The 282,050-nt window shown below is 42.2% G+C and overlaps 11 protein-coding genes and 1 pseudogene across 18 annotated transcripts; 5 read left to right on the plus strand and 7 right to left on the minus strand.

The window, feature by feature from the left end:
- Positions 1 to 7,637: 7,637 nt before the first annotated feature.
- Positions 7,638 to 65,585, minus strand: LOC115137366 (PMS1 protein homolog 1). 3 transcript variants are annotated; one of them, XM_065002429.1, is made up of 13 exons: positions 65,468 to 65,585; positions 64,052 to 64,206; positions 60,470 to 60,652; positions 60,277 to 60,379; positions 59,998 to 60,161; positions 54,412 to 54,522; positions 48,060 to 48,182; positions 47,061 to 47,207; positions 45,725 to 46,539; positions 32,425 to 32,901; positions 31,345 to 31,475; positions 11,498 to 11,658; positions 7,638 to 9,474 (listed from the first exon to the last, which is right to left on the minus strand). In XM_065002429.1, the coding sequence occupies exons 2-13, from the start codon at positions 64,181 to 64,183 to the stop codon at positions 9,277 to 9,279; spliced, it is 2,745 nt and encodes a 914-aa protein (XP_064858501.1). In that variant the 5' UTR covers positions 64,184 to 64,206; positions 65,468 to 65,585; the 3' UTR covers positions 7,638 to 9,276. The 3 variants fall into 3 exon arrangements, with proteins under 3 accessions (XP_064858501.1, XP_029529628.1, XP_029529557.1); XM_029673768.2 differs by lacking the exon at positions 65,468 to 65,585 and adding an exon at positions 64,893 to 65,089; XM_029673697.2 differs by lacking the exon at positions 65,468 to 65,585 and adding an exon at positions 64,938 to 65,084.
- Positions 65,586 to 69,964: 4,379 nt separating this feature from the next.
- LOC115138183 (ORM1-like protein 1) lies at positions 69,965 to 76,742 on the plus strand. Of its 2 annotated transcripts, none has more exons than XM_029674785.2 (4): positions 69,965 to 70,072; positions 74,349 to 74,529; positions 75,303 to 75,454; positions 75,758 to 76,742. In XM_029674785.2, exons 2-4 carry the CDS (start codon positions 74,356 to 74,358, stop codon positions 75,891 to 75,893), a joined length of 462 nt encoding a protein of 153 aa, XP_029530645.1. In that variant the 5' UTR covers positions 69,965 to 70,072; positions 74,349 to 74,355; the 3' UTR covers positions 75,894 to 76,742. The 2 variants fall into 2 exon arrangements, with proteins under 2 accessions (XP_029530645.1, XP_064858800.1); XM_065002728.1 differs by having other exon boundaries at positions 69,967 to 70,064.
- LOC115137904 (probable inactive tRNA-specific adenosine deaminase-like protein 3) lies at positions 75,758 to 78,061 on the minus strand (annotated as a pseudogene).
- A 3,494-nt stretch (positions 78,062 to 81,555) lies between these two features.
- osgepl1 (O-sialoglycoprotein endopeptidase-like 1) lies at positions 81,556 to 89,654 on the plus strand. Its single transcript, XM_029674361.2, has 7 exons — positions 81,556 to 82,091; positions 82,233 to 82,620; positions 82,705 to 82,909; positions 83,283 to 83,431; positions 86,314 to 86,444; positions 89,363 to 89,434; positions 89,509 to 89,654. Exons 1-7 carry the CDS (start codon positions 81,886 to 81,888, stop codon positions 89,591 to 89,593), a joined length of 1,236 nt encoding a protein of 411 aa, XP_029530221.1. The 5' UTR covers positions 81,556 to 81,885; the 3' UTR covers positions 89,594 to 89,654.
- A 193-nt stretch (positions 89,655 to 89,847) lies between these two features.
- Positions 89,848 to 100,235, minus strand: ankar (ankyrin and armadillo repeat containing). Of its 3 annotated transcripts, none has more exons than XM_029673993.2 (23): positions 99,484 to 100,208; positions 98,862 to 99,299; positions 97,894 to 98,057; positions 97,663 to 97,778; positions 97,301 to 97,481; positions 96,960 to 97,182; positions 96,837 to 96,878; positions 96,540 to 96,741; positions 95,919 to 96,127; positions 95,668 to 95,772; positions 95,171 to 95,418; positions 94,830 to 94,998; positions 94,503 to 94,744; positions 94,107 to 94,260; positions 92,706 to 92,867; positions 92,330 to 92,436; positions 92,028 to 92,150; positions 91,588 to 91,746; positions 91,315 to 91,432; positions 90,694 to 90,803; positions 90,317 to 90,513; positions 90,183 to 90,229; positions 89,848 to 90,093 (listed from the first exon to the last, which is right to left on the minus strand). In XM_029673993.2, exons 1-23 carry the CDS (start codon positions 100,100 to 100,102, stop codon positions 89,873 to 89,875), a joined length of 4,356 nt encoding a protein of 1,451 aa, XP_029529853.1. In that variant the 5' UTR covers positions 100,103 to 100,208; the 3' UTR covers positions 89,848 to 89,872. The 3 variants fall into 3 exon arrangements, with proteins under 3 accessions (XP_029529853.1, XP_029529784.1, XP_029529914.1); XM_029673924.2 differs by having other exon boundaries at positions 91,588 to 91,749; XM_029674054.2 differs by having other exon boundaries at positions 89,866 to 90,127; positions 91,588 to 91,749; positions 99,484 to 100,235.
- Positions 100,236 to 100,253: 18 nt separating this feature from the next.
- zgc:136439 (uncharacterized protein LOC678627 homolog) lies at positions 100,254 to 102,799 on the plus strand. 2 transcript variants are annotated; one of them, XM_029674654.2, is made up of 8 exons: positions 100,254 to 100,977; positions 101,192 to 101,281; positions 101,381 to 101,460; positions 101,542 to 101,657; positions 101,900 to 101,997; positions 102,284 to 102,352; positions 102,414 to 102,486; positions 102,571 to 102,799. In XM_029674654.2, exons 1-8 carry the CDS (start codon positions 100,786 to 100,788, stop codon positions 102,672 to 102,674), a joined length of 822 nt encoding a protein of 273 aa, XP_029530514.1. In that variant the 5' UTR covers positions 100,254 to 100,785; the 3' UTR covers positions 102,675 to 102,799. The 2 variants fall into 2 exon arrangements, with proteins under 2 accessions (XP_029530514.1, XP_029530332.1); XM_029674472.2 differs by having other exon boundaries at positions 102,428 to 102,486.
- Positions 102,800 to 106,191, minus strand: asnsd1 (asparagine synthetase domain containing 1). Its single transcript, XM_029674132.2, has 3 exons — positions 104,776 to 106,191; positions 104,422 to 104,603; positions 102,800 to 103,170 (listed from the first exon to the last, which is right to left on the minus strand). The coding sequence occupies exons 1-3, from the start codon at positions 106,189 to 106,191 to the stop codon at positions 102,921 to 102,923; spliced, it is 1,848 nt and encodes a 615-aa protein (XP_029529992.2). The 3' UTR covers positions 102,800 to 102,920.
- LOC115138230 (ASNSD1 upstream open reading frame protein) lies at positions 106,186 to 114,670 on the minus strand. The gene is made up of 4 exons (XM_029674920.2): positions 114,458 to 114,670; positions 106,540 to 106,593; positions 106,366 to 106,441; positions 106,186 to 106,275 (listed from the first exon to the last, which is right to left on the minus strand). Exons 1-4 carry the CDS (start codon positions 114,533 to 114,535, stop codon positions 106,244 to 106,246), a joined length of 240 nt encoding a protein of 79 aa, XP_029530780.1. The 5' UTR covers positions 114,536 to 114,670; the 3' UTR covers positions 106,186 to 106,243.
- Positions 114,671 to 150,639: 35,969 nt separating this feature from the next.
- slc40a1 (solute carrier family 40 member 1) lies at positions 150,640 to 167,665 on the plus strand. The gene is made up of 8 exons (XM_029675137.2): positions 150,640 to 150,958; positions 151,099 to 151,166; positions 152,294 to 152,453; positions 152,731 to 152,846; positions 156,425 to 156,551; positions 156,938 to 157,183; positions 161,298 to 161,948; positions 162,862 to 167,665. The coding sequence occupies exons 1-8, from the start codon at positions 150,925 to 150,927 to the stop codon at positions 163,182 to 163,184; spliced, it is 1,725 nt and encodes a 574-aa protein (XP_029530997.2). The 5' UTR covers positions 150,640 to 150,924; the 3' UTR covers positions 163,185 to 167,665.
- Positions 167,666 to 172,021: 4,356 nt separating this feature from the next.
- Positions 172,022 to 192,589, minus strand: wdr75 (WD repeat domain 75). Of its 2 annotated transcripts, none has more exons than XM_029675255.2 (20): positions 192,475 to 192,589; positions 188,260 to 188,389; positions 187,473 to 187,538; positions 185,873 to 185,972; positions 185,567 to 185,688; positions 185,302 to 185,372; positions 184,849 to 184,965; positions 183,208 to 183,296; positions 181,518 to 181,676; positions 179,905 to 180,080; positions 179,455 to 179,630; positions 179,086 to 179,237; positions 178,735 to 178,912; positions 177,626 to 177,720; positions 177,382 to 177,477; positions 176,966 to 177,135; positions 176,689 to 176,748; positions 176,430 to 176,564; positions 176,031 to 176,122; positions 172,022 to 172,347 (listed from the first exon to the last, which is right to left on the minus strand). In XM_029675255.2, exons 1-20 carry the CDS (start codon positions 192,558 to 192,560, stop codon positions 172,128 to 172,130), a joined length of 2,490 nt encoding a protein of 829 aa, XP_029531115.1. In that variant the 5' UTR covers positions 192,561 to 192,589; the 3' UTR covers positions 172,022 to 172,127. The 2 variants fall into 2 exon arrangements, with proteins under 2 accessions (XP_029531115.1, XP_029531198.1); XM_029675338.2 differs by having other exon boundaries at positions 178,735 to 178,909; positions 192,475 to 192,588.
- Positions 192,590 to 200,890: 8,301 nt separating this feature from the next.
- Positions 200,891 to 206,327, plus strand: LOC135572171 (uncharacterized). Its single transcript, XM_065019395.1, has 2 exons — positions 200,891 to 204,674; positions 206,128 to 206,327. Exon 1 carries the CDS (start codon positions 200,978 to 200,980, stop codon positions 204,578 to 204,580), a length of 3,603 nt encoding a protein of 1,200 aa, XP_064875467.1. The 5' UTR covers positions 200,891 to 200,977; the 3' UTR covers positions 204,581 to 204,674; positions 206,128 to 206,327.
- A 20,442-nt stretch (positions 206,328 to 226,769) lies between these two features.
- stat1b (signal transducer and activator of transcription 1b) lies at positions 226,770 to 267,586 on the minus strand. The gene is made up of 25 exons (XM_029675461.2): positions 267,391 to 267,586; positions 247,253 to 247,380; positions 246,386 to 246,530; positions 245,899 to 245,994; positions 244,499 to 244,588; positions 244,220 to 244,298; positions 243,864 to 243,973; positions 243,619 to 243,770; positions 243,308 to 243,466; positions 237,097 to 237,189; positions 236,796 to 236,855; positions 236,600 to 236,629; positions 236,416 to 236,506; positions 235,477 to 235,518; positions 235,278 to 235,361; positions 234,873 to 234,971; positions 234,453 to 234,588; positions 234,049 to 234,104; positions 233,869 to 233,960; positions 233,610 to 233,749; positions 230,092 to 230,277; positions 229,653 to 229,728; positions 229,217 to 229,313; positions 228,564 to 228,622; positions 226,770 to 228,012 (listed from the first exon to the last, which is right to left on the minus strand). The coding sequence occupies exons 2-24, from the start codon at positions 247,378 to 247,380 to the stop codon at positions 228,599 to 228,601; spliced, it is 2,265 nt and encodes a 754-aa protein (XP_029531321.2). The 5' UTR covers positions 267,391 to 267,586; the 3' UTR covers positions 226,770 to 228,012; positions 228,564 to 228,598.
- Between the last annotated feature and the right edge of the window lie 14,464 nt (positions 267,587 to 282,050).

Here is a 282,050-nt window from a genome sequence, read left to right on the forward strand (position 1 = left end):
GAGATCTTGCGTGGAGCCCCGGATCGAGGGAGATTGTCAGTGGTCTTGTATGTCTTCCATTTCCTAATAATTGCTCCCACAGTTGATTTCTTCAAACCAAGCTGCTTACCTATTGCAGATTCAGTCTTCCCAGCCTGGTGCATGTCTACAATTTTGTTTCTGGTGTCCTTTGACAGCTCTTTGGTCTTGGCCATAGTGAAGTTTGGAGTGTGACTGCTTGAGGTTGTGGACAGGTGTCTTTTATACTGATAACAAGTTCAAATAGGTGCCATTAATACAGGTAACGAGTGGAGGACAGAGGAGCCTCTTAAAGAAGAAGTTACAGGTCTGTGAGAGCCAGAAATCTTGCTTGTTTGTAGGTGACCAAATACTTATTTTCCACCATAATTTGCAAATAAATTCCAAAAAAATCCTACAATGTGATTTTCTGGATTTTATTTTCTAATTTTGTCTGTCATAGTTGAAGTGTACCTATGATGACAATTACAGGCCTCTCTCATCTTTTTAAGTGGGAGAACTTGCACAATTGGTGGCCGACTAAATACTTTTTTGCCCCACTGTATATCCCAGGATGCACCAGAGAAAAAGTTGTGTAAGCATGTGCCACTAAATCTGACACGTGAATCACTGCACCCCTACCTTCATGCTCGCTTATGAGTCTGAATAAATAATCAAAAGAAAAATAAGGAACCAAATCACACTAAACTAAGAAACATGCTTATGGATACATGAATGTCTTGAAAAAAATACCCCCTCCCCCACACACATTTATATCTATGCTGAATCCAAACACGAGGAGAGTGCAACCCAATAGCTCATCCTATGATAATATTATAGTTGCCACAGGGAAAGGTCAAACCACAGCACACGTCTTGGTTTTCATGGCCTCCGCTGTGACTCCACAGATGGCTTCAGCATTGCTGCAAGGCAAAAATGATCTTAAGAGCCTATTGGGGGAGGGGGGGGGGTACAAGAGGAGGGCTGGCAGCCTTCCCAGAGGTGCCATCATCTTGGCCCTGGATCCTGCCTTGTTTGAAACTTCGATTAGAGCCGTGGGTACTCCCTGATGCACTCGTGTCATGAGTGTGCTGCCTCCAGAGTGTGTGTACTCTGCCCCATGTGTGCTGCCTTCGGCACATTGGGGTCATATCAGGGTGATTAGCGGGGATTAACTGATTATCATCTTTTAAACATGTGACAGTTAAAAAGGTCAGTCATTACTTATTTTACCAGCTGTCATTCAAACCACCTGACATGTTTTTATTTATTGTTTTCTTCTGAGCCTAGAGGTGTTTTTTTTTTAACCAATAGTTAGCGCATCAATTAGCATAGTGCACCCAATAATGTATTACATACTGCTAGCTCCTCCTCATCATACGCAATTGACTGTCCAGATGGAACATTATCAAGTTATATAATATCTCATATCACTGCTCCAACGTGCGAGGCCTCTACTCCTCAGGTTGTACTCAACAACTGGGGCAACTGCATACTTCGTTTGCAGCACGGTAACGTAACCCCATTAACAAAGTCATCAAGGCCTAAATAAAATGACGGGCTATATATTGACCCACCTTTCCCACAACTTTTGGATCGGCAATGAGAAATCCATACTATACCTAGCAGTACAGAAAGAGGTTAGGGGCGCCGTCTGTTTCTGTTAAGGAATAGGAAACTGGATGTAGGGAATGACGAGGAGTTTTGATTTCCATTTAGAAATGTATAAAGTACACTATTGGCACCAGTATTAGTTAGATATGAGAGAACACTTTGCTTATGTCAAAAATCTAATATAGTCCTTCAAATAATAGGACAATTGGTGCAAGCAGTTGTACGTTAACAAGGTTACGTCAAAGAATACTAGTAAGTGGCTAAGGATAGGGTAAGGTTAAGTTTAAGCATGCTAGGGCGTGATTGACATTAGGGCAACGTTAAGGTTAAGCATTCAACTGGTTAGGGTTAACAGTTAGGGTAGGTTACGTTTAGGCAAGCTAGCTAGTAGGTTAGGGGTATAGGGTTAGGGCATGGGTAGGATTACAAAAGTAAAAACCGGCCAAGAACCACACCCGGATTCAACCACTGCCACTCGAAGGAAGGCTTTGTTACCCCCAGCTACCAACCTGCTAGCACATTTCTGAGATGACTCAACATCACACAAAAAAGTGTTCATTATTTACTTATGGCTGCATTTCATATGCACAAACCTTACATTTAATTTTACCTTTATTTAACTAGGCAAGTCAGTTAAGAACAAAGTCTTATTTTCAATGACGGCCTAGGAACAGTGGGTTAAACTGCCTGTTCAGAGGTAGAACGAAAGATTTGTACCTTGTCAGCTCAGGGGTTTGAACTTGCAACCTTCCGTTTACTAGTCCAACACTCTAACCACTAGGCTACCCTAGTAGCAGTTCCTGCATAGCAGTTCCACAATTATTCTTCTGACATTTCAATTATGGATCAGTGATGACGGATTAAAAAAAACGAAATGGCACAATGACTGACAGTGTAGCCAAGTCTCCATCAAAAGGCTTTGAGGACACAATTAGAATCATTTCATTTCTATTTGTTTTTGGTACTCCAAAAGCTAAACTAATATTGTCATTAACCAATCCAACCCCATGAAACATGAGCTGTATCCACCTGAATTACCACCTGCCGCTCTCAGTCTCTCCTGCCATTACCGCCCTGGTCCTGACAAAAATCAAAAATGTCACCACCCCTATGAAATGCCCATACAAGGCTGGAGCAAGTGGTCCCTAGAGATCCTACCAGGAACCACTACCTGATCCAGGCCTCAGCACTGCCAGAGTCTGCCTCTGGCATTGGGTGACCTCTCCATCACCTCCAGTCCCTATGGGCCCAGTTATGACACCGTCTTATATATTTATATGCCTTACTAGGACACTATTCAAAAAGCTCAGCATGTTCCTTAGCATCAGTTTCATTTGAGAGGACTGATGCCATTAGTTTAAAATGCTCTTAATGCTCATGAGACAGCTGCAGAGAAGTTCCAAGTCCTTTGCCACCCTCAAGCGGCATTGTATTTAGCTTGCCAAAATAACAAGTTTGTCCTCAATTTGCTGTGGCTTTTAGAGAGCAGCATTTGAGATGCTTTCCGCAACACCTCATAGAAAAATGTGATTCTCTCAAGACAAGGTTTTCAGCTGGTCAACACCCAATGCAATTTCCTTTACGAAAGGAAAAACGGGCAAGAGTTTATTAACCCTTCACACTCGCAGGAATTGGCCTATATGGATAGGGCTAAATTGAAAAGTTCTTAAAGAAGTATGAAATATGAAATGCATAAGCATGGTAGCAATTGAAAGGGAACTGTTTGGAGATTATGGCTAAATTATTAGACCAAAAGGTAAGGACAACATTTCACCTGAAAAGACAATCCAAACATTATACTGTTGATTTTATGTGCATTTTACATTTACTGTACATTTACTGTACATTTGTTGATAATGAAATCTAAAAATACACTGGATACATTCAGTAACATGATTTTGGATTTTGATGTATGCTTGGGGTTATTGTCTTGCTGGAAGCTTCACCCGGGGCCAAGTTTCAGCATTCTTGCTTTTGGCTAAAATATCCTGGGTAAAGTTCATGATGCCATTGACCTTAACAAGGGCCCTAGGACAAGTGGAAGCAAAATAAGCCCCATAACAAATATCCAACACCATATTTTACAGTAGGTATGGGGTTATTTTTTGCTTTCATTCATTCTCATTTCAACCCCAAACCCACCACTGGTGTGCGTGGCCAAAAGAGCTCTAATTTCATGTCATCTGACCAAAGCACTAGTTCCAATCCAAGCCCCAAATTCGTTTAGCCAACTCCAGGCATTTACATTTGTTGGATGACATGAAAATAGAGCTCTTTGGTCACACAAACCCCCAAAACACCATGTTGATGTTTCCCTTATTTTAGCAGTTACCTGTAGCTCACTATTTCAATTTGTTATTTTTGCTCATCTTTAATCGAGGGTGTGTCAATAATTTCGGACCCCACTGTATGCCTCTGTTTATATGTGAGCTGATTTCCTGGTGATTGTAGTTTCATGTCTAACAATGAAAAACCTCCAAAATATGTATATTATTTTTTGCTAAGAAAACATGGGGGGCCAAATAAAATCATCCGCGGGACGAATTTGGCTCGCAGGCCGCCTATTGGGGAAGCCTGCCCTTAAGGTCCCTGCTGTCAAACTCCATGATAACCACCACCACCTTGCTCATATAGAGTTGCTCAAAACATTTTAAAGCCATGAACCATATGTCCACAGGGCACCAACTGTTAAATCCTTACAGCATCTGAGCTTTATTTGAAGCAAGGTAATTGGAGGTGCCTCACAGTGACTGCACTTTTGGGCCAACCACAGAAAAGCAACTACTTTGATTTCATGGGCATCAAGCACACACTAATCTCATGGGTGTTAAAGGCACTGGTTTGCAGCAGTGGAAGAATTCTTACAGCCACACCACATTTCATGGGTCAATGGCACTTTGTGGGGTCATTGATTCTTCTGTTTATGATTTCAAATCAGAGGTCTATTGTTAAAATTAGATTTTTAAAACTCTGGTCTCTCAGTGACTACTGTATCTCTGTATAGTGATAATCTCACTAATAGTAAGCCCTTTTTCAGCTCATTGTTTAACGATTAAAAAAAATACCCTCACAACTAAAATACTGGATCACATCCCACATTTACCAGTAATTGTCATCACTCACTGTAAAAACTCACTGTTTTCTATAGAGCTATATGACTCATATGTTTCTCAGTATTGTCGCGAGACGCACAATACATTGGTGACCATATCGGTAATATAAAAAATATATTGGCACAAATGGGTCTTCCAAATGGATAATGACCCCAAGCATATGGGGCGGCAGGCAGCCTAGTGGTTAGAGCGTTGGACTAGTAAACAAAAGGTTGCAAGCTCAAATCCCCGAGCTGATAAGGTAAAAATCTATTCTGCCCATGAACAAGACAGTTAACCCACTGTTCCTAGGCTGCCATTGAAAATAAGAATTTGTTCCTAACTGACTTGCCTAGTTAAATAAAAAGTAAAATACTTCCAAAGTTGTGGCAAAGTGGCTTAAGGACAACGAAATCAAGGTATTGGAGTGGCCATCACAAAGCCCTGACCTAAATCCTATAGAACATTTGTGGGCAGAACTGAAAAAGCGTGTGTGAGCAAGGAGGCCTTACAAACCTGACTCAGTTACACCAGCTCTATCAGGAAGAATGGTCCAAAATTTACCCAACTTATTGTGGGAAGCTTGTGGAAGGCTACCCAAAATATTTGATCAAAGTTAAACAATTTTAAGGCAAATACTAATTGAGTTTATGTAAACTTCTGACCCACTGGGAATATGATGAAATAAATAAAAGCTGAAATAAATCACTACTATTATTCTGACATTTCACGTTCTTAAAATAAAGTGGTGATCCTAACTGACCTAAGACAGGACATTTTTACTAGGATTAAATGTCAGGACTTGTGAAAAACTGAGTTTAAATGTATTTGGTGTATTTAAACTTCCGACTTCAACTGTCGGTGCCTACATGTAACACAGGACAAGGCTGTGTTTTTCTGCTAATGAAGGAAATGTTTCACACTCAAACACAAAAAAGTCCAGCACAGGGCCAAGTCAGGTGCCTACCATGGAGAATCCGGGACATGAAGATATAGTTGGCTCCCATTCAAGTAATCACAGCTATCAGCAGGAGCATGATCATGCTGAATGGTTGCAGCCCAGCAACTCAAGCTGACCCAGTTTTTAGAAGTAGGCTAGCACACTGCATAAGAATGTGAGTTCCTGATGGGTAGAGTTGAGTTGTGTGTGTGGGGGGGGGAGAATAATATTGTTCTCTACTTTGTGGCCAACATACTCAAACGCCTAAGGGTGTCGTCTCCCCAAAAAATGATGAAGAGCTCTGCAGATAAGCATAACCCACGATGACACAGATTATTCAACACATGATTTTCAACATGTCCCTAAGCTGATATTGTTAGCAATGTACAGTTTCATATTTTACAACGTACAGTGGCAAGAAAAAGTATGTGAACCCTTTGGAATTACCTGGATTTCATCTAGGTCACAACAATAGACAAACACAGTTCACTTAAACTAATAACACAAAAACAATTATACATTTTCATGTCTTTATTGAACACCGTGTAAACATTCACAGTGCAGGGTGGAAAAAGTATACCTCCTTTGGCAACAATAACCTAAACCAAACGTTTTCTGTAGTTGAGGATCAGACCTGCACAATGGTCAGGAGGAATTTTTGACCATTCCTCTTTACAAAACTGTTTCAGTTCAGCAATATTCTTGGGATGCCACAGTCACACCACAGCATCTCAAATCGCGTTGAGGTCAGGACTCTGACTGAGCCACTCCATTAGGCGTATTTTCTTCTGTTGAAGCCATTCTGTTGTTGATTTACTTCTGTGTTTTGAGTCGTTGTCCTGTGGCATCACCCAATTTCTGTTGAGCTTCAATTGGCGGACAGATAGCCTAACATTCTCCTGCAAAAGGTCTTGATAAATTTGGGAATTCATTTTTCTATCAATGATAGCAAGCTGTTCAGGCCCTGAGGTACCAAAGCAGCCCCAAACCATGATGCTCCTCCACCATGCTTTACTGTTGGTGTGCTGTGCCTTTTTGTCCTCCACACATAGTGTTGTATTCCTTCCAAACGACTCAACTTTAGTTTAATCTGTCCACAGAATATTTTGGCACTTCCAGGTGCACTGCTGCAAACTTCAGACGTGGTTTTTTGGAAATCAGTGGCTTTCCTCCCATGAACACCATTTTTTTGTGTGTTTTACGTATCGTAGAATTGTCAGAGATGTTTGCATGTTCCAGAGATTTCTGTAAGTCTAACTGACAGTCTAGGATTCTTCTTAACCTTACTGAGCATTTTGCGCTGTGCTGTTGCAGTCATCTTTGCAGGACGGCCACTCCTAGGGAGAGTAGCAACAGTGCTGAACTTTCTCCATTTATAGACAATTTGTCTTACCGTGGACTGATGAACATCTAGGGTTTTAGAGATACTTTTGTAACCCTTCCCAGCTTTATGCAAGTCTTCAATTCTTAATATTAGGTCTTCTTAGATATTTTGATCGAGGCATGGTTCACATCAGGCAATGGTTCTTGTGAATAGCAAACTCAAATTTTGTGACAGTTTTTTTATCGCAGGGAAGCTCTAACCAACATCTCCAATCTCGTCTCATTGATTGGACTCCAGGTTAGCTGACTCCCGAGTCCAATTAGCTTTTGGAGAAGTCATTAGCCTAGGGGTTCACATACTTTTTCCAACCTACACTGTGAATGTTTAAATTATGTATTCAATTTAGACAAGAAAAATACAATAATTTGTGTTATTAGTTGAAGCACAGTTTGTCTATTGTTGTGACTTAAATGAAGATCAGATCAAATTTGATGACCAATTCATCCATTAACAAAAACTTAGAGAATATTTATTATTTCTTTGAAGACTGAATCAAAAGTGTTGTGCAAAATCTAAATATAATGCATGTATTAGATATTAATCTTATCGACTATGGACGTTTCTTGTAACCTTAAGACCTGCTTAACTAAATAAACGATGTAAAAAATAATAATTGTATAACATGCATTTATTCACTTTCATTAACATTAGTAAATACATACATAAAACCATTTATTATGAAGACCTGCATTTAAAAAAAATCCGGAACACAACATCTTGATTATAAGCAGATCTTCAAATATGGGTTAAATAAAAATACATGTCAGCAATCTACACACAATACCCAATAATGACAAAGACAAAATAGATTTTTCAAAAGTTTTGCAAATGTATTAAAAATAAAAAACAGAAAGACCTTATTTACATAAGTATTCAGACCCTTTGCTATACAACTCGAAATTGAGCTCAGGTGCATCCTGTTTCCATTGATCATCCTTGAGATGTTTCTACAACTTGATTGGAGTTCACCTGTGGTAACATCACCAGTCTATATAAGGTCCCACAGTTGACAGTGCATGTCAGTGCAAAAACCAAGTCATGAGGAAGGAATTGTCCGTAGAGCTCCGACACAGGGTTGTGTCAAGGCACAGATCTGGGGAATGGTACCAAAAAAAAATGTATGCAGCAATGAAAGTCCAAGAACACAGTGACCTCCATCATTCTTAAATGTAAGAAGTTTGGAACCACCAAGACTCTTCCTAGAGCTGGACGCCCGGCCAAACTGAGCAAATCGGGAGAGATGAGACTGTCAGGGAGGTGACCTTGAACCGGATGGTCACTCTGACAGAGGTCCACAGTTCCTCTGTGGAGATGGGTGAACCTTCCAGAAGGACAACCATCTCTACAACACTCCACCAATCAGGCCTTTGTGGTAGAGTGGCCAGACAGAAGACACTCCTCAGTAAAAGGCACGACAGCCCACTTGGAGCTTGCCAAAATGCACCTAAAGGACTGTCAGACCATGAGGAACAATATTCTCTGGTCTGATAAAACAAAGATTGAACTTTTTGGCCTGAATGCCAAGCGTCACGTCTGGAGGAAACCTGGCACTATGTTTTTCAGAGGCAGGGACTGGGAGACTAGTCAGGATCGAGGGAAAGATGAACGGAGCAAAGTACAGAGAGATGCTTGATGAAAACCTGCTCCAGAGCACTCAGGACCTCAGACTGGGGCGAAGGTTCACCTTCCAACAGGACAACGACCTTAAGCACACAGCCAAGACAATGCACTTCGGGACAAGTCTCTCAATGCCAGCCAGCCAGAACCCGGCCAGAACCCGAACTTGAACATCTCTGGAGAGACCTGAAAATAGCTGTGCAGCGACGCTCCCCATCCAACCTGACAGAGCTTGAGAGAATCTCCAGAGAAAAAAGGGAGAAACCCCCCCAAAATTCAGGTGTGCCAAGCTTGTAGCGTCATACCCAAGAATACTCGAGGCTGTAATCGCTGTCAAAGGTGCATCAACAAAGTACTGAGTAAGGGTCTGAATACTTACGTAAATGTACTATTTCAGTGTTTCATTTTTAATACATTTGCAAAAATGTCTAAAAACCTGTTTTTGCTTCGTCATTATGGTAGTGTGTAGATTGATGAACAAAAAACAAGTTAATCCCTTTTAGAGTAAGACTGTAACATAACAAAATGTGGAAAAAGTCAAGGGGTCTGATTACTTTCCGAATGCACTTTATCCAGGGTTTGTTTTAACTAGCTCTATACCTCCATGGAAAAGGTAACAAAAGATAACAAAGCTACAAAATATTGGACATGATCTTCAGCGCCTCTTGTTCGGTGTCAGGAATGTCAGAAAGGTGGTGGAAAAAGGCTTGTCCATGGATGCAGGCTTGGCTGGTCTCCTCTAGCTGCTGTTGCATCCGCAAAAGTATGTTCTCTACATCCTCTTTGGCAAGGGTCACAGGCAGCTGACGGGCCAGTCGAACAGCTTCTCCCTTCAAGCGGAACACACCATCATGCATTAAAGGCAACATAGTGAGTATATTTGGCTTTCACCTAGAGATAGAGTCTTGATCTAGTGGTCTTGATGTTGACATTGGGTGTCTGCTTCTTGGCACCACTATCCTGGTTCTTGATCTCGGCTCATAGTATCAGAAAATAACATTGTTTTTTGTAGTCTCTAAACTCATGTGGTCAAGATGCACCACCTTGCTTTCTGGCCAACTCAGTGGCCTTGGGGGTAAGAGTATCTGCCCTGAGATTGGAAGGTTGGGTGTTGGGGAGATGGATTTGTGGTTAGGCCCTGTGATAGACTAGCATCCTGTCCAGGTGGTGTACTTGTACATCAAGCTGTTTTATAATACAAACAAGAGGTAGGCTTTTGCCCCATGGGCCCATTCAGGTTTGGACATGGCTACTCTTACTTACCTTGCTTTTTAAACGTGGAAGCCAGATGCTAAATGTTTAGAGAGAATGTATTATTTCTCTGGGTCTCGTTTTATCACAATGAATTGGTCTTGGTCTCATCATGGTGTCAATATACAGGGTCTGGGTCTCAATGGGACTCGGACTGGAGTGTTCCGGTCTTGACTCCATCTCCACTTTCATTACATGATAAAGGGCTTTCAAAACCTTCACGTCAATTTACCGCCAGGAAAGTACAGTATAGGAACCTTATGTATACACACAGTGCCTTCAGAAAGTATTCATACCCCTCGACTTGTTCTACATTTTGTTGTGTTATAGCCTGAATTCAAAATGCATTAAATCAATGTTTTTTCTCACCCATCTACACACAATACTCTATAACAGGGGTGGGCAATTAGAGTCCTAGAGGGTCGGATTGGTGTCACAGTTTTCCCCCAGTGAACAATAATCACCTAATCATGATCTTCAGCTTAGAACGCAATTTGATTAATCAGCTGCATTTGCTAGGGATGGATAAAAAGTGTTACACCAATCAGGCCCTCGAGGACTGGAGTTGCCCACCCCTGCGCTATAATGACAATGTGAAAACATGTTCACGATTACAAGCATACCCATAACACAATGCAGCCACTACTATGCTTGAAAGTACTTTAATGTGTTTTGAACACTTTGTGTGTTCAGGACAATAAGTGAATTGCTTTGCCACATTTTTTTTGCAGTGTAACTTTAGTGCCTTGTTGCAAAAATGATGCATGTTTGGGAATATTTGTATTATGTACAGGCTTCCTTCTTTTCCCTCTGTCAATTAGGTTAGTATTGTGGAGTAACTACAATGTTGATACAGCCTCAGTTTTCTTCTATCACAGCCATTAAACTCTGTAGCGGTTTTAAAGTCACCGTTGGACTCGTGGTGAAATCCCTGAGTGGTTTCCTTCCTCTTCGGCAACTGAGTTAGGAAGGACATATGTACCTTTGTAGTGACTGGGTGTATTGATACACCATCCAAAGTGTAATTAATAACTTCACCATGCTCAAAGGGATATTCGATGTCTGCTTTTTATAATGGTTACCCATCTACCAATAGGTGCCCTTTTTTGCGAGGCATTGGAAAACCTCCCTGGTCTTTGTGGTTGAACCTGTGTTTGAAATTCATTCTCGAATGAGGGACCTTACAAATAATTGTATGTGTGGGGTACAGAGATGAGGTAATCATTCAAAAATCATGTTAAACACTACTATTGCAACTTATTATGTGACTTGTAAAGCAAATGTTTACTCCTGAATTTATTTAGGCTTGCCATTACAAATGGGTTGAATGACTCAATACAGTCCAGATTTTCATATTTAATTCATTTGTAAACATTTCTAACAACATAATTCCACGTTGATATTATGGGATATTTGTGTAGGCCAGTGACCAAAAAAAAAAACTAAAATTGAATCCATTTTAAATTCGGGCTTTAACACCAAAATGTGCAAAGAGTCAACGGGTGTGAAAACTTTCTGAAGGCACTGTATATTCACACATACATTTATTATTGTGTAAGTGAGCTTTATTTTCAAGTACATGAATCAATGTTAGTTTCACACCTGAAGGTAGTTGGTGACTTTTAGCGGCCGGCACTCCTGTACGGTCTTAGCATTCCTGTGCAGAACAGCTGTAAGGATCTCCCTGAGGTCCTCCATACCGAGGAAAGGCACGCAGTCGGCCATCGCTGTCACTTCCAGATGTCTCTCAGTGGACGAGGACCCTGGCCAAAGAAAGCAGAAAACAAGGATTAATATACTCTAGACACTAACAACTATCTCCAGGAAAGAATAATAAATAAATATTGTGATTTACACCCATACTGGGGTCCAAGTAAAACAACCAAGGGACCAAATAGAGTGCTAAATGACTATTACGATGTCTTTGCAGACTGGAAACAAAATATTGAGGCGGAAAATGATCCTAATGGCATACAATGTTGTTGAATAAATATTATACAGTGTTGGTCCCATGTTTAATGAGCTGAAATAAAAGATAACAGAAATGTTCCATACGCACAAAAAGCTTGTAAAATTGTGTGCACAAATTTGTTAACATCCCCATCAGTGAGCATTTCTCATTTGCCAAGATAATCTATCCACGTGACAGGTGTGGCATAACAAGAAGCTGATTAAACAGCATGATCATTACACAAGTAGTCCTTGGTGCTGGGGAAAATAAAAGGCCATTCTAAAATGCGCAGTTTTGTCACACAACAATGTCACAGATGTCAAGTTGAGGGGGTGTGCAATTTGCATGCTGACACCAGGAATGTCCAACAGAGCTGTTGCCAGAAAATTGAACGTTAATTTCTCTACCATAAGCAGCCTCCAACATTGTTTTAGAGAATTTGGCAGTACCTCCAACCGGCCTCACAACCGCATACATGTGTATGGCTTCATGTGGGCGAGCGGTTTGCTGATGTCAACGTTGTGAACAGAGTGCCCCATGGTGGCGATGGGGTTATGGTAGGGGCAGGCATAAGCTACGGAAAACAAACAATTGCATTTTATCTATGGCAATTTGAATGCACAGAGATAGCGTCACGAGATCCTTAGGCCCATTCATCCGCCGCCATCACCTCATGTTTCAGCATGATAACACAAAGCCCCATGTAGCAAAGATCTGTACACATTTCCTGAGTGAAACAAACATTTGGGATGCTCTGGATCGGCGAGTATGACAGCGTGTTCCAGTTCCCGCGAATATCTAGCAACTTCGCACAGCTATTGAAGAGGCGTGAGACAACATTCCACGGGCCACAATCAACAGCCTGACCAACTCTATGTGAAGGAGACGTGTCACGCCACTTGAGGCAAACGGTGATCACACGAGATACTGACTGATTTTCATATCCACGCACCTAACTTTAAACGTTCATACATGACAAGCAGGGTCAAGTAAGTGCCGCTTTCGACACCATCAATCACCACATTATTTTGGAGCGATTGGAAAATAATTGATCTATACGGACAAGTTCTTATCTGGTTTAGATCTCATCAGTTCGTCTCTGTGGATGGTTTGTCCTTTGACAAATCAATGGCAAACTTCGGTGTTCCGCAAGGTTCCGTTATAAGACCACTATTGTTTTCACTATGTAGGGAAAGGGAAGGGAAAGAGGGATACCTATTCAGTTGTACAACTGAAGTCATTATGTTACCTCTTGGTGATGTCATTCAGAAACACTGTCAACTTTTACTGCTATGCAGACAACGCACTAATTCCCAAAAGTTTTGGGACACTAAAGTCGATGGATAAGAGTACCTCCTTCCTGCTGCCCACTGCACTGAGACTAAGAAAAACTGTCACCACTGATAAATCCATGATTATCGAGAATTTCAATAAACATTTCTTTACAGCTGGCCATGCTTTCCACCTGGCTACCCCAACCCCAGGCAACATCTTTGCACCCCCCGCAGCAACTGGCCCAAGCCCCCTGGATCCCTACAAATCAGCTGGGCAAGACAATCTGGACCATCTCTTCCTAAAATGATCCGCCACCATTGTTGCAACCCCTATTTACTAGTCTGTTCAACCTCTCTGTTGTATCGTCTGAGATTCCTAAAGATTGGAAACTGGCCGCAGTCATCCCCCTCTTCAAAGGGGGAGACACTCTAGACCCAAACTGTTACAGACCTATATCAATCCTGCCCAGCCTTTCTAAAGTCTTCGAACGCCAAGTGAATCAACAGATGATTGACCATTTCAAATCCCACTGTACCTTCTCCGCTATGCAATCTGGTTTCAAGCTGGTCACGGCTTCACCACAGCCACGCTCAATGTCCTAAATGATATCATAACCGCCACCGATAAAAGACTTTACTGGGCAGCTTCATCGACCATAGGCTAAGGATAAGGCTTTCGACTCTGTCAATCACCACATTCTTAAATTGGCAGACTCAACAGCCTTGGTTTCTCTAATGACTGCCTCGCCTGGGTCGCCAATTACAGTTGAAGTTGTAAGTTTACATACACCTTAGCCAAATACATTTAAACTCAGTATTTCACAATTCCTGACATTTAATCCTAATCTTAGGTCAGTTAGGATCACCACTTTATTTGAAGAATATAAAATATCAGAATAATAGTAGAGAATGATATATTTCAGCTTTTATTTCTTTCATCACATTCCCAGTGGGTCAGAAGTTTACATATACTGAATTTGTATTTGGAAGCATTACTTTAAATTGTTTAACGTTTTGGGTAGTCTTCCACAAGCTTCCAGCCTTCCACAAGCTTCCCACAATAAATTGGATGAATTTTGGCCCATTCCTCCTGACAGAGCTTGCTCGCACACGCTGTTTAAGTTCTGCCCACAAATTTTCTATGGGATTGAGGTCAGGGCTTTGTGATGGCCACTCCAATACCTTGACTTTGTTGTCCTTAAGCCATTTTGCCATAACTTTGGAAGTATGCTTGGGGTCGTTGTCCATTTGGAAGACTCATTTGCAACCAAGCTTTAACTTCCTGAGTGATGTCTTGAGATGTTGCTTCAATATATCCACATCATTTTCCTACCTCATGATGCCATCTATTTTGTGAAGTGCACCAGTCCCTCCTGCAGCAAAGCACCCCCACAACATGATGCTTCACGGTTGGGATGGTGTTCTTCAGCTTGCAAGCCTCCCCCTTTTTCCTCTATACATAGCGAAAGTCATTATGGCCAAACAGTTCTATTTTTGTTTCATCAGACCAGAGGACAGTTCTCCAAAAAGTACAATCCCCCATGTGCAGTTGCAAACTGTAGTCTGGCTTTTTTATGGCGGTTTTGGAGCAGTGGCTTCTTCCTTGCTGAGCGGCCTTTCAGTTCATGTCGATATAGGACTCGTTTTACTGTGCCGGTTTCCTCCAGCATCTTCAGAAAGGTCCTTTGCTGTTGTTCTGGGATTGATTTGCACTTTTCGCGCCAAAGCACGTTAATCTCTAGGAGACAGAATGCATCTCCTTCCTGAGAGGTATGACGGCTGCGTGGTCCCATGGTGTTTATACTTGCATACTATTGTTTGTACAGATGAACGTGGTGCCTCCAGGCGTTTGGAAATTGCTCCCAAGGATGAACCAGACTTGTGGAGGTCTACAATTGTTTCTGAGGTCTTGGCTGATTTCTTTTGATTTTCCCATGATGTCAAGCAAAGAGGCACTGAGTTTGAAGGTAGGCCTTGAAATACATCCACAGGTACACCTCCGAATGACTCAAATTATGTCAATTAGCCTATATCAGAAGCTTCTAAAGCCATGTCATCGTTTTCTGGAATTTTCCAAGCTGTTTAAAGGCACAGTCAACTTGGTGTATGTAAACTTCTGACCCACTGGAATTGTGCTGCAGTCTGCCACTAGCACAGTCAGTGTAGTCAGCTCAGCTATCCCCATTGAGACCATGTCTGTGCCTCGACCTGGGTTGGGTGTTTGCCTTAGCAATCTCACTAGGATAAAAACCTCCTCCATTCCTGTCATTATTGAAAGAGATCGTGATACCTCACATCTCAATATAGGGCTACTTAATGTTAGATCCCTTACTTCAAAGGCAATTATAGTCAATTAACTAATCACTGATCATAATCTTGATGTGATTGGCCTGACTGAATCATGGTTTAAGCCTGAAGAATTTACTGTGTTAAATGAGGCCTCACCTCCTGGTTACACTAGTGACCATATCTCCCAAGGTGTTGCTAACATTTACGATAGCAAATTTCAATTTACAAAAAATAAAAACGACGTTTTCAACTTTTGAGCTTCTAGTCATGAAATCTATGCAGCCCACTCAATCACATTTTATAGCTACTGTTTACAGGCCTCCTGGGCTATATCCACCGTTCCTCATTGAGTTCCCTGACTTCCTATCGGACGTTGTAGTTATAGCAGATAATATTCAAATTTTTGGTGACTTTAATATTCACATGTAAAAGTCCACAGACCCACTCCAAAAGGCTTTCGGAGCCATCATCGACTCAGTGGGTTTTGTCCAACATGTCTCTGGACCTACTCACTGTCACAGTCATACTCTGGACCTAGTTTTGTCCCATGGAATAAATGTTGTGGATCTTAATGTTTTTCCCTCATAATCCTGGACTATCGGACCACCATTTTATTACGTTTGCAATTGCAACAAATAATCTGCTCAGACCCCAACCAAGGAGCATCAAAAGTCGTGCTATAAATTCACACACAAAACAAAGATTCCATGATGCCCTTCCAGACTCCCTCTGCCTACCCAAGGACAAAAATCATTTAACCACTTAACTGAGGAACTCAATTTAACCTTGCGCAATACCCTAGATGCAGTTGCACCCCTAAAAACATTTCTCATAAGAAACTAGCTCCCTGGTATACAGAAAATACCAGAGCTCTGAAGCAAGCGTCCAGAAAATTTGAACGGAAATGGCGCCACACCAAACTGGAAGTCTTCCGACTAGCTTGGAAAGACAGTACCGTGTATTATCGAAGAGCCCTTACTGCTGCTCGATCGTCCTATTTTTCCAACTTAATTGAGGAAAATAAGGGCAATCCGAAATTTCTTTTTGATACTGTCGCAAAGCTAACTAAAAAGCAGCACTCCCCAAGTGAGGATGGCTTTCACTTCAGCAGTAATAAATTCAGGAACTTCTTTGAGGAAAAGATCATGATTATTAGACAGCAAATTACGGACTCCTCTTTAAATCTAGGTATTCCTTCAAAGCTCAGTTGTCCTGAGGCTGCACAACTCTGCCAGGATCTAGGATCAAGAGAGACACTCAAGTGTTTTAGTACTATATCTCTTGACACAATGATGAAAATAATCATGGCCTCTAAACCTTCAAGCTGCATACTGGACCCTATTCCAACTAAACTACTGAAAGAGCTGCTTCCTGTGCTTGGCCCTCCTATGTTGAACATAATAAACGGCTCTCTATCCACCGGATGTGTACCAAACTCACTAGAAGTGGCAGTAATAAAGCCTCTCTTGAAAAAGCCAAACCTTGACCCAGAAAATATAAAAACTATCGGCCTATATCGAATCTTCCATTCCTCTCAAAGATTTTAGAAAAGGCTGTTGCGCAGCAACTCACTGCCTTCCTGAAGACAAACAATGTATACAAAATGCTTCAGTCTGGTATTAGCACTGAGAGTGCACTTGTGAAGGTGGTAAATGACCTTTTAATGGCATCAGACCGAGGCTCTGCATCGGTCCTCGTGCTCCTAGACCTTAGTGCTGCTTTTGAAACCATCGATCACCACATTCTTTTGGAGAGATTGGAAACCCAAATTGGTCTACACGGACAAGTTCTGGCCAGGTTTAGATCTTATCTGTCGGAAACATATCAGTTTGTCTCTGTGAATGACTTGTCCTCTGACAAAATCAACTGTAAATTTCCACTATTGTTTTCACTATATATTTTTTCTCTTGGGGATGTCATTCGAAAACACGTTAACTTAACGGATGACACATAGCTGTACATTTCAATGAAACATGGTGAAGCCCCAAAATTGCCCTCGCTAGAAGCCTGTGTTTCAGACACAGGGAAGTGGATGGCTGCAAACTTTCTCTTTTTAAACTTGGACAAAACAGAGATGCTTGTTCTAGGTCCCAAGAAACAAAGAGATCTTCTGTTGAATCTGACAATTAATCTTAATGGTTGTACAGTCGTCTCAAATAAAACTGAAGGACCTCGGCGTTACTCTGGACCCTGATCTCTCTTTTGACGAACATATCAAGACCGTTTCAAGAACAGCTTTTTTCCATCTACGTAACATTGCAAAAATCAGAAACTTTGTCCAAAAATGATGCAGAAAAATGTATCCATGCTTTTGTTACTTCTAGGTTAGACTACTGCAATGCTCTACTTTCCGGCTACCTCGGATAAAGCACTAAATAAACTTCAGTTAGTGCTAAATAAGGCTGCTAGAATCCTGACTAGAACCCCCAAAAATTATCATATTACTCCAGTGCTAGCCTCCCTACACTGGCTTCCTGTCAAGGCAAGGGCTAATTTCAAGGTTTTACTGCTAACCTACAAAGCATTACATGGGCTTGCTCCTACCTATCTCTGATTTGGTCCTGCCGTACATACCTACACGTATACTACGGTCACAAGACGCAGGCCTCCTAATTGTCCCTAGTATTTCTAAGCAAACAGCTGGAGGCAGGGCTTTCTCCTATAGAGCTCCATTTTTATGGAATGGTCTGCCTACCCATGTGAGAGACGCAAACTCGGTCTCAGCCTTTAACTTTTTATGGCTGCAGGGGCAGTATTGAGTAGCTTGGATGAAAAGGTGCCCATTGTAAACAGCCAGCTCCTCAGTCTCAGTTGCTAATATATGCATATCATTATTAGTATTGGATAGAAAACTCTAAAGTTTCCAAAACTGTCAAAATATTGTCTGTGAGTATAACAGAACTGATAGTGCAGGCGAAACCCTGAGGAAAATCAAAACAGGAAGTGGCTTCTATTTTGAAAACTCCATGTTCCATAGCCTGCCTTTGCTCCATTTAAAGGGATATCAACCAGATTCCTTTTCCTATCGCTTCCTCAAGGGGTCAGTCTTTAGACATAGTTTCAGGCTTTTATCTTGAAAAATGAGCCAGAACGAAAACATTGCGTCAAAGTGGTCACATGAGTTTTGCTCACGCAACAGAGTTTGGATAGGTATTGCTTTTCCCTCTCCTACTGTGAAAGACATTTGCGGTTGATATATTATCGATTATATATTTTAAAAACAACCTGAGGATTGGTTATAAAAAACGTTTGACATGTTTCTGTGGACATTATGGAAACCATTTGGAATTTTCGGCTGAGTTGTCATGACCGCTCTTTCCTGTGGATTTCTGAACATAACGCAGCAAACAAACAGAGGTATTTTGGATATAAAAATAATCTTTATGGAACAAAAGGAACATTTGTTGTGTAACTGGGAGTCTCGTGAGTGAAAACATCTGAAGATCAAAGGTAAAACGATTAATTTGATTGCTTTTATGATTTTCGTGACCAAGCTACCTGATGCTAAGTGTACTTAATGTTTTGTCGTGCGATCGATACATTTACACAAACGCTTGGATTACTTTCGCTGTAAAGCATATTTTCAAAATCTGACACGACACGTGGATTAACAAAAGGCTAAGCTGTGTTTTCCTATATTGCACTTGTGATTTCATGAATATAAATATTTATTGAATGTAGCGCTATGCTATTCAGCGGTTGTTGATGACACTTATCCCGTTAGTGGGATTGCAGCCATAACAAGTTAAGTCTTTACTGAAGACTCATCTCTTCAGTGGGTCATATGATTGAGTGTAGTCTGGCCCAAGAGTGTGAAGGTGAACGGAAAGGCTCTGGAGCAACGAACCGCCCTTGCTGTCTCTGCCTGGCCAGTACCGCTCTTCCCACTGGGATTCTCTGCCTCTAACCCTGGTGCTCTTTCATGCTGTCCCTAGGAGGGGTGCGTCACTTGAGTGGGTTGAGTCACTGATGTGATCTTCCTGTCTGGGTTGGCGCCCCCCCTTGGGTTGTGCCATGGCGGAGACCTTTGTGGGCTATACTCAGCCTTGTCTCAGGATGGTAAGTTGGTGGTTGAAGATATCCCTCTAGTGGTGTGGGGGCTGTGCTTTGGCAAAGTGGGTGGGGTTATAGCCTTCCTGTTTGGCCTTGTCCGAGGGTATCATCGGATGGGGCCACAGTGTCTCCTGACCCCTCCTGTCTCAGCCTCCAGTATTTATGCTGCAGTAGTTTATGTGTCGGGGGGCTAGGGTCAGTGTGTTATATCTGGAGTACTTCTCCTGTCTTATCCGGTGTCCTGTGTGAATTTAAGTATGCTCTCTCTAATTCTCTCTCTCGGAGGACCTGAGCCCAAGGACCATGCCTCAGGACTACCTGGCTGTGCTGCTGCTCCAGTTTCAACTGTTCTGCCTGCGGCTATGGAATCCTGACCTGTTCACCGGACGTGCTACCTGTCCCAGACCTATTATTTGACCATGCTGGTCATTGATGAACATTTGAACATCTTGGCCATGTTCTGTTATAATCTTGTTATAAGCCAGAAGAGGACTGGCCACCCCTCATAGCCTGGTTCCTCTCTAGGTTTCTTCCTAGGGAGTTTTTCCTAGCCAACGTGTTTCAACACCTGCATTGCTTGCTGTTTGGGGTTTTAGGCTGGGTTTCTGTACAGCACTTTGAGATATCAGCTGATGTACGAAGGGCTATATAAATAAATTTGATTTAATAGTGAATTATAAGTGAAATAATCTGTCTGTAAACAATTGTTGGAAAAATTACTTGTGTCATGCACAAAGTAGATGTCCTAACCACCTTGACAAAACTATAGTTTGTGAACAAGAAATTTGTGGTGGTTGTTTTAATTACTCCAACCTAAGTGTATGTAAACTTCCGACTTAAACTGTACTTCTTAGATGGAGTTCAGTGTGTCAAATCGGAGGGCCTGTTGTCCGGACCTCTGCCAGTCTATGGGGGTGCCACAGGGTTCAATTCTTGGGCCGACTCGTTTCTCTGTATATATCAATAATGTTGCTCTTGCTGCTGGTGATTCTTTGATCCACCTCTATGCGGATGACACCATTCCGTATACATCTGGCCCTTCTTTGGACAATGTTTTAACAAACCTCCAAACGAGCTCAAATGCCATATATCACTCCTTCCGTGGCCTCCAACTGCTCTTAAATTCTAGCAAAACTAAATGCATGCTCTTCAACCGATCGCTGCCCGCACCCGCCCACCCGACTAGCATCACTACCCTGGACGGTTATAACTTAGAATATGTGGACAATTATAAATACCTAGGTGTCTGGTTAGACTGTAAACTCTCCTTCCAGACTCACATTAAGCATCTCCAATCCAAAGTTAAATCTAGAATCGGCTTCCTATTTTCCAACAAAGCCTTCTTCACTCATGCTGCCAAACATAACCTCGTATAACGGACTATCCTACCAATCCTTGACTTCGGTGATGTAATTTACAAAATAGCCTCTAACCCTCTACTCAGCAAATTGGGTGCAGTCTATCACAGTGCAATCCGTTTAGTCACCAAAGCCCAATATACCACCCACCGCTGCGACCTGTATACTCTTGTTGGCTGGTCCTCGCTACATATTCGTCACCAAACCCACTGGCTCCAGGTCAACTATAAAAGTCTTTGCTAGGTAAAGCCCCATGTGTATGTGACAAATAACATTTTATTTGATTTAACTCAGCTCACTGGTCACCATAGCAACACCCACCCGTAGCATACGCTCCAGCAGGTATATTTTACTGGTCATCCCCAAAGCCAACACCTACTTTGGCCACCTTCCCTTCCAGTTCTCTGCTGCCAATGACTGGAACGAATTGCAAAAATCACTGAAGTTGGAGACTTATATCTCCCTCACTAACTTTAAGCGTCAGCTGTCAGAGCAGTTTACCAATCGCTGCAGCTGTACACTGCCCATCTGTAAATAGCCCATCTAAACAACTACCTACCTCATCCCCATATTTTTTTTCTGCTCTTTTGCACACCAGTATTTCTACTTGCACATCCTCATCTGCACATATATCACTCCAGTGTAAATTGTTGAAGTGTAATTACTTTGCCAGTATTGGCCTATTTATTGCCTTACCTCCTTACTTCATTTGCACACACTGTATACAGATTTTTCTATTGTGTCATTGACTGTACGTTTGTTTATCCCATGTGTAACTGTTGTTTTGGTCGCAGTTGTAAATGAGAACTTGTTCTCAACTGGCCTACCTGGTTAAATAAAAAAAATAAACTGCTGTACATTTCGATGAAACATGTTGAAGCCCAAAAATGAACAACCCTAGAAGCCTGTGTTTCAGACATAAGGAAGTGGATGGAGGCACATTTTTTACTTTTAAACTCAGACAAAACAGAGATGCTACTTCTAGGTCTGCTGTCGGATATAACAATTAATCTCAAAGGTTGTACAGTTCTCAAATAAAACTGAAGGACCTCAGTGTTACTCTGGACCCTGATCTCTTGACGAACATATCAAAATGATTTAAAAAAGACACTTTTTTCTGGCTTCGTAAAATTGCAACAATCTGAAACTTTTTGCCCAAATGATGCAGAAAAGCTTATCCATGCTTTTGTCACGTCAAAATTATAAATACTGCAATGCTCTACTCTCCGCTACCCGGACAAGGCACTAAATTAACTTCGGCTAGTGTTAAATATGGCTGCTAGAATCTTGACTAGAACCCCCCAAAAAATCATATTACTCAAGTGCTAGACTCTGGCTTCCTGTTAAGGTTAGGGCTGATTTCAAGGTTTTACTGCTAACCTACAAAGCATTACATGAACTTGCTCTCCGATTTGGTCCTGCTGTACAAACGTCAAGGCGTTGTTGTCTCTGCCTGGCCGGCTCCCCTCTCTCCCCTGCGATTTTCTGCCTCTGAACCTAAGGGAGCTGATTCACTGGCTTGCTCGCACTCTCCCATGCCCTCCCAAGGAGAGGGGCATCAAGTTGTACCAGGCTTGACTTGAGTGCGTTGAGTCACTGACATGATCTTCCTGTCCGGCATTGCACCCCCTCGGGCTCTGTGGTAGGGCGAGATCTTCGTGGGCTATACTCTGCCTTGTGTCAGGGTTGTAAGTTAGTGGTCTGTTGATATCCCTTTGGTGATGTGGGGACTGTGCTTTGGCAAAGTGGGTGGGGTCATCTCCTGTCTGGGGGTAACTTTGGATGAGGCCACAGTTTTCCCCCAACCCCCCACCTCAGTCTCCAATAGTCTATGTGCCAGGGAAGCTAGGGTGAGCATGATCTTAGGTATGCTCCCTCTATCCCATTTCGCTTATCTCTCCCATAGGACCTGAGCCCAACGAACATGCCTCAGGACTACCTGGCCTGACAACTCCGCTGTCCTCATCCCCAGTCCATCTGGTTTGCTGCTGATCCAGTTTCTGCTGTTCTGCCTGCACCTGTTCACCTGCACCTGCTACCTTGTCCGGGACCTGCTGTTTCGACAACCTCCCTCTCTCTACTGCACCTGCTGCCTCGGCCTCTGAATGCTTGGTTATGAAAAGCCAACTGACATTCACTGTTGAGGTACTGACCTGTTGCACCCTTAAAACACTGTGCTTATTATTTGACCCTGCTTTTACTTCATCTTGAAGAACAATTTTGCCTTAATGGCCATGTACAGTGCATTCGGAAAGTATTCAGACCCCCTTCCCTTTTTCCACATTTTGTTAAGTTATTACATTTGACAAATGTATTGTTCTAATACGCCCACAAGCCTCACAAGACTCGTCTGAAGTTCGCCGGTACCAGTTAAAAAATGAAGTAGACATGGAGATATTTTAGTTTAGTGCCTAAGGGGATAAATACATGGTAAAATGTTTTTAAATAACAGTTTCCTTATCTTATGTTTAGGGTAGGGGTTAACATTAGGTTTAGGGTAGTGACGTCCCAAGGATCCCGGATAGCACTGACCCTAGCAAAACAGTCTTGTAGCCTCGCTTCTGCTTCATCAGACCAATTCCGTATTGATCGTGTCACTGGTACTTCCTGTTTGAGCTTTAGTTTGTAATCAGGAAGCAGGAGAATAGAGTCGTGGTCAGATATGGCCAAAGGGAGGACGAAGGAGGGCCTTGTGTGCGTTTCTGTGGCTAGAATAAAAGTGATCTAAAGTTTGTGCCCCTAGTGGCACAGGAGACGTGTTGGTAAAAGTTAGGTAGAATGGTTTTAAGGTCTGCCCGCGTTAATGTCTCCACCCACCAGAAACACTGCCTCTGGTCTAGTGGTTTCTTGTTTGTTTTTGCCCCCATACAGTTTGTTGAGTGTCAGAGGTGTGGGATTGTGGAGGGATGTAGACAGCCATGATAATTATGGATGAAAACTCTCTTGGTAGATAAAAGGGTCTGCAGCTTACCATGAGGTATTCTATATCAGGTGAGCAAAAGCTAGAGATTTCCTTCACACTGGAAGCAGTGCACCAGTTGTTTATGAAGAGGCACACCTCTTCCCCTTTGGACTTGTCCGAGGCTGCCTTCATCCGATCGTGCCGCTGCATGGAGAAACCACTGAGTTCTACGTACATAGTCATCCAGTCACGTCTCTCTGATATGAGCTTCTTCACGAGTCTCCATCTTATTCTCAAGTGACTGGACATTTGCCAATAGTGTGCCAGTCGGTTTTCTCTTCGTCTCAATCTCACCAGGATGCCGGCTCGTCTACCGTGTCCACACCCTCTGTGTTTTGGTAGCCCATGAAACAAAGGAATGGGGTCCGGTATGAACAAGGGAACAGCGGAGTCAGAATTGAAGTCGGATTCGAAGTCAAAATCGAGATTAGTAACTGTCAATCTGATGTAAAGAAGTGTGTGTGTGTGTGGCAGTCATATGTGTTACATGGCCGTCATTGAAAATAAGAATTTGTTCTTAACTGACTTGCCTAGTAAAATAAAGGTCAAAATAAAAAAAAATTAAAATTAAAAATTAAAAGTATGAACGTTGACCAAAAAAAGTTATAACCAACACAAAAAAGTCGATAAATAGCAAAGTTGGGTTGGAACTCTTAAGATGTCGCCCTTCTCTGTTGGCGCCATCTTTCCATCAGATTCCATGTTACTTTAAAACAAATGTAATCAGTTACTCCAACCCTGTGTGCTACTATGAGGCAAAACCCTTGCCTGTGAACAAATATTTGTGTTGAACCCATCGGAATCAGATGACACACAAAACATAGGTTTCTCTATTGCATCAAGATGACATGGGTTAAGTACTTGCAGTGGCAGGTGACTCAAGACAACACAGTCGCCATGCATTAATCACTCAGTAATGAGGAAAAACATTGGCGAAAGGAAAGCAAATGTAATAGGGGCCGCACTGGCAAAGGATCAAATTTGGGTCAATAAGCAACAAGCCGCCACTCAGCTATTCTGTAGGATAGAACATAGCACAACTTAAGTTCTAAGAGACCTCGGAGACAACAACCACTGTGACCATTATAATACCAATACCACTCATTTTCCTATGACCAGAAATGTGAGCAATATTACATTACTGTTAAAAATCTGATATTGCTACTACCGTTGGCAATCGCTCCATCCTGGCTACCTAGTCTCACATTCACACCCACCTGCTGGGATTGGCAACAAAAATACTTGGAAATTCTTCCCTCTCTAAAGGGCAGCCATTATCTTCACCTGCACACTGTGGTACAAACCCACTGTGAGGGCACAATGCCTGGAAAAATGCCAAAGTCAACTAAGGTGACCCATACCGGCACTAAAAACAACCAGGATTTGGCCTTTTGCACTTTTCAACAGCAAGAAAAAAATAAGGTCACACCAACTGAAGACAAGGGGGATGGGGAGTAGTTTGCTTTAGCTTTCACAGCCATTCAAGGTATTTGAGACTGTTCAGTACCATCTAACACCAAACACTATTAATAGTGAACATATACACATTACAATGCAGAGAAACTGTGTGGATGTCATATGAAAAACAGAAATATACCCATTACACAAACACTGACTGAAAATCAAAACATTGAAAAGCTAATAAAAATGGTAAATCAGTTGTCTGAATCTTGATGAGAATTTCCCCCCTCCACATTTAAAGCATTGATGGCAAGGGATTAAGACTAATGATAATGGGATGGATTTATCATCGTTAACCCCCCAGAGGGAATTCGGTCCCAAGTCAGCACCTAGACAAGTTACTTGAAAATGTTGAACACTGAAAACCCACTTCCATACAAAGTAATGCGGAACCTTGAATAACTTTAAATATGTTGCATATGATGGAAGCATTTTGGGGGGAAATGTTATCTTTTTTCCCTCTCATCCACTGCTAAAATAATACTGACACAGCAACTCTGTCAGAAATAAATTTACCATAATCCTGTAACTCCAGCTCTTATGTTTGACATTTCTAAATTATTTGTGAACTATGACATTAATGACATCCAATGAGCCCAACCTTTGTTAAATTGAATTGCACAATCCTTCAGACCTTTAAACAGCTTGAATCAAGGAATAATAAAAGGCCCATTTTCTAACAGAAGGAAAGGGTGGGCTGTAAAATGCAGTTTTATGTACCAGCGAGAGAAGGTAAGTAAGATGAAAGGATAGGACCAGGAAAACAAGAAAACAGTGAAGTCATCGAATAGGTTAAAAAATGTTTTTTAAAACAACAACCTTGAATCCTTTTTAACAAGTCAACAAACTTTCACTGGGTCCAACTGCATCACCAGGACCAGGGAAATGCTGACCAATATATTTTGACAAAAAATGTTAATTGTATATTTCGTCTCTCCGTGTTTCAAAATGTTCTTTCAATTTGCATGAGGCTCAATGCATCTCCCCGGAGAAAGCACCCCTCTGTCTGTATATGTAGGCCATCGATCTGATGCTCTCTGGTCGCAGGCCTCCTAATTGTCCCTAGAATTTCTAAGCAAACAGCTGGAGGCAGGGCTTTCTCCTATAGAGCTCCATTTTTATGGAATGGTCTGCCTAGCCATGTCAGAGACGCAAACTCGGTCTCAACCTTTAAGTCTTTACTGAAGACTCATCTCTTCAGTGGGTCATATGATTGAGTGTAGTCTGGCCCAGGAGTGGGAAGGTGAACGGAAAGGCTCTGGAGCAACGAACCGCCCTTGCTGTCTCTGCCTGGCCGGGTCCCCTCTTTCCACTGGGATTCTCTGCCTCTAACCCTATTACAGGGGCTGAGTCACTGGCTTACTGGGGCTCTCTCATGCCGTCCCTGGAAGGGGTGCGTCACCTGAGTGGGTTGATTCACTGATGTGGTCATCTTGTCTGGGTTGGCGCCCCCCCTTGGGTTGTGCCATGGCGGAGATCTTTGTGGGCTATACTCAGCCTTGTCTCAGGATGGTAAGTTGGTGGTTGAAGATATCCCTCTAGTGGTGTGGGGGCTGTGCTTTGGCAAAGTGGGTGGGGTTATATCCTTCCTGTTTGGCCCTGTCCAGGGGGTGTCCTCGGATGGGGTCACAGTGTCTCCTGACCCCTCCTGTCTCAGCCTCCAGTATTTATGCTGCAGTAGTTTGTGTCGGGGGGCTAGGGTCAGTTTGTTATATCTGGAGTACTTCTCCTGTCCTATTCGGTGTCCTGTGTGAATTTAATTCTCTTTCTCTCTTCCTTTCTCTCTCTCGGAGGACCTGAGCCCTAGGACCATGCCCCAGGACTACCCGACATGATGACTCCTTGCTGTCCCCATTTCACCTGGCCGTGCTGCTGCTCCAGTTGCAACTGTTCTGCCTTATTATTATTCGACAATGCTGGTCATTTATGAACATTTGAACATCTTGGCCATGTTCTGTTATAATCTCCACCCGGCACAGCCAGAAGGGGACTGGCCACCCCACATAGCCTGGTTCCTCTCTAGGTTTTGGCCTTTCTAGGGAGTTTTCCTAGCCACCGTGCTTCTACACCTGCATTGCTTGCTGAATTTGGACTCCCTTAATATTTAAAAAATAATAATAATAATAGGCAATCAGCATTCAGCTAAACTGAGTGAGCTCAACTGTGAATGGTCCTGGTATACCAACAAAAAAAAAGTGTCAATAGATGCCAGTTTGGATTTTGCTTCCCTCCACTCCAGAAATTGCCAAGAAACTGAAGATCTCGTAGAACGCTGTGTCCGACGCCCTTCACAGAACAGCGCAAACTGTCTCTAACCAGAATACAAAGAGGAGTGGGAGGCCCCGATGTCCTCTTGCTCAGTTGTACAAGTACATTTGTGTCTAGTTTGAGAAACAGGGCAGCTTCAATAAATAATACCCGCAAAACACCAGTCTCAGCGTCAACAGTGAAGAGTCAAATCCGGGATGCTGGCCTTCTAGGCAGAGTTCCTCTGTCCAGTGTCTGTTCTTTTGCCCATCTTAATCTTTTATTTTTATTGGCCAGTCTGAAATATGGCTTTTTCTTTGCAACTCTGCCTAGAAGGCCAGCATTCCGGAGACACCTCTTCACTGTTTACGTTGAGACTGGTGTTTTGCGGGTACTATTTAATGAAGCTGCCAGTTGAGGACTTGTGAGGCGTCTGTTTCTCAAACGAGACACTAATGTACTTGTCCTCTTGCTCAGTTGTGCACCGGGGCCTCCCGCTCTTTCTATTCTGGTTAGAGCCAGTTTACGCTGTTCTGTGAAGAGGACTCAAAAACAAGGAGATTTCTAAGTGACCCTTTTGAACGGTAGTGTATGTAGTCTTAATTCATTCCTACTTAGATGTGTGTGTATTGTGTATATATGTTGAGTAATTTGTTCGATACTACTTAGATATTACTGCACTGTGGGAGCTAGAAGCACAAGCATTTCACTACAACAGCAACATCTGCTAATCACACGTATCCCCCCCAAAATGTATTTAATTTATCTGGCGAGTTTCTCCCATTCTTCTCTGCAGAACCTCTCAAGCTATGTCAGGTTGGATGGGAAGCGTCGCTGCACAGCTATGTTCGATTGGGGTCAAGTCTGAGCTCTGGCTGGGCCACTCAAGGACATTCAGCCACTCCTGCGTCATCTTGGCTGTGTGCTTAGGGCAATTGTCCTGTTGGAAGGTGAACCTTTACCCTAGTCGGAGGACCTGAGCGCGCTCTGAAGCAGGTTTTCGTCAAAGATCTCTCTGTACTTTGGTCAGGATCGAGGGAAAGATTAAGAGAGCAGTCTCCCAGTCCCTGAAAAACATCCCCACAGAATGACGCCGTCACCACCATGCTTCAACGTAGGGATCGAGCCAGGTTTCCTCCAGACGTGACGCTTGGCATTCAGGCTTTGGCAGAAAATCTCATTTTTCAGAGTCCTTCAGGTGCCTTTCGTCAAACTCCAAGTGAGCTGTCATGTGCCTTTTACTGAGGAGTAGCTTACGTCTGGCCACTCTACCATAAAGACCTGATTGGTGGAGTGCTGCAGAGATGGTTGTCCTTCAGGAAGGTTCTCCCATCTCCACAGAGGAACTGTGGAGCTCTGTCAGACTGACCTTTCTCCCCCGATTGCTCAGTTTGGCAAGGTGGCCATCTCTAGGAAGCGTCTTAGTGGTTCCAAAAAATCTTCCATTTAAGAATGATGGAGGCCACTGTGTTCTTGGGGACCTTCAATACTGCAGACATTTTTTGGTACCCTTCCCCAGATCTGTGCCGACAATACTGTCTCGGAGCTCTATAGACAATTCCTTCCTTGTGGCTTGGTTTTTGCCCTGACATTCTCCGTCAACTGTGGGACCTGACAAAAAATCCCTGTCTTAGGTCAGTTAGGATCACCACCTCATTTTAAGAATGTGAAATGTCAGAATAATAGTGGAGAGAAGGATTTATTTCAGCTTTTATTTATTTCATCACATTTCCAGTGGGTCAGAAGTTTACAGACAGAGCTGGTGTAACTGAGTCAGGTTTGTAGGCCTCTTTGCTCGCAAAAGTTTTCAGTTATGCCCACAGATTTTCTATAGGATTGAGGTCAGGACTTTGTGATGGCCACTCCAATACCTTGACTTTGTTGTCCTTAAGCCATTTTGCCACAACTTTGGAAGTATGCTTGGGGTCATGGTCCATTGTCCAAGACCCATTTGCAACGAGATGTTGCTTCAATATATCCACAATTTTCCCTCCTCATGATGCCATCTATTCTGTGAAGTGCACCAGTCCCGCCTGCAGCAAAGCACCCTCACAACATGCTGCTGCCACCCCTGTGCTTCACGATTGGGACAGTGTTCTTCGGCATGCAAGCAACTCCGTTTTTCCTCCAAACATAACGATGGTCATTATGGCCAAACAGCTCTATTTTTGTTTCATCAGACCAGAGGACAATTCTCCAAAAAGTATGATCTTTGTCCCCATGTGCAGTTGCGAACCGTAGTCTGGCTTTTATATGGCAGTTTTGGTGCAGTGGCTTCTTCCTTGCTGAGCGGCCTTTCAAGTCATGTCGATATAGGACTCGTTTTACTGTGGATATAGATACTTTTGAACCTGCTTCCTCCAGCATCTTCACAAGATCCTTTGCTGTTGTTCTGGGATTGATTTGCACTTTTGCACCAAAGTACGTTAATCTCTTGGAGACAGAATGCGTCTCCTTCCTGACGGCTGCGTGGTCCCATGGTGTTTATACTTGCGTATTATTGTTTGAACAGATGAACGTGGTACATTCATGCGTTTGGAATTAGCTCCCAAGGATGAACCAGACAACCAGGTCTACAGTCTTTTTTTCTAAGGTCTTGGCTGATTTATTTTGATTTCCCCATGATGTCAAGCAAAGAGGCACTGAGTTTGAAGGTAGGCCTTGAAATACATCTACAGGTACACCTCCAATTGACTGAAATTATGTCAATTAGCCTATCAGAAGCTTCTAAAGCCATGACATAGTTTGTCATTTACAAGCTGTTTAAAGGCACTGTCAACTTAGTGTATGTAAACGTCTGACCCACTGGAATTGTGAAACAGTGAAATAATCTGTCTTAAGAATTGTTGGAAAAATTACTTGTCATGCACAAAGTAAATGTTCCCAATCAACTTGCCAAAACTATAGTTTGTTAACAAGAAATTTGTGGAGTGGTTGAAAAACTAGTTAATGACTCCAACCTACGTGTATGTAAACTTCCGACAAGTGTGTGCCTTTCCTAATCATGTCCAATCAATTGAATTTACCACAGGTGGACTCCAATCAAGTTGTAGAAACATCAAGGATGACCAATGGAAACAGTATACACCGGAGTTCAATTTCAAGTCTCAAGACAAAAAAAAATCTAAAAACACGTTTTCGCTTTGTCATTATTGGGTATTGTTGGAAGATTGATGTGGAAAATGTTTATTTAATACGTTTTAGAATAAGGCTGTAACGTAACATGTGGAAAAAGTAAAGGGGTCTGAATATTTTCAGAATGCACTGAAAATTCATACATTGTGCCCCTGGCCTGAGAGGAAGGAAGTTCAATATGGAGCTAGATGTAGCGTTGTCGTGACCGGCTGAATTCTCAGCCAAATGTGAAGAACTAACAGAGTTATTTCGGCTACAAAAATAATATTTTTGGAAAAAAGGAACATTTGCTATCTAACTGGGAGTCTCGTGAGTGAAAACAGCCGAAGCTCATCAAAGGTAAACAATTTAATTTGATTGCTTTTCTGATTTTCGTGACCAGGTTGCCTGCTGCTAGCTAGGCATAATGCTATGCTAGGCTATCGATAAACTTACACAAATGCTTGTCTTGCTTTGGCTGTAAAAGGCATCATTTCAAAATCTGAGATGACAGGGTGATTAACAAAAGGCTAAGCTGTGTTTCACTATAATTTCATAAATATGAATATTTTCCTGAAAATATTTTTTGTCCGTTTTTTTGTCCGTTGCGTTATGCTAATTACTGTAGTTTATGACAAAGCTCCCGGATCCGGGATGGGTAGTTACAAGAAGTTAAATATGGCTATTTGTCAACTAAACAACCAATGATGAAAATCTATTTAATTCACATTCTACCCTACCTGGAGTGAGTGTGATTTGAAACCCGTTGGCCACAAGCCTGGGATCAGAGAAGATGGCCATTCCTCTCAGCTCAGGACTTCCCTTCTCCATTGTACAGAGAGACTGAGTATACTCAGCACCCCCTAGGATACTAAAAAAAGACAAGCACATATTGCATTAACAAAGGACAACAAATCGATACCTGGTACCACATGGGACAATGATCCCAAAAGTAATCATGTACACTGTACAAAAATATAAATGCAACATGTAAAGTGTTAGTCCCATGTTTCAGGAGCTGGAACAAAAGATCCCAAAAATGTTTCATACGCACAGAATGTTTATTTTGCTAAAATTTTGTGCACAAATTTGTTTACATCCCTGTTAGTGAGCATTTATCCTTTACCAAGATAACCTTGTGCTGGGGACAATAAAAATCTACAAACTAACGTGCAGTTCTGTCACAACACAATTCCACAGATGTCTCAAGTTGAGGGAGCATGCAATTGGCATGCTGACTGCAGGAATGTCCACCAGAGCTGTTACCAGATAATTGCATGTTAATTTCTCTACCATAAGCCAATGTCTCTTCAGAGAATTTGGAAGTACATCCAACCAACCTCACAACACATGTAACCATGCCAGCCCACACCCGGGCTTTCTGTCTGTAATGAAGCCCTTTTGTGGGGGGAAAACTCATTCTGATTGGCTGAGCCTAGCTCCCCAGTGGTGTGACTGGCTCCCAAGTGGGTGGGTCAGTGCCCTTCCAGGCCATGCCCCTGCCCAGTCATGTTTAATTCATAGATTAGGACATTATTTATTTATTTCAATTGACTGATTTCCTTACATGAACTGTAACTCAGTAAAATCTTTGAAATTGTTACATGTTGCGTTTATATTTTTTGTTCAGTATAATTATAAAAATACAATCCTACCCAGTAATTTATAAGTACTGTATAGCAGGTACCAGATGGTACCAGATAGTGTTACATAATGACTAGATTATATAATGCTTTATGAAATAAACTTATGAGCGAAGAACAAGATTGGGTCAATGTTCACATTTCACTGTTGGGTAACGTATCACTCGGATTTCTCACCTATCTGTTAACTGTATCGGGTTCTGCAGGCTCGCTGCTGGAAGTATATTATTCTCCAGAAGTCTCTTAAACAGCAAGGCCTCCTCCACCCGAAATGGATTTAACAACATGAGCTTTCTACCACATAAAACGACCCAGGCGCTTTGAGAGGCCAAGCGGTTTACAAGCCGGAGGCCCTGAGGTCTTGGGTTGCTCTGGAACGAGAGGCGATGAAGCCGCTGCCTGAGGGTAACCACACTGAACGGTAGTGGTTGTGAGGGCTTTGGCCCAGGGCTCCTCTTTTTCTGGGGCTGGGAAAAGAAGAGCTGGTCTAGGACCGGCTGGTTAGAAGGCAGGACCTTGCGTTTCTGGCCCTGGGGCCGACTCAGCGGGGAGACCAGACAGAGCCGCCTCTTGGGCTCTCTCACATCTCGATCAGAGGCCAGCTTGGTCTGGAGGTCATAGCGTTCCAGGTGTTTCTTTGCCTTATCCTCATACCTGCAAGGACCAGAAACCAATTAAGCCAATTAAGAAATGGTATATTATCATCTCCAACATAACACAAAAGGTATCTCACTAAAGGTCTCTGTAAGAATGTAGAAACAGACCTGGACAGGACATAATTGCATTTAGTAGTTTATTTGATAACGCCAACTTTAGTCGAATATAGTTAGAGTTTCAACTAAAACTATTTTGACATTCAAATACAGATCTAAGAAAAACAATTTAGTAATTTGAATAACTCTCAGAAAACCAAATAATATTTGGAGGTATTTGAATATATGAAAGTTATTTGAAAACAAAAATATATATATTTTATGGCTGCCAAATATTTGATGAAGAACCAAAAACTACAACAGTTTAATTAGTCTAAATACTGCATATTATCATAAGCACATGGTTTGGAGGGCTCTTAGAGATTAAGCTTAGTATACCCATATCGACGGGTTGGCAGACAGAATCACGAAAATGAAGCAAGCGCATCAATGTGGCCGGAAGGCGTGGGTTATGATTCTTAACTGCCAGATGGCTAGCAACAATGACAAGAAGCTGCCATTGAGACGGTCTGGCTTTGAGGTCATGTCTATGCTAATATTGCTAAAATTAGCTAGCTACCTAAGCAACAACTCTACCCTTACTAAAAAAAGATTGCAGTTAGGGTGCAGTATAATTGCAGTATGCTGCATCCAAAATAACAATATTTTTTACTGCAGTAATTTTGCAGTACACTGCAGTTATTCTGCAATTACTGCAACCAAAATACCACAGTCGATTGCAGTTACAAAACGTTTTTTTTAATTGTAAGGGTAACCATGTATTTGAGAGACAAAGAGTGCTCATTGTGCAAATGTATTTATGCTTTCAATAAACATTTGGAGACTAAATATAGTTGACATGTTATCAAAAGTCTTTGACAACCCAGTCTGTTTTGGCCCACAGTTGCACACGTGTCAGCTTTGTTGCTAAACAATCAACTGTCTATAGTCTAGACTTAAATACGAGGGACATGGAATACATTATCATAATGAATGAGACATAAGGTAATAAACTAACACTTGACATCAAGTTCTTATGCATGTGTAGTAACTGTGATTACAATAGCAACATTTCCTGACATAGTACTTTGCTTTATAATGCATAATAAGCGGAACAAGGAACAGAACCTATTCCTCGTGTACAGTAGGTAACGCTCAGCTCATTGCTATGCAATTAAAATGCAATTATGAAAGTATTATGCAACAACTTGCTATGAAATATTGCTCCAGAAGTCATTTTATTACAAGAACTGTTTAATGTTAAGTGTTACCGAGAATGCTAACAGTAACAAAATATGGCTGAAGTGTCAAAAGGAAATCTCAAAACTGCCTTCTTGAATCAACTACATCCAGGGTATGTGGAAAATGTTAGTTTGTATTCTGGAGGAGTGTATCCCTTTAAAAGAGATGACAGATGACAAGAACACTTACCCTCAGATGGACAGAGGATCGAAGTTGTTTTCGCTAAGCATCCAATGTGCTGTTTGCAAATGGCTTTGAATTACTCTGCAGTATTTTTAGGTATCAAAGAAATTGTTTGCGGCATGTTGAAAGAGTCATACAGTAGCTGAGCATAACAACTTAATTATACTTAATCTTACAGAATATCATCGGTTTGCACGGATTATGTATACCTTGGGCTATGGACAGTCAGGAGAATGGACATTTACAAAATGTTCAGATAGAAATGTATTGTGTTCATCAAATATGACTGTCAGGAGATTGTGTGTGCTCTAATCATTCCATCTTCAACATGCAGTTCCAGATTTGCATACATTTTTATTTAACTAGGCAAGTCAATCTTATTTACAATGACTGCCTACCCCGGACGGCGCTGGACCAATTGTGCGCCGCCCTATGGGACTCCCAATCACGTCCGAATGTGATACAGCCTGGATTCGACCCAGGGACTGTAGTGACGCCGTTTGCACTGAGATGTTGCGCCACTCGGGGGTCCTGATAAAGATACAGTCCTGCCTTTAGTTGAAGGTAGCAAATCTAATAGTTTCAGAAAAGTAGTTGCTTTCTCAGCTCTGTATTCAAGTAATCTTTGGGGATCTGTATTCAAGTAGTTGTAGTCACCACCAAAGTAACCATTTGGTCACCCCTGAAAAAAAATAGTTAGTTACTTTCCACAAAGCAGAGTTAAAACTATAGTTATCCCAGATCTGGTCAGCAATCACATTCAGGATTCCTCCTACGTCACCTCACTAGACGCAGCACAAAGTTGCACTGGGTTATAAACCATCTTTAAGATGTTAAAAGGAGTACTGCACTCAAAAATGCTTATTCCTAGGATTTTTTTGTTGTTCAAATCAGTGAGAAAGTGCTTTTTAAAAACACTAATATACCCTTTAAAATTGTCAATCTGAGAATTCATAACTATCTACAAATTTGAGCAAGCTCAGAAGGTTATTGTAAGCTACTGTGCATTATACAATGGGTGGGTCTAATCCTTAATGCTGATTGGTTAAAACCACATTCCAGCCAGTGTCTATTCCAGTTACCACTGTGGAATATTTACATTAAAATGCCAATTTACTCTGTTCCATCTGACTGCGCAATCCACTGTCTCATCAGCCCAGCCAGACAATATATAAACCTGATCTCCACTGTAAAAAGCATCTAGATATCTCACATTTCTTTTAGACTAACAGCAGAGATTTGCATAAACCTTGCGGTCTGTCTCGCCGACATTTGCAACATCGTTGAAATATTCAAATTCGATCTCCAGCTGTCCCATAGTAATGAACGTGTCGGGAGTCGGGACAATACATTATTGGCAGGCAGGCAGCGTTTCTCAGCCAGTCGAAATCATGAAATCAGCTGGCATCATTTATATGGATAAATATAAAGAAATGTCAATAAAAAAAAGATCAAACGAAATGAAGTGCAGCTAGTTTGCAGTCTTTCCAGCTTCAGTTTGAAGAGATTGCGTTAGCTGTGTTGTAACCCTCTGAACAACAGCGTCCTGACAATTGAGCACATTTTGCCACTATGCCATGATTTCAAATAAATGTCACTAGAAAACAGCTTAAACAAATGCAAATTTGTGTCGGGACTATATCTTGTGGAAGGATGAAATAGTATGAATAAATTAATCAAAATAAAGTTTAATGAAAATATGTCTATTATTTGAATATGTTGGTAACCCATTGTATTAAAGATATAATGCACTCGAAGTGTGTATGTATGTATGTATATATATCACACACACACACACACACACATATAGATATGTGACTCGTTTCAGGAAACTAGGAGTCTGTCGCGCGTCAACAATGTTGCTCTCCACTTTCTGGAGGACCGAGTTGAGATCAGTGGAATGCCCCCAGTTGAATTAAAGTATGATAGATAAGGAGGGAGAAAATTCTGCCGTTTGATTGCAATTATGCAGAGGGAGTCGAAAAGAGAACAACCAAAAGGCTATTGTATAAAATACCTGTCTCCAGATTACATATTCAAACTAAGGGCAACCATGGCATCCGTGACAAAGGGAGAAGATGGTATTGCAAGCTACATTTTCAGATATTAAGCCATTCTAATTGTCAGAAAATCATTTTCATTTCAAGTTAATGCGAACTTCATTTCAAGTTAGCTGGATCGCTAGTTAACGTTACAAATAATATTACTACACAGATCATAAATGTATCTCAGTGCCATTTGCATTGCTAGTTATAGCCTAATGTTAGCTAGCTAACATTGAACCTGGTTGGTTAGCTACCTGCAGCTTCATGCAGGGTAGTAAACATTGAGTTGGGATTATGGTTCATTGTTTAACTAGTTACATGTCTAAACTAAAAGACTCCACTATGCAAGTAACCATTTCAATGGAATGTTCATGATGTCACTGCGACAACTGGCTATCTACCCCGAATTCAGGGCACTCATCTGAGAGTGCCAGAGTGCAGAATAACTGACGAATTTATGAACGCTCAGCACCCGTTGAATATGGCCACTGTCAGTAAATGTTGGCAAAAAAGCGCAATTAAATTGTTGCCAGCAGCACAGTTAGTCACCAACGCTCTGGATAACATAAAACAGCCTAACCAGCTCTGAGAGGCGAGTAAAATGGTCAGAGCTGTTCTCGCATTTGTGTCTGGAAGTAGCTAGCAAGTTAGCCAACGTTAACAGCAGCCAAGCACCCAAGCTAACTGGCTAGGTCAGAATGCTCGGATCAACCCTAATCCTCAACCAGAGTGTACAGTCTGCGCTCTGAACGCTCCAAATGTGAATTTATGAATGGACAATCTGACAGTGCTCTGCGTTTACAAATGCCGAGAGCGCGCTCTGACACTACAGATTGAATGTACTTTTCTCAGAAGTGAGGTTAAATCAACTTTCAAAGCAGAATTACTTTCCCATTGTTCCTCAACTGTAGTGAATGATATAGAATTGTCTAGCTCCGAGTGTACTTTTATCCAATCTAAAAAACACAATTTAAAATGTTGCTAAATAAGGCCGAATCGAGCCAGTTGGTCACATATTGGCAGTTTGCCGGCCCTTGACTTCTCAGCCCTAACACCTGTGCCAATATATCATCAAAATACCGGTTTCTCGGGCATTATCACTTAATTACACACTGCATATCAGTTTGCAAGCTCAGCTTATTAGTCGTAAAGCCCTAATCTATTACAATTAGTTCTTCTGGTTTATTCATTCAGAACCAATTCATCTACGGGAATGATGTTAATACACTAACGGTCAAAGGTTTTAGAACACCTACTCATTCAAGGGTTTCTCTTTATTTTTACTATTTCTACATTGTAGAATAATAGTGAAGACAAACGTATGAAATAACACATATGGAATCATCTAGTAACCAAGAAAAAAAAAGGGTAAAACAAATCAAAATATATTTTATATTTGAGATTCTTCAAATAGCCACTTTGCCTTGACAGCTTTGCACACTCTTGGCATTCTCTCAACCAGCTTCATGAGGTAGTCACCTGGAATCCATTTCAATTAACCGGTGTGCCTTAAAAGTTCATTTGTGGAATTTCTTTCCTTCTTAATGCGTTTGAGCCAATCAGTTGTGCTGTGACAAGGTAGGGGGGCATAGAGAATACAGCTATTTGGTTAAAAAAAAGAAGTTAATATTACGTCAAGAACAGCTCAAATAAGCAAAGAGAAACGACAGTCCATCAATACTTTAAGACATGAAGGTCAGTCAATGTAGAACATTTCAAGAACTTTGAACGCTTCTTCAAGTGCAGTCGTAAAAACCATCAAGCGTGATGATGAAACTGGCTCTCATGAGCACCGCCTCAGGAATGGAAGACCCAGAGTTACCTCTGCTGCAGAGGATAAGCTCATTAAAGTTAGCAGCCTCAGAAATCGCAGCCCAAATAAATGCTTCAGAGTTCAAGTAACAGACACAACATCAACTGTTCAGAAGAGACTGCGTGAATCAGGCCTTCATGGTTGAATTGCTGCAAAGAAAACACTACTAAAAGGACACCAATAAGAAGAGACTTGCTTGGACCGGTGGAAATCTTTGAGATTTTCTTTTTCGATTTTTGGTTCCAACCGCTGTGTCTTTGTGAGACGCGGTGTGGGTGAACGGATGATCTCTGCATGTGTATTTCCCACCGTGAAGCATGGAGGTGGTGGTGTTATGGAGTGGGGGTGCTTTGCTGGTGACACTGTCTGATTTATTTAGAATTCAAGGCACACTTAACCAGCATGGCTACCACAGCATTTTGCAGCAAAACACCATCCCATCTGGTTTGGGCTTAGTGGGACTATCATTTGTTTTTCAACGGGACAATGACCCAACACACATCCAGGCTGTGTAAGAACTATTTGACCAAGGAGGACAGTGATGGAGTGCTGCATCAGATGATCTGGCCTCCACAATCTCCCGAACTCAACTAAATTGAAATGGTTTGGGATGAGTCAGACTGCAAAGTGAAGGAAAAGCAGCCAACAAGTGCTCAGCAACTCCTTCAAGACTGTTGGAAAAGCATTCCTCGTGAAGCTGGTTGAGAGAATGCCAAGAGTGTGTAAAGATGTCATCAAGGCAAAGGTGGCTATTTGAAGAATCTCAAATAAACAAATCTAAATATATTTTATAACACTTTTGGTTACTACATGTTTCTATATGTTTTATATAATAGTTTTGATGTCTTCACTATTATTCTACAAATGTAGAAAATAGTCCAATTAAAGGAAAACCCTTGAATGAGTAGGTGTTCTAAAAGTTGACCGGTAGTGCAGGTTTATTGAAGGTGTCACAAGTTGCGACCACCTAAATATCCTAAATTCACATATGGAATATTGATTCAATTTACTCTGTGAATCTAAGTGGGTCCCAGTGACATGCAGTAAATCATAGCTTAGAAAATGTGCAGAAAATGTCAAGATGAAAAACATCTGCTACTAGTAGTCAGATGGGGGTGGGAGGTGAATCACTCAAAATGGAAGTGGGGGACTGTTAAAATATCCAGTCTTGACCTTCCACTTGGAATTGTCCACATTCCTGCCAATTAACATCAGTGCCAGTGTGTTGAGGTTTGCTAGCTGCTGTCAATACATAAACTTTGAGTCACCTCAAGGCTAGAGGTTAGGGCTAAAGTAGCGATAACATGCTTGAAAGCAATAACTACTGCTTGTATCCAAGTATGATCAGATATTGATTCAATACACAAAAATAAGAATTTAGCTCCACAAACCTCTTTCATTCAAAAAACACAAATCTTTCTCCGCATTATGCATGGCATCTGTTTGGCACTTCCTTTCACAAGTTGTGTGTTAATTAATTGAGTCGGCAAATGAAGAAACCCATCCCATTTTACTGTCAATCTGCCTGAGCCGTTTATGCCCTGAAACACCCAGTTTAAATTTAAGGAAACAGTCGCAAGTGAAACAGGAAACAGCAGTCCAGGGTGACAGAATAAAAAAAGTAATTGAACCCAATTCAGAATGCGCAAATCATTGTTGTCAGAGGGACACGTCTCCGTTTCTGGGAAAGTATATTAAAAATAAGCTGAAAGCGGTCCCAAAAAAAGTTTTCCTTTTAAAGTTTGTAAACTTTTGTGAAGTGCAGAAGCGATACCAGTATTCTAATGTGAAAGGCTCCAAAAGGAGCATTTGTGGGGAGCTCAGGGGACAGAGAAAAATTTGGGGTGCTCCCAAAATTCTGGAGTAATATTGTCAGCGTTGCTATACAATTTTTTTTTTTTTTTTAAGTGTCCATCTATACTGTAAATCACCTTCTACCAACGCCGTACCTTCTGGAGGTCCAAACAGTACAGCCTTAAGACAAAGGTCAACCTACACAACAGCAATGTAAAGCAGTAAGGCAATTTAAGTCTCCCTGGATAAAGTGTGCGGTTTCAGATTCCAGGCAGGTGTTGGTTATGCAGTGCACACATGGGAAATAAGGGAGAGATCCTCAAAAATCCTCCCAGCAGCTACAGTGTCCACTAAGACCGACTACAGTGGACCGTGCTATACTCAATGTTTCAAGCTACTGCATTATTAGGTAACACAATGTTTGCATTTAGAGCCTGGCTTTCATAAGAGAGGATCAAAAGTATATAGTGCGTGCAAGAAGAAGTCAGTGCTTCTCTAGCACAGGGATTCTGGAGGAGGATCTGGTCTATACATTTAGCTGGAAGACAGACAGGGTTTTTGTTATCTTTCCTCATTCTATTGCTTCATATAATCACAACAAATAAAACATTGCAATAGCTACATCAAGCGTGGGGGGGGGTCTGCTAACTTCCATTCCCACACGCTTTCAAGTAAATAACCCTATGGGTTTATGGCACTGCATCCACACATGCAACTGACCTGTGTTACTAAAGTTCATGCGAGAGCGATAACGATTCCTAGAAGTGGCGTGCCACTTAACAGCAGCGTCGAAAAGAGCCAAATATTTGCCTCCTCTTATTTCATGTTTAAGACAGCACTAACACATGGCGCGATTCTAAAACAGATGTCTTTTTCCATACACTCGTCCATACCTTTACATAGGTTCCACACGTAGGCTAATGCTGATACACATTTTCCATCCTTTCAATTGATATGCAGTAATCTACGATAAATTCAGTAGGCTAATGAGGTTATTCCATGTTGTTCGGTCTGGATTTACTGGCCTGTGAAAGCGTATCTGGATGTTGTTAGAAGTCCAGAGAATGGTAGTACGACATGCATTGCTCATATTTGATACGTTCGATTAAAATAATTCTACACTGTTAGGAAACCACAAAGGCGAGTTGCCTTGTGTGGAATCATGAGTCATGCAGACCCTATTACAGTGTGCTGTGGTATGGATACTGCGGAAAAATCATATCATCTCAGTTGTGGAAAGGCAATTAAAAAAAGGTCACAAAATGTAAGATGTGCAACATTTGTGTAATTCCCCAAAGTTGCAAAATATTGATAGCACTTTATAATAGCTCCACATAATAAAGCATTTATTTATGAATTAATTAGTAAATCATTTATTCATAAATGATTAATCATTACTCATTTGTAAATGTTAGTAACCTGGTTATTCCCACATTTATAAACAACTTTTAAAGTATTTAATAATGATTCATAAGATGATTAATATTGTTCCTTATAAAACATTTACTAATCATTAGTTAAATATTTGTGTGGTCTCATCTAAGTGTGGGCTATTTATACTTTATAAATACTAACAAGTGTTTGTTGGCAGTGACTTTTCTACAAAAACAAACGTGTGTAATCAACCAAGAACTAGAATCTCACGTAATTTGGTCAGCTGTGCGATTAAGTTCTGGGTCCATATGTGTTAGAAAACGGGAGTTCCGGTTTGCCCTCGCAAAAGGAAAGCCAAAGTCCGCAGTTAAAAGACTGAAGCAATGGAAACAAGAAAGGTTAAACGTGAACATTTCTACCTGCAAATCACACACACACACACACACACAGTTGAAGTCTGAAGTTTACGTACACCTTAACCAAATACATTTAAACTCAGTTTTTCACAATTCCTGAAAATTCCACAATTCCTCCACATTTAATCCTAGTAAAAATTCCCTGTCTTCGGTCAGTTACGATCACCACTTTATTTTAAGAATGTGAAATGTCAGAATAATAGTAGAGAAACCATTCTATTTCAGCTTTCATCACATTCCCAGTGGGTCAGAAGTTTACATACACCCAATTAGTATTTGGAAGCATTGCCTTTACATTGTTTAACTTGGGTCAAACATTTCAGGTAATAAGTTGGGTGAATTTTTGCCCATTCCTCCTGACAGAGCTGGTGTAACTGAGTCAGGTTTGTAGGCCTCCTTGCTCGCACACGCTTTTTCAGTTCTGCCCACAAATTTTCTATAGGATTGAGGTCAGGGCTTTGTGATGGCCACTCCAATACCTTGACTTTGTTGTCCTTAAGCCATTTTGCCACAACTTTGGAAGTATGCTTGGGGTCATTGTCCATTTAGAAGACTAATTTGTGACCAAGCTTTGACTTCCTGACTGATGTCTTGAGATGTTGCTTCAATATACCCACAATTTTACTACCTCATGATGCCATCTATTTTGTGAAGTGTACCAGTCCCTCCTGCAGCAAAGCACCCCCACAACATGCTGCTGCCACCCCCGTGCTTCACGGTTGGGACGGTGTTCTTCGGCTTGCAAGCCTCCCCCTTTTCCCTCCAAACATAACAATGGTCATTATGACCAAACAGTTCTATTTTTGTTTCATCAGACCAGAGGACAATTCTCCAAAAAGTACCATCTTTGTCCCCATGTGCAGTTGCAAACCGTAGTCTGGCTTTTTTATGGCGGTTTTGGAGCAGTGGCTTCTTCCTTGCTGAGCGGCCTTTCAGGTTATGTCGATTTAGGACTCGTTTTTACTGTGGATATAGATACTTTCGTACCCGTTTAGGTAGAGGATGAATAATGGTCTGGGGCTGTTTTTCATGGTCCGGGCTAAGCCCCTTAGTTCCAGTGAAGGGAATTCTTAATGCTACAGCATACAATTACATTCTAGACAATTCTGTGCTTCCAACATTGTGGCAACAGTTTGGGGAAGGCCCTTTCCTGTTTCAGCATGGCAATGCCCCCGTGCACAAAGCGAGTTCCATACAGATATGGTTTGTCGAGATTGGTGTGAAAGAACTTGAGCCCTGACCAACCCCATTGAACACTTTTGAGATGAATTGGAACGGCGACTGCAAGACAGGCCTAATCACCCAACATCAGTGTCCGACATCACTAATGCTCGTGGCTGAATGGAAGCAAGTCCCCGCAGCAATGTTCCAACATCTAGTGGAAAGCTTTAAAAGAAGAGTGGAGGCTGTTATTGGAGCAAAGGGGCGACCAACTTCATATTAAATATTTGTAGGACAATTCATATTTCACACGGTCATGTTAGTGTTTCCATCTAGTCTACAACATGTCATGGAACTTCTGGAAGCACGACCCCATCCTGCAAAGTGGCACAGAATACGTAGAGCACCTAAAGAGAGGTTTCTACACATCTCACACTTTCTGCCCTGTGTCCACTCAGGACGCACACCACACACCCTCTTGCACCCTCAAAACTTCACCTGCTTTCAAATGAGTTACAACCTGGTCCATGTGAACCAATATAAGGTCCTACCACTTAAAGATCACTCCAAAACCCCTGCCACTGTCACTTCAGGCCCAGGCTGTGTGGTACAAGGGTGAATGGTTGGACTTGGGGCAGACACACTCGATGGAAACATAGGCTCCCCTCTCATGTGTGCTCTCCTTCCCCTCCCTCCTCTCCCCCCTCCTTTTCACTCTCCTCTTCCTTTCTCCCTCCACATCTCTATCCCTCCCATCATCTCTAACTCCTCTTCCTACCTGCCTTTTGCTGCTGAGCCCTGAATCTCCACATCACTTCCTTCTCTAACACTGACCTAGAGTAACAGAGGGAGAGGAGCAACAAATAGGATACAATTGTGGTTAGGAACATAATCTCGCTCTTCCTTCTTCCTTAACCATACACATACTCTCTTCCTAATAAGGGGTTCCATAAAGAAATTGTGTGACAGTTACACACCTCCCATTCCACACACACAAACTCAGTCTCCTCCAATCAACTCTTGCCTGACAGACTAACTACAGAGTTTGACAATGTTAGCTGATTAGTTACGAAGCTGGGCCAGTTTCCAAATGAATTGCATCGGTAGAAACAGGAAGAAGAAAAACAAGCATCTTGTTAGCTGGGAATGTAAGCAAATATACTATAGTAGCAAAAGGGGGGGGACCAACTTCATATTAATGCCCATGATTTTGGAATGAGATGTTCGACAAGCAGGTGTCCACATACTTTTCGCCATGCATTGTACACTTAACATTTCTACCTCAATCACACATCAGTAGCGAAGGAATAAAAAGTCCACTAGTTGTAGGCTACATCTCCCCGTTTCATGATTAACTACCACTCACTAGGTTGACATTAGCAAAAGTTACATTACAACTCTCACTCAATTCCTTGCAACAGTTTCACTGTTTGTGAATAAAATGGTTGACATATTTCCTTTAACATCCTGTGTTGTGTGCTTATTGTTAAACCATTGGTTATGCTCTTGGCTATTTTGAGAACTTAAGGAGCATCAGCTTATATACTTATAAAGCATAAATAGGCCACACTTTTGAGGCCAAGCAAAAATACTTAACTAATGATTAGTAAATGGTTTATAAAGGACCCATATCAAACATTGTATGAATGGTGTAATGATTGGTAAATGAATAAAGTATTTAACTAATCCATTATAAATGTGTTATTACATGGTGTTATTTTAAAGTGCTAACAAAATGATCCAATAATTTTTCTAAAACTATATTCGTTCATACACCTAACATTAGGAACACCTAATTTTGCCCTCAGAAGAGCCTCAATTCGTCGGGGCATGGACTCTACACGGTGCTGAAATGTCCCACAGGGATGCTGGATGTCCTTTGGGTGGTGGACCATTCTTGATACACAAGGGAAACTGTTGAGAGTGAGAAACCCAGCAGTTGCAGTTCTTGACAAACCGGTGTGCTGTCACCTACTACCATACCCTGTTCAAAATGCGCTTAAATATGTTGTCTTGCCCATTCACCCTCTGAATGGAACACATACAGAACAATCCACGTCTCAATTCTCTAAAGGCTTAAATGTAATTCTTTAACCTGTCTCTCCTCCCATTCATCTACACGAGTTGAAATGGATTTAACAAGTGACATCAATAAGGAATCAAAGCTTTCACCTGGTCAGTCTGTCATGGAAAGAGCAGGTGTTCTTAATGTTTTGTATACAGTGTATATCATCCGTTTCGTTCGCCTACATCTTATTATTTGTCAAAAACGCAACAAATCGAAATACTAGAACATATTCATAAATCAATACCCATCTTTTGCACTTGCTGATTAAGATCTTTCTGGCATCTTCAACTAGAAACAAGCCGCACCAGACGGGCGAGACAGAGGAGAGGGTTAGTGCGTGTCCACATACAGAATATTAAGTTAAATCTGTTAAGCGTCTGATACTTTTGAGTGCCTAAGATGCATGGCATACTTTGGAAAAAGGGGAGATATTTCATCATGCAGAATACCTGTTTTACAGTGGAAAATATTGACCATGTAACCTAGTAATCAGATTCAGTTGTCTGGAAAATATAAACATAGCTCATCTCAACAATTCTCTGTCTGGGTAGCAACATGAATATGCCAAGCAAAATTTCCTGGGCCATATTTTACACATGCAAGTGACAGGTCAACCTTTCTTTTTTTTTTGCCTTGCTAATAATAACAAATGGAAACAACTGCTTCGAAAGTGAAGTCTGGAAACCCACTTTTTTCGGTCCTCCTCCCCCAGGTTTTTCCATCGCTCCTGCACGGTAGTGGTGATGTCCTGGAGGCTGGCTGTGGGCTTCTCCTGGAGAACTGATGCCCGGGTCTCCCTCTCAAACAGGGCGGCAGGGGACAGGGGTGTCCTCATGGCACGGTTATTGATCAAGTCGTAGGCCGTCAGCGCCGCCCGTTTCTCCGTTATAGCGTTGGACACCTTTTTGCCAGGGCTGCTCTGACCCTTGGCCTTGACCTGGCCAAGGTCACTGCTCCATCCGGTGGCCAGGTGGATCTTGACGGGCTGCAACGGCTCGCCTGTGGAGGGGTCTGTCAGAGCCGTTCCTCGGCTCCAACTCACTGCTGATAACTGCTCAACGTCTTTGCCTTTGTCATGACCTTGGTTGTGGTTGTCGAGCCTCTCCAGGCCTTTGGCCGTGCCTGGATTTGTTGTCCCGGTGCCGGTCGAAGCCATGTAATCTTCCAATTGTGGAAATGCCAGGTCAAAGTCCCCTGGATTTAGGTTAACTATCCAGTCTTCAGAGGAAGAGGAGGAGCTAGTGTCTGCTGTCTGGTCACCAGCCACTACCCTGGATAGAGGGCCATCACTGCAGTCAGATGGAGCTTTGGCCACTCTGACACTGTGCTCCGCAAGACTGTCCTCTAACTCAGCGTTTCCCCTACAGTCGCCCAGTGATGGGCCAGCATGCAGGCCGCTGCCTCCATCATATTCTGTAGTGACTGGTGTCGCCTCAGTGGCAGACCCCAACCCAGGGCCATAGAAGGAAACCAACAGCGTCTCCACTGCAGCCAGCACAGCCACCTGAGAGTCAAAGTCTCAGTGAGAAATACCACACACACACACTGTTCACTTTTCCCTTTCTGCTTACAGGAAATGGCTGTGCAACCAGGTAACTGTTCATTTAATTTCTGTGGTTAATTACAGCACTGGTCAGCTCCTCTTATTTCAAATGGTGGTGGGTGCAGAACTGATTGTCAACTTACTGTTTACGGTCAGCACTTTCTATTTTTATAAAATCAAATCAAGTTGTTTTGAGGAGTTACATTTAAGAGAAGTTAAAGTTAAGAGACCATAACATTTACTAGCCAAAGCAAGTACGTGGATTCCTTGCTGTACCGCAGAGGCTACACGTAAGGAAATCGTGAATTTGCTAAATGGATCTTGCATTGCACATTCGCAGTTGAATCAGTCTGAAAGCCGAAATGTCTAAATTGACTGGTAACTGGTTCTGCAGCTACCCCCCATCATATTCTGTTTCCCCTTAGTTCTCTAATCTTTCAACCGGTCTGCAAGGAAATTGATAAAATAATAGAAAACGGCACCTTGTTCTGGAGCAGAATCTGGGTCTTGTCGGGTGTCAGGTTAACGTCTACAGTGGATGAGGGAACAGTGATATTGAGCATCACAGTGGGATAACGATTGAGGACAGAGTCTGCCGGGTACTGAGCCAGGAAGTGCTGCCGGACCACCTGATGGTCAAGCAGAAAGAAGGTATATGAACTGCAACGATACTATTAGCAATGCGTCACTTTGTTATGTAAATGCTACAACACTGTCAAAGTGACAGTATCAAATGACAGAGAGCTACATTGGGGATACTAGACAGGCCTATACGATGACAAAGTACTACTTCAGAGGACTGCAATGGAAATAAGCTTTTGGGTTTTATGCTGTATGCAGTGTCGTCTTCAGCTGGAGTGACTTTATGTAAAATAAAAAAATACTACTGGGTGTGTTAAATAAAAATACTACTGGGTGTGTTAAATAAAAATACTACTGGGTGTGTTAAATAAAAATACTACTGGGTGTGTTAAATAAAAATACTACTGGGTGTGTTAAATAAAAATACTACTGGGTGTGCTTCTAGTGCCTGAATTGATGTGATAAAAATAAATAGAATGATAGGTTTATATAACACTAATATGAACCACTGTTTAAAAAAATATATGTTTTTATTATCCTTGAAACTACTAGTAATAGTTTGATGGTTGTAGCCATCAATTGTCCCATTAACAAATCACCCATATTAGAACAATTATTTATTTTCAAACTTCACATCTGTAGTATAGGCTACTTATCATAATGAACTAAATCAACAAAAGGCCACCGATAAGTGATCGGTATGATCAATAATGTTTGGTTTATCGTCCCAGCTCTAGTGAAAACGCACTGTACAATTTCAGGACAACAAATATTCTGTCCAAGCAACTTCAAAAGCTCTTGTTTATAGAACACCTCTATCCCATTGGCTGCCGATTTCCTTTACCTAAACCAAACAAACAAACATATGTACATTTCATTAACACAAAAAATGTTTTTACCTTCAGGATATCCTTCTGGTGGACAGGTCGATCATTCACAAAGATAAATGTTTTGTCGGGGTTACTGGAGCTTGCTAAAGAGCAATCCATACCAGGTCTGGGAAAGAATCCATCAATTACGATCTGTTAAAATAAATTAAATCAACATAATAACTGGGGAACAATTTATCAGTGCAAAACATTTTTTTACAGTTACATTTTGATCTCACTTCATACCAAGTGCCAATTAACATGCATATTACACAGGCAGGTAGAATGTAATACAGGGGTTCCCTTTTGTGATAGCAAATTCATCAGGGACCCCCCTCATAATCAGAACAACTCTCGTGCAATAAAAATGTATTACAGGGAGTTAGGGCTTTGCGAAAAAATAATATCTAGAATTTTTCCTACTTATGGGCGATTCTCTCTAAATATAAGCTTTGACGCACAATTACAGTGCCTTCAGAAAGAATTCATACCCCTTGACTTAATCCACATTGTGGCATTATACTCCTCAATGCCATTGGATGAATCCTGGAACATATTCCAGTCTGTGCTAGCAAAACAGTCCTGTAGTGTAGCATCCGCATCATCTGCCCACCTCCGTACCAAGCGAATCACGGATACTTCCTGCTTTAGTTTTTGCTTGTAAGCAGGAATCAGGATAGAATTATGGTTGGATTTGCCAAATGGAGGGTGAGGGTCCATATGACCGATTATGTTGAACTAAACCTCAAATGCAAATAGCAAGTTGAAACTGCTTGTATTCAGAGAGAAAGAAGTTATATTTATTTGCATTGTTATTGTGGGGGAGGGGCTTGGCGTCTGTGTGCGAGTGGGAACATGCACAGTACAGAAGGAATGAAGGAGACGAGACCAAAAAGACAAACACTCAAAAACAGAAGTAGAAAAAAAAATTACTCAATTCTTGCGATACAGGCATTTGGAACATTAATTCAAATTTGTTTTAACACAATCTAATTAATTTAATATATCGCCTAGCCCTACAAGGAGTTCTACTATAACGTCTGCAGTGCACAGCTGGACGAACCAAGTCTCGCCCCCTGGGTTAATAACACTTAAAGGCTAACCTCTTAGCATGACAAAGAAAATGTTGCATTTTTCAAGCTACTACCCTGCAATTCTACACATTTTGCCACGAGGCAGAAAGAAAACATTGCTGTTTTAAAGCTTATATATTACAGTGCATTTAAAGTACTGAGTCAAAAAATGTATAATTGGTGGAGTACTGTGGATACCAATGTCTCAGAGCCTCCCAGGCCCATGTTGGCCAGTGATATGAACATATTGTAGATGAGTAATAGTACACAGTTTAAACATATTCCATGGATCCCTTGGGCAAAAGTAATTTAAATCTGTTAGTAGTACTCATTTGATGATCATTTGTTTTTCTATCATCATGATGTAATGTACGCATTAACTACAGCAGCTATGTAATAAACATGCTTTTTGCATAATTTGTAACAATATGTACCGATACTGTACTTGCAATGCATCTGTAATTTAAATACCATGTAAAAATAAAAAGGTACATTTTACCCAAATTAAAAAAACATACTTATTTGTTTCCTTCTATAGACAAGGAGAGACAGTCTATGCATTTTTTGTTTACCTAGGCGAGCGCGTTTTGGTTTTTGCCCTAGCACTACACAGCTGATTCAAATAATCAAAGCTTGTTGATGAGTTGATTACGTGAATCAGCAGTGTTGTGCTAGGGCAAAAAATAAATACCGCTTACATTAGTGTTTTCTAACCAAAAATCAGTTACCCAACATTAGAATGTTTAACATTTCACGCCAAAATCTTAAATAACTTCAAACAGTGCTAAGGGAAACTAAACAAAAGCATGGCTTGCTAGCATACCTGGTCCATAGACTGCTTACAGGGTAAGGAAACCAAAGTCATTTTGTAATTTGGGTGAAATATCCCTTTAAAGGACTCACATGTTTTTTTATTCAAAAGAAACATTACGTGTTCACACCTGAAAACTGTTTGGACAACCAATGACATCAAACTGCTGTTTCCAAGCTTCTTAATTCTAGGAAACGGTTTCTGTTGGCGGCATGTGATGGTGGTGAAAAGAGGACCAGCTCCAAATTACTCAAATTATCCACGGTGTACTGCATAACTCAGGCAAACAATTCTAAATTAACAAGCATTTGGGCCATATAATTGGAGTTTTAACGAACTCTAATTACTGGCATTGAAACCTTAACAGCCGCCATGTATATTACGTATTTAAAATATTTGTCAATTACTTTGATGCAGGTGATCCTGCCCACAGACTACCTGGCCATGAATGAGCTCGGTTAATCGAGGCGGAGTCGTGTAGAGGTCGTGTAGAGGTAATCTGGGCCTCATTGGCAGCAGTGTTCACTGCCACAGGATCCCGATCTCGTAATTACAAAAGTAGTACAGAAAAAAAACTGACCCAGGATCCCCCCAGATACTCGTTGACACACTTACAGCTAAGCCTCTTGATGCGTCCACTCAATCAAGGAGTGACAATGAGTATATTTTTATACAAAATATGTCAAACAGCCTGTGCCACCAGAAGACTCTGGGTACGAGCCCAGGCTCTGTCGCAGCCGGCCGGGCCCGGGAGGTCCATGGGGACGACGCACAATTGGCCTAGCGTCGTCCGGGTTAGGGAGGGTTTGGCCGGTAGGGATATCCTTGTCTCATCGCGCACCAGCAACTCCTGTGGCGGGCCGGGCGCAGAGCACGCTAACCAGGTCCACAGTGTTTCCTCTGACACATTGGTGCGGCTGGTTTCCAGGTTGGATGCCCGCTGTGTTAAGAAGCAGTGAAGCTTGGTTGGGTTGTGTTTCGGAGGACGCATGGCTTTCGACATTCGTTGCAGCGATGAGACAAGATAGTAACTACTAACAATTGGATACCACAGAATTGGGGAGAAAAAGGGGGTAAAAAAACAACAAATCTAAACAATGTCTTGCCAAAGATTAAATAGTTAAATATAGTAGGCACCAAGGTTAAGGGAAAATAACTATACAAACCAAGTGAGAACTGTCTGTGATATGAAATCTGCAAGACAACCTACCTAAATCTGAAAAACAGAGGTCCTAGGATTGACACAGGCCAGGGTCCTTAAGATTGACTCAAACTTTTCTCAGGTGACCTGAGCAGAAGGCCTGGCTGTGTTTCCCAGTCTGTCTGCACGTGTCACACCCATGAGCGCAGAACTGGAACACATCTTGGCTTGGTGTCCTACCCGATGAGTGATCATCTCTCCCTGGCTAATGACTGATTACTCAAGCAGACGTCTCACCGCATAAATTAAAAAGGTGGGTCTATAGGACATTCTAAGAATGTTGAGAAAAAAATCAAAATTGGTAGACAAAAACATATCCTTATCTGGATAATGAGTTTCATGAGCCAGACCTAAGGCTAATGTTATTGCAAAGCTATCGATGTAGCTGAGCTATATGTAATGTGGTACCACAAAACACACTATCCTCACACAGGGACACATTGTTTTGGTTTTAGAGCGGCACACTGCTCATTTTAATGAGCAATGCAAAACTTCTCATAACGTAACACATAGTAAATGAAAAGCCAGTTCATTGATGCAATGCAATTTGTGGATTTGCACGTACACTACCGTTCTAAAGTTTGTGGTCACTTAGAAATGTCTAAGTTCTTGAAAAAAAGCACACTGTCCATTAAAAAAACATCGAATTGATCATAAATACAGTGTAGACATTATTAATGTTGTAAATGACTATTGTAGCTGGAAACTACATAGGCGTGCAAGGGCCCATTATCAGCAACCATCACTCCCATGTTCCAATGGCACGTTGTGTTAGCTAATCCAAATTTAGCATTGTAAAAAAGGCAATTTGATCATTAGAAAACCCTTTTGTAATTATGTTAGCACAGCTGAAAAATGTCCTGATTAAAAAAAGTCCTCAACTGGCAGCTTCATTAAATAGTACCCGCAAAACACCAGTCTCAACGTAAACAGTGAAGAGGCGACTCCGGGATGCTGTCCTTCTAGGCAGAGTTCCTCTGTCCAGTGTCTGTGTTCTTTTGCCCATCCTCATCTTTTCATTTTATTGGCCAGTCTGAGATATGGCTTTTTCTTTGCAACTCTGCCTAGAAGGCCAGCATCCCGGAGTCGCCGCTTCACTGTTTACGTTGAGACTGGTGTTTTGCGGGTACTATTTAATGAAGCTGCCAGTTGAGGACTTGTGAGGCATCGGTTTCTCAAACTAGACACCAATGTACTTGTTCTCTTGCTCAGTTGTGCACCGGAGCCTCCCACTCCTCTTTCTATTCTGGTTAGAGACAGTTTGCACTGTTCTGTGAAGGGAGTAGTACACAGCGTTGTACGAGATATTCAGTTTCTTGGCAATTTCTCACATGGAATAGCCTTTATTTCTCAGAACAAGAATAGACTGATGAGTTTCAGAAGAAAGGTCTTTGTTTCTGGCCATTTTGAGCCTGTAATCGAACCCACAAATGCTGATGCTTCAGATACTCAACTAGTCTGAAGAAGGCCAGTGTTATTGCTTCTTTAAAATCAGCACAAAGGTTAGCTGTGCTAACATAATTGCAAAAGGGTTTCTAATGATCAATTAACCTTTTAAAATGCTAAACTTGGATTAGCTAACACAACGTGCCATTGGAACACAGGAGTGATGGTTGCTGATAATGGGCCTCTGTACGCCTACGTAGATATTCCATAAAAATTCAAATAAATCTGCCATTTCCAGCTACAATAGTCATTTACAACATTAACAATGTCTACATTGTATTTCTGATCAATTTTATGTTCTTTTAATGGACAAAAAAAAATATTGTTCTTCTTTCAAAAACAAGGACATTTCTAAGTGAACCCAAACTTTTGAACTTTAGTGTACATGTGGTTTCCTCTTGTTCTGCTCATTATCTAATTAGGTCAAGTTATGGGAGCACCAATGGTACCTTTGCACCAAAGGGCATGGTTGTGTGTTGTCACGTTGCCAAAATGAGCGTCACATTTTGTTCCACAAGAGGCATGGCCCCTACATCAACTTTCCAGAATCTATGAACTGGATTCCATGATCGCTAAGCTTCGGCGAATGAAGGGGGAGCCAATAAGCGTTCTTTCATTGCTACCGGGAGGACAAAGGCCAATGGTCCTTCTCATAACTAGGACCCAGAGTCCTGCTGAAAAATAACAACAAAAGCAAACAAGGGAAAGGGACTTGTGCTCAGTATCTGTCAGGCCACATTAGCCGAGAGATGCACGGCAGGTAGCAGCCACACAACACCTACCATGACAAGCAGAAACTTAACGCTCCACAGCCAACTCAATTACCAGCAACAAAGCAAATCTCACACAAGGAGAAAAAGGGCATAGACGTAGCTGCCGAACAGCCAACCAACATCATATACTGGCTTGAAAGCAGGAGTTCTTGGTGCAGTCATTTACCAAGCTTGGTGTCTAGTATTTCTCACTTGCAGTCAGTCACAAACATGGTGGACCTGTCCGTTCTGCAGCTGAACCACCACCATCCAGAGCAAGGTCCATGCACTGTGGAACACACCCAGGATATGAAGAGAGGGTCTCTGGGGAAACTTGGTGTTGGCCAAGACTGGAGGGCAGTGGGAGGACGAGTGGCTGGGTGCCAGAGCAGCCGTGCCATGTCTCTCTATGACACTGGGCCATCCACATGCACCACGTGGGTCACACAATCTCTTCCAATTTAATTCAGTGCCACATTTGTCACAAGGGTTCAAATGGCCTTTTCTTGTAAAGACAGTTATGGTGTATCGTTTCATGATTGCCCCTTCCATTTGCATCACACGTCATTTGAGTCAAATGGTGCTCCGACTCTTTACATGTCCTCTTTTTCTATTTTGGAGGCAGGGCACTTATTGTAAAAAAATATATACAAATGTTTTTTAAAGTGACTGATGTGTACTTTTGGGAGATACAGAAGTCCATAAAACAGTAATTGGTGTCATTGAGCACTGCAAAACCAGCAATGTTTAAGTCAAGCTCTGTGTGGACACCTCCAAGAACAGCCACCTGCTCACATATTTCAGGACTGAGGTATAACATTAAAGCCCTTGACTGTGGCTAATGTGTAGCTTTGCTTGATCCAATTCCATGTTGAGACTACATTATGATAGCCACTCGAAAGAGGGTTCAATCAAAACAGATGGGAAGTTTCTGGGGTAAGGCCAACAACGTTGGTCCAATATCCAATTTCTGTTTTTCACTTATTTAGCATAGTTAAATTGCATTATTGTAGTACGACAGAAGCGTTTTATCTATGATTACCGGTTTGGTTGAACCAGTCCCATGACAGAGTGATGCTGGTGTGAGTGTTTGACTGACCTCTGGTTGTTGATGGTGGACGGGGAGCAGGTGGGCCACAGCGTTGGGCCCCAGTGTAGCCATGAGAGCCATCCTGTGATCGGACACCTTGGCCTTCTGCCACAACACCACCTGCAACAACACGTAGCAGCTTATTTTCAGTCTGGCTAAAAAAAGACCACCTGCCGGATCTCGAAATCAAGACAGTAGACGCTGACCACCAGTCAAAGCCTCTCCTGTAGCACTTCCCTTACCTGTGTGGCGGCACAAGAGGGGCTAAGAGAGGTTTACGGTGTCAACTGTTCCAGAAAGACCTGAACCAGACCAGGGGGTTTGGGGAAGGCTAGAGAGCAAGTTAGTGAACACTGGTGCATATGTTAGGTCACATACTGTGAGAGCAGTTCTACTGAATCAGCGAGTCTGTGCTAGCACCTTGGAGCTTGTAAAACAGACACTAGTTCACATTCTCAAAATCAGCATGTTGTCTGAGCATATTATTCAACCCAATGGATCAATGTGCACTGCATAATGAAAGTTGACCACAGTGGCCACAAGGTTACACAATCTTCCTCATCACTGTGCAACCTCCACCGAGGCACGGATTTCTCAGATTTTCCTTCGTGTCAGATGTATGAGAGGAAAGTAGTCCAGGAGAAAAAGCAAACACATTCACACCCACGGGTGGCCCTGTCATTGGTGTCCACCAACGAGTACATCTCCAGGGTGTTGATTTCTGTAAGCATGCTGCCCGCAGCAGCACACGTCTATGCAATGAAATATGCTATTTAGTGACTGTAAACGGATCACTCCCGTAAAAAGCACTTGGAGAAGCCATGAAACCCAACACAGGCTGAAGTGCAAAGTTCGGGATACGGGATATGTCTCCCAAGTGCTAATGCCATGAAATGGGGACACACTCCTCCCTTGATGATCTCCGAGTGATTTCAATGAAAAGTATACGGCGGTCGAGTAACTCCTCTGACTCCCTCCCCTATTATTTTATTCCAAGTGGCCACTGACTGAAATTGAATCTCAAATCAAATTGTATTGGCGGCGTACACTATTTGCAGATGTTCAGTGAAATGCTTTTGTATCTAGCTGCAACAGTGCAGTAATACCTAACAAAACAAAAACACACAAACCCAAAAGAATGAGCAATGACAGAGTCTGGAATATAAATATATACAGTGGTCAGGGCTAGAAACAAACATTTCCCTACACCCGCAATAACATCTGCATGTGATCAATACATTTGACCTGACAGGTGTGGCATATCAAGAAGATTATTAAATTAGCATGATCATTACAGATGTTTCAAGTTGAGGGAGTGTGTAATTGGCATGCTGACTGCAGGAATGCCCATCAGAGGTGGTCGTCAAGAGAATTGAATGTTAATTTCTTCACAATCGCAGACCACGTGTAACCACAGCAGCCCAGGACCTCCACATCCACAGACCACGTGTAACCACAGCAGCCCAGGACCTCCACATCCACAGACCACGTGTAACCACAGCAGCCCAGGACCTCCACATCCACAGACCACGTGTAACCACAGCAGCCCAGGATCTCCACATCCACAGACCACGTGTAACCACAGCAGCCCAGGACCTCCACATCTGGCTTCTTCACCTGCGGGATCATCTGAGACCAGCCACTCAGACAGCTGATGAATCTATGGGTTTGCACAACCAAAGAATTTCTGCACAAATTGTCACAGGGAAGCTCATTTGCGAACTCGTCGTCCTCAGTGTCATGAATTGACTGCAGATATGCATTGTAACAGACTTAATTTGGCAAATGAAGGAGTCAAACAGATAGGCCTGGATGAGATCTTTAAGGTCAGGGCCCTCCGGAAGGCTCACAAAATCATTTTAGACCCAAGCCACGCCCTGTACCCGGACTTGAATTGGTATGTAACTGTTATGAAAGTTGTATTGTCAATTTTGTTTTGTATTTAAACGCCACCTTAAATGTGTACATAACACTGCAACAATTTCCCCATGGGGACAATAAAGTCAGTAAGTAAGTAAATGCTAAACTTCAATGGCCACTGGCACGCTGGAGAAGTGTGCTCTTCACAGATGAATCCCGGTTTCAACTGTACCGGTCAGATGGCAGACAGCGTGTATGGAATCCCGGTTTCAACTGTACCGGTCAGATGGCAGACAGCGTGTATGGTATTGTGTAAGCGAGTGGTTTGCCACATGGTTGCGGTGGGGTTATGGTATGGGCAGGCATAAGCTATGGACAACAAACACAATTGCATTTTATTGATGGCAATTTGAATGCACAGAGATACTGTGACGAGATCCTGAGGCCCATTGTCGTTCCATTCATCCGCCGCCATCACCACGTTCCAGCATGATAATGCACGGCCCCATGTCGCAAGGATCTGTACACAAATCCTGGAAGCTAAAAATGTCCCAGTTCTTCCATGGCCTGCATACTTACCAGACATGTCACCACCCATGGAGCATGTTTGCGATGCTCTGGATTCAGGTGTATAACAGTGTGTTCCATTTGCCACTAATATCCAGCAACTTCGCACAGCCATTGAAGAGGAGTGGGACAACATTCCACAGTCCACAATCAACAGCTTGATCAACTCTATGCAAAGGAGATGTGACCAATGCAGCGCGACACCCCAGATGCGAACTGTTTTTCTGATCTACATATCTACCTTTTATTTTTTAAGGCATCTGTGACCCTTACATGCATACCCATCTTCCCAGTCATGTGAAATCCATAGATGAGGGTCTAATGACCGAATTTCATTTGACTGATTCCTTATATGAACTTATATGAACTGTAGCGTTTATATTTTCGTTCAGTGTAAGTTACATTTATGCATTTCATTTTCAATAAATTTGCACAAATGTCAAGAAACTTGTTTTTACTTTGTCATTATGGGGTATTGTATGCAGATGGGTGAGAAAAAACAACAAATGTAATCCATTGTGAATTCTAACAACAAAATATGGAATAAGTCGAGGGGTATGAATGGTTTCTGAAGACACTGTACCTGCGTATGACACTGATCTACAAGTCAGATGTGCGCACAGTGCGGGAGACTCATTGGCGTGAGCAGCTGTGAGGTAGCTAGGCCTACCCTATCCCTGTTCTAATATTCGTAGGCTACACCTGTGCTGCACCTTCAGCATTCAGATGTTCAGATGTAAAATTGCTTTCACAATATTAAAATCATAGGCTTTAATGCGGGACAACCAATGTAATTTGCTGGGTCATTGTTACCAAATGCGCTGTAGAAAATTGTGTTTTTACCGGTAGAGCTGTGTGGGCTACTGGGGTGGACACAACTCACATCTCGCTGATTGAACATGTTCCTGCTAATTGTTTTTTTTTCGGTCATTACATGAACAGGGCAAAAGTGTCATTTCGTAACAAGGACAGCAATCATTTTTTGTGAGCTGCACTGGTCTGAACGGGAGAAGAGAGCAGCTCTCCTCCGTAAAGTTCCAAACGGTCAAAAACATTTGCTTTTGTGACAGGGGTGAAATCCAAAGCTGTGTTATACATTGCTCAAAAAAATAAAGGGAACACTTGAACACAATGTACTTCCAAGTCAATCACACTTCTGTGAAATCAAACTGTCCACTTAGGAAGCAACACTGATTGGCAATAAATTTCACATGCGGTTGCGCAAATGGAATAGACAACAGGTGGAAATTATAGGCAATTAGCAAGACACCCCCAATAAAGGAGTGTTTCTGCAGGTGGTGACCAGAGACCACTTCTCAGTTCCTATGCTTCCTGGCTGATGTTTTGGTCACTTTTGAATGCTGGTGGTGCTTTCACTCTAGTGGTTGCATGAGACGGAGTCTACAACCCACACAAGTGGCTCAGGTAGTGCAGCTCATCCAGGATGGTACATCAATGCGAGCTGTGGCAAGAAAGTTTGCTGTGTCTGTCAGTGTAGCGTCCAGAGCATGAAGGCGCTACCAGGAGACAGGCCAGTACATCAGGAGACGTGGAGGAGGCCGTAGGAGGGCAACAACCCAGCAGCAGGACCGCTACCTCCGCTTTTGTGCAAGGAGGAGCAGGAGGAGCACTGCCCGAGCCCTGCAAAATTACCTCCAGCAGGCCACAAATGTGCATGCTTCTGCTCAAACGGTCAGAAACAGACTCCATGAGGGTGGTATGAGGGCCCGACGTCCACAGGTGGGGGTTGTGCTTACAGCCCAACACCGTGCAGGACGTTTGGCATTTGCCAGAGAACACCGAGATTGGTCAATTTGCCACTGGCGCCCTGTGCTCTTCACAGATGAAAGCAGGTTCACACTGAGCACATGTGACAGACGTGACAGAGTCTGGAGACGCCGTGGAGAACGTTCTGCTGCCTGCAACATCCTCCAGCATGACCAGTTTGGCGGTGGGCCAGTCATGGTGTGGGGGGGCCGCACAGCCCTCCATGTGCTCGCCAGAGGTAGCCTGACTGCCATTAGGTACCGAGATGAGATCCTCAGACCCCTTGTGAGACCATATACTGGTGCGGTTGGCCCTGGGTTCCTCCTAATGCAAGACCTCATGTGGCTGGAGTGTGTCAGCAGTTCCTGCAAGAGGAAGGCATTGATGTTATGGACTGGCCCGCCCATTCCCCAGACCTGAATCCAATTGAGCACATCTGGGACATCATGTCTCGCTCCATCCACCAACGCCACGCTGCACCACAGACTGTCCAGGAGTTGGCGGATGCTTTAGTCCAGGTCTGGGAGGAGATCCCTCAGGAGACCATCCGCCACCTCATCAGGAGCATGACCAGGCGTTGTAGGGAGGTCATACGGGCCCGTGGAGGCCACACACACTACTGAGCCTCATTTTGACTTGTTTTAAGGACATTACATCAAAGTTGGATCAGCCTGTAGTGTGGTTTTCCACATTTTGAGTGTGACTCCAAATCCAGACCTCCATGGGTTGATAAATTTGATTTCCATTGATAATTTGTGTGATTTTGTTGTCAGCACATTCAACTATGTAAAGAAAAAAGTATTTAATAAGAATATTTCATTCATTCAGATCTAAGATGTGTTATTTTAGTGTTCCCTTTATTTTTTTGAGCAGTGTATTAATTGGCTATGTAGGTCATTGCTCATTTCCAAAGATAAATATTGACATATTACTAGCTCAAAACAATTTGATCTTATAATAGACAAGTTAAATCACTGGGTGATGAGAATTTCAGATCAATTGCCCCCCCTCATCTGATTGTGGTAGATGCTCAGTCTGCCCTATGGCTCAGCTCACACACTACATCATACAAAACACACAGCTCAGAAGTCAGCTGAGACAGAGCCAATCGTTTCAAACTAAAAGTATCGTTCCTGTATAGTATCGAAGCCCATGTAACAAGATGTGTATCGAATTGTGTTTGTAAGGAGAGAAACACATCCCTGGAATAAGATGATCTACCATTTTAAGTCCCATCAAGACACCACTAACGTATCAAATCACACACAGCATTAAGGACACTCTAAACAGTGATTATTGGGAGGTGGTATGCAGGGATTGGTTTCATGGAATATACAGACAGATGAGGACACCTTGTGGTAAGAAGTATAAGATTCATAAATAATAAGAAAGAAGTTGTACCTTATTGTGAGTGAGGGTGAGTCTCAGCTCTGGTTTTATAATGGCATAGGCCATGAGTAGGTCCTGCACCTTCTTCAACTCCTCCTTGCACTTCTTCGTGTTGGCATAGTACTGCCTCCTCACTGGGAGATTCTTAAAAAGCTTCAGCGCACAGACTGTGGTACCTGAAAAGACATCAAAGCTCATGTCTACCCATAACATTTCTCTCTGTCAAGTATACATAATAAATATTGCTGGAATCGGACGGAATGGATCGTCCGTTTCAGTAAAAAGCCAAACCTTGCCCTAGGTGAGAGGGCTTCTGGGAAACAACACTTCCCGTGAGGTCAAGCGTGTATTGGGTCCCGATGTCGTCCTCTGACGTCTTTGTCGTGACAGCTACCTGGTGGGAGTCAATGGGACAAATCTATCACAGCTACTTAGTTCCGCTTTTGACTTTTTGGAGCAGAATTGTCTAAAAGACATATCTGACCTCTGCCACAGCGCAGATGGAGCCCAGGGCCTCTCCTCTGAAGCCATATGTCTCCAGGTGCTCCAGGTCGTCGTGGCTGCAGATCTTAGAGGTGTAGTGTTGCACAGCCATCACAGCAGTATCAGCAGCTTTGATGCCAGAGCCATTGTCTCTGATTTCTATTCGATCCAAACCATAATTCTCCTAAGACATGACATAAACAAAAAACAGAATACAGTTCATTAGAAATTGTAGTTAGTTCAGTGTAGTCCCTTCAAAAGTCTCTCAAAAGCAGATTTAGTTTTGGGTCCTATTAACACCTAAGATCTTAAAAGTACCTTTTGTGGGTTGATCTGATCATATTTTAGTGTCCACTGCAGCTTAGTTTCCAATTCAAGAGGAGGAAGTACAAGAAAATAATCAATTGTGCTTCAATAAAACATTAGCTTCCTTCCATACAGGCTAGATGTGCTAGATGCTTGGAGGCATTTGATATTGACGATGTGGTGTTCACAGTTCCGGAAAAATGTCTTCCTCTTCATAAGAGGATTTGCTTCCCTCTTGGCAATATAGGAGAAGAGTTAGAAATATTAGTCCAATAAAAAAGCTTCACTATGTCCTCAGAGGCTGGCTGTGCTGCCTGAAAGTATTACTGCTGACAGCTCATTAAGAAATGGCTTTGAAGTGGGCAAAGACTGCATTGATGAGAGTGAACTCAAGTATTCCGCCATGCCAAGAAAAACAAGCTCACACTGAGAGCAGGTGAGCTGAGCCCACTCGAAATGGGAAAATATCTTAGGAATTCAGATGACATGACCATGAGTACACTTACAACCATTTCAGACAGTAATTGAGAGTTGGAAACAGTGTGTGTTGCTAGCTATTCATTTTATCATGACAGGTTAAACAGCATACCTTAAAAAGGGCAATTCTGCCACTTTTCAAACTCATTCATTATCTCCAACACAAAACCATTGTCTACATACAGTGCCTTCGGAAAGTACTCATACTCCTAGACTTTCTCCACATTGTTACATTATAGCCTTATTCTAAAATGGATCAAATAATGTATTTTCCTCAGCAATCTACACTCAATACCCCATAATGACAAAGTGAAAACAGGTTTAGACATTTTTGCAAATGTATTCAAAATAAAAACAGAAATACATTATTTACATAAGTATTCAGACCCTTTGCAATGAGACTCTAAATTGAGCTCCTGTTTCCAATGATCATCCTTGAGCTGTTTCTACAAAGTAATTGTCCACCTGTTGTAAATTCAATTGATTGGACATGGATTTGGAAGGTACACACGTCTAAATAAAGTCTCACAGTTGACAGTAAATGTCAGTGCAAAAACCTAGCCATGAGGTCAAAGGAATTGTCCACAGAGCTCCAAGACAGGATTGTTTCAAGGCACAGATCTTGGGAAGGGAACCAAAAAAATGTCTGCAGCATCGAAGGTCCCCAAATCCCAATAGCCTCCATCACTCCTAAATTGAAGAAGTTTGGAGCCACCAAGACTCTTCCTAGAGCTGGCAGCCAGGCCAAACTGAGCAATAAGGGGAAAAGGGCCTTGGCAGGGAGGTGACCAAGAACTAGATGGTTACTCTGACAGAGCTATAGAGTTCCTCTGTGGAGATGGGAAAACTTTACAGAAGGATAACCATCTCTGCAGCACTCCACCAATCAGGCCTTTATGGTAGAGGGCCAGACAGAAGCCCACTCCTCAGTAAAAGCCACATGACAGCCCGCTTGAAGTTTGCCAAAAAGGCACCTAAAGACTCTCAGACATGAGAAACAAGATTCACTGGTCTGTTGAAACCAAGATTGAACTCTTTGGCCTGAATGCCAAGCGTCACATCTTGAGGAAACCTGGCCCCATCCCCACATTGAAGCATGGTGGTGGCAGCATCATGCAATGGGGATGTTTTTCAGAGACAGGGAGACTAGTCAGGATGAGGCAAAGATGAACGATGAAGATGAAAACCTGCTCCAGAGCACCATCGTTTTTCTTTGCTTATTTGAGCTGTTCTTGCCACAATATGGACTTGGTCTTTTACCAAATAGGGCTATCTTCTGTATATCACCCCTACCTTCCACAACACAACTGATTGGGTCAAATGCATTAAGGAAAGAAAGTCCACAAATTAACTCTTAACAAGGCACACCTGTTAATTGAAATGCATTCCAGGTGACTACCTCATGAAGCTGGTTGAGAGAATGCCAAGACTGTCCAAAGCTGTCATCAAGGCAAAGGGTGACTACTTTGAAGAATCTGAAAATATATTTTGATTTGTTTAACACTTTTTATTGCTTACTACATGATTCCATATGTGTTATTTCATGTCTTCACTAAATTATACTTTGTAGAAAATAGTACAAATAAAGAAAAACCCTGGAATGAGTAGTTGTGTCCAAACTTTGACTGGTACTGTAGCTGTGCAACAACGATCCCCATCCAGCTTTACAGAGCTTGAGAGGATCTGCAGAGAGGAATGAGAGAATCTCCCCAAATACAGGTGTGCCAAGCTTGTAGCGTCATACCCAAGAAGACTGGAGGCTGCAGCGAGCCTAAGCTGCTTCAAGAAAGTACTTAGTAAAAGGTCTGAATACTTATGTAAATGTTATATTTCCATTTTTTATTTGGTAAAAATGTACACAAATTTCAAAAAAACTATTTTTGCTTTGTCATTACGAGGTATTGTGTGTAGCTTGATGGGGAAAAAACATGTAATACATTTTAGAATAAGGATGTAACTTAACAAAGTGTGGAAAACGTCAAGGGATCTAAATACTCCGATTGCACTGTATGTGGAAACGTTTCTATGGTCTGTGGTTAAAAAGACAAGGTCCTAAAAAAAAATGCAGGGTAGGAGTAACCCTTAATTAACGTTCGTTCTCGTATATAGGTTGAAAATGGCACAGTAACATGCTATACATGACGTCAGAGCTCTGGCTCTGCGCTTCACTGTGCTGTATGGTTTTGACTGACAGCCGTTCTGAATTTGAACACTGCAAGCAACAAGAAGTTACCCCCATCCCTCCTAGCAATTTTTGCACATTATTTGTTGTCTGCAAGAATGAAATGCTGTAAATTAAAATGACTATGTATTTTGACAGATGAGACATTGAGTATTAAAATAAATACTGCTTTGATGTCATAAAAGCAAGCCATGAGTCCAAATGTGCACTTCACATTTCCAAATCATCAAACATGTCATATACAGTGTCAACTGTTATGAAAACTATGTTTGATGTACAGTTACAAGATGACATGCCGTCATACCCTGGGTTGTCATACCCAGTTTGTTTTTTAAATTTACCACGGCAAACCTACCTGAATGCACTCATGAATCCTTTCTATGCGCACCAAAATTACCACCCCATGTAGAAAAACATCTTTTCACATATGAAGACACTTATTGTGCTGGAGATAATGAATATTAGGTTGAAAAGTGGTGCAATTGCCCTTTAAGTAGGCCTAATTCTCACCAGGGAAAACAAGTCAAATATGTGCTTTACAACGTGACAATTTCAACATGCCATTAGTGATTTTCATGTGCTTCCCTGGTCACAGTAACGGTTAAAATAATATTTTACCAGTTTAATGTCGATGCTCAAGGCACCAGCATCCAAGGAATTCTCCAGCAGCTCCTTCACCACGTTTACCACAGAGTTGATGACCTGACAGCTGGACAGAAGCCTCACGGTGTCTGCAGGCAGCCGGTTCATGATTTGTTACTGTTTATGGACACCTGCAATATGGAGGAAAAAACTGATATGACATTGTAGCACAGATGGAACAATGAGATATTTCACTGGAATATAACATGTGAAGCATCCACTTGGCGTTTCCACTCACTACCAAATATGGCAGGCAGTGGGAGAAGATGAAACGAGATTGATTTTGGCCTACAATCTGCAAATATTCTCATCGATTAAAGTTTTTTTAAATCACATTGTTTAGAAGGAGGGTAAAGTCGAATTGAGTTGTTGCACACGCGCATTTCACGAGTAGGCGTTCCCGAACGGAAATATTTAGACGTATGCAAGAACGGGCCAATGGGATCTCGCTTGGCTGCAACGCCACTATGAATCATTCCAATTGGAAACGACAGGCCATGGTCTATCTTGGTTGAGTTATACCAATCTTTGATTGTAGTGCAATGAGATGTCACTCACAACACAATTGCTAGCTAACTGGTTGGCTGATTAGGGTTAAATTAGCTAGCAAGGGTGTATTCATTCCGCAGATTCGGTTGCTAAAAGTTTGTTAAAACGGAACTTCAATTAATTTGTCCAATATAAACTCTCGTTTTAGTTGCAGCTAATTGTTGGCTGAGTGAATAACATTAGCTAGTTAACTAACCTTACCTGACAGCCATGAACTCTCGAAACGATGAATACATTTACAATACATTTTAACACAATAGGGACTCACTGGTGGACTGTGTAGTTATTTATTTGAAAGACAGTTGTCTCCTACCTCTGCGTCAGGTCTGGTTCAATAACAATAACGCAAATACACGTGCTAAAAAATTAGACGCTGTGAAGTAGTTCAGTGTGTAAAGCAGGGAAGAATAATTAAGTATTTCCAGGTCACGGATTTTTGGAATCATTCAGAATAAGAGTCCCGTCCAGTATACTTGGTAAATAAAAGTTAGGACGAACATTGTGGAAAATGTGCACAATTATCGATATATTTTATCCTACACTGAACAAAAATATGATTTTTTTTACATTTTATTAAAAAAATGTTCCATACGCACAAAAAGTGTGTTTCTCTCAAATTCGGTGGACAAATTTGGTTACATCCCTGTTAATGAGCATTTCTCCTTTGCAAAGATAATCCATGCACAGGTGTGACATATGAAGAAGCTAATTGAACAGCATGATCATTATACAGGTGCACCTTGAGCTGGAGACAATAAAAGACCACTTTAAAATGTGCAGTTTTATCACAGCACAATGCCACTGATGTCTCAAGTTGACGGAGCGTGCAATTGGCAAACTCACTGCCAGAATATCCACCAGAGCTGTTGCCAGATAATTGAATGCTACCTCCAACTTCGTTTTAGAGAATTTGGCAGTATGTCCAATCAGCCTCACAACCGCCGACCACCTGTAATCACACCAGCCCAGGACCTCCACATCTGGCTTCTTCACCTGTAATCACACCAGCCCAGGACCTCCACATCTGGCTTCTTCACCTGCGGGACCATTTGAGAGGGGGTGGGATGGTGCTGAGGAGAATTTATGTCTGTAATAAAGCCCTTTTGGGGGAGGGAACTAATTCTGATTGGCTGGGCCTGGCTCCACCGTGGGTGGGCCTGGCTGCCAAGTGGGTGGGCCTATGCCTTCCAAGGCCCACTCATGGCTGCACCACTGCCCAGTTGTGAAATCCATAAATTAGGGCCTAATTTATTTATTTCAATTGACTGATTTCCTTACATGACCTGTAACTCAGTAAATCATTGAAATAGTTGCATGTTGCTATTATATTTTTTCAGATTAGTTATCATACAAAGAATAATAAAAATGATTTCTATAAGATATTATGTGATTGATTAGTTGTTGTTTTTTCAAGACTAAATCGTCAACAATGTTTTTTGTGTGTGTACCCCTATAATTTTTTGCACCATGTACACAATTTTCTGTACATTTTGTCACAGGTAAAGGGTGTCCATTCTAGTCAGGACCACTTCTAGTTTCCAAATCCACAGAGTTTCACCCAGAGGAGCGTGCTGCTCATTTTGTGGTCCTTAAATGAACTCAGCAACAAACAAAATAGGTCCTCTCAATGTCAACTGCGTTTATTTTCAGCAAACTTAACATGTGCAAATATTTGTAAGAACATAAGATTCAACAACTGAGACATAAACTGAATAAATTCCACAGAAATGTGACTAACAGAAATGGAATAATAATTGTGTCCCTGAACAAAGGGGGGGTCAAAATCAAAAGTAACAGTCAGTATCTGGTGTGGCCACCAGCTGCATTACGTACTGCAGTGCATCTCCTCCTCATGGACTGCACCAGATTTTTCAGTTCTTGCTGTGCGATGTTACCCCACTCTTCCACCGATGTACCTGCAAGTTCCCAGACATTTCTTGGGGAATGGCCCTAGTCCTCACCCTCCGATCCAACACGTCCCAGACGTGCTCAATGGGATTGAGATCCGGGCTCTTCGCTGGCCATGGCAGAACACTGACATTCCTGTCTTGCAGGAAATCATGCACAGAACGAGTAGTATGGCTAGTGGCATTGTCATGCTGGAGGGTCATGTCAGGATGGGCCTGCAGGAAGGGTACCACATGAAGGAGGAGGATGTCATCCTTGTAACGCACAGCTTTGAGACAGTGTTTAAACATTGGAATAAAACAATCTTTTATTTTGGGTTCTGATTGGGTACGATAGTTGAACTAAGCACATGTGGTATGTATAAGTTAATCGTCAAGAATCAAAATGGGTGTGTGCATACACAATTAAGTCAAATGGATGTTGCAATGGATGATTAGCTGTTAACAATAAAATCAATGATATAGTATTATTTGTACTATAAGGGCAATTAACTTTTCCCTTTTTTTCATATTGTTAAACTAAATTCTAAGTTTGCTAACATTTCCACATAAAATGTAATGAAATTCGACCATTTTTATCGATTTTTTACGATCTTCATTGCGGGACTTTTATTTTGAAGGGAAATCGCGGAGGTCACGGCCTTATTCTTGCTGGTGGAAGAGGTCAAATTAGCGCCTTCACACCTTTTGCATGTGATTGGCTGTTTGGAAAGTTAGTTCCTAACTAAGTACATCCGGGTCATGGATTTTTTGAACTCCTTCAGAGTAAGAGTTATGACCTGTACACTTTGTAAATTAATAAAATGATGACAAATGTGCACAATTACTGATATATTTTATACTAGCTATACTAGCTATAATTTAAAGTATTTCCATAAGATATGATGTGATTCATTTGTATATTTCTTCAAGCCTAAATGGTCACAATGTTATTTTGTGTGTGTGTGTATTTCCTATAATTTATTGCACCTACATTGTGTCACAGTAAAAGGGGGTTCCATTCACTTGTAGTTTCCAAATCCACCGAGTTTACACCCCTAGGAGCGTTGCTGCTGATTTTGCCAATCAGTTTAAATGCAGTACTTGTTTTCATATTGGGGGGGGGGGGGGGGGGGGGGGTTCAGGAGCATTTCTATATATGTCATTTATACCATACATAGATTCTGTAGAACCTACTAAGTACTCCCAACCCCCTTTTACTTCGGCACATATCTTAGTATTTTATTTTTTCAGTCAATGTGTAATTTATAGGCCTGTAGGGGCCGATTCCGACTAAGGAAATGTAAGCCTTTTCTACGCACGCCTTTCCTCAGCACTTCTCAGTCGTTAGTATTCAGACACCTTATGCGGGTGCTTTAACGGGCTTTGCAGGCGTGGTTCCCTTCCGCGCTGAAGACATTTCATTCGACAGATTTTCTTGTGGCATTTTCATTCAATAGGGTTTTCAGTACATTTATCTTAAGCCATCCCTATAAATGTGGTGTACCTTTAATTTGAAGTTTGTCAACAGACACTAGAATACATTGAGAGAACAGTGTCAGAATATAGGGATCAATGAAATAAATCCATCTAAATATATGCATATTAGTCTCCGCCTCAGTACCAACTGGTAGATTTAAAAATACTCTGATCTTGTAGATTATTTAGGCAAATTTAAGGGTTAGGAAAGTATGTACGAAGCCTCTATACACTATAATATATTGAGGAATAAAAAATATTCATCCAGACTTTTGTCATATTCAAGTTCAATCCATGGAACATTGGAAGGTGGATAAAAGTGTACCATAGGGGTTGAACAATAGTCTGTCACTAATCATGGAACTGTATGACAACGGTGTAGTTGTGAACCATGCACCAGGTTTCATAATGATTCCATAATGTTTCAAATTGGCTGCATGTCCCAAATTATTGCACAATGTTAGCATAATATGATCCACTAACGCTAGCGACCCTCAGGAAAAACAAAGAAAGTTAAATGGAATGGAATAGAATGATGCAAAAAGATAAACTACAAATTGAAGAAAACAAACACTAAAACACTGACAGTTATGTGACGGTGGCTTCCGAAAGTGGCTAACATTTAACATGATACAATTTGTCAAATAAAATAGAGAAAAGCCTGGGCATAGTCTATAATTAAAACATTCTAAAGTGCATACATCCTCTCAGCAGGTTCAGCCCAACAGAAGCCTATAGCTTGAGTGTCCAAATTTCATCCACGCAAATTATGAGGGCACACAAATAAAATTCTGAATAACGACACAGCTATTTACAGCCTATTTCACTGTGGAAAAGGGGCTGCAATACCTCATGTTGATATTATTTTCAATTTGCTTCCATATGGCTGGTTTCACATTCATCTCCAGAAATAATAAGGAATAATTCTCTAAAACAATTGCTATGTGTATTTACAATCCCCTTTACCTTACTAACTTACCTAGCTCTTATCAATAGCTCTTAAGGTGCATGAAGAATGCTGTTATTTATATCAGGGGGAAAAAGTAGATACCTTTTCCCACTTGGAACCGGCAGGTTCACTCTACCTTATTCATGGTTTCCTTGCACGTAAAGGTGGTGGAATTATGAGGGCATTAAGTCAAGGTCAGAATACGACTTATCTGTAGACACATCCACCACACCTTAAATTCTTAGATCTCCACCACGAATGAATAGCGGGTGAATAACTCATACTTAAATTCAAGGTCAGAATACACAGAGAGAAAAGTACATAAAAGGGAATAACGTTCCATTTACATGCGCTTAACTTGGGTCGGAATCAGGGCCATAGAGAAAAGTGCATAAAAAGTGAATTATGTTCCATTTATGCACTGCTTAACAAGGGTCGGAATTGGCCCCATAGTGTTTTGCTTGGGACCAATGGAGTGAGTGCAATAGAAAGTGCTGCTAGGTATTTAGACCTCAGCCCCCCAAGTAATAACACCAAAAAATATTCTACAGACCCTACTGTGTAATCCCAACCCCACCTTTACTTCGGCACATAAAATTGTTTTTTTTCTCTATAAGCCAATATGTAATTTATAGACCCAAAGTGTATTGCATTGGGACCAATGGAGTGAGTGGAGTAGAAAGTGCTGATGGGTATTTAGACCTCAATCTCCATGAAATAACTGCATATATAGATACTACAGACCCAACTAAGTATTCCCAACCCCACTTTTACCTCAGCACATAGAATCGTTTTTTCTCTACACCCCAATGTTTTGAACATACCAAACTGAACATTGTATTTTTCGAGAGTGGTCTTATTTATTTAGGAGCATATTTGTATAAATGTTTCCATAAAGTCCTCTTTGCATTTGCTTATACGCACAATAAAAAAAAATGACATTGATTCAAATGTAATATCTTTGAATGAGTTATCCACATTGCAATGTTTTGAAAGGCTGGCTTTTATTTTTTTTAGGATTCCTAATTGCAACTCAAAAGTGACGTCATCGTTTGTGCTGCTAGTGAAGGGGAGCTTGGCCTTCTGTCGTTCTTACTGCCACGTTTAAAAACCGATTCATAACAAGGTACTCCAGTAAGTACATGACAATATCTGTGTTGACTGTTTGGTAAAATATTTGATAACACTATTGATATGCAAATATTGTGACTTATGTATTGCTATTTTCACGAAAAAATAGCTAGCTAGCAAGTTAGCAATTCAACTGGTGTTGTTTCAAGCATACAATACTTCACTTGACTTGTTGAAAGTAGCTGGAGCTTGGCTGTTGGCTAAAGTAAGCTAGCTACTTAGTTTCCAGCGGAATCGTTAGCTGGCACTTAAAGACAGGTGAAAGTAATGGTAGATACCTAGCTAATGTTAGCTAGTGCGGCTAAGATCACTAGAAATTAGCCATTGATCGTGACTCTCAGTTCCATTGCATTAAACATAAGTCATTGGATGAAGGCATCTTCTGTACGGGGGCGTTTTGTTAAAAGCCCCGACGCTCGGTCTGAACATTTTCACGCATGGCTTGAAGCATAAGGATCTTATCTTTCATATCAGTGAGAACCTTTTTGTTTTTTGAAAAGTATTTAAGTGGATATACACATTTTTATAGGGTTTGTGTTCCCACATGGCCACATCTCCATGTTATGGAAAACAGATGGAAGACAGGCACCACCTGTGCTAATTCGCTAGCTGTATGGATCTGTGCTAAACGGCTACAATATCTTATTTTATTTGAAGGATTTTGTTTATCGCCGATGAAAGATGAGGGACATATATACATACACCTATAATACATAAGACTTCATATGTTTATGGATTTTTTCTTTATATATATATATTTTTAAGAATGCATAAAAAGCCATTAAAAACCACCCCTTAGTAACGCAGATCACAATACATCTAATCCCAGCCTATTGCACCAAACTACAACGGGAAGATGTGGTCAGAAAATGGGAGAATGATGCCAGCGAGACCTTAGAGGGCTGCTTTGACTGTGCAGACTGGAGTGTGTTCAGAGGGAGCAAGTCTTGAGGCCACACATTCTGTGAGGATATTATTGTTCCTTCCAAAACTTAAAAGTTATTTTCTAACAAAAAACCCATGATCACAAAGGATCTGAAAAGAAAATAGCATTTACCACTGGCAACAAGATTGAAGGTAAACTAATTCAATCCAAATTAAATAAACAGATGAAACGGGCCAAGAGAGTGTACAAGGATAAGGTGGAAAGGCTCTTTCAGGAAGGTAAAGCCAGAGGTGCTTGGAGAGTGTGAAAATACTGGCAGGCCTTAACAACACCCAACTGTCCCCTGCTCCAAAATAAAAAGATTTAGTTGACTTTGCAGAAAAACTCAAGTTTTTTTTGTTTTGTAGATTTGACCAATATGACTTTGCAATGGAAAAGAAGGAGCTGAACTCTGACCTAACATGTCACACACTGTAACAAATGTTGAGCTTCAACCAAAAGATGAAGATGCTGTATTTAAAAGGATAAAGTACCATGGCCAGACAACATTAGTGGTTGCCTACACTCAAGTTTGCTTACAAGCGGCACAGGGGTGTTGATGATGCAGTTCAGTCCCTACTGCACTGTGCCTACACCCACTTGGAGAAACCCAAGACATGCGTCAGAATGGTATTTGTGGATTTCTCGAGTGCCTTTTAATATAGTCCTCACTTAATGGGTTAAAAGCTCCAGAACATGAATGTCAATCCACATCTGATTCTCTGGGTCCTCTCCTTTCTGACAAATAGAGAACAGCTGGTCAGATTCAATTGTCTCATTGCAGCTTGTCCAGAACCATCTTTACAGAATCACCACAAGGCTCCGTCATCTCACCTGTTTTAGGAGCTCAGACCCAGAGATGATGTTCATCAAGTATTCAGATGACACAGTAATTATGGACACAGCAGGCAACTCAGAAGGGCACCTCGAGGCTGAAATGGACATGTTTTTACTGTGGTGTATACAGAACTACCTGGACCTCAATGCAACCAAAACCAAAGACCTGGTCATTGACTACAGAAGAGACCAACCTACCATCCCCACTACTGGAGATGAACAGACAGATCATTGAGCGAGTGGAGAACTACAAATTCCTAGGAACCATCATTGGCAACAAGTTAGCTCTCCGACAAAAGAAACATTGAACACATTCCCTCAATGTCAACAATGTCTGTTATTTATACGGAAATGGAGGAAGTTTAATGTACAATCAATCCTCCAAGCATTCTAAAAAGGATTACATAACCCCCCCCTTCAAATCTACACACAATATCCCATAATGACAAAGCAAAAACAGGTTTTTAGACATTTTTTCAAACCTATTAAAAACAAAGATACCTTATTTACTTAAGTATTCAGACCCTTTGCTATGAGACTTGAATTTGAGCTCAGGTGCATCCTGTTTCCATTGATCATCCTTGAGCTGTTTCTACAACTTGATTGGAGTCTACCTGTGGTAAATTCAATTGATTGGACATGATTTGGAAAGGCACCCACCTGTCTATATAAAGTCCCACAGTTGACGGTGCATGTCAGAGCAACAACCAAGCCATGAGGTCAAAGGAATTATCCGCAGAGCTCCGAGACAGGATTGTGTCGAGGCACAGATTTGGGGAAAGGTACTAAATCTTGGTCCCGGGAGGTGACCAAGAACCCCATGGTCACTCTGACAGAGCTCCAGAGTTCCTCTGTGAGGATGGGATAACTTTCCAGAAGGACAACCATCTCTGCAGCACTCCACCAATCAGGCCTTTATGGTAGAGTGCCAGACGGAAGCCACTCCTCAGTAAAATACACATGACAGCCCGCTTGGAGTTTGCCAAAAGGCACCTAAAGACTCTCAGACCATGAGAAACAAGATTCTCTGGTCTGATGAAACGAAGATTGAACTCTTTGACCTGAGTGCCAAGCGTCACGTATGGAGGAAACCTGACACCATCCTTACGGTGAAGCATGGTGGTGGCAGCAATCATGCTGTGGGGATGTTATTCAGCGACAGGGACTGGGAGACTAGTCAGGATCGAGGGAAAGATGAACGGAGCACAGTACAGAGATCCTTGACGAAAACCTGCTCCAAAGCGCTCAGGACCTCTGACTGGGGGCGAAAGTTCATCTCCCAACAGGACAATGAGTGGCTTCGGAACAAGTCTCTGAATGTTCTTGAGTGGCCCAGCCAGACTTGAACCCGATTAAACATCTCTGGAGATACCTGAAAATAGCTGTGCATCAATGCTCCAACCTAACAGAGCTTGAGAGGATCTGCAGAGAATGGGAGAAGCTCTCCAAATACAGGTGTGCTAAGCTTATAGCGTCATACCCAAGAAGAATCAAGGCTTTAATCACTGCCAAAGGTGCTTCTACAAAGTACTGAGTAAATGGTCTGAATACTTATGTTAATGTGATTTCAGTTTATTTTTATACATTTGCAGAAAGAAAAAAATATACTGTTTTTGATTTGTCATTATGAAGTATTGTGCGTAGATTGAGGGAAAAAATACAATTTAATCAATTTTGGAACAGGGCTGTAAATGTAACAAAACTTGAAAAAAGTAAAGTGGTCTGAATCATTTCTGAATGCACTGTATATGCTTTATAGAGTCCATCTTTGCCTTTTAATATTACGGGTTTTAGGGAACGTTGTTTTGTTGCTCTAGGGAACAGATCAGATTCCATTTAACAGGGTAATAAGAATCAGTGGGAAGGTCATCAGAGCAAGCAAGTGTCTGCCATAGCATTGTTGCTGCACTTTTCAAATGAAAAGCCTCAGTGTAGCTGCTTTTGAATGCATGACCCTCATGGGACATTTGCAAGTGAATAGGTTGGTTTCCCCTTTAATGCTTGAACGCGAAAATGCTACACACTTTCTCCAAATGGCTGAGATACCAGCAAACCCTATTCCAAGCATACTGGTATATAAACAAGGATAGCTACTTGCCCACAGTTACGTTTTTCAACATCACCATTATCAAGAACTTGAGAAATCTGAGAATTTATGACGCAACTTTAAATCTCAAGCCAACCAATGGTCTGAAAAGCAACTCTCAGACAATTTAAAGTCCAAATAGGTTACAATATGTCATGTTGTGGAAAGCGTAATTTTAATGATTTGTCTGAAAACAACAGCAAGAGGTATTGTTGTGCAAGAAAGGTGAAAGTGTACTACATAGCCTAAGCAGATCATGTTCATTTTATTTGCGTAATCTATCCTGTACCTGCAGGCTATGAACTTTGTGTATTGCAGTAGTAATTGGCTCCCTGTTGGGATAATTTATGAGTGACACATTTTTGTGATGTTTTCAAAGGAATAAGGTGTATTCATCAGTAACACAATCCTCATACTCCTCTTGTTCACAGAAACAAAATGAATGTTGGCGTAGCGCACAGTGAGGTGAACCCCAACACTCGGGTCATGAACAGTCGAGGGATCTGGCTCACCTATGCCCTCGGTGTTGGAATGCTTCACATTGTGCTCTTGAGCATACCCTTCTTCAGTGTACCTGTGGTGTGGACTCTCACAAATGTTATACACAATTTTGTAAGTCATTTATCTTCTCACGCTTTAATAGCCTATCACCAGTTTGTTCTTCTTACTTTCAGCCATATCATGGTAACCCCCCCCCCTTCCTTCAAAGTTGTTGCCTAGACAATTGTTGCATCCTCATTGCCTCTCATTGTTCCTTGCACAATCTGTTGAATAAAGAAACAAGGTTACTGACATGACAACTCACTAAGTTTAACTGTTGTCCCCATATTGGAAAAGTCTTCTGTATCATGGCCCTAAGGCAGGCCATTAAAAGGGAACCACAATATCCTGCTATTTCAGTTCAGCAGCTTATTGTTTACTGTATCTTTCACTTGCCATTAACTGCTAATTCAGCTGGTATATGAAGACTTTTCACAGACCCTGTTATTTAATAGAATGTAGCATTCTCATTCAAATGACCTGATGTTCTCAGTGCCAAGTGTTGTAAAGGAACGTAGGAAGTGAATATTGACCTAGTAGTTCATAAAGTATCAGTTGAGGTAATTGTGAGAGACTTTGGTCAGCTTTGCACCAGTAAGCAGATTTCACACGCACTCCGCTTCTTAGCATAAATACAGTTCCGATTCTATCCCAGCTCATTCCAAGGAAGGATGAATTCAAATAAACATTTTATTTTAATGAACCAAAAGGACACGTAGTTGTGCTGCAACATCTACCCTCAGTCTCAGGCACCATTTGCTACTTTATGATTAGTTTGTCTTGTCTTAGTGGACTGTCTCTCGTCATCAAGATTTGGACTCATTCACTGTGTGTCTGTCTTGCAGGGGATGTATGTCTTCATGCATGCAGTGAAAGGCACTCCGTTTGAGACCCCAGACCAAGGCAAAGCCCGGCTCCTGACACATTGGGAACAGTTGGACTACGGCGTGCAGTTCACATCATCCAGAAAATTCTTCACCATCTCCCCAATCATTTTGTACGTCGCCACCCGTCATTTAGAACAAGAGGTTACATTTTTGTCCATTGGCTTTAGATACCCATTTTAGCATCCAATGCAGAAATAATTGCAAACTGTATGGGACGGTTTCCCGGACACAGATCAATCCTAGTCCTGGACTAAAAACCACTTAAATCCTCCATTGAGAATGTGTTTTAGTCCAGGATAGGCTTAATCTGTGTCTGGGAAACCGGCCCTATAAATTCCAACTGTTGACCATGTTGCAGAGCTTTTTTTAACTGACACATTTGCTAACTTGTCTTATTTTTTTTCTCCCCCTAGATATTTTCTTGCAAGTTTCTACACGAAGTACGACACTACACACTTTGTCATAAACACTGCCTCCCTTTTGAGTGTGCTGATCCCCAAATTGCCACAACTACACGGAGTCCGCATCTTTGGCATCAACAAGTATTAAGCTGAGTGTTGAGAGTCAGTGGTGTGACAAACTCTCAAAGGAGCTATTGGCTCATAGCAAGATGAATAGTTAACCCTATTTACTCTGTACCACTGGAGTTTGTACTGAGCAGTTTTGTACGGTATGTGTAATTGTCACTCATTGTTTAGATACGCCAGGTTAAACTAGTGGGAGACTTGGAGAGCGACGATAATTCCATGTGCATTACTAACTTAAGTAAATATTTAATTATTATTATTTTTAATCTACATAGACCTGGGCTGGCCCATGTTTAAAAAGTGGAGCTTTTTTTGTTCTGATTTTGTTTGCCCTCACTTCACACAGTGACAAAGATTGCGTTCCTCCTTGTTACAATAAATGTTTCTCATCGTAACCGAAAGCCTTGGAAATATCAGATGCATTTTTAAAGATCATTTCTCCATAAAAGTAGGAGCCTATGGTTCAATGTTTGACACTTGTTTTTTAGATGGGTTATCATTGCTGAAAAGAACTGAACAATATGAAATACACATTGTGTATGATTTCCTTGGTATATGAATCATTTCTCATTGTTACTCGGTTATATAGGGCAGGCATTTTTTTTTCAGTGTATATAGTTGTATGTATAGGTTAATGTCTTTCTTGATGATTTTTCATAAGATGTGTTGTCAGATGAAAGTGTTTACTGAGACGGGTCTACGGTTTGCCTATGTACCTATATTCATGTAGCTGTACTTGTTTAGGAGATCTCCTGAATGGTATTACCAAGGCAGCTAGTCCTGTTCTGTTTGGTCATGGCTTATCCACGGTATTCTTGGAGCTTTGTCAGCCCCTGTATCTAACATCATTAAAACATTTGTGCCCTTAAAAGCAGTGTGTATGTCTTAACTGGCTAAATTTATTGAGGGAAATGGATGGAAACCCATATTTTGACATGCACTGACTACAGTGGGAGATGAGCATAAAAACAAGCTGTGAATGCTTTTAAGTGATGTCACAGTGGCAAAAGCTTTGTTTAAAATGAAATGCAATAAAGTAAAACAATTTATGTATTCCAAAATGTCGTTACACCTTGATCTTATTCCTAAACCGTGTGTGCATAGTAATCTGACATGTGAGACTATCCAATTATAAAGGTAGAGCATTCCTGTAACAATTATGTGAACCATAGGAATTAATTTTGGTACTGTTGGCTCAACTCCTTTGAAAACCTCAAAGCGGTGAGTCTGATATTTTTGAGCATCAATTTTATATTTAGTCCCAAATGCTACATCGGTAGAGGCTTTTCCATAGAAGACTTCCTGGACTGGACTAGCAGTGTACAAGGCTCTCAAATACAAGGCTCTCAAGTTACATACAGGTTGTTCCCGGTGCAGATGTACGGCTGACCTCTCTTCTGCACTGTCCTTGTCCCGCAGGACCCCACAGGTTGGCATGGTGGTGGCGCCATGTATTTCAGAGGGTGAGGAGTCGGGCAAAACAAACTGGCAGGAGGGGTACTTATCATGGGTGTAGGCCCCACCACGCTGCCCACGTGCCACAAGGTCAATGCTGACCATGACAGCGTGATTGTAAGTGGGTGAACGCCTTTCCAGCAGCAACAATCCTCACTGCCTCTGGCTCAACGACTGCAGCCCCCACGCCTCTCTCCTGCCCTGCTCTTGCTGCAGCCATGTAGTCCTGCATCTTGGCTTTCATAGAGGTGAACAGCTGGCCTTTTAGTGCCACCGTCACTTGCTTGTCCTCATAATAGGAGGTGGGGCAGTGTTTCCTGGCCTGCTCAAACTTTGATCTGATCAAAGGCGGGCATGCTGGTGTCTTGACCAGGAAAAGGTCCCCTAGACCTCCATAGTTTATTATACCTGAGGCCGACAGATCAGATATGTGCATGTCCTTACTGCCGTCAATGTCTGGTGCATCACTGGCAAGGCATATAATGATCTCCAGAGGGCGAGGGTTGCCCTTATCCTTGCATGCCCCGTACTCTCTTGATGTGCGTCAGTTCAGGTAACGGGTACACTGTGGCTAACTCCTTTATCAAACGAGAGGTTTCTTTCTTGTTGACGATGGGAGCTGCAAAGGCCTCGATTAGCTCAGCGTCATGTGAGTGAAAGTTGGACAGCACAGGATAAGCGACCCAGGAGTCTGTCACACTCCGATTATTTGATGCGTTTGGACTGTGGCTCCATTTCACATAGTACCTGTGATAAAGATTTTCAACCACAAATCTGGCCAAAGAACTCTGATCCAGACGATGTTTACATAAAATGGGTGATTCTGCAACTTTGGGCACTTTGGCCAAGGTAAACATATTCAAACACCATTTTACCAGCATTTTAATTGTCTTTGATTTGTCTAGAAACAATATCTGAAAACGGCTGCATTTGTACTATTTTTGTCATTTTTGTCTTTGATTTGCCTATTACAAATGTAATTTGCATCATTAATCATCCATTTTAGTTAAAAATAAGTTAATTTCATTTTCAACACATTTCTTGTGTACATGAACTTGTATTGAATATGATTTTTAGTGATTAAGGTTTTCCTAAAATGAAAAAAAAAAATTAACGTAGGAAAACAATATTTTATTGCTAACATTTTGAACGACAACCATTGTTTAAACATTTAAATAATAAAAGACAAAGTAAGATTCTAAAACACTGGAACTAGCACCTTTTTAACATGAGAACAATGTTTGGTCTTTGACTACACTTAGATGCAACAACTAGAACTTCCAGCACCTATATATTGAGGGAAAAGTTCATTGAGAGCTGCACATGTTTTATTTAATGCATGATTTTATGTCCTGCTTTGTACTGTATATGAGTATCTAAGGCTTAGAAATAGGGCCACGTTCCTCTCAGATAAACCATCCAGCTCCATGTCCCTCTTGGTCACGAGGTCGGGTTCAGGGGCAAGTCCAAGCACATGCTGTGGTCTGTACCATATGATGTTGTCACTCATCGGCCCCCCAAAAAACGGTTGGGGCCAACGCGACTCATGGTTTTAACAAGAGCACCACTCTCTGTGTGAACGTCTTGCACGATGCCAGGGTAAACGTCCTGATCACACTCCACCTCACACCACTTTCCAATCAATGCTTCACTTAGATCTTCAACGGGCTGGAAGGCGCTGTGAGATGTGTTGGATTTTCCATCTTGGTCTGCCTCTATTTTTTCAAACAGAGTCACAGTCTGTGGAGTGCAGTGATGTGGAAAGGAACAGAAGCAACTGAGTATCCTCTGGACTGTTGCTGACGATCTGGAAAAAATCATTTCTAAAAGTTATGCACATTCAAAATATGTAATGATAGCATAGTCTAGTGATACATAGTGTAGTGATAATGTTTGTATAACAAATGGAAGATTTGACATAAAATAACCCACAACTATTACCTGGTGTATCTTCATTGTCCTACAGATTGTCTCCAGGTGATCTGGTGGGAGGGCCTCCATGCTCTTTATCGCCTTTGAGATATATAACAGCCGACTGCTGTGATACTGTAGTTTGTCCGCCATGAACTGGAGGTTGGCGTAGATTTTGCAGAGGCATGTGTCCCTATCCTGGACTATTAGCTTGACAACCCAAAAAGGACGTATTTTGCAGAATGCATAGTAGGAAAAGGTTCTGAATTATGCCATTAAAGAAGCGCTTCTGCTTTTTCTTATTTTTCCTTCCTAGTGTGTCCTTTTCCCCTTTTGTTGCTCTACTGTTGTCATCACGTTCATAAAATCAAGTGATTTTCTCTTCTGTGGCTGTGCTAATTATGTTACACTGCTTTTTCCTGGAGTATTGAAGACTTGTTGACCTGTTTTCATTTGCCCTCATTGCTTTTGCTGAAAATTCAAATGATCCGTTTGCGGCTTTGACCAGGCCATATTTTCTCAGGATGTTGCCTCTAAGCATTTTTTAAGCCAGTTGTTTGTCCTTGGCAATGCACATTTTTTATTTATTTTTGCTTTAACTCTGCAATGATGGCATTTTGAAACAATAAAATAAAATCCTTCTCAAGTTCTTTGGAGTTCCCTTCAGTTCCCTTTCTTCTTGTCTTTGGGGAATCTTTCTCCCCATTTTCTTCATCAGTTTTTCTCAGCTTTCTGTAATGCATTATCAAGTTTGACATTGTCATGCAAAGATCTGTGTATGTTTTTGAACGACCCCTTCCAACCTTTTTACTTCCAGCAAGTATTTGACTTCTCATTCCTGTTCCAGACGATGAGGAAGGGGTATCAGGGTGTGCATCAGGGGCAGGTATGTTGGCCTCATGTTCTGGCTGCAAGTCATGTGGTGACTGAGGTGTTGTGTTGCCTGCCTGATAGGTAGGTCTCCATTGCAACGGCTCTCTTTCAAGCCTGTTTTCTATTCCGTTAGTTGCATTTCCATTGCCTTCTCTTGCTTCTTTTTTCTGGCTTTGTCAGCTCAGAGATAAATTTTACTTCTCCTTTCTCCTTTTTCTTCCAGCATCTCTCCCTGTCTTATTGCGAATGTTCCTGGTATCATATAGGATATTTTTTTTGTCATGTCTTCGACTTCTGTGCTGTTTTATGTGGCATCTTCTAAAAACAAAGAAAAATACACACCTTGGAGAATTTTCGAGATTAAACTCATTTAAAACAGGATTACATAAGCCTAAATTTTAAAACGAATAAGATAATGTTTTTTGTCATTTCCACCACTGTTTAGTTTGTAATAGAAATGACTGATGGAAATGATTCTACAGTTTTTGGAGAAAAATGACAGGCTGCTTAGCATGCTTTCGCTATCATATATCTGGACATTACATCTGGAACAACTGCAAGCTGCAGCCATGTGCTTCAGTGTCACAATACGTTTCCATGGTAACTAAATTAAGTATTTTGAAAAAACTTTATTAATGAGGAATTTGTCCTCAGTGTAGGAAATTACACAACTACCAAAGGACAGGTATATTTTGTGTAAAAAAACAAAAAACAATATAAAAGGGCATACTCATAATAAATATTGATATAAATTTCATTTCATTAACTCTTTCACTAGTAGATAACATTAATAATTACACATTATACAATGTTTTCCCATAGAAAAACATAGTAGAAGCTCAACATTCTGGGTCAGGGACAAGGGCAAAAGTGAAATGTAGGTATAAAATACATTTGAAAATATACAAAAATTCTTGATAGAGAGGTGTTAAAAAAGAATGGGGTGATTGTCGTGTGAACTTAGCATATAAAGAATTTAAAAATAAAACATTCCCCGAGGACATAGAAGTGCCCGTAGTTGCAAAATCATCCAAATAAGATAAACATTGGATGCAGTGCCGAAAAGATGTGAGAATACTTTAACATCAGACGAACAAAATACAACAAGTACACGTTTTGAATTCCTATCGCATATTGATTGCCGAATTAAATGTGCCTTGTTGACCAGCTTTGATTAGAGCTGTAAAAAAGTGACATTTCATCCAACATTTCCGTAAATGCTTGTTGACGTCCAACTGCATATAATTTCCCCCTGAAACTAAGGTTATCACTATTCAGAGACACCCGCAGTTTTGTTTTCTAGGTTAATAAAAAAATGTAGTTATTTAATTCAAACATATTCCCGTCGATATCCGCAAAACATTTTAAAATGTTCTTTCACATTTTCAACTCGGAATAATGTAACTGCACCTAACTAGAAAACGATTTGATGTTTCATGGAGGAATTGTTTACATGTGACACAAGCTCCTCAGAAGTACAAGCGTGAGGTCGTGGAGCTCCGCACAAAAAAATTCAGCACCGCAATTTTAGCTTTTGCGACAAATGCAAACGTATTTAATTGTCACTGACAGTGGCATTGTCGTGAAACTTAAAATCAAGTTATTAATGAATGACATACCTTTAGAAAATACTAATATACCATCGTAATGGTCCCTGGTAGCATAGCTATTTTCCTCGCCTCTTGCGAATCTCTACGGATAGCGGTGCTTACCAAATTTCAGTAATTTAAGCATGTATTTTGGCTAGTGCAGGAAAATCGGTTTAGTGAAATAAAATGTTTGCATATAAAACTTCGGCTCAACAAGGCACACGTATGTTTAGAGCCAAGATTTTAAGCAAATGTGCTTTTAGAAGAAAAATGAGTTCCAGGCTTGTTCTCGGCATTGAGACGAGCTGTGACGAGACAGGTGCGGCAGTAATGGATGAAACAGGCTTAATCCTTGGAGAATCTCTTCATTCACAAAAAGAGGTGCACATGAAGTGGGTACAATCTTGTATTTTTTTCATGTTCATTCAACAAAAGTGATTGTCTTTATTTATCAGTGCAATGCCCCTCTTGGTCAAGAATCAAGATAAAACCTTGCAATGGACATCATGTTCTCCATTTGTATTTGATTGTAGGACTGGTGGGATTATTCCCACTGTTGCCCAGCGGCTCCACAGAGAGAACATAGGCCGCGTCGTCCAGGAGGCCATGGAGAGGAGTGGCGTCACCCAGAGTCAACTGTCTGCTGTCGCCACCACAGTGAAGCCGGGCCTGGCCCTGAGTCTGGGGATAGGCCTGCACTTTAGCCTGAACTTTGTAAAGCTACACCAGAAGCCCTTCATCCCCATCCACCACATGGAGGCCCATGCCCTGACAGTCAGGATGCTCCAGCCTGTAGTATTCCCCTTCCTCGTCCTCCTAGTCTCCGGAGGTCACTCTCTCTTGGCTCTGGCCAGAGGAATCGATGACTTTCTTCTCCTGGGTCAAACACTGGATGAAGCTCCAGGGGACACTATGGACAAGGTCAAGAGTATAACTTTTTAGAAAACACTTAAGAGGCCGGTGGGTTTTCTTGGCCTTGAATTTGTGACATTTGTGTGTTCACAGGTGGCAAGACGTTTGTCACTCATCAAACACCCAAAGTGCTCCATGATAAGTGGGGGTCAAGCAATAGAGATTCTGGCTCGAGATGGAGACAGGTTGAAGTTTCTCTTCAAGCCACCAATGGGAGCGCACTATGACTGTAACTTCTCATTTGCTGGTCTGCGAAATCAGGTGACGATGTCAATACAGAAAAAAGAGGAAGAGGAAGGTAATAAATAATTCATAAAGATATAATATGCATTTATGTCATAACCTTTCCTTAATCAACTAATAGAATCAGTTCACTTAAATTGAAGGACAATTCCACCCAAAAAACAATCTTTTGGTATTTGTTTCATTAGTCCATTGTTGATATCGGCCCAACATGTTTTGCATGTCAGCCAGCCATCAAGGTTTAGAGATGTATAACTTTCAAAATACAGAAATCCCAGCTATATTTCTTTATTTTGAAAGTTATATCTTGATCCTTGATTGCTGATATGGAAAACATTTTGGGACTATATCAACAATGGACTAATGAAACAAATACCAAAAGACAAGTTTCGTGTGAAAATGCACCTACATGTTTTTTTTAATCCAAGGTGTGGAGCAGGGAACTTTGTTGTCATGTGTTAATGACATAGCTGCTGCTACGCAGCACACAGTGGCCTCTCACATTGCCAAGCGCACACATCGTGCCATTTTGTTCTGTAAGGCCAAAGACCTTCTGCCTTCCTGCAATCCAACACTGGTGAGTGAAATCCAATCATTGGATAGGGGTTTTCACAGCTATCAAGATGATCTAATCCACAATATTGCATTGAATTATCTCCTTCAGAAAGTATTCACACCCCATGACTTTTTCCACTTTGTTGTGGATTTAATTGTCATTTTTTTTATCAACGATCTACATAAAATACTCTGTCAAAGTGGAAGAAGAAATACTAACAATTGTAAAAAATGAACAAGAATAAAGCACTAATATACACTGAGTAAACAAAACATTAAGAACACCTGCTCTTTCCATGACATAGAATCCAGGCGAAAGCTATCCCTTATTGATGTCTCTTGTTAAATCCACTTCAAATCAGTGTAAATGAAGGGGAGGAGATAGGTTAAAGAAGGATGTTTAAGCCTTGAGACAATTGAGACATGGATTGTGTGTGTGCGCGCCATTCAGAGGGTGAATGGGCAATTTCAGTGCCTTTGAACAGGGTATGGTAGTAGGTGCCAGGTGCACTGGTTTGTGTCAAGAACTACAACGCTGCTGGGTTTTTCACGCTCAACAGTTTCCTGTGTGTGTCAAGAATGTTTCACCACTCAAAGGACTTCCAGTCAACTTGACACAACTGTGAGAAGCATTGAAGTCAATATGGGCAAGCATCCTTGTGGAACGCTTTTGACACCTTGTAAAGTCCTTGCCCCGATGAATTGACGCTGTCTTGAGGCCAAGAGGAACTCAATATTAGGAAGGTGCTCCTACTGTTCGGTATACTCAGTGTACAATGAACTCCCAAAAGTTTTGGGGCAGTGACACTTTTTTTTGTTTTGTTTTGGCTCTGTACTCCAACCCTTTGCGAGGCATTGCAAAACCTCCCTGGTCTTTGTGATTGAATCTGTATTCGAAATTCACTGCTCAACTGAGGGACCTTACAGATACAGTGCCTTGCGAAAGTATTCGGCCCCCTTGAACTTTGCGACCTTTTGCCACATTTCAGGCTTCAAACATAAAGATATAAAACTGTATTTTTTTGTGAAGAATCAAAAACAAGTGGGACACAATCATGAAGTGGAACGACATTTATTGGATATTTCAAACTTCTTTAACAAATCAAAAACTGAAAAATTGGGCGTGCAAAATTATTCAGCCCCCTTAAGTTAATACTTTGTAGCGCCACCTTTTGCTGCGATTACAGCTGTAAGTCGCTTGGGGTATGTCTCTATCAGTTTTGCACATCGAGAGACTGAAATTTTTTCCCATTCCTCCTTGCAAAACAGCTCGAGCTCAGTGAGGTTGGATGGAGAGCATTTGTGAACAGCAGTTTTCAGTTCTTTCCACAGATTCTCGATTGGATTCAGGTCTGGACTTTGACTTGGCCATTCTAACACCTGGATATGTTTATTTTTGAACCATTCCATTGTAGATTTTGCTTTATGTTTTGGATCATTGTCTTGTTGGAAGACAAATCTCCGTCCCAGTCTCAGGTCTTTTGCAAACTACATCAGGTTTTCTTCCAGAATGGTCCTGTATTTGGCTCCATCCATCTTCCCATCAATTTTAACCATCTTCCCTGTCCCTGCTGAAGAAAAGCAGGCCCAAACCATGATGCTGCCACCACCATGTTTGACAGTGGGGATGGTGTGTTCAAGGTGATGAGCTGTGTTGCTTTTACGCCAAACATAACGTTTTGCATTGTTGCCAAAAAGTTTAATTTTGGTTTCATCTGACCAGAGCACCTTCTTCCACATGTTTGGTGTGTCTCCCAGGTGGCTTGTGGCAAACTTTAAACGACACTTTTAATGGATATCTTTAAGAAATGGCTTTCTTCTTGCCACTCTTCCATAAAGGCCAGATGTGTGCAATATACGACTGATTGTTGTCCTATGGACAGAGTCTCCCACCTCAGCTGTAGATCTCTGCAGTTCATCCAGAGTGATCATCGGCCTCTTGGCTGCATCTCTGATCAATCTTCTCCTTGTATGAGCTGAAAGTTTAGAGGGACGGCCAGGTCTTGGTAGATTTGCAGTGGTCTGATACTCCTTCCATTTCAATATTATTACTTGCACAGTGCTCCTTGGGATGTTTAGAGCTTGGGAAATCTTTTTGTATCCAAATCCGGCTTTAAACTTCTTCACAACAGTATCTCGGACCTGCCTGGTGTGTTCCTTGTTCTTCATGATGCTCTCTACGCTTTTAACGGACCTCTGAGACTATCACAGTGCAGGTGCATTTATACGGAGACTTGATTACACACAGGTGGATTGTATTTATCATCATTAGTAATTTAGGTCAACATTGGATCATTCAGAGATCCTCACTGAACTTCTGGAGAAAGTTTGCTGCACTGAAAGTAAAGGGGCTGAATAATTTTGCACGCCCAATTTTTCAGTTTTTGATTTGTTAAAAAAGTTTGAAATATCCAATAAATGTCGTTCCACTTCATGATTGTGTCCCACTTGTTGTTGATTCTTCACAAAAAAATACAGTTTTATATCTTTATGTTTGAAGCCTGAAATGTGGCAAAAGGTCGCTAAGTTCAAGGGGGCCGAATACTTTCGCAAGGCACTGTAATTGTATGTGTTGGGTAGAGATGAGGTAATCAAATCCTGTTAAACACTATTATTGCGCACAGAGTGAGTCCATGCAACTTGTTAAGCACATGTTTACTCCTGAATTTATATAGGCTTGCATAATTTGTAACAATTTTTAAAAACATAATTCCACTTTGACATTATGGAGTATTATGCGTAGGCCAGTGACACAAAATCTCAATTTAATCCATTTTACATTCCGGCTGTAACACAACAAAATTTGGAAAAACTCAAGGGGTGTGAATATTTTCTGAAGGCACAGTATTTCTACAAACAATTGTATGGTGTCCATATGGTGTCCTAAATGTTTTGCTCTGTTAGGTGGTGTCAGGAGGAGTTGCCAGTAACCAGTACATCCGAAAGATTTTGAAGATTGTCACAGACACCACTGGATTACATTTGCTTTGTCCTCCATCCAAGTTTTGTACTGACAATGGAGTCATGATCGCATGGTATGTAGAAGACTATTAGTTATTTTGGTTTTGAAAATATATAGTTAAAAGTTTTATTGTCACATGCACAGTGAAATGCTTAACTTGCATGCTCTACCCAACCGTGCAGTAATCAATATCAAAATAGCATAACTAATTAAAAAATATATACACACCTACTCATTCAAGGGTTTTTCTTTATTTTTACTATTTTCTACATTGTAGAATAATAGTAAAGACATCAACACTATGAAATAACACATATGGAATAATGTAGGTACCAAAAAAGTGTTCAAACAAATTAAAATATATTTTATATTTGAGATTCTTCAAAGTAGCCACCTTTTGCCTTGATGATAGCTTGGCACACTCTTGGCATTCTCTCAACCAGCTACACCTGGAATGCTTTTCCAACAGTCTTGAAGGAGTTCCCACAAATGCTGAGAACTTGTTGGCTGCTTTTCCTTCACTCTGCGGTCCAACTCATCCCAAACCATCTCAATTGGGTTGAGGTCGGGTGATTGTGGAGGCCAGTTCATCTGATGCAGCACTCCCATCACTCTCCTTCTTGGTCAAATAGCCCTTACACAGCCTGGAGGTGTGTTGGGTCATTGTTCTGTTGGGAAAAAAATGATAGGCCATCCCATCTAGTTTGCGCTTAGTAAGACTATCGTCTCACATAGTGCCTTGAATTCTAAATCAGTGTCACCAGCAAAGCACCATCACACCACCTCCTCCATACTTGCTTGTGTTTCTTGGCCCAAGCAAGTCCATTCTTATTGGTGTCCTTTAGTAGTGGTTTCTTTGCAGCAATTCGACCATGAAGGCCTGATTCATGCAGGCTCCTCTGAACAGTTGATGTTGAGATGTGTCTGTTACTTGAACTCTGAAGCATTTATTTGGGCTGCAATCTGAGGTGCAGTTAACTCTAATGAACTTATCCTCTGCAGCAGAGGTAACTCTGGGTCTTCCTTTCCTGTGGCGGTCCTCTTGTAAGCCAGTTTCATCATAGTGCTTTGTTTTTGCGACTGCACTTGAAGAAACTTTTAAAGCTCTTGACATTTTTCACATTGACTTACCTTCATGTAATGGACTGTCGTTTCTCATATTTGAGCTGTTCTTGCCATAATATGAACTTGGTATTTTACCAAATAGGGCTATCTTCTGTATACCATCCCTACCTTGTCACAACACAACTGATTGGCTCAAACGCATTAAGAAAATAAATTAAGGCACACCTGTTAATTTAAATGCATTCCAGGGGCCTCATTTAAAAATGTTGCACAGGCACAAAAGAAGGCGTATACCACTTTCGAAGCAAACTTTTTGGGATTTATAAAAAACAAACTTGACAGGAGAATGTGCGGTCCTCCACCGACACTTTGACCCATACCTACGCACATAACCTGGAGAAATGAGAAACTGTGACTCCGAAGGCAGAAGGATGAAACTCGAGAAACACTTTGAAATCGATACCATTGTTTAAAATAAATAGAAATATTACCTCACATATTATATATGAAGAGTTCCCTGGAGTGCACACGAATAAAAACACACAAGAAACATGATTTAGGATAATAAATACAGAGATATGTTTTTGCAAAATAACCCCTCAAATATGTTGTAGTTTAATCAGGAATCATATTTAATTGGATCTGTAATTATTAAACAATACTTGCATGTTATGAAATGTATTCTCATAAATAAAAGGTGAACAGTAGGACAAATTACGTTTAAACTGATGCCGTTTACGATGCCTCGCGACTGAGGCAGATACGAGTGCAATTTCATATATTGTTATCACATGTTCGTTGCCCAGAACTGTCAATGTGATAATGGCCCTGTCATTGTCAGTTACAATCAGGGTAATTACCACACCTGAAGGTGTTAGGCAATTGGGTAGCTTTGACAATCAAAATCATCCGGTACGTCTTGCATGTCCCCCTCCTTCACTACTCCACTCAGGAGGGATTCCCATATAATACTGGCAAGTCGCTCATCAAGGGGATTGCGATACGGTGTCTCCTTTCCCCCGCAGCACAAACACTTAGCCTTGCACAGACAATGTGCCACACTGTGTCTACCAAACAATATATTTTTTTCCTTGCTTAAACCTCCCCTTCAAGAACTTCCATTTCACACTAGGTGAAATATATTTTTTTAGCCTTTCTGTCACGATTTGCCATCATGCAGTCAGTACGGATGAATATTAATTAGGGACGTGCGGCAAATTTCTTGTCGATTGTGATTTATAAAAGGGAAACCCGACGTGGGTGCGCACTGTTATAAATCATTATATTTTTGTGCTTAAGCACTTTGTGTTTTGCCCGTATGCCACCTTTTGACGTGAATCCTCTGCACAGTTTTATGAGGCCCCAGGTGACTACCTCATGAAGCTGGTTGAGAATACCAAGAGTGTGCCAAGCTGTCAAGGCAAAGGGTGGCTACTTTGAAGAATTTACATTTACATTACATTTACATTTAAGTCATTTAGCAGACGCTCTTATCCAGAGCGACTTACAAATTGGTGCGTTCACCTTAAGACATCCAGTGGAACAGCCACTTTACAATAGTGCATCTAAATCTAGTAAGGGGGGGGGGGTGAGAAGGATTACTTTATCCTAGGTATTCCTGAAAGAGGTGGGGTTTCAGGTGTCTCCGGAAGGTGGTGATTGACTCCGCTGTCCTGGCGTCGTATATATATTTTAATTTGAACACTTTTTTGGTTACAAGATTCCATGTGTGTTGTTTCACAGTTTGTCTTCACTATTATTCTACAATGTACAAAATAGTACAAATAAAGAAAAACCCTTGAATGAGTAGGTGTGTCAAATGTTGACTGGTACTGTATATAATAAAGAAAACATGACAAATAAGATATAATACACAGCTTATATATGGCTTTGGAGTCCAGTGCATTCAACCACACTTTATTTCAGGAATGGAGTTGAGAGACTGAGGGAAGGAAAGGGCATCCTGTCCCATACTGAGGAGGTCAACTATGAGCCCAAGTAAGTCAAAAAAAAGATGACTCACTTCAATTGATAACAGTTCAATAGCTTAATTGTTGCCCCTTGTGTTCTAGAGCTCCTCTGGGTGTGAACATAACAGCAGAAGTGAAGGAGGCAGCTATCAAACTTCCACCATTAAAGCTGAGGGTTACGGACTGACGTTCACTTATGTACATATCCATATAATTCCTACTATTTACCATTAAACTTTTGAAATACATCCTGGCAGAAAGGACTCCATTCTGTGTTAGGTGTTTCATTTCGTTTTTTTTATTCAATCGACTTCCAATATATTATACCATTAAGTCAGTCATTCCCATTAATAATATAAATGTAATATATTAATCTTGAATATAAATAGAATGGCTCCCTGAGTCATCATTTCACTACAACTTTAAGCTAGCCCAGTCAGGCTAGATCCTATGCTGACCTCCAGGGTCACTGCTTTTGCCGGGGCCACTGGCTGTCCTTATCCAGCCTCAGTGACTCCAGGGTGGGCTGGGAGCTATGGGTTGGCCCCTCTCCCTGCAGCCTAACCTTGGGGTTGGCTGTCCTGCTCCTCTGGGGTTGAAGCTGGAGAACTGGAGCCGAGCTGGTCCTCCCAAAGTGGCCTGCAGACACTGACAGGCCAGGAGTGCGGCTTGTCTTTTTGGATAAACCTGCCGTAGGTAGAGGCGACAAAGACGATTGCGACTTTTTATTATATGAAATAGATTCAAATAATGATGTACAGCATAACAAAATGTACCTTTTTTGTTGCGCTGAGGAACAGGTGGGCCACCATTTATCTCCAAACTGTTTTAAAAAAGGACAGAAATGATTGATGTTATCCCAGCTAGAAATATGAAAGCAAAGCTTTTTAGGGCAAAAAAACGAACATACCTTAGTGATGGCAGCCCCACTATTTTCTGCCTTTCGAACTCCGCAGTAAAAATGTGTGAGATCTTGGCATCCTCGATGAGATGCTGGGTCAAAAGGTTGTACATAGATGGAGTGTTTCGACATTCCACCAACAAGAGGCGATGTGCGTGACGGTTAAAGGTGAGGTAGCCGAGGGCACTTGAAGATGCCGTTCGCACCTGAAGATATTCAAGATTTTACCACAATGCTTGTATCAAAAATCTGCACATCATAACCTGAAATATGTCAAGTTGGATAGCATATGATGGTTGTAGAATGAATTATCTTGATAGTCTGTTAGATTTCAGGCAATAGTCATAGACAGGAATGCTCCCCCATACCACAAGTCCCATCCTTACCTCTTCCTCCTCAGAATACAGGTGAGCACATAGGTGACCAACAGCTCCCATGGTGACAATAGCATCAGGAATACCTGCCCGGGTGTGAGCCAGACTGGCTAGCAACTGAGCTATGGCAGAAATGTATGCAGTAAGGTAAGACTAGTGTTCTTCTATACTGAACAAAAATATAAAATGCAACAATTTAAGATTTTACTGAGTTACAGTTCATAAGGAAATCAGTCAAATTAAATAAATAAATTATGCATCTGTTGGTCACAGATAACTTTAAAAAGAATGGGCCTCAGGATCTCATCACATATTTCTGTGCACTCAAAACTGCACATTTTAGAGTGGGTTTTGTCCCCAGCACAAGGTACACCTGTGTAATGATCATGCCATTTATTCAGTTTCTTAATATGCCACACCTGTCAGGTGGATGGATTATCTTGGCAGAAATTCTCACTAAACAGGGATGTAAACAAATTTGTGCAAAAAATGTGAGAAATAAGCTTTTTGTGCGTATGGAACATTTCTGGAGTCTTATTTTAGCTCATGAAACCAACAGTTTACATGTTGCGTTTATATTTTTGCTCAGTGTATATAATGTTCTTCCCATACATAGTACTGGGCTGAAGTTACCTGTCAGGACCACAGTGTTGGGATTAGTGGACTGCAGAAGGTCTACAAGGACAGTCACCCCTCTGGCAGACAGAGTCACCTGGTCTGTGTCTGTGATCACTTTGGCCAGCACAACTATCTGGAGAGACCAGTTACCACAAAACGAAAAGGTAGCGATAAAAGGCATTACCTAACACTAATTCCGTGTCAAGTCGGAAAACACATACAAATCAGCAGCTGTTAATGACTCATTGATATTACTGTGGCCCTCAGGTGATTTTTTTAATGATCTACCTGAAAAGCAGCTTTGGCCCTCTCCATCTCATTCCTGGAGTTCAAGAAGGGCTCGTACATGGCTATGGGAATGCCACCATTCTGCAGGATGGCTGCCTGCTGGGTGGTGTTGTTGTAGGCAAACAGAGACAGGGCATAACCAGCCTCCAGGCAGATGTCCTGCTGGGAAAAGGAAAACATGACAAATTGCCATGGGGAATGCACTTTACGGAGTGTCAACACCCCTTACTGCTTGAGCAGTCCTTGACCATTAGGTGCCAGTAGTTCATTGCACATTGCGATAACAGTATTGTATCTTGGATGCTTTTCTTTCTAATCTCTATTAGACCCATATCTTGTTCCACCTCATCTGGTTAGTGACTGTGCTGACAGCTGACATACCGAAAGGTTCTGGGCTAAAGTTATGAAGTAGCCCACAAACAGCCTTTCAAATGGTTTACCTGATCTGGCACTCGCAGCAACTCTAGAACTGTTTCGTAGGTAAACTCCTCTTTTTCCCAGAAGGTTGTTTGTAGGTCCTGGTTTCCCAGAAGCACACAGGCCAGCGTTTGAGCCACTTGGACCTGAGGGAGAATCAACATGTCACCCAAGCCTCAATTTCTTTACCAAATATTACCAAATAATAATGGAAATTCTAGTATTGGACGCCCTTGTTTGTGGGACTTTTGTGGCACTACCAAGGACATTTAAGGGGAGAGAGAGAACGCTTTGTTTTTGTGTGATCGATTTCCAATTTATTTACCTTGACCTGCAGTGATTCTTGGTGCTTCACAAGTTCTAACAGAGTTGGAATGGCTTGCTCCTCAGCTATGACCCTCTGGCTGTTTGGGTTATTGGTGTGTGCCCCTCCTAAAATTAGATGTACGAAACATGCATGCACTAGAAGTTATGGTATATTATTAGCTTGTATACCATGACTTGTTTCCAAGTCAAGTCTGAAAGCCATGTTACTACTGTAGCACTGTTAAAACTTCAATGGTCAAAATCGTCAAGTAGTATCATGACAAAGGTTTACTCAAAATCGCCCATTGATACCAATGCATGGTTAATGCAAACCTTTGATTGCCTTAATCTTATCTTGAGAAACACAGTACATGCAACAGTGAGAATGTACAAACCAATACACAGGATGCCCAGGGATCGTATAACGCTGAGGAGGGTACTCTCTGTGGTCCGGGACCCCCGTAGTAGACGAACCAGCGGGGGCACCCCATTTTCTTTACACAGCCCGTCCTGGTGGCTCCGACTGTCCCTGCTCAGTGCTATAACTGCCTGGCAGCCTGAAAGACAATACTATTTGTTTACTATTTGTTTACACTTTACCAAGCTGAATTGTATGTAAACCTCGACTTGAATTCTTTCATAAAGGTCCTTCTCTGGCCTGACCAGATCTGAAACCTCCACACAGAGTCATGGCGGAAAATGTTATCTAGGTATGCTAGTTGGCTAGAGTTTTGACCTGTCAATTAGTTGGCCCTAATAACAATTTTGGGTTATGCATAGTGTAAAGTTAGTCGCTAGGCCTATAAGCTGACATTAGCGGTCATGACTGTTAGTGCCATTACTATGATGGCGTTATGTAGACTTTGTGACAGACAGTTCAGGTAAAGTGTTACCTAGAATTCAATCTGTACATTCACTTTTTAAACCATTGGTCGGGGTGTTACTGTGGTCAGGCGCAGGCCTACCATTTCCACATCATTAACCTCAGTTCGTCTCCCTTTTAAGAGAACGACAGGCATTTTTTTGGTGAAAAAGAAGGCTGGAATGAAAGAACCATCTGTCGTCTTGTCTGGACAGAAACTATTTCAGAAGCTGCTGTACAGATGTTCTGTAGACATGTTTGACAGACCGAGGACCTGAGGGAAGAGTAGAGGCTCTTAAAAACTACCCGGGAACACGTGTTCAAGGAATGACAGAGGTATGGGGAGTGACCCATCCCCTTTCAATTGATACCCCAGTACTTCCAAATCAACTTTGGGATATTGAAATGTTTGTCTCATTCAAATTTTGTTTGAGATTGTGTTCCTCTTATTTTCAAGGTGTTGGGATTCCCAATGGAGGGATAGACAGACAGGCATTCCTGACTGCATGCCTTCCTGTGCTCTGGCTGCGGGTGATGAGTCTAGCAGAGGAAAGCCGTCTGGGGGCAGGAGGCGGCTGGTCTTGCGGTGACAGAGGTGAGCCTCGCTCCAGCACAAACCTCAGGGTGCCTGTTTATGGTACAGTCAATCATTTATCCGCATCGCCTGTCAACAGCGCATGGAAGTTTCATTGTTTTACGACACTCAGTGTTTAGTTTCATCGATCTCCGGAGACGGCATCCCCTTGACCCAAATAAAATGTCTGGAAAAGCTTGATGTCAGCGAGCCAACTCTGTCCATGAACCGATGATTGCCATTTAACTTCCTCTTGTGAGAGAGATTACTTTGGTGTAAAAGACATATTTTGCATAAGAGACTTAGCAAGTACAGAGGGGTAGCGTTTAAAACAAAAATATGAAAAATGAGAGAACCTACCGACATATTGCATCCTGTCGGAGGAGGAGAGGATGAGCTCGAGGATGAAGTGGTAGCCGATGTGCTCTGCCATGAGTCTCTGTTGCTTCAGAGTGTGTCCTGCCAGGGCCCATAGAGAGACGGCCCCCTGCTCCCTCGCCTCCACCTGGAACACCTGGGTCACGTTCAATAGGGAGAAAACTTTTTTGAAAGATTGAAATGGGGAGGTACTATCTGAATTTGTCCCATAAGAGCACAATGTTCATTTTCTGTGGCAAAACAGTTTGATACAGTGTGCCCTACTGAACTCATGGCCCAGGGGACACAACTTAAAGTACATGAATATAAAATGTTCAAGAATTCCATAAGCATATTTAAAAATGAGGGAAACAATGATTTGACTTGCTCAGGTCCTACCTTTAAGAGTCGTAGGAGGTGCTTGGCGGCCGACTTCTTCAGAAAGCGGGCCTGAATGGCAGGGTTGTGATCAGCGATGGCCTCCAGGGCTCTGGCTGCTGTCACCTGCGCGGCTATCTTCCTCCCCCGCAGTATGAGCACCAACGGGGCCACGGCGCCCACTCCACAGATGGTGTCCTGGTTCTCCCGGTGTCCCTTAGCCAGCTCAGCCAGAGCCGCACACACCTCCTCTTGCAACACTTCTGGAGATACATGGCCAGAAAGACGATTCATCATCATGTTCTATAACATCATGATCATCGTCTTACTCATGATTTAACAGTGTACCTGATCTGACAGTCAAGAGCTCCACAAGTTGTGGAATCCCCCCAGCCAAAGCCACGGCCGTCTGATTGCCGGGGCTACGGACACACAGCGCCTTGATGCACCGCACAGTGTTCACCAGCACATCATGTAGGTCCGAGCCCAGGAGCCTCACCAACGGGGCCACTCCACCCTGGACACACACAAATGAACTGTCAAACACGCATGCACGAATCGTCAAACATACACAAATACAGACAGACACACACACACACAAGCCTGGTTATAACTGAACCTACCTATTAGTTACAGCAATACTAACCAGATGGGCTAATGGAAAGACTGATTATATCAGTAGTACTAACCTGCTGGGCTATGAGGGACTGGTACTGGTCACTGTGCCCTGCCAGGTCTGCCAGTATGAGGGCACAGCGGGAGTGGAGCTCGGCCTGCTGGCTGCCCAGCAGATTGACCAGAACCGGCACGGCACCATAGCGCACCAGGGCCTCACACACGGGTGTCCTCTCCGAGATGTGACACACCACGGCGGCAGCCATACGTTGTAGCGCTGGTCTCGTGCTGCGCATTAGCTCCAACAGGGCCGGGATCCCTCCTACAGAATAGGTCAACTGCTTTAGGGTCCTTCGATATTTTGATTCTATTGCAAGTGGCCTAGCTTTGTATTCCGTAGTACCAAAAATGTTTAATGCTGTAATGTTACTGTGATATGGAGTATAACTCTAAGGATGGTTGAAAATTGGCTAAATATAAATTGGTAATACAAAGCTAGTATTCATGGCTATAGTATAAAACAAGGCATTCCTGTCTGATATAGGCCCAAACTCTCCAAAAACTCACTCACCTGCATCCATGATATCCCTCCAGAAGGACTTGGCCGTGACACACAGAGCTTCCAGGCAGCGGATGGCCATCTCCAGCCTGCGGTGGTCCTCGCTGTGCAGCATCTCTGCTCCATCACACACACACAAAAACACACACCTCAGTATCCGTGCAGACTCATCGAACGGATACAACCTGCGATCCAAACAAACATTGGCCTCGCTTAACCCTCGCTCGCTAGCTAATTCCTATCTCTTCCACCAGGCAGCGTACCCACGAGGATCTTCCAGACAGGCAGGTCCGGCAGGCCCAGCGAGATGAGGTGCCTGAGGACTTTGGGGTGGAAGTAGAGGGCGGCCAGCTGCACGACGTCGTTGCCCTTGCTGTCCCTCCTCCTCCAGTTGGCTCCCGCGGACAGCATGTAGTCCAGGGCCTCCACGGAGCCAGACTTGGCCGTCAGGAGCAACGGGCAGCTGCGGTACCTGAGGAGACAAAAAAACAACACCGTCAACCTGTGTGCACGTAGAAGCAGATGCATCCGTACCGCCTCCAGTGCATTTTGTGGCGTCTGTTACTTGTATGTCAGTGGAGGCTGCCGAGGGGAGGACCGCTCATAATAATGGCCAGAACGGAGTCAATGGAATGGTATCGACGACATGGAAACCACGTGTTTGATACCATTCCATTGACTCTATTCCAGCCATTATTATGATCCGTCCTCCCCTCGGCAGCCTCCACTGTTGTATGTGCTGATTACAGAGCAATGTCATGCTAGTGTTACATTAAATGACACTGAAAGCTTCTGTGAACGGTGCCAGTGGCCTGCTGTTGCATCCTACTGAATCCTGTTAGACATGTCATCTATTCTAAACCTAGAAGTGCCTCTTCACTCACTCGGCAGTGGTTTGCATCTCCACCAGCTCTGGGTCTTTCCTGCAAAGGGCCTGTATGCAGGCCACCTGGCCGTAGTAGGCAGCAAAGTGCACAGCCATCCAGCCCCTGCGGTCCACTAGCCGGTGGTCGGCCTGCAGAGCCAGCAGGCAGCTGATGGCCTCCAGGGAACCACACTGAGCAGCCAGGTGCATGGGAGTAGAGCCTGGAACAGGTACAAACAAGTGAAAAGCAGTGTCTGAAAGCCCTATTTCGTTACAGTAGAGTGAGGCTGGCATGTTCACACTGGTATGTGCTTACCAGCTCCTTCTTTTGGGGGCCCACCGCCACCTCCAGATTTCACTGCAAAATAAAAGGTGTTTCTAAACAGTTTTGAGGACAGTGTGTAAATGAGAGTAAGGGAGAGAGAGGCATGTCTCTGACCTGTGCGGCTGAACCTGCCACTGCTTTTCTGGTTGAGGTTGACCCCGGTGGTGGCCAGCTGGCAGATGATGTGAGTGTGGTTGTGTTTGGCGGCGTGGTGCAGCAGGGAGTAGCCCTGCTCGTCCAGGACTCCCAGGTGAGATGGAGAGTTCCGACGGCACAGCGAGTAGAACACAGCGGATAGGCCACGCTCTGCCGCAGCACGCAGGCCAAATGGCACACTCTGAACCCAGTGAGAAATAACACACACGATCATACAAGCCTTTTACATTTACTTAATACAAAAAAAAGAAAACAAAGAACAGCTTCCTATATTGCTATATCTTCTTCTCCATCAGCACCTTGCAATTGATGGCCTTTTTGTAGCCAAATGTCTTCTTGAACTGCTCATGCAGCTGGACGTCAGAGAGAGGCAATCTCTTCCCTCTCAGGGTTTTGATGGCAGTGTTGAGGGCCTCCCACCATGGAACCACGTTAGGCTGAGGGTAGAATGAGCCCACCTCAATGGAGATCGCATGATAGCTGCCAAAGACATCAAGCAGCGTGTAAGAGCCTGACCATTGGACACTGAAAAGCATGGGTTTGTGTTCTCTTACAAGTGCATCTGTGTGGGAGTGTAAGGCCTCCGAGCTCAATGTAAGTGAGATGTGTGTGTTTATGCGTGCATATTAAGACCGCTTCTCTGCAAGTGAACTTAACATACTTATTGCCGTTGACCTTGTGGACTGGTACGGGGAAGTGCTCTTTGTAGGTGGTGTCCTGACTTAGCAGATCTCTTAGGTGATCCACTGCAAGACTCTGCAGTGCAGCAAAGGTTTCCTGGCGGGAACCACAAGACAACCTGATTTCACTATGAAACTAGGGCCTCACTGTGGAAGTAGATAGCTCTTAAGTGGCTATTGACGGCTCACTGGTAAGTGAATCTAACTCTCACCTTTGTTTCCTCAGAGACTTCCTCTAGCTGAGGGGTTCCGATGTCAACTTCAATCCCACCGTGAAGGTGAAAATACTCATCAGACTTGTACGGAAAATGTTTACAGGCGAACGCAGGTCCAATGAGCAATGGTGGTAATTCCCTCTCTGTCTTCAGTTTATCATCTACAAAAACAGAAGGAAAACAAAGATAAACACATCTGTTTCAACCCCAACGTCAATGGTATGATAGCCATAGGGAACCTAGGCACGAAACGTGGCAATGCCTTCAAATTGTGTAGGCAATCGCCACACAAGTTAATGTTAAAACATTCCAAACAGTTCCTACAAGTCAGAATGTTGAATAAACAGAATTTGAACATACTCTGCCGATTGTCTGTGGCGTTGGTCCTTCAGTTGGTTGAAATGAGGCAATATCCAAAGGAATTGTTATTAGCCTGACTTCAAGATACGTATCTGTGTGTAGCAATTAAGATTTGTTTGCTTGTGACCAAAGGCACGTGCACAAGACGGAAGTACAGTAACCAAAGTCTGCAGTTGTTTACATGGTTTTACACGTGTCAGGTGATATACATTTCAACAGCAGTACTGGCGCTCTAAAAAAAAAAGTTGTGAAACAACGCTTTACTGTGGATATTTTGTCAAACGTTTTGAGCAGCTGAAGGACCAACCACACAACCGGTAGGGTAAGTTAAAAAGGAATTGTAGTCATTGTTGTCAACATTCTGGCTTATAAGGAAAACTTTGATTTTGCATTGCTATGTTTCAGACTGTATATTAAGTATTGGTTATAAAAGTCTGATTTATTAGGCAATGGGGAACCTAGTTGTTTCAGTGACAGACAATTGGCCTCAGTCTGGAATTCAAATACCGTTATGAACACAGTAAGTAAGTAGCACAGAGATGTAGCTAGTGTTGCTCATGGAGATCCTGTAAGTTATATTTCATTGTTGCGCTGTAGCAACCGACCTGAGTAAGCCGGAAGCATCTGCGCCAGGTCTGGGATCTTCATCCTCTTCTTTAGCCCTACCAGGAAGGGCACCAGGAAAGTGAGGAGGCGCAGGTAAGCCAGGTCTCTGCACACCTCTGCCTTCCTCTCCAAGCAGCCCCTAACCAGGCCTGCTTGTAGACCCAGCCTCTGCTGCAGCCTCTGATAGGTGGCCAGCTCCAGCCTTTCCTCAGTCAGCCTCACCACACTGGCCAGACTGTGGGCGCCCTCGAACACAAACAGGTTGCCGTGCTGTCGGACAGAGGACAGGTAGGATGTCAGCTTAAGCAGGATGCTCTCCTGGTGTTGGGAAAAAAGCCTCTCCTCCTCTGCACTGTTGGGGTCGTAGGTAGGATCCACATTGACTTCCATGTTGTATATGCCCTGGTAACAGGGCTCCTCTGAGATGTCCTGAAGACCTGGAGGATTCAACAAGCATCACCAGTTGAGGGGAATCCTATTTCTAAAGTAAGGCATGTTCAATTGAATCTAATCAACATCATTATTAAAAAACGGACACAATTTTGCCTCAAAGTTAGGGCATGCATTTATCTGTCAGTAATTGATCTTGCATTACATTACATTTCGCTGTCACCCAAATACCTGCAGTGAGAAACTCTGCAAACACATCTTTCTTTGTCTGGGGCACTCCATTTGAGTCGACACCCATGCTGCTTCTCCAGAGTTCAGAGAAGCGAATGCGATTTTCTCTAGGAATATTGGCTCCATGCCAAAGAGCCTTGATGGTGTAGTCAACATTAACCAAAATTTGTCCTACTTTCGTATCATAATATGCTGGAGACAGTTGGCACGAGGTGCTCTGGTCAAAGTTGGGTTCAAGACTTATACATGGCACTTGGTTGAAACAATAGATGCCAACTGTGAGCTCTCTGACTATTTGATGGACCACCTTGTAATCAAGAGGGACTCGCACATCCACAGGTGCGAGAATGATACAGTTTGAGTTAGTGAAGTTCCTCATTTGTTTGATTATACCCGGCGGCATTTCAACTGGCTGAGTGAAGTCATCACCACTCAGAAACCAGTTACAAGAGGTCAGGCTCAGCAACTCCTGAACTTCACCCTTGTCGTACTTCTCAAAGAAAGCGTTGGCATTTCTTTGAGCTGTCAATGCAGCAAGGTAGGCCGTGTCATCCTTCTCCTCTTCAACAGAAGAATGTTGTAATCTGGACGAAGCACTGGATGTCAGTGAGCGCGCCATTACGTCCACAGTTTACGTTAGCTAGCAGGCTATTTTAACCTTTGCTTACACTTTAAAGTACTTGCATAGACCGTTTTAGAATAACGGGTTAAACTTGTTGATAGCATCACGGCACAACATTGTTGCCTCAAAGTCCAAATTAATGTATAAGATTCTTTGCTCTTGGCAACCAAGACGCTCAGCCTTGGTTACGGGCGCGTTTTTGTCTAGACAGACTTGGGGTGCGTTCGTAAATTCGTTAGTTATTCTGCTCCCTGGCACACTCAAAGAGAGTGCTCTGAAATCGTAGTAGATAGCCAGAGTGAATTTTCGAACGCACCCCTGATCTCCTCATAAAGTTTTCCAATTTGTGACATATGGGGGCGCTGTTCAATTACTTTTGAAGGCGTTGCTTTGTTGAGACTTTGTACTGTAACCTACAGCGCACTGTCGGTTTCCCCCCCCCAAATGTATTTTTTACGTCGTGGAGGAATGAGACTCTGATTGACACAGGTTCGTGTATTCCCTATTGCACACAGATGTGAAGTCGTATGTTATCATTGCTGCTTTGATACGTATACTTGACCTATAACTCACTGCTTTTAGGAAACTGTTTACAGCAACATTTGAACTAGCATCTTATTTAGCCACCTAGCTAAATAAGTGACTGACGCTAAGTAGCCCACTCCGGCACGGTTGTTTAAATGAAAGCGGTTATTCTCGCTGCGGGATATGGAACAAGGTTGCAGAGAGATGTTGATAACGACACGAGCGGAAGATTCAAACATCTGGCTGGCATTGCCAAGCCACTGCTTCCTGTGGGGCACTGTGCCTTGATATCTCACTGGGTCCAAGCTTTGAATACCACTGGATGCGTGGACACCGTCTTTGTCATTGTAAGTATCAAAGTACATTAGAGTATTTTATGTAAATTATTTTACTCCACATGTAACTGTACCTGGCCAACAGTTTCAACATTCATCAGTTCATTGGAACGTAAAACCCAATAAATATTTTAAGAATTTCGAAATACCTAAATTCATGTTTAAAGGACTGAGATTATGATATGTGGTGATAATGTCAACGATGACTATCTTTTTACCTTAACAGACCAATGCCCTTCACCACAAAGCATTTGAGGAGTGGGCCCTGGACTTCCCTAATGTCAAAGTACTAAGTGATGGAACAAAGAGCAATGAGGTTCGTCAGCTTGCATGATTTCCCCTGGGATAGTGTTGATCCATGTGCATTGTCCAGGTCAAATATGAATGATACATTTGACCATTTTTATTCCACAAGGACCGTCTTGGTGCTGTCGCCTGTCTTCAGCTAACAGTCAAGCACTTCAAGATCGAAGACCATGTAATAGTTATCGGAGGGTACGTTTGAAAAAGCCTTCACTTGACTCAATGTAAAAAAAACATTTACTGACTCATGCTGACACGCTCTTCTCCACACAGAGACACTTTGTTCAAGGAAGAGTTCAGTCTCATTAAAGTTAAAGAGAAGTTTTCTGACCTGCAAGCAATGTGTGAAGACAGCAGTCTGGTTCTTTCCTACCAATGTAAAGATGAGGGTGAGTGTGAAGTCAAATTGTGTGCTTTTGAAGTTTCATGCCAGCCCCAAAGAACTCAATCTATTTTATATCTCTATCCTGTTTTTTACACTAAAACCTTTCAAATGCTGCACAAATCACACGACTTGTTTGAAGCACATCCAGCTGGATAACATTTGTGAGAGATTATCATTACATGTAATAATATTAGAGTATACCAAACACCTTCCTAATGAGTTGTATTTCTGGATTTGCTCCCATAGAGACACAGAAGTATGGTATTTTGGAAGTCGATGAACACCTTCGGGTGCTCTGTATGAAGGAGAAACCTCTTCCCTCAGAGACAAAATCAAGGAGAGCAGTATGTGCAGACTAACACTTTTCTGTCCCTCCCTACAATATATATACAACCTCAATACTTTTCTTACTTTGGAATGTTTATAATTGCAACATTGAACACAGCAGATAAACCTTTGGTTTATGTTAAGGGCTCAAACTAGGAGCAAGTAATCTATTCGCTGATAAGCTCAAGAAGCATTTGCGACTTGCTACTAAACCTCCCAGTTTCCCAGTGTCTACATATTCGCCTATCGATAGTGTATGCCTTTGCCTATCGATAGTGTATGCCTTTGTTTTTTTTTTTGCAGTGTCCATGTTTCTACTTGTTTTCCAAGAAAATCCTTCATCTATTGGATGCCTTTCTTGATGAAAATAAGGTAAACAGTAATTTCCTTAATTTGCGCTGGTAATCCATCACTTGATATTAAACTAAAGCAGCTCTTTTGTCAAAGGAAGCACCAATCGAAGAAAAGGACGCACCTGGAAACTTTTTGTCATGGCTCATTTCAAGGTACTATTTCAAAATTGAGGATCAACATTCATGGCTGCAAAAACAATACATTCTCTCAGTATACTTTCCCTTTTCCCACCACAGAAAGCCTGTGTATATTCATCAGATTTCTGGCCGTTTTGATGTGGGAAACCTGCCCTCCTATGTTGAATGTGACCGGTACTTCAGAGAAAATCTTCAAGATGTGAAGTCTTATATGATGTAGTGTGCACAGAGCCATGTTTGAGATTTACAATTTTCTTCACATTGCCACTTTATTTGTGCCTTAAATATTAAACATATTTTGAAAATATTCAAATTATATTAATCAAAATGTGTATTTGTATATTTATTGGAAATTAACACATCTGTTCATATTGTAGTTCACTGTGACCCTAATTAAGAGGATGACTTAGTTGCTTTGTCAAGTGTAAAACATTTTTTTAAATGAAATGTTATGCTGGTGTAAGGAGTCTCTTGCACTTGTCTGAGGCCTTCTCGTGGCTGTTTTCCATCTTTGCAATGCGGGAACCAAACTGCATGGCTCTCTTAGGCAGTAGAGCAGATGCCCCCAGACCCAGTTTCTTGGCAGCCAGCCTCAGCAGCAGTTTCTCCCCTACACCTCGAGGCAGGGACAGATCTGCCTTATCAGACACTGGCAGGGCATTCAGGAAACACACCACATCCTCGTCCAAATAGGGAAACCTATAAAAGGCCAACAAAAACATCCAGCATATCACCATTCATTCAAATACACAAAAGTATGTGGACACCCCTTTCAAATGAGTGGATTCGGCTATTTAAGCCACACCCGTTGCATTAAATCGAGCACGCGGCCATGCAATCTCCATAGACAAATATTGGCAGTATAATGGCCTTACTGAAGAGCTCAGTGACTTTCAATGTGGCACCGTCATAAGATGCCACTTTTCCAACAAATCAGTTGGTCAAATTTCTGTCCTGCTAGAGCTGCCCCGTTAAACTAAGTGCTGTTATTGTGAAGGGGATAAGTCTAGGAGCAACAACGGCTCAACCGCAAAGTGGTAGGCCACACAAGCTCACGGAATGGGACCGGCGTGTGATTTTGCGCATAAAAATCATGTCCTCGGTTGGAACACTCACTACCGAGTTCCAAGCAGAACTGTTCGTCTGGAGCTTCATGAAATGGGTTTCCACGGGCAAGCAGCCGCACACAAGCCTAAGATCACAATGTCAAGCATCAGCTGGAGTGGTGTAAAGCTTGTCGCCATTGGAATCTGGAGCAGTGGAAACGTGTTCTCTGGCATGATGAATCACGCTTCACCATCTGGAAATCCAACGGACGAACCTGGGTTTGGCAGATGCCAAGAGACCGCTACCTTCCGAATGCATAGTGCCAACTGTAAGGTTTGTTGAAGGATGAATAATGGTCTGGGGCTGTTTTTCATGGTTCAGGCTAGGCCCCTTAGTTCCAGTGAATGGAAATCTTAATGAAACCGCATAGTTACATTCTAGACGATTCTGTGCTTCCAACTTTGTGGAACAGTTTGGGGAAGGCCCTTTGCTGTTTCGACATGCATAAAGCGAGATCCATACAGAAATGGTTTGTTGAGATCATGTGGAAGAACTTGACTGGCCTGCAGAGCCCTGACCTCAACCCCAGCGAACACCTTTGGGAAGAATTGGAATGCCGACTGCGAGCCAGGCCTAATCGCCCAACATCAGTGCCCGACCGTACTAATGTTCTTGTGGCTGAATGGAAGCAAGACCCCATAGCAATTTTCCAACATCTAGTGGAAAGCCTTCCCAGAAGAGTGGAGGCTGTTATAGCAGCAAAGGGGGGGGGGGGGGACCAACTCCATATTGATGACCATGATTTTGGAATGAGATGTTTGACGAGCAGGTGTCCACATACTTTGTCATGTAGTGTATTTTTGGTACTGGAAAATCTGATTGCTTCTAATGACCAAGACTTGCCTAGCCTCCTTCCCGTGGTCCCCTATGATTCTGTCATCTCGACCCAGATTCCTTGTAGAGATTCTGCCTAGCTCCATGGCCAGCTCTTGGACCAGACCCTCTTGCCCAGAGGTCTTGAAGCGGACTCGGTGTCTGGAGTACCCTGCCAGCTGCTCATCCGCTCCAATACCGGTCAAAATCACCTGCCATCACAGAGCAGTGGAACAGACAATTTACTTGAAAGGTTGTTAATTGGGTCTGCTTTTTTTTTTTTTTTTTTTGTGAAAATAAATGAGTTAGAATATGAAAGACTTTATTCACAACTTGTAAATGGAATGTTCCTTATTATTTTAACCATTTGATACTCTACTGTACCTTGGCAGATGATGTGAACCCCCTCTCTTCGTTGCTTTCTGTGAGGAAGCCGGTTCCTCTCGCCGCAAACCACACAGCACATCCAATGCTGTCATCCAGCACGGTATCCAATGGGTGCACCAGGTGACAGATGTGCTCCTGGCGCATTTTCTGCAGCTCTTCCCGAGAAACGTTGATTTCAACAAAATTCCATCTTCTCTCTGGGTTCAAGTCCTGAAGCTCTTGCAGACCTGCTCTACCAGTGATCCTGTCTGGAACGCCGAAGGGGTTGTACACATTGGAATCAGGAACGTCAGTTTTAGAATCCATTGGCTTCGTTTTGTGCTTTTTGCTTTTTTTGGTAGACTCCTTCACAATTTTTGGTTCCTGCAGTTTGAATGCCACATTAAGAAGATCGATTGGTTGGTGGGTTGGGATGTGGCGGTCGGCCAGGGCAGCCAGAACCATGGAATCAATCCCTCCTGAGAAAAGAATTGCAATTGCTGCCTGGTCATTGGTCAGTGGTGATGTCACCTGTGTATCAAAGGGAAGACATTGCACACGCCTCCGTACTGCCTCACTGAGAACATCAATGAGACGATTTACCACAGGCTCTCTCACACCAGATTTTAGCAATACCTCCAGGTCTTCAACTGAGGACTGTAAGCTTGGATCATGTTCTATCTCCAACAACTGAGGGATTGACATGTTCAGTGGGCAAACTGGAGACGTGAGGGAGAGACCTGAATTGTTCATCATTGCTGAGGTGTAACTTGGTAGACCCTCCCACTTAGATTCATGACTAACAGACAATAGATTATCGCCTGCGTGGACCCATGGATAAACCTCAAAGGTCAAACAGCCAGACTCTGCAAACGCCCTCAGATCAATCCTGTAAACACCAACTGCTGGAACCTCTTGCCACTGTGGTGGTCGGTCAGAGCCAGGGAGACAGGCAGCCACAGACGTCAGAGTCAAAGACTTCTCCTCAGAATCATATTGCCAAAGCAGGCTTCGCCGGCCAAAGAAGTCTCTCCCAAACCAAAGATAGTGTCCAGCCTGTTGGTAATAAGTGAAAGCCCAGGGTCCTCGGACATTGCCCAGGACAGACAGGATCTCTGTAGGGCTGTGGCAGGCTGCAAGGTGGTGGGAAAGAACGTCAGTGTCATTCTCTTCTGGTCTCAATAACAGTCCTCCAAAAACCTCTCCATTCCACATCAATACATTGCTGTTACAGTCTTGTGCTGGCTGAGGGGCAGGGCAACCTCTCATATGAAGTACGTGAGCAGAGAACAGACACTGGTAGTGGGGATTTGAAGCTGTTTTGGTGATGTTGCAACTGGAGTTAGGCCCTCTTTTCCTTAGGTTTTCATGCACACGCTTCTCCAGCACAAGCTGGGAGGGGGACAAGCTCAGTACACAGCAAATACCACACATATTTATAGCTAGTAAGGCCTTATTTGTAGTTCCGTCGCAGATTGAGTAGATTCTACATATCCTTCTTCATGTTGTCGAGTTCCTCTGAGGGAAGAGAAGTTCACATGTAGTGTATCTCACAAAAATAATGGTTAAGAGAGAACAAAACTTTAACACAAACATGGTAATTCTTACTTTTGCATGAAGCAAGAGTCTGCCCTCTGTCTGCCAAGAAGAATATGTTACTGTTGGGCTGTTGAACATAGACCCTCTGAAAGGAATATGCATCAAGATTAGCATTATCTTCACAGGAACATCACACCTTAAAGAAATTAAACTAGGTTTTACATTTTATTAACCACTTCTTACCCGGTTTTTCTTCAGATTGGAGAGTTCATCAAACACAATTTTCTGTTCCTTGATCTGCAGAAACATGACTTTCAGTGAAAAAAAAACAGATAATATAGACATGAGTTCAGTTCAGAGAACTTTCATGAAAAGATGGCACAACCAAAGAGAGATGGCCATTAGCCTAAAGATTGACTTTACTCGCCCAATTTCCCTGTAAGGTCTGAATGGCAGGTCAACCAGAATCTGGGTACAGCAGACTGTCTCCTTTAAGACCCGGAAGCAGCCATTCACCAGCTTTTCAAGCTTAATACATGTCAAATTACGTTCTGTACATACCAAAGAATGGAGTTTCACTGAGCAACTACCGTCATTACTGCCGTCCCGGCCGGTATGTACAAAAAAGGTCTACATAAAAAGTTACATGCAACCAAAAATAATGTAGTCTGGAAAGAATCCAGTTGTTTTTGAGAGAAGTCTTTTGAAAGAAGTATTGTTTTTGAGGAAGTGCGCATGCGCCTGTTCTGCACCCCCTGCAATATTAGTAAATATAATTCAAATACACTAACTAAAGCATATCTAGAAATATACAATCACTAAAAAGATACCCTATATTGTGTACTTAATCTTCTTACATATTATTGCATTCCGTGTAGCGCAGGTGAAACAGATTGATATGACGTTCATAGCATGTGTTGTAGTACGAGACCGGCATAGGTCTCAAGTCCAGTCTCGAGACCACAAGAGTGTCTCAGTCTTGTGTTGGATACATTTGTACTCAGTCTTGAAAGCGAGGACTCATTTCTTCCTGAGACCAGCAGGTAAAAAACAACTCAGAATTAGCTTCCATTTTGTCAGAGCATAAAACCGCATCTGCAGGCCAAATATACACACTACTTTCTTGAAACAATATCTTAACAGCCTTTATATCTATTATAGACATGTTTGCGCAGTGGCAAACCTATAGGGCTTCAGTGTGTGACAGGTTTTTGATTCTGAAAGGACAGCATCCCTAATACCAATGCACTCATGTTTTCATTGGGCGTTGCATATGCTCACTTCTTAATCCCCACTGATGCGTATCAAAGTAGTGTAGTGGAGGAATATGATTTATCTGTAGTAAAATAGAGAAATCATGCACAAAGTAGTCTACACAATCGCGAAGCATGTGAAATATATTCAACTGTGCGCCACACACAGCCTAGTTTCCACAGAATATCGTCTGCAGGCAGCAAGAATATGCACTTCAACTGGTTTTGGCATGGAGCAACTCACAGAAGAATGACATCGGTAGCCGGGAGGTTAGGAAAGACGTTTCAACTTATGACATCTACCAGTAAACCAGGTATTGAAAAAGTTTAGTCTGAGGTGTTGGTTAGTAGGCTATTTGTAATGTACAATTGTCGCGCTGTTTGCGTCAGGGGCGTAGACATGGATGGACCTGGGTGAGCCAGGCCCATCCAATCAGATTGATGTGGTTTAAGCATTGTTGTGGACTTCGAATAAATACAAAAATGTGAAGGTCTAAATAAAAAAAGTGAATGAGTGAAAATCTATTGGAAAACAGGATTTTTCACGCAGGGTGCCTTTCCTTCACTGGGCTAGCCGTTTGGGAACTTTCTGGCAAAATTAGAGTATACCCACTTCTCTAGGCACCACTACACAGGGCTGATGGAAAGACACCGCATGATGTTAATTAAGCACTGCAGTGCATCTCCTCCTCATGGACTGCACCAGATTTGCCAGTTATTGCTATGAGATGTTACCCCACTCTTCCACCAAGGCACCTGCAAGTTCCCGGACATTTCGGGGGGGACCCTAGCCCTCACCCTCCAATCCAACAGGTCCCAGATGTGATCCGGGCTCTTCGCTGGCCATGGCAGAACACTGACATTCCTGTCTTGCAGGAAATCACACACAGAACAAGCAGTATGGCTGGTAGCACTGTCATGCTGGAGGGTCATGTTAGGATGAGCCTGCAGGAAGGGTATCACATGAGGGAGGAGGATGTCTTCCCTGTAACGAAAATGTCCTGCACAGAAGCAGAGTTCGAGAATAACCTGTAAACCCATGTTATCCTTAGAGAGAAACTTGGATGTGTCAAACGACATGAACCGGCGAGTGCAGCTAGAATAACTCTGGTTTATCCACCCCAACCTCCCCTCGCTGAGCCCATCGAAAACGTCGTCTCTGTGACCCAGAGGCCGCAATATGTCCAAAGCATGTTGAAATCACTACTAGTCAGGCTTCATTCCGGGCCTACTTTTTGCACGGTAACGGCTGTCAGACTGAGCGAGTTACAATCAAGTGGGGCACCTCGACCTCGGCACGGCCTAGAGAATACCGTGATGCCATATGACAACACTTTCAGTGTTAATTTCAGCCTGTCCATTTGGTGATGGTTCATCACTGTTTAAACTTATTGGAAATGGACAAAAGTCAGCCATCCATCAGTCAATAAGATATCATACTGACACCGAACTGAAACATTCTGACACCAAAGCAAACCCACTTTGTCCAACTCGTTTAGAAGCCAACTATCCCATTTCAGAGCCGGCCCACAATTCACAGCGCCTTCTGTTAAAACCATTAAAAAGTCTTAAAACACATTTACGTTTTAGCTGCGGGTCCAGTTCTGACATTGTCTAGACCTAGCTGAGGTGACCCAGAATGTTTTAATCTATTTGTACTGTATTGCAATCTGTCTCATGTTCTACAGATCATCCGCATTGAGATTGAATTCTGTTGAATTGTGAAGTGGACTAAACTCATTAAAATAACATTGCCTCTCTTTCAGATCTGCCAAGCACACCTCTGCCAACTTCTCCCTGTGCTGACCACCAATGGACAGTGCCCAAGAGAGCTGCCGATGATGGGCTCCTGGCCAAGCACCACAGGGAAAGACATCCTGAAGCAGGTGGATGGGACATACAGCTGTGCCATCAGCTCTACCACCAGTATCAAGACTCTCATTGCCATTAACTGCTACAGCTAAACTAATTTACTAAATGTTTATTGCACCATATAGTATTGTTTTTTTTCCATACAAGATCTAGGGTGACTGTGCCTCAGAGTTGTTGGGTAAGCTCCTTCCTGGTTGGCCATGCCTGTTTAACAGGCCCACAGTCTCCCAACCCATCAGTCCCCAGTAATTATGCTGCAATAGCTTATGTTCCGGGGGCTAGGGTCAGCTTTTCTTATCTGGGTTTACTGTGGGTTCTTAGGCATGCTCCCACTAATCCCCACCCTCCCTGTATAATTTCTGGACAACCTGAGCCCCTGGGTCGTGCTGCTGCTCCAACTGCAGCTGTGTACTCCTGGCCTGATTTCACGGGGCGTGCTACCTTATCCCGGACCCTTGATTGAGCTCAGCCAGGTAGTCACTGTTCTAGACTGGGTAACGAACGCACTTTGACAACTGCTGATGTAAAAAAAAAGGGCTTTATAAAAATAAATTGGATTGATTGATTAAAATTGGCTAAAACAAGTTCTGAAAACATGAACGGTGTTTGTAGGCCTATGTACCACGTATACCTGTCCTGATTAATGTGAGTTCCATTTCTCTCTGTTGCAGCTTGGTGGGGGGGGGCCCAGGAGCTTTTCTCTGTGCACCATGTACCTGTATTAGCTGCCCACATCAGTGTGAATACCTACCACAACAATAGTCATGCATTTGTAACAAGAGCAGTGAGTTTGTATATCCTTATTTTGCTAAATGTAAATGTTTAGCTGATCTGGACTACATTTTAATTTAAATGGTTCTCTAGGATGACTAACAGCCATCATTATCAATGACCACCATCCACATGCACTCCACCACCACTTTTCTAATGAACACTCCTCTTCAATCAGCATATTGTACATGGATCAGCAACGTGTTCTATGTATTTATGATTAATATTCCCTTTTGTCAATAACAGCTGTTACATATCATGGCAACATGCTTGACTGAAAATCTTTAAAAACGCATATATATATATATATATACTTTATGGAGATTATGGGGGTGATTCGGTTTTAATAATTTAATTTATTATGTCAAAGTTCTCAATTAGGAAGACGGTACTGTTCAAAATGCATGTTTATGACTGTTCACAGGACTCTACAAATGTTGTTGAACAAGCATCACGGATGAAGGACGGGTAAGAAAACACACCTTCACCAAATCATCCAAATGTTGTTGAACAAGCATCACGGATGAAGGACGGGTAAGAAAACACACCTTCACCAAATCATCCAAATGTTGTTGAACAAGCATCACGGATGAAGGACGGGTAAGAAAACACACCTTCACCAAATCATCCAAATGTTTGCTTCATGGACAATTGAAAATAAATACAGAATAAATTGTGTTTCTAATGACTCTTTATGCTAAATGTGAGTATTTAGCAGGTCTATGGTTTTGAAATGTTTTAAATATATACAGCTGAAGTCGAAGGTTTACATACACCTAAAAATTCCCAGTCTTCGGTCAGTTAGGATCACCACTTTATTTTAAGAATGTGAAATGTCAGAATAATAGGAGAGAGAATTATTTATTTAAGCTTTTATTTCTTTCATCACGTTCCCAGTGGGTCAGAAGTTTACATACACTCAATTAGTATTTGGTAGCATTGCCTTTAAATTGTTTAACTTGGGTCAAACGTTTTGAGTGGCCTTCCACAAGCTTCCCACAATAAGTTGACTGAATTTTGGCCCATTCCTCCTGACAGAGCTGGTGTAACTGAGTCTGGTTTGTAGGCCTCCTTGCTCGCACACGCTTTTTCAGTTCTGCCCACAATTGTTCTATGGGATTGAGGTCAGGGCATTGTGATGGCCACTCCAATACCTTGACTTTGTTGTCCTTAAGCCATTTTGCCACAACTTTGGAAGTATGCTTGGGGTCATTGTCCATTTGGAAGACCCATTTGCGACCAAGCTTTAACTTCCTGAGTGATGTCTTGAGATGTTGCTTCAATATATCCACATAATTTCCCTTACTCATGATGTAATCTATTTTGTGAAGTGCATCAGTCCCTCCTGCAGCAGAGCACCCCCACAACATGATGCTGCCACCCCCATGCTTCACGGTCGGGATGGTGTTCTTCGGCTTGCAAGCCACCCCCCCCCCTTTTTTTCCTCCAAACATAATGATGGTCATTATGGCCTAACAGTTCTATTTTTGTTTCATCAGACCAGAGGACATTTCTCCAAAAAGTAGATCTTTGTCCCCATGTGCAATTGCAAACCGTAGTCTGGCTTTTTTATGGCGGTTTTGGAGCAGTGGCTTCTTCCTTGCTGAGCGGCCTTCCAGGTTATGTCGATGTAGGACTCGTTTTATTGTGGCTATAGATACTTTTGTACCTGTTTCCTCTAGCATCTTCACAAGGTCCTTTGCTGTTGTCTGGGATTGATTTGCACTTTTCGCACCAAAGTACATTCATCTCTAGGAGACAGAACGTCTCCTTCCTGAGCGGTATGATGGCTGTGTGGTCCCATGGTGTTTATACTTGCGTACTATTGTTTGTACAGATGAACGTGGTACCTTCAGGTGTTTGGAAATTGCTCCCAAGGATGAACCAGACTTGTGGAAGTCTACATTTTTTGGGCTGATTTCTTTTGATTTTCCCATGATGTTAAGCAAAGAGGCACGGAGTTTGAAGGTAGGCCTTGAAATACATCCACAGGTACACCTCCAATTGACTCAAATGATGTCAATTAGCCTATCAGAAGCTCTAAATCCATGACATTTTCTGGAATTTTCCAAGCCATTTAAAGGCACAGTCAATTTAGTGTATGTAAACTTCTGACCCACTGGAATTGTGATTCAGTGAATTATAAGTGAAATAATCTGTCTGTAAACAATTGTTGGGAAAATTACTTGTCATGCAAAGTAGATGTCCTAACCGACTTGCCAAAACTATAGTTTGTTAACAAGAAATTTGTGGAGTGGTTGAAAAACGAGCTTTAATGACTCCAACTAAGCGTATGTAAACTTCCGACTTTAACTGTATAAACTCAGCAAAAAGGAAACATCCCCTTTTCAGGACCCTGTCTTTCAAAGATAACTCGTAAAAATGCAAACAACTTCACAGATCTGCATTGTAAGGGTTTAAACACTGTTTCCCATGCTTGTTCAATGAACCATAAACAATTAATGACCATGCACCTGTGAAACGGTAGTTAAGACACTAACAGCTTACAGACAGTAGGCAATTAAAGTCACAGTTATGAACAGGACACTAAAGAGACCTTTCTATTGACTCTGAAAAACACCAAAAGAAAGATGCCCAGGGTCCATGCTCATCTGCGTGAACGTGCCTTAGGCATGCTGCAAGGAGGCATGAGTACTGCAGATGTGGCCATACTGTGAGACGCCTAAGACAGCGCTACAGGGAGACAGAATGGATAGCTGATCGGTACAGCCAAACATCACACCTGCGGGACAGGTACAGGATGGCAACAACAACTGCCCGAGTTACAACAGGAACACACAATCCCTCCATCAGTGCTCAAACTGTCCGCAATAGGCTGAGAGAGGCTGGACGGAGGGCTTGTAAGCCTGTTGTAAGGCAGGTCCTCACCAGACATCACCTTCAACAACGTCGCCTATGGACACAAACCCACCGTCGCTCGACCGGACAGGACTGGCAAAAAGTGAACTTCACTGACGAGTCGCGGTTTTGTCTCACCAGGGGTGGTCAGATTCGCATGTATCGTCGGAGGAATGAGCGTTACACCGAGGCCTGTACTCTGTTTTCAATTTGGAGGTGGAGTTTCCGTCATAGTCTGGGGCTGTGTGTCACAGCATCATCGGACTGAGGTTGTTGTCATTGCAGGCAATCTCAACGCTGTGCATTACAGGGAAGACATCCTCCTCCCTCACACTGACATGACCATGCCACACTGCTTGTTCTGTATGTGATTTCCTGCAAGACAGGAATGTCAGTGTTCTGCCCTGGCCAACGAAGAGTCCAGATCTCAATCCCATTGAGCACCTCTGGGACCTGTTGGATTGGAGGGTGAGGGCTAGGGCCATTCCACCCAGAAATGTCCGGGAACTTGCAGGTACCTTGGTGGATGTGGTGTAACAGCCTTATTAGTTTTGAGCTGGATTATGATCTGTAAACGAAATTAACACTTTATGAATATTTGTTTTTGCTGTCTTTTGACGAAGTGAAGTGGGCAATATGGAATATATTGGCAGAAGGGAGAATTAGTGAGTGACTTCATGGATGTATAAACGGAGTGCATCCCTAAATGACATGGACGGGGAATAAGCAGGTAAATGTAGAGCGTGTCAATGACAACAACAAAAAAACGGTTTAGAGAAATAACATTACTTAGGATAAAATTAGATAACGTTACATATGTTAGCAGGACGGGGCTAGCAAGTTGTTTTCAAAACATTGGACCAACTTGAGCACTGATATCTCAATTTTCTAGATAGCAAATCCAACCAAACACGCCTTAACAATAATTTAACAACAACATAAGTACTTCGACCGATTTCTCTGTAAAAAAAAAACGTTAGATCCAGTCTATGACATTAGCCAGAAGGCTCTGCTGCTAGCAATCAGTCAAGTCTATGGAAGAGGTAGCTAGCTAGCATCAGCTTTGTAGTGGTTATAACTACTACTATGTTGAAACACTCGTTTTTAAATGTCCTTACATTTCTCACAAGCACAGTATTGTAGATTTTATATTACGCGAATATAATTTAGTAATTCTAACGAATTTAAACCATATTTAACGAGATATCCTCCCTGTTGGTTAATGCCTGACGCACCGGAAACGGCTCCCCCAGTAAGAGGGCTTGGAAAGTTCGAGCGTGTAACATGTATTGAGGCAATTGAGAGTTTAGATGGACTATTTGGCTGCCAGAAACTCCGATTCTGACTAATTTAGCTGCCTATCTGCTCATTTCCCACACCAACAATCTGGAATTATCTAACGTTACCTTTTTGTTTAATTCCTCCTTCAGCGTAGACTCTTCCTCATCAATGTTTTCGTTCTCTCGCTGGTTCTTTGCAGACATTTTGATAAGGTAACACACAGCGAAGATATCTTATTTATTACCTAGCTAGCACTAGCAGACGAAAAACATTGTACAAGCAAGAGAGGTCAACGAGGTCTGAGTACTTTTATATATCATGGCGGTCCGCAAACAACCATTTAAGGTGCATGCCGCCCCCTACTGTGTTGGAGTGTGCGAGCAATCATGTTCTGCCTAATTCTGTACTACTACGAAAATAAAATGCCATTACAATGAGCCCGTCCTCCTATAGCTCCTCCCACCAGCCTCCACTGATGCGGAAACAATCCACCCTTAGAATTATTCAGCATGTCAATAACCATTTCGACATTAACATCTGTTACCCCCAATAATTATTTTGCCATATCCACTATGACCTTCAATCTGGCATTTCTGCTTTCCACATGTTGATAACCTTACCAATGAAAGCTATGAAGTGTATTCACTATCAAACTGTCCTCTGACACAGCACATTCATGATCTCAAGATTTCTGAAAAGGTCTCGAAAACATGCCAGGACCAGCAGAAGCACCAACCCCAACAGTAGATCCACATAGTACAGGAGCAGCCATGGAAGCGCCATCAGTTCGCACTGTAGTTCCACCAATGTCTCTTACAGCCTGTGCATATGATACATCATGACTGATTCTATATTTCTGGGCCTCTCTAGCCTCTCTCCACCTGGCATCCACCAAATGCTGCACTATGTCGTCGTCGTCCCCCATGTCCCATTTTTTGGCATTTAAAACACCACACTGGGGATGGGAGAAATTCTCTGACAATGAAACTAAAAAATCCTATCTGTATTTTTCCAGGCAAAACCTTCTGAAACCTCAGCAGCTCTGATAAACTTTCACTTCTTTGACACCCTTTCCTACTGATCAACCCTTTGGCCTCAATCTTACAGAATCCCCCTGCCGAGGGTGCTGTAGGACTAATTTCCAGCGGGTGTTGTTGTTTTTGTCTGCCTGGAGCTGCAGTGTCTGACTCTCACCCATCCTCACTCTTTCTCCCACTCACTATAGAGAATGATATCTCCTCCAGCTCATGGCTTCATCCAATCGGACAAGCCATGTGTCTCACCCCTGGGCACACCCTGATTGGCCAGCCACCCTGACCCATGCTCTCCAAGGAAGTAAATATTGCCCGTACCTGAACGGTATTATTCCAGTCTTTGAGTAGACATATGTGCATGGAATGTTTGACTATAAAGTAAGCCGGCCAGAGGTAGGCCTGATCACCGACAATAATGAGAGCCTATAGGGAGGAGGTCAGAGACCTGGCAGTGTAGTGCCAGGACAACAACCTCTCCCTCAGTATGAGCAAGACAAAGGAGCTGATCGTGGACTATAGGAAAATGAGGGCCGAACAGGCCCCCATTAACATCGATGGGGCTAAAGTGGAGCGGGTTGAGAGTTAAGTTCCTTGGTGTCCACATCACCAACAAAAACAATTCTGGTCCAAACACACCAAGACAGTTGTGAAGAGGGCACGACAACACCTTTTCCCACTCAGGAGACTGAAAAGATTTGGCATGGGTCCCCATATCCTCAAAAAATTCTACAGCTGCACCATCGAGAGCATCCTGACCGGTTGCATCACCGCCTGGTATGGCAACTGCTCGGCATCTGACCGTAAGGCGCTACAGGAGGTAGTGCGTACAGCCCAGTACATCACTGGGGCCAAGCTTCCTGACATCGACCCGCTTCACTTCAGCCCTATCGATGTTAATGGTGGCCTGTTCCCCAAGAACACAGTGGCCTCCATCATTCTTAAATGGAAGAAGTTTGGAACCACCAAGACTATTCCTAGAGCTGGCCGCACGGCCAAACTGTCGGGGGAGAAGGGCCTTGGTCAGGGTCACTGACAGAGCTCCAGAGTTCCTCAGTGGTTCTCTGGTCCGATGAAACCAAGATTGAACCGTTTGGCCTGAATGCCAAGCGTCACGTCTGGAGGAAACCTGGCACTATCCCTATGGTGATGAATGGTGGTGGCAGCATCATGCTGTGGGGATGTTTTTCAGCGGCAGGGACTAGGAGTCTAGTCAGGATCGAGGCAAAAATGAATGGAGCAAAGTACAGAGAGATCCTTGATGAAAACCTGCTCCAGAGTGCTCTGGACCTCAGACTGGGGCGAAGGTTCACCTTCCAACAGGACAACAATCCTAAGCAACAGCCAAGTCAATGCAGGAGTGGCTTCGGGATAAGTCTCTGAATGTCCTTGAGTGGCCCAGCCAGAGCCTGGACTTGAACCCAATCATTGGATTTGAATCGAGTACATACCGAACATGAGTTGACATAGTGGGCGACGTCCTGAGCCAAGGTGGGCCACCAGTATTTATTGGAGAGGGATTGGATGGTGCAGGTGATACCTGGGTGTCCAGCGGCGAGGGATGTGTGTTCCCAGGTCAACAGCCGTTCTCTCACCCCCGTGGGGATGTAGCTGCGCTCTGGAGGGCAGATAGAAGGAGCGGGTTCCCTCTCCAGAACCTGGTGGATGCCCACATCTATGTCCCAAAACATGAGCCAACGATATGGGAGGATCGATTGATGGGCTGGAGGACACTCACAGGACCCTCCACCGACGTGGAACCACAGAGTGCGGGAAAGAATGTTCTCCAGCATCCTGGCCCCCGGGCAGTGATTGTCACCTTTGACCTTTGCGGTTATTAAGTTGGAGCCACGGGAGACGGAAGGTCACGGGGTAGGCGTGGACCCCAGGTTGGAATGCACCGGACACCTCCTGGCCGCAATAGGGACAGAGTCTCAGCTGTCTAAGGCGACCCCGCTTTGACGTGAAGAAGTGTGTGGCCCCGACCTCCATGATTTCAGGCTCTGCCTCAGGACAGCCAAAGGAGGGAGGTGAGTGACGAGGTGGACACCGGAGCTCCCGAAGAAGGTTTTCCAGACGGATGGCCATCACAATGAGAGCGTCCAAGGATATTTTGTCCTTTGTCTGACATGCCAACTCCATCTGGACCTCTTTGCGCAGTCCACTATAGAATAGAGTACAGAGCGCCAGCTCCTTCCATCAGCTGGAGGCCGCCACAGTCCAAAAGGTGAGCCGCAGTGTTCTGGGCATCCTGCTGGAGTTGTGAAAGTCACTCACCTCCCTCTGGCCTCTGGAGGATGGTTGAAGACCACCTGAACGGAGCCATGAACCTCTCATGGGAACCCAGCTCCTTCTCTCCTCTCTCCCAGATGCCGTAGCCCACTCCAACACTGGTCTGGTCAGCAGAGAAATGACCGTGGTAACCTTGGACCTCTTGGTGATGGGGGCTCCCATTTGATAGGCGAAATAGAGGGAGCGCTGGAGTAGGAAGCAACAGCATTTCAATGGAGTGCCGTTATACTTCTCCGGAAGGGACAGTCGGGCATCGCTGACCTGGGTGGACGGCTGGGTAGGTTGGGGGACTGGCTCACTGTGACGACCTGTGGTAGGAGGCCCTCCATCAGAGGTATGGAGTAGGTCAACCGATTAATTGGAATGGCCGATTAATTAGGGACGATTTCAAGTTTTCATAACAATCGGCAATCAGCATTTTTGGACACCGATCATGGCCGATTACATTGCACTCCACGAGGAGACTGCGTGGCAGGCTGACTACCTGTTATGCGAGTGCAGCAAGGAGCCAAGGTAAGGTGCAAGCTAGCATTAAACATATCTTATAAAAAACAATCAATCTTAACATAATCACTAGTTAACTACACATGGTTGATGATATTACTAGTTTATCTAGCTTGTCCTGCATTGCATATAATCGATGCAGTGCCTGTTAATTTATCATTGAATCACAGCCTACTTTGCCAAATGGGGGATTTAACAAGCGCATTCACGAAAAAATCACTGTCGTTGCACCAATGTGTACCTAACCATAAACATCAACGCCTTTCTTAAAATCAATACACAAGTATATATTTTTAAAGCTGCATATTTAGTTAATATTGCCTGCTAACATGAATTCCTTTTAACTAGGGAAATTGTGTCACTTCTCTTGCGTTCTGTGCAACAGAGTCAGGGTATATGCAGCAGTTTGGGCCGCCTGGCTCGTTGCAAACTGTGTGAAGACTATTTCTTCCTAACATAGACAGCCAACTTCGCCAAACGGGGGAGGATTTAACAAAAAGCGCATTTGCAAAAAAAGCACAATCGTTGCACGAATGCACCTAACCATATTTAGTTCAAAGAAATTCATGTTAGCAGGCAATATTAAACTAAGAAAATTGTGTCACTTCTCTTGTGTTCATTGCACGCAGAGTCAGGGTATATGCAACAGTTTGGGCCGCCTGGCTCGTTGCAAACTAATTTGCCAGAATTTTACATAATTATGACATGACATTGAAGGTTGTGCAATGTAACAGCAATATTTAGACTTATGGATGCCACCCATTAGATAAAATACGGAACGGTTCCGTGTTTCACAGAAAGAATAAACGTTTTATTTTCTAAATGATAGTTTCTGGATTTGACCATATTAATGACCTAAGGCTCGTATTTCTGTGTGTTATTATATTATAATTAAGTCTATGATTTGATAGAGCAGTCTGACTGAGCGGTGGTAGGCAGCATCAGGCTCGTAAGCATTCATTCAAACAGCACATTACTGCGTTTGCCAGCAGCTCTTTGCAATGCTTCAAGAATTGCGCTGTTTATGACTTCAAGCCTAACAATTCCCGAGATTAGGCTGGCAATGCCAAAGTACCTATTAGAACATCCAATAGTCAAAGGTATATGAAATACAAATGGCATAGAGAGAAATCGTTCTATAAAACTACAACCTAAAACTTCTTACCTGGGAATATTGAAGACTCATATTAAAAGGAACCACCAGCTTTCATATGTTCTCATGTTCTGAGCAAGGAACTTAAACGCTTTTTTACATGGCTGTCAAGCCCTGACCATAGAGAGCTGTTTATTCTCTGTGTTGGTTAGGTCGGGGTGTGATTAAGGGTGGGTTATCTAGGGGAATTATATGTCTATATTGGCCTGGTATGGTTCCCAATCAGAAGCAGCTGTTTATCGTTGTCTCTGATTGGGGATCATATTTAGGTAGCCATTTCCCCATTGTGCTTTGTGGGATCTTAACTTTGCATAGTTGCCTGTGAGCACTATGTTAGCTTCACGTTTAGTTTTTCTTCTGTTTTGTTTGGTGAGTTTTATTATTTATTAAACGTGGAATTCTACACACCCTGCGCCTTGGTCCAATCATTATGACGATCGTGACAGAATATCCCACCACAACAGGACCAAGCAGCGTGCTCGGGAGGAGATGGCATCCTGGTCTTTGAAGGAGATCAGGGAGAGAATAGCCTGGACTTGGGAAGAAATAATGGCAGGAGACAATAGCCTGCCATGGAAGCAGGCGGAAGCAGCAAAGGAGGGACAGCGACAAAGTCGGGGAGGAAGGCCACAGGAACCCCAATAAAAAATTTGGGTGGGGGCACATGGAGCAGTGGGCGGAGCCGAGGAGTGAACCAGAGTCAGTCTGGGAGAAGAAGGAGACTTTGGAGGAGAGAGAAAAGGGAGAGTTGTTGAGTTGGTGGAGGATGCACGGATTTGGACTACATTTACATTTACATTTAAGTCATTTAGCAGACGCTCTTATCCAGAGCGACTTACAAATTGGTGCATTCACCTTATGACATCCAGTGGAACAGTAGTGCATCTAAATCTTTTAAGGGGGGTGAGAGGGATTACTTTATCCTATCCTAGGTATTCCTTAAAGAGGTGGGGTTTCAGGTGTCTCCGGAAGGTGGTGATTGACTCCGCTGTCCTGGCGTCGTGAGGGAGTTTGTTCCACCATTGGGGGGCCAGAGCAGCGAACAGTTTTGACTGGGCTGAGCGGGAACTGTACTTCCTCAGTGGTAGGGAGGCGAGCAGGCCAGAGGTGGATGAACGCAGTGCCCTTGTTTGGGTGTAGGGCCTGATCAGAGCCTGGAGGTACTGAGGTGCCGTTCCCCTCACAGCTCCGTAGGCAAGCACCATGGTCTTGTAGCGGATGCGAGCTTCAACTGGAAGCCAGTGGAGAGAGCGGAGGAGCGGGGTGACGTGAGAGAACTTGGGAAGGTTGAACACCAGATGGGCTGCGGCGTTCTGGATGAGTTGTAGGGGTTTAATGGCACAGGCAGGGAGCCCAGCCAACAGCGAGTTGCAGTAATCCAGACGGGAGATGACAAGTGCCTGGATTAGGACCTGCGCCGCTTCCTGTGTGAGGCAGGGTCGTACTCTGCGGATGTTGTAGAGCATGAACCTACAGGAACGGGCCACCGCCTTGATGTTAGTTGAGAACGACAGGGTGTTGTCCAGGATCACGCCAAGGTTCTTAGCGCTCTGGGAGGAGGACACAATGGAGTTGTCAACCGTGATGGCGAGATCATGGAACGGGCAGTCCTTCCCCGGGAGGAAGAGCAGCTCCGTCTTGCCGAGGTTCAGCTTGAGGTGGTGATCCGTCATCCACACTGATATGTCTGCCAGACATGCAGAGATGCGATTCGCCACCTGGTCATCAGAAGGGGGAAAGTTTAATTATTACATGTTGTGGACAAAATAATGAAAAGGGCTGTCAGGTAGCCTCAATAAATAGACACAGATTTATAGTTGAACAAGTCATTGCCTGTATAGATTACTTTTTTTTCTTGACTTGAAAAATCTTGATTTGACTTGATCTTAGAATACATGACTTGGACTTGACTCGACCCGTTCTACTTGGGTCTCGACTTGAGACTTGGACCTTGTGACTACTGGACTACTGCTGTACATACCTTTTCTATTCATATACAGTGCCTTCAGAAATATTCATACCCCTTGACTTATTTCACATTTTGTTGTGTTAGTCTGAATTCAAAATATATGTATATTTTTCCATCTTTGGCAGCGATCTGTGTGTCTCTAAGAGCTTTGCAAACCTGGATTAAACAATATTTGCATATTATTTTTAAAATTCTTCAAGCTCTGTCGAGTTGGTTGTTGAACATTTGCTAGATTTAAGTCAATCTAACTTGGCTTTAGCGTTCAGGACAACTCAATGTCTTCTTGGGAATTAACTCCAGTGCCTTCGAAAAATATTCAGACTCCTTGACTTTTTCCACATTTTGTTTCCACAGCCTTATTCAAAAATGTTTTCCCCTCATCAATCTACACACACTACCCCATAATGTCAAAGCAGAAAAAGGTTTTTAGAAGGTTTTGCTTACCGGTATTTATTTTTTTTTAAATGAAATATCACACTTGCATACGTTTTCAGACCTTTTACTCAGTACTTTGTTGAAGCACCTTTGGCAGCGATTACAGCTTTGAGTCTTCTTGGATATGATGCTACAAGCTTGGCACACCTCTATTTGGGGGAGTTTCTCCCATTCTTCTCTGTAGATGCTCTCAAGCTCTGTTATGTTGGATGGGGAGTGTTGCTGCACAGATATGTTCAGGACTCTCCAGAGATGTTCGATCATGTTCAAGTCCGGGCTCTGGCTGGGTCCCTCAAGGAGTCTTGTCCCAAAGCCACTCCTGCATTGTCTTGGCTGTGTGCTTAGGGTCATTGTCCTGTTGGAAGGTTCCAACAGGACCTTCGCCCCAGTCTGAGGTCCTGAGCCCTCTGGAGCAGGTTCTCTCTGTACTTTACTCCATCTTTCCCTCGATCCTGACTAGTCTCCCAGTCCCTGCCGCTGAAAAATATCTCCACAGCATGATGCTGCCAACACCTTGCTTCACAGTAGGGATGGTGCCAGGTTTCCTCCAGGCGTGACGAATGGCATTCAGGCCAAATAATTCAATCTTGGTTCCATCAGACCAGAGAATCTTGTTTCTCAAAACTCCAAGTGGGCTGTCATGTGCCTTTTACAGAGGAGTGGCTTCTGTCTGGCCACTGTACTGTAAAGTCCTGATTGGTGGAGTGCTGTTGAGATGATTGTCCTTCTGGAAGGTTCTGCCATCTTCACAGAGGGACTCTAGAGCTCTATCAGAGGTCACCTCAGGCCCTTCTTCCCCGATTGCTCAGTTTGGCTGGGCGGCCAGCTCTAGGAAGAGTGTTGGTGGTTTCAAACTTCTCCCATTTAAGAATGATGGAAGACACTGTGTTCTTTGGGACCTTCAATGCTGCAGGCATTTTTTCCATACTCTTTCCCAGATCTGTGCCTCGACACAATCCTATCTCTGAGCTCTACGGACAATTAATTCGACCTCATGGCTTGGTTTTTGCTCTGACATGCACTGTCAACTTTGGGACCTTATATATATATATATATATATATATATATATATATATATATATATATATATAAAATAAGAGATGTGTGCCTTTCCAAATCATTTTGAATCCATTGAGTTCACCACAGGTGGACTCCAATCAAATTGTAAAAACATCTCAAGAATGATCAATGGAAACAGGATGCACCTGAGCTCAACTTCGCATCTCATAGCAAAGGGTCTGAATACTTATGTGAGTAATGTGTTTCTGTTTTTTATTTTTAATAAATTTGCAAACATTTCTAGCCACCTGTTTTTGCTTTGTCATTGTGGAGTATTGTTTGAATATTGCTGAGGAACATTTTGTATTTAATACATTTTAGAATAAGGCTGTAACGTAACAAAATGTGGAAAAGGTGAATGGGTATGAATAGTTTCCGAAGGCACTGTATATTTGGCCTTGTGTTTTAGGTTACTGTCTTGCTGAAAGATGAAAGCAGACAACCAGGTTTTCCTCAAAAACTTTGCCTGTGCTTAGCTCTATTCCGTTTCTTTTATTTAAAAAAAACTCCATAGTCCTTGCCAATGACGAGCATACCCATAACATGATGCAGCCACCACCATGCTTGAAAATATGAAGTGGTACTCAGTGATGTGTTGCGGAGGATTTGCTCCAAACATAACGCTTTGTATTCAGGATATAAAGTGAATTTCTATGCCACGTTTTTTGCAGTTTTACTTTAGTGCCTTTTTGCAAAAAGGATGTTTTGGAATATTATTTTATTCTATACAGGCTTCCTTCTTTTCACCGTCATTTAGGATAGTATTCTGGAGTAACTACAATGTTGTCGATCCATCCTCAGTTTTCTCCTATCACAGCCTTTAGAGTCTTGACGCAGTGGTGCATTTATCTGAGTAACATAGTAAAAAATATCACCATAAAAATACATCAGTTTAAGCTGGGGATGTTTTTTTTGCATGGGCTGCATCTCAATCCACTACAGCCGTCTATGGTGGCCTTCCGCATATACAGTGGAAGGTAGCCAAGCTACAGCGGTGTTTGTCCAGACCATGAGATCCTGAAAATCGGTTTTCTCGCAAAAAAGTCTTTAGCGTCCGAACGGTTTGGCCTAATTATTATGACCACTCTATGGAAAGGGGGGACTCTCACGGACATGGCAGTGTTCTCCATTCTGCTCTATGACCCACACAAGTGTCATGGGACTCATCTGAAGGTGACCAGTGCTGGTTAAAGTATAGAGGTCGTTTTGTGCCTAACCCAAAAAAGAGGGTAAATATCTCATTTAAAAAAAAACTTTATTTTCTGAGCTTTCTTATGCATCAAGTCAAAGTTTATTTGTCACGTGCGCCGAGTACAACAGGTGTAGACCTTACAGTGAAGTGCTTACTTACAGGCTCTAACCAATAGTGCAAAAAAGGTATTAGGTGAACAATAGGTAGGTAAAGAAATAAAAACAACAGTAAAAAAGACAGGCTATATACAGTAGCGAGGCTATAAAAGTAGCGAGGTTACATACAGACACCGGTTAGTCAGGCCGATTTGAGGTAGTATGTACATGTAGATATGGTTAAAGTGACTATGCATCTATGATGAACAGAGAGTAGCAGTAGTGTAAAAGAGGGGTTGGTGGGTGGGACCCAATGCAGATGGCCCAGTTAGCCAATGTGCGGGAGCACTGGTTGGTCGGCCCAATTGAGGTAGTATGTAAATAAGTGTATAGTTATAGTGACTGCATATATGATAAACCGAGTAGTAGCAGCAGCGTAAAAAGAGGGGTTGGGGGGGTGGCTCTCAATGCAAACTGTCCGGGTAGCCATTTGATTACCTGTTCAGGAGTCTTGTGGCTTGGGGGAAAAAATGTTGAGAGCATTTTTGTCCTAGATGTTGCACTCCGGTACCGCTTGCCATGCGGTAGGAGAGAGAACAGTCTGACTGGGGTGGCTGGGGTCTTAGACAATTGTTAGGGCCTTTCTCTGACACCGCCTGGTGTAGAGGTCCTGGATGGCAGGCAGCTTAGCCCCAGAGATGTACTGGGCCATACGCACTACCCTCTGTAGTGCCTTGCGGTCAGAGGCCGAGCAATTGCCGTACCAGGCAGTGATGCAACCACTCAGGATGCTCTCGATGTTGCAGCTATAGAAACTTCTGAGGATCGCAGGACTCATGCCAAATCTTTTTAGTTTCCTGAGGGGGAATGGGCTTTGTCATGCCCTCTTTTCATGGGTGTGTTTGGACCATTCTAGTTTGTTTTTAATGTGGACACCAAGTAACTTGAAGCTCTCAACCTGCTCCACTACAGCCCCGTCGATGAGAATGGGGGCATGATCGGTCCTCCTTTTCCTGTAGTCCACAATCATCTCCTTAGTCTTGGTTACGTTGAGGGATAGGTTGTTATTCTGGCACCACCCGGCCACTCTGACCTCCCTATAGGCTGTCTTGTCGTTGTCGGTGATCAGGCCTACCACTGTTGTGTTGTCTCCAAATTTAATGATGGTGTTGGAGTCGTGCCTGGCCATGCAGTCGTGTGTGAACAGGGAGTAAAGGAGGGGACTGAGCACGCACCCCTGGGGTGCTCCACTGTTGAGGATCAGTGTGGCAGATGTGTTGCTACCTACCCTCACCAACTGGGGGCGGCCCATCAGGAAGTCCAGAATCCAGCTGCAGAGGGAGGTGTTTAGTCCCAGGATCCTTAGCGTAGTGATGAGCTTTGAGGGTACTATGGTGTTGAATGCTGAGCTGTAATCAGTTAATAACATTCTCACATACGTGTTCCTTTTGTCCAGTTGGGAAAGGTCAGTGTGGAGTGCAATAGAGATTGCATCATCTGTGGATCTGTTTGGGCGGTATGCAAATTGGAGTGGGTCTCGGGTTTCTGGGATAATGGTGTTGATGTGAGCCATTACCGACCTTTCAAAGTACTTCATGGCCACGGACATGAGTGCTACGGGTCTGTAGTCATTTAGGCAGGTTGCCTTTGTGTTCTTGGGCACAGGGACTATGGTGGCCTGCTTGAAACATGTTGGTATTACAGACTCAATCAGGGACATGTTGAAAATGTCAGTGAAGACACCTGCCAGTTGGTCAGTACATGCTCAGAGCACACTTCCTGGTAACCCGTCTGGCCCCGCAGCCTTGTGTATGTTGACCTGTTTAAAGGTCTTACTCACATCGGCTACGGAGAGCGTGATCACACAGTCGTCCGGAACAGCTGATGCTCTCATGCATGCATCAGTGTTGCTTGCCTCGAAGCAAGCATAGAAGTGATTTAGCTCATATGGTAGGCTCATGTTACTGTGCAGCTCGCGGCTGTGCTTCCCTTTGTAGTCTGTAATAGTTTGCAAGCCCTCCACATAAGACGAGCGTCGGGGCCGGAATAGTTTGATTGAATCTTAGCCCTGTATTGACGCTTTGCCTGTTTGATGGTTCGTCGCAGGGCATAGCAGGATTTCTTGTAAGCTTCCGGGTTAGAGTCCTGCACCTTGAAAGCGGCAGCTCTACCCTTTAGCTCAGTGCGAATGTTGCCTGTAATCCATGGCTTCTGGTTGGGGTATGTACGTACAGTCACTGTGGGGATGACGTCCTCGATGCAGTTATTGATAAAGCTGATGTGGTGTACTCCTCAATGCCATCGGAAGAATCCCGGGAACATGTTAGCAAAACAGTCCTGTAGTTTAGCATCTGCTTCATCTGACTACTTGTTTTATAGCCTGAGTCACTAGTGCTTCTGCTTTAATTTTTGCTTTTAAGCAAGAATCAGGGGGATAGAGTTGTGGTCAGATTTACCGAATGGAGGGTGAGTGAGAGCTTTGTACGCGTCTCTGTGTGTGGAGTACAGGTGATCTAGATTTTTTTTCTTCCCCTGGTTGCACATTTTAACATGTTGATGGAAATTTAGTATAACTATATACACAAGTATGTGGACACCCCTTCAAATTAGTGGATTTGGCGATTTCAACCACACCCATTGCTGAAAGGTGTATAAAATTGAACACAAAGCCATGCAATCTCCATAGACAAACATTGGCAGTGATTAGTTTCAAGCTCAGTGACTTCCATCATGGCACCGTCATACAGTAGGATGCCACCTTTCCAGCAAGTCAGTTAGTCAAATTTTTGCCCTGCTAGAGCTGCCCCGGTAAACTGGAAGTGCTGTTATTGTAAAGTGGCAACGTCTAGGACTATGTGGTTGGCCACATAGGCTCACAGAACGTGATCGCCGAGTGCTGAAGTGCGTCTGTCCTCAGTTAACACTCACTACCAACTTCCAAACTGCCTCTGGAAGCAACGTCAGCACAAGATTTGTTCGTCGGGAGCCTCACTAAATGGGTTTCCATGGCCGAGCAGCCACACACAAGCCTAAGATCACCATGTACGATGCCAAGCGTCGGCTGGAGTGGTGTAAAGCTCGCAGTAAGTGGAAATACACTCTTGAGTGATGATTCACGCTCAACCATATGGCAGTCCGATGGATGGATCTGCATTTAGTGGATGCCAGGAGAACACTACCTGCCCGAATGCATTGTGCCAACTGTAAAGTTTTGTGGAGAAGGAATAATGGTCTGGGGCTGTTTTCCATGGTTCGGGCTAGGCACCTTAGTTCCAGTGAGGGGAAATCTTAACACTACGGCATTCAATGACATTCTAGACAATTCTGTGCTTCCAACTTTATAGCAACAGTTTGGGAATGGCCCTTTCTTGTTTCAGCATGACAATTGTGGGATCCTGTGTTTTACATTTATAGCCATTACCATATATATGATTAAATATGATCTGATGTTGGTTGTGTGAGGTATCTGCATTTGTGCACTGGAGCATCATTATGAGATTAAACAACTGCTTGCTACTTGCCTGTTTGTGTGTGTGACAAGAACTGAGTAACATGGTGTGACCTGCATGTTGCAAAACTGTAGATAACAGCCCAGCAGATGCTTTGTCCTTGTGTTTGTATGTAACAATATTGAGCACATGGTGTGACATGCTATATCTTACAAAGTTGTGATGGGGAGGTGTGGTCATCACGAGGGTTTAACTGAGATGGAAAAATACTGAACAACACAATAGCAGGAACTGAGCAACTGTTATAACTAGGCTGCGATACCAGAACAGTAAGAATCTATACATCGACGGAGGGGAGCATTCCAAGAAGCGCCAAGAGGCGGGGACCCGCCTGAGCGCCTGCGATAGGCTGCGCAAGCTTAAACCACGCCCAGCCTCTACTGTGATGGGCCAACAGACGGGTTGGAACTATGTCCATCACTGTATAAGAACACTGTTTACATACATCCTGTCAGTTCCCTGTTCTGCCCTGCGTGGTATTACAGTGAGCCCGTATATACGAAAGTTGCATTTGCCATTTATTACTTAGCTAATAAAAAATACATAGTATACAATCGGTGACTCATTGCTATATTTATCCTGATACCAGATTCGAATTCACGCAACTCTAACACAATGCCCCCGTGCACAAAGCGAGGTCCATAGAGAAATGGTTTGTCAAGATCGGTGTGGAAGAACTTGACTGGTCTGCGCACAGCCCTGACCTCAACCCCATCGAACACCATTGGAACGAACTGGAATACCAACTGCAAGCCAGGCATAATCCCCCAACATCAGTGCCTTTCCTCACTAATGCACTGCTGGCTGAATGGAAGCAAGTCCCTGCAGGAATGTTCCAACATGTAGTGGAAATCCTTCCCAGAAGAGTGTTATAGTAGCGAAGGGGGGGACGAACTCCATATTAATGTCCATGATTTTGGAATGAGATGTTCGTTGAGCAGGTGTCCACATACACTACATGACCAAAAAGATTCCCTGCATATTAGACAGACACTTCAAACCTTATTCCTTATGATCTTTTTTTGGCATTTATGAATGCGTTATTCATTTTGTTTCTGTGGGCTATAATAGGAAAGGCCAAATTCATGATTTTATCAAATACATTTAAATTGTATTTTTTCTAAATCGAAATAGGTAAATTAAGACCATGTTGCATAAAAAAAATTTTTTTTTTTAAACTGAGTGCATGTGTATGTATGATTTTATTTTTCAATCCGACATTTTAAATTGGAGATATAATCTATTATATACTTCTGGGTTGCACGTGCACCTTAAAAGTATTTTATAGTTTGTAAGTCGCTCTGGATAAGAGCGTCTGCTAAATGACTTAAATGTAAATGTGATCCGTCATCCACACTGATATGTCTGCCAGACATGCAGAGATGCGATTCGCCACCTGGTCATCAGAAGGGGGAAAGGAGAAGATTAATTGTGTGTCGTCTGCATAGCAATGATAGGAGAGACCATGTGAGGTTATGACAGAGCCAAGTGACTTGGTGTATAGCGAGAATAGGAGAGGGCCTAGAACAGAGCCCTGGGGGACACCAGTGGTGAGAGCACGTGGTGTGGAGACGGATTCTCGCCACGCCACCTGGTAGGAGCGACCTGTCAGGTAGGACGCAATCCAAGCGTGGGCCGCGCCGGAGATGCCCAACTCGGAGAGGGTGGAGAGGAGGATCTGATGGTTCACAGTATCGAAGGCAGCCGATAGGTCTAGAAGGATGAGAGCAGAGGAGAGAGAGTTAGCTTTAGCAGTGCGGAGCGCCTCCGTGATACAGAGAAGAGCAGTCTCAGTTGAATGACTAGTCTTGAAACCTGAAACCACGTAAAGGAACGTGTTATCAGTTTGGTGCCACATGAGTCAGCTCCCCGTACTCGTCATGAGAAGTGTGTTATAGTTGCGGAACAATTGATGCCGGCTATACGCACCAGGTCTCCAATGCACCTTCACAACCCAGTACGTCCTGTGCCTGCTCCTCACACTCTCCTTCAAGTGCGCTTTCCATGTCAGGTGCGTCCTGTTCCTGCTCCTCGCACTCTCCTTGGAGTCCACAGTCACTGGACGTCATGTGCCTCCTCCCCGCACTCGCCCTGAAGTGCGTGTCATCAGCCCGGTACCACCAGTGCCGGTCCCATGCATCAGGCCTCCAGTGTGCCTCCACAGTCCAGTACGTCCTGTGCCTCCCCGCACTCAACCTGAGGTGCGTGTCACCAGCCCGGTGCCACTTGTACCGGTCCCACGCATCAGGCCTCCAGTGCGCCTCCACAGTCCAGTACGTCCTGTGCCTGCTCCTCGCGCTCATCCTGAGGTGTATGTCACCAGCCTGGTACCACCAGTGCCGGCCCCACGCACCAAGCTTCCGGGGACAGTTCCCAGTCCAGAGCTTCCAGCGACAGTTCCCAGTCCTGAGATGGTCCACAGTCCGGAACCTCCTGCGACGGTCCACGGTCCAGAACCTCCAGCTCCAGGGCAGGAGCCTTCCTCTGCGCCGAGGCCCAGTCCGAGCATGGCGTCCAGTCCCGCTCCATGGCAGGAGCCTTCCTCTGCGCCGATGCCCAGTTCAAGCACGGCGTCCAGTCCAGCTCCATGGCAGGAGCCCTTCTCTGCGCTGATGCCCAGTCCAGGCACTGGAGCGCCCCGACGTCCAGTCACGCTGGTTTGAGTCCATGGGGGGTGGATACAGGAGCCTTCCAATCTGCGTATGTCTATGTTAGTGCCCAATCAGAGACAGCTGTTTCATTGGGGATCATATTTAGAAACATGTGTTTTGTGGGATCTTGTTTTGTGTGTAGTGGCCTGTGAGCACTCCATGACTTCACGTTTTCGTTTTTTTTTTTGTTGCTCTTTATTGTTTTTGTGAGTTTCATTTCAATGAAACATGTGGAGCTCTGCCTTGGTCCGACATTCATTATAACGACCGTGACAGTTCATTGTTCATTCAGTATTGTTGTAATTGTCATTATTACAAATATAAATTAATTGGCCGGCGCTGAAAAATCATAATCGGCTGACCTCTAGTATTGAGAACCTCGCTGGTGGTGTCGAAGCAGTGGAGAAGGCGGAGGATTTCCTTCATGGTCGTACACAGTGGAGCCAGCTGGTCGTGGAGTACGGTGTCCATTTCCCAACAATTGTGGTATTACAAAGAGAAGGTAAATTAAGTAAAATAGGTTACGCATCATTGTTTGATAATTAATATATTGTTCTAAACATGTTTCAAATATACGATGTAAAGAGACCATACTCTCACTTGTTACAATAATCTGCTCCGAGTGGATTGTGAAGCATGAAGCAAAATGATTGATGACACTTTTTGCCAAGTCATTCTTCGTTTGTGTTCCTGCCAGGGGTGTATATTTAGATGGAAACTGAGATGTTGTTCCACCTCTAGCCTGGGAGAGGTGCTCAGTGAGGCATACCTCCAGGTCATGTGATCCCAACATGACACAGCAAAAGCCTTACTACTGAACATAGACACTGACAATAACAGCCCACTAATGGGACCAGGTCAGATGTTTTCACTGCTTTGAATGAGTGGTTGAATTTAAAGTATGGAAACATCTGATCATGTTTAAATTTTGAGTGATCTATCCCTTTAATCCTTTATTGGCACATGACTTGCTGCACTTACATAGTACCAAGTTGGAGATCTACCTCGGGGAAGTTTCACACACATCTTTAGATCCATGCACTAAGAGGAGAAGGGGGATATCAATAACCTCCTACTTTACAAATTATTATGATACGCAGAATTATTCATCAATAACTAACCAATGTAAACATGACAAGCCCCTTTTAAAGAGCAACACGTGCACTTGGGTATACTTAATGATGAATGCACAGCCATCATTGTTGTGTAAAAGGACTTTGAAAGGAGATCTGCAGCTCCAACTGCTTATTTCACCCCTAATTCACCTTCCCCTTTCAACAAATATACTGCTTGCATAAGATCAGATATACAGTGAGCTCCAAAAGTATTGGTACAGTGACACTTTGGATTTGAAATTATACAAGGACTATAGGGTTAAAGTGCAGACTGTCCACTTTCATTTTTTGGGGTATTTTCATCCATATCGGGTGAACCATTTAGAAATTACAGCACTTTTTGTACATAGTCGCCACATTTTAGGGGACCAAATGTATTGGGACAAATTCACTTGTGTATTAGTGGTTAAAAGTTTAGTATTTGGTCCCATATTCCTAGCACACAATGGTTACATCAAGCTTGTAAAGTCTACACAGTAAATTTGAAAGTGTTGATTTAACAGTGTTAAATGTAACACTGTCGGCAAGTACATATGGCCCCACTCTACACAGAGTAAAAAGTGATCAAAGTGTTACATTTCTAGTGTTGAGTTAACACTGAGGAGTGCAAAAAGTTAACACTGCACTATACTGGCTGGTGTTAATAAAATGTAACACTAAAAGGTAATCAACACTTTGAGTGTTATAGTGACACTCACGAGTGTTGATCTAGGGTGACTCCTTTTAGAGTAAAAATGTGTTTACTCTATACAGTGTTCATTTATTTACTCTTCCCTCATGTAATTATAAATTATACTTTGTAAAAGCACTTGGAATTTCACAATAAACTCAAGCAAAGCTGTTTCAACATTCAAATATGTGTATTATGACCAAACCACAAGTCCCAGCCCTGGCTTAAACTGTTATCAAGTAAGAGTACAATGTAGTCAAAAGAATCCCTTGCTCCATATGACATGAGCAAATGAAAAGGTTTGTGGTAAATTATGTCATTTACATGAAATACCTTGCATGGTGGACTTTGCTTCAAAACAACTTTAAATGCATGCAAATGATCATCAAAACATAAGGTTTCAAGAGCTGACCCAACCCCAAAAAACATTTTCCTCTTTCAGAACAATAGCCTTAATTTTGTAAAATACTGGCATTTCAATGACTACTTCACCAGATATGACCAAATCAAGACGATATTCTGTACCATGGTGCTATACCCATTTAACTGACAAAACATGTGTGCACTGAGACATTCAGCTTGGCAGCAATCTCATGGCTTTCTTTCAGCTCATTGAGCCTTGACATCTTTCCTGGACCTATAGCTAATCTATCCTGGCTGAACGTTTCCCAATTATATGCCATGTCATTTTGGTGTTTCTTGGTTAAGGTCATTAAAACTCTTCAGTTGCTTTTTATAGAAATTATGTTTAGCCTCGTAGGGCATACACCACAAATGAAGAATGAGCCCAATCTTCCTTATACGACGAGGATAATGCATCATGAAGTGGTGTTTCGGTAACAGATTTCTATCAGGAAGATGATGTTTAGCAAGTAAGTGTGTCAGATAGATAGTCATGCCCTCTGTTAGTATAGGAGAAAACACAATATTTACCATTTGTAGTAGTAACAAAAGCAGCTGCCAGTATTTATCATCTTTCTGTACCAGATCACCAAATATCAATGGCAAATTACGGAAAAGACACCAAGACTGAATAGCCTTTAGACCCAAATAATTGCCCCCATCATCCAATTTGAGTGCAGGTAGAAAATTCCTCCTCTCTGTGTAGCCATAGTAAAATGAACGAACTCTACCGTACACATCTTTAGCAGTCACAAAGTTGGCTTGTATATATTGTAACACAAGTTACCTCAAGTTGTGCAACTCCTTCTAAAATGTCATGCATTATGTCAACAGAAAAATGGTCTAGTATTGAAGTACTGCATAGAGTTCAATAAGCAAGCATGCTTCACACCGTACACATGAGGTAGTGTTGAGTTTGACTGAATAGTTTGACAATGGTCTGAGTGCATTTCCCAGTGTGGCAAAAACAGCAACAATAACGAGCACTAAATGATTCCACAAAACCGAACAGGTAATATATACCAAGATTATCTCCAGTTACTTGGACAATACTGCCATGTATACAACCACTGAAGAAGGGAACTTCAATACCCTCAGTCTCAAGCACTTTCAAATCACGTACTATTGGCTCAAGAATGGAATCCAATCCATAATTTTTAAGGTCCTGGGTATGGAAAAGTGCGCATAAGTGAATATTTACCAAAATTGAATTCAACTTTGGGGTAACATTTCCCAAAGTAAAGTATATACCTCCCAACTTGTGAATATCCATTTTCGATCCCAATGGATTAGCGGTCTCAAAGTCATCATAAGAGTTGAATTTGCAACACATTTTTCTCTTTAGAAAAGAGAGGATGTCTCTTCATATATAGTCCATCTTCCAAATCAAAGTTAACTCCATCTTTAAAAAAGCTCTGACCTCAGCAACCCTTGGAGTCTCCTTAACCTTCCCAATGTCTATGTTGTACACAATTGTTTGTATGAAGGTGTACATGTTGCGCAGCATTCTATTGTAAGCAGTACCAAAAACAAAGTGAGTCTTGAAAAGCTCATCGAAAGCAACAAGAGCTCTCATTGACTTGCACAGCAAGGCTCGCTTGTCCAGGATGATGAAGTAAGCATGGATGCTGCTCTTCCTGGTCCCGACTGCAAGAAGATATGGTTGGCGGCTCTGGTCAATCGCATCAAGGTGCTCCTGGATACTGGTTCCTGCCTGAAGAAGACAAAAACTAACACCATCATTAGTTCATCATAACGGCTGCAGCACTGTCCATGAATAAGAATGTCAATACAAACCTTTTGGAATATGACAAGATGCTGTTCAACTTGGGATGCAGACATTTTTTCCTGGTCTTTTGCGGCCTTGTGATGGAGGAGTCAAATGGAGCAGGAGAAGGGTAGAGGATAGGTCACTGTCCCATCCTAAACAAAGAGATTCTGATTTAAGATGGTAAATTCCTTCAGTGACATTAACATTTCAGAGTTATTTGAAATACACTGCTCAAAAAATAAAGGGAACACTTAAACACAATGTAACTCCAAGTCAATCACACTTCTGTGAAATCAAACTGTCCACTTAGGAAGCAACACTGATTGACAATAAATGTCACATGCTGTTGTGCAAATGGAATAGACAACAGGTGGAAATTATAGGCAATTAGCAAGACACCCCCAATAAAGGAGTGGTTCTGCAGGTGGTGACCACAGACCACTTCTCAGTTCCTATGCTTCCTGACTGATGTTTTGGTCACTTTTGAATGCTGGCGGTGCTTTCACTCTAGTGGTAGCATGAGACGGAGTCTACAACCCACACAAGTGGCTCAGGTAGTGCAGCTCATCCAGGATGGCACATCAATGCGAGCTGTGGCAAGAAGGTTTGCTGTGTCTGTCAGCGTAGTGTCCAGAGCATGGAGGCGCTACCAGGAGACAGGCCAGTACATCAGGAGATGTGGAGGAGGGCAACAACCCAGCAGCAGGACTGCTACCTCCGCCTTTGTGCAAGGAGGAGCAGGAGGAGCACTGCCAGAGCGCTGCAAAATTACCTCCAGCAGGCCACAAATGTGCATGTGTCTGCTCAAACGGTCAGAAACAGACTCCATGAGGGCCCAACGTCCACAGGTGGGGGTTGTGCTTACAGCCCCACACCATGCAGGACGTTTGGCATTTGCCAGAGAACACCAAGATTGGCAAATTCGCCACTGGCGCCCTGTGCTCTTCACAGATGAAAGCAGGTTCACACTGAGCACATGTGACAGACGTGACAGAGTCTGGAGACGCCGTGGAGAACGTTCTGCTGCCTGCAACATCCTCCAGCATGACCGGTTTGGCGGTGGGTCAGTCATGGTGTGGGGTGGTATTTATGGTATTTAAACATTCCACTTTAACATCCAAAGCAGAGTTTGAGTAAATTACCATCCTACACATTCATTGAACTACTATTACTGGCCAACCTGAATTGGCATCTAGAGATTAAACACAATTTATACAACTTAAAACTTTTTTTTTTTTTTAAGTCTTACCAAGCCCTTCACATTAAGAAAGCGTGGAAATTCGGTTAGGATGGTGGAGCATTTACTCGGGGTCAACTTCTTCCTGTACTCAAAGGTCAATTTCATCTTCTGTTTGACTGTTTCCTCATCAGAACAATGCTTCATAAGAGAAATGGCCTCTCGGCACTGGTCTTAACTCAGGGTAGCCAAAGTGGATGGACTGGACTCCCTCTCAGCAGTTGGCCCTCCAGAGTATAGTTGAGTCGGCCGTTTCTCTGATGAAGCCAAATTCCTCTGAATGGTTTTGATTCTATAAGAGAACTACTCCACTATTAGGGTCGTAATAATGTTCCTTAAGAAAATGAACATGGTTACTAATCTTGAAAGAAAAAACAAATAACCAAGTCCCATTTGCTCAGATACCATACGAGACAAATTAAACACAGATGGCCTTTATCAGTTGTAATTAATACTTACATATCCATATGCGGTGTAGGGATCCTTCAGGTATGGAAACAAGGAGACGATGCCTTGTGCAAATGTTTCTCTCACACTGCGCCGTGGTGATGTCCTGACAATAATATAATGTTATGTTTAGGCGGCAATCAGAATCTCCACAAGCAGCATTGGTCCCCAGTCAGCTAAATATCAGGAGTGATTTTTGAATCCCATCGAGTTTGATACAAGATCAATCTTCTACCAATAGCAGTGGATGGTCAGCAGTAGCCTATCCAATTATGCAACTGAGCTACTGATACAGAAGTCATTTTTAACATTCAGCAGATATGGGAGCAAGTAATGCGCAACCATTTTCATTATGAATCTTTCCTTTAAACTTACCCATGAGTCTCTGTCATCGCCGAAACAAGAATGTTGATCATATTTCGTCTGGTGCAGTCAGTCAGGCTTTTAGTTTTGGAGTACTCCTTGATGATAACCTCTCCACCAGGATTTTTCTTCAGTATGCTCTCTATTAGCTGTAAAAAAATATATATAAAAAAACAGCAGTGAAAAATCCATTGAATTGAAGAATGAATTACAAATGTAAATGATTTGCTTTGTCATCAGATCTTTGACACTTTTGTGGAGGGCTTCCATCTTCGCTAAAAATTATTGTATCATCAACTGACTCATGGTCTGAACCACCCACCACAGAACTGGCAGACAGGACTCAGAGAAGATTATGCAGTAAACAAAGATGACAATTACATGCATGTCAAATGTATGGTTATATTGAAAGTGATGCCACAAGTAACCAAGACTTGAAAACCAGAACATACCTTTAGCATCATTGTACAGTGTGAGCTTGAAAACACCAAGATTTGGCCGTGTCACTGCCTCCTCAAACACATCCCCATCAACTTCAGTTCCAGACCCATCATACAGCTTTGCCTCTGATAAACTAGTAAGTGGGATCTAAATGTCAGGAAAGCTGTGACAAACATAAAAAAAACAACCTACAATTAGAATTGCAATTGTAAATGGTAAGACTAATCAGACTGACTGGTATGAAAACAATACATTTATTTCCAATCACAAATGAAAAGTTTACCTCCAATCAAAAGGTCTTCAAGTGTCAGGTAAATGATCTTGACATATTTTTGTTCACCATTGAATTTCACCCTGATCAGCATGACTAGGTCTGAAAGCAGTTACTGGTACGAGATAAGGCCAAAACAGATGAAAAAGCATTACATTTGTATTTCAATCATGACACATTATATAAGGATGACTACAAACATTTTCACCAATACTCCTGCAATGCTAATTTCAAAGTATATTATGAAAATATTGGAACATGACCACAACTTGTTTGATATTACTTGAAGCAGGTCCCAAACTACAGCAAACAGACTATTGAACTCGCATTCACTGTCCCAAAATATTGACGGCCTAATTAGGTCAATAAAATACTCATAATTCCAGCTAGTCACTATATTATGTTGTCATGTTCGAGGAGCAGTCTTACAAGCCCGCCAAATTCAACTGGTGATAAAGCGAGTGCGAAACGCAGTTAGCTAGCTGCCGATGCAATGGCCACAATATGTATCTATAAGCATCACACACAAGTTAAAAATGCAGTTATAATTTGGATAAATAAACAACTCACCTTAATCAGATTAGTCCTCAATATATAGTAAGCAGCTGAAATAAAGAGAGCAAACGAGTATAAGGCGAAAAAAGCTCAGTGCTGAAATGAGACACGGGCACATGGAACCACCACGTGGAGCAGACTAACTGCACAGGACAGAGGCGAGCTAGTTAGCTAGCATGCTAGCTATCTAGCAAAGACTTGCAAATAAGTGAAACGCAAGTAACTCTAACATTAGCTGCACACACAATCATAACTTTAGACTTATGTTACACTGCAGTCTGACAACCATGTATAAAGTATTTTACATTAAAATGGCTAAATAATATCAGTAAAATAATTGTTTAAAACTCACCTTTGCGTGGAACAAATTCAGATTTTGTTGATCCAACAATGGCGTACGAGAAGAGGAAATTTGAACACAGAAACTGAATTTATGGGCGGGGTGGTGATGTTTACACTTACTGAGTAAAAGTCTACACTAATAGAGTAATTTTACACCGTAGCAATTAACACTAGCTATCAGCACTGATGCTACTAAACAACTCTATGGGAGTCCATCACGTTTGAGACAGTGAATTTAACGCTGGTGATTTTACTGTGTACAAACTTATTGGATGGATTTTCTGTTTTGTTTGATAGTGTTTCAGATTATTTTGTGCCCAATAGAAATACATGGTAAATAATTTTTGATATTTGATTCTTGTAATTGAGAATCAAATATGTTTCTAAACACTTCTAGATGAATGTTGATTCTACCATGAATACTATCACGGCTAAGACCCAGATGCAGACACAGGAGGCAGATAGTAAGAGTCTCAGAGTTTATTATAATTCAAGGGGCAGGCAAAAGGTAAGTCAAGGCAGGAAAACGGTTGTAATCCAAATCAGAGTCAGGCAGGTACAGTACGGCAGGCAGGATCAAAATCAAGATAGGATCCGGAGGTACCTGCGTATTTGTCCTTGGCTCCCTCACCGGTGGCTTCTACCTCGGGTTCAGATCCTCTGAGCTCCCAGCCTCACCAGAACGTGAGGCTGCCTGAGAGACAGGCCCATTTTATTTGATTTTTTTTCACCTTTATTTAACCAGGTAGGCTAGTTGAGAACAAGTTCTCATTTGCAACTGCGACCTGGCCAAGATAAAGCAAAGCAGTGTGACACAGACAACAACACAGAGTTACACATGGAGTAAACAATAACAAGCCAATTGCACAATAAACAAATCAATGACACAGTAGAAAAAAGAAAGTCTAGATACAGTGTGTGCAAAAGGCATGAGGAAGTAGGCAATAAATAGGTCATAGGAGCGAATAGTTACAATTTAGCAGATTAACACTGGAGTGATAAATGAGCAGATGATGATGTGCAAGTCGAGATACTGGTGTGCAAAAGAGCAGAAAAGTAAATCAAATAAAAAACAGTATGGGGATGAGGTAGGTAGCTGCAGATCAGCTGCAGCGATCTGTTAGCTGCTCAGATAGTTGATGTTTAAAGTTGGTGAGGGAAATAAAAGTCTCCAAAAAATTTTGCAATTCGTTCCAGTCACTGGCAGCAGAGAACTGGAAGGAAAGGCGGCCATTCAACATCAAGCTGTCATCATAGGCAGCTCTATGGTGAGAAACATCTCGGTCCCCAAGGCAAAAACCCTGTGCTACCCAGGAGCACGAGTACAGGACATAAGGCTGCTTCCGACTGTTCTACCATAGATGCCGGGAGCTGACACTATCGTAGTCCATGGTTTTTATTTTACCTTTATTTAACCAGGCAAGTCAGTTAAGAACACATTCTTATTTTCAATGACGGCCTGGGAACAGTGGGTTAACTGCCTGTTCAGGGGCAGAACGACAGATTTGTACCTTGTCAGCTCGGGGGTTTGAACTTGCAACCTTCCGGTTACTAGTCCAACGCTCTAACCACTAGGCTACGCTGCATTAGGAGGCCTAGCTCGAAACATTTGAAAATGGATTTTAAAGAACTGATTTTAGCATTAAAAGACTCCAAAAAATGGCCAATAATTTCAGGTCCAGTACCATCATTGTAAAAGATTCAGCAGACTGCTGGAATTACACATCTGGCTAAAAGACTACTGCAGCTCTGCTGGAGTCACTTTTATTGATAACTTTGACACCTTCTGGAAACAGAAGATACTCTACAAGAATGATGGAGTCCATCTAAATCATCTGGCCTCCTGGATTCTGTCCACCCATTTCAAGGCTGCATTGAAACAATGACTGGTAAATGATCAGTTAATTCCTACCATTGCGACAATGAGTTGTCATAATGCTGCATCAAATGTACATGATCTTAAGGGCATTGGTAAACACAATGTAAGTAATTTAATTTATGTACTCCTAATTGCACCGAATACATCTGTTTATCCTACAGTGATTGTAAGCAGTAATCATGAGCTTATACACCAGAGTTACACTGTTAGCACTGAGACGGTGTGCAATGGTAGGAAGACCCCTTTATGCAGCTCACCCTGCACTATCAGTTCCAATGTAAATGACATGAGTAAGTCTACCTCTGATAAGCTTCCCAGTAAAGCATGAAAAACAATCAAGCAACCCAGAAAAGTGCTAGAAATAGCCCATATTAATATATGTAGCCTAAGAAACAAGGTCCATGAAGTCAATAACTTGCATGTAAACAGATGACATTCATATTCTGACTCTCTGAAACTCACTTAGATAATACCTTTGATGATACAGTGGTAGCAATACATGGTTATAACATCTACCGAAAATACAGAAATGCCAACGGGAGGCGGTGTTGCGGTCTATATTCAGAACCACATTCCTGTAAAGCTTAGAGACGATCTAATGTGAAATACTGTTGAAGTAATATGGCTACAGGTTCATCTGCCTCACCTAAAGCTCATTCTTGTGGGAAGCTGCTATAGACCACCAAGTGCTAACAGTCAGTATCTGGATAATATGTGTGAAATGCTTGATAATGTATGTGATATCAACAGAGAAGTATATTTTCTGTGTGATTTAAATATTGTCTGGCTATCATCAAGCTGCCCACTCAGGAAAAAACTCAAACTGTAACCAGTGCCTGCAACCTGGATCAGGTTGTCAGTCAACCTATCAGGGTAGTTACAAACAGCACAGGAATTAAATCATCAACATGTATTGATCACATTTTTAATAACGCTGCAGATATTTGCTTTAAAGCAGTATCCAAATCCATAGGATGTAGCGATCACAATATAAAAGCCATATTAAAAACCAAAGTTCCAAAGGCTGGGCCTAATATAGTGTATAAGAGGTCATACAATAAGTTTGTAGTGATTCCTATGTTGATGATGTGAAGAATATTTGCTGGTCTGTGGTGTGTAATGAGGAGCAACTTGATGCAATTATGAAACTACTTATTCCAGTTACTAATAAGCACGCACCCATTAAGAAAATGACTGTAAAACTGTTAAATCCCCTTGGATTGATGAGGAATTGAAAAATTGTATGGTTGAGAGCAATGAGGCAAAAAGGTATGACAATTATGTCTGGCAGCCCAACTGATTGGCAAATGTACTGCAAATTAATAAATCATGTGACTAAACTAAATAAAAAGAAACTACACCATGAAACAAAGAAATTATATAAAGAATGATAGTAAAAAGCTTTGGGGCACCTTAAATGAAATTCTGGGGAAAAAAGCCAACTCTGCTCCTTCATTTATTGAATCAGATGGCTCATTCATCACAAAGCCCACTCATATTGCAAACTACTTTAATTACTTTTTCATTGGCAACATAAGCAAACTTAGGGATGACATGCCAGCAACAGACGCTGACACCACACATCCAAGTATATCGGACCAAATTCTGAAAAACAAGAATTGTACTTTTGAATTACGTAAAGTCAGTGTGGAAGAGGTGAAAGAAATATTGTTGTCTATCAACAATGACAAGCCACCGGGGTCTGACAATCTAGATGGAAAATTACTGAGGATAATAGCAGACGATAATGCCCCTCCTATTTGCCACATCTTCAATTTAAGCCTACTAGAGAGCATGTGCCCTCAGGCCTGGAGGGAAGCTAAAGTCAATTCCACTACCCAAGAATAGTAAAGCCCCCTTTACTGGCTCAAATAGCCTGTTACCAACCCTTAGTAAACGTCTGGAAAAAAATATGTTTGACCAGATACAATGCTATTTTACAGTAAACAAATTGACAACAGAATTTCAGCATGCTTATAGGGAAGGACACTCAACAAGCACAGCACTTGACTGATGACTGACGATTGGCTGAGAGAAATTGATGACAAAATTATTGTGATGGCTGTCTTGTTAGACTTCATTGCAGCTTTTGACATTATTGATCATAGTCGGCTGCTGGAAAAGCTTATGACTTTACACCCCTTGCTATAATGTGGATAAAGAATTAGTTGTCTAACAGAACACAGAGGGTGTTCATTAATGGAAGTCTATAAAATAGAATCCAATTAAATCAGGAATTCCACAGGGTAGCTGTTTAGGCCCCTTGCTTTTTTCAATTTTTACTAACGATATGCCACTGACTTTGAGTAAAGCCAGAGTTTCTATGTATGCGGATGACTCAACACTATACACGTCAGCTACTACAGTGACTGAAATGACTGCAACACTCAACAAAGAGCTGCAGTTAGTTTCAGAGTGGGTGGCAAGGAATAAGTTAGCCCTAAATATTTCTAAAACTAAAAGCATTGTATTTGGAACAAAACACTCACTATACCCTAAACCTCAACTAAATCTTGTAATTAATAATGTGGAAATTTAGTAAATTGAGATGACTAAACTGCTTCGAGTAAAACTAGATTGTAAACGGTCATGGTCAAAACAAATTGATGCCGTAGTAGCTAAGATGGGGAGAAGTCTGTCTATAATAAAGTGATGCTCAGCCTTCTTAACAACACTATCAACAAGGCAGGTCCTACAGGTCCTAGTTTTGTCGCACCTGAACTATTGTTCAGTCGTGTGGTTAGGTTTCACAAAAAAATGACTTAGGAAAATTGCAATTGGCTCAGAACAGGGCAGCACGGCTCACCCTTGGATGTACACAGAGAGCTAATATTAATAATATGCATGTCAATCTTTTCTGGCTGAAAGTGGAGGAGAGATTGACTTCATCACTACTTTTATTTATGAGCCGTATTGACATGTTGAATGCACCGAGCTGTCTGTCTAAACTATTCGCACACAGCTCGGACACCCATGCATACCCCACAAGACATGCCACAAGAGGTCTCTTCACAGTCCCCAAGTCCAGAATAGACTATGGGAGGCACACAGTACTACATAGAGCCATGACTACATGGAACTCTATTCCGCATCAAGTAACTGTCACAACTGCCGCCGAAGTTGGCTCCTCTCCTTGTTCGGGCAGCGTTTGGTGGTCGACGTCACCGGATTTCTAGCCATCGCCACTCCATTTTTCATTTATCCATTTGTTTTGTGTTGTTCCCTGCACACCTGGTTTTCATTTCCCAATCACACTGCATGTATTTATTCCTCTGTTCCCCCTCATGTCTTTGTGTGAAATAGTTTGTGTTACGTGTTTATTGTTGACGCGCCAGACTGGTTTGCCTATACCGTGTTGTTCACGAAGATGTTTGTTAAACATAAATTGTGACATTTTTGCGCGTTTTGCACTTTTGCCTATAGGCTGGAGGTTTTTGATGCAGTTGCGTCCGTCTGTTGGTATCTCCTGCCTCAATAAAGTGTGCCCCTGTTCACAACTCTCTGCCCTCCTGCACCTGACTTCGCTACCAGTACGCACACACCTGACAGTAACTGACGCAAGCAATAAAATTAGATTAAAAACAGATTTTAAAAAACACACCTTATGGAACAGCGGGCACTGTGAAGCAACAAACATTGGCACAGACACATGCACACACACACACACACACACACACACGATAACATACGCACTATACATACACATGGATTTAGTACTGTAGATATGTGGTTGTGGTGGAGTAGGGGCCTGAGGGCACACAGTGTGTTGTGAAATCTGTGAATGTATTGAAATGTTTTAAAATTGTATAAACTGCCTTAATTTTGCTGGACCCCAGGAAGAATAGCTGCTGCTTTGGCAGCAGCTAATGGGGATCCATAACAAATACAAAAACAACCACAAATCGGTTCAACATGTCTCAGAACACATCATTGACCAGGGCCTGGAACACTGCAGGAGCGTTTGTCAATCCGAATGGCATCACCAGGTACTTGTAGTGCCCGTTAACCATGTTAAAGGCATTCTTCCACTCATCTCCTTCCCGTATCCAAACCAGATGTTAGGCGTTCCGAAGGTTTAACTTGGAGAAGATGATCGCCCCCTGGAGAGCCTCAAATGCTGAGGAGGTGAGTGGTAGCGTGTAACTTTAGAGTAAAGCAGACAGGACATCCTAACCTCTAATACAGGACATATTCCATGAAATAGAGGGGTAAACACCTGACAGGTGTTTCTGATCGATAAAAAAAAGAAGAGTTTATCTGTCACATCACTGGCAACAGAGTGAGGGTTTGTTTGCTTGACCTCTCATGCCGTTGCATGTGGATCAAAATCAACATTTGTTTGCAAGTAAAGGCAGAGCAAACTACCACAATCTCTGGCCACTTTTGAGTGAGCAGCACAGCAAAAAGCAGACCACCTATATGAAGGGGCTGTCTGCACATGAGTTGACTGAACTAAGTCATGGAATGATGAAATCAAAATACAGTGAAGTGTATCAGGTAAACCCAAAATGGATGAAAATACCCGCACATTAAAGCTGACAGTCTGCACTTTAGCCTCACAGTCATTGTATCATTTCATATCCAAAGTGCTGGAGTACAAAGCCAAAACAACAAAAAATGTCAATGTCCCAATACTTTCGGACTTCACTGTATTGTGATCTCATCATTCCATGCCTTAGTTCAAAGTCAACTCATGTGCAGACAGCCCCTTTATATAGGTGGTCTGCTTTTTGCTGTGCTGCTTACTCAAATGTGGCCGGAGATTGTGGTGGTTTGCTCTGCCTTTACTTGCAAACAAATGTTGATTTTGATCCACATGCAACGGCATGAGAGGTCAAGCATACAAACCCTCACTCTGTTGCCAGTGATGTGACAGATGAACAATTTTTTTTTTATCGATCAGAAACACCTGTCAGGTGTTTACCCCTCTATTTCATGGAAGATGTTGTTCACTGACTTGCCTAGGAAAATAAAGGTAAAACATATATTTTTTTAAATGGTCCCTATTCATAACCACAACATAAAACCAAGCAACACAGAAACATTTGAATGGCATATAAGCATAACTAACCATATTACATGAACTTTAATGAATTAGGGAACGATCTGATCTAGTGATCTATTGGCACTGTCTGTGTTTGGAATTTAACTAGGTAAATTAAATGTTTTTCCAACAATGTGAACATGAATTAAATAATGGTAATAGGATGCCATTAAGAAAAGTAAGTTCATAGGACATTTATTACACCAACAATTGTGGTATTACAATGAGAAGATAAATGAAGTAAAATGGGAAAAATAGGTTACACATCGTTTGATAATTAATATATTGTTCAAACCTGTTTCATATATAAGATGTAGAGAGACCATACTCTCACTTGTTATAATAATCTGCTCTGGACCATGCCCCAGGACTGGATTGTGAGTCCACCTGGCATGAAACTGCCTGGGCCCTAGAACCCAGATTGCAGATGACAGTCCACCTTTTGCTCCAGTTTCAACAAGTCATCCATCTTGGCGTTTGTGTTCCTGCCAGCCCTAGGACCGTGTATATAATTTAGATGTAAACTGAGATTTTGTTGTTCTGTTATAATCTCTACCTGGCCACCCCACATAGCCTGGGAGGTTTTGGCCTTTCTAGGTGCTCAGTGAGGCATTTGAGATATCAGCTGATGTACCAGGTAATGTGACCCCAACATGACACAGCAAAAGCCTTACTACTGAACATAGACACCTCAGCCAGCTGACAACAGCAGCCCACTTATGGAATCAGGTCAGATGTTTTTAGCTCTTCAATAGGACCAGGTCAATTCTTTACCCCTCTGACTTAACCATGAATAGATCAAAATAGATGAGGGATGCCAACTGTGACCACACAACACAAAAGTAACTGCTGAGTGTGAGGTTTGTGTCCTTGTATACCCCACACAATGAGACTAAGCAGCCAACTTGTTACTTGTGGTCAAAGAGGTAACCAAGTGTTTGACCATAAATACCTTATATTGAAAACCTGAAGCTTGTGTTATGTTTCTCATGTTACTAAATTTGATTAAACCAAATATGTTATTATGCATAGTACAACTTTTGTTGAGAGGACGATATAGAATGCTGTGTCATTATGGGATCACATTACCCGGAGGTATGCCTCACAGAGCATTTCTCCCAGGCTAGCAGTGGAACAACATCTCGTTTACATCTAAATTTACACCCCTAGTAAGAACATGCACAAAGGATGACTTGTCAAAAAGTCTTCAATCATTCTGCTTCGTGCTTCACAATCTACTCAGAGCAGATTATTATTGGAGTAACTTTTATTGTAAATAAGTGTAGAATATGTCTCTAAACACTTCTACAGTCATGTGGATACTACACCATGATAACGGATTGAATCGTGAATAATGAAGATTAGCATTTTTTTGGAGGGGTGGTATGATATTTATGCCTCTAACTTTCTCGCTCTCATTATTCACGATTCACGTAAATTAATTTGTCCCATTACTTTTGGTCCCCTAAAATGTGGGGACTATGTACAAAAAAATGTTGTAATTTCTAAACGGTTCACCCGATATGGATGAAAATGACATCAAATTAAAGCTGACAGTCTGCACTTTAACCTCAGTCAGCAAATTCCTTGCCTTTTCTGGCCATGATGAGTACATGTTCCCGAAGTAGCCATACAACAAATTACCACGTGCATCTGTAATTTACTTGGGGTTATTATATAGGCTATTATTTTTTTTGTATTGAATTCAAATGATCGGTTTACAGATCCACAACAATTTGCAAATGTTTTTGTCTTTCAGAAACCGTCAGATGCAGCAAATGTCACTGCAAGAGAAAACATTCTGCCAACAACTCCAAAGACATTTGATCAAGTTCGCCATTTATATTTCCTTTAGACACCGTCTTGGCATAATTCCAATATTTCCAAAGTATAGAGTAAATAAAAGCATTGTTATCACATGCGCACCGTTTTACAACAGGTCTGATTTATAATGAGAAATGTGTGTATATGGCGTGCGCCAAGTGTATAAATATTCATATTTTTGTGCATGCAGTCTTTTCAGAAATGGTGCACGCAGATATTTATTGCAAAATTTACGCACCGGTTATAAATGGAGACCCCAGCTGACAGACAACAGGTCTGCCACAGGTCTGCTTATTTCTGAACTCTACGCTGTGATTGGTTAGTGCTTATCACGATTGCAGTTTCCATGAAATCTTTGAAAATATAATTTGTTTGACCACAGACTGCAGAATAACCCCACAGAATATGCAATCTTGACTATAATCATCAATTTGTGACCGAGGTTGCCTGAACAAAACGTGATCGTGTTATTGGTGTTAATGTGGGTTCTGTTTAGGCCACTCAGGGCATTTTTCAGCAGAACAAATGGTGAAACGCATAAGAAATACAGTATCTTGCTGAGTTTTGTAAACACAGCTCTACAGTGCATTCGGAAAGTATTCAGACCCCTTGACCATTTCCACATGTTGCTATATTACAGCCTTATCCTAAAATTGATTCAATTGTTTTTTCCCCCTCAAATGTACACATAATACCCCATAATGACAAAGCAAAAACAGGGTGTTAGGCATTTTTGCAAAAAATAATAATACTGAAATAGCACATTTCAATAAGTATTCAGACCCTTTACTCTGTACTTTTTGAAACACATTTGGTAGCGATTGCAGCCTCAAGTCTTCTTGGGTATGACACTGCAAGATTGGCACACCTGTATTTGGTGAGTTTCTCCCATTCTTCTCTGCAGATCTTCTCAAGCTCTGTCAGGTGAGATGGGGATTGTCGGTGCACAGCTATTTTCAGGTCTCTCCAGAGATGTTCGATCAGGTTCAAGTACAGGCTCTGGCTGGGCCACTCAAGGACATTCAGAGACTTGTCCCAAAACCACTCCTAAGATGTCTTGGCTGTGTGTTTAAGTTTGTTGTCCTGTTAGAAGGTGAACCTTTGCCCCAGTCTGAGGTCCTGGAGATAGGTTTCCATCAAGGATATTTCTGTACGTTGCTCTGTTCATCTTTCCCTCGATCCTGACTAGTCTCCCAGTCCCTGCCGCTGAAAAACATCCCCACAACATAATGCTGCCACCACCATGATTCACCGTAGGGATGGTGCCAGGTTTCTTCCAGACGTGACGCTTTTCATTCATACCAAAGAGTTAAATCTTGGTTTCATCAGACCAGAGAATCTTGCTTCTTATGATCTGAGATTCCTTTAGTTGCCAAAAGGCAGACTCCAAGCGGGCTGTCATGTGCCTTTTACTGAGGAGTGGCTTCTGTCTGGCCACTACCATAAAGGCCTGATTGGTGGAGTGCTGCAGAGATGGTTGTCCTTCTGGAAGGTTGTCCCATTTCCACAGAGGAACTCTAGAGCTCTGTCAGAGTGACCATTAGGCTCTTGGTCACCTCCCTGACAAAGGCCCTTCTTCCCCAATTGCTCAGTTTGGCCGGGCGGCAAGCTCTAGGAGCTCTAGAGTCATGGTGGTTCCAAACTTCTTCCATTTAAGAATGTTAGAGGCCATTGTGTTCTTGGGGACCTTTAATGCGGCAGAATGTTTTTCTACCCTTCTCCAGATCTGCACCTCGACACAATCCTGTCTTGGACCTCTACTGACAATTCACTCGACCTCATGGCTTGGTTTTTTCTCTGACATGCACTGTCAACTATGGGACTTTATTTACACGTGTGTGCCTTTCCAAATCATGTCCAATTAATTTAATTTACCACATGTGGACTCCAATCAAGTTGTAGAAACATCTCAAGGATGACCAATGGAAAAAGAATGCATCTGAGCTCAATTTTGAGTCTCATAGCAAAGGGTCTGAATACTTATGTGAATAAGATATTTGTTATTTTTTCTTAAAATCCTGTTTTCACTTTCTCATTATGGGGTATTGTGTGTAGATTGATGAGGAAAACAATTCATTTAATACATTTTATAATAAGGCTGTAACTAAACAAAATGTGGAAAAAGTGAAGGGGTCTGAATACTTCCCGAATGCGCTGTATAATGCTTCTTAATGTAATTTCTGCTCGGCATCAGACTAATTTTGTGCTTCAGTTGCACTTCTCCACTTTGGATGAAAATTCATGAACAGGCATTCTATCAACAGACAGTGCTCTGACTGATGTGTAGCTACTTTTCTCTGGTACTTTTCTCAGTGTAGCCAGCCTCTGGTAAAATGCAAGGTTAACTTCAAGAAAAACATTAGGAAATGTAGCTGGCACCATTCTTTCTATCATAAACATATGTTGGACCATTCATAGTTATTTTCAAAAAAGGCCTTGCTTTTTGACTTGTGAATTGACTTGTGTTGCACTTCTGTTGTCAGCTGATGAAAATGAAGCTATTTTCTTCCGAATATGTTGCACTAATGTATTTTCTGTGAAGGAAAACTATAGTTGCATGCCCCTGATCACTCTAGTTAAGCAACAACAAAAAAATACGGTTGACATTCTATATAAAACACAGGTGAAAACGTTTAAAAACGCAGATTTTTTGATGATCTGCGTTTTGAAAATACGACCCCTGCGATATAGCCAACTGATAGGGGAAGCTGGTTTAATGACTGATATTAGATTATGTAACAGAGACAGTAATATTATTATCGCCTATCCCCCTTCCTTGCGCATATACATTTGTAGGTTTAGACCCAAATAGACTGACCAACTTTATGCACACATGCACAGAAAATAAACACGCAGTGCTGCTTCAAGCATTGCCCTCCATATAGCCTGCTTGCATATGCTACACAAAATTATCATTTGTGTTAGTTATGCCACAAGCAATGGATTATCCATCATTTATTATCTTAGTGTTTTTATATGTATTTTTCACTTTTCTTCCTGACCGGTAAGCAAATAGATAGGCTACTGTGCATTTATTTATCTGGGGTAGTCCACATCTGTAACACTTGCCACTGTTTTCTAGTGAGTCCTGGGATACATAAAAGCAATAAAAAATAGTCACTATATATGTCACTAACTATCTGCAACTATATATATATATATATTCCTTTATCCCTCTCCCAATATATGCAGTTATTATAAGCTGGGTGGTTTGAGCCCTGAATTCTGATTGGCTGAAAGCCATGGTATATGAGACCGTATACCACCGGGTATGACAAAACATTTAGTTGTACTGCTCTAATTACATTGGGGTTTGTGATATATGGCCGATATACCACGGCTACGGGCTTTGTCCAGGCACTCCGAGTTGCGTGTTATGAACAGCCCTTAGCCGTGGTATATTGGCCATATACCAAACCTCCTCCGGCCTTATTGCTTAATTATATAATTCATATTGCTGTAACAACCACCTAAATCACGGAACCTGTCAGATCTTTTGCAACAATGTATCAATAAGGCCTTTGTTTTGAATGCATTTACATGTATTATTTATATATGCATCATCACGCTGTGCTCGAGTCGTCGACTGGACTGTGCCCTGTGCTTCTGGCTGCTCACTGTATGCAGAGATACTTTTGAGGAGATGGTAAACTCCATTGGAATCGTATTACCGCCTATAGTGTACGTTGCCCAACTATGGCAATGCGCGATGCATTCTGGACGCTATCTCAAAAAAATCTAACATTTGCATGAATTTCATCAACAAGAATTACAACATTACAAGTATTTTCCAAGACGTTAGATACGTTACTTGGTATCTGTAATATTGTATAGCTTTGGAATCGTGACATTGCGTACTTCCGCGGAAAATAGGCACGTTTCTCGACTCATACCCCGACTTTGAGAAGGCATGTGTGACGATTAGTTTAGCAACCATGTGACGCAACATGACAACGTGAACACAATTGGTCGGCAGTCTGCTGGCGTCCATTCATTACCAAATGGTATTCTTATCTCAACCTTTCTGTAATATCTCTGCTGTAGATATATTGACAGGGGAACCGCAGGGAAAAAACACTGTTGGCAGTGCAGAAAGGACGAGAGAAGGCTGCTGGAGCCGTCCAGGAGATTTTATTGTTTTGCATTTTAACTAACAAGGCTTTTCGGCAAATATATATCTTTCCAACTTCAGCTACAGTGATAGCTAAGTTTGGAAAGGAGAAAGGGGAGCTTTGGAGTGCGTTTATCGAAAATTCAATGAACCGAGTATCGCCTGCATCGAAAGCCTGTACAAAGGGAAATAAATATTGACTAAATTATTTTGAGAAAGAAAAATACAAAATGGATAACGCGGGACCTAAGAAACGTTATTGTGGTAGGTCAATTTGATATTTTCAGTGCTTTTAAAAGGACTCATTCAAATGGCATATTTGATTAAGTATTGATAACTGCCGATCTATTGACCACAGTTGTTCCGTTATCAACAAAGAATCTCAAACATAATTTCCCTTGCAGAATCTGTCCAATCTTTCTTCACATCGCCAAAGTTCCTTATTTACCTTGGACATGCCCTCTCCACATGGGTAAGTGAATCAAAAGTAGCCAATACAAAATGTCACAACCATTGTAAACCATTAATTTAAAATAATGTTTAGGTAGGCTATCACCCTAATTACTCATCATAGGTGGAGGGTCATTTGACAAAATCTTATAGCTTATTTATGTTTTAGAATAGGTACACAAGTAGGGAATATGTATATAGGCTATTTCCCATCTCTTTGGGTACATTTTGTTTAAAAAAAAAAAAAATCATTGATCAAGTCCAATGGCACATCAGTAGACACATGGATGTTTCCTTATAATGTGCGATCGTCTATTCAATATTTATTATGTCATGGTATTTCTAAATCAGGTAATTGCATTATTAAGGTCATGTTTATTTTGTGTACAGTCCTTGACAGTAGACCATTATTAATTTATATAGGAAAGCTTTATATAGGCTCGATAGTAGGCTAGGATCATGTTTCTGCAAGCATTATCCATATACTGTAGCCCTACTGTGCAGTACATTTTAACAGCTGGTTGCAACCTGGTCTCAGAGCATTTCTTGTTATTCTGTACATAAATCCAAGACACTCCATTTAGTATAATATGTTACGTTTCGTATGGTGTGTATTAATTTCTGGCGGTCCAGCACCCATTTCATATGATATGTTGCAAATTACAATTCGTATTATATGTTACGGATTAGAAAAAATGTACAATGTTACAAATTTGCCAAACATACTATATGGTATGAATTTGGAAAACGTATGATATGTTACGAATTCTAGATAGATGGCTAATGTTAGCTAGGCTAGGGGTTAAGGTTAGAGTTAAGTTTAGGAGTTAGGTTAAAGGGTTAAGGGAAGGGTTATCTAAAAGTGTTAGGGTTAGCTAACATGGTAAGTAGTTACAAAGTAACAAAAAAAGTAGTAGGTAGTTGAAAAGTTGCCTGTGATGAGATTCTAACTCACAACCTTTGGGTTGCTAAACATTCACATTATACACCCACCCATCCAACTTTTTGGGGGGGCCTTAAGTAACCATCTGCCAAACGTAACATATCATAATAACTTTAGTGTGCCAGATTGACATTTTCTATGTTACGTCTAAGCTATGAAACCAGGTTGCTGGTTGAAACAACAATGTAACATGCATGTATTTGTAGGGAGATCGTATGTGGAATTTCGCTGTAGCTGTATTTCTGGTGGGGCTGTATGGCAATAGCCTCCTGCTCACGGCTGTGTACGGACTGGTGGTGGCAGGGTCAGTCCTGCTGCTCGGAGCCATTATCGGTGACTGGGTGGATAAAAACCCCAGACTCAAAGGTATGTAGCCATAAGTAGGCCTACTCTACAGTCAGTGTTTCTGAACAGAACTGAATACACAGAACATGAATAAGCAATATACAGTCTCAAAACATTAGTAAATCGTTAATTTTGTTTTGGATTAGAACTTTTGGGGAATGTGTTGATTTAGATGGAAATTGGAATAATTCTCTATTCGAGACCATTAAAATAACTTGATGCGTCTTGGTGATTTCTTCAGAAATCAATTGTTTATGACCAACCCTACATCTCTAATGCTTGTCCTCTAATTTGATAGTGGCCCAGACTTCACTGGTTGTCCAGAACTGTGCCGTCATACTGTGTGGGATCCTCTTGATGGTGGTTTTCCAGTTCAAAGAACAGCTCTCAGAGTTATATAATGGATGGGTTCTGGTAAGATTCCATTGCCTCAACTCTCTCATACTGTCATTTTAAACTTAGAATTGAATAGTTATTTGCAGCAGAAGCATTTACCCATTTGATAAATACGTGACCTTCGTCTAATATGATCTGTAATTTAAAACAACCTTTACACATCAGTTCAGCCTCTGGACAGTAGCCTAGGCTACACATTGAATAATGTCTGAAAGCTTTCTTCACTATGCCTTTGAAATGAGCTACATCAGTATTTTACACTCAGACCTCGAGTTCACTCAATTACCTCCCATTTGAAACAGAAAGCCATGTCTTGCCTGAGTTGCGATCAAGAGAAAATTGTTTGATTCTTAAGATTACACAAAGATTTGCCAGGAAACATGTTTGGCTTCTTGAAGGGGCTCGTTCTTTTGGTTGAATGTGTAGATCGGGTCCAAATGAGCAGATTTAATTTACATTGTCCAGCAAGACTTTGTCCCAAGGAAGAAATGCTGTGCCTTGTTTTTTATTAATAAAATAAGACTGTTGCAATAGATAATTTTACAATCTGCTGGCTGCTACACTATCAGGATCATGAAAGTGTCTCTCACGTGGTGCATTGTGGGACAAATCGTGTTTTTGTGAAGGGGCCCTTGGTTTTTGAGAGAGGGGGTTGCTGTAAGTTCTCTGGTATGTGTGTTTCTGGAGATGGGGGAGAAACAGGAGATTGAGTGTCTTGTTCATGACTGTGTAGTCAGCGGGTTCTTCTAGGGCTGTCATGTGAAGTCTAGAAATGCTGCCTAACCAGTTGAGCCAATCCATCTGTATTCCTCTGGCCAGAACAGCTGCAACCATAATATACACAACAAAAAACAGCAGGCCTGTTTGTTTCACTCTTACACTGGCTGATATGCTTAAGCTGAACAATAGTATTTTTTCTCGTTGTTGTTGTGTAAGTGCTCGCTATAGGGGTCGACTGATTATTATTTTAATTTAATATAATACATATTGGCTTTTGGATGGGTGTTCTTAAGGTGATTCCACAGGTTGGTGGTATTTTCTGATTTAGCCGTTGCTGACCCCATGCTTACATCTTTATCACAAATAAGACACCTTGCTTTCCCTGGTGCCAATTCCATGTAATAGTCCCACACTGGTGCTCTGCTTTTCTCTGCCATCTGTAAAACACACACACAGCTCTGAAGTGACAATGATACTGAAGAGTCTGCTTAGGAGACAAATACTCTCAACTGTTTGAATAAAAATAGAGTTTAAGTTACCTGTGATGAATGTTGAAATCAAAAACTGTCATTTCTATATGCAGGAAATCCTATTTTAATAATGGACATGGTAAGAATTGACTACCAAAGTGCGAGTCATAATTCCCATGACACCTTCTAGCAAAATCTGAAAAGCGTTTCCTTCATTTATTCCATAGGATATTTTTAGATTCACTTAAAATAAGGTCTGTGTTTCGTGTAGGCTTACACCACCTTGCCAATGTTATAACTGTAGATATCCATAGGACAAGGTAACTGATCAATATTGGCTAAATATAAGCGAAGATAAAACATTTTGTAGAGTGGATTTATGAAAATATTTTGACAAACGTTACCTTATCCTAGTGAGATTTACACGGGTATCAAAACGCAGAGGCGGTTTAAGCCTGCACGAAACACAGACTTTATTTGAAGTAGATCAAGACATTCAAGACATGAACGGTAAAATAACGAAGGAACCCCTTTCAAATTCAGCCGCAAGTTATTACAGGAATTATAACGCGTCGACTATCTCTCTAAACCATATACAGTACCTTTGACTATTACGAGCCTGCTGCTGCCTACCACCCCTCAGTCAGACTGCTCTATCAAATCATAGACTTAACTATAATAAACACACAGAAATACGAGCCTTAGGTCAAATCCGGAAACTATTACCTCGAAAACAAAATGTTTATTCCGTTCTGTATTTTATCTAACGGGTGGCATCCACAAGTCTAAATATTTCTGTTACATTGCACAACCTTCAATGTTATGTCATAATTACGTAAAATTCTGGCAAATTAGTTCGCAATGAGCCAGGCGGCCCAAACTGTTGCATATACCCTGACTCTGCGTGCAATGAATGCAAGAGAAGTGACAATTTCACCCGGTTAATATTGCCTGCTAACCTGGATTTATTTTAGCTAAATATGCAGGTTTAAAAATATATACTTGTGTATTGATTTTAAGAAAGGCATCAAATGTTTATGGTTAAGTACACAATTGGAGCAACGAAGGTCGTTGATTGATAGTTTTTATAAGATAAGTTTAATACTAGTTAGCAACTTACCTTGGCTTACTGCATTCGTGTAACAGGCAGGCTCCTCGTGAGGCAGGTGGTTAGAGCGTTGGACTAGTTAACTGCAAGATTGGATCCCCCGAGCTGACAAGGTAAAAATCTGTCATTCTGCCCCTGAACAGGCAGTAACCAACCGTTCCTAGGCAGTCATTGAACTGACTTGCCTAGTTAAATAAAGATTAAATAAAGGTGTAAAAAAAATATATTAAAAAAAGGCAAAATCGACGCCCAAAAATACAGATTTCCGATTGTTATGAAAACTTGAAATCAGCCCCAATTACTAGAGGTTGACCTCTAGTTTGAATCCATGCTGTATCACATCCTGCCGTGATTGGGAGTCCCATATGGCGGCGCACAATTGGCTCAGCGTTGTCCGGGTTTAGCCGGGGTAGGCCGTCATTGTAAATAAGAATTTGTTCTTAAAACGGACTTGCCTAGTTAAATAAAATGTTAAATAAAAAAAGAGAAATAGAGCATGTGTAGTCTTTTGATAATAGAAAGGAAGTTGTCTAGGCCATTTACTGTATGTCTGTTTTAGATTACGGGGATATAATCTACATGCACGCAGCAGCTTCCACACTTTAACCTCTAGATGCTGTTTTCTATTGTACCCTTGGAGTTATCAAAAGGTGGGTTGGGCCTTTGTATGTAAGAGAGCAGCATTCCCTTTCTGTTTATTTGCAAAGTGCTCCTGTAGAAACTTTTGATGTATCTGACACTCGTACTGCATTTTATTGTTTTGACCTTGACAAGAGCACAGGATTGCATAGTGCTAGAGGGTCCAAAGGTGGCTTCTGATTTAGGTAGAGAGCCCTGCACAATACAAAACACACATTTGAATACAAAATATGATAATTTAAAAAAAATCTATATATAAAACTAGCTTGTAGTTTTTATGCTCCACAGATGTGGAATATGTTGCAAGGGAGGCTTGAATGCCCTTTAGGGACTTTAGAGTAATAGTGGGGGATGTTCTAAGTGAAGATATATATATATATATATTATTTTTTTTATTATCATATTTTGTATTCAAGTGTGTGTTTTGTATTGTGCAGGGCTCATTTGAAAGAGACTTGGTCTCCATGACACCTTGTTAAAATAAAGATGAACACATTTTTAAAAAGAAAAAAAAGAAAGATCACATGTTGAGGCCAAAAATATCACACTGGAAACTTTGTTCATGTTTCGATTTTTCAAAAGTAAATTTATAAAGTTAACTTGTATGTTTTGATTTTTACCTAAGCGATCAATAATGTTTTTGTTTTCATGGTTTTCAGACATGCTGCTATATCTTGGTCATCTCCATAGCCAACATTGCTAACTTGGCCAGTACTGCCATGTCCATTACCATCCAGAGAGACTGGGTGGTGGTTGTGGCTGGACAGGACAGCAGCAAGCTGGCAGGTCAGTCTCCTTGGGAAACCATCACCAATCGATTGGCCTCGTGACCGGGCATTTATCTCCTTGCAGTGGCGTGACTTTGAACCCAACCAAAGCAAATCACTAATTGTTATTTTATAACTTCCCCAGTTTCACCTTGGTTTACAAACACTATCAAACAGATTAACACAGTAAAAATGCAACACTTCCGAACATCTAATCTCAAAGGAATTTTTTCACAAGCCATAAAGACCCACAGTTCACAAATAACCAGAGCGATGTGCTACAGTTTGCTTATCTGCACCATTGAAGTAAATTGACCTTCAGGAAATCTATAAAAATCCCTGTCATATGAATTTGCTTTTCCTGTGGATAATGGACAATAAAATAATTCTGCGCTTCTTCAATAGACATGAATGCCACAGTACGGATCATCGACCAGCTAACAAACATCCTGGCGCCTATGTTGGTGGGCCAGATCATGGCTTTCTGCTCCAACTTTATTGGCTGCGGCTTCATCGCCGGCTGGAACCTGTGCTCTATGTGCTTGGAGTACTGTCTGCTGTGGAAAGTCTACCAGAAAACTCCAGCACTGGCCATGAAGGCTGTCAAGAAAGAAGACTACCAGGAACTGAAACGACTGAACTCCCCAAAAGGTATGTTCTAGCCCTCCAGTTCTCTGAAACATCAATGAACATCACTGATAGATATCATGTCTTAACATCAGTGTTCTTGTGAAATATTGTAACAAAAAAATGTAAACCAAATAGAAATCTGTTTTTGAAAGAAAGACTAAATGCTGAGATCTGGGCCCGTATCAACAAAGTGTCTCAGTGTAGGAGTGCTGAGCTAGGATCAGTTTTGCCTTATAGATCTAATCTCCCTACGATCATATCTAAGCCAATGTGACACCAATGTCTATGAAACTTTGCAAATCAACTTGGCAATACAAAACAACCCCCACCTCATCATAAGCAGTCCGGCCGTTACCGAGAATCACATAGCAGATAACAGGGTCGTTAGCATTAGGAAGAAAAAAAAAACATTTCTTGCCCCGACCTAGCTCAATATCTATCTAGGCGTCAGATAAGAACTAGACTAGTGTCCATAAAGTGATCATTAGACTTGATCATGATCATCACCTTCTGGACTGAATATGTTTATAGGGGTAACAGTTTTGATGACATTTATAATTAAAGAATTGCTCTCACGTGCTCATTTCTGTCCATTAAGTCATAGGTTAACAGGTTAAGTCAGTTCCACATTAAATGTTTGATTTGTTCGATAATGTCCATTAATTATGTCCAAAGAGCTACTTTTGTTAGCACGTTTGGTAAACAAATCCAAAGTCATGAAGCGCGTTCCCTAGTTAAAGACGACATGTCAAAAAGTTTCGTTACTGTCCATAGAAACATGTCAAACGATATATGGAATCAATCTTTAGGATGTTTTTAACATACAACTTTAATAATATTCCAACCGGAGAACTCCTTTGTCTTCAGAAAAGCAAAGGAACGCAGCTACCTCATGTGAAATGCGCGTGACCAGCGCGTGACTGCTGGCAGACCTCGGACTCATTTCTCTCTCATTCGGCCCCATTTCACAGTAGAATCCTCAAACAAGTTTCTAAAGAAGCATTAGGAAGTGCAACATAACCAATATCCCACGGTGTATTCAATAGGGGCTGGGTTGAAAATCGACCAACCTCAGATTTCCCACTTCCTGTTTGGATTTCTTCTCAGGTTTTTGCCTGCCGTATGAGTTCTGTTATACTCACAGACATCATTCAAACAGTTTTAGAAACTGCAGAGTGTCTTCTATCCAACACTAATAATAATAATATGCATATTTTAGCAACTGGGACTGAGGAGCAGGCAGTTTACTCTGGGCACCTTTCATCCAAGCTACTCAATACTGCTCCTGCAGTCATAATACGTTTTTAAACCACTCAAGTGTTCCTTTAGCAGTATGCGTCGGGTCATTGTCCTGCTGGAAGGTGAACCTCCGTCCCAGTCTCAAATCTCAGGAAGACTAAAACAGGTTTCCCTCAAGAATTTCCCTGTATTTAGCACCATCCATCATTCCTTCAATTCTGGCCTGTTTCCCAGTCCCTGCCGATGGAAAACCATCCCCATCCCTGACTGGTTTGGAGAGCTCCTTTGTCTTCATGGTGCCGCATGCTTGGTGGTGCCCCTTGCTTAGTGGTGTTGCAGACATCGCGTCAAGTGGTCACATGAGTTTTGCTTGCGCAATAGAATTTGGACAGCCATCGTTTTCCCCTCTCCTACTGTGAGACATTTGCGGTTGATATATTATCGATTATATATTTAAAAAACAACCTGAGGATTGATTATAAAAAACATTTGACATGTTTCTGTGGACATAATGGAAACTACTTGGAATTTTCATCTGTGTTGTCGTGACTGCTCTTTTCTGCGGATTTCTGAACATAACGCGACAAACAAACGGAGGTATTTTGGATATAAAAATCATCTTTATGGAACAAACAGAACATTTGTTGTGTAACTGGGAGTCTCATGGGTGAAAATATCCGAAGATCAAAGGTAAACGATTAATTTTATTGCTTTTCTGATTTTTGTGACCGAGCTACCTGATGCTAAGTGTACTTAATGTTTTATCGTGCAATCTATAAACTTACAAACGCTTGGATTGCTTTCGCTGTAAAGCATAATTTCAAAATCTGACATGACAGGTGGATTAACAAAAGGCTAAGCTGTGTTTTCCTATATTGCACTTGTGATTTCATAAATATTACTATAAATATTTATATTCATTGTATGTAGTGCTATGCTATTCAGCGGTAGTTGATTACTCTTATCCCCTTAGGGGGATTGCAGCCATCACAGGTTTTAAATGGAGTGTTTTCAACAAATCAACTGTTTTAAACTGTCTTTTTTTTTTACAAAGCAAGATAAATACACTTTCAATCAGTACTGAATGAATGAACAAAATAATTTTGGAACAAACGATTCCCGACTGTCCATTTTTAAAATGGTCTGTCGATGTCAATATGTTAAGACTAGGGTTCATAGTGTAATGGTTAGAGCTACCACCTGTGGATCAACTTTTTCGTAGCAGTAGGTTAGGATAATTAGGTTAAGGGTTAGCGAAAAATGCTCTCCTAACCTGCTATAAAAAAAGTAACTTGTATCGAATTGCCGTGTTTTTAGGGAGTCCTGTCCGTGGACGATGAAATCAAGGCCAGTGCAGACCGCACCAAAAAAATACGTCGGTGTAGGTTCCCTTTGTGGGAAATAGCCATCAACAAGTAAAAAAACTGGAGGGGGGTCTGGAAGGCTCTCCTTCAGTCATCCAATTTATTCAGTACTTTGAGAGTGACTTACAGGAACTGGAATGTGCTTATAATATAAAGCAGCTGTCGATATTCACCCCCCTCCCTTTTTAAAAGGGAGAATCCATGTGTTTTGCATAAATGCAAATAGACAATAGCCAGGGCCTGGTTTCCCGATATTGATGGAACTTAAGCTTAAGAGTGTTATAACAATCCATCTTTTCTATAAACGGCCAAAGAACATGCGTTTCCCAAAACACCACGTAGGGAGAACTTTCAATAAGTGTTAGAGCATGTCAATATCCTAATAGGATCGAAAGAAAGGCTGTGCTGCTCTCGGATCAGCGTTCTCCATTCAAATCGTACCTCATAAATTAGGTACTGACCACATCGGCTTATTCCAATGCTTAGGCTATGCACTAAATATTTAGGCTATGCACATGAATGACACATTGTGCACGTTAAGCCTGCAAATCCATGAAATTGAGACAAAAAGTAGACAGCTTACAATTAGCAAAATATAACTCAAATGAACATGAAATTGATTTAAATATATAGGCCTATACTCTACTTACTTACTCTACTCATTTTAAGGCAGTCATGGATTATTTTATATGCTTTGCTGGTTTATAACAATTGCAAAGACATTGGCAACTTTGTACTGTAGTAAGCTTCGTTCAGAAGTTATTGTGGTCATAGAGATAGATAAACACATTGATTCTATGTTTAGCTGAGAATCGTGTGTATAAAGTGACACAAGGGCAAAAACAAAGCATCCATCAACCCAGTTAGCTGTTCAATGCGTGGTCAGAGGCCATCTGTAAATAAGAGTTTAAGTGCAATTTCAGTAACGATCTGAGATTTAACGATGCACCTACAAAGGTTCTGATGAAAACTTAGCCTTAAGATGCTTTTGGGAAACCGGGCCCTTTTTTTAACCTTTATTTAACTAGGCAAGTCGGTTAAGAACAAATTCTTATTTTCAATGACGGCCTAGGAACAGTGGGTTAACTGCCTGTTCGGGGGCAGAACGGCAGATTTGTACCTTGTCAGCTCGGGGATTTGAACTTGCAACCTTCCGGTTACTAGTCCAATGCTCTACCCTGCCGCCCTAAAATTGAGACACATTTGATTTGTCATTTTAAGCGCAAATTAACCATGGGAAAAATAGTTAAGTGAGAGAAGTAGGGATTGGTCTGAAAGAAATTCATGAGCAGCACAATGCCTACTCCACCCGTGCTCTACCAAGGTTTTCTAGCCCGCAGCTTTGACCTATTACAGTAGCTATGCTGCTCTATTGTACTTTAAATAATGCGTATGCAGGTTGCTTAAGAGTCAAATGGACAGATCCTAGGTCAGCACTCCTGCTGAGACACTGTGGATACGGGCCTTGATCTGTGTACAGTTGTGTGGCCCAAAAACGCATGTCTATCTGCTCTTCTTCCTGTGGTCTGCAGAGCTAGAGAACGGCCAGGGCCCAGTGGAGGGCTCCCAGCTCATGAACGAGACTGCTGTCGTCAAGGCCGACTCTCCCAGGAAGACTGGCTGCTGCTACCAGATGGCGGAGCCCCTGCGCACCATCCGAGATGGCTGGGTGGCCTACTACAACCAGTCCATCTTCTTCGCTGGCATGTCCCTGGCTTTCCTCTACATGACAGTGCTGGGCTTTGACTGCATTACCACAGGCTATGCCTACATGCAGGGCCTCAACGGCTCTGTGCTCAGCCTGCTGATGGGCGCCTCAGCCGTGTCGGGCATCTGTGGCACGGTGGCCTTTACCTGGGTTCGCAAGAGCTGTGGCCTGATCCGCACAGGCTTCATCTCGGGTGTGGTGCAGCTCTCCTGCCTAATGCTGTGCGTGGCGTCCGTCTTCGCACCGGGCAGCCCCTTTGACCTCAGTGTCTCACCTTTCCAGGACATCTATAGCCACCTGACTGGGAAGAGCAGCGCCCTGCCGGAGGCCGCCTACCCGACTAGCGTGCTAACCATCGATGGTCAGGGTCTGCTGGTTAATAGTTCGACCGTGCCGCCCATCGAGGAACTGCCGCCTCTGCAGTCCTACATGTCAGTCAGCCTGCTGTTTTCTGGGGTCATTGCTGCTAGAATTGGTGAGTTACTCGAAAGTCCACATTGGGAAAAGCGCTCAATGAGTGCTTGCTACTATGTTAAGTTATACTGGCACAGAAGTCTAAAACAATGCGTCACATCATTCCGTAGCGCATGAACTTTGTTGTATAAGGCAGGGGTTCCCAAACGTTATGGAGGCAGGGACCCCTTTTGTGATAGCAAAATCAGAACACAACTCCCAACTTTAGAATGCGATAAAAATAGCATACAAAGAGTTTCACTATGACTGCTGCAGTGCATGCATGGCTAGACTAACCAAGTCTCGGGCCCTGGGACTCCCTCTTCCCAGCGGAGAAAATGTGCAATTTAGCAGCTAATTTCCTCTCCGTCTCATTCGTAGCCAATTTTGAGGCTAATTTCCTGCAACTCTACATATTTTGCCATGGGGTAGAAAGAACGTTTTGCAGTTTTAAAGCTTAAAATTAGGAAGGAAATACTGGAAGTACTGAGTTGAAAATGGAGTAACTGTGGATCTCTGTGAGCCTCCCAGGCCATCCCTCTAAGGGTAAATTGTAGATTAATATGACATTGTATTGCACCCTCTAAACTTTTTCCACAGACCCCACATTTGGTTATTCTGTTTTGGCTAGAAATATTTATTTATTTAAAAATGAAAACATTGAGATCAGACCTCTCCAGCTTAGGAACCACTGGTATAAGGCAGCAGCCACCACTTCGCGGGAAGTCGGCTCCAGTCGGTGTTAATGTCACCATAGTGAAATATTGCCAGCCTTTGATGCCAATATTGCCAGCCTTTGATGCCAATATAGTAGATAATAATATCTAATATAGTAGATAATGATTATTACATGATTATGATTATTTTTCTATTGCTTTTATGTGGCCGTAAAAATGCCATTCTGAATGACTGCTGTGCTGTCATCCCCTCTGCAGGTCTATGGTCCTTTGACTTAACCGTGACCCAGCTCATCCAAGAGAATGTGATCGAGTCGGAGAGGGGACTGATCAACGGCGTCCAGAACTCCATGAACTACCTCCTAGACCTTCTGCATTTCATCATGGTGATTCTGGCGCCCAACCCAGAGGCCTTCGGCCTGCTCGTCATCCTCTCCGTCTCATTCGTGGCTATGGGCCACATAATGTACTTCAGGTTTGCCTTTAAGAGCCTCGGGCGGCGCCTCTTCCTCTGCTGCTCTCCAGAGCAGCAGACTCAGGCACTCCCCGGCTCTCCCTCCTTGCTTCCCACCACGGTGTAACCCATTAAAGAGACTCTTTCCCTGCTTACAGCTCTGTCTGCAGTACAAATACCCCCTTCTCCTCCAGCCCCCTAGTCATCAACCTAAACATGCTTGTAGCCCCGGCAGGACTAATGTATTTACTTTTGCGCCTTACCCTAGCAGGTGCTGTCCTTTGTCATTGTAGATAGCATTTACCGTTCGCTGAGGGAGGGTAGTGCGGCCGCAGACATAGAGAAGGAGTCTCTCTCAGACAAACAACCCAGATCATGAGGTCATAAGTGTCACAAAAATACCACTTCCCTACTTCCAATATTTAAAATATAGCAGTATTGTCATGCATTCAGCTTAAAAGCTAAATTCAAATGTGGAAAATTGCAGGTATTGCCACTTGCAGTTACTACGGTTACAGCTGGGTACTGCTCAAGTATGTGCTAGTGCTGTTTGCATCTCATTACAGCTCTGCATCAGCCGTGGGATTCCCATTCCCACTTTGAAGCCATTTGTTTCTCAGTAGTTTATTGGTGCTATAAATCATGTGTTAGCATTTGTTATTTCAGCTTTAGTAATTAATGCTTTAGATGATCAGTTCTTGCTCATTTCTCTTTAATACATGGTTATAAGGGTTATGCAAATGTATTTATTCAAGGAGCGCAAATACTTATGTTTATCTATACATGGAGTGTACAAAATATTAGGAACACCTGCTCTTTCTATGACGGACTGACCAGGTGAACGTTACGATCCTTATTGGTGATACCTAAATCCACTTCAAAGACAGGTTAAAGAAGGATTTTAAGCCATGAGATAGACATGGATTGTGTGTGTGCCATGGAGGATGAATAGGCAAGACAAAATATTTAAGTTCCTTTGAACGGGGTATTGTAGTAGATGCCAGGTGCACCGGTTAGAGTGTGTCAAGAACTGCAACGCTGCTGGGTTTTTCATGCTCAACCATTTCCTGTGTGTATAAAGAATAGTCCACCACCCAAAGGACAGCCAGCCAACTTGACAACTGTGGGAAGCACTGGAGGAGCAGCATCCCTGTGGAACGCTTGACACATTGTAGAGTCCATGCACCAACTGATTGAGGCTGTTCTGAGGGCAAAAGGGGGTGCAACTCAATATTAGGCAGGTATTCCTAATGTTTTGTACACTCAGGTGTATATTCTCAATGTGTCACCACTATTGTCTTTCTCACCCAACGTTGGTGCTAATGTACTAGCTATAGCAAACAGCTGGGAAACTGTGCAAAAAACATTTTAAAAAACATTAACACACTCAATGACCAAAGTGGACCTTCTTATATAGCTTAAAGGAAGTGAGGGGAAAACCGGTTTGTTACATTTTGTTTGAGCATTCCAAATATTTTTTGATGTGAAGTGACAGTGAAACTTGTATAAAGCTCATTAACGCTATTGTAGACACTTGTGTACACTTAAGATCTCGACCCCCTCCCCACAATTCTCTTAACTATAGTATAACAATGTAAACTACTAGTTATTTGTCATAATTGATTTCTACACAGGTATTCACATGCCTTGTCTTTTTCCACATTGTGTGTTACAGCCTGATTTCAAATTGAGATTGTGTTTCTAGCCTACACACAATACCCCATATTGTCAGTGGAATTGTTTCACATTTTCAAATTAAAAATGAAAAGCTGAAATGTCGAGTCAATAAGAATTCAACCCCTTTGTTATGGCAACCCTAAATAAGTTCAGGAGTAAAAATGTGTTTAACAAGTCACATGGACTCACTGTGTACAATGAGTTTAACATTATTTTTTAAATGACTAACTCACCTCTGTACCCCACACATCCAAATAATTTTAAGGTCCCTCAGTCGAGCAGTGAATATCAAACAGATTCAACCACAAAGACCAGCAAGGTTTTCCAATGCCTCACAAAGAAGGGCACCTATTGGTAGATGGGCAAAAATGTTTTTTTTAAAAGCAGATGTTGAATATCCCTTTGAGCATGGTGAAGTTATTAATGACACTTTTTATGGTGTCACTACAAAGATACAGGCATCCTTCCTAACTCAGTTGCCGGAGTGGAAGGAAACCGCTCTGGGTTTTCAGCATGAGGCCAATGGTGACTTTAAAACCATTAGTTTAAAGGCTGTGAAAGGATAAAACTGAGGATGGATCAACAGCAATACGAACAAAATTGACAAAGTGAAAAGGAAGCCTGTACTGAATAAAACATAGTTGTGTTGTTTGTGGTAAATCCAATACATTAAAGTACCAATCTCCGTATTTTCAAGCATAGTAGTGGCTGCATCATGTTATGGGTATGCTTGTAATAGTTAAGGACTGGATAGTACAACAACAAAAAAGAAACAGAATGAAGCCAAACAGGCAAAATCAGTGGAAAACCTGGTTGTCCGCTTTCCAACATATACTGGGAGATTAATTCACCTTTCAGTAGGACAATAACCGAAAACACAAGGCCAAATCTACAATGGAATTGCTTACCAAGAAGAGGGTGAATGTGACCGAGTTACAGTTGACATATCTAATTGAAAATCAAATGGCAAGACCTGAAAATGGTTGTCTTGCAATGATCAACAACCAATTTGGAAAAGCTTGAAGAATTTTGAAAATAATAAAAATGGGCAAATGTTGCACAATCCAGATGTGGAAAGCTTAGATTTACCAAGAAAAGCTCACAGCTGTAATCACTGCCAAAAGGTACAGGGGTATGAATACTTACGGAAACTATATATTTAAAAAAATGTTTTCATTTTGTCATTGTGGGGTATTGTGTAGATGGCGAAGAGAAAAAAAAGTAATACATTTTGAATTCAGGCTGTAACAATGTGGAATAAGTCAAGGGGTATGAATACTTTAAGTGATTGTACTATGTCCATAATAATGGCTGAGCTCCTGCCTCCCCACTTTGAGGTTAACTGAAGGACTTTTAGTTTCCTGGCGGGCCCATGATACCGAGCCATCATTACGCTAAGCTCTGCCACAAATGCATACACACAGCGCAATCGTAAACCCAGACAAGGTGAGCATGAAAAACCGTACCACCTTTTTCCTGTGGGCGGCTTTCAAAATCCCTCCCAAGTGTACCTGTGATTTTCCTCTCTTCCCCCCTAAGTCAAGCAGACCTCCCCACCTCATGTTCACTTGCCAGAGTAGAATGTCAGCATCTTCAGGTTGTCTCAGCTGGCCAAGGACTGCCATTACACCAACCAGGTGGTTGCCAGGCAGAACTGTACGTTTGTAGCTCTTGGAGTTCTCCAACACCACTAAAATGTTTGCAGAAGCCTTTTTTAAAATTTTTATGTGGTTTGACTCACTAATACTCACATGTTCACAATAGACTATGGTTATTACCTCTGCCCATGAAAACCATGGCTGAGATTTTGTAATGAAAATATTAGGATTGGTGCAGAGAATAGCCACAGCACTTTAAGAGAACAGTGAGGCCTTTCTTTACATCTGCCTACAAGAGCCTTTTAATACACCGCCCAGAGCTAGAGTCAGACAGGACTGCAGCTGGTGTTCTGTAGAGAAATGGCAGGAACTGAGCTCTATGTTGATGTTTGACATGGGTTACCCCTCAAATGTAAAGTAAGCACATTCTCCAGAAAATAACAGCGCATTTGTTCTTAACATTTATTCAGGAATACTTCATACAAGGCAATTTTATATTTTTCATATAACAATTGCCGTCAATTGATAGACAATTAGATACACTGTACTGGATGTAAATTTTTTGTAGTTGAACATTGTCAGATTGTCGTCTTTAAAATGTTGGTCTTGTTTTTAAATGTTTTTATATAAGTGTTAACTTCTCAATTAGCAAATAAATGTTTTCTGAACGATTTGTGAAATTTCTCTGCCTCGTGTTTACAAAGCAATGCTCTCATGCATAATAGTAATGGGATTTTGTTGTTGATTGTTACAGATCAATATTTTTATTTTTTTGCTACTGTATGTAGTGTACACTAGTGCTGGTCGGCTGGACCTGCATCAAAACCCCGGTATTTTTCATCCTATAGCATCTTTTTAAAACAGCGAGCCAACATATTTTCAGGACTTATTAACCTGACAGATCAAAACTAGTTGTTTTCTCATGCTCTCGTCTCTCTGCAGCAGACATAGTGAGATAAATGTTTGGAACATCAAATCGCAATACATATAGAATCATGAGAACCGCAATACATATCGGCACATCGTAAGTTCCCTAGCAATTCCCAGCCCTAAATGCATAAACCAAGAAAATCATGAGTACACTGTTCCAATGGACCATAATGTACCGTCCATAATCTCCCATCATTGTTAAATACAGAAAAAGCATTGTTAGATAATCTGTTAAAAAAAATATTGAATCATTGTGAAATCATTATGTAATCACAGCTTGCAACATAAATTGAGTAAATTGAGATGTTTGAATGCAAGAACTACATTCACTTCAAATGAGTGGAGGACAGTTATACAGCTTGTATTGCATGAGCTCTGAAATAAATAAAAAAGTCTTCACACAGTCTCGGTGTTTTATGTCATCACAGGAACCAAATCATTGTACTGTATAAGAAGACTGCAGCCATTTTAAGAGGCCTCCTCAGTCAGTTCCTAGTCCCCAGTTCTCTAGCTCTGGCCAGGCTGCCACTGTGCAGGTTCAAATTCCACAGGGGTTAGTCCCTCATTTGCCCCAGAATCCCCTTTGACAGCCAGTGTTAAATGGACTGACTGGCTAAGCTGAGCTGTATGATCTAGACCTGTGTGCTTGCAGGCGAAAGACAAAGAGTGACCTGGTTTCCCACAACATGAGTGACAGATTGGGCAGAACAGACCCGTGTGACCAGTAGGTCGACTGGCTTTTCTGGATTTGCATCAGCGCTGCCTGTCCCCCAATTGCTCACAAGCTCTCTAAGAGGCCCAGTGCATTATATTGACACACTACCCAACAGTTACAAACACTCCTCCTGGCCTTGAGGGTTTAAGGGGAAAAGTGCACTTTAAGAAGTCCAATGTCTACTTAAATTAACTAAGACTCCAGATAAAACAAACATGCAGAAGATTTGAGTTTGTTTCCTCAGATAATGTCACACTGATCTTAAGAAACATCAACATACAAAATAGAATCTTAATAGTTCCGATTTATTTTTCATATTTCCTGCTAAATTAACCCCTTCTTTAAAAATTAGGAGCAGTGACCTATGGCCGGCCTGACATTGCCGATAGCACCTTAAGAACACAACTGGCTTTCTACCCTCAGTGATTTATATTCTGGTTAAATGGGATCAGGTTTACAGTCCCAGGTGATATTGGGTCACTAACAGGCTAAACATACCTCACTGACTAAACATATCCTTTTGGGCCAATAGGGAAACCAACTGAGCGTGACCCAGTTTCTGCTGAGGCAGACCTACGCACGCTTTGTCAACTTGAGGAACAGAAAAAGGTGACTTGGTCAGTTTTAAGTGCCTTGTCAGGGCTTGGAGCTCATTCTACCTCTAGGAACTACAATTACATCCATGAAGCCAGCAACCTTGACACATATAGTGTATGAATAACACTGATTGCATTAGCTGGACTTTGATAAGTGAGTCAATCTGCATAATAAACAATACTGCATGGTAGGCTTGGGCAGTATACTGGGTTATTTGGAAATAACCAGGGGATGGTTTTTCCAATACCATTTAAAATAATTTGAAGTTTTTTGCTACATTTTTATTTTTGTAGCTACTTTAGGCAAATACCTGCAGTCAACATGTGCAATACGTTAGGAGATAAAGCAGGTCGCGTTCTTTATTTCACCTGTCGCATTATGAAGCATACAGTAGTTCCCCAGAACAGTTGAACCTGTTTCTTTGTAAATAGCGCAACCGTAGAAAGCGGGAGCAGGTGAGTCCAGCTGTGGTATTGACAGGGATTGCATTTTCTATTGAAAGTCAGAGTTTTTTTTGCTTCACAGAAAATACATTAGTGCCACACATTTGTCTTAAAATAAATGAACTTTCAGATGACAACACAAGCGCAACACTATTTGACAGGCAGCCATACAAGTAAATGAGCTTACAATGACAAAGCAAGGCATTTTTGTATAAAAACAAAACAATGCATGACCATCATATTTCTAAATGTTAATCATAGAAAGAATGTAGCCAGCTACATTTCCTAATGTTTTGCTTAAAGTTCATCTTTCATTTTTACCAGAGAAAAGTAGGCTGGCTACACTGAGAAAAGTACCAGAGAAAGTAGCTACACTGTCAGAGCGTTGACTATCAGTGATAGAATTCATGAACGGGCATTTTGAATGGAGAAGTGCAACTGAAGCACAAAATGTCTGACACTGAGCAGAAATTACAATAAGAAGCATTTTAGATCTGACTTTAGAAAACACGGCAAGATTTGACTATTTTTCCTGTGTGAAGAACGCAGAATCTCGCGACCCCTAAATTTAATTAGCTAGTTATCTAAGTAAGTGGCTGAATTAATAAGGTGAGTGTGAATCATAGTGTTAGCTTTCTGCGGTGTTTGAGAAGTCAAAGCCCTTTGGATGACTTATCTGTAGGCTAGAGGGCCAGTGCTGTCTAGATTTCCTTGTGTTTTTCTCCTCATTTCTCAGCCTGTCTGCTCCTCCTCCCCCACTCTTTTTCGAGCAGGCAGGCTCGTTGCCATAGCGACCAGTACTGTTCTTGCTTCAGACAAGCATGCCTCAAAACTTTGTTCATTTGAGTAATGTCTTTCGTTTACATTCGCTTGTAAAAGTCCAAACTCACAAAAGGACATTAAGTAAGTCCTACCTATACACGTATAACTTTATGAGCTGGATTGCCTGTCTTTGCTATTTCATTTATTTTTGTTTGCGCTTGTTAACATATTTAGCTAGCAGCCCCTATGGAAATGCGCTATTACTTGTGCTAATTGTCTTTTTTGGCGCCCTCTTGTGTACTAAGCCGATAATACATACATCTCGGGATGAGAGAAACGGTATGACGATACTGCCCAACTCTACTGCATGGAGACAGACATACTACATAGTGATATATATATATATACACAAAACTATTGATCTTGGGAGGGTTGATTTGATTAGGATCTCTTTTAGTCCCCATTTGGACTAATCTTTCAAGAGTCCTTAACATTAAAATACAATTTATAATACAAACACACTTTCACATATAACACACTATTACAAACATACATAATACACTAGCATAATGACCCAATAAATACTCAATCTACTATAGTCCCACAACATTTCTATATACTATATTTAAATTGTTTTTAAATAATGTTTAAACTTATATATTGAAAGGTTTCTAGTTTGCTCAGTTAATTTATTCCATTTCTTTATTGCTCTAAATCAAAATGTTCTTTTGCCCATTTCTTTTTTCTGTCTGGATAACGCATAGATGGTGGACAATCTATTCCTAGTATTTACAGAATGTCTGTCTCTTACCAACTGAATACCATTGTGAATAGAACTTGGCCGTTTTAAATGATGTATATTAGAAAATAAGATAAGCATGTTTTTTTCAATTATCTTGTCGATTGATGACCAACCAAGAACACTGTGCATGACTGCAACAGAAGAACCATATCTCCGCCTTAAAACAATCTTTGCTGCTTTATTCTGTGCATTCTGCAGCCTCCTAACTTCACTAGATGATGCATTTCCCCAGACCACCGAACAATAGTTCACTTGACTCTAAACCAATGCCTGTGTTATTTGCTGAAGGATTTTCCCTGGTAAATATTTAGCTATCCTTCTGATTATGCATGCTGTTCTAATATATATATATTTTTTTACATAGATTAGTTATTTGAGACGACCATGATAAGCAGTTGTCTAGCTGCACTCCCAGTAGTTTGGTTTCTGCCACTTCTTCAATTTGTACTCCTCCCATACTTAATTGTATCCCATGCTGTTTTGGCCTTTTCCTAGTTGAACAGACCAACATAACTTTGGTTTTCTTGGTGTTTAAAGCAAGTTTGTTTTGGCAAACCCATTTCCTGATAATCTCCAAATCTCCTTGCAAAGCTTGCTGTACATGTTGAACCGATTGTTTTGCTGCATAAATTGTAGTATCATCTGCAAATATAGTAGCTTGAGTTTCAACCAAGGCATGGGGAAGGTCGTTGGTGTATATTAAGTAGAGAAGTGGCCCAAGGCAGCTGCCCTGCGGTATTCCACAGTTTAACACATTAGGGGAAGAAAATGAACCATTGATATAGGTGGACTGTTTCCTGTCAGTTAGATATGACTGTACCCAATTCAATGCTACCTCCTTAAAACCATAATGCATTAATTTTGTCAAAATTATTTCATTATCCACTAAATCAAATGCTGCACTGAAATCTAAAAATAGTACACCTACAAACCTGCCATTATCCATAGCATTGAGCCACTGGTCAGTCATGTCAACCAATGCAGTGGTAGTGGAATGGTTTTTGCGATAAGCATGCTGATTGGCTGTAATCAGATCATTCTTTTCCATATACTCCCACATTTGTCTACTCACAATACCCTCCAATATCTTACTGAGTGTAGGGAGTAGACTAATTGGTTGACTATTGGCAGGAGTAATCGGTTCTTTGCAGTCTTTCGGAATAGGACACAGTTTCGCATGCTTCCATACATTTGCAAACAACCCCTTTTCCAGTGACCGATTAAATATGTAGCTCGGTGGAACTGCAATCTGGGGAGCAGCACAGTGAAGCAAAAAAATTGTCCATAAGACCATAACCTGTAGATTTACCATCTTAACCTATTTATTGTGATTCTATGTCAATTGTAATGTATAATTTAAAAAAATATCAGAATTCAGACCTCAATAGTAGAGGCATAGACAGAGGGTGATGCCAAAAATGATAAGCATGATACGGCACATTTGAAAATTGAAATATTTTATTACATCAAAAATACAGCCATAGGAAAACTATGACTGGGTAAAGTGTGTGTGTGTGTGTGTGTGTGTTTTGGGCTTGGTAAAAGGTTAACATTCCAGGATGCTACTGAGCCAGCTGTGGTCAAAATGTTTCACTCTTCTCAGTTCCCGCTCCTGGGCTTTCGTGAGAGCTGGTGCCCCCAACTCCTCACCTGGGCCCCATGCTTCCGACCCCCCCAGATCCTGCCTGGCGTCTCGGAGCTCTGCTTCCCCTTCAGAGTCCTCTTCCTCGCTCTCCATTTCCTCTTCTACAGGTTCCTTTTCCTCGCTTCAGCAATTATAAAACAACAAAACACTTGTATAAGGGAGTTGAAAGTCCCGGTCGTGAGGCCAACTAAGCAACTATTCTTAACAGTCAGCATAAAATGAAATTTTCCATAGCATTGTCAAGTTATCTGCTGAACCGAGGTGTATCAGCCCGTTTTCATGTCAAATAGTCAAGTAGCCATGTAACCTTATGTTTACGATAATTTAAAAACAACCACCTGGGGGAATCCAAGAACTAGCCTGAATACAAATCATGGGACATTATTTTGGATCTTTTCGGTCAGCATTTGAAAAGTTCTGAAGGCATATTGTTGGTTTGAAAAGAAAATCAAAGATTAACGAGAGGCTGATAGTGTTTTCAGCCTCGCTGCCAAGACTGGAGCCATCTCTCTGATCTCCCAGGCCTTTGGCAGTGACCCTGAGCAATGTCAACACAGACATCATGCCAAGTCGGAGTGCTGCAGACAACAACCATCCAAATAATGACTTTGAAGTATGCACATGCCTCTTCATGTCATTTTTCAGTCCACATCGACCTCTCAATGAAAGCAGACAGTTAACACTTCACAATCTTCCAAAGTAAGTCAATGGCAGTGTCCGAATACCCATACTTGCTTTCTAAATAGTAGACAGTTTTCAATTTCAAGTTTTATAGTATGTGACATTACGAAAAATCAACTATACTTTAAATGCCCGGATGGCATACTCATTTCGGCTTTGACAACAGCTGATCAATAAAATATGGGGATGTGCTACAGAAGTGAACAAATAGCGGGAAACAATGAAAATCAAGTATGATCTAAATGCTAGGATGTTATACTAATTTCAGATCTAGTAGAATTTGATGCAGACTTTTCTACAATGCATTGGAAGAGGTGGGCTGCGAGTGACAGGCCCTAGTTCTCTTCAAGTAGCTTGAAGTAACTACAAAATTAGGCTACTTAAAATGGGAAGATGCCAAAAGCTTCTGTGGTGGAGTAAAAAAAAAAAGTAGGCTAAGTAGTTTTTGTTCTCCTAAAAATTAGTATTGCATCGTAGGCAGCATATTTGAAAACAGAAGTATTTTTATTTCACCCATAGTGAATCTATTTTCTCACTGAAAAGTCTGTTCTCTTGGCCTTCGTTCAGAGCTTTTAAACTAAATACTAAACCATCTTGATTTCTGAATGTGTCGATACTGCATTATTGATGGCATGTTACTCAGGCCTTTTGATTTGAACATATGTATTGTTTAAGTTTTGTAGGCTACCTATTTAACTAATGGATCAAGCCTGAGCAGTCATTCTGATCTCGTTCCCAATGATCAGTGGTTTAGTTTATTACGTTGCTGTCCAGCAGTTCTGAATTTGCGATGCACCTGACCGTCCATGTTTTTCTGTGCAATAGCATTTTGATTTGAACATCTGAAACGTTTGTGTACTAGGCTATTTGATTGAATTTATTTTACACCGTTAAAAAGTTGAGTCACTTAGAAATATCCTTGTTTTTGAAAGAAAGGCACATTTTTTTGTCCATTAAAATAACATGAAATTGAACAGAAATACAGTGTAGACCTTGTTATAGTTGTAAATTACTGTTGTAGCTGGAAACGGCAGATTTTTTAATGTAATATCTACATATGCATTATCAGCAACCATCTCTCCTGTGTTCCAAATGGCATGTTGTGTTAGCTAATCCAAGTTTATCATTTTAAAAAGGATAATTGTTCATTATAAAACCATTTTGCAATTATGTAAACACAGCTGAAAACTGTTGTTCTGATTAAAGAAGCAATAAAACTGGCCTTCTTTAGAGTAGTTGAGTATCTGGAGCATCAGAATTTGTGGGTTCGATTACAGGCTCAAAATGGCTAGAAACAAAGACCTTTTTTCTGAAAGTCGTCAGTCTATTCTTGTTCTGAGAAATGAAGGCTATTCCATGCGAGAAATTGCCAAGAAACTGAAGATCTCATACAACGCTGTGTACTACTCCCTTCACAGAACAGAGCAAACTAGCTCTAACCAGAATAAAAAGAGGAGTGGGAGGCCCTGGTGTACAACTGAGCAAGAGGACAAGTACATTAGAGTGTCTAGTTTGAGAAACAGACACCTCACAAGTCCTCAACTGGCAGCTTCATTAAATAGTACCCGCAAAACACCAGTCTCAATGTCAAAAGTGAAGAGGAAACTCTGGGATGCTGGCCTTCTAGGCAGAGTTGCAAAGAAAAAGACATATCTCAGACTGGCCAATACAAAGAAAAGATTGAGATGGTCAAAAGAACAGACACTGGACAGAGGAAGAGTATTATTATTATTTTTTACAAAGTGTTATGGACAGACAAATCTAAGTTTGAGATGTTCGGATCACAAAGAAGAACATTCGTGAGATGCAGAACAAAATGACAATGCTGGAGGAGTGCTTTACGCCATCTGTCAAGCATGATGGAGGCAATGTGATGGTCTGGGGATGCTTTGGTGGTGGTAAAGTGGGAGATTTGTACAGGGTAAAAGGTATCTTAAAGGCTATCACTCCATTTTGGAGTGGTCAGCACAGTCACCGGATCTCAACCCTATTGAGCTGTTGTGGGAGTAGCTTGACTGTAATGGTACGCAAGAAGTGCCCATCAAGCCAATCCAACTTGTGGTAGGTGCTTTAGGAAGCATGGGGTGAAATCTCTTCAGATTATCTCAACAAATTGACAACTAGAATGCCAAAGGTCTGCAAGGCAGTAATTGCAAATGGAGGGTTCTTTGACAAAAACAAATTTTGAAGGACACAATAATTGAATTAAAAATCATTATTTATAACCTTATCAACATCTTGACTATATTTCCTATTCATTTTGCAACTCATTTCATGGAAAACAAGGACATTTCTAAGTGACCCCAAACTTTTGAACGGTAGTGTATGTTACAGCACTTTGGTTTCGCTAATAAATATGTTGAAATGGAATCAAAATAATATTTTTCTGTCTTCAGTCCTAGGATAAATCTAATTATAAGCAGCCTGAGTAGGCCTATAACGCAATTCCTATACTATTCAGAGTTTAGAGAAATGAATCAAGTTGGAAATGAGCTATTTTCATGCTGGTTAATGCGATGCATGTCTGTCCCACCCCACCTACTCAGCCAATCAGGAGCTGCTACTGTGTTGCACCCGGGACATACTTTTTACTAACCGGTACGTGCTAAATAGTATGTGGCGAAGAGCAAATGGTGCAGTCTGTAGTACACTAGTATGGGTATTCGGACACGGCCAGTGTGTGGTGGCCTGCACAACTCCAGTTCTTGAACCGGATGCGCTGGATTCAATTCTGGCCTTGTAGTTGGGATTAAGACAAACCAGGTTGTCAAATTTCATTTGATGTGGCTTCCTCGCCTTGTCTCCATCTGCACTGATGTGTCAGAGCAAGACTGGTGAAAGAGTCCTAGGGTGCAAGGCCATCATCACAATACTGCTTTGACCTTATTCGTTTTCAGGCCAATATAGCTTAACCTATTTATTGTGATTCTATGTCAATTGTAATGTATAATTTAATAAAATATCAGAATTCAGACCTCAATAGTAGAGGCATAGACAGAGGGTGGACAAAATCTATATGTGGTCCTGAGTCGGAAGCCACGACCACTACACCAGACTGGCACAATGTCTTTTTTTCATTTTCTTGTCTGGGACAATTAAGTAACTACTAGTTACTGGACTCACCTGGCAGAAGAGCTGGAGATGAGCAGGGAGCGTACGAACATAGAGCAGAGGAACGAGGCTGAAGGCAGGACGTGGGCTGGGGTGTATAGCAGCTGAGGGGGAGAGAGGAATGAGTTATGAGGAGCTCCTGATGCTTATTTCACCCCCCTCCCCCCTAAATTTCTAATACAATCTAAAAATATTTGTAGACCAATTTGTCTTAGCTAGCATCTAAAGTGAACTCAGTATATTTAGTAGTTCACAACATGGAAGTATACAAGTACTTGGCATATGCACTATTTAAGCTAAACATTAACTTTGAGGGCCAACACTACAGAACGTAGAAACACTAGCTTATTTACAAGTCCGCAAATAAATGGTCAGTGGCCCTTGCATGAATGCGCGTGCGCACATACACACCTCCTTGATGGCAATGGAACCCTGTGGTAGCTGAATCCTTTCTGCCATGGGATTGGTCAGCGCTTCTTGCTGCTGCCTGTGTTTCCCTAGCAACAGATAGAACGGCGTCACAGCAACAGTGTCGTCCACCATGAGCTGAAAAACACCCCAAAAACAAATACAGTCAGGACTTCAATAGAGAATGCTATAGATGTAATCTATTCCTGTAACACGTTGGCAATATGTTTCGCAACTGCTTTGTAACAAAGTGAGATTGTACCCGTTTACTAGACGCCAACAGTCTGTCCTCCTCAGTCTTAGTGCTAAACATCATCAAATCCTACAATGGAGAGAGGATGTCAGAGAGAACTCTGTGGTTAGTTACCTGCCAGTGGAATAAGTAGTAAAACCCACACATGCGCCATCACCTCAGATGAACAGATTCTTTACTTTTAATGTAATTTAGTAGTTTGGGGGATCTTGTATTCAAGGTTTGAATTGGAACAGAACATGTGGCGTGTCCAGTCCTTTAACCTATCTGTGTATTATATATTCACCATGTGTTGGGTGAAGAAGTAGAGCTGGGATCTGTTGAGCCACTGAGCGTGCTCCTCGCAGCTCTCCAGCATCTGGTCACGTGGGGCAAAGACGGCACGCTGTACCTTGCCCGTGCACAAGGCCTTCTGGGAGTAGATGGGCCGCGGCTCGCCGGGCTTGAACACAAACACTGGTGGGAGGAGAGGGCATTGATGAGTGAAGCCCATATTACCTATTTTATGTTTAGTTGGTGTTGCCATACCACATAGCCCAAGGACCCAAAGTTTAACTAGTTGCACACATGTAACATGGCAGGTTCCCCTAGGTATTCTATAATATGTACTTTAGTCTTGTCATATGGTAGACCCAGCCAAGTCTAAATCTAAATGAGCAAAGACAAAGAGTCCTGTTGGAGCTAGAACCAGGAAGCACTCACAGTCGGAGCAGCCAGACTGACTGCAGAAGGCAGCCATGTTCTCAGACAGTGGGTCAGCCTGGAGCAGGCTCACATCCACGGGGGTACTCCACTCCACTGATTGAGAGAAGGGAAGAAAGAGAAACGAAAGTAGGAAAACAAACGTCAGGTCTATGGATTGAACAGATTTTATTTTAGGTTGTGGTCATGTTGCTTATAGGACAATTGCACATAGGCCCACGCACGTCAGAGACGTCTGTCTTACGTGAGCAGGTGAGGAGGTTCCAGCAACAGAGTTGGTTCTTGGTGCTGGTCCCCAACAGGTACTTGGAACAGCTTAACCTTCCAAAACAAAGGTCCCTGGTGGATCATAAAAAGTCTCATTTTTCAAACCCATTCACGACCATACCACAACCCACTCACAGGATTAGTGTCAAGGACCTTTTCCACACCAGAGCTACAACAACAAACACAGTCATCTGAAATCATTTCTGTTCAGAGCACAAGCAGACGTCAAAGAGAAAATCTATAGGAGGCGGTTACACAAGGGGGTGTGGGCAGCTGGAATAACAGTGCGGAGGCCCAGTGCTCTACTTCCAAAGCCATTTCTGTACCAGCAAGTGTCTACATTACTCAGAGCACATATGAGGCAGAGCTAGCCCTATACATTACATCATCATTTAGGTGGAGGAAGTAAAGGGATGAAGAGTGATGTATAGTTGACTCTTGGGACCATTGTGAATAACAGCACTAAAACCAGGGCATGCAAATTGAAGTAAAAAGGAACACATTTAAATTGGGAATCGTAAATGACACAGCACTGCAACAGTTAACATTGATCACGAGATCATAGGCAGCAGCTAGGCAGCTCTGGCATGCAATTGAGTAAGACTCAACACCAAATACTAGTTTTCTGCACCCGGTGACCTAAGGAAGGGGGAGTTGACTTGGCAAATATTGTTGTAGAGGCTCCCTCAATGTTGCGGAGCAGGTTCTGTCTCCCAAGTTGATGTGGCTGGCCAATATCACTTGTTTTTTTTGTATGTTCCCGATCTGTTGCCATAAAGTACACTCGCTTTGTGCCAGTGAAGTTAAATATTACAGACTTATCTACCACAGAGGGTTTTACACACAAGTAAACAATGTCAAGTGTGAATCTGAGTTCATATTATGAGTCATAGCTGCTAGTTTAAAAAGCCATCTTGTTTGTTGATAGACAGCCATATCTGCTAACATACACTTTTTTTGTTAGGAAAGTTGTTGAAATGTCTGCTCGTTTGAATGGTCATGCATGTTTGTGTATACTTGTATAAGTGTGTGAAGTTGTTTAAGTGTGTCTTGTCTGTTTATAGGTGTGTGCGAGTGAGCTCTAACCTGATGGCCCCTGGGGGCTGGGACAGGGTGGTAAGCAGCTCCCAGGAAGGGCTCCAAACAGTCACCACTTCCTGGAAACCGACAGCCAATAGGGAGCCGTCGGCCGAGAAGCAGCAGCAGCCAGGCTTAAGGTGGTGGTACCCGCCCACAAAGTCACATGACCAGGAGGCGCCCTCTGCTGGTAGTCAGCGGCATAGAGAGAATGAAAAGCAGAGGAAAATATTAGAGCGTCAATGTGATTTAGCTCATCATCAATACCTTGATTATCATGTGTCAGTGAACAATAACTAGCAGGTCTCCAGGACCAAAATGGAAGGCCCTCAGGCTCAGTGATAGAAAATAACCATTTACCCTTGGTGTCCGAGTGGTCTGCCAGCAGCCAGGCTTTGAAGTGGCCGTCGAAGCTGATGGTCACCAGCATGGTGGTCTCTGGTGAGGGGCTGAAGCACATGGCTGTAATCTGGTCCTCGTGGGGGGCTGTGACTGTAGTGTTCAGCATAAAACTACAGACGGGGGAGGAGGAAGGGTGGAGATTGGACGAAAGATGGAAACCACATTTGTGTATATATAATGTATGCTTAAGTATGTGGACACCCCTTCAAATTAGTGGATTTGGCCATTTCAGCCACACCCGTTGCCGACAGGTGTATAAAATCAAGATATGAAGACATGTACAACAACATGGAACCAGGCTGGCTATGGTGTGCAAACAAATAGTACCTCTGAGTTTGCTCATCATACGCCCACAGCTTCAAATTGATTTCTAACTCCAAGCCTTTTTGCGTCCTCTCCTCCACCGTAGCAAGCCAGTCGCCGCGGGTGTCGAACGCCGCCTTGACCACTTCAAACTGGTCCAGACCCTCTTCGTGGATGTACTCCTGCTGTACTATGTCCAACTGAAGGTAGAAGAGAAATAGTCAATCCATTTTCATCAGCTTGATTGGTCAAGAAAAGTTCATTCAGTTATCAAACAGTTTATTTTGAGTTCAAGACAAAAGAGCAAAGCCAGACCTCCAAGACTCAGGCCATCCATTCTAGTCATTCTATGTCTAATAGTCACATGACATCAAAGTTCAAGAACCCTTCCTCGGTAGCTCCCTGGGCCAAGTTAACAAGGACAGTGTTTGGTGTTCTTCATTGTCAGCTCCAGGCAATAAAAGCTGTGCTTACATTGTAGAGCAGCTTGTCGCGATGGAGAGAGTAGAACTGCAAGTGGCCTGGTTTCCCGTTGAGCACCAAGGCTTTACTACGCGGGTCGATCGTCAGGTCTGTCCGCACACCCTCACCCTTGACCAGCCCCTGGATAATGGCCGACACTTTAACACAGCTCTGGATGATAGTGATTTCTTGACGGGGAAAATAGGGAGAAAAAATATGGATCAGGCCTACAGATTAAACTCCGTGACAACGTCCAAAGGCCCTTAGTTGTTTGACACAACATACAGTGGGGTCCAAAATGATTGGATCCCTTGATAAAGATTAGCAAAAAAAATAGAAAAATAAATAATACAAATACTGAGCTATATTGTATGCGCAATTTTTTGTTGTTGAAATTATATTATTTAATACTAACACAATTGCTCAGAGAAAGATTTTGTTTAACAAGTCATTTCATTTTTTATTATTATTTACCCCGGCACTCTCCCCTGGCGAAGACAACGAGACAGATTTGTTCAAAAACACATTGGGAGGGATCTTAGACCAATCTGCCATTCAGAATCCTTCCAGATCCTCGATATGTTTTGTCTGCTCTTATAAACTTCCCTTGTGAATTCAAACCACAGGTTTTCAATGAGGTTCTGTCTGCCAATGGCCATCTCAGTCTGGAGACTGAGATGGCCATTGCAAAATGTTGATTTTGTGGTCAATGAACCATTTCTTTGTGGATTTTGGGATGTGCTCTTGTGGTTATTGTCTTGCTGAAAGATCCAGGTGTGGCCAAGTTTCAGCCTTCTGGACAAAATGTTCTGGTACTTGGTAAAGTTCATGATGCTGTTTGACCTTAACTCATTTGATACCAGAAAATCCTCCAGTGAAAAAGCTGAAATTCTGATGATTCACCACCATATTTTACAGTAGGTATGTGGTTCTTCTCTGATTATGCATCTTTCTTTCAATGCAAAACCCACCAGAGGTGTGCGTGGCCAAAGAGCTCTATTTTCATGTCATCTGACCATAGCACTGGTTCCAAATCCAAGTACCAATGCCGTTTACAATGTGTTCTTCTCATAAAACATTTTAGAAAAAGTCTGGGTCGTTATCCTTGCAAGGGGAATATTGAACAGGGGATCCAATCATTTTGATCCCTATCTTTGAGATGTATTTATTTATTACTTGTTAAACAAAATCTCTCTCTCTGAACAATTGTATTAGTATAAAATAAAAACAAATGGTGCATACAATATAGCTCAGAATTACTTTGGAGCACAAGCATTTTGCTACACCCGCAATAATATGTTTTTGTGTGACCAATACAACACAATTCGATTTCATGTATTTGTTTATATACAGTATTTTTTTGCTCATCTTTATCAAATGTTGGACCCCACTGTACATGGTGATATCAGCACCAGCCATTGCTACTTGGGAATCTGCTGTCCCTTTCAAGTGTGAGACTGAGGACCCTGAACAGTTTTAAGCATCTTTCCTTAAAGTAATCACTGAAATCCGCTACATATCAGTTACCAATCCAGTCATGTCAGATCAGTGATTACTTCAAGGGAGGGAGGCAAGATGGAGGAACGAACCATGAAATTATTGTAACAGGTTGCAACAGTCCTTACTGTTGTCAGAGTGGGAGGTGCAGAACAATGAACCGTCAGGTGACACGGCAATGTGTGTGATTGCGCCGCCCAGGCGCGGCAGGAAGTCCTTCTGGTCCTCTTGTGTGTAATGCCACTGGACCAGCACCGATTCTATCCCCCCGCTTAGCAGGTTGGTGCCTACAGAAAAGAAGCGGAGACAAAGGCCATCACGCCACTGGTCAGAATGCTTCCATCATGAACCAGGAAAACAGTTGGCATAGAGCAGGGGTGGCATTAGCTTTTAGAAATTTGCATTTTCACAACGCAGACAATCAGAAAATCAGAGTTTCAAACCATTTCACCTGCATTTTATATTGAAAGTCAACGGTGTTTATTTGCCTAAATAGAATGATCAGCGGCATGCAACTATAGTTTCTCTTCACATTAATACAACACATTCTGCAAAAAATAGCTGGGTTTTCATCAGATAACAGAAGTGCAAAATTATTTGGCCAAGTAAATTTGCTTAGAATGAAAAAAGCAAGGTATTTTTTCCAAAAACAATGTATTGCCATCAGATTTCTCATGTTTATCATAGAAAGAATGTAGCCAGCTAAATGTCCTAATGTTTTTCTTGAAGTTCATCGAGGATCATTTTGATAAAGAAGGACTGAGAAGCTCAGTTCTGGTGACTTTTATAAAAAGGACATTTTACTCCAAAATGAAAGAAAATAAAGTTATGCTGACAACATCTAAAATATAATTTCCACTTTCAGAAATGAGCCCAATAACATATTGGTAATTTTTTTTAAATCATTTTGACATATTGGACCATGCATGGTCTATCAGATGTGCCATTAGCAATAAGCATTATCACCTGTAGCCCAATTGATGCAGCATAATGGCTATAACATTTACGTAGGCTGAAGCATGGGGTTTGTCCATCTGCATTTACCCCATTGGACACAACATCCTGATTGTTGTTGTTATTCATAATTAATATTTTATTATAAATAATTGTTCACTTTCAGGCATTTCTATTACAAAGTACATAATTGCCCTTTAAGATGCCATTGTCCACTTTGAGCTGTTGCGCAGCTGCTCCTAAATTGATTGAAAACTTCAGTTGTAACTGCATCTGTAAAACGATGTCACTCGTGCCACCGGAGTAAATAAATAAAATGGTAGCAATTGAATAAAACATTTAAAAAATGTATCCAAAAGGTCAAATACGCTTTCATAATACATTTACCAAAACGGCTTTGCATCAACAATTTATGTGAACTGATTCCTTGTCAGAACACATGTTTCCCTCCCTCCCCATGGCTCTCGCAACTTGAATGCGTCTCAAGAGGAATATTTATCTTACAGAACACATGGCAAGCCGACTAGGTAAATAGGTAAAACTATTCTGATTTTGTTTTAATAAGATTACATGGCAAAAATAATAGCACTGGAAAGTTGCATCCCGACCCGATTGACAAAGTAGAGGCTTTGAATGACTTATAATAGCCTATTTAATTCCCTTCATCTGGACAATCAGTGTCAGCAACAATCAGTGTCAGTTCAGTGCACACAGCTTAACAGAGAAAATAAAATAATAAAATAAAATATTTGGGAATATATTTCATATAACAGACATGCTTCTCTACACGATAAATGTAGTGTGATCAAAGATGATTTGTATTGGTATAATTCAAAAGTTATAGGGTCAGGGGTTATAGGTTACCTTCAGGGGTGAATTGCAGTGTGTTGACTGCCCCGTGGTGCCAGTGTAGGGTGGAGTATGTGTACTCCTTCTTCTGGTTGAAGTTTCTCCTATGAAGACAGAGAAATAACATTGATTGAGTGATGCCAATCCAGTGTTTCCCCTAAATTTGGTCTTAACTTCTTATGGCTGGGGGGGTAGTATTGAGTAGCTTGGATTAATAAGTTGCCCAAAGTAAACGGCCTGCTCCTCAGTCTCAGTTGGTAATATATGCATATGATTATTCATATTGGATAGAAAACTCTCTAAAGTTTCTAAAACTGTTTGAATGACGTCTGTGAGTATAACAGAACTCACATGGCAGGCAAAATCCTGAGGAGAAATCAGAACAGGAAGTGAGAAATCTGAGCTTTGTATGTATTCACCAGAGTCCCCAATGAAATTCCCTTGATATATTAATGATGTTGCACTGCCTAGGGGTTCCACTAGATGTCAAACATCTATAGAAATTTGAATGAGACTTCTACGGTGTTGTGGGAGTGAATGAGTACAGAATCTATCAGGTGTCTAGCAGTCAGCCATTTTCTGATCACACTTATTCTTCATGGTATCCACTTGCGTTCCATTGCTCATGAAGACACAAAGGAATACTCCGGTTGGAACTGTATTGAAGATATATGTTAAAAACATCCTAAGGATTGATTCTGTACTTAGTTTGAAATGTTTCTTTGACCTGTAATATAACTTTGAAGTTTTTGTCCAATGTAACACTGACCAGAATGAGCGTTTGGATATGTATACCAAACGCACTAACAAAATAAGGTATTTGGACATAAATAACGGACATTATCGAACAAAACAAACATTTATTGTGGACCTGGGATTCCTGAAGTGCTTTCTGTTGTAGATCATCAATGGTAAGGGAATATTTATCATGTAATTTCTTGTTTATGTTGACCCCATCATTGCGGCTATTGTGACTTTTACTTCTGAGCGCCATCTCAGATTATTGCATGGGTTTCTTTTTCCGTAAAGTTTTTTTGAAATCTGACACAGCGGTTGCATTAAGGAGAGGTATATCTATAATTCCATGTGTATAACTTGTATTATCATCTACATTTATGATGAGTATTTCTGTTGAATGATGTGGCTATGCAAAATCACTGGATGTTTTTGGAACTAGTGAATGTAACCCGCCAATGTAAACTCATATTTTGATAAATATGAACTTTATCAAACAAAACATACATGTATTGTGTAACATGAAGTCCTATGAGTGTCATCTGAAGATGATCAAAGGTTAGTGATTAATTGTATCTCTATTTGTGGTTTTTGTGACTGTCTGGAAAATCTTTTGCTGGAAAAATGGCTGTGTTTTTCTGTGGCTATGTGGTGACCTAACATTGTTTGTGGTGCTTTTGCTGTAAAGCATATTTGAAATCGGACACTGTGGTGGGATTAACAACAAGATTAGCTTTAAAGATGGTATGAGATATGAGTTTGAGGAATTTTAATTATGAGATTTTTGATGTTTTGAAATTGGCGCCCTGCACTTTCACTGGCAGTTGTCATATCGATCCCGTTAACAGGATTGCAGCCATAAGAAGTTTTAAGTGAGGCCATGTATGGTCATGGCCGCAATGTTCTTCCGGCATCACTCACCACAGGCGAATTTTGCCGTCCTCGTGACCTGTGGCGATACAGTCCTCTTTAGGGTGGCACGAGACACAGGTGAAGGCATTCTTAGCCCCTTTCTTATTCCCCGACTTGAGGAAAAACCTGTGAGGCACAGAAACAGACAATACAGTTGAATGAGTGCTATGACTGGTGATGACCAATGTTTAGTTGGGCAATGTCAAATCCCCATAAAATACTGTAATGTAATCAACCCTGTTTCTAGACGAGGGGGTTGCTCAAAACAATCGAGAGGGCTGGCTGGCTGAACTCCCCCACTCCTGACCACAGACAAGCAGAAAGGCCACTCATCCAACAGACAGGACTGCTGTTCATCGTGTTTGGACTTGTATTACACAAACACTAGCCAGAAAGACATTAACATTCATGATTACAGTCCTTGAAGGGGACAGCCTCCTGACAGAAAAGAATGTTGTTTACCTGTGAGACTTCTGCTTCTTGAAGAAAAACACCTCAAGCTGTAAACCTTTGACGGCAGCAATGTATTCACCCTGTTAGATTGGAGGAATAAACAAGCTTTTCACGAAGAGCTGGCGTCCATATTGGAGGTGGTAATAAAAAAAAAAACTCAAACCTCTCGTTTAACAATACAAATGGCAAACTATGACAAGTGACCCAAGAGTAAGTTGTTTGCTGCCAGAGACTTGTTTGCTTCTGATGTTCCAGGTAGGCCTACTACACGTACCTTTCTGCCAAAGGAGGCAGCCCCAGAGGGGCTGACATCACACAGGACGGCCGAGAGCTCTCGCGCCTCCACTTCCTGGTCCCCACTTAAGGGCAGATGAACAGCCACCAGCTGGAACAGCTCTAAAGACACACACACACACACCACATCAGAGATCACCCTCCTCCACATTCTGCACTATTATGTTGACCAATTACAAAATAAATCACTTGGTACTTGAAAGAACACTGACTGGCTGCAAAAAGGCCCTATATAGGCATTTAAGGACAATTGATGTGCAAATGCCAACCTCTGATTTGTACTTACCAGAGCTTTTGTCATTTGCCATTGGGACGACGACAAACACAACTCCTCCATGATTTTCAGAGACGTATATGGAGTAGATGGGGTACCCAATAATGAAGGTCTGAAAAGTATTATAGTAGTGATTTATAAATACAGAACCAATCAAAAGTTGACAAACCTACTCATTCCGGGGTTTCTTTAATTGTACTATTTTCTACATTGTAGAAAAATGTTGAAGATTTCAAAACTAGGAAATAAACACATGGAATCTTGTAGTAAACAAGTGTTAAATTCAAATATATTTTTATATTTGATTCTTCAAAGTAGCCAGCCTTTGCCTTGACAGCTTTGCACACTTGGCATTCTTGCAAACATTCTAGTCAACTGGAATGCATTTAAAATTACAGGTGTGTCTTGTTAAAAGTTGATTTGTGGAATTTCTTTCCTTCTTAATGTGTTTGACCCAATCAGTTGTGTTGTGACATGGTAGGGGTGGTATACAGATATTGGCCCTATTTGGTAAAAGACCAAGTCCATATTATGACAAGAACAGCTCAAATAAGCAAAGAGTTCAACGTCAAACGACAGTCCGTCATTACTTTAAAGACATGAAGGTCAGTCAATCCGGAAAATTAAGAACTTTGAACGTTTCTTCAAGTGCAGTCGCAAAAACCATCAATTGCCACGATGAAACTGGCTCTCATGAGGACAGCCATAGGAAAGGAAGACCAAGAGTTACCTCTGCTGCAGAGGATAAGTTCATTAGTTACCAGCCTCAGAAATCACAGCCCAAATAAATGCTTCAGAGTTCAAGCAACAGACACGTCAACATCAACTGTTCAGAGGAGACTGCGTAAATCAGGCCTTCATGGTCAAATTTCTGCAAAGAAACCACTACTGAAGGACACCAATAAGAAGATACTTTATTGGGCAAAGCAATGCGAGCAATGCACATTAGACTGGTGGAAATCTGTCCTTTGGTCTGGAGTCCAAATTGGAGATTTTTGGTTCCATCCGCCTTGTCTTTGTGAGACGAAGAGTACGTGAACGGATGATCTCCGTATGTGTGGTTCTCATCGTGAATCACGGAGGTGTGATGTGTGGGGGTGCTTTGCTGATGACAAGGTCTGTGATTTATTTAGAATTCAAGGCACACTTAACCAGCATGGCTACCACAGCATACTGCAACAATACACCATCCCATCTGATTTGCGCTTAGTGGGACTATCATTTATTTTTCAACAGGACAATGACGCAACACACATCCAGGCTGTGTAAGGGCTATTTGATGGAGTGCTGCATCAGATGACCTGACCTCCACAATCACCCGAGCTCAACCCAATTGAGATGTTTTGGGATGAATTACACCTTTCCAGGGGAAGCTGGTTGAGAGAATGCCAAGTCTGTGCAAAGCCGTCACCAAGGCAGCTTATTGGTTATTACATGATTCCATGTGTGTTATTTCATAGTTTTGATATCTTCACTCTTATTTTTCAAAGTAGAAAATAGTGAAAATGAAGAAAAACCCTTGAACGAGTAAGTGTGCTTTGACGAGTACTGTACATAAAGCAAAAAAGGAAGCAGCGATCGCAAATGATCTTGGCAAAGAGTGCGGCTGTACCTTGATGAGGATGCCATCTGTGAAATCCCACAATCGGACAGTGCCATCTGCTGAGCACGAGTATACCTGCAGGAGAGTGCAACAATGTCACGTCTACACACAAAACACTGCAATGAACAAACATTCCTCAGAGACACCAAACCATAGGAGCAACAACAAACCATTCTTTCGACAAACATGCTGATTGCAGACACGTATGTAGCTACTGATAACTATGTCTCCATACTGGGCGTTACAGGAAAGCCCTATACAAGATGTCGCCATACATTTGTCAACTTAACTATTCTTGGTGATACTTTCTTTGTTCTCGATTCGGTCAAAAAAGTATCTTAGAAGTGTGTGTGTCAGTTGCAGGTCATTCTACAAAAACAAAGAAAGATATTAAATCTAAGGTTTGCACCAAGTGAAGTGTTCTCTTGCCATTTTAGCTGCCAGACATCTTGCAATTTCCAACATCTTTGCAAGAACTGTAGAAGTAGATGAGTGTCACACTGCGCAGCCAAAACAAAGATCTACACACATGCTAGAGGGACTTCTCACTCGGTAAAAAAACAAGATGACATTGCAAAAATAGTAGCACTGCTTTTGACATGCGTTTTCGCTGTTTTTTTTGTAGAACCACCTGCAACTGGACACAGACATTAAAAGATACTTTCTTCGTTCTTGAGTCAGTGAAAAACGTATTGCCAAGGACGGCTAGTTAAAGTCTATGGCTTTCCTGTAATGCCCAGTATGGAAAGTTCACACATATCAGGCACACAAACTGGTAGCTACTGTATTTACAAACCTGCAGGTGGTTTGAAGGGTTGCGGACAATGCCTGACACCAGGTCTGTGTGTCCCTGCAAATCATGGACGCATTCCTCGGAGCTGGAACTGTACACTTTAACTGACTCCCCCGAGGCACACAAGAGGAACCTGGTGAAAAGGACCGGAAAGACATCAGTTTACAGACTACGGTTATTCCCGATTCAACGTAGACACCCGACTGTTTATTATGATTAGCTAATTAGCTAGCTAAATACCAAAAGCAGGTCTAGCTAGCTTACGATACCGGTTAGGTGCTTTTAGCAACTCAGGTGTATTTACATACAAAAGTAGCAACGCTAGTGTATTGGGTTGCACAAAAACAGAAATACAATTCTGGGAAGCCAGAAGTTAAAAACAGTTCCATTTCAACTTACTATGTCCGGTGGCATGGCGGGTTGGTCATTATGACGGGAAGGAATTTGAGACACATTATCTAAAAGATCGTATTATTAAACAGACTTTCCAAACGTGGGTCTGTTGTAGACCCACTTGCTCTCTGCTCATGTGCAGGACTTTTATTTTGACGTGTGCCATATGTAGACAAAAAGGGATAACTTTTGGGGGACTTTTATTTTGACATGAGGTAAGCAGAGAGGAAGTGGGTCCCTTAAGTGTTTTCTAACGCGGGCCCTTTCAGAAAATTTTTGTGAACTCAGTGAGGTTAGCTTAATTTCTGTGCAGTGTGAACACTCCAAGGGAACCCAGACCCCTCAAAAGAGCCCCGAAGCGAACCAAAACAATCAAGAGGTGGTCTAAGTTTGAGTCGCTTGAAGTCTGTGTTCGGTTCCCTTTTTAGGGCAATGTGAACCCAAATCTCGCCATGTTCGCTTGTCATTATTCCCGCACCATACACTAGACTACTGCAATACAGTTTCCCCTTCCATAACCTCAAACATTGGTGCCACAAAAAAGATAAGATGATGTTCAGGTTCACGGAAAAAACATGTGCCGTTTTTGGACACTGGCTAGAGATTGTCAAGGATGCACATACAAAACGAAATACTTATATTTGCATGTATTGACACGATGTTCAGATTATTTGTTTGCAATATGATCTATAAGCTAAGAGCTTCATAAGCCATTTATTCGATTGTGGGGTTTGAATAGTGTAAGATGACAACATATTTGGTAAATCTTAAAGGGGCAGTAGCCTTCATCGGGTGTACAATTTTCAATTACATTATGTATTCTAGTTATCCTTTTGCCATTTATTCTGTTACCAATAATATTTACATGTTAATATTATCTTCAGATTATAATTATTATGTCTCATAGTTTAACAAAATGCAAATGTATTAGCTTCCAAAATGTGATTAGGTATATCTAGCTGTCCGAAAATACATTCTGATGAAATGTCTCGTCCTGCACTTTGTAAAAACCCAGACTGTGGGCCAGCCAGAGTGCATTGAGTGAATGTTGCAAAAATACCTTGGTTCCTTTCTAAACATAGCAATGTGAATGCAGAAGGGTTTCGGACCACAAAATAGGTAGAGTGAACTGGCAAAAAAAATAAAAAAATAAACAGAGTGTTCCATTCAAAGGGAACAGTTATTCTCCTTTCTTTTCTTCACCGGAGCTCACTTTAAAGAGGACTGAGATGACTGAAAACACCATAAGTTGAAATGGAATTGTATTTCAATTCTGGCTTCCCATGGACTGTTTTTGTGCAACCCAATACAATTGAAAGCAATGCCAGTGTATTTAAATAAACGTTAAAGTTGCACCCTTGTTGCTTAAAGCACCTAGCTAGTTACCGGTATGTGTAACATTACATTTTGGATCAGTGTACTGCCTAGTTAGTTAATATATACTGAACAAAAACATAAGAACGCACCATGTAAAGTGTTGGTCCCATGTTTCATGAGCTGAAATAAAATAACCCAGCAATTTTCCCATACGCACAAAAAGCTTCTCATTTTGTGCACAAATTTGCTTGCATCCCTTTTAGTGATAATTTCTCCTTTGCCAAGATAATCAATCCACCTGACAGGTGTGGCATATCAAAAAGCGGATTAAACAGCATAATCATTAATTACACAGGTGCACCTTGTGCCGGGGACAATAAAATGCCACTAAAATTTGCAGTTGTCACAACACAATGACACATATTTCTGAAGTTGAGGGAGTGTGCAATTGGCATGCTGACTGCAGGAATGTCCACCAGAGCGTTTGCCAGAGAATTGAATGTTCCTTTCTCTACCATAAGCTGCCTACAACGTTGTTTTAGAGAATTTGGCAGTACGTCCAACCAGTCTCACAACCGCAGACCAAGTATAACCATGCCAGCCCAGGAACTCCACATCCGGCTTCTTCACCTGCGGGATCGTTTGAGACCAGCCACCCGGGCAGCTGATGAAACTGTGGGTTTGCACAACCGAATAATTTCTGCAGAAACTGTCAGAAACCGTCTCAAGGAAGCTTCTCTGTGTGCCTGTCGTCCTCACCAGGGTCTTGACCTGACTGCAGTTCGGCATCCTAAACGACTTCAGTGGGCCAATGCTTACCTTCGATGACCACTGGCATTCTGGAGAAGTGTGCTCTTCAAAGATTAATCTGAACTGAACTGGGCAAATGGCAGACAGCGTGTAATGGAATCGTGTGGGCGACTGGTTCGCCCAATGTGGGAAGTGGGCTTATGGTATGGGCAGGCATAAGCTATGGACAATGAATACTATTGCATTTTATCGATGGCAATTTGAATGCAGAAATAACGTGACGAGATCCTGAGGCCCACTGTCGTGCCACTCATCCCCCACCATTACCTCATGTTTTAGCATGATAATGCACTGCCCCATGTCGCAAGGATCTGTACACAAATCCTGGAAGCTGAAAATGTCCCAGTTCTTCCATGGCCTGGAAACTTATCAGACATGTCACCCATTGAGCACAATTGGGATGCTCTGGATCAATGTGTAAGACAGCGTGTTCCAGTTCCTGACAATATTCAGCAACTTCGCACAGCCATTGAAGAGGGGGACAACAATCCACAACCAAGAGCCTGATCAACTCTATGCAAAGGCGATGTGGGGTGCTGCATAAGGCAAATAGTGGTCACACCAGAAACGGACTGGTTTTGTGATCCATGCCCCTACCAGGTAAGGTATCTGTGAACAACAGATGCATATCTGTATTCCCAGTTATGTGAAATCCATAGATTAGGGCCTAATGTATTTATTTAAAAAGACAGATTTTCTTATAAATAGCAACTCAGTAAAATCTTTAAAATTGTTGCCTGTTGTATTTTTATTTTTGTTCTGCTCAGTGGTGTAATGTATTTAAAAATTGTACTACTACTTAATGTTCATTAGGAAACCAAAATAATGTACTTACTTCATACAATTTCTGACATTTTGAATGCTTAGCAGGACAGGAAAACGGTCATCCCTACTCTCCACTGATTTGGTGACTCACTAAACACACATGCTTCATTTCTAAATATATGGTGCCGTCTGGTTTGCTTAATATAAGGAATTTGAAATAATTTATAAGTTTATTATAAGTATATTTTATCCAATTACATTTGATACTTAAGTACATTTAAAACCAAATACTTTTAGACTATCACTCTATTATTTTACTGGGTTTACTAACTTGAGTAAAATAAAATATACCTTAATAGAAAATGACTCAGTCATGTATGACAATTGGGTACTTTTTCCACCACTGCACTGGTTCTGTGTATAAGCCATTTAGCAATAACTTTTACCCAAAGCGACTTAGCTACGATTATGCTTGCTTCGTCCCGCAAAGTATCGTTCCTAGAGATACTGAATATGCCGCTGTTAAGTGGAAACGTTATTTTCGTTTGAGTTGGTTGATCAAGGACGCAAGACAACGTACGGAAGCTTCTGCAACGAGTCGTCTGTATAAACAATGGTTCGATGCGGGACGAAGTAATGGCCATGCAGGTATACATTTTACGTATGGGTGCTCCCGGGAATCGAACCCATAATTGCGTTGCAAGCGCCATGCTGTACCAACTGAGCTACAGGACCACAGACGACCATAGCCAATGTTACGTTTCTCTCAAGATTAGAATACTTGTGTTGTAGCTATACAGTACCACGTTAGCTAACGTGCTAGCTAGCTAGCCACAGTAGCTAGCCAGGGCTACAGTTTGCATCCATGCCATACTTGTGACATACAGTTCATTCAGGTTTAGCTCATGTCAGCAGCAATGTACACACACGTACCTGGAATCATTTGTAATAACTGGCTCTCTGAAGTTTATTTTGCTGCCACCAAGGTGAACCACGCGTATTTCTGCGTGCGCCACCATCTTTTCGAATTTCAACTATGAACCTTCGCCTCTGACCCAACAACACATGGCATGCTTCTGTCCTTGTTCATTCAAAACTGGTTCGAAGTCGCCCTCAAGCGTTCTTCTCAAATTACTACATTTGATTTGTTATTTTTATTGCTTTAAATTATTTAACCTTATTTTATTTAGCCAAGTCAGATAAGAACACATTCTTATTTACAATGTTATGTATTGCTCATCATTGTTGTCGGCTGTTGTTTACTTATTTATTCGCTGTCTCATCACATTATTATACAAAAAAACAGAAACGTAGCTAATACACCAGTATTTATTGTTTCGAGTGGTCTTTTTAGTGGTATGGGGATCCAGTATTGCGTCGCTGATCGCATTGATTGACAGATTATCCCTGAAGTTGTTTTATTACGTAAAAGTTCATTCACATTATGACGTTGGCTGAGTTACCGTATAAAATGCGATAGCTTATCTCTTTGGTAATCACTTGGTAAAGTTTTACATGATGGGAACATAGGCTCCAGCCATGGACTTTAATTAACCATGGAGGATAATAAGGTAAGCCTATGAATTGCTAACAGAGAAGCCCTATGCAAGTGGTGCAGGAACCGCTGTACCATCTTTTAAAAAATGCTGCGGCAGGAACCACAGGGTATACAGGACATATCGATAGGGGTGCCGTAAGTAGTGGCAGCTGGGTGGCGGTGTGGGCTAACGTTAATGTGCCGCTAATATTATAATTTTTAATATTGTAAAAAAAAATTGTATGCATTATAATAACCTATGGGACTTGTTATACATAAAATATGATCCTTGCAAAGATAACAGCCGTAGGCGAGTTTTTACCTGAATTATAATAATAATAGGTGACTCCATAACGTTTCTAGCTCCAACAGTGCAGTAATATCTAACAAGTAATATCTAACAATACACACAATCTAAAGGAATGGAATTAATAATATATACATATTTGGATGAGCAATGTCAGAGAAGCATAGACTAAGATACAGTAGAATGGGAAGGATACAGTAAATACATATGAGATGAGTAATGCATAATATGTAATGAAACAGGCAGGGAGCAGGTCTCAAACCCTCAACCTTCTAGCCCGAACCAGCGTGCTATCGACTGTGCCCCAAAAGCATGCTCAAGTGGCAGAGTCGATATCTGCGCGTATAAATCCAGGGTCGTTACAATATGTAAATATGTAAACAACATGAATAGTGTTCTAGTGATTTCAAGTCTCTGTATATAGGGCAGCAGCCTCTAAGGCGCCAATGATGGCAATTTAACAGTCTGATGGCCATGAGATAGAAGCTGTTTTTCCGTCCCTCTTCTGGATGATAGCGGGGTGAACAGGCAGTGTGCTCGGGTGGTTGTTGCCCTTGATGATCTGTTTGGCTTTCCTGTGACATCGGGTGCTGTAGGTGTCCTGGAGTGCAGGTAGCTTGCCCCGGTGATGCGTTGGTTGGGCTGATTTACTAGGCTGTCCGCACCAACCTCTGTTGTGCCATGCAATGCTTTTACCATACCAAGCAGTGATGCAGCCAGTCAAGATGCTCCTAATTGTACAGCTGTAAAACTTTTTGAGGATTTGAGGACCCATGCCTAGGGCTGTGGCGGTCATGAAATTTTGTCAGCTGGTGATTGTCAAGCAAATAACTGCTGGTCTCACAGTAACTGACCGTTAATTAACACAAACACATTTAGTATCTCCTTGCTTCCACTCATAGCCTACAAACCACTGATGCAGACCTTTGGAACATCTACATATTAAAAAATCTAACAAATCCATGTAACATAGCCTACACCATCACAATAAATCCAGTCTAAAATGTAGTCTATTTCAGAAGAACAGAATAACATACTCTGACTTGTCCTTATGTTAGACCCTGATCTGGCTATGCCATATGGCTACACTAGTTAATTTAGCAGACAAGATTTGGTTAGAATTCCATGGCATTATTTTATATTATTTTATAGTATGAAGAATACAATTGAACATAGCTGAATAAAATTAAATGATTTCTCCAAACGATTTGAGTGAGTGCGCACATGTGGCTATTCTGTGTTTAGCAGTTAACAAAGAAATAGGTACTCCTATATGCTTAATTTAGAGTTATTTATGTAGTTGTGATACAAACGTTGGGCAATCCATTTTGATTTTAAATACATTCTAAGGCTGTATGATGTGACTGAAATGATGATTTGAAAAAAGTCACATGAAAAGCATGAGCTCTGCTTTATTTTTTTTGCTCAGGCTGCACACTATTATTCACAATTTGACAAGCACTTGATAATACCTCAAATCACCCAGCGACATCCCCTTTGTGTGACCATAATGCCCCCTAAAAAAATCCATGCTTTTTGCACCCAGTGTCCATTGTGTCCTTGAGCTGAATATAATAATTATAATTCCCTTCTCCACCCGAGCCACTGCCTGTTCACCCCGCTATCATCCAGAAGAGAGACGGAAAGCACCTCTCACTCACATGGCTCTCTCAGATAGCTCAATTCTCATTAGCCAATGCCCATCAAGTGATCGGGTCTTTCTCACAGGCTACAAGTGAAGACAGACACATTGGAGACTCAATTGTGTGCATCCTTATCCAATTCCAAGGCGCGTATTGAAGATATTGGAAGAACTGTCCACATTTACTTTTCATCAGCTAAAAAAATGAGTAGGCTTACTGAACAACAAAAGCACTAGCCTATGTCGATCTACTATCCCCATAGTACAAAAATGGACGTATTCTGTGTAAGATATAAATATTCCAAACATAGTCTGGGACAGCTGTGGGATGCGATAGATCCCAAAATGAATACAACCGTTAGCAAAAACGAATTTACCATGGCTAAGGGCTGTATCCAGGCACTTTGCGTTTCGGCTTGCTTCAGAACAGCCCTTAGCCGTGGTAAAATGGCCATATAGCACACCCCCTCGTGCCTTATTGCGTAATTATAAACCAGGCAGTTTGGGTCCTGGATGCTATTGGCTGAAACAGCATTTCAGCCATGTGTATATATGACAATATACCACGGGTATGATGCAAAAATACTTTTTACTGTTCTATTTATGTTGGTAACCAGTTTGTATTAGCAATATGGCACCTCAGTTTTTGTGGTATATGGCCAATATCCTAGGGCTAAGGGCTGTATCCAAGCAGTTTTGCCTAAGAACAACGCTTAGCCATAGTATATTGGCCATTATAAACTGGGTGGTTCGAGCCCCGAATGCTGATTGGCTGAAAGCTGTGGTATATCAGAGCGTATACCACGGATATGACAAAACATTTATTTTTACTCTTCTAATTAAGTTGGTAAGCAGTTTATAATAACTCTGCGTTTGTGTCGTGTATAAGAACAGCTCTTAGCTGTGGTATATTGGCCATATCCATGAGCATTTAAAGAATGGTCTAATTTGTTCCAATCAGAGTTTAAACAAAGATGATCCACATGATCCTCAAAGTTTGGAAGGTCAAGTCCAGAAAATGAAGAATGATATCCTGGGTTTAAACTATCCAGAAGATAGTGAAGTGAAGGATCCCCTACCTCAGATCGAGCTGAAGGCTGTGACAAGGAGAAAAGTTAAGGTGAGAGAATAGATTGAGGAGAGAAAGGGAAATCTAGGGTCTTACTTGTCCACACTCTAAACCTGTCCAATATGCCATACAACATGTTGTTGTGAGGTTGTCCTTACAACAAACTTCCATCTCTTAATATTCAATCACCAATCGTTTAATGTAGTTCTTCTCAAAGGCCTGTATAGCCACGGCAACATACAGTATGTCATTGACTGTATTGTCTTTTTAGACCAAGAGGAGGACCCGTGCCAACAGGTCCACAGTTGAACAGAGCACTGATACTGATGCAGCTGAGAGAGATTTTGTTGATAATCAGAATGATGAAGAGGTGAAGAAGGATCCCCTGCCTCAGATGGAGCAGGATGCTGTGAAGAGAAATAAAGTCAAGGTAAGGGAATAGATTGAGCAGACATGTGGATATTTGTGATATCTTTCATGTCTATAACCTGCCCCTACAGCATGTTGTTCTGAGGAAGGTAAATTGCCCATACAATACCCTTTCATCTCCTAATAGTAAATCTAGGGCTGACCCCATTTGGTTGACTGGTCGATAGTTTGTTCGATAGGCTGTTGGTTGACTGGGATTTCTTAAGTCGAGCAGTCGCAAAAGTTTTTTTTCTTCATGGTGCACATGGACACCTGTCTGATTCGCACCTGTCTCAGTTGACTAATCCATTGCTGAGGCCACAGGGATGGCACAGTCCATCACGCTAAGATGTGATACTGAAATTGTATATGGTTATATTATGTAAAAAATTATGGTGCAACACTGATAAATCAAATATGATTTTATAACGAATGCGCTTTTTCCCGCCACTGTCAGTGGTTCTGAAACATAATCTTCAGTGCGCCATAGAATTGGCGCCCTTCCCTATGTTGCTATGTGCATAATACAGTGGCAAAGTTAACCAGCATATTGGGATTGAGAACAATGCTGCATAGGCAGCAGCAGCAGCAGAGATGGGGAAACAGCCCTTTCCTTAGCCTAATTTTCTTAAGACAATTGAGGAGAGAGGAACACCCAACTTAATTAGGTCTATAATCAATAGCCTAATTGTTAAATGTGCCTAGCTTTGTAAATCATCCATATGTATATTACCAGTCACAAGGGTTTTTCTTTATTTTTACTATTTTTAACATTGTAGAAAAGTAGTGAAGACATCAGAACTATGAAATAACACATATGGAATCATGTAGGTATCAACAAAGTGTTAAACAAATCAAAATCAATTTTATATTTATATTTGAGATTCTTCAAAGCTGCCATCAAGGCAAAGGATGGCTACTTTGAAGAATCTCAAATATAAAATATATTTTGATTTGTTTAACACTTTTTTGGTACCTACATGATTCCATATGTGTTATTTCATAGTTTTGACGTCTTCACTACTAATCTAGAATGTAGAAAATAGTAAAAAAAAAAGAAAGACCCTTGAATGAGTAGGTGTGTCCAAACTTTTGACTGGTACTGTATACATATATACAGAAATGAGACAGATATAGCTTCTGTTGCCTGTTTGAATATTTGTTTAATAGCCTACTGATTCTGTGAGCACCAAGCCTCATGCACCGGCAAAATGTTGAATTACGCAATTTCACAGATTCGGCTGTTTTTAATCTTTGCTATGCTGTAATAAAGGCTTTACAATGTTTTGTTGTTAGAACAGACTGGTATTGCTTAGAATTTATTTAGTGTTGTTTACACTGTTCCAAATGGTCAGAAAAAACAATATTGTAATCTAACAGCAACTGTTTGGCACACATAATACTCACACAAAGCTTGCTCCCATACCCTCCTTTTTCTTGATCTCCAGTAGTTTCCACAACTAAATCAAATGTCTTCCACAGATCTGACTTCCCCTTTCCCTCCTAAGCAACCAGTAAACATTCGCCCGTTTGGCGTTTATTTTTCACATCCTCCGCATCCATTTTGCTGTCGATATTACTGTGTTCGGAGTTTGTTATAACCAATTTATTGATTTGATTATGATAGGCTATAGGTGAGGCCCTATTTGTCACATGCATGCAATGCTTACATGTTTCACATAAAGAGAGCAAGGCTGAGGAAATAGGTCATGTTTTTTGTAAACAAGTTAGGGATTTCGGTAACAGAAATTTTCAGTCAGAAACGAGGAAGAAACTAAATGGCTGAAATTATGTTGCATCTTCGGCATGGACAGCACAATAAACACTTGCTGTTATGTGGTGCCTTTTCACTGCAGTAGGGAGGAGAGTGAGAAAACGTGCGCCTGTCACACAGGCACTCGCTGTCATTTATTTTAATACAGTGTCATCATCGGGCTCTTTCTTTAGTCATTTGTGTGTCTTAATTATTTAATCAAACAGTGTGCTTAAAGCATCAGACAAGCTCAGTGCCTATGTAGGTGATTGTATTCAAACACATAGGGTGTGTCTGATATGGAAAAATACATTTTAACATTAGAACAGGATGACTCTCGGTCAACAATTATTTTTTTTGTCGGGGACAGCCCTACAATCAGTCTTACCCTTGCTCTACTCAAAGGGCTGTATTGGAATGGCTTCATACAGTATCTGCGTGTATATCATTGACTGTATTGTCTTTTTTAGACCAAGAGGACCAAGAGAAACAAAGCGGAGCAGATCACTGATACAGATGCAGGTCATAAATTGAACTCAAATTTCACTGAATGTAATCCTTTTGCATGTGAATGTGATTTTGTATGGACATCTATTGAGCAGAGGACTAATAGCAGAGTGCACATAGTATCCTTTCTTGGGTACTTAACTTCACAAAGTACACAAAGTTGGCTAATACATACTTGCCTCACAAGGTTACATGTTTTCTGACTTCTTTACCTTGGTGAATGCTGCTTTGGAAACAGGTCCCTCTACATCTGTGGAATTCTCTGGGATGGCAGTTCAGGGGACATCTCACCAGGGACAATCTAATGGAAAGATCCTAAGTGATTGTGTCTCCAGGGCCTGTCAGACCAGGGCTCTTGACCTCCCGCCAATCAATCCGGATGCTTTCAACCCGATTATCATCCGGTTTCTGGAAAAACTTACTGAGGAGTATGTCCAAACTTCTATTGTAGTATTTGAATGGAATGTCATCTGGAGGATTTTATAAATTGTATGTGTGTTGGTGTGCTTTTTGGTGCTAAAAACATCTAATTATCTCCTATAGGCAATGGAGGCAGTTAAGCATTGGCAGGATGGACCCTGTAAGTCGCTTAACCTTGACAATTATTCATAGATATATTAATAGATGTTTCAAGAAAATTAGATACAAGCCTTTTATCTATCTACAGTATCATCCACATTATCACAAACAGTTACATTCAAAGAGCGTTTTAGTAGCCTACTGCTTTTCATGCTTTCCAATGTATGCCACTTCCATGATTCTCATGAACATATGTGAGATTGTTGGTATCTCTTCGAGGAGCTTTGTTTCAGAGCCCGGCTATGAGTTATCTACCTACACTATTTCGGTCCTACAGGTGATGAGGGCATTGCTTGCAGAGATGTGCCTGGAGATTGTGCGGTTTGTATCTGAGGCCATCCTGGAGGTCATCATCCCTGCAATTTTCCGTTTTGTACGGATATACAGCCATGTGTCTCCAGTATCCGTCAAGTCTCTGACAGAATCAGAGAGATCTTCTAGCACAAACCTGAAGGTTCGCAAGAGAGGCAGCAGCAAATCCTCAAGGTCTTGCACGGCCAAATCAAGCTCCTCTCGTAATGGGTATGTTCAGTCATTCCTAACCCATTTTGTGAAAATGTGTTTTGTTATCTGTACAACTCTTAATGACCAGTTTAACTGATTATTGAATTATGCATTAATGTGACTACAGTGTCTACAATTGAATATGAAATGCTGTATTGTTTGCTTTGTATTCTCAAAGGTCTCAGACAGTGTTGCCAAATACTCAGGGAGATGGTGAGTCTATATCATCTGAGCCACTCAGTGACTTTTTTGGGATCACTGAGGACAGTCTCCTCACTAGTGTCCAGGATTCCTTCAAAGAGTCGCTGAACAATGTCCTCTGTATCCAAAGAGAGGGCCAGGTAGACACTCAAAGTCTATCCCGGGTTATTGTTGGAGAAGTGTCAAAGAAGGTCAATTCCATAATCTCTGTGGCCATCCAAACTCCCATCTCTGGGCGAATATCCCCTGTCATTTTTGCCAGTGGTGGTGTCTCCAGCACCAAGGTGGTTGAGGAGATGGTGTCTGGCGTTTCCAACATACTTCAGATGTACATTAATGGGAAGAGTGTTGAGCAGAGTGTTGTTCTCAGAGAGGATGGTGTTGAGGTGGATATGACACATTTAACAGGACAGGTCATGACAGCCCTCAGTGGCACTGTTTTAAACTTCAGCAATAAGGAGGAAAATGATCCCAACAAGAGGGAACTGCTTTGTGTTGTTGCTGACCATATGAAGATGTTTGAATCTTGTAAAAGTTCTGAGGAGATGCTAAAACAAGGAGAGAGCAACCTCAATATCAAAGGTGCCAAATCTAGTCTTCGTCTGTCAACACAAAGTATGGACAGACTATTCACTGAGGAGTTTCAGACCAAGGCCACTGAATCGATCCGGGAGATCGTTAAAAGATTCAGGGGTTGTACATCATGTTGTTCTGGCACTACATCATCTAGTCCAACTCCTAGGATAGGTGAGATTGGAGACCTTATGATCGACCCTGAGGCCTCTGAGTTGGTAAGTACCTTTGTTTCAGACATGGACAATCTTACCCAGTCTATCAGGTCATCCTGCTCTCCTGCACAGAGTGAGCAGATCCTTCTTGAAAACCATCAGAGTAATATCTGGTCTTACACTGTTGGTTGTTACTACGACATGAAAAATACGCTGAAGAGGCTTCTTACCTGTCCAGAAAAAGGGGATCTCTCAAGTACATTTGTGGAGAGCACAAGAGATTCTTTCACAATGGTTCCAACTTTGTGCCTGGACGTCGGTCATTTCAGTAATGGTGAGGCTGACACATCGGACTCCTTTTCTTGTAAACCACTTTTAATAACCCCCTCATCCATGAATGAACAAAAAGGACAAAGTGAGACCCCAAAACCTTTCTTGGCTCTCAAAAAGTATTTGCAAGACCAAGTCCTCCTTGACACCACAAAAGAGATTGCCAGCCAGGTTCTAGTCTTGTATAAGACTGAGGTGATGGAGAAGTTCTCATCTTCTGTTGGAGAGTGTGATTCTGAAGAGTCTCTGGAGGCCAATCTATTTGTGGATGGCATCATGTCTGACTTGAATGATTTCACCAGTTCTTGTTCCGCCTCACCATCTGAGTTGTTAGACAGTGAACAATGTCTCTCCGATCTCACTTTTCCACTTGGTCTGCAGGACAGCACCACCAACAGTGAATCTACCCAGAGTCTTCCAGTTATAAATATGACGAAACTCTCCAGTTTGTCTTTCCAGACAAAGGCTAGAAAGGCAGTGAGTGAAGCTCTGAGATCTGTCAACCCCTTTACAACCAGCTTACTGGGAGACTCTGAAGCATCTAAATTACAGGACACTTTTGTAACAGATGTGGAGACTATTGTTCAGTCCATGCAGGCACATGAATCTGAAATTCGAAGAATTTCAAAAGTGAGTACCCTTTCTGCTGCTCGTATTATATATCATAGATTTCGAGAAATGCTGAGGCGGTTTTTCACTCCCTGCCAAGACTCTGTGAAGGTCATCGATGGTGTTACACCAATACATGACGAGACTCTCAAACAGGCTCCCAGTGAAAGTTTAGATTCTCAGTTGACTTGTAATAGTGATTCTCTTGAAATCCAAGCGGACCTTCAAACCTGTACCAATGAGGTCATTAGTCAGATCCTCACTGTGTATCACTCTGAGGAATCCATGAAGGAATGCCTCTCTAGCCTAAAAGGAGATACAGAAGACCTGTCCAAGGTTTTGGATGCCGTTGTTTCTCAGATTGACGTCCTTGCCGCCTCCAAATCATATTTATCTGTTGATGACTATGCTGTTAATACACAGGACAATATGCATGGTGAGATCAACAATGATGAAGAGGAAGCATCCGCTAGAAGTCTTAAATCCACAGCCTTTGACAAACTATGTACTGAGGAGTTTCAAACTAAAGCCTCACATATGGCTGGTGGGATCCTTCGATCAGGGTTGATTGGCATTGTAAATACCAGCCTTAATGGTAGAAGTGCAGACATTTGTGCAGAGTCCAGTAATGATGGTGATGATAGAGATGTCAAAATCCTTCAGAAGAGTGGAACTCCATCTTTATTCACCTCTTCTCTGCACACCATTTCTGCAGCATCCAACATCGTCATAAGCATCACTAAAGACCTTAATAGCTTCACCCAGATGACTAAAATGTCTGATGCTTCAGTGTCTGGCCAGTTAGAGAGATCCCTGTCAGCTTCAACCCTTCCTGGCAGTGTTCACAACGGGGCCAATGTGAAAGGAAATATAATTTGGCCAGGCACTGTTAACCTGTTCAACAATGTGTTCACCAAGGTCAAGGACTTTTTTGCCCAGCAACAACCGGTCCTCCTAGACAGTGTGGTTGAGGCCCCCAAACATGCCGAATCCATATGCAGAACAGCTACTTCTACACAAATGACTGACAGTGAACATGAGGGCAGCCAGACCAGCATGGTAAATTATTCCAAAGCCTTAATTAGTCAGACTCTGATGACAATCCAGAGGAGAGTGTCTATGTCAGAGAGGATGAGCACCTCAGAGAAAGGTTTCTTGACTCGTTCCATAGTGGGCTCCATGTTGGAGGATGTTGACATGGTGAGAACTGATGGACACGAGATACACCGGCCATCCTCCTCAAAGTCCTCCCTGTCCATCACCTCTGCCATGACCAGAGGGTCCCAGAGTGATTTTACAAATTCTCTTCCAGGCACTCCAGTCTCCAATGAGTGGCCTGTTGAAAGCTATTGTCCTATCATTAGGAGTTCGGTCATTGATATGAGTGACTCCTCAACTCATTCACAAGGGTCAACAAATTACACAAGGCAAACCATCTCTGCCATAGTTGACACTGTTATGGAGGTAATTCCAAGAGAAGTTACGGAACACATAGCCACTGCAGATGATGTCACTTCTTTTACAAGAAGACTTGCGAGACTCAGCCCCAGGGACGGTCTTCAGAACTTCTCACATGAGCTCACTGACAAAGTTTATGAGCTCATAAAAAGTCACAACACCCCCCAGGCTCTTTTTGTGCCAGCTGGCAAGAGCGTGTCTGACTCTATTCTTTTGAAGCTGAAGACAGAATTGAATGCTTCTGAAGAATCCAGGGAGTTTCCATCTGACCTTGTATACTCCTTTGCTAAGGAGTCAATAAAACGTCTGCTACAGCAGATTATCTTCTGGCTTCCTCCACCATCACAAGGATCCGGTTTCTGCCAAACTATCATCTCTGATGGTTCTCTGCAGGACACAAGTCGGCTTGTCCCGAGCTCTTCTGCCATCTCCATTAGTTCCTCACAGGTTTACTGTGACACAAAGAGCCTTTTCACCAATATAATGGTCAATCAGGTCATGGATACCTGTTCTGTGGCCTCAAATTCATCAGTAAAATTATCAGAGTTGATGAACATAATCAATGGGTTGTCCCCAACTGATGCTGGAACACTTGACTCTGACAGACCGGCTCTCATGACCACTAGCCGTCAGTCTAGTGCCAAATCATTGCCTAGACCCTCTCTGTCTGGCAGCAGCACACACAACGGTGGAACTGTGGATATTCAAGTTTTAGGAGAGGTGGAATCCAAAGATCTGGAGATGTCTAGTGTCTCTGTGCATCCATCAACTCCATCAGCCATGGACTCCGATACACATGCATCATTTGACTCCCCTAGCAATGACTACACCTCTTTGGTACTTTTACTGATTATTAGATTGCTGTCAATGATCACCCCTATCACATTACTGGAATCCTCTGACATTGGTGAAACATCAAGAGTTCTCACAAAGAGGATTCTGTCTGAGTTCTGTGGCACCTCAGGCCTTGAACCAACTCAAGCCTACCCCCAGAATCTGAAAATCAAAAAGATTTTCAAGGCTGTCTACAAGGGGCTTCTTCAAGAATTTGGGTCAGAGAAGATGCTCCAGGTTGCAATGAAGTCAACAGATTATGCATTTGATGATGCCCTGGTCAAATCATTAACTAGGGAACTGCTAACTAAATGCAATGAGGCTAGCTCTTCACCTCACTCCATGACCCAGTTGTCATCACGCAATGCACTTGGCAGTGACGAGGTAGGTAATTCTGGGCTTCCAACAACTGGTACAAAGGAAAAGAAGAGAGGAAGATTCAGCGCTCTCTGTGGACTCAAACCAAAGGTACATATGTCATCAAAATACATAAAAATAAATATATTCATTACGTACAGTATGATGGTAAACACTGATACCTTTTGTGTGCAATTTCTCCTACTGTACAAATGACTGTTTGTTTTCCAGTGTACACAGAAGGTCAACAAGAGAAACCACTGCACTCCAACACCTTCCCAGAACCAGACCCCTGCTATCAGTGAAACAGGTAAGTCAATACACTCAAATGTGTACTGAACAAAAATATAAACACAACATGCAACAATTTCAAAGATTTTATTGAGTTACAGTTCATATAAGGAAATCAGTCAATTGAAATACGTTCATTAGGCCCTTATCTATGGATTTCACATGACTGGGAATACAGATATGCATCTGTTCGTCACAGATACCTAGGGGCGTGGATCAGAAAACCAGTCAGTATCTGATCACCAGCGTGACACTTCTCCTTCGCATAGAGTTGATCAGGATGTTGATTGTGGCCCATGGAATGTCCCTACTCCTCTTCAATAGCTGTGCGAAGTTGTTGAATATAGGTGGGAACTGGAACACGCTGTTGTTCACGTCAATCCAGAGCATCACAAACATGCTAAATGGGTGACATGTCTGGTGATTATGCAGGCCTTTCGACATGGGGCCATGCATTATCATGCTGAAACATGAGGTGATGGCGGCGGATGAATGGCACGACAATGGGCCTAAGGATCTCGTGACGGTATCTCTGTGCATTCAAATTGCCATTGATAAAATGCAATTGTGTTCGTTGTCCGTAGCTTATGCCTGCCCACACCATAACCCTTACAGCCAACACAACGCTGTGGTTGTGAGGCCGGTTGGACATACTGCCAAATTCTCTAAAACAACATTGAAGGCGGCTTATGGTAAAGAAATAAACATTAAATTCTCTGGCCACAGGTCTGGTGGACATTCCTGCAGTCAGCATGCCAAATGCACGCTCCCTCAAAACTAGTCAACCAGCGTTTTTCCTTGCTCCTATTTTTCTCAGTTTCTGAGACATCTGTGGCATTGTGTTGTGTGACAAAACTGCACATTTTAGCGTGGCATTTAATTGTCTCCCGCACGAGTTGCACCTTTGTAATGATCATGCTTTTTAACCCACAAGAGTCTAAGCTCTGTCTAGGCCGAGGGGTTTGTATCGGCCTTACTGCTATTAGCCCATACAAACGCATTGAATTAACAGATTCACTACATGGAACTGAAGTGTCTGTCCTAAATCTGAGAGATATAAGAAAGTTGATGAATATATATATATATATATATATATATATAGACTGTTTAGTGCCAAAAAGAAGGGGATAAAAACATGCAAATAAAAATATATATATATAGACTGTTTAGTGCCAAAAAGAAGGGGATAAAAACATGCAAATAAATAAATATATATATATATATGTGTGTATCTATATTTTTTGCATGTTTTTATCCCCTTCTTTTTGGCACTAAACAGTCTAAGCCCTGGGGGGGCCTATGTAACACTTCTGCGTTAAATAGGCGGATTGAGACTGCTAGGCTACCTGCCGCCCTACATTTGTAAATTATGTAGAATATTACAATTTAAATAATAATAATGCAATACTAATTATTCACACTAACTAGGGTCAGTTAAAGAAAATGTTATGTTTACATTTTTTTTCTTCCAGCAATAGTCAATGATCAAGAATCCTGCCTTCCAGAGAGTGTATGCTCCACCAAGAAGAAACCAAAGAAGCGTTCGCTCATTTCTAGGATGTTTTCAGCTATAGGCAAAGCCTTGTCCAGTCCCTTTACTTCCTGCTATAAAAGGAAGAGCACCTAATCTATATTTCAAAATATATATTTGAAATAAACATAATTGCATTAATTCTGCATGTTGAGTGTTTTTCATTATATATTATTGGATGATATAAAGTGTAGTATTAGTAATAGTAGAAGTTGTATAGTTGACTATATTACTTTTAAGATACATTTAAAAAAAAATAAGAATAGTGTTCAGTTGAAGTCTGATGTTTACAAACACCTTAGCCAAATACATTTAAACTCAGTTTTTCACAATTCCTGCCATTTAATCCTTGTAAAAATTCTGTGTCTTAGGTCAGTTAGGATCACCACTTTATTTTAAGAATGTGAAATGTCAGAATAATAGTAGAGAGAATGATTTATTTCAGCTTTTATTTCTTTCATCACGTTCCCAGTGGGTCAGAATTTACATACACTCAATTAGTATTTGGTAGCATTGCCTTTAAATTGTTTAACTGGGGTCAAACGTTTCGAGTGGCCTTCCACAAGCTTCCCACAATAAGTTGACTGAATTTTGGCCCATTCCTCCTGACAGAGCTGGTGTAACTGAGTCAGGTTTGTAGGCCTCCTTGCTCGCACACACTTTTCAGTTCTGCCCACACATTTTCTATAGGATTGAGGTCAGGGCTTTGTGATGGCCACTCCAATACCTTGACTTTGTTGTCCTTAAGTCATTTTGCCACAACTTTGGAAGTATGCTTGGGGTTATTGTCCATTTGGAATACCCACTTGCGACCAAGCTTTTAACTTGAGCTGATGTCTTGAGCTGTTGCTTCAATATATATACACTGCTAAAACAACACAATGTAACTCCAAGTCAATCACACTTCTGTGAAATCAAACTGTGCACTTAGGAAGCAACACCGATTGACAATAAATTTCACATGCTGTTGTGTAAATGGAAAAGACAACAGGTGAAAATGATAGGCAATTAGCAAGACACCCCCAATAAAGGAGTGGTTCTGCAGGTGGTGACCACAGACCACTTCTCAGTTCCTATGCTTCCTGGCTGATGTTTTGGTCACTTTTGAATTGGCAAGATTGGCAAATTCGCCACTGGCGCCCTGTGCTCTTCACAGATGAAAGCAGGTTCGCACTGAGCACATGTGACAGAGTCTGGAGACGCCGTGGAGAACGTTGTGCTGCCTGCAACATCCTCCAGCATGACCGGTTTGGCGGTGGGTCAGTCATGGTGTGGGGTGGCATTTCTTTGGGGGGCCGCACAGCCCTCCATGTGCTCGCCAGAGGTAGCCTGACTGCCATTAGGTACCGAGATGAGATCCTCAGACCCCTTGTGAGACCATATGCTGGTGCGGTTGGCCCTGGGTTCCTCCTAATGCAAGACAATGCTAGACCTCATGTGGCTGGAGTGTATCAGCAATTCCTGCAAGAGGAAGGCATTGATGCTATGGACTGTCCCGCCCGTTCCCCAGACCTGAATCCAATTGAGCACATCTGGGACATCATGTCTCGTTCCATCCACCAACGCCACGTTGCACCACAGACTGTCCAGGAGTTGGCAGATGCTTTAGTCCAGGTCTGGGAGGAGAACCCTCAGGAGACCATCCGCCACCTCATCAGGAGCATGCCCAGGCATTGTAGGGAGGTCATACAGGCACGTGGAGGCCACACACACTATCGAGCCTCATTTTGACTTGTTTTAAGGACATTACATCAAAGTTGATCAGCCTGTAGTTTGGTTTTCCACTTTAATTTTGAGTGTGACTCCAAATCCAGACCTCCTTGGGTTGATACATTTGATTTCCATTGATCATTTTTGTGTGATTTTGTTGTCAGCACATTCAACTATGTAAAGAAAAAAGTAGTAATTAAGAATATTTCATTCATTCAGATCTAGGATGTGTTATTTTAGTGCTCCCTTTATTTTTTTGAGCAGTGTATATTCAATCGATCACTGCCCGCACCTGCTCGCCCGTCCAGCATCACTCCTCTGGACGGCTCTGACAACTACAAATACCTGGGTGTCTGGTTAGACTGTAAACTCTCCTTCCAGACTCACATTAAGCATCTCCAATCCAAAATTAAATCTAGATCGGCTTCCTATATCGCAACAAAGCAGCCTTCACTCATGCTGCCAAACATACCCTCGTAAAACTGACCATCCTACCGATCCTCGACTTCGGTGATGTCATCTATAAAATAGCCTCCAACACTCTACTCAACAAACTGGATGCATTCTATCACAGTGCCATCCGTTTTGTCACCAAAGCCCCATACACTACCCACCATTGCGACCTGTAAGCTCTCGTTGGCTGGCCCTCGCTTCATACTCGTCGCCAAACCCACTGGCTACAGGTTATCTACAAGTCTCTGCTAGGTAAAGCCCCGCCTTATCTCAGCTCACTGGTCACCATAGCAGCACCCACTCGTAGCACGCGCCCCAGCAGGTATATCTCACTGGTCACCCCCAAAGCCAATTCCTCCTTTGGTCGTCTTTCCTTCCAGTTCTCTGCTGCCCATGACTGGAATGAATTGCAAAAATCTCTGAAGCTGGAGACTCATATCTCCCTGACTATCTTTAAGCACCAGCTGTCAGAGCAGCATACAGATCACTGCACCTGTACATAGCCCATCTGTAAACAGCCCATCTACCTACCTTATCCCCATACTGGTATTTATTTATTTATTTTGCTCCTTTGCACCCCAGTATCTCTACCTGCATATTCATCTTCTGCTGATCTACCTTTCCAGTGTTTAATTGCTATATTGTAATTACTTCGCCACCATGGCCTATTTATTTCCTTAACTCACCTCATTTGCACTCACTGTATATAGACTTTTTGTTTTCTTTTGTTCTACTGTATTATTGACTGTATGTTTTGTTTATTCCATGTGTAACTCTTTGTTGTTGTATGTGTCGAATTGCTACGCTTTATCTTGGCCAGGTCGCAGTTGCAAATGAGAACTAGCCTACCTGGTTAAATAAAGGTGAAATAAATCAAATTAAAATGAAACATATCCACATAATTTTCTCATTTCCTCATGATGCCATCTATTTTGTGAAGTGAACCAGTCCCTCCTGCAGCAAAGCATCCCCACAACATGATGCTGCCACCCCCGTGCTTCACAGAGGATATTTCTCCAAAAAGTATGATCTTTGTCACCATGTGCAGTTGCAAACCGTAGTCTGTCTTTTTTATGGCGGTTTTGGAGCAGTGGCTTCTTCCTTGCTGAGCGGCCTTTCAGGTTATGTCGATATAGGACTCGTTTAACTGTGGATATAGATACTTTTGTACCTGTTTCCTCCAGCATCTTCACAAGGTCCTTTGCTGTTGTTCTGGGATTGATTTTCACTTTTTGCACCAAAGTACGTTCATCTCTAGGAGACAGAACGTGTCTCCTTCCTGAGCAGTATGACGGCTGCGTGGTCCAATGGTGTTTATACTTGTGTACTATTGTTTGTACAAATGAACGTGGTACCTTCAGGCATTTAGAAATTGCTCCCAAGGATGAACCAGTCTTGTGGAGTTCTACAAAAAAAATCCTGGCCTGGCTGTCCTGGCTGATTTCCCCATGATGTCAAGCAAAGAGGCACTGAGTTTGAAGGTAGGCCTTGAAATACATCCACAGGTACACCTCCAATTGACTCAAATTATGTCAATTAGCCTATATCAGAAGCTTCTAATGCCATGACATTTTCTGGAATTTTCCAAGCTGTTTAAAGGCACAGTCAACTTAGTGTATGTAAACTTCTGACCCACTGGAATTGTGATACAGTGAATTAATCTGTCTGTAAACAATTGTTGGGAAAATTAGAAAAAAGAGATGTGGAGAATGAGGTTGGAGTTGGCTGTGTAGAACAGGGTAAACAGGTCCTGAGGGGAATCCAAGGTAGTGGTGGTGAGTAAAGACAGAGCAAGGTAGTTGGGTGGTGAGATGTGGAACAGGAGACAGGAGACAGAGACAGAGCGATAACTGCAATGAGAAGATACATGGTGTCAGGCAGGGAAACTGTTATGCAGGTGAGTGAGGACCCAAAAGCGCTTTAACAGAAACAGAGTCTTTTAATGTCAAAACACAGGGAAGACATAGATCCTCTTCAGATGTATCGATATACAACATAGACAACCCGCAGAGAGGGCGACAAACAAATTATAAAGTCCTCTGATCTTAACAGGAGAGTCCCCTTCTAGCAGCAGAGGAGAATAGCAGGGTTAGCGCCGACAGACTGCTGGTCTCTCCGGGTAGGCGCGGGTAGTAGAGGACAGAGGTACCTGATCACACGTAGCATCTGATGAAGAGGCAGATTACGACAGGACAGGACAAGGGTGAAGCAAACGAGAATCTGACAAAGACAGAAGCCGAAACAGAGAGAGAAATAGAGACCTAATCAGAGGGAAAAAAGGAAACAGGTGGGAGAGAGTAAACGAGGTAGTTAGAGGAGATGAGGAACAGCTGGGGGAAGGAAAGGGAGAGAAGGTAACCTAATACAACCAGCAGGGGGAAACGAAGAGAAGAGAAAGAACAGGAACAAGACATAACATGACAATACATGACAGTACCCCCCCACTCACCGAGCGCCTCCTGGCGCACTCGAGGAGGAAACCTGGCGGCAACGGAGGAAATCATCGATAAGCGAACGGTCCAGCACGTCCCGAGATGGAACCCAACTCCTTTCCTCAGGACCGTACCCCTCCCAATCCACTAGGTACTGATGACCATGGCCCCGAGGACGCATGTCCAAAATCTTACGGACCCTGTAGATAGGTGCGCCCTCGACAAGGATGGGGGGGGGGGGGAGACGAACGGGGGTGCGAAGAAAGGGCTTAACACAGGAGACATGGAAGACCGGGTGGACGCGACGAAGATGTCGCGGAAGAAGAAGTCGCACTGCGACAGGATTAATGACCTGAGAAATACGGAACGGACCAATGAACCGCGGGGTCAACTTGCGAGAAGCTGTCTTAAGGGGAAGGTTTTGAGTGGAAAGCCATACTCTCTGACCGCGACAATATCTAGGACTCTTAGTCCTACGCTTATTAGCGGCTCTCACAGTCTGCGCCCTATAACGGCAAAGTGCAGACCTGACCCTCTTCCAGGTGCGCTCACAACGTTGGACAAAAGCCTGAGCGGAGGGGACGCTGGACTCGGCGAGCTGAGACGGGAACAGAGGAGGCTGGTAACCGAGGCTACTCTGAAAAGGAGATAGCCCGGTCGCAGACGAAGGAAGCGAGTTGTGAGCATATTCTGCCCAGGGAGCTGTTCTGCCCAAGACGCAGGGTTTCGAAAGAAAGACTGCGTAAGATGCGACTAATAGTCTGATTGGCCCGTTCTGCTTGACCGTTAGACTGGGGGTGAAAGCCGGAAGAGAGACTGACGGAAGCCCCAATCAAACGGCAAAACTCCCTCCAAAATTGAGACGTGAATTGCGGACCCCTGTCCGAAACGACGTCTGACGGAAGGCCATGAATTCTGAAAACATTCTCAATGATGATTTGTGCCGTCTCTTTAGCAGAAGGAAGCTTAGCGAGGGGAATAAAATGAGCCGCCTTAGAGAACCTATCGACTACCGTTAGAATAACAGTCTTCCCGCTGACGAAGGCAGTCCGGTAATAAAATCTAAGGCGATGTGAGACCACGGTCGAGAGGGAATGGAAAGCGGTCTGAGACGGCCGGCAGGAGGGGGAGTTACCGGACTTAGTCTGCGCGCAGTCCGAACAAGCAGCCACGAAACGACGCGTGTCACGCTCCTGAGTGGGCCACCAAAAACGCTGGCGAATGGAAGCAAGCGTACCCCGAACGCCGGGGTGGCCGGCTAACTTGGCAGAATGAGCCCATTGAAAAACGGGCAGACGAGTAGGAACGGGAACGAAAAGAAGGTTCTTAGGACAAGCGCGCGGCGACGGAGTGTGAGTGAGTGCTTGCTTTACCTGCCTCTCAATTCCCCAGACAGTCAACCCGACAACACGCCCCTCAGGGAGAATCCCCTCGGGGTCGGTAGAGGCTACTGAAGAACTGAAGAGACGGGATAACGCATCAGGCTTGGTGTTCTTAGAGCCCGGACGATAAGAAATAACGAACTCGAAACGAGCTAAAAACAGCGCCCAACGAGCCTGACGCGCATTAAGTCGTTTGGCAGAACGGATGTACTCAAGGTTCCTATGGTCAGTCCAAACGACAAAAGGAACGGTCGCCCCCTCCAACCACTGTCGCCATTCGCCTAGGGCTAAGCGGATGGCGAGCAGTTCGCGGTTTCCCACATCATAGTTACGTTCCGATGGCGACAGACGATGAGAAAAATACGCGCAAGGGTGAACCTTGTTGTCAGAGAGGGAGCGCTGGGAAAGAATGGCTCCCACGCCCACCTCTGACGCGTCAACCTCGACAATGAACTGTCTAGAGACGTCAGGTGTAACAAGGATAGGAGCGGATGTAAAACACTTCTTGAGGAGATCAAAAGCTCCCTGGGCAGAAACGGACCACTTAAAGCACGTCTTGACAGAAGTAAGGGCTGTGAGAGGAGCTGCCACCTGACCGAAATTACGGATGAAACGACGATAGAAATTCGCGAAGCCGAGAAAGCGCTGCAGCTCGACGCGTGACTTAGGGACGGGCCAATCGAGGACAGATTGGACCTTAGCGGGATCCATCTTAATGCCTTCAGCGGAAATAACAGAACCGAGAAATGTGACGGAGGAGGCATGAAAAGAGCACTTCTCAGCCTTCACATAAAGACAATTCTCTAAAAGGCGCTGGAGGACACGTCGAACGTGCTGAACATGAATCTGGAGTGACGGTGAAAAAATCAGGATATCGTCAAGGTAAACGAAAACAAAGATGTTCAGCATGTCTCTCAGGACATCATTCACTAATGCCTGAAAGACAGCTGGAGCGTTAGCGAGGCCGAACGGCAGAACCCGGTATTCAAAGTGCCCTAACGGAGTGTTAAACGCCGTTTTCCACTCGTCCCCCTCCCTGATGCGCACGAGATGGTAAGCGTTACGAAGATCCAACTTAGTGAAAAACCTGGCTCCCTGCAGGATCTCGAAGGCTGAAGACATAAGGGGAAGCGGATAACGATTCTTAACCGTTATGTCATTCAGCCCTCGATAATCCACGCAGGGGCGCAGGGACCCGTCCTTCTTCTTAACAAAAAAAAACCCTGCTCCGGCGGGAGAGGAGGAGGGAACTACGGTACCGGCGTCGAGAGCTACAGACAAATAATCTTCGAGAGCCTTACGTTCGGGAGCCGACAGAGAGTATAGTCTACCCCGGGGGGGAGTGGTTCCCGGAAGGAGATCAATACTACAATCATATGACCGGTGCGGAGGAAGAGAGGTGGCCCTGGACCGACTGAACACCGTGCGCAGATCGTGATATTCCTCCGGCACCCCCGTCAAATCACCAGGCTCCTCCTGTGAAGAAGAGACAGAGGAAACAGGAGGGATAGCAGACATTAAACACTTCACATGACATGAGACGTTCCAGGAGAGGATAGAATTACTAGACCAATTAATAGAAGGATTATGACACACTAGCCAGGGATGGCCCAAAACAACAGGAGTAAAAGGTGAACGAAAAATTAAAAAAGAAATGGTCTCGCTATGATTACCAGAGACAGTGAGGGTTAAAGGTAGCGTTTCACGCTGAATCCTGGGGAGAGGGCTACCATCCAAAGCGAACAAGGCCGTGGACTCCCCTAACCGTCTGAGAGGAATGTCATGTTCCCGAGCCCAGGCTTCGTCCATAAAGCAGCCCTCCGTCCCAGAGTCTATCAAGGCACTGCAGGAAGCTGCCGAACCGGTCCAGCGTAGATGGACCGACAAGGTAGTACAGGATCTTGAAGGAGAGACCTGAGTAGTAGCGCTCACCAGTAGCCCTCCGCTTACTGATGAGCTCTGGCCTTTTACTGGACATGAAGTGACAAAATGACCAGCGGAACCGCAATAGAGACAGAGGCGGTTGGTGATTCTCCGTTCCCTCTCCTTAGTCGAGATGCGAATACCCCCCAGCTGCATAGGCTCAGCACCTGAGCCAGTGGAGGAAGATGGTAGTGATGCGGAGAGGGGGGCTCCCTTCCACGAGCTCGGTGACGAAGATCAACCCGTCGTTCTATGCGAATAGCGAGTTCAATCAAGGAATCCACGCTGGAAGGAACCTCCCGGGAGAGAATCTCATCCTTAACCTCTGCGCGGAGACCCTCCAGAAAACGAGCGAGCAAATCCGGCTCGTTCCAGTCACTGGAGGCAGCAAGAGTGCAAAACTCTATAGAGTAATCAGTTATGGATCGATTACCTTGACATAGGGAAGACAGGGCCCTGGAAGCTTCTTCCCCAAAAACAGAACGATCAAAAACCTGTATCATCTCCTCCTTAAAGTTCTGATACTGGTTAGTACACTCAGCCCTCGCCTCCCAAATTGCCGTGCCCCACTCACGAGCCCGTCCAGTAAGGAGATATATGACGTAGGCGATACGAGCTGTGCCCGTGGAGTATGTGTTGGGCTGGAGAGAAAACACAATATCACACTGGGTGAGGAACGAGCGGCATTCAGTGGGCTCCCCAGAGTAACACGGCGGGTTATTAATTCTGGGCTCCGGAGATTCGGAAACCCTGGAAGTGGCCGGTGGATCGAGGCGGAGATGGTGAATCTGTTTCGAGAGGTCGGAGGCTTGGGCGGCCAGGGTCTCAACGGCATGTCGAGCAGCAGACAATTCCTGCTCGTGTCTGCCTAGCATCGCTCCCTGGATCTCGACGGCTGAGTGGAGAGGATCCGACGTCGCTGGGTCCATTCTTTGTCAGATTCTTCTGTTATGCAGGTGAGTGAGGACCCAAAAGCGCTTTAACAGAAACAGAGTCTTTTAATGTCAAAACACAGGGAAGACATAGATCCTCTTCAGATGTATCGATATACAACATAGACAACCCGCAGAGAGGGCGACAAACAAATTAAAAGGCCTCCGATCTTAACAGGAGAGTCCCCTTCTAGCAGCAGAGGAGAATAGCAGGGTTAGCGCCGACAGACTGCTGGTCTCTCCGGATAGGCGCGGGTAGTAGAGGACAGAGGTACCTGATCACACGTAGCATCTGATGAAGAGGCAGATTACGACAGGACAGGACAAGGGTGAAGCAAACGAGAATCTGACAAAGACAGAAGCCGAAACAGAGAGAGAAATAGAGACCTAATCAGAGGGAAAAAAGGAAACAGGTGGGAGAGAGTAAACGAGGTAGTTAGAGGAGATGAGGAACAGCTGGGGGAAGGAAAGGGAGAGAAGGTAACCTAATACAACCAGCAGGGGGAAACGAAGAGAAGAGAAAGAACAGGAACAAGACATAACATGACAATACATGACAGAAACAGGCACAGCAGGGTAACAGGATCTTGAATAATCATAAATGGCTAGACTATATATAGAATACATATATGGCAGCTCTGCTTCTAGCTCCTAAGCAACTTTGCAGTATTTGCAGTGTGTTATTCCTTACATTATTAGGCCAGAAACTTTTTTGTGTTATTACATACAGCCAGAAATAACTTTTGGATGTCAGAGCGGCGGTAACTCAACAGCATTACGACCAGGAATTTAGTTTATTCCCGAGGCTGCTCCAAAACACAGCTGGCGGGGAAGAGGTATTCGGACTGGACTTCTAGTCCGAGTCAGGAGGCCTGCACACCATCCACCGCTTCCAAGTATATTATTCGCAAATGTTCAGTGTCTGGATAATAAAGTAGACAAGCTCAGGGCGAGGAGCTCCTTCTAGAGAGACATCAGGGATTGTAACTTACTCTGTTTCACGGAAACATGGCTCTCTCGGGATATACTGTCCCCGTCCATACAGCCAGCTGGGTTCTCACTACCAGGATTGGGTAGGTTACTTTCTAAATGTAATCCGTTAGTTACTAGTTACCTGTCCAAATTTGTAATCAATAACGTAACTTTTGGATTACCCAAACTCAGTAATGTAATCTGATTACATTCAATTACTTTTATATTACTTTCCCCTTAAGAGGCATTAGAAGAAGACAAAAATGTATGTTACCAATTGAACAACATCTATTGCAGGATAAATCAATGTTAAAGTTTACATAGCTGGCTATCACGTTTCAGGTAAGACCCAAATGCAGACTGTGTTGAAGTAACCATGTTTATTACAGCAACAGGGGCAGGCAACCGACAGGTCAAGGCAGGCAGGGGTCGATAATTTAGACTAGTGGCAACGTATGGGATGGCAGGCAGGGGCAGGCAGAATGGTCTAGCTGGCAGGATCAGAGTCCGGACAGGAAAGGGTCAAATCTAGGAGGGTCAGAAAAGAGAGAATGGGGAAAAGCAGGAGCAGAGACAAAACGCTGGTTGACTTGACAAACAAGACGAAATGGCAACACACAAACAGAGAACACAGGTATAAGTACCCAGGGGAAAATGGGGAAGATGGGCGACACCTGGAGGGGGGTGGAGACAAGCACAAGGACAGGTGAAACATATCAGGGTGTGACAGCTGACTTATTAGCCAGATCTACTCTATTGATTGGGTTCATTGATTTGAGTTGAAAAATCAATGCTGCATTCATTTAATTGCATTGCTTTGAACACTGAAAAGTGCAATTTACATGTGAAAAATGAATGCCATATGCTGCATTTGCTGCAGGGTTATTGTTTACCTTTCTGTTGCGTCAGAGGCATCCAGGCAACACAGAATGGCACTTGATCCAGACAGAAACTCAGCTACTGTTCTGTTCAATCGTTAGGCATCTTTTGAGTACAATATACACTACCGGTCAAATGTTTTAGAACACCTATTCATTCATGGGTTTTTCTTTATTTTTATTATTTTCTACATTGTAGAATAATAGTGAGGACATCAAAACTATGAAATAACACATGGAATCATGTAGTAACCAAAAAAGTGTTAAACAAATCAAAATATATTTTATATTTGAGATTCTTCAAATTGCCACCCTTTGCCTTGATGACAGCTTTGCACGCTCTTGGCATTCTCTCAACCAGCTTCATGAGGTAGTCACCTGGGTCCTCAGATCCTCAAAAGGTTCCACAGCTGCAACATTGAGAGCATCCTGACTGGTTTTATCACTGCCTGGTACGGCAACTGTTCGGCCTCCGACCGCAAGGTACCAGAGGGTATTCTGTACGGCCCAGTACATCACTGGGGTGAAACTGCCTGCCACACAGGACCTCTTCACCTATATGGTGTCAGAGGAAGGCCTGAAAATTTACGAAAGACTCTAGCCACCCAAACCATAGACTGTTCACTCTGAATTTGGCAGTACATCCAAGCAGCCTCACAATCGCAGACCATGTGTAACCACGCCAGCCAAGGACATCAACATCCAGCTTTTTTACCTGCAGGATGGGCTGAGACAAGCCAACCAGACAGCTGATGAAACTGTGGGCTTGCATAACCGAAGAAATTCTGTGACCAACAGATGCATATCTGAATTCATGTAAAATATGTATATTAGGGCATTATGTATTTATTTCAATTGACTGATTTTCTATTGACTGATTTACTTTTATGAACTGAAACTCAGTTTTATCTTTGAAATTGTTGTGTAAATATTTTTGTTCAGTGTAACTTTTCATTTATTCTTTAAATTTATTTTATTTTATTTGTATTATTCTTTTTTTAAACTCTGCGTCATTGGGAAGGGCTCATAAGCAAACATTTCACGGTTGTATTTAGAGCATTTCTGTATACTTCTGGCCCTTCTTTGCGTTAACTAACCTCCAAACGAGCTTCAATGCCATACAACACTCCTTCCGTGGCCTCCAACTGCTCTTAAACGCTAGTAAAACCAAATGCATGCTTTTCAACCATTCGCTGCCCGCACCCGCCAGCCTGGGCTGTTTCCCCATCTCTGCTGCTGCCTCTGCAGCATTGTTCTCAATCCCAATATGCTGGTTAATTTTGCTATTATGCACTAAGCAACATAGGGAAGGGCGCCAATTCTACGGCGCATTGAAGATTATGTTTCAGAACCACAGACAGCGACCGTATCCAACGCGGGAGAAAGCGCATTTGTTATAAAATAATATTTGATTTATTAGTGTTGCACCATTACTTTTACATAATATAACCATATACAATTTCAGTATCACGTCTTAGCGTGATGGACTGTGCCATCCCTGTGGCCTCGGCAATGGATTAGTCAACTGAGACAGGCGCGAATCAGACAGGTGTCCATGTGCACCATGAAGAAAAAAAACTTTTGCGACTGCTCGACTTAAGAAATCCCAGTCAACCAACAGCCTATCGAACAAACTATCGACCAGTCAACCAAATGGGGTCAGCCCTAGATTTACTATTTGGAGATAAAAGGGTATTGTATGGGCAATTTACCTTCCTCAGAACAACATGCTGTAGGGGCAGGTTATAGACATGAAAGATATCACAAATATCCACATCTCTGCTCAATCTATTCCCTTACCTTGACTTTATTTCTCTTCACAGCATCCTGCTCCATCTGAGGCAGGGGATCCTTCTTCACCTCTTCCTCATCTTCATCATTCTGATTATCAACAAAATCTCTCTCAGCTGCATCAGTATCAGTGCTCTGTTCAACTGTGGACCTGTTGGCACTGGTCCTCCTCTTGGTCTAAAAAGACAATACAGTCAGTATGTTGCCGTGGCTATACAGGCCTTTGAGAAGAGCTACGGTAAATGATTGGTGATTGAATATTAAGAGATTAAGAGAGTCTGTTGTAAGGACAATTTACCCTCCGACCTCACAACATGTTGTATGGCATATTGGACAGGTTTAGTGTGTGGACAGGTGTGGACAGGTAAGACCTACGAGCTCATGCCTTTCATGCGACTTTTTTCAAATCATCATTCGAGTCACATCATACAGCCTTAGAATGTATATAGAATAAAAATGGATTGCCCAACATTTGTATCACAACTACATAAATAACTCTAAATTAAGCATATAGGAGTACCTATTTCTTTGTTAACTGCTAAACACAAAATAGCCACATGTGCGCACTCCCTCAAATCGTTTGGAGAAAACATTTTATTTTATTCAGCGATGTTCAATTGTATTCTTCATACTATAAAATAATATAAAATAATGCCATGGAATTCTAACGAAATATTGTCTGCTAAATGAACTAGCGTAGCTAGCGTATGTTGTTCTGTTCTTCTGAAATATACTACATTTTAGACTGAATTTATTGTGATGGTGTAGGCTATGTTACATGGATTTATTAGACTTTTTAATATGTAGATGTTCCAAAGGTCTGCATCAGTGGTTTGTAAGGCTATGCCGTGGTGGCCAGGTTATGCTAAATGTGTTTATGTAAATTAACGGTCAATTACTGTGAGACCAGCAGTTATTTGCTTGACAATCACTTGCTGACAAAATTTCATGACCGCCACAGCCCTAGGCATGGGTCCTCAAATCCTCAAAAAGTTTTACAGCTGTACAATTAGGAGCATCTTGACTGGCTGCATCACTGCTTGGTATGGTAATAGCACCGCCCACGATTGCATGGTGCTACAGAGGGTTGTGCGGACAGCCTAGTAAATCAGGCCAACCAACGCATCACCGGGGGCAAGCTACCTGCCCTCCAGGACACTTACACCACCCGATGTCACAGGAAGGCCAAAAAGATCACCAAGGGCAACAACCACCCGAGCCACTGGCTGTTCACACCGCTACCATCCAGAAGGCGGTGGTCAGTACAGGTGCATCAAAGCTGGGACTGAGAGAATGAAACAATGCTATCTCAAGGCCATCAGACTGTTAAACAGCCATCACTAGCACAGAGAGGCTGCTGCCTCCATACAGACCCAAAATCATTGGCCACTTTAATGAATGTATCATTAGTCACTTTAATAATGCCACTTTCATAATGTTTATATATCTTGCATTACTCATCTCATATGTATATACTGTATTTTATACCATCTATTGCATCTTGCCTATGCTGCTCTATCATTATTCATCCATTTATTTATATGTATATATTCTTATTCCATTCCTTTACTTAAATTTGTATGTATTAGGTAGTTGTTGTGGAACTGTTAGATTCCATGTTAGATATTGCTGCACTGTCGGAACTAAGCATTTCGGCACAAGCATTTCGCTACACTCGCAATAAAATGTGCTAACCATGTGTATGTGACCGATTTTATTTTATTTTATTTGAACTCCCTGACCCCGTGTGAACAAAGTGTTTCAGATATTCTCAGCCCCACATTGGGTGTGTTTGCATGTGTTTTATCCTAACTAGCCTACATAGCCCATGTATGTTTATGACTGTGTGTCTGTGGGTTGATAAAGGTTGCTCCCTTTTTGTTTTGCTTCAGTTTCTCTGCCCTTAGGCTGAACCACACCATGTGGACTCTCACTCTCTTTGAGAAGCAGTCGCTACCTCTCTCTGTCAATACCTCTCTCTGTCACTATCTCTCTCAGTCAATACCTCTCTCAGTCAATACCTCTCTGTCAATACCTCTCTCAGTCACTACCTCTCTCTGTCAATACCTCTCTCTGTCACTACCTCTCTCAGTCAATACCTCTCTCAGTCAATACCTCTCTGTCAATACCTCTCTCTGTCACTACCTCTCTCAGTCAATACCTCTCTCAGTCAATACCTCTCTGTCAATACCTCTCTCTGTCACTACCTCTCTCAGTCAATACCTCTCTGTCACTACCTCTCTCAGTCACTACCTCTCTCAGTCAATACCTCTCTGTCACTACCTCTCTCAGTCAATACCTCTCTGTCACTACCTCTCTCAGTCACTACCTCTCTCAGTCAATACCTCTCTCAGTCGCTACCTCTCTCTGTCACTACCTCTCTCAGTCAATACCTCTCTGTCAATACCTTTCTCTGTCACTACCTCTCTCAGTCAATACCTTGCTCAGTCAATACCGCTCTCTGTCACTACCTCTCTCAGTCAATACCTCTCTGTCAATACCTCTCCCTGTCACTACCTCTCTCAGTCACTACCTCTCTCAGTCAATACCTCTCTCTGTCAATACCTCTCTCAGTCACTACCTCTCTCAGTCACTACCGCTCTCAGTCAATACCTCTCTCTGTCTCTCTTCTCTCCTAGTCTTTTTTTTAAGATGGGGATTGGGGGTGAGGATTCAGGAGATAGCAGAAAAGAGACACACAGTGGGAGCTTAATCCACAGCAAAAATCTCAGAGATGGAACTGGGTGTGAGATTCACTGCAGTATTACTCAGTGCTCTTTCATCCAGAACGGTTCGATCCAAATCGGACTGGTATATTATACAACATCCCCTCGTCTTGCACCAACATGTATCTAGACGTGAAGATGTGAGCACAACACCACTGTGTTCATTTGATCACAGATGTGGAAAGATTATTTAAAGACATCATGACAACATTGGTATATAGAGCAGAGCCATTTTCTGTAGGAATAGAGCTGACATGATTTCTTACATGTCAGAGTGGCATATTTGTTCTACACAATATATTCCTACCTGAACGTTTCACAATGTTGTGCCCTGCTGAATGCAGCCCAGTGATGGTTAAGAGCTGTAGGTGAGTGTTTCATGTGGTGCTCCCGGACCGCTCTGCTCTACTGCTATCTCATTTCGTATATGTTATTTTCTGATCTAGCTAGTTCTGTTCTGCTCCCGAGTTGTGTGCAACTCATCTGCTAAATGCCTGTGCTCTACTCTATTCTACTGTGTTCAGTTCTGCTCTATGCAACTTAGGTCTATGCTGAGTTTTACCCTGCTTCATTCTGTTCTGATTGGTGTTCTACTGTGATGTGGAGCTCCTTTATATTCTATTCTGGGCAGTTGTGTCTCTGCATTGGAAAGCATTGTGCAGCCTCATCAAAATGCATCAGATATGTTATACTGCAGAACTGTTCTTCCCCAAGTAAAACATTTCTCAACTGGTAATAACTCCATATTGTCATTAATTGAGAAATGTATTAATTGATTCGTTTTTACTGGTTTGTTGTGAATGTGAAGCAAGGGTTTTATGCTTTTGATTCCACAGCACTGTTTACAGTTTTTGTTTTTAATTCACTATTTGCATTAGCTCCAGTACAGTTGATATATAAAGCATCTAATTCCAGTCCAACCACAGGTTCACATAACAATGTCTTTGAAGCTTTTGAGCTCTACCCACAATAGCACCACCAACACCCAATTGGAAAAACAGAGAATTTACTCAAGGCAATGTCACTATCCCTTCAGTAATGTTTCAGCACCCTCTAGTGGTTAATTGTCAGATTAGATTGGAGAAGGTTACTGCAGACCAATAACTTTGCAATAGTATTTGGTAGTATTTGGTCTGTAATCGATACTGATAGCTCCTCAAACATGACTGTGTGCACTTTAAAATAGAAAACATTGGCTAACGAAACTGGCAATATCCCCTGCTTAGACATTATAAAGGGGTAATAAGAACTTCTGGCAAGTTTTACAATGCACTACAACTGCATTCTTAGCATTATTCCTTTCGGCTCTAGTTAGGGATGCCAATATTTTTTTAACTGTCGTTTTCTTACTTTTTCTCATTTAGTTTCCTAGTTATTGCTGACTTCATGAGTGGCTCGCGGTAGCATTTTACTTCAGGTTATTACAGTAAACGAGAAATCCCTCAATCTGCCGTATATTTTTCAGATTCACATAATTAAAGTAATACTGCCATTGCCTAGGGGTTTTGTTAGGAATTTATTGGTATCCAGAAGTCCTGAATTGACGGGTTTGACTCTGCTTCTCCTTTAGCTGGCACATGTCCCCCCCCCCACCCCTGGCTGCCTGTGTGTGTTGCCTGGTTCCACAAACTGCTTTCTTTTTTCACTCCAGGTCAAGTCTGTCATCAACCTCCTGTTTGCTGCCTACACCGGAGACGTCTCAGCACTAAGGAGGTCAAGTATGCAACTCTCTTACACACTCTCTTCCTTAACACACACGCACATACACGCACACACAAATTCACAGAAACACACCAAACATAATGACTGTCCCTCAGTGTGACCAACAGCACTAAAGCCCTGCTGTCCATGATATGCAAATTATAACATTTTTTAATCATGTTAATTTCATGACAATGGAATGATTAGATCTTCATTCATAGTGATAAATCATCTTTTGCATCTCTGACTTACTTCCGTCTTCTTTCTTTGGCCGTTATCGTCCATCTCGTGACACTGCTGACCTGTTTCTGTATGTCTGCAGATTTGCTCTGTCCTCCATGGACATGGAGCAGAGGGACTATGACTCCAGGACGGCTTTACATGTGGCAGCAGCAGAAGGTACTTCTCACAGCCTCCTTTTCCTGTCACACACAGGGACAGATTGTGTGTGTGTGTGTGTCAGGGTCATCTGGGAGTGTTTGGCAGACCCCCTCTGTGTCGTAGGGTTCATTTGTCATCCCTCGGTTACTGCACCGTGTAGTGTTTGACGTCTCTGCTGCAGTGTGTGAGAGAGAAAGTGCGTAGGAGTGTGTGTTTGTTTCTTAAATAACCCTATCATCTGCTCTATTTTCAGGATATGCAGAGGTGGTGCGCTTCCTCTTGGAGGCGTGCAAAGTGAACCCTGTTCCCATTGATAGGTATGGCCACTTTGTCTGTCCGCCTGTCTGTCTTATCTGTGTGTGTGTTTTGGGTGGGAAGGTAGGTGTGGGTGGGTGGATGAGAGACTGTATCATATACTTGTGTGAGAGTCTACAATGTAGTCCCACTCAAAAGAACACTTATGGTCGACCATGGGGGATTTATTTGAACTGTACCCTTTAGCATTTTCACACCTGAAGAGTCGTGTTAGTTCCCAAAAGGAATACCTTTGTAGGCCAGTCCAACCTCAGTCAGTCACACTGCTCATTATCTTTCCGGTAGGTGGGATAAGACCCCAATGGAAGAGGTCTTGCATTTTGGCCATCACGACATGGTCACCATCCTCCAGGAATATCAATACAAGTACAATCCACAAGAGGCCCCCAAGAAGGACAAGGAAACAGCAGAGAACAACCTGGGTGGCCTGCTGTAGTGTAGACATCCAAGCCAGTTGATGGCGCCACGCTGCTTTTGTATCCTCTCTAATAGACTGCTGTTTCTTTGGTGGGATAAACACTTTTTGGAGTGACTTTTGTCGACTTTGTATGATGACTTTATTTCTGAACTGTGTTTGATTAAATGTGTTTTACATTTTTTATACTCCTTTGTTTTACTGTAAGTGTTTTGCTTTACCTTTTGTTGTGCGCTTTGGTGACGGTGTTGCTTATTTTTGCTGTATCTTTCCTCTTTCGTCCTCTAACCTTTCCCTCACCAAGTGCGTGTGTGTGTGTGTGTGTGTGGTGAGAGTGAGTCCCATATCGAAGTGCAGAATCTGATTGAATCTTTGTGACATTGGTGTGCAATGTAAAGTGATATTATTATACATATGCTGCTACATGTAAATTGTATATTTATGTACTGCATAAAGTAAATATATGTCATGATATCAAGTTCCAATACTTAATATAATTTAATGTAATAGTTTAGCAGTTTGGTATTTTTCCTGGAGGGCCACAATGTGTAGTAATCTTTGGCCAAACCAGGCACACTAGTCTATGGTGAATCGGAAATTCAGCTTATGTTGGCACTAATATCACTCCATAACATTCTAGCTATACTTCTTGGTTAATGCCTGGTTGGAAAAAATGAAAAAGACTGTAGCTCCTAAAGACATGATGGGCCACCACTTGGGTAGAAGCACTATATGATCCTGTAGCCTACTTTGTCAAATGTAAACAAGTTTAGGATGTCAAATGTTACCAAACATCCTACGCTTCCACGAGTCCCAGTCAAACTTATCTTGACCTTTATCAACCCTACTGCATATTCCCTTTAGCTTTCATTTCAATTTCATCTTATTGAACTTTGTTTGGGACGGCACAAGACACTTAAAAAAAAAAGTATGTATATTTCTGGTCTAGTGTTCTTTTTTTGTATTATGATTTTCTCATAATAATGGAATTTTCCTTCTCTATTGCTCAATACTGTATGCTATGTGCACACAGTTGTCTGTTGTAGATCTGGAACCACTGACAGAATAGGGGAGTATCTGTGGCCACATGATAACACACTAGTCTGGCATCAGTAGTCTGAAAATAGGAGGAAACCAGTTGGACATGTACATAAACATATGGCAGTTGACATTAATATTGTCAAAAACTCATCCTAGATGTCTCACACTTTTTGAATGAACTTGTGCCTTTGGCCAGGATCCAATTTTCCCACGGAGCTGGTGTGTAAAGTACCAATACTGATCAAATTAGAAATCAAAGCAGTGGTAGGTTTTATGGGGAAAACATGAAATCAAATCAAATTGTATTGGTCACATACATGGTTAGCAGATGTTAACCTTTCTAGCCCCGGGAACACGCTAGCGGAACCCCTTGACAACATTGCGCTGAAAAGGCAGCGCGCAAAATTCAAAAATATTTTCATTCACAACAGTGTCTCACAAATGAATGCGAGCGTAGCGAAATGCTTGTGCTTCTAGTTCCGACCGTGCAGTAATATCTAACAAGTAATCTAACAATTTCACAACAACTACCTTAAACACAGAAGTGTAAAGGAATGAATAAGAATATGTACACATAAATATATGGATGAGCGATGGCCAAACGACATAGGCAAGATGCAGTAGATGGTACAGAGTATGAGATGAGTAATGTAGGGTATGTAAACATTATATAAAGTGGCATGGTTTAAAGTGACTAGTGATACATTTATTACATCCTATTTTTAATTATTAAAGTGGCTAGAGATTGAGTCAGTATGTTGGCAGCAGCCACTCAATGTTAGTGATGGCTGTTTAACAGACTGATGGGCTTGAGATAGCTGTTTTTCAGTCTCTCGGTCCCAGCTTTGACCATCACGACATGACCCTGTCCTCTCTGTATATTCCATTTCTATCTCTACCATTACTTTTTCATTTGTGTAATGCACTGTTACCGTTTTGCAGCAACACTGAGATGGTGACATTGTGTATAGAGATATAGAACATGTTAAAATGATATCCAAAGAATGAGAAAGATAATGGAACATGTTGCCACAGACATTTAACCTCATTCACCACTCCTCTAAAAGTCAGGGAAACACCTGACTTGAATCCTCCAACCAATCACCACCCTAACACATAGACAGAGGAACAGGTCTCAAAATCTCACATTGCTTTTGTCCTTGTTATAACATGTCTGTTGTATTGGAGGTGGTTCGAAGAAGGGTAACCTTGCCTGAGCCCTGATAACTTGTGTTAGCTGCCTAGGCTTTAGCTCAGAGGAGTTAGAATCCCTGGTGGTCATATGGACAGATGGTTTAAGTCAGATGTCACCAATAGTCACAGACCAATCTGACATTACAACTAAAGACAGTTCTGAGTGTATTGCTGTACAATACATGGATGTCCTTTTCTGCTATTTTAAGACATACATGATCAAGTTCATTTGTTAAGAGGTGTGCAAGAGTGTGATTGCTCCTTGCAGTGGAATATGTACACATATATAAATATATTTGAATCAACAAGTTAAACAAAGCAAAGCTTTTCAGGCATGTGAGAGAGCTCAGATTTTTAATGAATTGAAAAAAATGAAGTCCAGGCAGTCGTGAGTACCGTTTAGAAGTACTTTCCACATAAGGGTCATTCCACAAATTCTGTATAACTTGTTACAACCTGGCTCAAGATTGTAACAAACAATGGGAAACCACACACTGAGTAAAGGAATAACAAAATTAATTTATACCATAAATAAACACTCACAGAAATAATCAGATGAGACATGAAGGTCAGTAAATTAGGTGTCAACTGCCAAAGCCACAACAACACAACCAAAGGTATGCACGGAGAGAGGAATCTCTTGCTGAATGGGGGGGGGAAACATTGGCTTTATGCCACAGCTGAGCTTCCACAGGTGTGCCCCAATCAGCACTGACGACCCTCCCAGCTCCGCCCACCTCTCCTACTCCACCCACCAATCTCCTGCAGAAAGTAAGCACAGCAAAACCCATAAACCAGAGCAGGGAGGGGCCATCACACTTGGTCAAAGAAAACATTTGATATCACCAAATTTTCACATTCTGTCATAAAGAGCACATGTTCAACTTCATAAACATGTTTTCCCATCTCAAAACTATCAGTGCCAAATAAAGTATCAGGGTTGACCGTAACAGGGTTAGTATCAGGGCAATTGCATGCAAGCTTCACCCCAAAAATGTAATTGTTAAAACACTTCTAGCCTATCTATGGCTAACAGGGTTGGCATGTTACGCTCGACCTACACAGTTATCCACCACAAAACACCAGAAAATGTACAAAAAAAGAGTAGATCCAGCACTCCTGCGTTTACTCTGTGATTTGACTATTAGATGTTCAATGTTTCTTTTGAAAGCAATATTTCAAAAGGAATAGTTTCACCAAATTAAAACGAGAGCTCAGTTTACGTAACAGGTTTGACCTTAAAATGAGGGACTGATGCAAATGAATCCCTACTCACATGAAATAAAAAATAATCTTCAGAAATGACTTTGTCAAAGCAACAAAATAACTAGGGCTTGGAGAAACTTGGAGAAATGTTGGGACGTGATGTCCTTGTCCCATTGCGCTGTAGCGACTCCTGTGGCGGTCGCCAGTTGTGCGGTGTTTCCTTCGAGACATTGGTGCAGCTGGCTTCTGGGTTAATCAAGCAATGTGTCAAGAAGCAGGGCCATGTTTCAGCGGACGCATGGCTCTTGACCTTCGCCTCTCCCGAGTTCGAACAGGAGTTGCAGCGATGGGACAAGACTACCAACTGGACATCACTAAATTGGGCAGAAAAATGGGTAAAAAGTACACAAAACAATATAGATATATTTGATGAATTTTGGCACTTTAGCAAGCCTTTATCCATATTAAACATCTGATTTATTGAAGTCTCCATGTGGTCTATATAAAAGGCCACTTCATTTAATAGAACAGCCTTTTAAAATTCAATAGTGGTGCAACATTTCTGACTAAAATATCAAAGGGCACTCATTTCGTGGAATGACCCAGAACATCTGAACCATTTTCCTTATTATAAGTTGCTACAAAATCGTATCTATTTACAAAGTGAAGAACAGCTTTCTGCATCCCTTTTTTGTTGTTCACATTACATCTGCATACACAAAATATTACACTGTCCCACAAGTAGCGTAGAATAACATTCCTTATTACAAACAGCTGGACTCAAAGCCCCAAAACCTCATGCGTGTATATAAAACGGTAGCGTAGGACTACATATATATATATATAGTTTCAGTTGTGCTTTCAAATCTATTGCAAACGTCATCCTTTTTGTGTGGTGTCTTTGGTACTCGGCTCGGGAGCTTACACAAATTTTCCTGGGCACCACCTGAAGAGGGCAGATTAGTTTGGGAAGGGAGTGCACATCTGAAGGGAGAGGGACAACATAGGATCAGTCACATAGTAAATAAAAAATGCATGAATTATCCCGACCCTCGCATGAAAGATTTGGAAATGAATGCTTCAGTTATGACAGCGGTACAGCTGATTTGCCAGGACCATACATTCTAATTTTACCCCAGGGCTGTCTTGTCTTCTCAAATGTTCACATCTTTTCCACATTTTGTGTTTTATGATGATTAGATATGTGTTGTCTCATCTCTGTGTGCGGCTGGCGCTGTCTGTCTCTAACCTACCACACTGTGGGTTACGTTCCTCTGCCCAGGTGTTGCTGATGCATGCCAGATCTTACTACACCCGGATAATTATTTTACGTATCAGCTAACCACATATGTTATAGCAATCTGGTGCCGGGCGGCACAGTTGATGATGTTGCACGCAACCATTGGTTGATGCATGGAACGGCTGAGCAGGGGAACACGACCACTGTGTGTGGCTACTGCTGGCTGACTAACATACAACAGTGTCTCTACTCTGTGTGGGGCTGGTGCTGTCTGGCTAAAACCTACCACAGTGTCTCTAATCTGTGTGTGTGGCAGGTGCTGTCTGGCTGTAACCTACCACATTTTCAATCTCATCAGGGTTAATAATCCTGGTCAGCTCTCCATACACTTCGGGACTCATGGGCAGCATGGCGTCCTGTAGTCTGGAGGGGTGGCTGAGGAGAAACAGAAACCAACAAACAGTTACATAACCAGGAGAAAATAAATGTTTGCAGTATTTAATATGAGAGTGACAATCAATCAATGGGGGCCCCCCCGGTCAGTAATTCAACTGTGTTTACTACCAGTGAAATATTTAGCTAGACTAATTTACCAAACATGTTAGCTGACATGGGTGAGTGACTGTCAGTGACTGACATAACAAGAGACGTACACTTTTCATTTGACCTTTTCTTGTACTTTGGGCTGTGTGTGTTGTCTGTTGTGTGTATCTTAAATCAATGAAAACGATATAAAAACAGTAAAAGGTGTTTCATAACAAGAATCACACTTACACTTCAGACACAGAGATGAGCTCCGTCTTAATGTAGCCAGCCTCAGAGGCACTCTCCAACTCCATTGGCTCAGCAGCTGAGAAGGTCAAAGGTTATAGACGTCTAGAGGTTATCATTAGAACCAAACACAGGGGAGGACGGATTCATAGTAATGGCTGGAATGGAGTAAATGGAATGGTATCAAACACATCACACACTCCATTCCAGACATTATTTTGAGCCTTCCTCCCCTCACCAACCTCCTGTAGCAAGACATTACCAGTGGTCAATATTTCAATGGGGGAAAAGGGTGTGGCACAACAAAATATGAAAAGTATGCTATGCAGTGAATATTGTGTATAATAGCTTAGACTGGAATTGAATTCAACACCATTTGTACCGTTTTCAACTACTCAATCTTTCCTCAACATACATACATTTCTAACAGCTTGTTAGTTACCTTCTGTGGGGCGGCTGTAGTAGCGTGTGAAGGCGCTCTCTTTGGGGATGTTGGGGTAGAGGTAGAGCAGAGGGTTCTCAGGGATGTTCTCGGCAGCCATCACCTTGTAGTTGCGGAGGATGTCAGGAAAAGAGACAGCGGCCAGCTCCTTCTTAGTGTAGGGCTCCACCGCGTGGAAATGGACATCTATACAGTGGGGCAAAAAAGTATTTAGTCAGCCACCAATTGTGGAAGTTCTCCCACTTAAAAAGATGAGAGAGGCCTTTAATTTTCATCACAGGTACACTTCTACTATGACAGACAAAATGGAGGGGGGAAAAAAACCAGAAAATCACATTGTAGGATTTTTTATGAATTTATTTGCAAATTATGGTGGAAAATTATGGTGGAAAAAACTGGCTAGGCCACTCCAGGACCTTGAAATGCTTCTTACGAAGCCACTCCTTCGTTTCCCAGGCGGTGTGTTTGGGATCATTGTCATGCTGAAAGACCCAGCCACGTTTCATCTTCAATGCCCTTGCTGATGAAGGAGGTTTTCACTCAAAATCTCACGATACATGGCGCCATTCATTCTTTCCTTTACACGGATCAGTCGTCCTGGTCCCTTTGCAGAAAAACAGCCCCAAAGCTTGATGTTTCCACCCCCATGCTTCACAGTAGGCATGGTGTTCTTTGGATGCAATTCAGCATTCTTTGTCCTCCAAACACAACGAGTTGAGTTTTTACCAAAAAGTTATATTTTGGTTTCATCTGACCATATGACATTCTCCCAATCTTCTTCTGGATCATCCAAATGCTCTCTAACAAACTTCAGACAGCCCTGGAAATGTACTGGCTTAAGCAGGGGGACACGTCTGACACTGCAGGATTTGAGTCCCTGGCGGCGTAGTGTGTTACTGATGGTAGGCTTTGTTACTTTGGTCCCAGCTCTCTTCAGGTCATTCACTAGGTCCCCCCGTGTGGTTCTGGGATTTTTGCTCACCGTTCTTTTGATCATTTTGACCCCACGGGGTGAGATCTTGCGTGGAGCCCCAGATCGAGGGAGATTATCAGTGGTCTTGTATGTCTTCCATTTCCTAATAATTGCTCCCACAGTTGATGTCTTCAAACCAAGTTGCTTAGCTATTGCAGATGCAGTCTTCCCAGCCTGGTGCAGGTCTACAATTTTGTTTCTGGTGTCCTTTGGCAGCTCTTTGGTCTTGGCCATAGTGGAGTTTGGAGTGTGACTGTTTGAGGTTGTGGACAGGTGTCTTCTATACTGATAACAAGTTCAAACAGGTGCCATTAATACAGGTAACGAGTGGAGGACAGAGGAGCCTCTTAAAGAAGAAGTTACAGGTCTGTGAGAGCCAGAAATCTTGCTTGTTTGTAGGTGACCAAATACTTATTTTCCACCATAATTTGCAAATAAATTCATTAAAATCCTACAATGTGATTTTCTGGATTTTTTTCCCTCATTTTGTCTGTCATAGTTGAAGTGTACCTATGATGAAAATTACAGGCCTCTCTCATCTTTTTAAGTGGGAGAACTTGCACAATTGGTGGCTGACTAAATACTTTTTTGCCCCACTGTATGTTCATAGATATACAGTTGAAGTCGGAAGTTTACATATACCTTAGCCAAATATATTTAAACTCCAGTTTTTCAAAATTCCTGACATTTAATCCCAGTAAAAATTCCCTGTCTTAGGTCAGTTAGGATCACCACTTTATTTTAAGAATGTGAAATGTCAGAATAATAGTAGAGAGAATGATTTATTTCAGCTTTTATTTTTTTTCATCACATTTCCAGTGGGTCAGAAGTTCACATACACTCAATTAGTATTTGGTAGCATTGCCTTTAAATGGTTTAACTTGGGTCAAACGTTTCGGGTGGCCTTCCACAAGCTTCCCACAATAAGTTGGGTGAATTTTGGCCCATTCCTCCTGACAGAGCTGGTGTAACTGAGTCTGGTTTGTAGGCCTCCTTGCTCGCACACGCCTTTTCAGTTCTGCCCACAAATTTTCTATAGGATTGAGGTCAGGGCTTTGTGATGGCCACTCTAATATCTTGACTTTGTTGTCCTTAAGCCATTTTGCCACAACTTTGGAAATATGCTTGGGGTTATTGTCCATTTGGAGGACCCATTTGCGACCAAGCTTTAACTTCCAGACTGATGTCTTGAGATGTTGCTTCAATATATCCACCAAATTGTCCTTCTCATGATGTCATCTATTTTGTGAAGTGCACCAGTCCCTCCTGCAGCAAAGCACACCCACAACATGATGCTGCCACCCCCGTGCTTCACGGTTGGGATGGTGTTCTTCGGCTTGCAAGCCTCAACCTTCTTTCTCCAAACAAAATGATGGTCATTATGGCCAAACAGTTCTATTTTTGTTTCCTCAGACCAGAGGAAGAAAAAAAAGTACGATCTTTGTCCCCATGTGCAGTTGCAAACTGTAGTCTGGCTTTTTTATGGCGGTTTTGGAGCAGTGGCTTCTTCCTTGCTGAGCGGCCTTTCAGGTTATGTCGATATAGGACTCATTTTACTGTGGATATAGATACTTTTGTACCTGTTTCCTCCAGCATCTTCACATGGTCCTTTGCTGTTGTTCTGGGATTGATTTGCACTTTTCACACCAAAGTATGTTCATATCTAGGAGACAGAACGCGTCTCCTTCCTGAGCGGCATGATGGCTGCGTGGTCCCATGGTGTTTATACTTGCGTACTATTGTTTGTACAGATGAACGTGGTACCTTCAGGCATTTGGAAATTGCTCCCAAGGATGAAACAGACTTGTGGAGGTCCACCATTTTTTGGGCTGATTTCTTTAGATTTTCCCATGATGTCAAGTAAAGAGGCACTTGGTTTGAAGGTTGGCCTTGAAATAGATCCACAGGTACACCTCCAATTGACTCAAATGATGTCAATTAGCCTATCAGAAGCTTCTAAAGACATTACATTTTCTTAGTGTATGTAAACTTCTGACCCACTGGAATTGTGATACAGTGAATTAAAAGTGAAATAATCTGTCTGTAAACAATTGTTGGAAAAATTACTTGTGTCATGCACAAAACTATAGTTTGTTAAAACAAGGAATTTGTGCAGTGGTTGAAAACCGAGTTTTAATGACTCCAACCTAAGTGTATGTAAACTTCCGACTTCAACTGTACATAAATGCACACACACACACACAATGTGATATGAGAATGTGTTCTCAGTCAGTTTACCTGGTAAAATAATACAAACAGAAACACATATACCTGATACAGATGTACAGACACATACTCATAATGTGTAAAAACAATTAAAATACATATATTTTTGTCTGTCCATAGGTATGTACACGGAGTAAATATACCACATATTAGGAACACCTTCCTAATATTGAGTTACACCCTCCCCCCCACAGCCTCAATTCGTCGGGGCATGGACTCTAATAGGTGTCGAAAGTGTTCCACAAGGATGCTGGCCCATGTTGACTCCAATGCTTCCCACAGTTGTGTCAAGTTGGCTGGATAAAAAAGACACACACACCATTATTGGAGCCCTCCACCCAGGTGAAGGTAATGGCTCCCTCTCGGCTGCTCTCACTGAAGCGCAGCAGGAAAGTTCCAGGCTCCTTGTCCTTCAGCAGGGCCTTCTCTCTCTCCTTACTAACAAAGCCAATGATACACCTATAGACCATAGATATGTAGTTGATTATAGCACAATAAAGTAACTTTTCAAAAACGTAATGTAGACCTAGTCTTCAGAAAGGCATACTGAAGTAATGTGAGTTGGAGAGATGTTTTACCCATCATTCCACAGACACAGCAGGTGTCTCTTGATCAGGTCCAGTATTCCCTCGATCCACAGCCAGAAGGGAAAGCTCTTCTCATTCACATTCTGCTCAGGCAAAGACACACTCAATACACAGCCCATAGTAAACACACAGGGGTTGGCTAAAACACTGAACTTCCAGTGAGATGCTCACCTTGCAGAACTTGGTCCAGGGGATGAGCCCATTAGGGTTTCCGGCTGCTTCTCCACCTGTCACAGGAGTTTGGTATTATTATTGGTTCACTTTAATGGAACGACCTTAGCTGACACCGTTATGAGCAACACATGACAGAGGTCATAAGCTTTTTATGCACCTTTGGATACGGTGAATAGATTTTAACATTTGCATTGTTAGCCTTTATCTGGGATTAGTTGGCCAAATTAGTTGGTCACCTTGACTCTCTTGCCAGATATCTGTGTTGAGAAAAACTAATAGCCACCTCACACACTGGATGTAAGGCCACGTTTTATAGCCAACTAGCGCACCTTAATATCACAGATGGGTTTGCTGTGGCTGTGTCGTTTCACAAAACCACGCCAAGTCACAATAAGACTCACCCAGGAGCTTGTCTCCCAGCATGCTCAGCTGCTCGTCGTTGAGGCCTCGCTTGGTTATGGAGGAGAACTGCCAGCTCAGCACGTTTGACAACTGGCTCCAGGTGGCCTGAGGAGGGCTCAGGAAGAACGACAGATTCTGAGGAGGAAGAGAGAGAGAGGGATGGAGATGATAAGCTGATAGTTTGGAAGAGGAGTGTTAGTGCTGGGGTGGAACAAAAGCCTGCACACCACCTGGCTCTTCAGGACCAGGAGTTCGACCCCCTAGATTAAACCTGTCCAGTCTGGATCACATGACATAAGTAAGGAGGCAGTTAAGAGAACAAAAGTTACTGTAGTTCTCAGAGGGTAAAATCTCAGTAAGTAGATAGATACTGTAGCTATTTAGTCTTGAATGAGAAGGGTAAGTGAGAGGGGTTGTACCTTGGACTCACAGGTCAGCATGTTGTACCACATGACAGAGGCCCAGGCACTGGGCAGCTGGCTAATGTTGGAGATGACCACAATGGGCAGGGACATTGTCTGGACGCACACACACACACACACACACACACACACACACACACACACACACACACACACACACACACACACACACACACACACACACACACACACACACACACACACACACACACACACACACACACACACACACACACACACACACACACACACACACACAGACACACACGAGAAGTCAGATAGGAACATCAGTACAGAGAGTCAGGCTCCTTGGTGTGTATTACTAACAAATATTTCAGCCATGACAATAGTGTATACCATGTCTTTTTAAAAGCTCTACAGATTGGTTACTGTTGTTCTGACCTCTAGTTCGACCTGGAGTCCTGGCTGACAGAGTTGAGTCTCAAAGCTAATAGAGTGGAGCTCCTCCGTCACTATGAGAGGACCCTGAGTTGACACACAGACGTACATCATTTAAAAAATATATATGTATAACTATGACATTGCATAGTAATAGTTTTATACATCACAATCACCCTCACACTTAAGATGCTTTGTTTACCTCATGTGATCTGTTGCCTGTAACTTTCTGTTCCTTTAGTTGCTGGGGAAGAAAATAGTTGTAAATAATTTAAAGTAACCAAAAGAAGAAGAACAATATCAACAAAACATAAAAACATGGTTCTGAACAGCACACATGATATACTGTTACAGCAATCGGCAGGAGACTTGAACCCTGGTCACCTGACCTAAGGCAAGAATGCTAACATCAAACAACTTTCGTAAAGCTCTTATGAAGGCTAGGGTCATTACTAGGGTTACAAAGGGACAGTATATTACAGAAAACCATGGGTTGGAACCTAAATTATTTTCCAATGGCCATTTAGAAGCAGAATCCATATTTATTTTTGTTCTGAACCTGTTAGAACCAAAAAAAAGTAAAGGTTCATATAGTTCCTTTTCGTTCCTTTATTCTTCCTGTGAAGTCAACATTGTTTTTACATTTAGTTCATTAATTTAATTATCGCCAATAGAGCAGCTTGTTGTGGAATGGGTAAAATATTTGTTTACATGTTTAATTGGTCAGATAAGTGCAGGCATAAGATACAACTGAAATTTCATGGGTGGGTCGAGAGCAAGAGAGGGGTGGACATGGAGGAAGCTTGGCTTGAAGCGCTGAACATCATGACATGATGTGAATTGGAATGTGTTTATAGGCTATTACTAGCATGATAACTTAACTGAATTACAGAACTATACAGTATAATAGACATTAGGAATATTTTTCTAACTTAAAAATAACATTTTTAAACGATTCTCAAGACTTGAAAATAACGATTCTGTTCCAGAAAACTAGAGATCACTTTCGTTCCAGGTTCTTTTTCCGTTAATTGAAAATAATGAAAAATATGGGGGGGCGCCTATTGGGGAACCCTGATGTACAGTACAGTATATCATATGTACAATATACAGTATAACATCTGAATGTGCCAGTTCATACCAGGTGTCTGAATTCTGCTGCCAAGCTTCCATTGGACTCCTCCATGTTCATAACCTTAGTGTTGGTTCCCAAGATGTTGAATTTCCGGACCCTGGAAATGACGTAAAATCAGAGGAAATGTAATGACTACTAACTAGGCTTCTTCAGGTTTAAGTAGGATAACAGAGACCAAAACATTTCCTACCCTCTCACTGTGCTCTTCTCAGTGACGTTCCTAAAGAAATACAATACATCAGTGACTGAAGCTTTGACTCTTGCCATTGATAAAACATAACAATGTAATACAATTGATTAAATATAACATCAAGCAGTTCCCAAAGACATATGTGTACACATGTGTGTATGTATATGGCTATGGTACGTACTTCTCATTGACTTACTTGTCAAACACAGCTTTGACTTTGAGCTGGTAGTTGAACTCCTGGAGCTTCACCAGGAGTCTGAGGATATTATCGGGTGCAAGAGCATTATGATACCAATGAAGTAAATCACAATGCAAGCCAAATGACAACCAGCAACTAAAGTGGACGGAAGAGTGTAGTGTGAAGGTGTGGGTCTTAATTGAGGAGTTACAGCATGGATGGCTAAACAACCCTCCTCTGGGTTTGCAGGCTTCTTCTAGCTACTAGTCAACAGAGTATTTCACATTGTGTTTGGAGTGTGTAGCACTGGCGCAATCACCTGATTTTGACAGTGAACTGCACCCCAGTCTTCAGCACCATGGGTCTTTGAGGGTGAGTGGGCATACAGGGCTGTCTCTCCACCACGATAGAACTAAAAGACAGACGCCACAAAAACATCAAACATCCGGTAATGACACTCCTATGGCACTCCACTAAAGCCTAGAGCAGGGATCATCAACTTCAGCTCAATTGTTTTCTTGAGTGGACAGTCGGGGGGGCCCGTAAACATAATTACAAATAATTTGTACACTGCTAATTGACAGCAAGAAGCCCAAAGGGATATAATATTTGACCAAAAGTATCATGTGGAAGGACCACCAGAGGGCAGGCTGCTCCCACGGACAGTAGCCCAGCCCGGCATGTGAGTCAAGGTGGTCAGAGGCTATTAAGCACAGCTGATGGTACTAATGAGCTATTCTCTTTCCCCTACAATAGAGAGGAGGGAACCGGCAGAGAGGGGAGAAAGAAAAGAGTGTTTGATTCTACAGAGGAGAGGACGTACCTTTTGAAAAGGAGAAGAATGGTCACCACCTGAAGGGAGCTCTCCACGGAAGGATCGTGAAGGCTGTGACACACCCGTGATTTATGTTAGAATTTAAACATACTCACCTTGTGTTTCTTATTCTTGTGAAGAAGAAGATGTGTGTTTCCTTGGGATATCATCATTGATTGTGTTGGAGTGTTTGAGAAGGAAAAATTACCTCAATAGAGAACTTTGTACAATTAATAAAACCTGCTCCTGACTCGTTTATTCCACTTTGTTTATTCCGCTTTACAGCAACCTCCAAGTACTTGGTCCGCTCATTGGTGGAGATTGCGTGCACTAGGAGGACGAGTGACACAAGGATAAGTGAGGAAAACTAAAATCTACCTGTCGACACAGGGTAACCATTCAAGAAGGATGGATAACACTCTACTACAACAGTTGATCACAGCCCAGCAGGCAACCATAGAACTCATGCAACAACAGCTGAGCCGGCGAGAAGAACCGAGAGTAAAGCCGAGAGCGGCTGCTCACACCATCTTACCTCGCCTCTCAAAGGAGGACGATATTGAGGCTTTCATCATGACGTTCGAAGGATGGCCACCTTGGAAGAGTGCCCCCCCCCCCCCCACAGAATGAGTAAGTGCGTTAACTCCCCTTTTGACTGGGATAGCCCAGGAAGTCTACTATGACCTGGACCCCCGTGAAGCTGCTGACTATGGGCGACTAAAAAATTTGATTCTGTCCCGGTACCAGCTGACCGCCCGAGATAGAGCCGTAAAGTTCCATCAATGGACCTATATGGCCGTCCAACGAAACAGTGGCTGGAGCCCGGGAAGGGAGTAGGACATGTCGTAGAGACGCTCATAGTGGACAAGATTTTGAGGAAATTACCCAGGGTCGTGGGGCCATTTCCACCGAGTCATTGCTGCCCGTCCCCACGCATCCCGGTCCGAGAGGGCAGGATCACCTCTGTTGGTTAGCAGAAATGACCCCAGAGATTCCGGTTCGAATAGAAGGACGAGATGTGGTAGCCATTCTCGACTCGGGAAGTATGGTTACGTCAGTGGGGGAGCAGATGGTGACCTCCGCAACATTGCTACCAGACAAAGTAGCCGTGTCCTGTGTCCATGGAGGCACCCACTATTACCCCACTGTCTGTCCATTCTCAACCCGAAAGGAAGGTGTACAGTCAGGGCGGGGAAAGTACCCCAGCTGATTGTGCCATTATTGATCGGGAGAGACTGTCCTCTATATAAGGAGCTTCGGCAGATGACGTTACGCACTGGACAAAGGGGATCAGGTCTCTCTATCACACGCCAAGAGCCGGGCCACAGCAGAAAAAAAAGACCAAGTCCGAGCCCGAGGTAGTAGCCCTACAAGGAAACAAAGCCTCAGCCTCTGGAGCAACCTCCGTTAAAGACACCTGCGAAGGGTTATACACTACGGAGGAAGGAAGGAGCCACCAGAGGCTACGGGCTATATTTGAAGCCCCATCAGAGGAGGGAACATGGAAGGGATTCTCCTCGGGCACCCCAGACGGGGATGGCGAACAACCTCCACACCCCTCTATCGAGGTCGACCTGCCCCAAGAATTAAAGGGACAGTTCGGTACCTCTCAGCATAGAGCCCCAGACCTACGGGATGCCATGTGGACGGGAGGAATGTCGACGGTTCAGGTGAGCCCTCTCTTCCCTACTGTGCAATCAGGCGGGGCCTCTTGTATTGGGTTGTGCAACGAAGGGGTGAAAAACAGGAATTACTAATGGTGCCTAGACCATACAGGGATACTGTCCTACAACTAGCCCATTCCCACGTCCTAGGAGGACACCTGGCACGGGGCAAAACGATCGACAGAATCATGCAGAGGTTCCATTGGAACCGTGTCACCCGAGATGTAGCCAGGTATTGTAGGACGTGTGATCAATGTCAGCGTACGGCCCCACAAACACACCTGCGTACTCCTTTGATTCCTCTCCCCCATTATAGAGACTCCCTTCGAACGCATAGCTATGGACCTCGTGGAACCTTCTTCTCTAGGATAGGGGGCAGCATTTGGAATTTTGGATGAAAAGCGTGCCCAAATTAAACTGCCTGCTACTCATGCCCAGAAGCTAAGCTATGCATATTATTAGTAGATTTGGATAGAAAACACTCTGATGTTTCTAAAACGTTTTGAATCATGTCTGTGACTATAACAGAACTTATTTGGCAGGCGAAACCCCGAGGACAAACATTCAGATTTTTTTTTTGAGGTCACTCTCTTTTCAATGGGTTTTAATTGGGAATCCAGACTTCTAAGGAACCTTCTTGCAGTTCCTATCGCTTCCACTGGATGTCAACAATATTTAGAAGTTGGTTGAGGTTTTTCCTTTGATAAATGAAGAAGTAACCATGTTCAGAATGAGGCTCGAGGGAAGTGTACTCTTTGTTAGAGGCACATGATCTGAAAGCATGCTACACATTGTTTTCCTCCTGTATTGAACGCTGATCATCCCGTCTTCAATTTTATTGATTATTTATGTTAAAAAATACCTAAAGTTGTATTACAAAAGTAGTTTGAAATGTTTGGACAAAGCTTACAGGTAACTTTTGTAGTAATTTTGTTTTTCTGGATCAAACGCGCCAAATAAATGGACATTTTGGATATATATCGACGGAATTAATCTAACAAAAGGACCATTTGTGATGTTTATGGGACATATTGGAGTTCCAACAGAAGAAGCTCGTCAAAGGTAAGGCATGAATTATATCTTTATTTCTGCATTTTGTGTTGTGCCTGGAGGGTTGAAATATGATGGTCTGTGTTTGTTTGCTTGGGTGCTATCCTCAGATAATAGCATTGTTTGCTTTCGCCGTAAAGCATTTAAAAAATCTGACATGTTGGCTGGATTCACAACAAGTGTAGCTTTAATTTGGTATATTGAATGTGTGACTTCATGAAAGTTGAATTTTTAAAGTAATTTATTTGAATTTGGCGCTCTGCATTTTCACTGGATGTTGGCCAGTTGGGACGCTACCGTCCCACATATCCCAGAGAGGTTAAAAGCATGTTGAGAAGAGTGGTGTCCGGAGATGGGAAAAACTGGGACATGCTTCTGCCCCACTTAATGTTTATCCTGTGAGAAGTACCCCAGGCGTCCACTGGGTTCTCCCCCTTGGAATTGCTCTACGGCAGGTATGTGGAGGGATCCTTGACTTAGCCATGTTATCCTGATGAGGGACCGCCTGTCCACAGACTGGCCCTACGAGGAAATGGAAAGGGTCTCACCAGTCAATTACCTCATCAAGCAACCAGACAGGAAGAAGAAGGTCCAACTCTATCATATCAACCTGCTGAAGAAGTACCATGGAAGAGAGGAGGGTGTGGCTTTGATGGCCGTGGAGGACAAGGAACAAGAGGAGGCCCTGCTACAGGTGCGCAGTGGTCGAACTCTCCTGCCGGAGCAGTCGAGACAACTAGACAAGGTGATTATGCAATTCGGCAGGGTATTCTCGCCCTTCCCAGAACAGATAGATGTCCTGTTTCATCATATCCACACTCAACCCGGCAAGAAGGTGCATACCCGTCCTTACAGGATTCCTGAGGCCTGCCAAGTCATCGCAAAGAACGAGTTAAGGGAGATGCTGAGGATGAGGGTGAACGAGCCATCTACGAGTGAGTGGTCCATAGTTCTGGTCCACAAACGTGACGGTAGTATGAGGCTCTGCAAGAACTTTAGGGGTGAAAACGTCATCTCTACATTCGATGCGTATCCCATGCCCCACGTGGATGAACTCCTGGAGCACTTAGGAAAGGCCAAGTTCATCACCACCCTGGATTTGACGAAGGGATATTGGCAAGTGCCGGTGGCTCTGGAGGACCGTCCAAAAACTGCCTTCGTCACACCGGAAGGGCCTTTTCAGTATGTGAGGATGCCCTTTGGACTGCATGGGGCTTTAGAAACTTTCCAACGCCTCATGGATGCCATTCTACGCCCCCATCAAGAGTACGCAGCGGCGTACATAGACAATGTGGTTATCCACAGCGAGGACTCGGATAGCCACCTCTTGCGACTATGGCCGGTGCTCGTGAGCCTGGAGGCTACAGGGCTGACGACCAATCCAAAAAATGCTGCCTGGATCTCTCCAACGCGGAATACCTGAGATACACCGTTGGGAACGGAAAAATACGTCAACAGGCAGAAAAGACCAGGGCTATTCAGGACTGGCCCCAGCCCCAGTCAAAGCGGGACGTCTGAGCCTTCTTGGGGACAACGGGATATTATCATCGTTTCATCCCTGGGTATGCAACCATTGCCAACTCCCTCACAAACCTCATCAAAAAAAAACGTGCCAAACCGTGTAGCGTGGAAGGTCAAGACCGCAGACGCCTCCCAGTTGCTAAAAGAGCCTGTGCTCTGACCCCGTCCTGCAGGCTCCTGACTTCTCCCAAGAGCTCATTGTGCAGGTAGACGCCTCAGATACGGGGCTCGGAGACGTCCTAGCTCAGGGTGAAGGCGAAGCGGAGAGGCCTATTCTCTTTATAAGTAGGAAGCTCAGTGATCGGGAACAGAGATATGCTACCACAGAGAAAGAGGCCTTAGCCATTAAGTGGGCCCTCGATTATCTCCGGTACTACCTACCGGACATAGGTAGTACCGGTACTACCTCATTACTGACCATGCTCCCCACATGTGGATGGCCGGTAAGAGAAACAATAACAACAGAATAGCTAAATAGTTTCTTGCTTTACAACCATTCTCGTTCCATGTCATCTACAGGGCTGGATCGAGGAACGGGAATGTGGATGCACTGTCCCGATGTGACCAAGACTGGTTGGAAAGTTTCTAAGACTGGCTCTCCGGTCCGGTCCTAAGGGGGAGGTATGTGGAAGGACCACCAGTGGGCAGGCTGCTCCCACGGTCAGTAGCCCAGCCCAGTATGTGAGTCGAGATGGTCAGAGGCAATTAAGCACATGAGCTATTCTAATGAGCTATTCTCTTTCCCCTACAAGAGAGAGGAGGGAACCGGAAAAGAGGGGAGAAAGAAGAGTGTTTGCTTCTACAGAGAGGACGTACCTTTCGGAAGGGAGAAGAAGGGGACACTCCACCTCTTGGGAATGGTCACCACGGATCCGGACAACCGCCTAAAGGGAGCTCTCCACGGGAGGATCATGAAGGCGGTGACATACCCGTGATTTATGTTATAGTTTAAAGATACTCACCTTGTGTTCCTTGTTCTTGCGAAGATGAAGATTCAATTAAGAAAACCTGCTCCTGACTCATTTGTTCCACCTAGACTTTTTAGAGCAACCTCTAACAATAATTGTTCACAATAATCCGCTCACAATAATCATTTCAAACCTTGCTTACATTTGTATATGATCACGTGTCTCTCTATTATGTGTGGGAATACTTGGGAACAGATGAACAAAATAAAAATCAGTTGGAGCTGATTTCATGGTGTTTTTACAGTCTTCTGTATGTCCAACAATGACAATTTTGTATTTTTTAAAACCAAATAATAATACTTTTTTTGCTTAGAAAACTTGCAGGAGCAAAAAAAAACACCTGCGGGCTGCCAGTTGGGGAACAGAGGCGAGACATTAACACTGGGAGCTGACTCAAGTCTTCAGGTCTCAGGCAAAGTTACCTACCATTCAGTGAGTGAATACATGTTTAGCATGTGTATGTGATCCCTACAGGAAACATAGACACATTAGGTGTCATAGAGCGGGTCTCACTTGACAATGAGGTACTTGAATAGGGCGAGAGCGCGTTCCTCCAGAGCGCTTTTGCCCTGAGTGACGGGGTCATTCTCGTACGTGTACTTCTGTTCTAGCTCCTGGAGCATCTTCAGCTGCTGACGCACCTGCTGTAAGCCCTCTGCCACAGCAGTGAACCTGCATACAGACAAACACACACACAAACACACTCAGTGAATGCGGGTTGAAAATATTGCTTCTGAAAGTATTTGAACAAGGTTTAATATAAGGGTTAGGATATGAACTGGGCCTAGGGGCTAAAGCTAACATGAACTAGAGGCAGGGCTGACCAGATTTGTAGCTGGTCCAAACAGGCGTTAGGCGGACCACCGATGCAAGCTATCTGCTGTCTGTGCTTCCACTCAGGTACCTCCACTGTCACCAGGTTGAACTGGATCTGCTCGGCCAAGCACAAGATGTCAGAAATCTGATTCACCACCACCTATAGGTTGGGAGAAACAAACATCAGTCTAACCATACAGCGTACACACTCATGCAAGAACGCACGCACACACGCACACACACACATTCCTACCTCTCTGGTTATGTTGAGTTTGATGAACATCTTGCTGATTACAATCTCCTCTTCGCGGATCTCTTTCCATACCGGCTGTGACTGTGCCATCCCATTCACCTCTTGTTCCACTGACAATGACAGAATCAACATTTACATAGCGGTAAGCATTCACAATACGATAGTAGAAGAAACACCTGGAATTTCACAGCACAGTTGTTTCAGCCTGGAAATGAGTTTTAGTACAGTAGGAGTGAGATATGTTTTACAGTGCCTTCACATTGGCTAAAGCATATACAGATATGGCACCAATCTAGTTTTGTGTCCCAGACCCAGGCTATTGAAAGAGACTAGGACCAGGCTAACTCCTACAGTACCTCGGCTCTGCAGTGTCTTCTTCTTGAAGTCGTGTTCATCCTGTAGGTCCTCCAGTGACTTAATCTCATGCTCTGAAACCTGAAGAGGGCAGAAGTCACACATTTTAATGGTCATGACTCATGATGGTGTTTGTGAAAAACATTTTATACCCCTTTCGTAGGCTGTTCAACTGGTTATTGTTCATGTAGAATGACAAGACAATGGGCAGTGTTGTGATAGGGTGCATGATAATATATCCACATAACCAATGACACATGGTATTGTCCAAATGACCGCACCTGAACTCGGTTCCTCAGGTCTTTAACGTTGTTGTCCAGCTCCTTCTGTTTCTCCAACACCATGTTGTTTGGTGTGGACCCCACATTATCCTGACAAAAAAATTCACAAACATTTGGTCTGGTTTCACACTCAGGTCACACTGAAATGCTCCTTCTGTTGCAGCAATAATTTAACTTCTTGGCGACAGGGGGCAGTATTTTCACGACCGGATGAAATGCATGCCCAAATTCAACTGCCTGCTACTCATCCCCAGAAGATAAGATATGCACATTATGTACATTATTATTATAGAAAACACTCTGAAGTCTCTAAAACTCTTTGAATCATGTCTGTGAGTATAACAGAACTTATTTAGCAGGCGAAACCCCGAGGACAAACCATTCAGATTTTTCTTTTGAGGTCATTATTTTTTCAATGTGTTTTCATTGGTAATCCAGATTTCTAAGGGACCTTCTTGTAGTTCCTACCACTTCCACTGCATGTCACCAGTCTTTAGAAATTTGTTGAGGTTTTCCCTTTGTGTAATGAAGAAGTAGCCCTGTTCAGAACGAGGGTCACTTGTAGTATACTGTTAGATAAAGGCGCGTGACCAGAAAGCTAGCTACAGTTTGTTTTCCTCCTGTATTGTCATCCCGTCTTAAATTTTATAGATTATTTACGTTAAAAATACCTAAAGATGTATTACAAAAGTAGTTTGAAATGTTTTGACAAAGTCTACAGGTAACTTTTGAGATATTTTGTAGTCACGTTGCGCAAGTTGGAACCGGTGTTTTTCTGGATCAAATGCGCCAAATAAATTGACATTTTGGATATATATCGTCGGAATTAATCGAACAAAAGGACCATTTGTGATGTTTATGGGACATATTGGAGTGCCAACAAAAGAAGCTTGTCAAAGATAAGGCATGAATTATGTTTTTATTTGTCCGTTTTGTGTCACGCCTGCAGGGTTGAAATATGCTTTTCTCTCTTTGTTTACAGAGGTGCTATCCTCAGATAATAGCATTGTTTGCTTTCGCCGAAAAGCCTTTTTGAAATCTGACATGTTGGCTGGATTCACAACAAGTGTAGCTTTAATTTGCTATCTTGCATGTGTGATTTAATGAAAGTTGGATTTTATAGTAAATTATTTGAATTTGGCGCTCTGCATTTTCCCTGGCTTTTGGACAGGTGGGATGCTTGCATCCCATATATCCCAGAGAGGTTAACATACAAATACAATATCAAAGGCAGTTTAACCCATTTTTCATATCTATGTTGCTAAGAAATGTGCTGAAATATTAATTCTCCATGCAATAGCAACTTTTCTAAGAAAATGCATCATGCACACACACACTACAACAGAAATACTCACAGAGTTCCATTAAGCAGTATGCAAAAGACAAGATCGGTGTCTCACCTCTTTTTTGATGATGGAGGCCAGGATCTTCTTCTCCTCTTTCAGACAGTTACAGATTATCATGGCCATCTGCAAAGGGTCTTCCTGGAAGTGGTCCTGGGAAGAGTTTCTCAACTTTACATTTTACAATTTAAAGTAGACTTTTTGGTGTTCCTCAAGGATGCGTTCCAGAACCACTGTTCTTTCCTGCTCATAAACTCAAACAATTAAATGGTTACTTATTGGCTTAAAGAACCTAAGATTGTCTAACCGTCTATAACCTGATTAGGACGGCTGACTCATTACATTAGCTTGAAACATTGTTGAAGCCCTTAGTCCTTATTGACCCTGATCTGACATTAAAACAAATCTTCAGAGTACTATTCTTTCTTATAAGAATCAAAACACCAGTCTATAGAACAATACTCAATACTCAGCGCCTGAGTGTTTCCCTTATAAGTTTATGTCAGTCCTTACAAATTAATTCAGAGTTCGACCCTGGCCTTACCTGCAGGTTGCGTTTAATCTTGCGTATATTGTGTTGCAACAGGAAGTTGTTCTCCAGGGCGAAGCGGCTGTACTGAACATCCAACTGGGCCAGGAGGTCATGGAAACGGACCGCTGCAAGAGAATCGCTGGTGGCCACCATGTCCCTGAAAGGGGTCAACCAAAAATACTTTAAAATTATTGTCATCCTTTGAAATGAAAGCAACCAGCTCAGGGAACACAGTAATTGCAAAAATGACTAGCTGGAGTCATCTGAGCAGTTGGCTTCTGAGCCCTCACCCGCTATTGACTGAATGCTGATATACTTGGTTCTGACTCGCTACAGGCTGTCCGGCAAGAATGGTACGGATGCATCTCAGTCGAGGAATTGTATTAATCTTTATCACCACCACACATAGTAATCACACACACAATCTTATTTTACACTAGGAATGAACTTGCGGTTATTGCGGATGCACTGCCAAACACTTCTAGTAAAACACACTGGTAACTTGGTCAACAGCCAAATTTGCTATAACCACTCTGAGCCAGAGTCCAAATGCGGGCACGTTGATTGGCTCAAAGGAATGACTTTTTTTTGCAGTACTTTGTGAGGTGAAAGTTGTGCGGTGAAAAAGGTCAACAACCTTACACCAACGACAACAAACATTTCAAATAGTCCACAGCCTTTACAAGCATGTTACTTTTACTTTCTGTTTTCTTATTACAGTAGTTGGCGCAGGATTTCTAATATCTAGATTAACAAGGCCAAACAAAGCACAATACATCATGAGAGCAGTTACACCACAGCCTTCAAATGCATCCACACATGCTGACTGTGTAAACTACACACCCCTTGGCAGTCTGTTGCTTACTGCAGCTCACTCACCAGTCATGGCTCTCTATCCAGGCACTGAGGTACTGGCGGATCTCCATAGGGAAAGTATCATCATACAGCTGGTCCACCTGCTCCAGGTACTTGGAGTCTAGCTGCTGCAGCTGGAACCACTGGGCCATCTAGAAACCAGGGATAGGGAATGGCAATCAGTGTTTTTCACTTTTCCTGAAATATCACATATTGATTTGTACAGCAGCATGTCCCGTGTAGACTGATGGTGTAGGAATGTGATCTAAAAAGCAGCACGGCAGTGTGCCTTATGATGGTGAACCAGGCTGAGAAATGAATTAGTGGAGCTGTTGCCATCTTGGGGATTTCATACAGAGGTAAAGTAGGTTTTATATCAGACATTCAACAGACATTCACCATTTGCCTAGTGTAGTAATCCTCTCAGATTACTACACTGAATAAAAATATAAACGCAACATGTTTCATGAGCTGAAATAAAAGATCCCAAACATGTTCTATATGCACAAAAAGCTTATTTCTCTCAAATGCTATGCACAAATTTGTTTATTTCGCTGCTGTTAGTAAGCATTTCTCCTTTGCCAAGATAATCCTTCCACCTGACAATTGTGGCATATTAAGAAGCTGATTAAACAGCATGATCACTATCACAATGCACTAACAATACCAGGGACAATAAAAGGCCACTCTAAAATGTACAGTTTTGTCACACAACACAATGCCACAGATGTTTCAAGTTGAGGGAGCATGGAATTGTCATGCTGACGGCAGGAATGTCCCCCAGAGCTGTTGCCAGATAATTTTATGTTCATTTCTCTACCATGAGCCGTCTCCAACGTCCTGTCCTGCAGCTCAGAAGGATGACTGCATCTATGACAAAGCATGATTATTAACTTGACCATGCTTAAAGACACAGTATATTCAATGTCTGATTTCTTATTGTTACCCATCTACCAATCACTGCCCTTCTTTGAGGCTTTCAAAAAGCTCCCTGGTCTTTCTTTATACTTGAATCTGTGCTTGAAATTCAAGACTTGACTGAGGGACCTTACATATGGTGTTTGTATGAAGGACAAAGGAAGGTGTAGAGATTAAAAAATGATGTCAACCCCTATTATTTCATACAGAGTGATTCCATATAATGTACTATTTGTAAGAATATTCTAAGACAAATTATGCTTTTTTTCAATTTCAAAATATGTTAATTTCACATGTTGAAGATCTAGATCATGAATATTCAGCTTTCAAATACACAACGCAGTGGACTAGAGGTCAAGAGGGCCAGAGAGCAATGGAACGAGTGTTTTTCAGTTCAACATCTGTTTCGGATCTGTGTAGGAATTACAGTCTGGGACTCATAGCTACATGTGGCAAGTTCTCATTGGTCCAAATTGTCTATACATTGAGCCTGAAACGGTATACTTGGTATTTGGCCAGTGGCCCAATTTTATTGAAAATGAATTCTAATTGGTCAACCACAGGCTAGGCTTGGGCTAGGCTTTGTTCAGTGAAGAAAACACTGAGGACAGGAAAAATAAACATGTACCATCTACTTTCCAGCATAACAACTATGATTTGTTCTCTTTGAATACATATATTTTTCTCCCTCTGATTTGCTTTGAGGTCTGTGTTATTGAAAAAGTGTTACTGAAAAATAACATCAACTGCTAACAGTTTCACAACAAAACTTGCTTCATTCTATAGCTGGAGGACTCCTTATATCGCCAGAAGTGAAAAGTATAACACATTTTTCGTCTTCATCTGTTGTGGTCTAGTACTGTCTTTTTGCTAACTAGGGCCATCTATTTTAAGTGCTGCCCGATTTCCCAGTGGCCTACTTGGTGTGTGAACTGCTAACTGCTCAAAATGTGCAGATACCTGTTAACACATCAACAAGGATCAAGGGGCAGGGCAATTTGTGACTTGTTTTGGTAATCAGTGGCTTTATTGGAGGGGGAGTGGTTTAATCTGTTTTCTGAGTGTATATAACCAACTTCTCAGTGTCCATCTCAAAGTGCTTCATTCTATAGCTAGAGGACTCCTGTTATCTCTCGGAGTGATAAGTGTAAAAAAATGGTTTTCTTTTGTGGTCTAGTACTGTCTTTTTGCTAGCTAGGGCCATCTACTTTAAGTGCTGCCTGTTTTCCCAGTGGCTTACTTGGTGTGTGAACTGCTGATTGCTCATAATTTGCAGATAGTTGTTGACACATCAACCAGGATCAAGGGGCAGGGCTGCATTGGGGGGGGGCTGTTGCAATGACCGTATTACTGCCACACCGGCGGTCACAAGTCATGAAGGCAGTCAAATTCCACCTGACTGTTTAGTCATGGTAATTAGGCTTCTCCAAGCTCTGATGCTGCTGATGGTTATTAGCAGCCTACCAAACTTGCTAACTGCCTGGTACTCAGCACTCTATTGTCCCTCTATTCACTCGGACATCAATGCAAAAGTAATTGAAAATCAAATCAAACACTTCATGAGAGCCCATGAGCTCATGTTGCGCAACATTTCTATAGGCTATGAAATTTCGAGTGATGGCCTCTATTTAAAAGAAGAAGTCACATTAGCATCATTTAAAAAAACTTTCCTAATATTATGTATATATTATATGTATATATTATATTATATGTATATATATGTATATATTATATATTAAGCTCATTGCTTATCTTTATAACAGGAGTATAGCCTACATGGCTGGCATGAAAATTAACCACAGGAAAAGCGTCCTCCAGTCGCTATTTGAGTGCAGAGATTACATACCTTTTCCCCATGACCGTTTCGAGACAGGTGCATGATAATGGTCCATTCTAAATCTAAATTAATTTCACACATACAGTGGGTTCCAAAATTACTGGCACCCCTGACTGGCAATGCACTAACTATACTTTAAAAAATATTAACAGTGTAATTATAGAGAAACTCAAAATACCAACATGAGAGAAATACTGTACTTTATTAATGATTCAAATAATTTATTGATGTAATAAAAAATCAATGTCCTCCAAATCAAGGTTTCACAATTAATGGCACCCTTAAAGATAATGATGATTGTAATTAAAAATACGCATGCAATATCCCATGAAGAAAACAAAAGAACTGGCAGTTCAAAAGAGACAGATGGTCGTAGACCTTCATAAATCTGGTCATGGTTACAAGATGATCTACAAACGATTGAATATACCACTGAGCACTGTCAGGGCAATTATTATTTTTTAAATAAAAAAATATGGAACAGTTGAAAAGTTCACGGGTAGAGGATGCAAATGCATTTTGCTCCCCAGGATAGGGAGGAGGATGGTGAGAGAAGCAACAAAATCCCTAAGAATCACTGTGAAAGAATTGCAGGCCTGGTGGCATCTTGGGGTCACCAGGTTTCAAAAAGCACCATCAGACGCCACCTCCACAACGACAGGCTCTTTGGAAGGGTTGCCAGAAGAAAGCCCTTTCTGACCCCAAGACACAGATGCAAGCGCTTGGAGTTTGCAAAACGTCATTTAAATTATGACTGGATGAAGGTGATCTGATCAGATAAGACCAAAATTGAACGTTTTGGTCAGATACAGCATCGGCATGTTTGGCGTAGAAACAGAGATGCATACAAGGAGAGGCACCTCATACCCACGGTGAAATATGATGGTGGGTCAGTGATGTTTTGGGGCTGTTTTAATTCCAGAGGTCCAAGGGCACTGGTTAAGATTGACGGCATAATGAATTCCACCAAGTATCAGGCAATTATGGCTAACAATCTGGTTGTCTCTGCCAGAAGGCTGGGACTTGGCCGTAGGTGGACTTTCCAACAAGACAATGACCCAAAACATACCTCAAGATCCACACAGAAATGGTTCTGTGACAACAAAATCAATGTTCTGCCATGGCCATCTCAGTCGCCGAACCTCAATCCAATCGAAAACCTGTGGCCTGAAGAGGGCAGTTGATAAGCGCAAACCCAAGAATGTGAAGGATCTTGAAAGGATCTGCATAGAGGACTGGTCCAAAATCCCTCCAAATGTGTTCCTTAACCTTGTCAAACATTACAGGAAAATACTCCATGCTGTTATCCTAGCCAGAGGTGGTTGCACTAAGTTCTAAATGAGGAATGCCAATAATTATGAAACCTTGATTTTGGTGAAATGTATTTTGTATAAAATAATTCTATGATTTTGGTTGGTTCCATTGAAACATTAAAAGTACAGTATTTCTCATATGTTGGTATTTTGAGTTTATCTCTATAATTATATTGTTTATATATTTAAAGTATTGTTAGTGAATTGCCAGTCAGGGGTGCCAGTAATTTTGGAGCCCACTGTATATTATTTAGTATATGTAAAGAAAAGATTAAATCAAGACTAGTCTGATGGGGGACAATATTAGTTGATCACTTGTGAATTAGATACTATCACTTGATGCCCAGCTTAAGGCAAGGAACAATGCCTTATTTAAAATAAAATTAAAATAAAATAAAATAGAATCATAGTTGCACACCTCATATAGCCTAGTTGCGTCCCTGATGTGTATGTCTTCCCTTGTAGCCTGTGAGAAAGAGATCACGTGATGGAGAGCTGTGTGAGTGAGAAGTGCTTCGGAGCAGGCAGCACTCAGGGAGAAGTGCTGCAAAAGACATTGATTTTTTAGGGTGATTTTTTTAGGGTGGCCACACAAAGGGGATTCCGCCAGGAAATTTGAAGCAATATCAAGTGCTTCTCAAATTGTGAATGAGAGACTGATGAAGTGTGTACAGCCTGCGCAAAAAAAGCAGAACTTTTTTCAAATAATCATTAGTCGCATCATGCAGCCTTACAATGTATTAAAAATGAAGCATACAGCCCAATGTTTGTAGGAGAAATAAAGTTACATGAATAACTCTAAATTAACGATATAGGTGTACCCATTTCTTTGTTAACCGCTCAACACAGAATAGTGCGCACTCCCTCAAATCGTTTGGAGAAAATATCCTTTCTATTTTATAAAATAAAATAATATAAAATAATGCCATGGAATTCTAAGCAAATCCTGTCTGCTAAATGAACTAATGTAGACCACAGCCATATGGCATAGCCAGATCAGAACAACTCAGAGTATGCTATTCTGTTCTTCTGAAATAAACTACGTTTTCTTAATATCATGTTTCTTTAGACCTGTCTAAAATGAATAATATGTTTATTGTGAAGGTGTAGGCTATATTACATGGATTAATTAGACTATTTCAAATGTAGATGTTCCAAAGGTTTGCATGACTGTGGAAGCCAGGAGATACTGAATGTGTTTACAGTGAGACTGACAGTTATTTGCTTGACAATCACTGGCTGACGAAATTTCATGACCGCCACAGCCCTTGTTTCACCTCTCTTAGGCAATCAAATCAAATTGTATTTGTCATATGCGCCGAATACGGGTGTAGACCTTACAGTGAAATGCTTACTTACAAGCCCTTAATATCCATACTTTTTGTGATTATTTATTTGTGATTATTTATTTGAATTTTGTGATTATTTATTTGAATCCAGTTTCACGGAAAGTAAGGCCTAGTCTTAAGAAAATGTATTTCGATGGCTCACCACTCTTCGTACTTGGCGCCTTCAACCTCCTGACATCTGCCTTTGATTCATTTCTTCCAACTCTCTCTTTCCCCTCCTCGCCTCTTTTGACCTCACCCTTTCCCTTCCAACTCACAAGGCAGGCAATATGCTTGACCTCATCTTTACTAGAGGCTGCTCACCTACTGATCTCACCGCAACCCCCCTCCAGGTCTCTGATCATTACTTTGTTTCATTTTCTGTCTCCCTTTCCTCCAACCCTAATCACTCAGCCCCTACTCAGAAGGTCATACGCCATAGCAATCTTCGCTCTCTCTCTCCCACTACTCTCCTCTTCTATCCTATCAGCTCTTCCTTCTGCTAAATCCTTCTCCCTTCGGTCTCCAGATTCTGTCTCATCGACCCTACTCTCCTCCCTGTTTGCTTCCTATGACTCGCACTGTCCCCTTTCCTCCTGGCAGGCTCAGCCCTCCCCTCCTGCTCTGTGGCTGAGTGACTCATTGTGAGCTTACAAAACAGGGCTCCAGACAGCTGAGCGAAAAGGGAGGAAAACGAAACTTCTGGAGGACCTTTCATCATTTCACTCCCTCCTCTATACCTTCTCTTTCTCTGTATCCTCTGCTTAAGCCACTTTCTTACCCTAGGAAACTATTTTACACTTTCTCCCCCCTCCTTAATCCTCCACGTCCCTCTCTGCGGACAACTTTGTCAACCACTTTGAAAAAAAAGTTGACGACATCCACTACTCATTCACTCAGCCTATTGAGTCCACTGGTCTCACTCACACAGAACTACCCTATGCCTCTCCCCTTTATTCTCATCCTCTATCCGCTGCCTTTGACACCGTGAACCATCAAATACTCCTCTCCACCTTCTCAAGGCTGGGCATCTCAGGCTATGCACTATTGGATTGCATCATACCTGGCAGGCCGCTCCTACCAGGTGACGTGGAGAGGATCTGTGTCTGCCCCACGTACTCTTACTACTGGTGTCCCCCATGAGTCGGTTCTAGGCCCTCTCCTCTTCTCTCTATACAACAAGTCACTCGGCTCCATCATATCCTCAAATGGTCTCTCTAATCATTGCTTTGTGGATGACATTCAACTACTTCCCCCCCTTCTGACACCCAGGTGGTGACATCTCTGCGTGCCTGGCAAATATCGAATCTTGGATGTCGGCCCACCACTTCAAGCTCAACCTAGACAAGACGGAATCTGCTCTCCCTCCCGGGGAAGGCCTGCCCGCTCAAAAACCTCTCCATCATGGTTGACAACTCCGCAGTGTCACCCTTCCAGAGTGCAAAGAACCTTAGTGTGACCCTGGACAACACCCTGTTGTCCTCTGCAAACATCAAAGCACTGACCCGCTCCTGCAGGTTCATGCTCTACAACATCCATAGAGTACGACCCTACCGCACACAGGAAGCAGCGCAGGCCCTAATCCAGGCACTTGTCCTCTCCCGTCTGGACTACTGCAACTCGCTGTTGGCTGGGTTTCCCCCTTGTGCCATCAAACCGCTGCAACATATCCAGAACGCAGCAGCCCTCCTGGTTCTCAAACTTCCCAAGTTCTCTCATGTCACCCCGCTCCTCCGTACACTCCACTGGCTTCCAGTTGAAGCTAACATTCAAGAGGAACTGCCCCTCCCTACCTTCAAGCTACACCCCACCCCGCTCAGCCCAGGCCAAGCATTTCGCTGTCCTGGCACCCCAATAGCGGAACCAGCTTCCCCCTGAATCAAAGACAGCAGCGTCCCTGCCCATCTTCCGAAATTATCTGAAAGCCTACCTAATACTTTTTTGCCCCACTGTATGTTCATAGATATACAGTTGAAGTCGGAAGTTTACATACACCTTAGCCAAATACATTTAAACTCCAGTTTTTCAAAATTCCTGACATTTAATCCCAGTAAAAATTCCCTGTTTTAGGTCAGTTAGGATCACCACTTTATTTTAAGAATGTGAAATGTCAGAAAAATAGTAGAGAGAATGATTTATTTCAGCTTTTATTTATTTCAGAAATGTGGGTCAGAAATGTATATACACTCAATTAGTATTTGGTAGCATTGCCTTTAAATTGTTTAACTTGGGTCAAACTTTTTGGGTAGCCTTCCACAAGCTTCCCACAATAAGTTGGGTGAATTTTGGCCCATTCCTCCTGACAGAGCTGGTGTAACTGAGTCAGGTTGGTAGGCCTCCTTGCTCGCATGCGCTTTTTCAGTTCTGCCCACAAACTTTCTATTGGATTGAGGTCAGGGCTTTGTGATGGCCACTCCAATACCTTGACTTTGTTGTACTTAACCTCTTCAACCTATGGGGGCGCTATGTCATTATTGGATAAAAAAAACGTGCCCGTTTTAAGCGCAATATTTTGTCACAAAAGATGCTCGACTATGCATATAATTGCCAGTGTTGGAAAGAAAACACTCTGACGTTTTCAAAACTGCAAAGATATTATCTGTGAGTACCCCAGAACTGATCTTACAGGCGAAACCAAGATGAAACTTCAAACAGGAAATGAACAGGATTTTTGACGCTGTGTTTTACTAACGTCTCCTTATATGGCTGTGAATATGCTGTGAACGAGCTTATGCGCTCTGCCGTTCATCCAAGATGTCTGCAGCATTGTGGCGTATTTGTAGCCATATCATTGGAAGATTGGCCATAAGAGACTACATTTGCCAGGGGGCCGTCCGGTGTCCTTTGTCTAAATTGGTGTGTAATTCCCAGTAACACTCATTTTGCCATGGGATACAGACAGAGAAGCACACTTCCAGGAACGATACCACATTGAAGAGATATGTAGAAAAACACCTTGAGGATTGATTCTAAACAACGTTTGCCATGTTTCAGTCGATATTATGGAGTTATTATGGAAAAAGTTTGGCGTTTTTATAACTGAATTTTCGTTTTTTTTGGTAGCCAAACATGACGCAGAAAACGGACCGATTTCTCCTGCACAAATAATCTTTCAGGAAAACTGAACATTTGCTATCTAACTGAGAGTCTCCTCATTGAAAACATCCGAAGTTCTTCAAAGGTAAATTATTTATTGAATGTTTTTGCTGGTTTTTGTGAAAATGTTGCCTGGTGATGCGAACGCTAAATGCTAACGCTAAATGCTAAATGCTAGTTTTGCTATGGTAGAGAAGCATATTTTTGAAAATCTGAGATGACAGTGTTGTTAACAAAAGGCTAAGCATGAGAGCTAGCATATTGATTTCATTTCATTTGCGATTTTCATGAATAGTTAACGTTGCGTTATGGTAATGGGCTTGAGGCTGTAGTCATGATCCCGGATCCGGGGTGGCTCGACGCAAGACGTTAAGCCATTTTTCCACAACTTCGGCTTGCAAGCCGCCCCCTTTTTCCTCCAAACATAACAATGGTCATTATGGCCAAACAGTTCTATTTTTGTTTCATCAGACCAGAGGACATTTCTCCAAAAAGTATGATCTTTGTCCCCATGTGCAGTTGCAAACCGTAGTCTGTTTTTTATGGCGGTTTTGGAGCAGTGGCCTCTTCCTTGCTGAGCGGCCTTTCAGGTTATGTCGATATAGGACTCGTTTTACTGTGGATATAGATACTTTCGTACCTGTTTCCTCCAGCATCTTCACAAGGTCCTTTGCTGTTGTTCTGGGATTGATTTGCACTTTTCGCACCAAAGTACGTTCATCTCTAGGAGACAGAACGCGTCTCCTTCCTGAGTGGTATGACGGCTGCGTGGTCCCATGGTGTTTATACTTGCATACTATTGTTTGTACAGATGAACGTGGTACCTTTAGTTGTTTGGAAATTGCTCCCAAGGATGAAACAGACTTGTTTATTTCTAAGGTCTTGGCTGATTCTTTTGATTTTCCCATGATGTCATGCAAAGAGGCACTGAGTTTGAAGGTAGATCTTGAAATACATCCACAGGTACACCTCAAATTGGCTCAATTGATGTCAGAAGCTTCTAAAGCCATGACATCATTTTCTGGAATTTTCCAAGCCATTTAAAGGCACAGTCAATTTAGTGTATGTAAACTTCTGACACACTGGAATTGTGATACAGTGAATTATAAGTGAAATAATATGTCTGTAAACAATTGCTGGAAAATGACTTGTGTCATGCACAAAGTAGATGTCCTAAACGACTTGCCAAATCTATAGTTTGTTAACAAGACATTTGTGGAGTGGTTGAAAATACATACATACATACATACATACATACATACATACATACATACATACATACATACATACATACATACATACATACATACATACATACATACATACACACTACTGTTCAAAAGTTTGGGGTCACTTAGAAATGTCCTTGTTTTTGAAAGAAAAGCACATTTTTTGTTCATTAAATTACTATTGTGGCTGGAAACGGCTACAATTGGCGTATTATCAGCAACTATCACTCTTCTGTTCCAATGGCATGTTGTGTTAGCTAATTCAAGTTTATAATTTTAAAGGCTAATTGATCATTAGAAAACCCTTTTGCAATTGTTAGCACAGCTGAAAACTATTGTGCTGATTAAAGAAGCAATAAACTGTCCTTCTTTAGACTAGTTGAGTATCTGGAGCATCAGCATTTGTAGGTTCGATTACAGGCTCAAAATGGCCAGAAACAAAAAACTTTCTTCTGAAACTCGTCAGTCTATTCTTGTTCTGAGAAATGATGGATATTCCATGTGAGAAATTGCCAAGAAACTGAAAATCTCGTAAAACGCAGAGTACTACTCCCTTCACAGCACAGCGCAAACTGGTTCTAACCAGTGTCTGTGTTCTTTTGCCCATCTTAATATTTACTTTTTATTGGCCAGTCTGAGATATGTCTTTTTCTTTGCAACTCTGCCTAGAAGGCCAGCATCTCGGAGTTGCCTCTTCATTGTTGACGTTGAGACTGGTGTTTTACGGGTACTATTTAATGAAGCTTCCAGTTGAGGACTTGTGAGGTGTCTGTTTCTCAAACTAGACACTCTAATGTTCTTGTCCTCTTGCTCAGTTGTGCACCAGGGCCTCCCACTCCTGGATAAGAGTGTCTGCTAAATGACTAAAATAAATGTAATGAAAGATATTATGTGAATAACTGCAATTGTGTTGAGCAGGGCAGAGGTGTAGGAGGTTGATGCTCTCTCTGCAACTACTTGAAGAAGACAGAGGATTTGGTGATCTGAAAAAGTCAGCAACCTTCACGCTAGCCATGATGAGCTGAGATAATGAGTGGGCTGGACATGTTGAGAGATGAGTTTGGATTGGTCTGCCATATAGCACGCTTCTGCCTATTTGAGCTGGTTAGTATGTATCGGCAATCCTGTCTAACGTGGCTTTAAAAAAATATTGCTTAGTAGAACTGCATAAGTGTTGCTCTCAACTTTCTGGACGACCGAGTTTTGAAATCAGTGGAATTAGAGAATGGAGAAAACACCTGTCTCTGGATTACATCTTCAAAATAAGGGCAACCATGGCATCCGTGACAGGGAGAAGCATCCAACCATGATGTATAGGGTAAGATAGTGTAGCTAGCTACATTTTCAGTTATTACATGTGTCTAATTTTGACAAAGTTGTTTTCATTTGAAGTTTAAGTGTACTGTTAGCTAGCTAGCTAACAATAGCTGGCTGGCTTGCTAGCTAACGTTACGTGTATGATCTTATTAGTCGTATCTCAGAGCCATTTGTTTTGCTTAATGTTAGCTAGCTAACATTGAACCTGGTTGGTTAGCTACCTGCAGATTCATTCAGGGTAGTAACGTCATGAGTTGTAATTATGGTTTATTGTTTAGCTAGCTAGCTACATGTCTTAACAAAAGACTCAAAAGACTGTTAGCCAGTATGCAAGTGTCCATTTTAACAGAATGTCACTGCGACAACTGTTAGCCAGTTAGCTTGGGTGCTTGACTGCTGTTAGGACAGAACGCTCGGATCAACCCTTAAAGAGATTGGTGGAACTAAAGCTTAACCTTTCTAGTGCCGCTGAAAAGGCAGTGCGCGAAATTCAAAAATATTTTTTTGAAATATGTAACTTTCACACATTAACAAGTCCAATACAGCAAATGAAAGATAAATATCTTGTTAATCTACCCATCATTTCCGATTTAAAAAATGCTTTACAGCTAAAGCACAACATATGATTATGTTAGTTCAGAGCCAAGTCGAAAAAACACACAGCCATTTTTCCAGCCAAAGATAGGAGTCACAAAAAGCAGAAATATAGATCAAATTAATCAGTAACCTTTGATGATCTCCATCAGATGACACTCATAGGACATCATGTTACACAATACATGTATGTTTTGTTCGATAATGTGTATATTTATATCCAAAAATCTCAGTTTACATTGGCGCCTTACGTGCAGTAATGTTTTGATTCCAAAACATCCAGTGATTTTGCAGAAATACTCATAATAAACATTGATAAAAGATACTAGTGTTATTCACAGAATTAAAGATACACTTCTCCTTAATGCAACCGCTGTGTCAGATTTCAAAAAAACTTTACGGAAAAAGCATAATCTGAGAACGGCGCTCAGAACCCAAAACAGCCAGAGGAATATCCGCCATTTTGGAATTCAACAAAGTTACAAACAACACCATAAATATTCACTTACCTTTGATGATCTTCATCAGAAGGCACTCCCAGGAATCCCAGTTCGACAATAAATGACAATAAATGACAACGTTCCATCATTCATGTCCAAATAGCCACTTGTTGTTAGCGTGTTCAGCCCAGTAATCCATCTTCATGAGGTGCAGGCACTTCATCCAGACAAAAACTCGAAATGTTCCGTTCTAGTCATTTAGAAACATGTCAAACGATGTATGGAATCAATCGTTAGGATGTTTTAAAACATAGAACATTATTGATGTTTTAACCGGAGAATTCATTTGTCTTCAGAAAAGCACGATGTCGGGAGCGCGCGTCATGAGACCAAGGCTCTCTGCCAGACCACTGACTCAAAGAGGTCTCATGAGCCCCTCCTTTATAGTAGAATCCTCAAACCAGTTTCTAAAGACGGTTGACATCTAGTGGAAGCCGTACGAAGTGCAACCTCATCCATATCTCAATGTGTATTCGGTAGGCCAAGCTTTGAAAAACTACAAACCTCAGATGTCCCACTTCCTGGTTGGATTTTTCTCAGGTTTTCACCTGCCATATGAGTTCTGTTATACTTACAGACATCATTCAAACAGTTTTAGAAACTTCAGAGTGTTTTCTATCCAATACTATATTGGATATATGCATATATTAGCATCTGGGACAGAGTACATTACATTTACATTTAAGTCATTTAGCAGACGCTCTTATCCAGAGCGACTTACAAATTGGTGCATTCACCTTATGACCTCCAGTGGAACAGTAGTGCATCTAAATCTTTTCAGGGGAGGGGGTGAGAGGGATTACTTTATCCTATCCTAGGTATTCCTTAAAGAGGTGGGGTTTCAGGTGTCTCCGGAAGGTGGTGATTGACTCCGCTGTCCTGGCGTCGTGAGGGAGTTTGTTCCACCATTGGGGGGCCAGAGCAGCGAACAGTTTTGACTGGGCTGAGCGGGAACTGTACTTCCTCAGTGGTAGGGAGGCGAGCAGGCCAGAGGTGGATGAACGCAGTGCCCTTGTTTGGGTGTAGGGCCTGATCAGAGCCTGGAGGTACTGAGGTGCCGTTCCCCTCACAGCTCCGTAGGCAAGCACCATGGTCTTGTAGCGGATGCGAGCTTCAACTGGAAGCCAGTGGAGGGAGCGGAGGAGCGGGGTGACGTGAGAGAACTTGGGAAGGTTGAACACCAGACGGGCTGCGGCGTTCTGGATGAGTTGAAGGGGTTTAATGGCACAGGCAGGGAGCCCAGCCAACAGCGAGTTGCAGTAATCCAGACGGGAGATGACAAGTGCCTGGATTAGGACCTGCGCCGCTTCCTGTGTGAGGCAGGGTCGTACTCTGCGGATGTTGTAGAGCATGAACCTACAGGAACGGGCCACCGCCTTGATGTTAGTTGAGAACGACAGGGTGTTGTCCAGGATCACGCCAAGGTTCTTAGCGCTCTGGGAGGAGGACACAATGGAGTTGTCAACCGTGATGGCGAGATCATGGAACGGGCAGTCCTTCCCGGGAGGAAGAGCAGCTCCGTCTTGCCGAGGTTCAGCTTGAGGTGGTGATCCGTCATCCACACGGATATGTCTGCCAGACATGCAGAGATGCGATTCGCCACCTGGTCATCAGAAGGGGAAAGGAGAAGATTAATTGTGTGTCGTCTGCATAGCAATGATAGGAGAGACCATGTGAGGTTATGACAGAGCCAAGTGACTTGGTGTATAGCGAGAATAGGAGAGGGCCTAGAACAGAGCCCTGGGGGACACCAGTGGTGAGAGCACGTGGTGTGGAGACGGATTCTCGCCACGCCACCTGGTAGGAGCGACCTGTCAGGTAGGACGCAATCAAGCGTGGGCCGCGCCGGAGATGCCCAACTCGGAGAGGGTGGAGAGGAGGATCTGATGGTTCACAGTATCGAAGGCAGCCGATAGGTCTAGAAGGATGAGAGCAGAGGAGAGAGAGTTAGCTTTAGCAGTGCGGAGCGCCTCCGTGATACAGAGAAGAGCAGTCTCAGTTGAATGACTAGTCTTGAAACCTGACTGATTTGGATCAAGAAGGTCATTCTGAGAGAGATAGCGGAGAGCTGGCCAAGGACGGCACGTTCAAGAGTTTTGGAGAGAAAAGAAAGAAGGGATACTGGTCTGTAGTTGTTGACATCGGAGGGATCGAGTGTAGGTTTTTCAGAAGGGGTGCAACTCTCGCTCTCTTGAAGACGGAAGGGACGTAGCCAGCGGTCAGGGATGAGTTGATGAGCGAGGTGAGGTAAGGGAGGAGGTCTCCGGAAATGGTCTGGAGAAGAGAGGAGGGGATAGGGTCAAGCGGGCAGGTTGTAGGGCGGCCGGCCGTCACAAGACGCGAGATTTCATCTGGAGAGAGAGGGGAGAAAGAGGTCAGAGCACAGGGTAGGGCAGTGTGAGCAGAACCAGCGGTGTCGTTTGACTTAGCAAACGAGGATCGGATGTCGTCGACCTTCTTTTCAAAATGGTTGACGAAGTCATCTGCAGAGAGGGAGGAGGGGGAGGGGGAGGAGGATTCAGGAGGGAGGAGAAGGTTGCAAAGAGCTTCCTAGGGTTAGAGGCAGATGCTTGGAATTTAGTGTGGTAGAAAGTGGCTTTAGCAGCAGAGAGAGAAGAGGAAAATGTAGAGAGGAGGGAGTGAAAGGATGTCAGATCCGCAGGGGAGGCGAGTTTTCCTCCATTTCCGCTCGGCTGCCCGGAGCCCTGTTCTGTGAGCTCGCAATGAGTCGTCGAGCCACGGAGCGGGAGGGGAGGACCGAGCCGGCCTGGAGGATAGGGGACATAGAGAGTCAAAGGATGCAGAAAGGGAGGAGAGGAGGGTTGAGGAGGCAGAATCAGGAGATAGGTTGGAGAAGGTTTGAGCAGAGGGAAGAGATGATAGGATGGAAGAGGAGAGAGTAGCGGGGGAGAGAGAGCGAAGGTTGGGACGGCGCGATACCATCCGAGTAGGGGCAGTGTGGGAAGTGTTGGATGAGAGCGAGAGGGAAAAGGATACAAGGTAGTGGTCGGAGACTTGGAGGAGTTGCAACGAGGTTAGTGGAAGAACAGCATCTAGTAAAGATGAGGTCGAGCGTATTTCCTGCCTTGTGAGTAGGGGGAAGGTGAGAGGGTGAGGTCAAAAGAGGAGAGGAGTGGAAAGAAGGAGGCAGAGAGGAATGAGTCAAAGGTAGGCGTGGGGAGGTTAAAGTCGCCCAGAACTGTGAGAGGTGAGCCGTCCTCAGGAAAGGAGCTTATCAAGGCATCAAGCTCATTGATGAACTCTCCGAGGGAACCTGGAGGGGCGATAAATGATAAGGATGTTAAGCTTGAAAGGGCTGGTAACTGTGACAGCATGGAATTCAAAGGAGGCGATAGACAGATGGGTAAGGGGAGAAAGAGAGAATGACCACTTGGGAGAGATGAGGATCCCGGTGCCACCACCCCGCTGACCAGAAGCTCTCGGGTGTGCGAGAACACGTGGGCAGACGAAGAGAGAGCAGTAGGAGTAGCAGTGTTGTCTGTGGTGATCCATGTTTCCGTCAGTGCCAAGAAGTCGAGGGACTGGAGGGAGACATAGGCGGAGATGAACTCTGCCTTGTTGGCCGCAGATCGGCAGTTCCAGAGGCTACCGGAGACCTGGAACTCCACGTGGTCGTGCGCGCTGGGACCACCAGATTAGGGTGGCCGCGGCCACGCGGTGTGGAGCGTTTGTATGGTCTGTGCAGAGAGGAGAGAACAGGGATAGACAGACACATAGTTGACAGGCTACACAAGAGGCTACGCTAATGCAAAGGAGATTGGAATGACAAGTGGACTACACGTCACGAGTGTTCAGAGAGTTAAGCTTACGTAGCAAGAATCTTATTGACTAAAATGATTAAAATGATACAGTACTGCTGAAGTAGGCTAGCTGGCAGAGGCTGCGTTGTTGACTAAGTAGGCTAGTTGGCATTGGCTGCGTTGTTGACACTACACTAATCAAGTCGTTCCGTTGAGTGTAATAGTTTCTACTGTGCTGCTATTCGGGGCTAGCTGGCTAGCTAGCAGTGATGATTACGTTACGTTGCGTTGAAAGAACGACAATAGCTGGCTAGTTAACCTAGGAAATCGCTCTAGACTACACAATTATCTTTGATACAAAGACGGCTATGTAGCTAGCTATGTAGCTAGCTACGATCAAACAAATCAAGCTGTTGTACTGTAATGAAATGAAATGAAAAATGTGATACTACCTGTGGAGCGAAGCGAAATGCGACCGGATTGTTGAGTGCAGAAGTTCTGTTCGGTAGACGTTGGCTAGCTGTTGGCTAGCTAGCAGAGTCTCCTATGTTAAGGACGACATAAAACTACACACTCTAAACTACACAATTATCTTGGGTACGAAGACAGCAAAGACAACTATGTAGCTAGCTAACACTACACTAATCAAGTCGTTCAGTTGAGTGTAATAGTTGTGCTGCTAATCGGTAGACGGTGGACTAGCTAACGGTGGACGTTAGCTAGCTGGCTAGCTGCAGGGCAGTGTAGACTGCGTTAGGACGACGAAATACGATAATTACGCAATTATCTATGATACAAAGACGGCTGTGTAGCTAGCTAAGAAGGAATTGCTAAGATTAGACAAATCAAACCGTTGTACTATAATGAAATGTAATGAAATGTAATACTACCTGCGGACCGAGTGCAGATGCGAGTGCAGATGCGACCGCTCGCTCCAACCAGAGGCAGTTCACTCTGGGCACGCTATTCATCCAAAAGTGAAAATGCTGCCCCCTATCCCAAAAAGGTTAAGAGTGTGTGAACAATGCTGAATGAGTGACGACAAAGTGAAGATAAAGAAGAGCTCTCCAGCAGGTACTAAAACATTCAAAGGCCATTTTCTCAAAAGTGAGGTTACAAGTTTATCAACTTTCAAAGCAGAATTACTTTCCCATTGTTCCTCAAATTCAGTGAATGCTATACCATTTTGTAGCTCTGTGTCTCTGCTTTTATCCAATGTAAAAAAACATAATTTCAAATTTTGATACATAAGACCGAATCAAGGCGTTCGGTCACATTTGTACAGCTGAAACTTGTATGGCGGTGATGGCTTGCGTCAGTTCCATTGAGGGTTTGGTTTGAATAATTTGGATTTAGTTTTATGTTTCTATGACAATCCATGAAAACGTTATAGTGGACAAGAGATTTAAATGCAATTTTATATGATTTGATTATTTATACCAAAACAACACTTTTTTTATGCAAATCAAAGGTTGTAAAAGTAGGCCAGACTTTTTTTGACTAATTTCACATTTTATTTGAGGTTTCTGTAAGAATGATCAAAGCAGTTATTGCAGTTAAAAGGTAAACATTTTTTAACCACATCACTTAGACACTCAAGGGCAGTTTCACCGCAGTCCCCAACTAAAAAATTACCTCCTGAAAGATCCTTTGTAGTAATCAGAGAGGAATGGAAACTGATGTCAATGTTTAATTAAATAGGCTAACCACAAATGTATTTTGAAAATCTGTTGAATGTCTGAGATATTACAACCTACTTTACCTCGTGGAATAAATTTCATGGTGAACTCCCTCCATGTCATGCTGCTGTAATTCACATGCACAGAACATTTCTATGCACTTCACTTGAATTCCAGTCTGCCAGAACAGGCTGCCAGTCAATTATTTAGTCAAACTTTAGTCACGGACAGTGGAGCTGAATCAACAGGCTTAGTAAAAGTCAGCCAGTCATGGACAGAAACTCCTGTCAAAACAGAAAAATATGTCTTTACAAGAAAAACACTGAGAGGAGATACTGCAGCGTTTCCTGCACTGATGAACAGGACTGTTTTGATTAGTACATTAGATTATGCATTGAACCATTGAGTGTACTGTCTCCTATTAAGAGAAAATCTATTAGAGTTACCTGTTCCAAATCAAGGATTTACAATCATTATCACATACTGACTGATTGGACTACTGCAACTCACTGTTGGCTGGGCTCCCTGCTTGTGCCATCAAACCCCTGCAATTTATCCAGAACGCTGCAGCTTTCCTGGTGTTCAACCTTCCCAAATTCTCCCATGTCACCAAATTCACCCGCTCCTCCGCGCATTCCCACTGGCTTCCCAGTCGAAGCCGCATCCACTACAAAACTATGGTACTTGCCTCCAGAGCAGCCTCAGAGCAACCTTCCGGGTCTGCTCAAAACCTACACGCCAATGCTAGGGCGGCAGGTAGCCTAGCGATTATAGCATTGGGCCACTAATCAAAAGGTTGCTGGTTTGAAAACCTGAGCCAACAATGTAAAAAATCTGGCGATGTGCTCTAATTTGCTCCAGGAGCGCCATTCTACTATGGCTGACTCTGTAAAAACAACACGTTCCACTGCACCTATATAGTGTATGTGACCATAAAACCTGAGTATTCTGTTCTGGTCTCTTGGTTCTCCCACACCTACGCAGTCCAAGCTCTTATCTGGCCTGGCACCCCAATGGCGGAACCAGCTTCTCCCTGAAGCTAGGACTACTTTATTGAGGAATAATCAGTGGTGGAAAAAGTACCCTATTGTCATACTTGAGTAAAAGTATAGTTACCTTAATAGAAAGTTACTCAAGTAAAAGTGGAAGTCATCCAGTAAAATACTACCGGAGTAAAAGTCTAAAAGGATGTGGTTCTAAATATACTTAAGTATCAAAAATAAAAGTATACATCATTTCAAATGCATTATATTAAGCAAAGCAGACGGCACCATTTTTTTCTGCTTTAATTTACGGATAGCGAGGGGCACACTCCAACACTCAGACATAATTTATAAAAAAATGCATTTGCGTTTAGTAAGTCCGCCAGATCAGAGGCAGTAGGGATGACCAGGAATGGTCTATTGACGTGTGTGTGAATTGGACCATTTTCCTGTCCTGTTAAGCATTCAAAATGTAACTTCTGGGTGTCATCAAAAAAAAACGTAGGGAGTAAAAAGTACATTATTTTCTTTAGGAATGTAGTGAAGTAAAAGTTGCCCAAAATATAAATAGTAAAGTACAGATACTCCAAAAAACGACTTTAAAATATTTTTACTTTAACACTTTACACCACTGGAAATAATGTACTTACTATGACTGTGATAGTGCATTCATCTTAAGACAGCTAAGCGGGACTAACTGGATAAGAGTGTCTGCTAAATGACTAAAATGTAAATATATTCAGTCAACAGCTATGATTACAATTGTGGTGGTGTGTAAGCCTTCAGCTTAGCATAAACTTTTTCTAAACCTTTGAAGCATTGCAAGATCAACTTTAAACAGCTGAAGTGTCTTCTTTATACGATTATGCTGAGGGTTCAACCAAATGCATTCTGAAAACAGCATTTTAAAACTAAAACAAAGATAATACAAATGTAATTAAGATTATAAAAAGATGGTAATCTACCACACTTGCAGTTATTACACATGTATTTACTGAGTATTTAAAAATTAGATAGCCTAATCACTTTTGACAAATGATATAAAATATTTTTATAGAACGTTAGCCAGTAACCAGTAGAACGTTGGGCCAGTAACCGAAAGGTTGCTAGATCGAATCCCCGAGCTGACAATATAAAAATCTGTTGTTCTGCCCCTGAACAAGGCAGTTAACCCACTATTCCTAAGCCGTCATTGTAAATAAGAATTTGTTCTTAACTTACTTGCCTAGTTAAATAAAGGTTTAAAAAAATAAAAAAATAAAGCCCAATACAATTTACAAAGAAAATACATTAAAAAAGCATAATAACAAATCCAAGCAATTTGCAACTTCAATTGCAGAAATTGAAGTTGCAAATTATTGTCTCTTTTGTGACAAATTAATTGAAAAAAGGTACACTTTAAATATCACCATATCAATAATATAAGAAAATGTAAGTGTAATTATTAGCAAGTATACTTTCAGTTTCACTCTTTCCTTGATTTGGTTTCCTTTGACACTCTGTTTTGGTCAAAATTCCCTGCATGCCAATACTTTTTTTGGGGTGGGGGGGTTTACCTAGGTAATGATTGCTGTAAGAACCAGGTAAATTCCGTAACCTGCACCTACCTTGAATAACGTTGAAAACGGTACGAAAAGGTGAAGTCAAGATAAATGGGAAAGGTCCCTCCACTTCAGCAGCCTGGTGGCTCAGACAACATATGATATTAACATTTGTATTGTCAATAAAATAATTCTGAAAATACCAACTTTTATATGAACAGCTGTTCAATGGCACAGCCCATATGCGATAAAGCCTGTCATAGCTAAGCTTTTGCAAAGGTTGACGCCCATAGTAGTAGAGGACCAATCAAAGTACATATGCGTTTTAGCACTGTTCTTTCTATTCGGCAACCTCCCTCGTCAGACTGAAATCAGAAACTTCAAATTAAAAACGCAACTTATTCAGAGCGTAAATAGAAACCTAACATATTATTGAACACATAAGCTTTGGAAGTAATTCCATAGCTATTTGCTGGGTAGTTCATCCTGTACTCCAATGGCATGTTAAAAATTAACCATAGTCCATGTATTACAATTGCTCGGCAACGTTCAAGAGTCGGTATAGTCACAAATAAGCTTTGCAAACGCTCTGCAGTTTCTGTCGGAGGGAGTAGCCGGAGATTATGGAATGGCTGTGTACAAACCACGTGGTTTCCAAGAAGGCGAAAGTAGAAGGAGCCACTGATAGGAAATATACTATAAAAAGGCAATGACTAGATGGGATACAGCTGCTGTCATATATGACGTAAATTATTTCATTGTTTCATTATTATTTTTCGCAATCCCTAACCCTTTATCTAACCTTAACCTAATTATACTTGCCTGCTACGTTAATAACCTAACCTGCTGTGTACCTTCTAAACCTCCTACGAAAATGTGTGTCCCTTCTTGACAAAAGCCTATAGAACGAAATGTACTAAAATTCTGCTTTTTTTCTCCAGCTTCCACAGTGCAGTAATAATGCATAGAAACATCAAAAAATTCAATACACACATAATCCAAAAAGTAAAAAGAAAGAAATTAAGAAATATCAATAACAGAGAACCAGCAATAACAGACCGGAATAGAACCAGCAATAACAGAGACCGGAATATAGACACTGAGTGTCCACATCATTATGAACACCTGCTCTTTCAATGACATAGACTGTCTAGGTGAAAGCTATTATACCTTATTGCCACTTGTTAAATATTGTCACATGTTAAATCTACTTCAATCAGTGTAGATGGAGGGAGGAGACAGGTTAAGGAAAGATTTTTAATCCTTGAGAAAATTGAGACATGGATTGTGTATGTGTGCCACTCAGAGGGTGAATGGGCCAGACAAAATATTTAAGTGCCGTTGAACAGGGTATGGTAGTAGGTGCCAGGCACACCGGTTTGTGTCAAGTACTGCAACGCTACTGGATTTTTCACGCTCAACAGTTTCCCGTGTGTATTGAACATCTAATTCCAAAATCATGGGCATTAATATGGAGTTGGTCCCCCCCTTTGCTGTTATAACAGCCTCCAATCTTCTGGGAAAGCTTTGCACTCGATGTTCTAACATTACTGCGGGGACTTGCTTCCATTAGGCCTGGCTTGAAGGTTGGTGTTCCAATTCATCCCAAAGGTGTTTGATGGGGTTGAGGTCAGGGCTCTGTGGAAGCCAATCAAGTTCTTCCACACAGATCTCGCCAAAAAATTACTGTATGGACCTCGCTTTGTGCACGGGGCATTGTCATAATGAAACAAGAAAGGGCCTTCCCCAAACGGTTGCCACAAAATTGGACGCACAGAATCGTCTAGAATGTCATTGTATGATGTAGCATTAAGATTTCCCTTCACTGGAACTAAGGGGCCTAGCCCAAACCATGAAAAACAGCCCCAGATCATTATTCCTTCTCCACCAAACTTTTCAGTTGGCACTATGCATTCGGTCAGGTAGCGTTCTCCTGGCATCCACCAAACCCAAATTCGTCCGCCGGACTGCCAGATGATGAAGCGTGATTCATCACTTCAGAGTGATGGCATTGCGCATGGTGATCTTAGGCTTGTGTGTGGCTGCTCGGCCATGGAGTCCCATTTCATGAAGCTCCCGATGAACAGTTCTTGTGCTGACAGTTTGGAATTCGGTAGTGTGTGGGGCAGAAATTTTACGAACTGACTTGTTGGAAAGGTGGCATCGTATGACGGTGAACTCGGGATCTGCCCCTCCGGGTAGAGTCCTGTAAACGTTCTCCTTGATTTTATTAGCCCTTTCCCCATTTCCAAGATCCTTAGCCCCTCTGCTGTTCGTCTTCTGTTGCCCCGCACCCTCCGTATATATCCCACATTTCATGTATCAAGATTAAATCTCTGTCTCACAGCCCTCTGTCTCCTCCTTTTACCCGTACTCCTGTTTTTCTCTCTAGTCCCTGTTTTCTAGTTTTCCCGGTTTTGACCATTATGCCTGCCCTGACCCTGAGCCTGCATGCCGTTCTGTACCTTTCGGAGGCTGCTCTGGATTACTGACCTCTGCCTGCCCTCTGTTTTTGTAATAAATGTTTGTTACTTCGAACTGTCTGCATCTGGGTCTTATCCTGAGCTCTGATATTTCTCCCATTCTTCTTTGCAAATCCTCTCAAGCTCTATCAGGCTGGATGGGGAGCGTAACTGCACAGCGATTTTCAGGTCTCTCCAGAAATGTTAGATCGGCTTCAAGTCCGGGCTCTGGCTGGGCCACTCAAGGACATTCAGAGACTTGTCCCGAAACCAGTCCTGCCCTGTCTTGGCTGTGTGCTTAGGGTCATTGTCCTGTTGGAAGGTGAACCTTTGCCCCAGTCTGAGGTCCTGAGCGCTCTGGAGCAGGTTTTCATCAATGATCTCTGTACTTTTCTCCGTTAATCTTTCCCTTGATCCTGACTAGTCTCCCAGTCCCTGCCGCTGAAAAACATCCCCACAGCATGCTGCCACCACCATGCTTCACTTTAGGGAAGACGTGACAATTGGCATTCAGGCCAAAGAGTTCAATCTTGGTTTCATCAGACCAGAGAATTTTGTTTCTCATAGTCTGAGAGTCCTTTATGTGCCTTTTGGCAAACTCCAAGTGGGCTGTCATGTGCATTTTAATGAGGAGTGGCTTCTGTCTGTTCACTCTACCATAAAGGCCTGATTGGTGGAGTGCTGCATCCATGGTTGTCCTTCTGTAAGGTTCTCCCATCTCCACAGAGGAACTCTGGAGCTCAGCGTGACCATCTAGTTGCTCAGTTTGGCCAGGCGTCCAGCTCTAGAAAGAGTCTTGGTGGTTCCAAACTTCCTCCTTTTAAGAATGATAGAGTCCACTGTGTTCATGGGAACTTCAATGCTGCGGAAATGTTTGGATACCCTTCCCCAGATCTGTGCCTCAACACAATCCTGTCTCAGAGCTCTAAGGACAATTCCTTCAACCTCATGGCTTGGTTTTTGCTCTGTCAAGTAGACCATAATCTATGGATTTCCATTAACTGGGAATACGGATATGCATCTGTTGGTTACAGATATTGCACCTTAAAAGAAAAGTAGGGGCATGGATCAGAAAACTACCATGTGCCTCATGCAGCGTGACCCATCTCCTTCGCATAGAGTTGATCAGGCTGTTGATTGTGGTCTGTGGAATGTTGTCCCACTCCTATTCATTGGCTCGGAAAGGTTGCTGTATATTTTTGTGAACTAGCATACGCTGTCATACACATAGAAACTGCTTTTCCCTATGTATCAAAGGTGCAGGGTAGAGTACCGGGTGGTAGCCATCTAGTAACAGTGACTAAGGTTCAAGGAAGAGTACTGGGCGGAGGCCGGCTAGTGATGACTGTTTAAAAACGTATTCAGGATCGGAGGGTCCCCCACGGGATGGTTGAGCTAACATAGGAAAATACGATTAGCATGAGGTTGTACCTAACAAGAACATTTCCCAGGACATAGATATATCTGATATTGGCAGAAAGCTTAATTACAAAAATCTAACTACACTTTGTAGATTGTAGAGGAATGCAAATACCTGGGTGTCCTGTTGGACAATAAGCTTCAGTGGAGTAAATGTACAGACCTGATCGACAAAAAGTGCCAACAGAGACTGTACTTTCTCAAAAAACTGGGATCTTTTAATGTAGACTGTACTATACTGACTCTGCAAATCTTTCAATGAGAATATTTAAACTTTTTGTATTGTTTGTTGGTTTGGCAATGCCACTGTCAGCTAGAGAAATATGATGAGAAGGATTATCACCACAGCAAGCAAGGTACTTGGAGTCAAACAGGCAGGCCTGGATGAGATCTTTAAGGTCAGGGCCCTCCGCATGGCTCACAAATTATTTTAGACCCAAGCCACCCCCTGTACCTGGACTTTGAACTACTTCCCTCTGGGTGCAGGTATAGGGCACCCATCAGCAGGAAAAACAGAACTAGACAATAATTTGTGCCAGGTGTGACATCCCTCCTAAATAGCTCGGGCTAATGTTCCTATCGACTCCATAAGGCCAGCAGGCTAGTCTTTTTTAAATGTTTTATATGTATGTAACTGTTATGAAAGTTGTATTTTGTTTTGTATTTAAACCCCACTTTAAACGTGTGCATGACACTGCAACAAAATTTCCCCAACGGGACAATAAAGTCAGTGAGTAAGTACACTGTCCAATTTTCAGTAGCTATTACAGTGAAAAAATACCATGCTATTGTTTGAGGAGAGTGCACAGTTATGAACTTGAAAAGTTATTAATAAACCAATTTGGCACATTTGGACTGTCTTGATACAAAATTTGGATCAGAAGTGCAATGGTTCATTGGATCAGTCTAAAACTTTGCACCTATACTGCTGCCATCTAGTAGCCAAGATCTAAATTGCGTCTGGGCTGGAATAATACATTATGGCCTTTCTCTTGCATTTCAACGATGATGGTACAAAAAAATACAATAAAACATTTTTTTTCTTTGTATCTTCTCTTACCAGATCTAATGTGTTATATTGTCCTACATTCATTTCACATTTCCACAAACTTCAAAGTGTTTCCTTTCAAATGGTATTAAGAATATGCATATCCATGCTTCAATGCCTGAGCTACAGGCAGTTAGATTTCTCTGGAGAGCCATACAGTTGCGGACGGTGAAATTGCAGTACCAAGTTGTGATACAGGATGTTCTCAATGGTGCATCTGTAGCAGTTCGTCAGGGTCTTCTGCGGTTGAAGACCACATTGCCTGCGTGAAAGGACCATTTCAGGTCGTCGGTGATGTGCACGTCGAGGAACTTCAAGCTTTTGACCCTCTCCACTGATGCCTCGTCGATGTGCATGGGGGCATGCTCTTATTTTGTCCATGTGGGATAGGGCAGTGTACAGTGCAATGGCGATTGCGTCATCCGTGGATCTGTTGGGGCGGTATGCTAATTGTAGTGGGTCTAGGTTGTCGAGTAAGGTGGAGGTGTTGTGGTCTTTAAATAGTCTCTCAAAGCACTTCATGATGACAGAAGGGGCGATAGTCATTTAGTTCAGTTACCTTTTTGGGGTGTAGAGGAACAATGGTGGACATTTTGAAACAAGTGGGGACAACAGACTGGAATATGGAGAAATTGAATATGTCCGTAAACACACCAGCCAGCTGGTCTGCACATACTCTGAGGATGCGTGGGATGTCATCTGGGCCAGCAGCCTTGCCAGGGTTAACACGCTTAAATGACTTACTCAAGTCGACGATGACCGAATAAAATTATCTTGGGAGGTAATGTGGTCGGCATTTGATGGTGTGGTATTCCATATCAGGAGAAGAAAAGGACTTGAGTTCCTGTACGTTACCAAAATCACACCATTAGTTGTTAATCATTAAACAAACCCTTCTCCCTTTCTTTTTTCAAGAGAGTTCTTTCTTCCTGTCAGCACAATGGATGGAGAACCCTGATGGGTGAATGGACAGGGTAATATATCCGGAGAGAAAAAGGATTCTGTAAGGCAGAGTATGTTACAGTCCCTGATGTCTCTACGGAAGGAGATCCTCGCCCTGAACTCGTCTACTTTATTGTCCAGGGACTGAATATTAACGAGTATACAAGTACAATCAGAAACGGTGGATGGTATGCATGCCGCCTGATTCTGACTAGGGCCCCACTTCTTCCTCTTTGCCGGCACCTGCATTTTGGTGCAGTCCCCGGGATTAATAGACCTCCCTTAGGATGTTCAAACAAAGGTTCCAGGTCAGGGAATTTCTGCTCAAATTTCTAGTGCGTGACCGGCAAACTAATGTCCAAAAATTATTTTAGGTTGTAGTTAATAATACAAGAAACATTCTGACAAATAACACACAAAAAATAAATAATACTCCGTGACATAATAACTGTGTGACATAATCAGCCATGTCAAATGTGACATAACCCATTATGTCAAATATGATATAAGAATGTGCTTTATAAAGGGTCACATGTTGGGCTGAAGGATGGCATACGCTCTAAAGTGATATCATGTTAGTTACATTACACCTAGTCTCTTTCCCAGACACTTCTGCCAAATGCGTGAAAGGTTTGGTGAACCAACACATCAAACTTGGCCTTCATTAGTTTAGGTTTAAAATCACATTTTAAAAGATTAATTGTGGAAATGGGTAGGGAGGGTTTAGCAATAATTATGACTTTTTGACTGTGTTAAGTAGTGACGATGACAAATACTTTACTCAGTAAGGTTACTTTGATAGAATTCTATGGTCAATCCCATTAAAGCCAACTTTGAATGGTTGATATCCCAGGCTTATATGTGTTGTGTGTGCAATAGCTTGGGGACGACGTTACACCAAGAAACACTTACCTTGATGAAAGCCACCAACCTACATAAATTGAAAGTGTCTTTCTTCTGGAACCAAGTGACATGTTCCTCAGTACACAAACAAGCACACAACAAAAACGAGCCATAACGCATGGTACTGAGCCCAGTCAAGCAAGTTTTTGACACATTCACCCACTCCCCCGCTGAAAGATAAGCCACAAAATGTTGGCATCATTGTGACAGGTTGTAACCAAGCCCTGGTCTCCAGCATGGGAACAGAAGAGGAATACCTGGTGCAGTAGTCTCCGGTTGGACAACTCCAAATCCTCTTGGTTATGACAAACACACACACACAAACTCAAGCTTTGTAAGTCCATCAACCCACGTAAATACCTCTTACACCCTACAGTAACCTGTGAATAATGAGAGAATCTTCATAAATCAGCAGAACCTTAATAGCCTATTTATTGACACTTTATGGAGTGTGCTGTAATACTTAGTATGAAGTGAGACATCTGTCATTCATAACACATCTATTTAGGCTCTACATCGCATTGCGATGAATGCTCACTGAATTAAAGGGCAACTACACTCAAAAATCCAAGTTTCTTAGATTTTTCACAGAACTCAAAAGTAATTCCCTGATGTAGTTTAAACCATCCATTTATTTTTCTTCTATTAAACAATTGTGAAAACACTGGGGTGAACCAGAAACAAATGGGGGGGACATACGACACCTGGAAAAAACAAACAAGGAAACGTAATTTAGAGAAGAAAATAATAATTTAAAAGCCCTACCAAGGTTTTTAGCTGTGCATGACTGCACTTTAGAGTGTGTCATCTTTCAGCACAGCATTTTGGGGGAAGTTCAGATCAAATCCAATATTAACTATGCTCCCAAGAGGGAAAGAGGTTGGGCCATCCTAGAAATGTTTTAGTGAAATATAATATATAACATTTAGCAGACGCTTTTATCCAAAGCGACTTAGTCATGTGTGAATATATTTTTTACATATGAGTGGTCGAAGCCAATATCCTGGCATTGCAATGCTCTACCAAGATGCAGGACAGGGTTATGATTTATAAGGCCTTTATTAAGAGGTGCTTATTCCATCCTTTATAAAGCACAGATGTCATATTTGACATAGTGGGTCATCGACAGTAGAATACTCTGAAACGTTTTACTGCTGTAACGGTTTTCTTGAGTTGAAGGAGAGGCGGACCAAAATGCAGCGTGGTTACTTGTATACATCTTTAATAAAGATGAAAACACGAACAGTATACAAAAAAAAACAATAAACGTGAAAAAACCTAAACAGCCTATCTGGTGCAAACAAACACATAGACAGGAACAATCACCCCCAAAACCCAACACCAAACAGGCTACCTAAATATGGTTCCCAATCAGAGACAATGACTAACACCTGCCTCTGATTGAGAACCATATCAGGCCCAAACACAGAAACAGACAAACAAGACATCCAACATAGTATGCCCACTCAGATCACACCCTGACCAAACAAAACATAGAACATACAAAGCAAACTATGGTCAGGGTGTGACAACTGCAGCATACTGTAAATGATGAAAAATGTTGTGGGCGGGGAAAGAATTGCTATATTTCGAATGGTACTGTCATACTGTATCCTTGAAGCGCCAAAAACCTTTTGACCACTAGTGGTGCATGATATTGTTGTCTCTGGTTCATCAACATGCCTTGTAAGAGGCTAAATAGGAGGCTATATTTGTTGCACCCGTGAGTGAGAATGCTGTACCAATTTAACTCCTATGTGGTTATAGTGCCACATCCATTTCAAAATGTATTTAAAATGATTGAAGTGGCAGCAAGTCTTAAACCTTAAATGGTTGAGCATTTTGCCATATCCTTTTTGCCCTACAGTCGCTGACAGTTTGGAATCTGATGTCCTCCAGCAATTTTTTACTTTTAATGTTTGAAAGCGATATCCCAAATATAAATACATGTCATGCCCTGACCTTAGTTATCTTTGTTTTCTTTATTATTTTGGTCAGGTCAGGGTGTGTCTAGGGTGGATATGTTAGTTTTATGGGTTTTTGTAAGTCTAGGTGTTTATATGTCTATGGTTGCCTGAATTGGTTCTCAATCAGAGGCAGCTGTTTATCGTTGTCTCTGATTGGGGACCATATTTAGGTAGCCATATTCCTTGGGTATTTGATCTGATCTGTACTGGAGCTAAACAGAAACTAAACTGCCGAACCAACGGAAAAACACTGAACATAACTTATAATGTCATGACAGTTGGAACATACAGCTGTTAAGTAGAGATCAAAGTAAGAGGGACATACTGCTTCTGTGGCACAACAATAATGTATTTATATTAAAGTAGGTGTACTGTCATTTGAAATACATCATTTTACTTGCAACCAAGCTGCCTGTAAGCTACTGTCAAATTCACTGTAACCCCTTTACAGTGTAGCCAGACTATTAGCCTACTCCGGTACACGATGTGCATAAGAACAGCCTCAGTGTGCCATTCACAATAATCCCCGGACACGCCTTATTCCTTAAATTATAGTTGAAGGGGAGCGTGATATTTTTGCAGTGCATGGATGAGTGCATAACCACCTGTGTCACAAACCGTTGGTAGTGGCAGTAGGCCCAAAGTAGGCCTACAACACTCTTATATCATGCTACAGAGTCTCATTGCAAAGTAAACCCAGTAAGTCAGCGTTCATACTTGAAAGTCAAACATAAACCACAGTAGGAAAAAAGCTCTTGGCACCTTCTAGGCAAAACATTAGAAAAACATTAGAGATGTTTTCCCCGTGCAGTAACTTAATAAGGGACAGCCCAGGGTACTTTCCGACTTTACTACAATACAGTACAATACAGTACAGTAGCCACTTCTTGATGAAAACAACTGTAGCAGGTCAAATGCCAAGTCGAAAATGAAAATCACTTCTGCATTTGGGATTGAACCATTCAGGAAAATATTTCATCATAAAAAGAGGAAATGTTGCAGTTCTGAAGAACCTGCAAGGGAGAAAAAAAAACTGAAGACAAAAACCTAACATTTGGTTCATATTTGAATGCAGGAAACCTACTCAATATTGCTTTGTCCAGTACAATATTTTATCCATCCAGTGTGATTGTTGATTATGGGCCATTACTATTATGACTATCTACAGGTATACTATTACTCAGTAGTAAAGAACATGGTTCTTCATAGAGTAGCTTTTTTCCAACAATAACCGACTAACATTACTTATGCACAGAGACAAACCGAAATCAACAGTGTGTTAGCACACGGAGTAATAAAGATGTCCATTTATGAGAAGTGATATAACATGCTGCATGTAATATCTACTTTACGCTCGTAACATCATATATATTCATGACAAAGGGACAATACTAACAGTTGGGTAGAAGAGCAATGTATTGTTTAGTTTAGTTTAGTTTATTAATTCGACCATTTAAAAAAAATAAGCACACATAAAACTTGAAAAAGCCATACATGCACATGAATAAAATCATTGAGGATAACACACAAAGTCTGGGACTTATTTCCATTGTGGTCCTCTTGAGACAAGATGGCTAGACAAGATCGAAAAGAGTATGGCAGTGAAACAATAAAACAAAAACAGAGAAGAAGAACATCTATCTCCTCATTCCAGTTATATCACAGGGGTTATTCATATGGGGACAGAAGACATCAAACATATTTTTACTTTATATTTTAAAGCTGCCCAGAGAGGACGTTGTTTTTATAGACAGAGGCAACTCATTCCATTCTGAGGCTCCAGTATACAAGAAAGTACCTTTCCCAGCATTACTCCTGAACCTGTATAAGCACACATCAGCAACACCTGATCTGGTGCTGTGATTGTGTGCATCCCTAACAAGAGGAAAGTAATCACTTAGATATCTGGGCGCAGGACCATAAATACTCCTGTAAACCAAACCTAGTCTAATCTGGGACACCCTAGCCTCAACATGTGAGTAAGTGGACTCACCTTCAATACTACAGCTTATTCTGTGCAATCTGGAGCTTCCCCTTCATAAATTTAGATAATCCACCAAACCAGGAGGTACTAGCATAGTCAAAATGGCATTGAATGAGGGCAGTAGCTAGCACTTTCATGGACTAACTCCACTCTGATTTCAGACAATCTACACAATGAAGTCAGTCAAGTAAAGTAGACATGAATCAGTGGAGTATGTTTTTCTAAAACCCGACTGAAAATTAGACCCTATTTGTTAACATATTCATACATTTTCTCATGTACAACTCTCTCCAGAATCTTTGATGTCACACAGATGATAGATACAGGCCTATAATTCCCAGGGTCAGACTATCCCTTTCTTATACAGAGGTATAACTTTAGCTTGTTTCATGTTCCTGGGAAAGGTACCTTGTTCAAGACAGAGATTAACGATATGCGTAATACAAGTGCCAATTTGCTCAGCAGAATCTATAAGACACCTTGCGTGAATATTATCCAGGCCTGTGGCTCTGGAGCATTTAAGCTCTGCCAGCATACTGATTATTTTGGCTGTTGCTACCTTTGCAAAATAAAAAGAGTTTGGCTGAACCCCTAACTCTACATAATACTTCTTGACTTGGTTGCTTCCATACAAACCAGAACTGGTGGGCAGCTTGCTAACCAGCTTGCTGGCAACAGAAGTAAAAAAAGAGTTGAATTTATTGGCAACCTCTGCTTTTTTCCATCTCCTCCTTGATGTTCAGTCCAATACTGTTTAGTTTGTTTTTGGTAGTACTACTACAGCCAAGTTCCTTAAATGATTTCCAAAACTTTTTAGGGTCATTTTTGTTCTCAGCAAAGTAAACCCTCTTAGCTTCATCCATCCTGCTCTGTGATCAGATGTAAGCGAAAATTACACTTTTATAGGGCTTCAGTAGAGATTGTAGGCAACAATGACAACTGGGGAAGAAGCCAAAGGGAGTGACATATAAAGGGCAAGTAATCAAGGAGGTGATGGAGTCCAGGGGAGTGTCATTATGTGCATAACGCTGGTGACAGGTGTGCGCCCTAACGAGCAGCCTGGTGACCTAGAGGCCGCAGAGGGAGCACACGTTACATTGTTTACGGAAAACTCATCTGTTTCAAAAGCAAAGTATAAGTCAGACAAATGCATAACTGATGACAATGCAACTAGAAGATAAAGATTGTTTTGTGTGTTTGCAGGTTCAGTCCAATCACCACAGAGAATTACAAGAAGTCTTCATGGCAACCAATTTGTAAAAAAAAAAAAAAGTACCTAAGTGTAACGGATGTGAAACGGCTAGCTTAGTTAGCGGTGCGCGCTAAATAGCGTTTCAATCGGTGACTTCACTTGCTCTGAGACCTTGTTGATGTGTGCAGAGGGTCCCTGGTTCGCGCCCGGGTATGGGCGAGGGGACGGTCTAAAGTTATACTGTTACATAAGTACCAAGTTATAATTGTTAATAGCATTATTTAAGGCTAAGGCCAAAGCCTTTTGTATAAAAGCCTTCCTGTGTCCTTCAGGGGATCGCCTTACTATGTGCTGGTCAACGTGCCTTGGGAGAATGGGAGCGGCGATGGTATTTTTTGTAACAAAGTAAGTATGAGGAATAGGAATTATTGTAAATGTATTGTTTTTAGGCATTGGCGCCCATATTCCACCTAGACCTACTCTCCTTCTTCCTGGGCACGCTCTCCTTGAGTGTTGCAACACATTATTATCGTCAGTTTGAGTATATGAATTAAACATGTAAACCTAGTGATACTTGTTTGTGAGAAATCTGATATTGCTAACTGTTCAAGTCTATCTTGTAGGACAGTTGTACGAAGCTCCCGGAGCCCGAAGATGATGTAGGCCTATGGATGTTGTGTTTTACTTGTGACACTGAAAATTAAATAAATTGTCGTTGCATAATGTTGTCTGATTCCCATGCTCCACTCCTTGATTGAAAGAACCTGTGTTATGTTTATCTTAGTACCTCGCCTCGCTTCTTAAAAAGGTGGTGCGGCTGTGTCTACAGGAATATTATGTTAATTTCCCTGACGTCACATCCGCATTGCATACTTACTCCCATTCACAGAGAATTTGTTAGTAGGACATGACGTGATCCAGCTTGTGTGTGTAATATAACTGCTTGACCTACCTTGCAGAACATGGACCAGGACATCTGCCATTCATTGTGGTAGGCTTGCTTGGGTCATAGACTGATTAACATTATTAACTAACTATTACACATTCAATCACTTTGAAAACAAGAATGCTGAGTCTATATCAAGCACTGTCTAATAAGATACTTTATGCAATTTTTGTACTACTCCACTATTGTAAATTAGGTTTTGGAAATGCATTAATTAATGTCTACATTTGTGCATTCTATTGCAGACACCTTAATGCATACTTTGAAATTATATTATATCAACTGAATAAAAAAAAATATATATATGTACATATAAACATTCACAACATTCACAGACATGATGTAATGTTCCCAGTATAATGTTATTATAAAGTATTGTGATGTCCACTAGAGAACATTACAAATAGGTTCCTACTTCGCTCTGATAGGACGTTATCCTTGGGACATCCAATGACCACAAGGGGGCGTTTCCGACAGGTCCTGGATAGTTACAGACAGACTATTACAATAAGATCTTAGAATGACCATTAGGGAACGTTGCAAAAAGGTCCGTGGGTTGTTCCAATGGGACGTTATATTCAGGCTATTTAGCAAACAAAAGGGGACGTCCAGTACAGGACATTTATTTATTTATCATTAGGACATTGCATAATGGTCACAAGGGAATGTTCTCTGGAGGACCTAGGTCTAGTTCGCTGTGAGTTACCAGGATGACACTGAAGACCAGGTCGGGACTTTTTTAGGAAGTTCTCAGGAATTTCATTTTTCTAGTCATGAGGACATTGTGTGATGGTCCCAAGGGAACGTTCTCTGGGGGATCTTTGTAAAGTTCGCTGTAAGTTCCCAGGATGTCGTTGAGGACCATGTGAGGATATCTTCAAGACTTTCTCAGGAGATTTGTTCTCTGGGGGACCTTTAGCCCTGTTTATACCTGGTGCTAACATGCGTCCTGTGCCTCGATCATGTTTCTGATTGTGCCAAAATTTTCAGACAGGTGTAGACAATTAAAAGACTCATTGTGAACTGATTTTGATCAGACCTTATAAGTGTAAATCGACAAGATCAGGACGAAGGGACTTTGTCTAGTTCCTGTAAGTTTCCAGGGCATTGTTGAAGACCATGTCAGGACATTTTCAAGATGTTCTTAGGAAATTTGTTTTACCAGTCGCCAGGACATCGTGTGATGGTCCCAGGTGTCCCAAACCTTTATAAGTAAGTAAAGTAATGAAATGGGGGGTTTTAGGGTAAGTGGGACACTGTTCAGTTAAAATAGTGTACAAACCTTTAATCAATGAAAATATGATTACATTTGACATGATCAATTTATAATACTGACTTTTGAATATGGCCACACCTGGGATTTGAACTCACAACCTCTGGATTTGGAATATGCTGAGTATGTAGCATTCACAGAGGTCACCTACAGATGTATTACCTATAAAACATCTCTGCACCGAGCGAAAGAGTGCCATCGCTACTGCTATTTCAGTTATCAGTTAATCTGGCTACTCTCTCATCATTGATTTTATTGACTTATTTCAACAATTTGAGGGTTTTCTGTATATAGTACATGACCCTGGGGAGTCGGTCGTTCTCATCTGAGGCGACGATGTCTCATTATAGTGATTTCTTTGAAAGCCTAGACTACCGGTCAAACGTTTTAGAACACCTACTCATTCAAGGGTTTGTCATTATTTGTACTATTTTCTGCATTGTAGAATAATAGTGAAGACATCAAAACTATGAAATAACACATATGGAAATATGTAGGTATCAAAAAAGTGTTAAACAAATCAAAATCTATTTTATATTTGAGATTCTTCAAATAGCCACCCTTTGCCTTGATAACAGCTTTGCTGTACT

Source organism: Oncorhynchus nerka, linkage group LG1, assembly GCF_034236695.1.
Source record: "Oncorhynchus nerka isolate Pitt River linkage group LG1, Oner_Uvic_2.0, whole genome shotgun sequence".
Lineage (NCBI taxonomy): Eukaryota > Metazoa > Chordata > Actinopteri > Salmoniformes > Salmonidae > Oncorhynchus > Oncorhynchus nerka.

What these genes read in the sequence shown, in the direction of transcription:
- LOC115137366 (XM_065002429.1), bottom strand. Translation starts at nt 64,183, where the DNA reads ATGAACCGGCTGCCTGCAGACACCGTGAGGCTTCTGTCCAGCTGTCAG. An exon ending in CCATCTGCGCTGTGGCAGAG is followed by an intron (nt 60,380 to 60,469) that starts GTCAGATATGTC and finishes GACTCCCACCAG; the next exon opens with GTAGCTGTCACGACAAAGAC. An exon ending in GCCCTCTCACCTAGGGCAAG is followed by an intron (nt 60,162 to 60,276) that starts GTTTGGCTTTTT and finishes ATGTCTTTTCAG; the next exon opens with GTACCACAGTCTGTGCGCTG.
- LOC115138183 (XM_029674785.2), top strand. Translation starts at nt 74,356, where the DNA reads ATGAATGTTGGCGTAGCGCACAGTGAGGTGAACCCCAACACTCGGGTC. An exon ending in CAAATGTTATACACAATTTT is followed by an intron (nt 74,530 to 75,302) that starts GTAAGTCATTTA and finishes TCTGTCTTGCAG; the next exon opens with GGGATGTATGTCTTCATGCA. An exon ending in ACCATCTCCCCAATCATTTT is followed by an intron (nt 75,455 to 75,757) that starts GTACGTCGCCAC and finishes TTCTCCCCCTAG; the next exon opens with ATATTTTCTTGCAAGTTTCT.
- osgepl1 (XM_029674361.2), top strand. Translation starts at nt 81,886, where the DNA reads ATGTTTGCATATAAAACTTCGGCTCAACAAGGCACACGTATGTTTAGA. An exon ending in AATGGAGTCATGATCGCATG is followed by an intron (nt 86,445 to 89,362) that starts GTATGTAGAAGA and finishes ACTTTATTTCAG; the next exon opens with GAATGGAGTTGAGAGACTGA. An exon ending in GAGGTCAACTATGAGCCCAA is followed by an intron (nt 89,435 to 89,508) that starts GTAAGTCAAAAA and finishes CTTGTGTTCTAG; the next exon opens with AGCTCCTCTGGGTGTGAACA.
- ankar (XM_029673924.2), bottom strand. Translation starts at nt 100,102, where the DNA reads ATGGCGCGCTCACTGACATCCAGTGCTTCGTCCAGATTACAACATTCT. An exon ending in CCTGGGCATCCTGTGTATTG is followed by an intron (nt 92,437 to 92,705) that starts GTTTGTACATTC and finishes ATCTAATTTTAG; the next exon opens with GAGGGGCACACACCAATAAC. An exon ending in GTGGGGCTGCCATCACTAAG is followed by an intron (nt 90,230 to 90,316) that starts GTATGTTCGTTT and finishes TTTTTAAAACAG; the next exon opens with TTTGGAGATAAATGGTGGCC.
- zgc:136439 (XM_029674472.2), top strand. Translation starts at nt 100,786, where the DNA reads ATGAAAGCGGTTATTCTCGCTGCGGGATATGGAACAAGGTTGCAGAGA. An exon ending in TGGACACCGTCTTTGTCATT is followed by an intron (nt 100,978 to 101,191) that starts GTAAGTATCAAA and finishes TTACCTTAACAG; the next exon opens with ACCAATGCCCTTCACCACAA. An exon ending in ATGGAACAAAGAGCAATGAG is followed by an intron (nt 101,282 to 101,380) that starts GTTCGTCAGCTT and finishes TTATTCCACAAG; the next exon opens with GACCGTCTTGGTGCTGTCGC.
- asnsd1 (XM_029674132.2), bottom strand. Translation starts at nt 106,191, where the DNA reads ATGTGTGGTATTTGCTGTGTACTGAGCTTGTCCCCCTCCCAGCTTGTG. An exon ending in GGTTCACATCATCTGCCAAG is followed by an intron (nt 104,604 to 104,775) that starts GTACAGTAGAGT and finishes CTGTGATGGCAG; the next exon opens with GTGATTTTGACCGGTATTGG. An exon ending in GACCACGGGAAGGAGGCTAG is followed by an intron (nt 103,171 to 104,421) that starts GCAAGTCTTGGT and finishes GGCCTTTTATAG; the next exon opens with GTTTCCCTATTTGGACGAGG.
- LOC115138230 (XM_029674920.2), bottom strand. Translation starts at nt 114,535, where the DNA reads ATGTCTGCAAAGAACCAGCGAGAGAACGAAAACATTGATGAGGAAGAG. An exon ending in CCAATCTGAAGAAAAACCGG is followed by an intron (nt 106,442 to 106,539) that starts GTAAGAAGTGGT and finishes TATTCCTTTCAG; the next exon opens with AGGGTCTATGTTCAACAGCC. An exon ending in GACTCTTGCTTCATGCAAAA is followed by an intron (nt 106,276 to 106,365) that starts GTAAGAATTACC and finishes CTCTTCCCTCAG; the next exon opens with AGGAACTCGACAACATGAAG.
- slc40a1 (XM_029675137.2), top strand. Translation starts at nt 150,925, where the DNA reads ATGGATAACGCGGGACCTAAGAAACGTTATTGTG. An exon ending in TATATAATGGATGGGTTCTG is followed by an intron (nt 152,847 to 156,424) that starts GTAAGATTCCAT and finishes CATGGTTTTCAG; the next exon opens with ACATGCTGCTATATCTTGGT. An exon ending in GGTCATTGCTGCTAGAATTG is followed by an intron (nt 161,949 to 162,861) that starts GTGAGTTACTCG and finishes TCCCCTCTGCAG; the next exon opens with GTCTATGGTCCTTTGACTTA.
- wdr75 (XM_029675255.2), bottom strand. Translation starts at nt 192,560, where the DNA reads ATGGTGGCGCACGCAGAAATACGCGTGGTTCACCTTGGTGGCAGCAAA. An exon ending in AGACCACTCGGACACCAAGG is followed by an intron (nt 178,913 to 179,085) that starts GTAAATGGTTAT and finishes GCTGACTACCAG; the next exon opens with CAGAGGGCGCCTCCTGGTCA. An exon ending in ATCTCCAGCTCTTCTGCCAG is followed by an intron (nt 172,348 to 176,030) that starts GTGAGTCCAGTA and finishes TAATTGCTGAAG; the next exon opens with CGAGGAAAAGGAACCTGTAG.
- LOC135572171 (XM_065019395.1), top strand. Translation starts at nt 200,978, where the DNA reads ATGAAAAATACGCTGAAGAGGCTTCTTACCTGTCCAGAAAAAGGGGAT.
- stat1b (XM_029675461.2), bottom strand. Translation starts at nt 247,380, where the DNA reads ATGGCCCAGTGGTTCCAGCTGCAGCAGCTAGACTCCAAGTACCTGGAG. An exon ending in TGGATAGAGAGCCATGACTG is followed by an intron (nt 246,531 to 247,252) that starts GTGAGTGAGCTG and finishes GACCCCTTTCAG; the next exon opens with GGACATGGTGGCCACCAGCG. An exon ending in CTGTGTCTGTGGAATGATGG is followed by an intron (nt 233,750 to 233,868) that starts GTAAAACATCTC and finishes TATGGTCTATAG; the next exon opens with GTGTATCATTGGCTTTGTTA.